At 42.7% G+C, this 244,626-nt stretch overlaps 9 protein-coding genes and 2 long non-coding RNA genes across 23 annotated transcripts; 4 read left to right on the forward strand and 7 right to left on the reverse strand.

The window, feature by feature from the left end:
• Positions 1 to 3,514: 3,514 nt before the first annotated feature.
• Positions 3,515 to 5,755, reverse strand: LOC124115154. Its single transcript, XR_007221697.1, has 3 exons — positions 5,680 to 5,755; positions 4,458 to 4,548; positions 3,515 to 3,626 (listed from the first exon to the last, which is right to left on the reverse strand). It is a non-coding gene; the product is annotated as an uncharacterized LOC124115154 (long non-coding RNA).
• A 4,368-nt stretch (positions 5,756 to 10,123) lies between these two features.
• Positions 10,124 to 19,906, forward strand: LOC125381137 (E3 ubiquitin-protein ligase TRIM56-like). The gene is made up of 3 exons (XM_048397376.1): positions 10,124 to 10,219; positions 15,308 to 15,599; positions 17,902 to 19,906. Exons 1-3 carry the CDS (start codon positions 10,139 to 10,141, stop codon positions 18,675 to 18,677), a joined length of 1,149 nt encoding a protein of 382 aa, XP_048253333.1. The 5' UTR covers positions 10,124 to 10,138; the 3' UTR covers positions 18,678 to 19,906.
• On the reverse strand, positions 11,671 to 12,885 carry LOC124125249. Its single transcript, XM_048397380.1, has 2 exons — positions 12,105 to 12,885; positions 11,671 to 11,886 (listed from the first exon to the last, which is right to left on the reverse strand). Exons 1-2 carry the CDS (start codon positions 12,370 to 12,372, stop codon positions 11,744 to 11,746), a joined length of 411 nt encoding a protein of 136 aa, XP_048253337.1. The 5' UTR covers positions 12,373 to 12,885; the 3' UTR covers positions 11,671 to 11,743.
• Positions 18,822 to 19,562, forward strand: LOC124114341 (protein lin-41-like). Its single transcript, XM_048397298.1, has one exon. It carries the CDS (start codon positions 18,822 to 18,824, stop codon positions 19,560 to 19,562), a length of 741 nt encoding a protein of 246 aa, XP_048253255.1.
• A 1,287-nt stretch (positions 19,907 to 21,193) lies between the features above and the next one.
• Positions 21,194 to 56,868, reverse strand: LOC124121849 (protein IMPACT-like). 2 transcript variants are annotated; one of them, XM_048397378.1, is made up of 11 exons: positions 56,727 to 56,868; positions 54,431 to 54,559; positions 53,092 to 53,144; positions 52,057 to 52,119; positions 47,203 to 47,288; positions 45,137 to 45,319; positions 43,178 to 43,275; positions 26,561 to 26,634; positions 25,487 to 25,577; positions 24,494 to 24,628; positions 21,194 to 22,284 (listed from the first exon to the last, which is right to left on the reverse strand). In XM_048397378.1, exons 1-11 carry the CDS (start codon positions 56,763 to 56,765, stop codon positions 22,246 to 22,248), a joined length of 990 nt encoding a protein of 329 aa, XP_048253335.1. In that variant the 5' UTR covers positions 56,766 to 56,868; the 3' UTR covers positions 21,194 to 22,245. The 2 variants fall into 2 exon arrangements, with proteins under 2 accessions (XP_048253335.1, XP_048253334.1); XM_048397377.1 differs by lacking the exon at positions 56,727 to 56,868 and adding an exon at positions 56,452 to 56,592.
• A 5,688-nt stretch (positions 56,869 to 62,556) lies between these two features.
• LOC124113773 (GPI ethanolamine phosphate transferase 1-like) lies at positions 62,557 to 99,234 on the reverse strand. Of its 4 annotated transcripts, none has more exons than XM_046474368.2 (30): positions 99,188 to 99,234; positions 98,262 to 98,505; positions 97,888 to 98,009; positions 97,474 to 97,587; positions 96,530 to 96,636; positions 95,781 to 95,905; positions 95,340 to 95,470; positions 94,935 to 95,054; positions 94,712 to 94,752; positions 94,186 to 94,245; positions 92,269 to 92,361; positions 91,661 to 91,716; positions 91,469 to 91,490; positions 90,800 to 90,856; positions 89,788 to 89,867; positions 89,446 to 89,615; positions 88,103 to 88,184; positions 87,819 to 87,921; positions 84,284 to 84,376; positions 83,173 to 83,264; positions 82,528 to 82,578; positions 81,756 to 81,822; positions 80,850 to 80,958; positions 79,722 to 79,824; positions 78,713 to 78,803; positions 77,760 to 77,870; positions 76,681 to 76,736; positions 70,283 to 70,358; positions 63,753 to 63,869; positions 62,557 to 63,198 (listed from the first exon to the last, which is right to left on the reverse strand). In XM_046474368.2, the coding sequence occupies exons 2-30, from the start codon at positions 98,486 to 98,488 to the stop codon at positions 63,025 to 63,027; spliced, it is 2,850 nt and encodes a 949-aa protein (XP_046330324.2). In that variant the 5' UTR covers positions 98,489 to 98,505; positions 99,188 to 99,234; the 3' UTR covers positions 62,557 to 63,024. The 4 variants fall into 4 exon arrangements, 3 of the variants coding, with proteins under 3 accessions (XP_046330324.2, XP_046330406.2, XP_046330287.2); XM_046474450.2 differs by lacking the exon at positions 99,188 to 99,234 and adding an exon at positions 98,950 to 99,179 and having other exon boundaries at positions 97,489 to 97,587; XM_046474331.2 differs by lacking the exon at positions 99,188 to 99,234 and adding an exon at positions 98,950 to 99,179.
• Positions 99,235 to 99,373: 139 nt separating this feature from the next.
• LOC124113564 (cytochrome b-245 light chain-like) lies at positions 99,374 to 104,464 on the forward strand. Of its 2 annotated transcripts, XM_046474018.2 has the most exons (6): positions 99,374 to 99,560; positions 99,703 to 99,772; positions 100,822 to 100,896; positions 101,575 to 101,658; positions 101,958 to 102,039; positions 102,420 to 104,464. In XM_046474018.2, exons 1-6 carry the CDS (start codon positions 99,503 to 99,505, stop codon positions 102,549 to 102,551), a joined length of 501 nt encoding a protein of 166 aa, XP_046329974.2. In that variant the 5' UTR covers positions 99,374 to 99,502; the 3' UTR covers positions 102,552 to 104,464. The 2 variants fall into 2 exon arrangements, with proteins under 2 accessions (XP_046329974.2, XP_048253338.1); XM_048397381.1 differs by lacking the exons at positions 99,374 to 99,560; positions 99,703 to 99,772; positions 100,822 to 100,896 and adding an exon at positions 100,924 to 101,132 and having other exon boundaries at positions 101,461 to 101,658.
• An 856-nt stretch (positions 104,465 to 105,320) lies between these two features.
• On the reverse strand, positions 105,321 to 109,835 carry LOC125381140. The gene is made up of 2 exons (XR_007221700.1): positions 107,399 to 109,835; positions 105,321 to 107,344 (listed from the first exon to the last, which is right to left on the reverse strand). It is a non-coding gene; the product is annotated as an uncharacterized LOC125381140 (long non-coding RNA).
• Positions 109,836 to 109,841: 6 nt separating this feature from the next.
• Positions 109,842 to 134,993, reverse strand: LOC124113265 (N-terminal EF-hand calcium-binding protein 1-like). Of its 3 annotated transcripts, none has more exons than XM_046473732.2 (14): positions 134,835 to 134,992; positions 131,881 to 131,905; positions 131,017 to 131,125; positions 127,677 to 127,800; positions 125,844 to 125,980; positions 124,674 to 124,732; positions 123,997 to 124,053; positions 122,815 to 122,835; positions 114,539 to 114,609; positions 114,313 to 114,366; positions 113,703 to 113,812; positions 112,815 to 112,892; positions 111,813 to 111,904; positions 109,842 to 110,094 (listed from the first exon to the last, which is right to left on the reverse strand). In XM_046473732.2, the coding sequence occupies exons 1-14, from the start codon at positions 134,880 to 134,882 to the stop codon at positions 110,069 to 110,071; spliced, it is 1,011 nt and encodes a 336-aa protein (XP_046329688.2). In that variant the 5' UTR covers positions 134,883 to 134,992; the 3' UTR covers positions 109,842 to 110,068. The 3 variants fall into 3 exon arrangements, with proteins under 3 accessions (XP_046329688.2, XP_046329768.2, XP_046329849.2); XM_046473812.2 differs by having other exon boundaries at positions 109,905 to 110,094; positions 122,815 to 122,832; positions 134,835 to 134,993; XM_046473893.2 differs by lacking the exon at positions 122,815 to 122,835 and having other exon boundaries at positions 109,905 to 110,094; positions 134,835 to 134,993.
• Positions 134,994 to 136,457: 1,464 nt separating this feature from the next.
• Positions 136,458 to 169,319, forward strand: LOC124113056 (MORN repeat-containing protein 1-like). 3 transcript variants are annotated; one of them, XM_046473341.2, is made up of 15 exons: positions 136,458 to 136,564; positions 137,890 to 137,961; positions 139,242 to 139,451; positions 140,462 to 140,552; positions 142,034 to 142,051; positions 149,735 to 149,822; positions 150,926 to 151,136; positions 152,148 to 152,262; positions 153,887 to 154,029; positions 154,629 to 154,796; positions 156,222 to 156,449; positions 157,656 to 157,733; positions 158,251 to 158,374; positions 167,535 to 167,558; positions 168,418 to 169,319. In XM_046473341.2, the coding sequence occupies exons 1-15, from the start codon at positions 136,501 to 136,503 to the stop codon at positions 168,464 to 168,466; spliced, it is 1,683 nt and encodes a 560-aa protein (XP_046329297.1). In that variant the 5' UTR covers positions 136,458 to 136,500; the 3' UTR covers positions 168,467 to 169,319. The 3 variants fall into 3 exon arrangements, with proteins under 3 accessions (XP_046329297.1, XP_046329436.1, XP_046329359.1); XM_046473480.2 differs by lacking the exon at positions 167,535 to 167,558; XM_046473403.2 differs by lacking the exon at positions 142,034 to 142,051.
• Positions 169,320 to 170,214: 895 nt separating this feature from the next.
• Positions 170,215 to 228,265, reverse strand: LOC124112861 (LIM domain-containing protein jub-like). Of its 4 annotated transcripts, none has more exons than XM_046473149.2 (9): positions 226,324 to 228,265; positions 201,206 to 201,307; positions 188,246 to 188,313; positions 184,467 to 184,529; positions 183,399 to 183,529; positions 182,900 to 182,951; positions 181,928 to 181,996; positions 180,436 to 180,486; positions 176,286 to 176,421 (listed from the first exon to the last, which is right to left on the reverse strand). In XM_046473149.2, exons 1-8 carry the CDS (start codon positions 227,978 to 227,980, stop codon positions 180,448 to 180,450), a joined length of 2,181 nt encoding a protein of 726 aa, XP_046329105.1. In that variant the 5' UTR covers positions 227,981 to 228,265; the 3' UTR covers positions 176,286 to 176,421; positions 180,436 to 180,447. The 4 variants fall into 4 exon arrangements, with proteins under 4 accessions (XP_046329023.1, XP_046329105.1, XP_046329178.1 ...); XM_046473222.2 differs by lacking the exon at positions 180,436 to 180,486 and adding an exon at positions 179,198 to 179,222 and having other exon boundaries at positions 176,292 to 176,421; positions 226,324 to 228,264; XM_048397382.1 differs by lacking the exon at positions 176,286 to 176,421 and adding an exon at positions 179,198 to 179,222.
• Positions 228,266 to 244,626: the final 16,361 nt, after the last annotated feature.

Raw genomic sequence — 244,626 nt, forward strand, 5'->3', positions numbered from 1 at the left:
TACCAGGGACACCTCAACAACCAGAGTTATTCCTATTATTACTACGTTCAAGGAGTGATCAATTTTCACTGAAACATTTATTATGATTTGAATTTCAACTTAAAATCCTTTTTTAAAATTACAACAATGATAAACTGCAGATGTAAAACTTTTAACAAAACAGTCCTAAAACTGTACAATAAGATGACATGTATTTATACAATATATAAAAGAGACAAAGCTAAGGACATTGATGTAAAAGACAAAAGGAGGAAACATGACGTCAATAATGAGACTGCAGGTGTATAACAACACAAATACCACATTTTCTCTGTGTGACCAGGAACTTTGTTTTTTTCATCTATCTCCTAGACCTGGATGTAGAGTGGTGGTGTTATTATTTCAGGGTGACGATGTTACAATTTTATTATCTTCTTTTCTTCATACCAGGCAAAGGTCAGTTGAATCAGACATGCCCGATGGTTATTGGAGATCTAGCACTATGTACAGCCCCAGTGCTTATTTTCATTGACCTGTTAAGTCCGGGGATTTACACGAGGCAGGCGTTAAGTCTCAACTCTCACTGAGAGGAAGTATGTTACTTCAAAACTACACAGGCACAGCATGGTCTTGAAGCACGACTACATATACTATAGCATACCACGGTACTCCTTGCTAGAGATGTTCTCAAGGGAAGCAAAAACACAATGTCAGCTGTTAAATATGGAGCAGTTATTCTCCTCTGGACCCTTCCTACAGATCTGAAACTGTGTCTGTAGATGTGCAACACGGAGACAGAAATATGTCAACATCAAAGTTGTGTTTCACATCACATGGTTACGTTAGGCATCCAATGTTATCCAACTTATAATATCTCTCTCTATTCTGTAATGATAAACACCCCAGACACATTTGCCGCCACAGCTTCGTTTCAGTAGTGACATGCCCAGCCTCAAAGACTCCTAGGTACATAATCTGTACAGGACATAAAGGCACAGTGGCGATTTAGATAAAAGATTGCCATGTCTCTAGCTCACCTGATCTGTAGCTCACCTGGATATGTAGTCAACAGTTTAAAATGTTAGCAACGAAGATTTGGGAGAATTTAGGAGGATCACATTTAGCAGTAACAAGAACAAAGATCTGATGTTCATGAGATTTGTCTCGGATGTTTAACACTTTGGTGAAACCTACAAGCACACACGTCTAGAAACATAATCCTGAGAACCGGGATTCCAACCCAAAATCATGCGCAGCAACACTACACACGAATTCCGGCACCTGCGATGATTGCCATCCCCCCCGTACCCCGACACCCTCCCACCCCTGGTGAAATATGTGTGACATTCATAGAGGTTTATGTTTAGCACCCAGGAGAAATATATACATTAGTATATAAATATAGTTTTGGAAATCCTCAAGAGGAATTATAAAAATCTGACATTTGTAAATCGATTATCTCTTTAACTGGTTCCAGAATGAAAGGTATAATATTTGTTCTGTAAATCTGAAATGTACAAATAATACCTGTAACCATGGTAACATGGCCAAGTTGCCTAGAGTGAGTGAGTATGGTGTTATGCCGCTCTTAGCAATATTGCAGCAATATCACGGCGGGGGACACCAGAACAAGTTGCCTAGAGTGAGTGAGTGAGTGAGTGAGTGAGTATGGTTTTAAGCCGCGTTTAGCAATATTCCAGCAATATCACGGCGGGGGACACCAGAACAAGTTGCCGAGAGGTCAAGTAAGAGATAACACAGCTGACAACACAGACCAGCTTCATCAAACTTTGTCAACAATAGTCAAACTGTAAAACTTGTGTCAATGAAGGATGGAATCTTGAAGGTTGAAGAGTGGCCACCTTCATCAAGTATAACACTTTCACAAGAAGGATGATAGTTTAACTGTTAAGTACATTATCACAAGTATATAGGAAATAATTTCAAATTGCCGACAACCAACAAAACCATGAACATGTAGATACGAGACATGGTACTGTAAATAGTGTTTCTTGTTGCCCAGGTGAAACCAACTCATACGCATTAAAAGATAAATAAAAACAAATATTTCGATAAACAAGAATCAATGTATATACATATTAAAAGAATACTAATACCTTAAAAGAACTACATCATCCACCCTACTTAATATTATATTAAAAAACTCATTGATATTAATATTTCAATCTTATGTTTCATACTTTGTCCTATCCTATCAAATAAAACATGTTTGATGTTCAGATCCTTCACTAGGGGGATGTGTCAAAAGTTCTCACAGCATTTCCAAATCTGAATGTTAGTATAACAATATACATGCCCTCTATGAACTGAAGAAGACGTATATTTACCACGAGAATCGATGGGAATTGGGTGTAAACACATGAGAATGACTGAATACAGCAGAACCAAAGGACACATTGTGATATTGAAGGTCTCACTGATACAATAAGGTTCATGTTTGGAAATGATGAGCATGCTTTTGACACCCCCATTTATTATTTACAAATGTTTCATAGAATATCACACCCCGGACGTGTTGTTAGCTGGATATATTGTTAAATGACAAAAATCTCTACAACTCTATGTTTAAACTACAAGTCACACATGTTCGCAGTTCTTCCTGACAACACCCATTCCTTCTATTTTTATATGTTTGAATGAAGATCAAACTTCAGTCAACTTCAGTGTATATCGTTTCATACGAGTATCTAAACACATTTTACCAGAGCTACAGTCAAACTTTTCCCAATCTTGAGACCTACAGCGGGCACCTGGGAAGGATCGGGTAATAGGGGATGGGTACCGGAGTAGTAAATTTGGACTCGTCCCAGCCCTCCTGCAAAGTGTTGGAGACATCACCAGTGTAAGTAAGACCCGCTTTGAGTTTTTACTTTTGAAGTATATCATTTAATTTGCATCTAATTTTGATTTTTGACTGGTTAAAAAGTTTTTTTACATGACAATTCCATGATGTGAACTGAACTGGCAACCATATATCTTGTTTAGTATTGTCATCCAGTGTGTTCCAACTGATCCACCGGGCAGGTGATGAAGTAAAGGATCATTGAGTCACCAGGGCAGGTGATGAGGTAAAGATTCACTGAGACACCCGGGCAGGTGATGAGGTAAAGATTCACTGAGTGACCAGGACAGGTGATGAAGTAAATGTTCACTGAGACACCCGGGCCTGTGATGAAGTAAAGATTCACTGAGACACCGGGGCAGGTGATGAGGTAAAGATTCACTGAGACACCAGGGCAGGTGATGAAGTAAAGATTCACTGAGACACCAGGGCAGGTGATGAGGTAAAGATTCACTGAGACACCAGGGCAGGTGATGAGGTAAAGATTCACTGACACACCAGGGCAGGTGATGAAGTAAAGATTCACTGAGACACCAGGGCAGGTGATGAAGTAAAGATTCACAGAGACACCAAGGCAGATGATTATGTAAAGATTCACTGAGCCACCAGGGCAGGTGATGAAGTAAAGATTCACTGAGATAAATAAGGTTTACTGTGCACATGGTTTGTGCTCCAGCAGGATTTCCCTGGAGAGGTTATTGATGTGCTTGAATCTGTCCGGGCCGAGATGGATGCCACCGTACCACCGAGTCACCACCACCATCACGTTCTCCGCATTCAGAATCTAGAGGAAGAGGAGTCACTATATTGACAATCACCTCACTCAAGATATTTCCCTCCAAGACAGGGTACATAGTATTTTATCAAGATCACGTGCGGCAATCAGATCTCAACATTCTGGAGGTGAGATGATCATAACCTGTACACTACAAAATATCATTGTTGGGATCCATCCTTTGATCTTCTTGAGGCTAACAATAACTGTCAACATTACATGGAACTATTAAAAAAAAGGTTTTAATTTCTCTCAGCTCTCTATTTATGCCAAACGCTACCTCTACCATACTTGATACATATGTGCTTGAATAGCATATGCCGATGTAAGTTATTTGGTTTGGAAAACTTTTACTGAATAAACTGTCCACCTGGCCCTCCCTCCTCAGGTTTATAAACCTATAGTGACGTCATGCTATTGTTCTCCAGTGGGAATAAATCTCATAAACAGGGATGTTATAATATCGCCAGCATTATATATATTTTAAATAATTTATCCCAGTGAGTGTACCACTAGGCTACAGATACGATGATAAATCACAATGCTTTAAAAATGTCTGTTTCAAGCACCATATGCCTGCAACAAATATTGTACGCCCGATTCCTAAGGTTAATGCAAAGCATGTTTAAAACTATAAAAATGTTGATAAACGTTGCCTTAAGTTTCTTTTGTTGGATAAAACACTTCTCCTTGGGTTTTTATGATATTTAAAACCCTTATCCTTGGAATAAAACCTCATATAAAGCTCAAATATCCTAAAAACCCTCAGACATGCTTTGTCCTACACCTATAACATCCCCAGCTGAAACAGTTCTCTGTTACATGCCTCGCTGCCCTTACATTGAGGAGATGCAGCATTCTCTGTCCAGCTCCGAACTCTCCTTCGTCCTCACAGCTCTGGTACATGATGTCCGAGTTGGGGACTCGGATCCTGAAATACGAGTGAAGTAATCAGACAACACTCACTGAACAGGCACCTGGTGTCCTGGAGTATTCTCCTGACTTCTTATTGAAGTCCAGGACTGTCAGAAATCATTAGCATACAAATCTGACGACCGCAACATGAGACAGGTGTAGGTGGATTACAGCATCACTTGTACAAGGTAAGTGAGTGAGTGAGTGGGGTTTAACGCCACTTTTAAAAGTGTTCCAGTCATTTCACGGCGTGTCAGCTTAATGTGGGAGGAAAGCCCGAAGTGATGCAGGTCTCAGACGTTTACCACTTCGGTGAAACCAACAAGCACGGGTATGGTGCTCACAAACCTAGAAACATAATCGAGGTGAGACGGGATTCGAACCCACATCACTTGTACAAGGGGTGGCCGAGGGTTCCGAGTCAACTATGATGAACTGTGTTGCTAATAGGGCTGGGACGAGTCCAGATTTACTCCCGACCCCCTATTACCCGACCCTACCCACTGTAGGACTCAAGGAGTTGGGAACAAAATGTCCGATTGGAATTGTTTTACTGCAGCCCTGGCAAAAACAGTTTAGATTCATGTATCAAATGATCAGATCATGTGTACACTGAAGTTGACTGAAGCTTTATCTTTATTCAAACATATACTAAAGGAATGTATGCATTGTCAGAAAGAAATGCGAACATTAGCCACTTGTAGTGTAACCACTGAGCTATGCTGAGTGTTTATCACTAAATATATCAGGCGACTAACCACAGGTCTGAGTAGTACTGTGGGTACCCGGATCCTACTCAGGACCCACCCGGCCCGAGTACCCGAGTTACTTATCCCAGCCCTAGTTGCTAATCAGTTTTCAACATAATCCTGTGTGCATCGATTTTAAAGGCTTGTACAGGGGTGTTGTCTTATACGTTGGGTCACTTTATAAATGGCGATATACGGTACTATGGCCGCATGGTACTCTGGGTAGGGGAGTGAGGTTTTTACTTCTTAGGAAGAGGTGGAAATAATGAAGAAAGTTTTCAATCATTGCTAATAAAGTCCATCCTAAAAACAGTGTCAAGATCAATAAACAAATAAACAAATAAACAAATAAACACTGTCAACTTGTGCGCTCCTGTCCCCGAGACTCCTGTACACACCTGTAGGCCACGATGTTGTGGGTAGCTGCTGCTATCTTCCTGTTCTCCAGTAATTTATTCCTCACAAGCTCTATCTGAAACACAAAACAACTTATTCAGACAGTATGTTAAGTGCATGTATGTGTATTCAGTGCATGTTTATGAAAAGGGGTGTATGTGTTTGTTTGTTTGTTGTTTAACACTCCACTCATTAATATTCCAGCTATATGAGGGTGGTGTGTAAATTATCGCGTCTGGACCAGACAATCCAGTGACTGATATGAGCATCGATCCACGCAATTGGGATACAATGACATGCATCAATCAAGTCAGTGAGCCTGACCACCCGATCCTGTTAGTCACCTCTTACGACAAGCATAATCACCTTTTACTACAAGCATGGGTTGCTAAAGACCTATTCTACCCCGGATCTTCACGTGCGTGTGTGTCAGGGATGTATGTGTGTATACAGGTGTGTATGTGTGTGTACAGGGGTGTATGTGTGTGTACAGGGGTGTATGTGTGTGTACAGGGGTGTATGTGTGTGTACAGGAGTGTATGTGTGTGTACAGGGGTGTATGTGTGTACAGGGGTGTATGTGTGTGTACAGGGGTGTATGTGCGTGTGTACAGGGGTGTATGTGTGTCTACAGGGGTGTATGTGTGTGTACAGGGTGTGTGTGTGTACAGGGGTGTATGTGTGTGTACAGGGGTGTATATGCGTGTACAGAGGTGTATATGTCTGTACAGGGGTGTGTGGGGTGTACAGGGTTGTTTGTGTGTGTACAGGGGTGTATGTGTGTGTACAGGGGAGTATGTGTGTGTACAGGGGTGTGTGGGGGTGTACAGGTGTGTGTGTGTAGGGTGTGTGTATGTGTGTGTACAGGGAAGTGTGTGTGTGTACAGAGGTGTGTGTGTGTACAGGGGTGTGTGTGTACAGGGTGTATGTGTGTGTACAGGGGTGTATGTGTGTGTACAGAGGTGTATGTGTGTGTACAGGGGTGTATGTGTGTGTACAGGGGTGTATGTGTGTGTACAGAGGTGTATGTGTGTGTACGGAGGTGTATGTGTGTGTACAGGGGTGTATGTGTGTGTACAGGGGTGTATGTGTGTGTACAGAGGTGTATGTGTGTGTACAGGGATGTGTGTGTACAGGGGTGTATATGTGTGTACGGGGGTGTATGTGTGTGTACAGAGGTGTATGTGTGTATACAGGGGTGTATCTATGTACAGGGGTGTATGTGTACAGGGTGTATGTGTGTGTACAGGGGTGTGTGTGCGTGTACAGTGGTGTATGTGTGTGTACAGGTGTGTGTGTGTACAGGGGTGTATGTGTGTGTACAGGGATGTATGTGTGTGTACAGGGGTGTATGTATGTGTACAGGGGTGTACAGGGGTGTATGTGTGTGTACAGGTGTGTATGTTTGTGTACATGGGTGTATTTGTGTGTACAGGGGTGTATGTGTGTGTACAGGGGTGTATGTGTGTGTACAGGGGTGTATGTTTATCTCAAAAACATCAACATAGGGGAGTAATCAGGATTACCAAGACGTGTGGTTGACGGTCATACATTTTTTGTATATGTACATGTTATCAATAAAAGTCCATAGATTACAAAAGTAAAACACAGCAAACTCGAAGTAACTGCATAATGAAACGATCATTGTGTTTTGTGAAAAGTAATTATATATAATAAGAATACATTAAATTTCCCGTGGGCGGTCGAGATTTGTTAGTTTTACTTATACATGTTATTAATACATGTCGATAGACCTGAAATTTGATCCGTGCCTATATTTTTAAAATGCTCTGCAGGTTCTCTTTTGGACTACTGGTAATTTTAGAAACGGCTTCTATTGACATCCATAATGATTCATACTTCCATACTTTAAGGTGAGGTGAGGTGAGCTGAGGTGAAATTGAGTTTAACGTCGTGTTCAAGGTTATTGCACTAAAATGCACGTGAGTGTGGCTGCTTTTACAAGTTCAGACTAATGCCGATTTTATTGTGCTAGCCCATTGAGTACCACATAAACATGAATACCTCACTCAAACACAGCATGATGCCGAGCCGACCAGTCTTTGTTTTAGCCCCTTAATGCCGAGTGCCAGACAGGGTAACAACAAGTATAATCTTTGAACGTCTTTTGACATGATGCAGCAGGGGATCGAACCCCCGCTCCTCGGGCAGACGCTCTACCACTATACCAAAGAGGCGGTCCATTCCATCTGTTAAGGACGCCCGCCAATCTTGCTGCGGACAGTCACTGTTCGTCACACCAAGCATGTTAATTCTGCAAGCAAACACAACGACCACTTTTGCAACTTATTAGGTATCCAAGCCACAATAGCTGAGAGCTCTGTTGTAATTGTTGGATTTATTATTATCATTATTTCCCCCGATTTTTTGTACCAGGGGCACCTCAATAACCAGAGTTATTCCTATTTTTACCAGGTACAATTAGCTCACTACATACAAGAAGTGATCTATTGTCAATAAAACATTTATAATGATGTAAATTTCAACTAAAAATGCTGTTTTAAAATTACAACACTGATAAAATTCAGATGTAAAACGTTTAACAAATCAGTCCTAAATCTGTACAATAAGATGACATGTATTTATACAATATATAAAAGAGATAAAGCTGAGGACAATAATTTAAAAAGACAAAAGGAGGAAAAATCAAGTCAGTAATGTGACGGTTGGTGTATAACAACACAAATACCACATTTTCTCTGTGTGACCAGGAACATGTTTTTTTTCATCTAGCTCCTAGACCTGGAGGTAGAGTCCTGGTGTTATTATTTCAGGGTTACGATGTTACAGATTTATTATCTTCTTTTCTTCATACCGGGGAAAGGTCAGTCGAATCAGACATGCCTGATGGCTATTAGGGATCTGGCACTATGTACAGCCCCAGTGCTTATTTTCATTGACCTGTTTAAGCCCGGGCATTTACACGAGGCCTGCGTTAACTCTCAACTCTCACTGAGAGGAAGTATGTTACTTCAGAACTATATAGGAGCAGCATGGTCTTGAAGCACGACTACATATACTACAGCATACCACGGTACTCATTGCTAGAGATGTTCTCAAGGGAAACAAAAACACTGTCAGCTGTTTGGGAAACAATATTCTTATCTTGACCAACTGTGACGTTTTGAGCTGTTATGGATTATGCAAATATTTGAAAATATTTAATAAACTGGCGCCCCCAAAAAAGATAACCTGTAATTGGACACAATGACTATTTACTTTATAAAGTAAAACATAGAGAATGATATCGTGGTAAAATATGTCTCACAAATAGAACCAAAATAAAAACTGTTTATTTAGCTGCTGACTGCCAACGTTCTGACCACAGGTAACAAATGAACACACAACACATTCCTCGCTTAACAGTAGCCCAGAGAGAGAGAGAGAGAGAGAGAGAGAGAGAGAGAGAGAGAGAGAGAGAGAGAGAGAGAACTGGTGGTGTCGCCCATTGAAGACCGTTTCATCCGTGGACTTCATCTCCAAAACCGCTTCATCCCCGTCACAACAACGTCATCCACGGCAATTGCACATCATGTCAGTCGACAGACAGTGTCACGGAGATTGAAGGGACATGGTATCCGATTATCTCGACCCGACCGTGGAATGACGTTGACACCGGCGTTTGCAGGTTCAAGACTAGGGGCGAAAACTTTACTCTGATGAGAACAAGTTTTACTTATTCCGAGCTTATGGTGGTCAGCGTGTGTACAGACGTCAAGGTGAACGCCCGTCAACGAACTGTGTCCAAGAAGTTCAGCCATTTGGAGGCAGAGGCACCATGGTCTGGGGAGGAATCTGTGAAGACGTGAAGAAGAGGCTGGTTAAGAACCGACCATTTGATATGTACCCAAGAATCGATTTCACTTGGCCACTCGTGTCCAACCATTTCTAGAACGTAAGTACACACCCACAGATCTATTCACTGGGCCTACCGCCTCCATACATTTATACAACATAACTGCACACCCATGGACTTAATTCACTGGGCCACACGTGTCCAGATATTTAGAGAACATCACTGCACACTAATTGATCTATTTTACTTAGCCACACGTGTCCAGAGATTTATAGCACATAACTACACACACATGGATCTATTTCACTGTGTCAGACGTATCTAGGAATTTATAGAATATTACTACACACCAGTTCCGCGCCAAATGTCACTTGCTTGAAACTATCTGTGGTCACATTCAGCATAAGTCATCATGATAAAAACGACAGCACTTAATATAGAAACAAACATGGTTAGTTTTAATTACTGGATGGGAGTACATTAAAAAAAAAACCATAAAAGATTTCCACAGAATCATCCAATCACAAATGACAGATTGGTAAATCTGCACTGAATGCTCTATACGACTCTACGAACACTGCTGGTCGAACGAGTGATTCTGATTTTGTTAGTGGAACCCACTGTCCAGTAGGGGGATATTCTGTCATGGGTATTCACTTTTCCTATACACCGCCAGTGCATTACACACACCCATTGGGTAAGAGGAGGCTGTGCAGTGACGCTGTGGTAAGACAGTATATATCATTATACACTGAATGCTGAGTGGTTTATCTGGGTATTGATGTGTATAGAAACACGAACATAGTGTAACTGGTCATCTTATTTATCAAGTATTCCCTGTTGAGGATATTTATAACTCTCTATCCAAGATCACAACAAAGTCGTGTATCGTTTGTTGTATTCGTTCATATACAGATCATGACGAGTCAACGTTAATCGATAATTAAGTGTATGAGTTGTCAGCAATGTGTGTGTATTAATATCCTGTACTGGTTTATGCCATTTTCACTACAATCTCCAGTGTGTTACCTGTATACCTACATACTGTTTACAACACGGAAGTCAGTCGTCTACTTTCGTTATGGTAATGAGGACCAGTGCCCCACTAGGAATATGGCGGGAGATATTTAAACGTGTTTCAGGGCCTAGTCGAGTCAAGAGAATGTCTCAAATCCAAGCTACCATATCCACAATTGCAGACTTCATATTTCAATGGAGATGTTTCAGTTGAATACTTTAGTGTTTTAATTTTATCATAGAAACCAAGATTCATTAATAAACATGGTCAGGTGGTTGTTTAACATCTTGCTAAGACAGGTTGTTATTTTATTTTACTGTTTCCTTTTTCAGTATTCTTTACATATAGCAAATAGACACTATCTGGTGTATGATTAAGCAGCCCCGTGTAAGTTTTCCCTGAATTTGATAACTGGGTGCATGGACATCTGAAATATATCATATCTTTCATTTCTCAATCATATGGGAGTATGTTTCTTGTACACTTGATATGTTAAGTCAAGGGTTAAGGTCATCCTCAAGGTCATAGCCCGAAGCTTGTTCATTTGAGACGAAATAGTTGTGAGTGACCCTCGTATACAAGGTCAAGTTCACCGTGAAGGGCATTCGTAATCTGTGTTTGCCAATTTAACTTATGCAGATACTTATTTAAGTGTTATGCATGTACTTATGTTATTTGAAAACACGTTTGACAAGTGGTGACAGTTCACAGTGACCTACTTTCATTTAGAAAGCTATACTTGTGTTGCAACCTTGAATTCCATTTTGGATCAACATGTGTAGTTAATATGCAATCTGAATCGTCTGATGGAATCGTCTTGAACATTTTGAGACGATAGTGAAGGTCAAATTGGGCCTGAATGTCATACAGTCAAAAATGTACTTTGTTCACTTGTGTTTACTACGGTAGGAGGAAGGTTTGTATTTATAAACCTCTAGTGACGTCACTCTATTGTCTCGCCAGGGTCTTCTCTTACCGACTAAACCTCTACTGGTAGTTTACCGGGCATTCCCAGGGTAAGCCCCGGGCATTCCTAGGGTAAGCCCCGGGCTTTCTGCAAGAAATCCCGGGAGATTTTCTACTGAAAGCCTGGTTTTTGTCCCGAAAAATACCCTCTGTATTGAATTACCTTTCTGCATGAAAAAACAAACAACAGAACATGGCTCAACTATTTATTGATATTAGATGAAATTGAAATTGAGCGTCACAGTTCGATTTAGTTTGTCTTCAGGTCATTGGTCATCTGCTCTTTTGGGATCAGCTTCTTCACGTGATGGCGAGTTCATTTTTTTCAAAATACTAAGTATGTCAGAGACCGTTGCCTTTTGGTTGTCAGAAGTTCTCTTGTAATTTTGAACGGCGTCGCTCCGATGTCCTGAAACAAATTGTTCAGATTACTGAAAGTATTACACATACAGCATACAAATACACTTAAAAACTATTACAGATTCCAAAAACACCAATATTACCATATATATCATAAATAAAAAAGAGCATCTTACTGGTTTGGAAAAAATATTTCTTTGATATGTTATGACTTTTGCTGAATAAAAATTTCTTATTACTGCAGGACTAAAATGTTTATCAACCTACCGGTAATTTCGCAAATCATTTGTTCATCAACGTCACCTTGATACAGTCGAGAGGCTGCCGTGGCTCTCAAGGAATGGTTTATCTTCATGCCCTCAATACCGAACGTCTTGCACAGTCTTTTGACGGTAACTTGTAAGGTTATTTCACGCTCGGAGAGTGGATCTCCTAAACGGAATTTAAAGTCATCACTTTCCTTGTCTTCTTCAGCACAGGATGCCGATTCTTTAAAAACTGACTGCGTCAGAAATATATCGTTGTCTGCGTCCATCCTCTTCAGTGGAATTCATTCGACTGGCTTGAACCACGTGCGCTCATTGTTACAACGGGCCTGAAGCACGTGCGTCTCGTGCAGCGCGCGGATGTACTCCCCGCGTATTGCAGTTAAGCTCTCAACAGTTAATATCAATGAAGTCATGTTAATACCAATTAGTAAAATTATTTCTAATTCATATTATTTGATCAGTTCATAAGTGAGATCAAAAACTTGCCCTCGGTTTTGTTTGGGAAGTATGCCCTTGGCCTCGGAAAAGGGGGTCGGGCCTATCGCCCCTCCCCCCTTTCCCTCCTCCGCGGGCATACTTCCCAAACAAAACCTCGGGCGCGGTTTTGATCCTACACATATTATCCTTGGGGGAGGGCATTTGAGGGGCAAGGTTGTGTGCTACCTTTGAATGAGGTTCAAGCTTATTTAATCGAAAGTGCATACAGCTTTCTTATTGAGGTAGCTAGAGGCATCAAACTTTTGTTGTTTACTATGTTCTCATAGAATTTTCACAACCATTTTGCCCTTAACGCTAAAAAGAGAGCGAGGGAGAGAGATAGAGAGAAAGAGAGAGAGAGAGAGAGAGAGAGAGAGAGAGAGAGAGAACTGGTGGTATCGCCCATTGAAGACCGTTTCATCCGTGGATTTCATATCCAAACCCGCTTCATCCCCGTCACAACAACGTCATCCACGGCAATTGTACATCATGTCAGTCGACAGACAGTGTCACGGAGATTGAAGGAATATGGTACCGGTTACCTCGACCCGGCCATGGAATGACGTATACGCCGGCGTTTGCAGGTTCAAGACTAGGGACGAAACGTTTTCTCTGATGAGAACAGATTTTACTTATTCCGAGCTTATGGTGGTCAGCGTGTGTACAGACGTCAAGGTGAACGCCCATCACCGAACTGTGTCCAAGAAGTTCAGCCATTTGGAGGCAGAGGCACCATGGTCTGGGGAGGAATCTGTGAAGACTTGAAGAAGAGGCTGGTTAAGAACCGACCATTTGATATGTACCCATGGATCGATTTCACTTGGCCACTCGTGTCCAATCATTCCTAGAACGTAAGTACACACCCACAGATCTATTTCACTGGGCCTGCCGTCTCCATACATTTATACAACATAACCACACACACATGGACTTAATTCACTGGGCCACACGTGTCCAGAGATTTATAGAACATCACTGCACACTAATTGATCTATTTTACTTAGCCACACGTATCTAGGAATTTATAGAACATAACTACACACACATGGATCTATTTCACTGTGTCAGACGTATCTAGGGATTTATAGAATTTACTACACACCAGTTCCGCGCCAAATGTCACTTGCTTGAAAATATCTGTGGTCACATTCAGCATAAGTCATCATGTTAAAAATGACAGCACTTAATATAGAAACAAACATGGTTAGTTTTAATTACTGGATGGGAGTACATTAAAAAAACATAAACGATTTACATAGAATCATCCAATCACAAATGCCAGATTGGTTAATCTGCACTGAATGCTCTCTACGAACACTGCTGGTCCACTGATTCTGATTTTGTTAGTGGAACCTTGTCCAGTAGGGGGATATTCTGTCATGGGTATTCACTTTTCCTATACACCGCCAGTGCGTTACACCCACCCACACGGAAAGTGGAGGCTGTGAAGTGACGCTGTGGTAAGACAGTATATATCATTATACACTGAATGCTGAACGGTTTATTCCGGTATCTATGTGTATGGAAACACGAACATAGTGTAACTGGTCATCTTATTTATCAAGTATTCCCTGTGCAGTGACGCAGTGGTAAGACAGCATATATCATTATACACTGAATGCTGAACGGTTTATTCCGGTATCTATGTGTATGGAAACACGAACATAGTGTAACTGGTCATCTTATTTATCAAGTATTCCCTGTTGAGGTTATTTACAACTCTCTGTCCAAGACTACAACAAAGTCGTGTATCGTTTGTTGGATTCGTTCATATACAGATCATGACGAGTCAACGTTAATAGATAATCATATGTATGAGTTGTCAGCAATGTGTGTGTATTAATATCCTGTACTGGTTTATGCCATAGTCACCACAATATCCAGTGTGTGATCACCTGTATACCTACATACTGTTTACAACACGGAAGTGAGTCGTCTACTTTCGTTATGGTAATGAGGACCAGTGACCCACTAAGAATATGGCGGGAGATATTCAAACGTGTTTCGGCTCCCAGTACAGTTTCGAGTCAAGAGATTGTCTCAAATCCAAGCTACTATATACACAATTGCAGACTTCATATTTCAATGGAGATGTTTCAGTTGAATTCTTTACTGTTTTAATTTTATCATAGAAACGAAGATTCATGAATAATTATGGTTAGGTGGTTGTTTAACATCTCGCTAAGACAGGTTGTTATTGTATTTATATTTTACTGTTTCCTTTTTCAGAAAACTAAGAACAATTCTTGACATTTAGGAAATAGACACTATCCGGTGTATGATAAAGCAGCCATGTGTAAGGGTTTTTTTTAAATTTGATCACTGGGTGCATGGACATCTGAAATATATCATATCTTTCATTTCTTAATCATATGGGAGTATGTTTCTTGTACACTTGATATGTCAAACCTAGGGTTTAGGTCATCCTCAAGGTCATAACCCAAAGCTTGTTTAAATGAACGGGTCGCGTTGTTGCCCTTTTCGATTAACCGTGCGCACGTGTAGTTCGCGAATAAATCTACGCTGGCTCAGAAATGGTTATACTCCTTTTCAAACTCCCACGATCTTTTGTTAGCTTCAATGGTTCTAAAACTAAAGTAGCAATGGCAATGTGGGTTGCTCTACACACAATTAATACAAATCGTTCATCAATGCTCCAGAAATTATTTCGTATCATTTTCTTGTCGTTGTACTGTTGAAATCCTGAACCTTACCATGTTTCAGATGGCAACCTCTCAGAAGCTTACGGAACATTTCCTGACCTGTACAATATGCACAGAGGTGTTCGATAATCCCTGTACACTTGTGTGTAATCACACCTTTTGTCGGAAATGTGTCGTCAACTACACCAAGACCAGACCAGAAGCCATCAGTGCCAAGTCCCTCCTCTGTCCATTCTGCAACAAGATGACGAAAGTGTCTGCCCCTGAGAGACCAGTGGAGAAGTGGGCGGATGACGTCAAACCTAGCTTTGTCATCCAGGGACTCTTGGACTCGTTTGGTCCGGGGTATAAAGGTAGATACAGCTGATTTTCTCCCAGGCGGATTAACTACTAACGACAGACATTTTTAATTTTCCCTAAACACCAGAGTATACATCGACACTATGTGCAAGAAGCTCCAAACTCGATGAACTATTGACATACTTGAGTTTTTGCACAATCGTTTCATCTATCATATTACTCATGAACAAGACTTTGAAATAGTGATTGTATACAGACTTGCACTTTTGGAAGTAGTTCAGGCATTCTATTCATTTCAAACCGTATCTAACTCGCTATCATCGGCACTGGCCTTTGGTGGTTTATGCCTTGTATAATGTTGAGATTTACATAATGCAGGCACATGGTTGTTGTCTTTCCACTGTGCAGATAAAATCACTGCAGATATTAGAATTGAGGAATAGAATGGGATTATTTAGGATAGGATGTCTCTTACCCTGTACCACCCACCCCTGCAGTCCCATACATCTGTTCCGCCCTGTCCCTCCCACCCCTGCAGTCCCATACATCTGTTCCGCCCTGTCCCTGCCACCCCTGCAGTCCCATACACCTGTTCCGCCCTGTCCCTCCCACCCCTGCAGTCCCATACATCTGTTCCGCCCTGTCCCTCCCACCCCTGCAGTCCCATACATCTGTTCCGCCCTGTCCCTCCCACCCCTGCAGTCCCATACATCTGTTCCGCCCTGTCCCTCCCACCCCTGCAGTCCCATACACCTGTTCCGCCTGTCCCTCCCACCCCTGCAGTCCCATACACCTGTTCCGCCCTGTCCCACCCACCCCTGCAGTCCCATACATCTGTTCCGCCCTGTCCCTCCCACCCCTGCAGTCCCATACATCTGTTCCGCCCTGTCCCTCCCACCCCTGCAGTCCCATACATCTGTTCCGCCCTGTCCCTCCCACCCCTGCAGTCCCATACATCTGTTCCGCCCTGTCCCTCCCACCCCTGCAGTCCCATACATCTGTTCCGCCCTGTCCTTCCCACCCCTGCAGTCCCATACATCTGTTCCGCCCTGTCCCACCCACCCCTGCAGTCCCATACACCTGTTCCGCCCTGTCCCTCCCACCCCTGCAGTCCCATACATCTGTTCCGCCCTGTCCCACCCACCCCTGCAGTCCCATACACCTGTTCCGCCCTGTCCCTCCCACCCCTGCAGTCCCATACATCTGTTCCGCCCTGTCCCTCCCACCCCTGCAGTCCCATACACCTGTTCCGCCCTGTCCCACCCACCCCTGCAGTCCCATACACCTGTTCCGCCCTGTCCCACCCACCCCTGCAGTCCCATACACCTGTTCCGCCCTGTCCCACCCACCCCTGCAGTCCCATACATCTGTTCCGCCCTGTCCCTCCCACCCCTGCAGTCCCATACACCTGTTCCGCCCTGTCCCACCCACCCCTGCAGTCCCATACACCTGTTCCGCCCTGTCCCACCCACCCCTGCAGTCCCATACACCTGTTCCACCCTGTCCCACCCACCCCTGCAGTCCCATACACCTGTTCCGCCCTGTCCCATCCACCCCTGCAGTCTCATACACCCATCCCTCACACCCCTGCAGTCCCAGTCCCCTGTCCCTCCCACCCCTGCAGTCCAATTCCCCTCTCCCGCCCTGTTTCTCCCTACCTTGCAGTTCCATTCCCCTGTCCCGCGCTTCCCCCCCCCCCCCCTGCAGTCCCTTTCCCATGTCCCGCCCTGTCCCTCCCACCCCTGCAGTCCCATTCCCCTATCCCGCCCTGTCCCTCCCAACCCTGAAGTCCCATTCCCCTGCCCCGCCCACCCCTGCAGTTCGATTGCCCCGCCCTGTCTCTCCCACCCCTGTAGCCCCATTTCCCCTGCTACCCCCCCCCCCCCCCCCCCCCACCCCTGCAGTCCCATTCCACTTCCCCGCCCTGTCCCTCCCACCCCTGCAGTCCCATTCCCCTGTCCCGTCTTGTCCCTCCCACCCCTGCAGTCCCGTTGCTCTGTCCCGCCCTGTCTCTCCCACCCCTGCAGTCCCATTCCCCCGTCCCTCCCAACCCTGCAGTCCAATCCTGTCCTACCCACCCCTGCAGTCCCGTTCGACTGTCCCGCCCTGTCCCACCCTGTCCCACCCACTCCTGCAGTGACCAGCTACTAAAGTGCACACACGAACTGGGTACTAAATAGATTTCCATAAGTGATAAAATGTATACCAAATGCTTAAGTAAGTAGGTTTTATTTAATTGGTCCATCTCCTGTTGCTGATAGTGTTTCCGTTGCTAGAAAGATATAAGGAGATATAAACACATGTAAATAGTTTAAGTAGGTGAAATGTTATTATGCAACTGTAATGTGTTTACAGAGACGACCTACTGTACCTACTGCCAAGAAGATGGGGAGACAACTCCGGCTGTTGTTTGGTGCTCGGTCTGTGATGAGGCACTCTGTGACAAATGTACTGGAGCTCACAACCGCATCCCATCATTTCGTCAGCATGACGTCACTGACCTGTCTGGAGAGGTAAAGGCTAAGGGAAGACGAAAGGTCAAGATCATGTGCAGAGAGCACAGACAGGAGTCGCTAGAATTTCTCTGTAAGGATTGCAAGAGAGCAGCATGTCAGAAATGTTGCATCATTTACCACAGGAAATGTGACGCCGTTGTCACGATCACGTCACAGATAACGACAATGAAAACACAGCTGAGAGAAGTGAAGAAGGCATTATCAAAGAAGGAAGATGAGATGAAACTACGTGTGAATGAAAAGAAGTTGAAAGAGAAATTAGGGAGAGATCATTATTCACGGATGAAATCGAACATTCAGTCCGCATGCCAGAAAGTTATCAATCAGGCCAAGGAGAAGGAGAGGAAGCTGTTAGATCAGATGGAAGACATTTCATATAAACACATCGGGCAACTGAAAGCAGACATTAAGTCAGGTGAGATGTCAGTACAGATGTACCAACAACAGGCGGAGCTGATAGACCAGGCTCTACAATCTGAGTGTGACATGGATGTGTATGAGATGTATCAGGGATGTGAGGCAGGTGATGTGGAGGCTGTCGGAGACGCAGATGTGAAGGCGAGAGGAAGAATAACCAAGGTCACATTCAGACAGGACACGGACAAGCTGAGTTAATCTCTGGACGATCTACAGCTGGGTGAGATAGACGTCCTGTATGAGAGTGTGCTGGACCTGACGGCTACTCCTGTGTTACACGACACCACTGACGTCAAAGTAGCAGGCGACAGTAACACACCATGCCCGGGTGACGTGACAGTGATGGTGGTGAATGACACAGATACAGTTGTAGTCACAGACTGGAACTACAACAGTGTGAAGTCCTTCTACACCAGGAATAACCAGACACGTCACAGTAAACTCAGTCTGGGTGGTCAACCATGGAGTCTGACAAAGTTGACATACAACCAGGTGGCCGTCACTGTCCTGAACATCTATCAGATTGTAACAGTAGAAGTCAACCCTGACCTGGTGCTGCTGTCAACCATCACAACCAGCAAACAGTACTTGGGCATAACGTCCTTGACACCATCAACACTAGCAGCTAGTTCCCGGTCTCCTCCCTGTGTTGATATCCTGGATATGACGGGAAACGTGCTGAGGTCAATCAGTCCACTCCACAATGGTAACAACATCTTACAATATCCCAACTTCCTCTGTACCACGAGGACAGGAAACATCCTGGTGTCTGACTGTGGAACCAAGTGTGTCGTGTGTCTGACCCCCGAGGGAGATGTGGTGTTCACCTACAGCCCTACAGGAGACACAGCACTGAAGCTTCCCCAGGGTATCACAAGTACCAGCACAGGTGACATCCTGGTGACAGCCATCCTTCTATACAGAGTCATCCATCTGACGGAGTCAGGACAGTTTGTCAGAAACATACTGACACAACAGGACGGTATCAACAACCCCCAGGGTGTGTGTGTAGACGGACATGGCCACGTGTATGTTTGTCTCAGTAGGGAAGGAGTAATTAAGGTGTTCACATGTAAACACTGACAACGTGTGTTTGTGACATATATATGAGTATAGAACTCTCTCAGGCTGCTGTCGTCTTTAGGAAGGAATTCATAAACGCCCAAACAGCAGGATACTTATTATCCACAGGTTGCCTTATGGATGACGATGTACTATTCAGGATATCTCAGTCACATGCATGTCTCACAGTACACGATACATCAACTGTGTTTTAAAGACATCTCCGATACGAGACCTGTCCATGTTACTCTCAAATACATCAACATAGTGAAGTAATCAGGATTACCAAGATGTGTGGTGGACGTCATACATTTATTGATTTTATGTGTACATGTTATTAATAAATGTCGACAGACCTGATATTTGATCCGTGCATATATTTTTAAAGTTCTGAAAGTTCTGTTTTGGATTACTGGTAAGTTTAGAAACGGACTTTGTTGAAGTTAAGTAAAACAGTTAATCAAAAGCTTGAAACCCTTTCCATATGCACAAGAAATCTCTTCCGAAAGCATTTCTTATAAGTCAAGGTAAATAATCAAGAAATGAACTGAATTCAAAAGTTACTTCACCTCAAACACAATAAGAAGAAGAAATAAAACTGTTATCAAAAATATAATTTATTTTTAAGTTTTTGAAAAGTTAATAGCCACCAATCTTGCTGCGGACAGTCACTGTTCGTCACACCAAGCATGTTAATTCTGCAAGCAAACACAACGATCACTTTTGCAACTTATTAGGTATCCAAGCCACAATGGCTGAGGGCTCTGTTGTAACAACACTAATACCACATTTTCTCTGTGTGACCAGGAACATTGTTTTATTTCATCTAGCTCCTAGACCTGGAGGTAGAGTCCTGGTGTTATTATTTCAGGGTGACGATGTTACAGATTTATTATCTTCTTTTCTTCATACCAGGGAAAAGACAGTTGGTTATTGGAGATCTGGCACTATGTACAGCCCCAGTGCTTATTTTCATTCACCTGTTTAAGTCCGGACATTTACACGAGGCCGGCGTTTAGCCTCAACTCTCACTGAGAGGAGGTATGTTAATTCATAACTACACAGGTACAGCATGGTCTTGAAGCACGACTACATATACTATAGCATACCATGGTACTCCTTGCTAGAGATGTTATCAAGGGAAACAAAAACACAATGTCAGCTGTTAAATATGGAGCAGTTATTCTCCTCTGGACCCTTCCTACAGATCTGAAACTGTGTCTGTAGATGTGCAACACGGAGACAGAAATATGTCAACATCAAAGTTGTGTTTCACATCACATGGTTACGTTAGGCATCCAATGTTATCCAACTTATAATATCTCTCTCTATTCTATAATGAATAACACCCCAGACACATTTGCCGCCACAGCTTCGTTTCAGTAGTGACATGCCCATCCACAAAGACTCCTAGGCACATACTCTGTACAGGACATAAAGGCACAGTGGCGATTTAGATAAAAGATTGCCATGTCTCTAGCTCACCTGATCTGTAGCTCACCTGGATATGTAGTCAACAGTTTAAAATGTTAGCAACGAAGATTTGGGAGAATTTAGGAGGATCACATTTTGGAGTAACAAGAGCAAAGATCTGATGTTCATGAGATTTGTCTCAGATGTTTAACACTTTGGTGAAACCCACAAGCAGGTATCATATTTGTTCCGTAAATCTGAAATGTACAAATAATACCTGTAACCATGGTAACATGGCCAAGTTGCCTAGAGTGAGTGAGTATGGTTTTATGCCGCTTTTAGCAATATTCCAGCAATATCACGGCGGGGGACACCAGAACAAGTTGCCGAGAGGTCATGTAAGTGATAACACAGCTGACAACACAGACCAGCTTCATCAAACTCTGTCAATAGTCAAGCTGTAAAACTTGCGTCAATGAAGGATGGAATCTTGAAGGTTGAAGAGTGGCAACCTTCATCTAGTATCACACTTTCACAAGAAGGACATGATAGTTTAACTTTTAAGTACATTATCACAAGTATATAGGAAATAATTTCAAATTGCCGACAACCAAAAGAACCATGAACATGTAGATACGAGACATGATACTGTAAATAGTGTTTCTTGTTGCACAGGTGAAACCAGCTCATATGCATTAAAAGATAAATTAAAACAAATATTCCGATAAACAAGAATCAATCTATATACATATTAAAAGAATACTAATACCTTAAAAGAACTACATCATCCATCCTACTTAATATTATATTAAAAACTTATTGATATTAATATTTCAATCTTATGTTTCAAACTTTGTCCTATCCTATCAAATAAAACATGTTTGATGTTCAGATCCTTCACTAGGGGGATGTGTCAAAAGTTCTCACAGCATTTCCAAATCTGAATGCTAGTATAACAATATACATGCCCTCTATGAAATGAAGAAGACGTATATTTACCACGAGAATCGATGGGAATTGGGTATAACACACGAGAATGACTGAATACAGCAGAACCAAAGGACACATTGTGATAATGAAGTTCTCACTGAAACAATAAGGTTCATGTTTGGAAATGATGAGCATGCTTTTGACACATCCATTTATTATTTACAAATGTTTCATAAAATATCACATGCTTCAGTGGGGAATGAAGCCTTAAATATGGACAGCTCTTGCACAAATAGTCTTAAAAAAAATCCTGTACAATAGTTAGGATCTTCACCAAGACAGACGGCCATCTTGTGGAGTGTCACCTTTTCTTGCTCGTCCGGGGGCCTTTCTTGTCCTCCTGGAACCCAAGGAATAGATTCACATGAAGCACATGACGCAGGTTGTGTGGGGACAGGCTGTGTTCATGTTTACTCTGCTGCAAAGTAGGGCTGGGACGGGTAACTCGGGTACCAGAGCTACAGTCAAACTTTTCCCAATCTTGAGACCTACAGCGGGTACCTGGGAAGGGTCCGGTAATAGGGGGTGGGTACCCGAGTTGTAAATTTGGACTCGTCCGAGCCCTCCTGCAAAGTGTGGGAGACATCACCAGTGTAAGCAAGACCTGCTTTGAGTTTTTACTTTTGAAACTTATAATTTAATTTGCATCTAATTTTGATTTTTGACTGGTTAAAAAGTCAGGATTTTTTTACATGACAATTCCATGATGTGATCTGAACTTGCAACCATATATCTTGTTAAGTAATGTCACCCAGTGTTCCCACTCAGACACCAGGGCATGTGATGAAGTAAAGATTCACCGAGACACCAGGGCAGGTGATGAAGTAAAGATTCACCGAGACACCAGGGCAGGTGATGAAGTAAAGATTCACTGAGACACCAGGGCAGGTGATGAAGTAAAGATTCACTGAGGCACCGGGGCAGGTGATGAAGTAAAGATTCACTGACACACCAGGGCAGGTGATGAAGTAAAGATTCACTGACACACCAGGGCAGGTGATGAAGTAAAGGTTCACTGAGACACCAGGGCAGGTGATGAAGTAAAGGTTCACTGAGACACCAGGGCAGGTGATGAAGTAAAGATTCACTGAGCCACCAGGGCAGGTGATGAAGTAAAGATTCACTGGGACACCAGGGCAGGTGATGAAGTAAAGATTCACTGAGACACCAGGGCAGGTGATGAAGTAAAGGTTCACAGAGACACCAGGACAGGTGATGAAGTAAATGTTCAGCGAGACACCAGGGCAGGTGATGAAGTAAAGATTCACTGAGACACCAGGGCAGGTGATGAGGTAAAGATTAACTTAGTTACCAGGGCAGGTGATCAAGTAAAGATTCACTGAGTGACAAGGCAGGTGATGAGGTAAAGATTCACTGAGACACCAGGGCAGGTCATGAAGTAAAGATTCACTGAGACACCAGGGCAGGTGATGAAATAAAGATTTACTGAGACACCAGGGCAGGTGATGAAGTAAAGATTCACTGAGACACCAGTGCAGGTGATGAGGTAAAGATTCACTGACACACCGGGCAGGTGATGAGGTAAAGATTCAACGAGACACCAGGGCAGGTGATGAAGTAAAGATTCACCGAGACACCAAAATAGGTGATGAAGTAAAGATTCACTGAGACACCAGTGCAGGTGATGAGGTAAAGATTCACTGACACACCGGGGCAGGTGATGAGGGAAAGATTCAACGAGACACCAGGCCAGGTGATGAAGTAAAGATTCACCGAGACACCAGAACAGGTGATGAAGTAAAGATTCACTGAGACACCGGGGCAGGTGATGAGGTAAAGATTCACTGGGACACCAGGGCAGGTGACGAAGTAAATGTTCACCGAGACACCAGGGCAGGTGATGAAGTAAAGATTCACTGACACACCGGGCAGGTGATGAGGTAAAGATTCACTGACACACCGGGCAGGTGATGAGGTAAAGATTCAACGAGACACCAGGGCAGGTGATGAAGTAAAGATTCACCGAGACACCAAAATAGGTGATGAAGTAAAGATTCACTGAGACACCAGTGCAGGTGATGAGGTAAAGATTCACTGACACACCGGGGCAGGTGATGAGGTAAAGATTCACTGGGACACCAGGGCAGGTGACGAAGTAAATGTTCACCGAGACACCAGGGCAGGTGATGAAGTAAAGATTCACTGAGACACCGGGGCAGGTGATGAGGTAAAGTTTCACTGAGACATCGGGGCAAGTGATGAAGTAAATGTTCACCGAGACACCAGGGCAGGTGATGAAGTAAAGATTCACTGAGACACCAGGACAGGTGATGAAGTAAAGATTCACTGAGACACCAGGGCAGGTGATGAGGTAAAGATTCACAGAGACACCAGGGCAGGTGATGAAGTAAAGATTCACTAAGGTAAATAAGGTTTACTTTGCACATAGTTTGTGACAGTGTGCGCCACCCTTCAGTCAGTTGATACATGTGCAATGCCATTGCTGCACATCCTAGGGCACTAATGGATGAGCCCAGGGTATAAGTATCAAATGAATACAACTCCTCCCCCACCCCTCCTCCCCTCACCTTCTCCTTCACGTAGCCGTGCTCCAGCAGGATCCCCCTGGAGAGGTTATTGATGTGCTTGAATCTGTCCGGGCCGAGATGGATGCCACCGTACCACCGAGTCACCACCACCATCACGTTCTCCGCATTCAGAATCTAGAGGAAGAGGCGTCACTATATTAACAATCACCTCATTCAAGATATAGCCCTCCCAGACGGGGTACACAGTATTTTATCAAGATCATGTGCGCCAATCAGATCTCAACATTCTGGAGGTGAGATGATCATAACCTGTACACTACAAAATTTCATTGTTGGAACTTGCAAAATATACGTCCATCCTTTGATCTTCTTGAGGCTAACAATAACTGTCAACATTACATGGAACTATTAAAAAAAAGGTTTTAATTTCTCTCAGCTCTCTATTTATGCCAAACGCTACCTCTACCATACTTGATACATATTATATGTGCTTGAATAGCATATGCCGTTGTAAGTAATTTGGTTTGGAAAACTTTTACTGAATAAACTGTCCACCTGGCTCTCTCTCCTCAGATTTATAAACCTATAGTGATGTCATCCTATTGTTCTCCAGTGGGAATAAATCTCATAAACAGGGATGTGAAAATATCCCGGCATTTTATATAATATTTTAAATAATTTATCTCAGTGAGTGTACCACTAGGCTACAGATATACTGATAAATCACAATGCTTGAACCATGTCTTTTTCAAGCACCATATGCCTGCAACAAATATTGTACGCCCGATTCCTAATGTTCATGGAAAGCATGTTTGAAATATAAAAATGTTGATAAACGTTGTCTTAAGTTTCTTTTGTTGGATAAAACACTTCTCCTTGGGTTTTTATGATATTTAAAACCCTTGTCCTTGGAATAAAACCTCATATACCGGTAAACCTAAAATATCCTAAAAACCCTCGGACGGGCTTTATCCTACACCTATAACATCCCCAGCTGAAACAGTTCTCTGTTACATGCCTCGCTGCCCTTACATTGAGGAGATGCAGCATTCTCTGTCCAGCTCCGAACTCTCCGTCGTCCTCACAGCTCTGGTACATGATGTCCGAGTTGGGGACTCGGATCCTGAAATACGAGTGAAGTAATCAGACAACACTCACTGAACAGGCACCTGGTGTCCTGGAGTATTCTCCTGACTTCTTATTGAAGTCCCGGACTGTCAGAAATTACTAGCATACAAATCTGACGACCGCAACATGAGACAGGTGTAGGTGGATTACGACGACGGGTATGGTGCTGACAAACCTAGAAACATAATCGAGGTGAACTGGGATTCTACCCACATCACTTGTACAAGGGGTGGCCGGGGGTTCCGAGTCAACTATGATGAACTGTGTTGCTAATAGGGCTGGGACAAGTCCAGATTTACTCCCGGACCCCCTATTACCCGACGCTACCCACTGTAGGACTCAAGGAGTTGGGAACAAAATGTCCGATTGGAATTGTTTTACTGCAGCCCTGGCAAAAACAATTTAGATTCATGTATCAAATGATCAGATCATGTGTACACTGAAGTTGACTGAAGCTTTATCTTTATTCAAACATATGCTAAAGGAATGTATGCATTGTCAGAAAGAAATGCGAACATTAGCGACTTGTAGTGTAACCACTGAGCTATGCTCAGTGTTTGTCATTAAATATATCAGGCGACTAACCACAGGTCTGAGTAGTACTGTGGGTACCCGGGTCCTACTCAGGACCCACCCGGCCCGAGTACCCGAGTTACCCATCCCAGCCCTAGTTGCTAATCAGTTTTCAACATAATCCTGTGTGCATCGATTTTAAAGGCTTGTACAGCGGGGTTGTCTTATACGTGGGGTCGCTTTATAAATGGCGATATACGGTACTATGGCTGCATGGAACTCTGGGTAGGGGAGTGAGGTTTTTACTTCTTAGGAAGGTGGAAATAATGAAGTAAGTTTTCAATCATTGCTAATAAAGTCCATCTTAAAAACAGTGTCAAGATCAATAAACAAATACAAATGAACAAATAAACAAATAAACACTGTCAACTTGTGCGCTCCTGTCCCCGAGACTCCTGTACACACCTGTAGGCCACGATGTTGTGGGTAGCTGCTGCTATCTTCCTGTTCTCCAGTAACTTATTCCTCACAAGCTCTATCTGAAACACAAAACATCTTATACAGACAGTATGTTAACTGCATGTATGTGTATTCAGTGCATGTTTATGAAAAGGGGGTGTATGTGTTTGTTTGTTTGTTGTTTAACACTCCACTCATTAATATTCCAGCTATATGAGGGTGTATATACAGGGATGCGTGTGTGTGTGTGTGTGTCTGTGTGTCTGTGTGTGTGTGCGTGCGCAAGGGTGTGTGCAAGGGTGTATGTGTGTGTGTGCAAGGGTGTATGTGTGCGAGGGTGTATGTGTGTGTACAGGGGTGTATGTGTGTGTGTGCAAGGGTGTATGTGTGTGTACAGGGGTGTATGTGTGTGTACAGGGGTGTATGTGTGTGTACAGGGATGTATGTGGGTGTGTGTGTGCAAGGGTGTATGTGTGTGTACAGGGGTGTATGTGTGTGTACAGGGGTGTATGTGTGTGTACAGGGATCTATGTGTGTGTGTGTGTGTACAGGGGTATATATATGTGTTTGTGTGTGCCAGGATGTATGTGTGTGTACAGGGGTGTATGTGTGTACAGGGTGTGTGTGTGTGTGTGTGTGTGTGTGTGTGTGTGTGTGTGTGTGTGTGTGTGTGTGTGTGTGTGTGTGTGTGTGCAGGGGTGTATGTGTGTGTAGAGGTGTGTGTGTGTGTGTGTGTGTGTGTGTGTGTGTGTGTGTGTGTGTGTGCGTACAGTGGTGTATGTGTGTGCACAGGGGTGTATGTGTGTGTACAGGGGTGTGCGTATGTGTACAGGGGTGTATGTGTGTGTACAGGGGTGTATGTGTGTGTGTACAGGGGTGTATGTGTGTGTGTACAGGGGTGTATGTGTGTGTACAGGGGTGTGTGTATGTGTGTGTACAGGGGTGTGTGTATTTGTGTGTACAGGGGTGTGTGTATTTGTGTGTACAGGGGTGTATGTGTGTGTACAGGGATGTATGTGTGTGTGTCTGTGTGCAAGGGTGTATGTGTGTGTACAGGGGTGTATATGTATGTGTGTGTGTACCAGGATGTATGTGTGTGTAAGGGTATGTGTGTGTGTACAGGGATATATGTGTGTGTGTGTGTGTAAGGGTATGTGTGTGTGTACAGGGATGTATGTGTATGTGTGTGTACAGGGATTTATGTCAGTGTGTGTGTGCCAGGGTCTATGTGTGTGTACAGGGGTGTATGTGTGTGTGAGTGTGAGTGTGTGTGTGTGTGTGTGAAAGTGTATATGTGTGTGTGTGCCAGGGTGTATGTGTGTGTACAGGGGTGTATGTGTGTGTACAGGGGTGTATGTGTGTGTACAGGGATGTATGTGGATGTACAGGGGTGCATGTGTGTGTACAGGGATGTATGTGTGTGTGTACAGGGATGTATGTGTGTGTGTACAGGGGTGTGTGTGCTCGTGTACAGGTGTGTGTGTGTGTGTGTACAGGTGTGTGTGTGTACAGGGGTGTGAGTGTGTACAGGAGGGTGTGTGTGTACAAGGGTGTTTGTGTACAGGGGTGTATGTGTGTGTACAGGGGTGTATGTGTGTGTAGAGGGTTTTATGTGTGTGTACAGGGGTGTGTGTGTGTACAGGGGTGTGTGTATGTGTACAGCGGGGAATGTGTGTGTACAGGGGGGAATGTGTGTGTACAGGGATGTATGTGTGTACAGGGGTGTTTGTGTGCATACAGGGGTGTGTGTATATGTGTGTACAGGAGTGTATGTGTGTGTACAGGGGGGTGTATGTGTGTGTACAGGGGGGAATGTGTGTGTACAGGGATGTATGTGTGTGTGTACAGGGATGTATGTGTGTACAGGGGTGTTTGTGTGCATACAGGGGTGTGTGTATATGTGTGTACAGGAGTGTATTTGTGTGTACAGGGGGGTGTATGTGTGTGTACAGGGGTGTATGTGTGTACGTGTGTGTAGAGGGGTGTATGTGTGTGTACAGGGGTGTATGTGTGTGTACAGGGGTGTATGTGTGTGTACAGGGGTGTATGTGTGTGTACAGGGGTGTATGTGTGTACAGGGGTGTATGTGTCTTTACAGGGGTGTATGTGTGTACAGGGGTGTATGTGTGTGTACAGGTGTGTATGTGTACAGGGGCGTATGTGTGTGTACAGGGGTGTATGTGTGTGTACAGGGGTCTATGTGTGTGTACAGGGGTGTATGTGTGTGTACAGGGGTTTATATGTGTGTACGGGGGTGTATGTGTGTGTACAGGGGTGTATGTGTCTGTACAGGGGTCTATGTGTGTGTACAGGGGTGTATGTGTCTGTACAGGGGTTTATGTGTGTGTACAGGGGTGTATGTGTGTGTACAGGGGTGTATGTGTGTGTACAGGGGTGTATGTGTGTACAGGGGTGTATGTGTGTGTACAGGTGTGTATGTGTACAGGTGTGTATGTGTGTGTACAGGGGTGTATGTGTGTGTACAGGGATGTATGTGTGTGTACAGGGGTGTATGTGTGTACAGGGGTGTATGTGTGTGTAAAGGTGGTGTGTGTACAGGGGTGTATGTGTGTACTGGGGTGTATGTGTGTACTGGGGTGTATGTGTGTGTACAGGTGTATATGTGTGTACAGGTGTATATGTGTGTGTACGTGTGTGTACAGGTGTGTATGTGTGTGTACAGGTGTGTATGTGTGTGTACAGGGGTGTATGTGTGTGTACAGGGGTGTATGTGTGTGTACAGGGGTGTATGTGTGTGAGTGTGTACAGGGGGGTGTGTGTGTACAAGGGTGTTTGTGTACAGGGGTGTATGTGTGTGTACAGGGGTGTATGTGTGTGTAGAGGGTTTTATGTGTGTGTACAGGGGTGTGTGTGTGTACAGGGGTGTGTGTATGTGTACAGCGGGGAATGTGTGTGTACAGGGGGGAATGTGTGTGTACAGGGATGTATGTGTGTACAGGGGTGTTTGTGTGCATACAGGGGTGTGTGTATATGTGTGTACAGGAGTGTATATGTGTGTACAGGGGGGTGTATGTGTGTGTACAGGGGGGAATGTGTGTGTACAGGGATGTATGTGTGTGTGTACAGGGATGTATGTGTGTACAGGGGTGTTTGTGTGCATACAGGGGTGTGTGTATATGTGTGTACAGGAGTGTATTTGTGTGTACAGGGGGGTGTATGTGTGTGTACAGGGGTGTATGTGTGTACGTGTGTGTAGAGGGGTGTATGTGTGTGTACAGGGGTGTATGTGTGTGTACAGGGGTCTATGTGTGTGTACAGGGGTGTATGTGTGTGTACAGGGGTGTATGTGTGTGTACAGGGGTGTATGTGTGTACAGGGGTGTATGTGTCTTTACAGGGGTGTATGTGTGTACAGGGGTGTATGTGTGTGTACAGGTGTGTATGTGTACAGGGGCGTATGTGTGTGTACAGGGGTGTATGTGTGTGTACAGGGGTCTATGTGTGTGTACAGGGGTGTATGTGTGTGTACAGGGGTTTATATGTGTGTACGGGGGTGTATGTGTGTGTACAGGGGTGTATGTGTCTGTACAGGGGTCTATGTGTGTGTACAGGGGTGTATGTGTCTGTACAGGGGTTTATGTGTGTGTACAGGGGTTTATGTGTGTGTACAGGGGTGTATGTGTGTGTACAGGGGTGTATGTGTGTACAGGGGTGTATGTGTGTGTACAGGTGTGTATGTGTACAGGTGTGTATGTGTGTGTACAGGGGTGTATGTGTGTGTACAGGGATGTATGTGTGTGTACAGGGGTGTATGTGTGTACAGGGGTGTATGTGTGTGTACAGGGATCTATGTGTGTGTGTGTGTGTACAGGGGTATATATATGTGTTTGTGTGTGCCAGGATGTATGTGTGCGAGGGTGTATGTGTGTGTACAGGGGTGTATGTGTGTGTGTGCAAGGGTGTATGTGTGTGTACAGGGGTGTATGTGTGTGTACAGGGGTGTATGTGTGTGTACAGGGATGTATGTGGGTGTGTGTGTGCAAGGGTGTATGTGTGTGTACAGGGGTGTATGTGTGTGTACAGGGGTGTATGTGTGTGTACAGGGATCTATGTGTGTGTGTGTGTGTACAGGGGTATATATATGTGTTTGTGTGTGCCAGGATGTATGTGTGTGTACAGGGGTGTATGTGTGTACAGGGGTGTGTGTGTGTGTGTGTGTGTGTGTGTGTGTGTGTGTGTGTGTGTGTGTGTGTGTGTGTGTGTGTGTGTGTGTGTGTGTGTGTGTGTGCAGGGGTGTATGTGTGTGTAGAGGTGTGTGTGTGTGTGTGTGTGTGTGTGTGTGTGTGTGTGTGTGTGTGTGTGCGTACAGTGGTGTATGTGTGTGCACAGGGGTGTATGTGTGTGTACAGGGGTGTGCGTATGTGTACAGGGGTGTATGTGTGTGTACAGGGGTGTATGTGTGTGTGTACAGGGGTGTATGTGTGTGTGTACAGGGGTGTATGTGTGTGTACAGGGGTGTGTGTATGTGTGTGTACAGGGGTGTGTGTATTTGTGTGTACAGGGGTGTGTGTATTTGTGTGTACAGGGGTGTATGTGTGTGTACAGGGATGTATGTGTGTGTGTCTGTGTGCAAGGGTGTATGTGTGTGTACAGGGGTGTATATGTATGTGTGTGTGTACCAGGATGTATGTGTGTGTAAGGGTATGTGTGTGTGTACAGGGATATATGTGTGTGTGTGTGTGTAAGGGTATGTGTGTGTGTACAGGGATGTATGTGTATGTGTGTGTACAGGGATTTATGTCAGTGTGTGTGTGCCAGGGTCTATGTGTGTGTACAGGGGTGTATGTGTGTGTGAGTGTGAGTGTGTGTGTGTGTGTGTGAAAGTGTATATGTGTGTGTGTGCCAGGGTGTATGTGTGTGTACAGGGGTGTATGTGTGTGTACAGGGGTGTATGTGTGTGTACAGGGATGTATGTGGATGTACAGGGGTGCATGTGTGTGTACAGGGATGTATGTGTGTGTGTACAGGGATGTATGTGTGTGTGTACAGGGGTGTGTGTGCTCGTGTACAGGTGTGTGTGTGTGTGTGTACAGGTGTGTGTGTGTACAGGGGTGTGAGTGTGTACAGGAGGGTGTGTGTGTACAAGGGTGTTTGTGTACAGGGGTGTATGTGTGTGTACAGGGGTGTATGTGTGTGTAGAGGGTTTTATGTGTGTGTACAGGGGTGTGTGTGTGTACAGGGGTGTGTGTATGTGTACAGCGGGGAATGTGTGTGTACAGGGGGGAATGTGTGTGTACAGGGATGTATGTGTGTACAGGGGTGTTTGTGTGCATACAGGGGTGTGTGTATATGTGTGTACAGGAGTGTATGTGTGTGTACAGGGGGGTGTATGTGTGTGTACAGGGGGGAATGTGTGTGTACAGGGATGTATGTGTGTGTGTACAGGGATGTATGTGTGTACAGGGGTGTTTGTGTGCATACAGGGGTGTGTGTATATGTGTGTACAGGAGTGTATTTGTGTGTACAGGGGGGTGTATGTGTGTGTACAGGGGTGTATGTGTGTACGTGTGTGTAGAGGGGTGTATGTGTGTGTACAGGGGTGTATGTGTGTGTACAGGGGTGTATGTGTGTGTACAGGGGTGTATGTGTGTGTACAGGGGTGTATGTGTGTACAGGGGTGTATGTGTCTTTACAGGGGTGTATGTGTGTACAGGGGTGTATGTGTGTGTACAGGTGTGTATGTGTACAGGGGCGTATGTGTGTGTACAGGGGTGTATGTGTGTGTACAGGGGTCTATGTGTGTGTACAGGGGTGTATGTGTGTGTACAGGGGTTTATATGTGTGTACGGGGGTGTATGTGTGTGTACAGGGGTGTATGTGTCTGTACAGGGGTCTATGTGTGTGTACAGGGGTGTATGTGTCTGTACAGGGGTTTATGTGTGTGTACAGGGGTGTATGTGTGTGTACAGGGGTGTATGTGTGTGTACAGGGGTGTATGTGTGTACAGGGGTGTATGTGTGTGTACAGGTGTGTATGTGTACAGGTGTGTATGTGTGTGTACAGGGGTGTATGTGTGTGTACAGGGATGTATGTGTGTGTACAGGGGTGTATGTGTGTACAGGGGTGTATGTGTGTGTAAAGGTGGTGTGTGTACAGGGGTGTATGTGTGTACTGGGGTGTATGTGTGTACTGGGGTGTATGTGTGTGTACAGGTGTATATGTGTGTACAGGTGTATATGTGTGTGTACGTGTGTGTACAGGTGTGTATGTGTGTGTACAGGTGTGTATGTGTGTGTACAGGGGTGTATGTGTGTGTACAGGGGTGTATGTGTGTGTACAGGGGTGTATGTGTGTGAGTGTGTACAGGGGGGTGTGTGTGTACAAGGGTGTTTGTGTACAGGGGTGTATGTGTGTGTACAGGGGTGTATGTGTGTGTAGAGGGTTTTATGTGTGTGTACAGGGGTGTGTGTGTGTACAGGGGTGTGTGTATGTGTACAGCGGGGAATGTGTGTGTACAGGGGGGAATGTGTGTGTACAGGGATGTATGTGTGTACAGGGGTGTTTGTGTGCATACAGGGGTGTGTGTATATGTGTGTACAGGAGTGTATATGTGTGTACAGGGGGGTGTATGTGTGTGTACAGGGGGGAATGTGTGTGTACAGGGATGTATGTGTGTGTGTACAGGGATGTATGTGTGTACAGGGGTGTTTGTGTGCATACAGGGGTGTGTGTATATGTGTGTACAGGAGTGTATTTGTGTGTACAGGGGGGTGTATGTGTGTGTACAGGGGTGTATGTGTGTACGTGTGTGTAGAGGGGTGTATGTGTGTGTACAGGGGTCTATGTGTGTGTACAGGGGTGTATGTGTGTGTACAGGGGTGTATGTGTGTGTACAGGGGTGTATGTGTGTACAGGGGTGTATGTGTCTTTACAGGGGTGTATGTGTGTACAGGGGTGTATGTGTGTGTACAGGTGTGTATGTGTACAGGGGCGTATGTGTGTGTACAGGGGTGTATGTGTGTGTACAGGGGTCTATGTGTGTGTACAGGGGTGTATGTGTGTGTACAGGGGTTTATATGTGTGTACGGGGGTGTATGTGTGTGTACAGGGGTGTATGTGTCTGTACAGGGGTCTATGTGTGTGTACAGGGGTGTATGTGTCTGTACAGGGGTTTATGTGTGTGTACAGGGGTGTATGTGTGTGTACAGGGGTGTATGTGTGTGTACAGGGGTGTATGTGTGTACAGGGGTGTATGTGTGTGTACAGGTGTGTATGTGTACAGGTGTGTATGTGTGTGTACAGGGGTGTATGTGTGTGTACAGGGATGTATGTGTGTGTACAGGGGTGTATGTGTGTACAGGGGTGTATGTGTGTGTACAGGGATCTATGTGTGTGTGTGTGTGTACAGGGGTATATATATGTGTTTGTGTGTGCCAGGATGTATGTGTGTGTACAGGGGTGTATGTGTGTACAGGTGTGTGTGTGTGTGTGTGTGTGTGTGTGTGTGTGTGTGTGTGTGTGTGTGTGTGTGTGTGTGTGTGTGTGTGTGCAGGGGTGTATGTGTGTGTAGAGGTGTGTGTGTGTGTGTGTGTGTGTGTGTGTGTGTGTGTGTGTGTGTGTGTGTGTGTGTGTGTGTGTGTGCGTACAGTGGTGTATGTGTGTGCACAGGGGTGTATGTGTGTGTACAGGGGTGTGCGTATGTGTACAGGGGTGTATGTGTGTGTACAGGGGTGTATGTGTGTGTGTACAGGGGTGTATGTGTGTGTGTACAGGGGTGTATGTGTGTGTACAGGGGTGTGTGTATGTGTGTGTACAGGGGGGTGTGTATTTGTGTGTACAGGGGTGTGTGTATTTGTGTGTACAGGGGTGTATGTGTGTGTACAGGGATGTATGTGTGTGTGTCTGTGTGCAAGGGTGTATGTGTGTGTACAGGGGTGTATATGTATGTGTGTGTGTACCAGGATGTATGTGTGTGTAAGGGTATGTGTGTGTGTACAGGGATATATGTGTGTGTGTGTGTGTAAGGGTATGTGTGTGTGTACAGGGATGTATGTGTATGTGTGTGTACAGGGATTTATGTCAGTGTGTGTGTGCCAGGGTCTATGTGTGTGTACAGGGGTGTATGTGTGTGTGAGTGTGTGTGTGTGTGTGTGAAAGTGTATATGTGTGTGTGTGCCAGGGTGTATGTGTGTGTACAGGGGTGTATGTGTGTGTACAGGGGTGTATGTGTGTGTACAGGGATGTATGTGGATGTACAGGGGTGCATGTGTGTGTACAGGGATGTATGTGTGTGTGTACAGGGATGTATGTGTGTGTGTACAGGGGTGTGTGTGCTCGTGTACAGCTGTGTGTGTGTGTGTGTGTACAGGTGTGTGTGTGTACAGGGGTGTGAGTGTGTACAGGAGGGTGTGTGTGTACAAGGGTGTTTGTGTACAGGGGTGTATGTGTGTGTACAGGGGTGTATGTGTGTGTAGAGGGTTTTATGTGTGTGTACAGGGGTGTGTGTGTGTACAGGGGTGTGTGTATGTGTACAGCGGGGAATGTGTGTGTACAGGGGGGAATGTGTGTGTACAGGGATGTATGTGTGTACAGGGGTGTTTGTGTGCATACAGGGGTGTGTGTATATGTGTGTACAGGAGTGTATGTGTGTGTACAGGGGGGTGTATGTGTGTGTACAGGGGGCAATGTGTGTGTACAGGGATGTATGTGTGTACAGGGGTGTTTGTGTGCATACAGGGGTGTGTGTATATGTGTGTACAGGAGTGTATTTGTGTGTACAGGGGGGTGTATGTGTGTGTACAGGGGTGTATGTGTGTACGTGTGTGTAGAGGGGTGTATGTGTGTGAACAGGGGTGTATGTGTGTGTACAGGGGTGTATGTGTGTGTACAGGGGTGTATGTGTGTGTACAGGGGTGTATGTGTGTACAGGGGTGTATGTGTCTTTACAGGGGTGTATGTGTGTACAGGGGTGTATGTGTGTGTACAGGTGTGTATGTGTACAGGGGCGTATGTGTGTGTACAGGGGTGTATGTGTGTGTACAGGGGTCTATGTGTGTGTACAGGGGTGTATGTGTGTGTACAGGGGTTTATATGTGTGTACGGGGGTGTATGTGTGTGTACAGGGGTGTATGTGTCTGTACAGGGGTCTATGTGTGTGTACAGGGGTGTATGTGTCTGTACAGGGGTTTATGTGTGTGTACAGGGGTGTATGTGTGTGTACAGGGGTGTATGTGTGTGTACAGGGGTGTATGTGTGTACAGGGGTGTATGTGTGTGTAAAGGTGGTGTGTGTACAGGGGTGTATGTGTGTACTGGGGTGTATGTGTGTACTGGGGTGTATGTGTGTGTACAGGTGTATATGTGTGTACAGGTGTATATGTGTGTGTACGTGTGTGTACAGGTGTGTATGTGTGTGTACAGGTGTGTATGTGTGTGTACAGGGGTGTATGTGTGTGTACAGGGGTGTATGTGTGTGTACAGGGGTGTATGTGTGTGAGTGTGTACAGGGGGGTGTGTGTGTACAAGGGTGTTTGTGTACAGGGGTGTATGTGTGTGTACAGGGGTGTATGTGTGTGTAGAGGGTTTTATGTGTGTGTACAGGGGTGTGTGTGTGTACAGGGGTGTGTGTATGTGTACAGCGGGGAATGTGTGTGTACAGGGGGGAATGTGTGTGTACAGGGATGTATGTGTGTACAGGGGTGTTTGTGTGCATACAGGGGTGTGTGTATATGTGTGTACAGGAGTGTATATGTGTGTACAGGGGGGTGTATGTGTGTGTACAGGGGGGAATGTGTGTGTACAGGGATGTATGTGTGTGTGTACAGGGATGTATGTGTGTACAGGGGTGTTTCTGTGCATACAGGGGTGTGTGTATATGTGTGTACAGGAGTGTATTTGTGTGTACAGGGGGGTGTATGTGTGTGTACAGGGGTGTATGTGTGTACGTGTGTGTAGAGGGGTGTATGTGTGTGTACAGGGGTGTATGTGTGTGTACAGGGGTCTATGTGTGTGTACAGGGGTGTATGTGTGTGTACAGGGGTGTATGTGTGTGTACAGGGGTGTATGTGTGTACAGGGGTGTATGTGTCTTTACAGGGGTGTATGTGTGTACAGGGGTGTATGTGTGTGTACAGGTGTGTATGTGTACAGGGGCGTATGTGTGTGTACAGGGGTGTATGTGTGTGTACAGGGGTCTATGTGTGTGTACAGGGGTGTATGTGTGTGTACAGGGGTTTATATGTGTGTACGGGGGTGTATGTGTGTGTACAGGGGTGTATGTGTCTGTACAGGGGTCTATGTGTGTGTACAGGGGTGTATGTGTCTGTACAGGGGTTTATGTGTGTGTACAGGGGTGTATGTGTGTGTACAGGGGTGTATGTGTGTGTACAGGGGTGTATGTGTGTACAGGGGTGTATGTGTGTGTACAGGTGTGTATGTGTACAGGTGTGTATGTGTGTGTACAGGGGTGTATGTGTGTGTACAGGGATGTATGTGTGTGTACAGGGGTGTATGTGTGTACAGGGGTGTATGTGTGTGTACAGGGATCTATGTGTGTGTGTGTGTGTACAGGGGTATATATATGTGTTTGTGTGTGCCAGGATATATGTGTGTGTACAGGGGTGTATGTGTGTACAGGGGTGTGTGTGTGTGTGTGTGTGTGTGTGTGTGTGTGTGTGTGTGTGTGTGTGTGTGTGTGTGCAGGGGTGTATGTGTGTGTAGAGGTGTGTGTGTGTGTGTGTGTGTGTGTGTGTGTGTGTGTGTGTGTGTGTGTGTGTGTGTGTGTGTGTGTGTGTGTGTGTGTGTGTGCGCGTGCGTACAGTGAGTGAGTGAGTGAGTATGGTTTTACGCCGCTTTTAGCAATATTCCAGCAATATCACGGCGGGGGACACCAGAAATGGGCTTCACACATTGTGCCCATGTCGGGAATCGAACCCGGGTCTTCGGCGTGACGAGCGAACGCTTTAACCACTAGGCTACCCGACCGCCCCTCGCGTGCGTACAGTGGTGTATGTGTGTGCACAGGGGTGTATGTGTGTGTACAGGGGTGTGCGTATGTGTACAGGGGTGTATGTGTGTGTACAGGGGTGTATGTGTGTGTGTACAGGGGTGTATGTGTGTGTGTACAGGGGTGTATGTGTGTGTACAGGGGTGTGTGTATGTGTGTGTACAGGGGTGTGTGTATTTGTGTGTACAGGGGTGTGTGTATTTGTGTGTACAGGGGTGTATGTGTGTGTGAGTGTGAGTGTGTGTGTGTGTGTGTGAAAGTGTATATGTGTGTGTGTGCCAGGGTGTATGTGTGTGTACAGGGGTGTATGTGTGTGTACAGGGGTGTATGTGTGTGTACAGGGATGTATGTGGATGTACAGGGGTGCATGTGTGTGTACAGGGATGTATGTGTGTGTGTACAGGGATGTATGTGTGTGTGTACAGGGGTGTGTGTGCTCGTGTACAGGTGTGTGTGTGTGTGTGTACAGGTGTGTGTGTGTACAGGGGTGTGAGTGTGTACAGGAGGGTGTGTGTGTACAAGGGTGTTTGTGTACAGGGGTGTATGTGTGTGTACAGGGGTGTATGTGTGTGTAGAGGGTTTTATGTGTGTGTACAGGGGTGTGTGTGTGTACAGGGGTGTGTGTATGTGTACAGCGGGGAATGTGTGTGTACAGGGGGGAATGTGTGTGTACAGGGATGTATGTGTGTACAGGGGTGTTTGTGTGCATACAGGGGTGTGTGTATATGTGTGTACAGGAGTGTATGTGTGTGTACAGGGGGGTGTATGTGTGTGTACAGGGGGGAATGTGTGTGTACAGGGATGTATGTGTGTGTGTACAGGGATGTATGTGTGTACAGGGGTGTTTGTGTGCATACAGGGGTGTGTGTATATGTGTGTACAGGAGTGTATTTGTGTGTACAGGGGGGTGTATGTGTGTGTACAGGGGTGTATGTGTGTACGTGTGTGTAGAGGGGTGTATGTGTGTGTACAGGGGTGTATGTGTGTGTACAGGGGTGTATGTGTGTGTACAGGGGTGTATGTGTGTGTACAGGGGTGTATGTGTGTACAGGGGTGTATGTGTCTTTACAGGGGTGTATGTGTGTACAGGGGTGTATGTGTGTGTACAGGTGTGTATGTGTACAGGGGCGTATGTGTGTGTACAGGGGTGTATGTGTGTGTACAGGGGTCTATGTGTGTGTACAGGGGTGTATGTGTGTGTACAGGGGTTTATATGTGTGTACGGGGGTGTATGTGTGTGTACAGGGGTGTATGTGTCTGTACAGGGGTCTATGTGTGTGTACAGGGGTGTATGTGTCTGTACAGGGGTTTATGTGTGTGTACAGGGGTGTATGTGTGTGTACAGGGGTGTATGTGTGTGTACAGGGGTGTATGTGTGTACAGGGGTGTATGTGTGTGTACAGGTGTGTATGTGTACAGGTGTGTATGTGTGTGTACAGGGGTGTATGTGTGTGTACAGGGATGTATGTGTGTGTACAGGGGTGTATGTGTGTACAGGGGTGTATGTGTGTGTAAAGGTGGTGTGTGTACAGGGGTGTATGTGTGTACTGGGGTGTATGTGTGTACTGGGGTGTATGTGTGTGTACAGGTGTATATGTGTGTACAGGTGTATATGTGTGTGTACGTGTGTGTACAGGTGTGTATGTGTGTGTACAGGTGTGTATGTGTGTGTACAGGGGTGTATGTGTGTGTACAGGGGTGTATGTGTGTGTACAGGGGTGTATGTGTGTGAGTGTGTACAGGGGGGTGTGTGTGTACAAGGGTGTTTGTGTACAGGGGTGTATGTTTGTGTACAGGGGTGTATGTGTGTGTAGAGGGTTTTATGTGTGTGTACAGGGGTGTGTGTGTGTACAGGGGTGTGTGTATGTGTACAGCGGGGAATGTGTGTGTACAGGGGGGAATGTGTGTGTACAGGGATGTATGTGTGTACAGGGGTGTTTGTGTGCATACAGGGGTGTGTGTATATGTGTGTACAGGAGTGTATATGTGTGTACAGGGGGGTGTATGTGTGTGTACAGGGGGGAATGTGTGTGTACAGGGATGTATGTGTGTGTGTACAGGGATGTATGTGTGTACAGGGGTGTTTCTGTGCATACAGGGGTGTGTGTATATGTGTGTACAGGAGTGTATTTGTGTGTACAGGGGGGTGTATGTGTGTGTACAGGGGTGTATGTGTGTACGTGTGTGTAGAGGGGTGTATGTGTGTGTACAGGGGTGTATGTGTGTGTACAGGGGTCTATGTGTGTGTACAGGGGTGTATGTGTGTGTACAGGGGTGTATGTGTGTGTACAGGGGTGTATGTGTGTACAGGGGTGTATGTGTCTTTACAGGGGTGTATGTGTGTACAGGGGTGTATGTGTGTGTACAGGTGTGTATGTGTACAGGGGCGTATGTGTGTGTACAGGGGTGTATGTGTGTGTACAGGGGTCTATGTGTGTGTACAGGGGTGTATGTGTGTGTACAGGGGTTTATATGTGTGTACGGGGGTGTATGTGTGTGTACAGGGGTGTATGTGTCTGTACAGGGGTCTATGTGTGTGTACAGGGGTGTATGTGTCTGTACAGGGGTTTATGTGTGTGTACAGGGGTGTATGTGTGTGTACAGGGGTGTATGTGTGTGTACAGGGGTGTATGTGTGTACAGGGGTGTATGTGTGTGTACAGGTGTGTATGTGTACAGGTGTGTATGTGTGTGTACAGGGGTGTATGTGTGTGTACAGGGATGTATGTGTGTGTACAGGGGTGTATGTGTGTACAGGGGTGTATGTGTGTGTACAGGTGTGTATGTGTGTGTACAGGGGTGTATGTGTGTGTACAGGTGTGTATGTGTGTGTACAGGGGTGTATGTGTGTGTACAGGGGTGTATGTGTGTGTACAGGTGTGTATGTGTACAGGTGTGTATGTGTGTGTACAGGGGTGTATGTGTGTGTACAGGGGTGTATGTGTGTGTACAGGGATGTATGTGTGTGTACAGGGGTCTATGTGTGTGTACAGGGGTGTATGTGTCTGTACAGGGGTTTATGTGTGTGTACAGGGGTGTATGTGTGTGTACAGGGGTGTATGTGTGTGTACAGGGGTGTATGTGTGTACAGGGGTGTATGTGTGTGTACAGGTGTGTATGTGTACAGGTGTGTATGTGTGTGTACAGGGATGTATGTGTGTGTACAGGGATGTATGTGTGTGTACAGGGGTGTATGTGTGTACAGGGGTGTATGTGTGTGTAAAGGTGGTGTGTGTACAGGGGTGTATGTGTGTACTGGGGTGTATGTGTGTACTGGGGTGTATGTGTGTGTACAGGTGTATATGTGTGTACAGGTGTATATGTGTGTGTACATGTGTGTACAGGTGTGTATGTGTGTGTACAGGGGTGTATGTGTGTGTACAGGGGTGTATGTGTGTCTACAGGGGTGTATGTGTGTGTGTGTGTACAGGGGTATATATATGTGTGTGTGTGTGTGTGTGTGCCAGGATGTATGTGTGTTTACAGGGGTGTATGTGTGTGTACAGGGGTGAATATGTGTGTACAGGGATGTATGTGTGTGTGCTAGGGTGTATGTGTGTGTACAGGTGTGTGTGTGTGTGTACAGGTGTGTGTGTGTGTGTGTGTGTGTGTGTGTGTGTGTGTGTGTGTGTGTGTGTGTGTGTGTGTGTGTGTGTGTGTACAGGTGTGTGTGTGTGTGTGTGTGTGTGTGTGTGTGTGTGTGTGTGTGTAGAGGGATTTATGTCAGTGTGTGTGTGCCAGGGTCTATGTGTGTGTACAGGGGTGTATGTGTGTGTGAGTGTGTGTGTGCTAGAGTGTATGTGTGTGTGTGTGCCAGGGTGTATGTGTGTGTACAGGGGTGTATGTGTGTGTACAGGGGTTTATGTGTGTGTACAGGGGTGTATGTGTGTGTACAGGAGTGTATGTGTGTGTACAGGGGTGTATGTGTGTGTACAGGGGTGTATGTGGATGTACAGGGGTGTATGTGTGTGTACAGGGGTTTATGTGTGTGTACAGGGGTGCATGTGTGTGCCAGGGTGTATGTGTGTGCCAGGGTGTATGTGTGTGTACAGGGGTGTATGTGTGTGTACAGGGGTTTATGTGTGTGTACAGGGGTATATGTGTGTGCCAGGGTGTATGTGTGTGTACAGGGGTGTATGTGGATGTACAGGGGTGTATGTGTGTGTACAGAGGTGTATGTGTGTGTACAGGGGTGTGTATGTGTACAGGGGTGTATGTGTGTACAGGGGTGTATGTGTGTACAGGTGTGTATGTGTGTGTACAGGGGTGTATGTGTGTGTACAGGGGTGTATGTGTGTGTACAGGGGTGTATGTGTGTACAGCGGTGTATGTGTGTACAGGTGTGTATGTGTGTGTACAGGGGTGTATGTGTGTGTACAGGTGTGTATGTGTACAGGGGTGTATGTGTGTGTACAGGGGTGTATGTGTGTGTACAGGGATGTATGTGTGTGTACAGGGGCGTATGTGTGTACAGGGGTGTATGTGTGTGTACAGGGGTGTATGTGTGTGTACAGGGGTGTATGTGTGTGTAAAGGTGGTGTGTGTACAGGGGTGTATGTGTGTACAGGGGTGTATGTGTGTGTAAAGGTGGTGTGTGTACAGGGGTGTATGTGTGTACAGGGGTGTATGTGTGTACAGGGGTGTGTGCGTTTGTACAGGTGTGTATGTGTGTGTACAGGTGTGTACGTGTGTGTACAGGTGTGTATGTGTGTGTTCAGGTGTGTGTGTGTACAGGGGTGTATGTGTGTACAGGGGTGTTTGTGTGCATACAGGGGTGTGTGTATATGTGTGTACAGGAGTGTATTTGTGTGTACAGGGGGGTGTATGTGTGTGTACAGGGGTTTATGTGTGTACGTGTGTGTAGAGGGGTGTATGTGTGTGTACAGGGGTGTATGTGTGTGTACAGGGGTCTATGTGTGTGTACAGGGGTGTATGTGTGTGTACAGGGGTGTATGTGTGTGTACAGGGGTCTATGTGTGTGTACAGGGGTGTATGTGTGTGTACAGGGGTTTATGTGTGTGTACAGGGGTGTATGTGTGTGTACAGGGGTGTATGTGTGTACAGGGGTGTATGCGTGTGTACAGGTGTGTACGTGTGTGTACAGGTGTGTATGTGTGTGTACAGGTGTGTATGTGTGTGTACAGGTGTGTGTGTGTACAGGGGTGTATGTGTGTACAGGGATGTATGTGTGTACAGGTGTGTATGTGTGTGTACAGGTGTGTATGTGTGTGTACAGGGGTGTATGTGTGTGTACAGGGGTGTATTTGTGTACAGGGGTGTATGTGTGTGTACGTGTGTACAGGTGTGTATGTGTACAGGTGTAGATGTGTACAGGGGTGTATGTGTGTGTACAGGGGTGTATGTGTACAGGGGTGTATGTGTGTGTACAGGGGTGTATGTGTGTGTACAGGGGTGTATGTGTGTGTACAGGGGTGTGTGTGTGTACATGGGTGTATGTGTACATGGGTGTATGTGTGTGTACAGGGGTGTATGTGTGTGACTCATTTGGTGTTCTCATCAAATACAAATAACTCACTCCAAGGGTAACCTGTGAAAACAAAATGTAAATATAACACCCATGAAGAATTTAAATATTTCACTAAAAATGAATAGTGACCCTGAGCTGCCAGTAACAATCATCATGATTAAACATCATCATACCTCTTCCTTTTTGAAAACTGCCGCCAGATGAGACTGGAACTTGCTTTTCCGATCCCACAAGAATTCACTGTGGTAGATGACTGGGCAGGGGGCTTCCTCTGGGGAACAACATGCATCAGTGTTAATCAGATTTGTACTTGTAGGAGGGAGAGGGAGAGGGAGAGAGGGAGAGAGAGAGGGAGAGGGAGAGAGGGAGAGGGAGAGAGGGAGAGAGAGAGAGGGAGAGGGAGAGAGGGAGAGGGAGGGAGGGGAGGAGGGAAGTGGATGAGGGAGGTGATGAGGGTGGTGGAGGGGGGAGGTGAGGGGAAATAGAGGATATAATAGCAATTATTAAATGCCTGGCTTAGAAATAAACATTTCTACACTAATCTGCAAAAATGATCTGCCATTGACGTAATAGTACAAGCGTTAGCTCACTATTCCTTCCTGAAGTTCCTAGTCTCGACCTACCAGACAATTAGAAGTGTGCTGTATTACCGGTAAATACTATGATATGGAAAAATTAAATAATATTACATAAACATTTGGAAAATACCTGTATATTATATTTTCAAAATCATACATTTTTTCATCTTTATCTGTGATCGAAGAAGGGAAATTATTCGGGACCAGTTTCCTGTATATAATATGTCTATTATCCATACATTGTGACCATAGCAACATCCAATAAAATGGCGGACATTAATGAAGGGGTTAAAACCGTGTGGGGAAAGGAGTTTTTTTTATTGAGGTTCATTACAAATAACAGATGACAGAAAGCATACAATACATTGTGGTACGTATCGTAACACACGAATCATTATTGCAATACTTTGCAATATGAAAGTCAAGCCAATGCCCATTCATCTTCCGCGTCAAGAGAGTAAACTGACTATAAAAGTCCAGTTTCCACCCTTGTCAAACTAGGCTGGTAGTATGGAGTTATACTTTGGCTGGACGAACAAGTCTATGCATAGTCCAATCAAAATCCGAAATCGAAATCCGGTTAGTAAACTGTCGTGCAGATTTCGGTCGATTGCAAGATTTGCAAAGCATGTGTACCGACACCTCGTTGTCAACACATATTTTCCAAGTCTTTTCATGTTTTTAATCAAGGTGCTCATTTGATCTGATGCACTTCGAGATGTAAGACCCATTTTATCACAATATAGATCTTGATTATCGATCAGATCGTCTTGACTGGGCGCCACCATTTTGTTTGAAACAAATGCAAGTGATACGCGAGGTGGAATCATGGGAGAGGCTTTGAAGAGACATACTGTATTCGACGTAATAAGTGCCCCGCTCTAATAAACGCCCACGGCGATATTTGCTAATATATTGGCTAGTGAACAATCCCAATCAGCACCCCTTCCGATTGATCAATGTACACAAGACTTATTTATTCGTGTATAATACGCACTCGTGTGTTATATCACCCTTAATTATGGGCAATTAAATTCTTGAAAAATACATCTGTCGTATGTAAACATTTCAGGCTGTTAGCATAAACCACGAAATTTACGATCTTTCAAATAAGCGTCCCCTATTTCTAATTTTGAGAGCGCCCTGAATACGGTAACTCATAATAGCCACTGGTGGTGCTACAATCAATCAAGCCCAGGAATTCCAGCCTAGTTCGGCAAGGGTGGAAACTTGACTTTTGAAGTCAGTTAACTCTCTTGCCTCGGGAAGATGATGCCCACCAATTAGACTAATGTTAACATTGAATCCTGAATGCACAATTACACTTGAACAGAACACCTCCCGACCCAGGGAAACTGAGACAGTTTTACAAATGGTTGGTTCTGTCACTGTATCCCGATGGTGTGGTGCATAGCTTACAATATCAATCCCTGGATTGTCTGGCCAAGACATTTGTATGTGTAGTTCACCGTCATATAGCTGGAATATTGCTGTGTGTGGTATTAAACATAAAACAAACAAACAGTAATCCCTCAATGAATGCTATATATATACCTGCAGGTTTCTTCTTCATGAACTGTGACAGAGTAGTCTCCCCTGTCGCCTCCTTATCCCACTCATGTCCTACCCCAGCCCCATCTGCCCCGTCACCCTGGGAGGGGTCCGTCCACGCCGAGACCAGGTCATCCGACAACGACTCCGCAGACACTGTGGGCGTGTCAATCACTCCTGCTGTAGCTGGGAAATATTCAATTGAGTTTGATTATACATAACTAACGCCACAGGCCCATAGTACAGAATACATGACTATGTGGAAGCGGTTAGAAATGCTACAAGGATTCATTTCTTTATTAACATGGCATGATAGATATAGAGAGAAAGATTTCAAATTGTCGTTTTGACATTAAAGAGATAAACTTATATTTATTTGGATGTACATCATATTTTTCTTCAATATTATTTTCCTTAATTATCACATTAATAATAACCACATACAAGCAAAATGTTAAATTCATCTTCAACGACATGTAAGGAACATTTTCCACATCTTAAACATTTTGGTATTTTTTTGTGCCTGTCAACTGTTGTCTGCTATCTATAGTCATCACATGACTATAGTGTAAACATGATCACATGACACTGTACCTATGTCATCGATACTGATGACGTCATATGTGAGCGCATGCTTGTGAATTTTGAGAGTAAAGGATCTAGCTGGCTGGATGTGTGTTTACGTTGTCTCTTGTTGGGTCCGACCCAGTTATGCTTCAATTCAGAGCTTCAAAGCGGTCTAACTCTATGAAGACAGAGAACGTTTCACCAACTTCAACCTTCATCCTGTGTGAGCTGCCTCAGAAACCTGCATGAAGTGGCTGGGACATAAGGCACGTTTCAGGGGATGCATGACCACACCCGCATCCTAGTCCCTCCCAGAGACCATATACCGATATATGGTCTCTGTCCCTACATACTGTAAATCAGGAAATTAAATCAAGTTTAACTACCATTGAAATCTATAAAAACACTAATCCCGCGTTCCCGTTTAATGGTAATTACCCTCTTTTTTTTTACCAGTTTTCGAACTAAGTCAGCATGTCTGTTACCATCAGGGTTTCCCCTTGTCTATTTCTAGGTCAAAATATCAATTTGGAGCGCCTTGTCTCAATGTGTTAAAAAAAGAGAGTAAATTGTGACTGATGTTTGTGTGAATGACATATAGATCTAACTAAGTTACTTCAGATATGACATGTTTGTACTGAACATGATGTTGAAAGAATTAAAACCAAATAATTTTCATATGTTATTTTATTTGTGGGGACTGGTAATTTTTAGAGTTGCCACAAGGACTGGCAGTTTCAAAAGCCAGCAGGAACATTGCTAATCAAGGTCCTCATCCCACAGCGACACCAAGACAGTAGACTAACATTCCATGGTACAGGTTATAGCAGCTCGATTGAATGTTCTGCTTTCTCACACAAAATTAATCCATTAAGATGAGTGTAGCAAAGTGCAGCAATACATTTAACCATTTCTTTGTTGTCTTTAATCTATCCCTCCGCCTGCCTTATGATCCTTTGGGCATAAAACCAGGAAGTAAACTTGTCTAGTCTTTGAGTGAGTGAGTGAGTGAGTTGGGTTTAACACCGCTTTTAACAGTAGTCCAGTTATATCAGCTTAATGTGGGAGGACAGCCCAAAGTGATGCAGGTCTCAGACGTTTACCACTTTGGTGAAACCCACGAACACGGGTATGGTGCTGACAAACCTTGAAACATAACTGGGGCAAAGCGGGATTTGAACCCACAATCATAGGTTTCTGGCGTGCCAAAGGGATGCAACTCTGCACAGCGAATCGCGTCGCCTTAAATGACTGGGCCACCCGTGCCCCCTTCTAGTCTTTGGAAGGCATTTAGACGTGTTACACATAAGGAGGAGAACTAATGGATGTCTACATCTTTGTTATGAGGAACACGTTTCACTGCATATGCTTACTCCTTCATCAGGTTAACGAAGGAGTAAGTATATACTCCGAAACGTTGTGTTCCTCATAACAAAGAAGTTGACATCCATTAATTCTCTTCCTTTAATTGGTCTAGCCTAAGCAATAACTTGACCCTGTACCTCCGTCGCCTGCCTGAGTCAGTTCTTGAAGGAATTCCCTCGTCCTCTCTATCCACAAATACAGGATGCTCTCTCCCAGATTCTCCCTGAAACAAGACAGACAACACATGAAACAAAAGGAGGTGATTATATTGCACTAACAACATGCATTCACCTGCACGCTTGTGTGCATTCACCGAAATGCTTGAATGTGCATTCACCTGCACACTTGTGTGTGCATGCATGCAATGCCTGCTTGTACTAGTCTAGAATAACGTCATTGCTAGCCCACTGAGATACCATGCCACAGTTTAACATTGATACCCCACTAAAATACAAATAAAAGATAAAGTAAAGACAAAGTACACAATATGCAGGACTAGACGAGGATTTGTCTTGTTCAGTGCTGGGATTCATCACATAGGCGTTATAACACACGAGTTAAAAATACCATATCAGACTTGAACCACTCGGCCACGCCACCTCCAAGTAATAAAAGACTTGAACCACTTCGCCTCACAGTACTAGAACACTTGAACCACTCGCCCACCCCACCTCCAAGTACTGGAACACTTGAACCACTCGGCCACCCCACCTCAAAGTACTAGAACACTTGAACCACTCGCCCACCCCACCTCCAAGTACTGGAACACTTGAACCACTCGGCCACCCCACCTCAAAGTACTAGAACACTTGAACCACTCGGCCATCCCACCTCCAAGTACTAGAACACTTGAACCACTCTGCCACCCCACCTCCAAGTACTAGAACACTTGAACCACTCGCCCACCCTACCTCCAAGTACTAGAACACTTGAACCACTCGGCCAATCCACCTCCAAGTACTGGAACACTAGAACCACTCGGCCATCCCACCTCCAAGTACTCGAACACTTTAACCACTTGGCCACACTACCCCCAAGTACTGGAGCACTTGAACCACTCGCCCCCCCTACATCAAAGTACAAGAACACTTGAACCACTCGGCCACTCCACCTCCAAGTACTGGAACACTTGAACCACTCGGCCAACCCACCTCCAAGTACTAGAACACTTGAACCACTCGGCCCCCCCACCTCCAAGTACTGGAACACTTGAACCACTCGGCCACCCCACCTCCAAGTACTAGAACACTTGAACCACTCGGCCATCCCACCTCCAAGTACTAGAACACTTGAACCACTCTGCCACCCCACCTCCAAGTACTAGAACACTTGAACCACTCTGCCACCCCACCTCCAAGTACTGGAACACTTGAACCACTGGGCCACCCCACCTCCAAGTACTAGAACACTTGAACCACTCGGCCCCCCCACCTCCAAGTACTGGAACACTTGAACCACTCGGCCACCCCACCTCCAAGTACTAGAACACTTGAACCACTCGGCCATCCCACCTCCAAGTACTAGAACACTTGAACCACTCTGCCACCCCACCTCCAAGTACTAGAACACTTGAACCACTCGGCGAATCCACCTCCAAGTACTGGAACACTTGAACCACTCGGCCATCCCACCTCCAAGTACTCAAACACTTTAACCACTTGGCCACACTACCCCCAAGTACTGCAACACTTGAACCACTCGCCCACCCTACCTCAAAGTACTAGAACACTTGAACCACTCGGCCACTCCACCTCCAAGTACTGGAACACTTGAACCACTCGGCCAACCCACCTCCAAGTACTAGAACACTTGAACCACTCGGCCCCCCCACCTCCAAGTACTGGAACACTTGAACCACTCGGCCACCCCACCTCCAAGTACTAGAACACTTGAACCACTCCCCCACCCTACCTCTAAGTACTAGAACACTTGAACCACTCGGCCATCCCACCTCCAAGTACTAGAACACTTGAACCACTCGGCCACCCCACCTCCAAGTACTAGAACACTTGAACCACTCGGCCACTACACCTCCAAGTACTAGAACACTTGAACCACTCGGCCACCCCACCTCCAAGTACTAGAACACTTGAACCACTCGGCCACCCTACCTCCAAGTACTAGAACACTTGAACCACTCGGCCACCCCACCTCCAAGTACTAGAACACTTGAACCACTCGGCCACCCCACCTCCAAGTACTAGAACACTTGAACCACTCGGCCACCCCACCTCCAAGTACAAGAACACTTGAACCACTCGCCCACCCTACCTCCAAGTACTAGAACACTTGAACCACTCGGCCACCCCACCTCCAAGTACAAGAACACTTGAACCACTCGCCCACCCTACCTCCTAGTACTAGAACACTTGAACCACTCGGCCACCCAACCTCCAAGTACTGGAACACTTGAACCACTCGGCCACCCCAACTCCAAGTACTAGAACACTTGAACCACTCGGCCATCCCACCTCCAAGTACTAGAACACTTGAACCACTCGGCCATCCCACCTCCAAGTACTAGAACACTTGAACCACTCGGCCATCCCACCTCCAAGTACTGGAACACTTGAACCACTCGGCCACCCCACCTCCAAGTACTGGAACACTTGAACCACTCGGCCACCCTACCTCCAAGTACTAGAACACTTGAACCACTTGGCCAATCCACCTCCAAGTACTGGAACACTTGAACCACTCGGCCATCCCACCTCCAAGTAGTAGAACACTTGAACCACTCAGCCACCCCACCTCCAAGTACTAGAACACTTGAACCACTCGGCCATCCCACCTCCAAGTACTGGAACACTTGAACCACTCGGCCACCCCACCTCCAAGTACTAGAACACTTGAACCACTCGGCCATCCCACCTCCAAGTACTAGAACACTTGAACCACTCGGCCATCCCACCTCCAAGTACTGGAACACTTGAACCACTCGGCCACCCCACCTCCAAGTACTGGATCACTTGAACCAATTGGCCCCCCTATCTCCAAGTACTAGAACACTTGAACCACTCAGCCACCCCACCTCCAAGTACTAGAACACTTGAACCACTCGGCCATCCCACCTCCAAGTACTAGAACACTTGAACCACTCAGCCACCCCACCTCCAAGTACTGGTACACTTGAACCACTCGGCCATCCCACCTCCCAAGTACTAGAACACTTGAACCACTCGGCCACCCCACCTCCAAGTACTGGATCACTTGAACCACTCGGCCCCCCCACCTCCAAGTACTGGTACACTTGAACCACTCGGCCATCCCACCTCCAAGTACTAGAACACTTGAACCACTCGGCCAATCCACCTCCAAGTACTGGAACACTTGAACCACTCGGCCACCCCACCTCCAAGTACTAGAACACTTGAACCACTCGGCCACCCCACCTCCAAGTGCTGGAACACTTGAACCACTCGGCCCCCCCACCTCCAAGTACTGGTACACTTGAACCACTCGGTCATCCCACCTCCAAGTACTAGAACACTTGAACCACTCGGCCCCCCCACCTCCAAGTACTAGAACACTTGAACCACTCGGCCACCCTACCTCCAAGTACTAGAACACTTGAACCACTCGGCCACCCCACCTCCAAGTACTGGATCACTTGAACCAATTGGCCCCCCTATCTCCAAGTACTAGAACACTTGAACCACTCAGCCACCCCACCTCCAAGTACTAGAACACTTGAACCACTCGGCCATCCCACCTCCAAGTACTAGAACACTTGAACCACTCAGCCACCCCACCTCCAAGTACTGGTACACTTGAACCACTCGGCCATCCCACCTCCCAAGTACTAGAACACTTGAACCACTCGGCCACCCCACCTCCAAGTACTGGATCACTTGAACCACTCGGCCCCCCCACCTCCAAGTACTGGTACACTTGAACCACTCGGCCATCCCACCTCCAAGTACTAGAACACTTGAACCACTCGGCCAATCCACCTCCAAGTACTGGAACACTTGAACCACTCGGCCACCCCACCTCCAAGTACTAGAACACTTGAACCACTCGGCCACCCCACCTCCAAGTGCTGGAACACTTGAACCACTCGGCCCCCCCACCTCCAAGTACTGGTACACTTGAACCACTCGGTCATCCCACCTCCAAGTACTAGAACACTTGAACCACTCGGCCCCCCCACCTCCAAGTACTGGTACACTTGAACCACTCGGCCATCCCACCTCCAAGTACTAGAACACTTGAACCACTCGGCCAATCCACCTCCAAGTACTGGAACACTTGAACCACTCGGCCACCCCACCTCCAAGTACTAGAACACTTGAACCACTCGGCCACCCCACCTCCAAGTGCTGGAACACTTGAACCACTCGGCCCCCCCACCTCCAAGTACTGGTACACTTGAACCACTCGGTCATCCCACCTCCAAGTACTAGAACACTTGAACCACTCGGCCCCCCCACCTCCAAGTACTAGAACACTTGAACCACTCGGCCACCCTACCTCCAAGTACTAGAACACTTGAACCACTCGGCCACCCCACCTCCAAGTACTGGTACACTTGAACCACTCGGCCATCCCACCTCCAAGTACTAGAACACTTGAACCACTCGGCCACCCTACCTCCAAGTACTAGAACACTTGAACCACTCGGCCACCCCACCTCCAAGTACTGGTACACTTGAACCACTCGGTCATCCCACCTCCAAGTACTAGAACACTTGAACCACTCGGCCACCCCACCTCAAAGTACAAGAACACTTGAACCACTCGGCCACCCTACCTCCAAGTACTAGAACACTTGAACCACTCGTCCATCCCACCTCCAAGTACTGGAACACTTGAACCACTCGACCATCCCACCTCCAAGTACTAGAACACTTGAACCACTCGGCCATCCCACCTCCAAGTACTGGAACACTTGAACCACTCGGCCACTCCACCTCCAAGTACTAGAACACTTGAACCACTCGGCCACCCCACCTCCAAGTACTAGCATGATGAAGCCAGTGACTACTTACAGGTATATATTTTGTAATGCATTTTCCAGCTGCATGCGACTTTCACCTCTCAGCCAGGGAGCGCTGTAAAAAGAGGAGGATCACATCACCAAGTGATACAACAATCATGATGAAAGACAATACTTGAAATAGCAAATGTGCAAAAAGGTTCTTCTGGCCTTACAATTGAAATACATGTATTTACATGACTCGTCTTGAACAGACATGCAGTCTCAACATGATATACGGATGGAATACTGTTGATGCTGTTTACTGCTGTTTACTGCTGTACATATTACTGCATACTGTCGCAATCTACTGATGAGTACAATCTCTACAACGCTCACATCAGAATGTGTGGCCTCAGTGCTACGACCGTCCCACTTCCAGGCAAAAGTCTGGGAGCAATCACATTTTATTTCTGGTTATTTTTTTCACAGATTATTCTTCTTGAAAACATCACATTGGTTGGTCAAAAATACTTTAAAAAACACAAATATGTTTATTAACATTGTTACTATGATTAAATGTTGATTACTATGATTGCCAATGTTGAGAACAATCAGGGCTTATAATAAGTTTTGTGATCAATAATTTTTTAACATTTATTCACTAGTGCCACATTTAATGTTAATTACGTTTGTGATGCTCTTATATATTTGTATGTGCATTTATCAATAAGCTAAGACTTTGTGCTGATGCAACCCAAATTTCCTTCGGGATAAAAAAGTGTCATCTTATATGATCTTAAATACTTGGAAGTACAGTACAACAGAACTTTGTACAATTTACATCACAGGCATTAAAATGAGTGAGTGAGTATGGTTTTACGCTGCTTTTAGCAATATTCCAGCAATATCACAGCGGGGGACACCAGAAATGGGCTTCACACATTGTACCAATGTCGGGATTCGAACCCGGGTCTACGGCGTGATGAGCGAACGAATTGAAAGGTTATTCATCATTTGTGACACTTAGTGTTTGGCCCTTAGCCAAGTAAGACATGGGCCAGGCCTGAGGGAGTGATGGAACTGAAAGTGTTCCTCCAGCACCTACTTGACACGGTACTGGGGGGGAGCTCCACTCGGATACTCCACGGGCAGAATCACCTACAAACAAAACATTCATAGTCAGCAATATAAGCATAAGTGATAACACATAGGACAACCCAAAAAACAAACTGACTTGTGCCAGTTTGTATCCCAAAATCGCTTCTTTAAGGATTACAGTTTGAACACATTTCATCACTGTTCAAATGATAAGGTTCTACCAAGAAGTTAGCCTCAATGCTGATTGGTTGGATACAAAGTTCATGTGACACGACCTCCTGAGGACCTGATGAATGTGTCTCCGTTCTTCAAGCAGAAGTGTCATATCGGAGCAGATCTTATCTTAATCAGATTGATTAATCGGCTACCTTTAACTGATGTAACAAGTTGATAAAATTCATTCTTGTTCATGGTATTTGTGGAGAAAATATTAATAATATCAAATATATATTTCAAAGGTTGTATCTGTTAACCACTTCATAAATATATACATACAGTAAACTACGGTTATAACGAACACGCTTATAACTAACTGACGGATATACATGATATAGCGAACTTACTTTTTGGTCCCGACTATTTGCTGTAGTTATGCTGTATATATGCTTATAACGAACTACGGTTAAAACGAAATAAAATTAGTAGTCCCTTTGAGTTCGATATAACCGTACTTTACTGTAATTACACTTCAAGATTTGTCAACAATCATGGTAATCATTCCAATATTATATGTAACCATAGTAAGCATGGTAAGTGTTGACACCCTAAAATATGGATGTCAGTCCACAGGATTATTCAAAGTTGTCTCCCCTTCATGCCTCTACTATTAGAGGCTGTGTCTGTTCCATGCATGATGTACCTAGCTTCAAGACCGAAGTCTACTGAAGTCACTGGGTCTCCCACCAAAGATGATTCCAACATTTGATAAAACAAGCATGAAATACTCATATCCCCCACCAATATAAAATAGTCATATCCCCTGCCAATATGACATGTCCGGTTGTGTGCAAGGCAAGGAATATTGTATGGTTTTCATGATCTGCTCAGGAAAGAAAAACTATCGCCGTTTTCAGTCTAAGTCAAAGTCGTTGCCATGGAAACTCGAAAAATAAAAAAATTTAAATCACAAACTACCAAAAGACACAAGTTCACCACTAAACCTATGTTTAACTAAATCTATGTGCCAAGTTTGGTTAAGATATCTCTCGTGGTTTTTTAGTTCTGTTCCAGAAACAAAACATGACGGATGGACAGCACCCATTCCTATACCCACTTCGTGGCAGGGGATAAATATAACCGCCACAAGACGTTGCAGAAATTGCAAGAAAAGAGAAGGAGTAACTCACCGAGAGCCTGAGCTGTAAGTTCCCCGATTCCTTGTCACCTTGTATGTCGATGTAGTAGTGACGGATAGCCTCATCTTCAACGTGCCACTCATCACCATATATGGATGTCAACACTTCGATCTCATCTATCTGCAACAAATGAGTGAGTTAGTGAGTGAGTATGGTTTTACAATGTTTTTAGAAATATTCCAGCAATATCACGGCGGGGGACACCAGATATGGGCTTCACGCACTGTACCCATATCAGGAACTGAACCCGGGTCTTCGTGTGTGACGAGCGAACGCTTTAACCACAAGGCTACCTGACAGCCCCCTGCAACAAATGAAATTTAATTCACAAAACAAGGTACAATCCATACTGGAGGTTCAACATGTCTAAGGCAACTGAGACGCTGCATCACGAAACGAAGTGGATATTCTAATGCCATATGACATTATGATTATTATATACATAATACTGTTAACAGTGTTATACACTAAAAACTAAATATCAGATTAATAGCTTATCATTTACAACACATTGATCATTACTCAAACTTTCATGATTTGTGTTTTGCACTGTTATTCTGTGGGCTGGGACATATTTTAATCTTATCAACAGGAAGATACAGGGATCTATCAGAGTCAGAGGAAAATAGTCGGCCCAAATCTGCAGCAACTGTCACTAAAAGTTCCCTAATTGTGAGTCAACATTTCCCAATTCATGTTCCTATAGTTAACTAATGTTATGGCTTTCTGAAGGTTATGTGTATTACCCTGATAATCAGTGTTCGAAATAAGCGCCTGCCCGTAGGCCCATGGAAGGTAGATCTCGTATCGGGTCCATAGTTTCACATTTGCATTGGTCCTATCGGCCAGCAGTAAACTTACATGTTGATCCATTGGTCAAAATAAGTTGCAGTTTTTTAAATGAGAGCCCAAAGAGATAAGTCACAGCTCATAATTGGGCTAGAGGCTTAAAATGCATAGTTTTACATTATTGTAATGAATACAATATAAGAATATTATTTCAAAATATCTCCGAATTACAATAAATAAATAATTAAATCACAATTTTGAACAAATAATATTTTTCTCAATCAGTAATCCTAGATAACACCATGGTATATCTTATTGGCAAAGACGACCTCATTCAGTCCTGTCAACATGAGTATGAACCAATGTATCATTAGGCATGATAGGCTCTGGAATAACCCTTTGTTAGCTATCAACATGATCAACCATAAGAGTGAGTGAGTTTGGTTTTACGCTGCTTTTAGCAATATTCAAGCAATATCACGGTGGGGGACACCAGAAATGGGCTTCACACATTGTACCCATGTCGGGATTCAAACCCGGGTCTTCGGTGCGACGAGCGAACGCTTTAACCACTAGGCTACCCGACCGCCCCTCCACCGTAAGAGCACACTAGTGTGTTCTGTGTACAGCAAGAAACTCAATGACACTCATGGGCGGATACAGAGAGAGAGAGAGAGAGAGAGAGAGAGAGAGAGAGAGAGAGAGAGAGAGAGGGGGGGGGGGGGTGTTTGCAGGGGTGCGCACCCCCCCTTTTTATTTCGAAAAAAATCTTTATTTCTTTATAAATTATCACCAAAGACAATAAATAGATCTTAATTGTGCACCCCCCCCCCCCCCTTTTAAAAAAGCTGTATCCGCCCATGACACTACATAGTCTGTATAGTCACAGGTAGTCATATTGTGACCCATTTCATTGACTGAGCGAAATCATTGTGAAGAAAACATTATCGTTTTGTTTAACATAAATGAAGAAATCCAAACATCAGTATATCAAAGTGCTCTCCGTTACTCCGTTTGACCCATCAAGGAAACTGCGGACATCACTATAGCCCTATTTCAGTCTGGATGTATACATGAACGCACCAGACAAACAGGAACAACATCACAGGTATCGTCCACAATCAATTAGTTTCAAACATATCATTTGCAACTTATTATCCAACTATCGGTATTATCAGTGACCATATGTATATCACTAATATACGGTATGATGTGAGGTTTACCTGCTTTCGGCTCCTTTTCTTTGTGCGACTGCTTCTTTTCGACATTGCTAGCGTTTGATCGTGATTTGCGATATAGCTATATCAATATGCACGTAGATTTTATAATTAGCTCAACCAAAAATACCCTCTATCGAAGTTTCATTTTCTAATCTTATTCTGGGAATGAACGTACTTTCGGTTTCACAGTTTTCAGTTAAGTCAACGGCGAGTAACCTGGTAACAGTTATAAATATGATCATTCGACTAATTAGCATGGGTTGGTGTCACTTTCTCACCTGCTTGGAAAGATTATCTTCCTTATCCTCTTCCGCCATCACGGCTCTTTCAAATAACGGTAAAACAGATCATTGCTGGAACATTATCGAACACGAATTCCAAGAACTACAACGTGTTGCGCGACCATCTTGTAAGTTTACACACATCACGTGACTGTCACGTGACTTCTCTGGTCATGTTACTCCAGATGCGTTATTTTTACTCCACTTCAATCATTACAACACACGGATTTAAACAATCGTTGCTGTTAATGCAGCTGTATTTTATTGGAGGGCACTAGGGCTGGGACGAGTCCAAATTTACTACCCGGGTACCCACACCCCTATTACCCGCTCCTACCCAGGTACCCGCTGTTGGTGTCAAGAGATAGGTACAAAATGTCCGATTGGTAATAGTTTGACAGTAACTCTGGCAGAATGTTTTTAGATACACGTATAAAAAGATCTGTTCACACTGAAGTTGACTTAAGTTTTAGCTTTGTTCAAACATATTTAAGTCAGAAGGAACGTGTTCATAGTCATGAAGAAATGCGAACATTAGAGACTTAAAATTATCGTGTAACAATGTAGTTTTATAGTGATTTTTTGTCATGAAACAATACATCACGTCACTAACCACGGGTCCGGGTAGTCTTGTGAGTACAGGGTCCTCTCAGTACCCACCCGACCCGGTACCCGAGTTACCCGTCCCAGCCCTAGAGGGCACCCAGATTTTATCTAAGCTGAGTGAAGTTTAATTGAACGACTAACGGGATTGGGTGGTCAGGCTCGTTGACTTGGTTGATGCATGTCATTGTGTCCCAATTGCGCGGATCGATGCTCGTGATGTCAATCACTAGATTGTCTGGTCCAGACTCGATTATTTACAGACCGCTGTCATATAGCTGGAATATTGCTGAGTGCGGCTTTAAACAACAAGCAGACCCCGTAGTCATTGTTTGCAAAACATCTCCATTTAACTATTAACATTTGTTATGTATATCTGCACCAAATTTAACTCAGTGAACCAGTGTAAAAAAGAATGACTTCTTAATCCCTTATAGTTTGGACAGACATTTATCAAAAAGCATGGCACAATGAATCAGACATAACTCCCTGTATGGGATAATATAACAATACCATGAGTCTGCTTTGTGTGGCCATACCGTATTTGCCGTAATAAGCGCCCAGGGCACTCTCAAAATTAGAAATAGGGGGCTCTTATTAGAATATTATTTTGGTAAATGGTGAACGTAAATTTTGTGGTCTATGCTGACACTCTGAAATGTTTATATACGACAGATATATTTTTCGAGAATTTAATTGCCCATAATTAAGGGTACATATAACACACGAGTGTGTATAATACATGAGTAAATAAGTCTTGTGTACATTGGTCAATCGGAAGGGGTGCTTATTGGGATTGTTCACTAGCCAATATATTAGCAAATATCACCATGGGCGCTTATTAGAGCGGGGCGCTTATTACCTCGAATACGGTATTAGAATTGAATTCTGAAAACTTGTGTAAACTCATTTTCTCTTCACTGAACAGCCTCCATGGTGGAGTGGATAGAGTGCCAGCCCCGAGAGCTGATAGGATGGTGGTTCGATTCCGGCCTTTTGTCATACCAAAAGACATTAAAATATGTTGTTACCATGGGTGGGGCTTGGCATTATGGGTATAAAACAAAAGTCTGTATACTGTGTCTGAGTGGGGTATCCACGTTAAACTGTGGCATGGCACTCTTAAAGCTCTGCAGCTAATGTCAAACCTATTCGACAGAGGTGTCACTTCCATTAGTGACGAGTAGAAGCACACACACACATGGGCGTAGCTATGTGAGTGCAATAATGTTAAGTGAGTGAGTGAGAATGGTTTTACACCACTTTTAGCAATATTCCAGCGAGGGACACCAGAAATGGGCTTCACACTTTGTACCCATTGCGGAAATTGAACCCGGGCCTTCGGCATGACGAACGAACACTTTAACCACTAGGCTACCCCACCACCCCACAATGTTAACATGACAATAAACCCTGTTTCCCCGCTTCACTGACTGAACATCCGATGTTCCTCTCAAATCTCAAATCCTCTCCTGTATCAGCATAAACTCATCTTCCCGGAGGCAAGAGAGTTAACTGACTCGTGGAAACTGGACTTTAAAGTCAGTTAACTCTCTTGCCTCAGGAAGATGGCATAAACTTGGAACATGATGCTTGTTATTAATGCTGTATATTTAATAACAAATTGTCAACAATATACACCAATTTCTCATCACAAATAAATGTTCATTTGTGTCATTCATTAAAACAGACACTGCTTGTGTGTTAGAAAAGCATTCTTCATACGTCTATTTGAAAAAAATATAACACACATGTTGATATTGAAAAACACTTTATTGTAACATTGGAAGACAGCAGATTATCTCCCCTGACACACTAGGCCTGAGCAAGGGATAACAGATTCAACAATACCAAAGAAGACACCAAGATGAACCTGCACAGAAAACAGGGCTGTCACTGGATGTGATACTATGACCACAATGTGCGTAAAGCGATACATACTACATGATTTCAATTTTTTTTTAAACTTGACAACTATTGGAATCGGACGAGTGATGCATGTGCTAGTAAAGTAGACACAATTTTGGGATAATAATTTACTTTACTGTGATGGCGACGTTTCGGTATAGATCCTTGACAACAGTATACGCATCTATACCGAAACGTTGCCTCTATACCGAAACGTTGCCATTACAGTAAAATAAAGAAGTTTTTATCCAGAAATTGTGTCTATTTTGTCATCCGTCAACTTCTAAGAAAACAGTTCATGTGCTCGTATGTGAACATTATACCCCCAGGGTGTGGAGGATGAACAGACTCCAGTGTGTGAGTGAGTGGGATGTGTTTGTTGCCAGGGTTCAGTCATAGTGTGTCAACCCTGGTGAGAACAACAGTGCGGCACAATTCCCCTTGCTGGAAACAGCCATGAGAGCTGGTATGGTGCTGACAAACCAAGGACCGCGATCACAGTGAACCAGGGATTCAAACCTACTACCAGCAAATAGTGGTATTTTTGTCACGTAGTCACAGAACTGACCCCCACTGATACCACCCCCCTGATGCTTGATGTATGAAGTGACGAGCCCCAAGATGGCCGTATACAACTGTCTTGTATATCTACATTTCTGGTGAAGCTGGCTTAACACAGACTCATTAGACCATGGACTCTCTGGTTGACACTCTGAATGTGAGTTTGTTAATGTCCACAGTGAAAAGGCCACAAGTTTGGAAAAAGCAAGTACATGTGTAAGGAATTTTGAAAAAATATTTTGGAAATGGTTTCAGAATAATTAGAAGCTTCTCTGGTCATAGTTAAATTAAAATAGCAAGTCAAAATCAGAAAATAATATTATCAGTGTTTTAAGGATCTTTATTTCTTGATACAAAATAAACACAGCATACCATGACAATCTTTCCCTGAAACACATCATCACCAATGAAAATTATGATTTATTAAAGAAAAAAATTAATTTTGAGATGGCATGATACATAAAGATAAAAAACAAAAACAAGTAGAAACAATCTTTGATTGCACACAGAGCACAAAACACAGTGCATCGCTGGCCGATCTTCATCAAACAAGACTAGGGTGTGTAAACCACTGGGTTCACTATCATCCAGCGCTGTATACAAATAGATACAAATATAGAAACAGGATTTCAGATAAAAAAATATGAAAATAACAAAATATATAAGAATGTTCATCACTGAGATCCTGTGATGGAGGCTCCAGAACCATCAGCTGACTGGGTAACTGTCTACATCCAGGCTGATATTCATAAAAGAACTTCAGTTTGAAACAAAAATGAGTGTGTTCTTTTATGGATACTGACCCAGGTTTGGGAGTCAAAATAGTCGCAATCACACTAATACTGATCATAAAATATTTGACTCGGGCAATAAAGTTTGAAGCTAATATGGTCTCATTTTCTAATCGCTTTGTTCACAGACTTATATGTCAAAAACATAAGATCAGTACAAAATTATATTTAAAACCAATGATCTTACCAACTTCTTCCTAACTTTAATACAACATTTGATCTTTGTTTAAACACCAGCATAGCAAAAACGGCATATGTTCGTACCACAGGTGACGAAGGAGTTATTTGAATGACAAGGGATAAAATAGATGCCCTATCAAATTGCACTGTTGTCTTATGATTGAAACAAGTGGCAATATTAACAGTCCTTGACTGTTGTTGATTTTAAGCTCGTGAGAGAAAAATTCTGTGCTGAGTTAGAAATAAGAGAGATGGGGTTAGCGCCTTCCCTTTCCGAAATGAAGTTAGAGTGGTGACTGGGCCCAGAATATCGGCCAAACCCTAGAATGGAGATATAATACACTGGCTTATCAAGGAGGGGACAATGGTTGGAGAGTACTGTAAATCTTGAAATTAACGCTAGCGTGAATTAAATGCGGAAAATGCAAGTGGTCTTTGATTAACTTTGCATTTATGTCCCCAAAATGACTATCAACAATAAGACAGCCTCACTGCACACTTTGGATAGCGGAAATACCAACTTGAATACAAACACAACGATGGGTTACTGAGCAGCAGTTGTAACAAGTATGTAACAATGTCATTCAAAGAACAGGAATTACACAATGGGTAACGGGTGAGTTATCACTGCTGTAGTCAATAGTTCTACCCACCTGTGTCAAGCTTGTTGACACCCATCTTCCCGAGGCAAGTGAGTTAACTGACTTTAAAAGTCCAGTTTCCACCCTTGCCGAACTAGGCTGGAATTCCTGGGCTCGATCGTTGCGCCACCAGTGGCTATTACCAATTATGTCCCTTCTAAGCTTCTCCTATGGACCAATCAGATTCCACCTCTTGTATCACTTGAGTTTGCTTCACACAAAATGGCGGCGCTCAGTCAGGACGACCTGCTCGATAATCAAGATCTATATTGCGATAAAACGGGTCTTACATCGCGAAATGCATCAAATCATGTGAGCACCTTGATTAAAAACATGAAAAGATTTGGACAATATAAACGAGTTGGCAGTGCACATGCTTTGCAAATCCTGCAATCGATCGAAATCTGCACGACAGTTTACAAACCGGATTTTGATTTCGGTGCGCGATTTTGATTGGACTTTGCATAGGCTTGTTAGTCCAGGCAAAATGTAAGTCCATAATACCAGCCTAGTTCGGCAAGGGTTGAAACTGGACTTTTATTGTCAGTTGACTCTCTTGCCTCGGGAAGATGGTTGACACCTTCTCCGCACACCAATCAGTGAACTGTTGGTTCAATTATTTTTATTGCCTTGGAACTTCCTTAATGCCAGTCAACAGAGTAAACATATAAACTGTGTGTTGCTTTTAGGAAAACACTGTTTATTGTTTCTACGGAAGTGATCTACTCAGTGCTATTAAGCAGTGCTGTTTGATCATGTTGATTAGATGAAGGTAAGGATATGCATCATTCCACTGGGGATGGGGTGGGGGGAGTAGCATTGATATTGAGTTGCATTTTTGGCTAGGAGACACATTAATTTCCAGATTTCCAGTATTTCAGTCGACCAGCCAGACACCTGGAGAGAGCTGTGATCACTGCATATCTTCTACTGTGGGAGCAAGTAGCCAAAGTGACTCAGTTTGTAGAAGTTTACAACTCTGGTGACACTCGTGAAGATCTGGTTGTTTTGTCTTCAGCAACCCATGCTTGTCATAAGAGGCGATGAAAGGGATGGGGTGGTCAGGCTCACTGACTTGGTTGATGCAAGTCATTGTATCCCAATCACATAGATTGACGCTGATATAGCGGGAATATTGCTGAGTTTGGCATTAAACAATAAATAAACGACTCTGGTCAACCCAACAAGCTAGGTACAATTCTGGGTCAAAATCAGAAAACACAAGCCCATAATCAGCACATCCTGGTATGGCTAGGGGACAAAACCCTGCAGACACTTGCAGCACTTTACACCACTGGGTCCCCTGTGCTCAACAGAGGACGTGGAGAGATAAAAACGATTTCCCAAAAATGGATTACACATCAACAGAATCCTGCAGTGGAAGATTGTAAGCCCTGAGATAGTTCTCCATGTCTAGGACCTGTTTTACAGAATATGCATATCAGTGACTAGTCCTCATAATACTACTTGCCCGGGCGTTATTTTGACAACACAATTAGCCTGGGTGGTATTTTGACAACACAGTTAGCCCGGGTGGTATTTTGGTGACACAGTCAGCCCGGGTGGTATTTTGACGACACAGTTAGCCCGGGTGGTATTTTGACGACACAGTTAGCCCGGGTGGTATTTCTGCTGGAGGAATGAGAGGCGACAACAGGTGAGTATATGAGATATTCCCATCAGCAACATTAGGAATATGATCATCGTCATGACGATCACATAGTGACTGATGCTTGTGCCGATCTCTAGCCAGCTGCCGTAGTCACGCACCAGGAAGAAGAAGTGCTGGAAGAGAACAGGGTGTAGCATCTTAATTCCCGTGTCAGTATATCGGGGAGATTGTGTTACATCATGATGGAGGAGCAAAGTAGTTGAGGCTTTTGAGTTTAATTCTCTACATGAGTAACATTAGCCAATTTCTTGGAGCCCGGTTTTTATAGTTGGGAATATCTACATGTGATTAGAGAGACATGACCATGATTTGTTAATCTGAACATTTCTTAATCTGGACATCTGTTAATCTAAACATTTGTTAATCTGAACATTTGTTAATCTGAACATTTGTTAATCTGAACATCTGTTAATCTGAACATTTGTTAAAAGGAACAATTGTTAAAAGGAACAATTTCACTTGGTACGGTACTATCTGAAATAACAGGGATTTACTGTACATCCACATTTTCCGGAGATTTTCCGGTCTTAAATATTGTTAATCATAAGTGTCTTCTCTCACAACCTGGTGCAATAGTTACATATCTTTGTTCTCGAACTCAAAATATTCACATCAATGAAAAGATGAAGATGCAAATGTGAAGAGATGGAAGTACAGCCCAACTCACCAGCCCCATGTAGTCGGACATGAGCATGACCAGGAGGAACAAGGCCCTCACCGGGATCCTCGTGACAACGTGGACCGCCTGGAACGCACACGTCACCAGCAGGAAGGGGATCACGTTCTGCACACAGAACACAGACGGCATTCACTGACAGGAGGACTAGGGGGAACCCTTCACAACACAGACAACACAGACAGCATTCACTGACAGGAGGACTAGGGGGGACCCTTCACAACACAGACAGCATTCACTGACAGGAGGACTAGGGGGGACGCTTCACAACACAGACAACACAGACGGCATTCACTGACAGGAGGACTAGGGGGAACCCTTCACAACACAGACAACACAGACAGCATTCACTGACAGGAGGACTAGGGGGGACCCTTCACAACACAGACAACACAGACGGCATTCACTGACAGGAGGACTAGGGGGGACCCTTCACAACACAGACGGCATTCACTGACAGGAGGACTAGGGGGGACCCTTCACAACACAGACGGCATTCACTGACAGGAGGACTAGGGGGAACCCTTCACAACACAGACAACACAGACAGCATTCACTGACAGGAGGACTAGGGGGGACGCTTCACAACACAGACAACACAGACGGCATTCACTGACAGGAGGACTAGGGGGGAACCCTTCACAACACAGACAGCATTCACTGACAGGAGGACTAGGGGGGACCCTTCACAACACAGACGGCATTCACTGACAGGAGGACTAGGGGGAACCCTTCACAACACAGACAACACAGACAGCATTCACTGACAGGAGGACTAGGGGGGACGCTTCACAACACAGACAACACAGACGGCATTCACTGACAGGAGGACTAGGGGGGAACCCTTCACAACACAGACGGCATTCACTGACAGGAGGACTAGGGGGGAACCCTTCACAACACAGACGGCATTCACTGACAGGAGGACTAGGGGGGACCCTTCACAACACAGACAACACAGACGGCATTCACTGACAGGAGGACTAGGGGGGAACCCTTCACAACACAGACAACACAGACGGCATTCACTGACAGGAGGACTAGGGGGGAACCCTTCACAACACAGACGGCATTCACTGACAGGAGGACTAGGGGGGAACCCTTCACAACACAGACGGCATTCACTGACAGGAGGACTAGGGGGGACCCTTCACAACACAGACGGCATTCACTGACAGGAGGACTAGGGGGGACCCTTCACAACACAGACAACACAGACAGCATTCACTGACAGGAGGACTAGGGGGGACCCTTCACAACACAGACAGCATTCACTGACAGGAGGACTAGGGGGGACGCTTCACAACACAGACAACACAGACGGCATTCACTGACAGGAGGACTAGGGGGAACCCTTCACAACACAGACAACACAGACAGCATTCACTGACAGGAGGACTAGGGGGAACCCTTCACAACACAGACAACACAGACGGCATTCACTGACAGGAGGACTAGGGGGAACCCTTCACAACACAGACAACACAGACGGCATTCACTGACAGGAGGACTAGGGGGGACCCTTCACAACACAGACAGCATTCACTGACAGGAGGACTAGGGGGGACCCTTCACAACACAGACAGCATTCACTGACAGGAGGACTAGGGGGGAACCCTTCACAACACAGACAACACAGACGGCATTCACTGACAGGAGGACTAGGGGGGAACCCTTCACAACACAGACGGCATTCACTGACAGGAGGACTAGGGGGGAACCCTTCACAACACAGACGGCATTCACTGACAGGAGGACTAGGGGGGACCCTTCACAACACAGACAACACAGACGGCATTCACTGACAGGAGGACTAGGGGGGAACCCTTCACAACACAGACGGCATTCACTGACAGGAGGACTAGGGGGGAACCCTTCACAACACAGACGGCATTCACTGACAGGAGGACTAGGGGGGACCCTTCACAACACAGACGGCATTCACTGACAGGAGGACTAGGGGGGACCCTTCACAACACAGACAACACAGACGGCATTCACTGACAGGAGGACTAGGGGGGAACCCTTCACAACACAGACAACACAGACGGCATTCACTGACAGGAGGACTAGGGGGGACCCTTCACAACACAGACAACACAGACGGCATTCACTGACAGGAGGACTAAGGGGGACCCTTCACAACACAGACGGCATTCACTGACAGGAGGACTAGGGGGGACCCTTCACAACACAGACGGCATTCACTGACAGGAGGACTAGGGGGGACCCTTCACAACACAGACAACACAGACGGCATTCACTGACAGGAGGACTAGGGGGGAACCCTTCACAACACAGACAACACAGACGGCATTCACTGACAGGAGGACTAGGGGGAACCCTTCACAACACAGACAGCATTCACTGACAGGTGGACTAGGGGGAACCCTTCACAACACAGACGGCATTCACTGACAGGAGGACTAGGGGGGGACGCTTCACAACACAGACGGCATTCACTGACAGGAGGACTAGGGGGAACCCTTCACAACACAGACGGCATTCACTGACAGGTGGACTAGGGGGAACCCTTCACAACACAGACGGCATTCACTGACAGGAGGACTAGGGGGGACCCTTCACAACACAGACGGCATTCACTGACAGCAGGACTAGGGGGGGACGCTTCACAACACAGACGGCATTCACTGACAGGAGGACTAGGGGGGACCCTTCACAACACAGACGGCATTCACTGACAGGAGGACTAGGGGGAACCCTTCACAACACAGACAACACAGACGGCATTCACTGACAGGAGGACTAGGGGGGAACCCTTCACAACACAGACGGCATTCACTGACAGGAGGACTAGGGGGAACCCTTCACAACACAGACAGCATTCACTGACAGGTGGACTAGGGGGAACCCTTCACAACACAGACGGCATTCACTGACAGGAGGACTAGGGGGGACCCTTCACAACACAGACGGCATTCACTGACAGGAGGACTAGGGGGGGACGCTTCACAACACAGACGGCATTCACTGACAGGAGGACTAGGGGGGACCCTTCACAACACAGACGGCATTCACTGACAGGAGGACTAGGGGGAACCCTTCACAACACAGACAACACAGACGGCATTCACTGACAGGAGGACTAGGGGGGAACCCTTCACAACACAGACGGCATTCACTGACAGGAGGACTAGGGGGAACCCTTCACAACACAGACAACACAGACGGCATTCACTGACAGGAGGACTAGGGGGAACCCTTCACAACACAGACGGCATTCACTGACAGGAGGACTAGGGGGGACCCTTCACAACACAGACGGCATTCACTGACAGGAGGACTAGGGGGGACGCTTCACAACACAGACGGCATTCACTGACAGGAGGACTAGGGGGGACCCTTCACAACACAGACGGCATTCACTGACAGGAGGACTAGGGGGGACCCTTCACAACACAGACGGCATTCACTGACAGGAGGACTAGGGGGGACCCTTCACAACACAGACGGCATTCACTGACAGGAAGACTAGGGGGGAAGCTTTCACAATGTTCATCAATATTGTCATAAAGTAATGAATGAATGCTGTTCGATAAAAGTAAGAACAGTAAGGCTGTTCGCCTATTGCTGATGCTGTGTACATGTCGTCGGGTGTGATTTCGTTTGTCTGCCATTCCGTTCCGGTTCGACAGTTGTATGCACCCAGTGTATACTTTTTTTATGTAACCACGTGCTGTCCGTGTGCGTGTGTTGACAAACTGCCATGCCTTGCCTTTGACTATGATGATGAACAAAGTGCCATTAAATGGTCTGAATAACTGCCGAGGACTTCTTCGTCTTCTTTTCAAATATATATCTATATGTACCTATATATACTCACCGCCAAAAGAAACTTGAACCATAGAAACATATAGAGAAGTATGGACGTTTAGAAGAGATGTTTCCAATGTGTACCACTTAATGACAAAACTAAAAATCAGTCAAGTGTTACCACAGTGTCTTTATTCTTATCACTATATGCTGCACGTGACTTTCAATCTTTTTACGCTAGTCCTGCACGAGACAAATGGTGCATCCCGAGTCATGGATCTATGACATCACATGTGATGCGTTTATGAGCCTCGGGTTCACACATCATAACAGTATGTTCGTTTGTGCATCGAACCAATCTGATGTCTCTTGAATATGAGTAATTCTTCCTATATTAAACAGCATGTCGGTGAGTATACATGTATGTGTATTAATATATATCTCTATGTACCTATATACACGTGCAGTAAACTTTGTTATATATGATGTATGTATACTTACAACAAACTAATGTTATAACAAACTAAAATTAGTGGTCTCCTTGAGACCGGGTCGCACCCTGTATGGTAATGGGTGCAGTATGTTCACGGGTCGCACCTTGTATGGTAATGGGTGCAGTATGTTCACGGGTCGCACCCTGTATGGTAATGGGTGCAGTATCTTCACGGGTCGCACCCTGTATGGTAATGGGTGCAGTATCTTCACGGGTCGCACCCTGTATGGTAATGGGTGCAGTATGTTCACGGGTCGCACCCTGTATGGTAAATGGGTGCAGTATGTTCACAGGTCGCACCCTGTATGCTAATGGGTGCAGTATGTTCACGGGTCGCACCTTGTATGGTAATGGGCGCAGTATGTTCACGGGTCGCACCCTGTATGGTAATGGGTGCAGTATCTTCATGGGTTGCACCCTGTATGGTAATGGGTGCAGTATCTTCACGGGTCGCACCCTGTATGGTAATGGGTGCAGTATGTTCACTGGTTGCACCCTGTATGGTAATGGGTGCAGTATGTTCACGGGTCGCACCCTGTATGGTAATGGGTGCAGTATGTTCACGGGTCGCACCATGTATGGTAATGGGTGCAGTATGTTCACGGGTCGCACCCTGTATGGTAATGGGTGCAGTATGTTCACGGGTCGCACCCTGTATGGTAATGGGTGCAGTATGTTCACGGGTCGCACCCTGTATGGTAATGGGTGCAGTATGTTCACGGGTCGCACCCTGTATGGTAATGGGTGCAGTATGTTCACGGGTCGCACCCTGTATGGTAATGGGTGCAGTATCTTCACGGGTCGCACCCTGTATGGTAAGGGGTGCAGTATCTTCACGGGTCGCACCTTGTATGGTAATGGGTGCAGTATGTTCACGGGTCGCACCTTGTATGGTAATGGGTGCAGTATGTTCACAGGTCGCACCCTGTATGGTAATGGGTGCAGTATGTTCACGGGTCGCACCTTGTATGGTAATGGATGCAGTATGTTCACGGGTCGCACCCTGTATGGTAATGGGTGCAGTATGTTCACGGGTCGCACCCTGTATGGTAATGGTTGCAGTATCTTCACGGGTCGCACCCTGTATGGTAATGGGCGCAGTATGTTCACGGGTCGCACCCTGTATGGTAATGGGCGCAGTATGTTCACGGGTCGCACCCTGTATGGTAATGGGCGCAGTATGTTCACGGGTCGCACCCTGTATGGTAATGGGCGCAGTATGTTCACGGGTCGCACCCTGTATGGTAATGGGTGCAGTATGTTCACGGGTCGCACCCTGTATGGTAATGGGCGCAGTATCTTCACGGGTCGCACCCTGTATGGTAATGGGTGCAGTATGTTCACGGGTCGCACCCTGTATGGTAATGGATGCAGTATGTTCACGGGTCGCACCCTGTATGGTAATGGGTGCAGTATGTTCACGGGTCCCACCATGTATGGTAATGGGTGCAGTATGTTCACGGGTCGCACCCTGTATGGTAATGGGTGCAGTATGTTCACGGGTCGCACCCTGTATGGTAATGGGTGCAGTATCTTCACGGGTCGCACCCTGTATGGTAATGGGTGCAGTATGTTCACGGGTCGCACCCTGTATGGTAATGGATGCAGTATGTTCACGGGTCGCACCCTGTATGGTAATGGGTGCAGTATGTTCACGGGTCGCACCCTGTATGGTAATGGGCGCAGTATCTTCACGGGTCGCACCCTGTATGGTAATGGGTGCAGTATGTTCACGGGTCGCACCCTGTATGGTAATGGATGCAGTATGTTCACGGGTCGCACCCTGTATGGTAATGGGTGCAGTATGTTCACGGGTCGCACCCTGTATGGTAATGGGCGCAGTATGTTCACGGGTCGCACCCTGTATGGTAATGGGTGCAGTATCTTCACGGGTCGCACCCTGTATGGTAATGGGTGCAGAATGTTCACGGGTCGCACCTTGTATGGTAATGGGTGCAGTATGTTCACGGGTCGCACCCTGTATGGTAATGGGTGCAGTATCTTCACGGGTCGCACCCTGTATGGTAATGGGTGCAGTATGTTCACGGGTCGCACCCTGTATGGTAATGGGTGCAGTATGTTCACGGGTGGCACCTTGTATGGTTATGGGTGCAGTATCTTCACGGGTCGCACCCTGTATGGTAATGGGTGCAGTATCTTCACGGGTCGCACCCTGTATGGTAATGGGTGCAGTATCTTCACGGGTGGCACCCTGCATGGTAATGGGTGCAGGGATGCAGATTGTGTGACCCACCTTCAGCAGCATCAGGGCTCCCATCACAAAGGGGTTGAAGACGGTCAGGAAGCAGTACACGGAGGCAGGATCAAAACTGGAACATCACAGGAAAGTTTATTCAATTCTCTTTCACAATGTCAGACAAGCTGTCAATTTTTTCAATTCAATGGTTTATTGGATTAAAGGTCAATTGCCCATATACAAGTGAGTTACATTGACATACAGTTATATTATCAAATATTGCAGTATACGGAGTATCAAGACAACAACTGACGTAACACAAAAGCATGATGAATGTATAAAGATACTTGTAGTTGAACACTATAATGTTTGTTTGACAGCAGACATTCAAAGTTTTTACATGAAAATGACCAGGCAGGTAGATATTTCATTCTTATTTTGTTATATACAGGCATGCTAAACCAGCAAAGTCATTGCAAGGGCAATATCTATAATGCCTCAATATGTTGATAGATATGGTACTCGATATTACAAATTCAGCTTTAGAAATTGGCACTAGTCCTGTAGTCCTTACCAAACTGCCCAATAGTAAAGGTATCCTAAGGACTAACAGAAATTGGCCCATTTTAAGGGTTTTGCCATATGTTATCATTATAAGGACTACTGGACAAAAACTGTCAGTTTTAACCCTGCAAATGACTTTTTGGACTTGGGAACTTATGTATTTTAAATGTATACGTTGTAGAGGCCACTCCTTGTATGCAACTATGGTTTTAACAATACTCGTACAGATACAAAGTGATGGAGTATGGCTTCATGCCACTTTTAGCAATATTCCAGCAAAATTACCTGGTACACAAAGTATAAAGACGTTAGAAGCAGATTTTGTAGAATTTTCCTATTCGGAATATTCTTATAAGTAATACGTTACCACTGTTATACCGAGGCTGTTGTCTCCCACAACTGCTGCTATAGCGAAATCTACCACAGAGATCTCAATTACCTCATGCAGCACGTGCGTAGCCACCTAGCTGCCATGTGACACCCTTCACTCTTGTCTCCTGCGAGAGCAAGTGCTCGGGGGACGGACGGGCGGGCAGCAGCCCAGTGGTAACGTATTACTTATAGAATATTCCGAATAGGAAAATTCTACAAATTACATTAAGTAATACGTTACCACTGTTATACCGAGGCTGACTACCACAGTAGGCGGTGGGGAGCACCTACAACCCGAATCCTGACTGCTAGCGTTCCTTCCGACCAGCGGAAGTAAACACCAAGGCGGAAGCACTCGATGCGCATGCACCTAGCTAGGCGTTACCCTATAGGAATACCAAAGCACTGTCAAGCGCATACCGTAAGGCTCAATCGTCATTGCCAAAACGATTGGTGACTCCAAACGGCCCCACTGGATAGGTATTTCATCGCCGCAGCGGATGAGAACACTGTATCCGCGTGAGCTTAATCTTAGATCAGGTTAAACAGTCGAAAAGAGGGAAATTAATTTCATTCAGACCGTATATCCCAGAGCAAGCCTACTTAAAGTATGCATTAGGCGCGTGACCTAATTCCAGTATTTGTAAGCATGCATCACAAGGTTGGGATACACGACAGACAATTAAAGACATAATTGTCAAAATACAAATAAGGACAAAGCACACAAAAAGCCGCCCTCACCTGTGGTGTGAGTGCGCTGGTTTGCGGGACCCCAACTCCTGTACCCACGGCAGTGGGAACATTGGAGTAGATCCAGATTGACCACCGTGCAAGGTCAGACGCCTGAGGAGTTCGGAATTGCGCTGGGCACACCCCTTAGGTGCCCGCTTGCGCCGCGATCCGCGGGCCAAGACGGTGCACACTCTCCACGACGGCATCAGCGACCTGTTTGAGGTAATGATTGGCAAAAACCGAGTCAGAACGCCAGTAACAACCTCGTAATATTCTGCGAACAGAGATATTCGAGTGTAGGGCAAATGTTGCCGCTAGCGCCCTGATCTCGTGCGGGTTTGACCCCGCTACCGGTAACCCCCGAGACCGGTACGCCAGATTGATGACAGAACGAAGCCACAACGCAATCGAGTTGCGAGGTATGTCAACCGTGCGATTAGGGTTACACGATATGAACAGACGGTCACGCCCTTGTCTACGTTCATTCGAAGCCTTAAGATAATACTTAAGGGCCCTAACCGGACACAGCGCTCTGTCCTCAGTATCAGCAGGATGTAAGATTTCTTTGAGTGATCTTACAGTGAATTCTCTCTCCGTTTGCCCGACTCTCTGATTCTTGGCGACGAAGCCCATGAGCAGGCCCAGGCGGACCGCTCCTTCGTCACCCCTATCGAATCGTACCTTGGCGACATCGAGTGCATGAATTTCGGATACACGTGCCGCCGTGGCAAAGGAGAGGAGAAATGCTGTTTTCCAAGTCACATGCCGGAACGAAGCACTATGCAAGGGTTCATACGGAGCTTCCGTAAGTGATTGCAACACTAGGGAAAGATCCCAGGCCGGTGCCCGAAGGCGGCCCTTCTTAAGATCGTGCTGTTTGAAACCCTTGATAATACCCCGTATCACCGGCTCTTTGGAGAGACTGGTACCCATAGCAACGTCCCGTACCGTAGCAACGGACGAGACATAGTTGGCAATGGAACCCCCGGAGAGTTTCCGGGTCTCTCGCAAGTGAGACATGAAACGAGCAATATCCTGCACAGATACCTTATCTGGCGAATGAATGTGATGTTTACAACACCACTTCGTGAAAATAACCCAACGTGCATTATACACCTTCTGGGTAGAATCACGATGCATACTAACGTATGCCCGAGACGCCCGGCGAGAAAAAACTTTACTCCTCAGACGCTCGGTGACAACATCCACGCGTGCAGATTGAACTGCCCTGCGTTTGGATGAAGCTGACGGGTGTGAGGGTGGATCAAGAGATCCGGTCTCACAGGCAGTGGAAGTGGCGACTGCGTGACCTGGGTCAGCAAGTCGGGGTACCACGATCTGTTCGGCCACATGGGCGCGATCAGTAACATTCGACAGCGAACTCCTCGGAGCCGGCTTAGAATGTGTGGTATCAACGCTGTCGGCGGGTAAGCATAAGCGACCAAGCCCGTCCAGTCTAACGCGAGAGCATCGTGATCGATGGCCCTCGGGACCGGGACTGGTGATACAAACAACGGGAGTTGATTGTTGAACCGTGTTGCGAACAGGTCGACCATCGGACGACCCAAACGTTCGCACAGCCACTGAAACACTACTGGGTTCAGCATCCACTCTGTGGGGCTCGGATCCTGAGGCCTCGATAGAGCATCGGCCAGTACGTTCCGCACACCTGGGATGTGACGGGCGCGTATCTGGCACGGGACACTGTCCACCAGAGCGTAAAACTCGAACGTGAGATCGAGTAGCGAGTGACTGTGGGTTCCCCCCAGTTTGTTCACATAGGACACTACCGTCGTGTTGTCGGTCGCCAGCATGAGCCAGGCGTCGACGAGACGATGCTTCCAGTGATTGACATCGTTGATCACTGCCTTGAACTCGAGACAAGCGATGTGAAGACCTAGTTCGTCTAAGCACCACAGCCCCGAGGTCACCTCCCCCTTTAGATGGGCGCCCCAGCCCACTAGAGAGGCGTCTGTATACAGGGTCAACGTGGCCCGGTAGGGCCGCATAGAGACTCCTGATAAGACAATGTAAGGGACCGTCCACCACTCCAGATGCGGTCGGAGCCGATCCGGGAGGGCGACGGTCGCACTGTTCACCTCCGTTGCTAACAACTGGATTAAAAACCGTTGCAGCGGGCGGAGTTGGAGACGACCCCGTGCGGTGCAGTCCTGGGCTGATACAAGTAGCCCTAACAGCTGTTCCCAAAAGTGAACAGTCTGTTGCACCGCTAAGACTTTGGCAATCATCGCCTGAATTTTGTGCCACCGGTCTGGGGGGACAAAGAGGCGATGGGACACCGTGTTGAACCGACCTCCGATGAACAGTAAGTTCTGAGAAGGGGTTAACTCGCTCTTGGGGAGATTGATAATCCACCCAAATTGCTCCAAGAGCCGACGTGCGAAATCGAGATGGCGTGACAGGGTGTCCGTCATTCGATTTGCTACTAGCGAGTCGTCCAGGTACGCGAAGTACCGGACACCCCTCCTGTGGAGGAACCCCACTATGGGGGTGGTTAACCGGGTGAACAGCCAGGGAGCGGACGTGTGAATCATTCTGAGTTCAGCACTGTCCTACTTGGGAACGAGAAATATCCTGGAGTAAAACCCCGGTGTTATTTCTGGTAGAGCTAACTCCCGTACTGCCCCCTCTCCTGGCATCGGCGAGGATGGGAAGATCGGTTTCCGAATCGAAACCTGCCAACGGGGCAACGGTGAGCGGCGGATTCGCTTTGAGATCAAGCCGATAGCCGTACCGAATCGTGTTGACCACCCACGGGTCGTCGAACACTTGTTCCCAATTCTCCCAGTAAGTCTGGAGTCTGGCTCCCACTGGGGAAGGAGAGGGGGCCCTGACAGGTTGCGACAGGCGCAACTGTCCAGGGCCAAGTGACTCGGGTTCGCCTAAGGGCCAACCGAAGTTGGCGCTGTTGGCATACGAACCCCTCCAATGAGAGTCACCTGGAGGGGCCCTTGCCGTCCGTCGACGACTTGGGCTTCCCCCAGTTCCCCGTTTTCCCGCGAAAGGGCAGCTGATTGCCCATACCGGAGCCCTCAGGGCGGGGCTACTTCCCAGAGGAAGAAGAACCCGACCCCTTAGACCTACCGGCCGCAGCAGCCTGGGGCGCGCTCCGGTTAGGAGCGGCACCCAGGCGCCTATGCAGGGACCCAACAAGAGCAAGTGTGTGCCGAGAGTCCTCGGCAACGTACTCCAGGGAAGCATTTAAACTGAGCAGGCAGTTGTAAATGCGCTGGTCACGGTCCGTGGGAGAACCTTCGACCAGACGGGCCGCTGCAGCCAAGTAAGTGTCTCCGTGAGACATGGAGTGCCGAGCGAGGGCGTCCAGCTGGTGCAAGGTAGCTTGCGTTACCGTAGCAGCCGGTGGGGCACGGACACCCAACCGCTCAACATGGGCCTCCGCGGTAGGACCAGCCTCGGGAAAGGCAAGGTCATGTACCGGGAATAAACCCTTTCTCCACGACGTCGGAGGCAACGGGAGACCCCGACCGGAGGCCGCCGCGAAGGCGTTCTCCAAGGAAGGCTTGAAACCGCGCAGCAAGGTTGATGCGGGGAAAGCCGAGTCGGAAGACTCATCGTATACCTCGGAGGAACCCACAGTCGTGGATTCCCCGCGGTACCCCCGGGGCATGTCCTCAAAGAGGTCATAAACCATGGCCACGCGGTCCTAAACCGATAGCGGGAGCAACGGTTCGGGGGAAGGACCGGTGACCACGGGAGCCGCCGCCGTACTGGTGGACCCCGCGTCCGACCCCGCGGCCACCGAAGAGGCCGGGGACGGAACAGCCAGCGGCCTATCTTGCGATAAGGCCGCCAGCATGGAATCCACAAGTTTCGACAACAATGCGGCGACGGAATCCCCAGACAGCCCGAGGGCCGCAAGGGGATCCGCCGCAGCCGAGGAGGTGGTACCCGCACGGGGACCCCGACCGGACGAACCGGCCACCACAGGGGTGGAGACGGACTGTACGTACAGCCGGTACCGCTCAAAATCCGCAGGCCCCAGACCTTCGCACAGGATGCACCGGGTGTCCCCGCAAGGAACCCTGCACCGCGGGCAACGAACGTGGGGATCCCGGGACGACAAAAACTTTCTGCACACCCCATAACTCCGAGGAGCAGGGGTAGAGGGGGTGGATACTGGGGACATATCCATGTCAGACATTGATTGTTTGCTATAAACAAAGAACAAAACATGGTTACAACGCACGCACCACAATGATTCACAAACGAACATTTTCACAAGAAAATAAACGAGCAATGTGAACATGTAACATACACATATAACTTTTATTAAAGAAATAAGTTATGTTAACCCCCAAAACATACAAGAACAGGGGAAACGTAAAACACAACGTGCAAACGCGAACCCCGCAAGTATATAGAAAAAAGGGCGGGAAAAATTTTCCGTTTGGCGGGAAAATTATAACCAAGCGTAGCTACCGCAACGCCCCATAAAAGCACAGTTTATTAGAGAATAAACTATAATAAATATCACCAAATCTTCAAGGAACGCTTCAGCAGGAGAAAACACGTCTTGCTAAGCAGACGAAGGAGACAAGAGTGAAGGGTGTCACATGGCAGCTAGGTGGCTACGCACGTGCTGCATGAGGTAATTGAGATCTCTGTGGTAGATTTCGCTATAGCAGCAGTTGTGGGAGACAACAGCCTCGGTATAACAGTGGTAACGTATTACTTAATGTAATATTGGCCAAGTCCCGAGAGTCAGAGACTGGATACTGGTGAGCTCCTGCTACAGACATCCCTACCTGTTAATGCTTGCTATATTTCCTGTGCCAAAGAACGCCGTCAGTGTGAGGAAGACCTGCCCGGGGTCAAGGAACATTGATGTTTGTTTGTTGTTTAACGCCGCACTTAGCAACATTTATACAGCTATATGTCTGCACAATCAGGTCTGCACCAGACAGTCCAGTGATTGATAATATGAGCATCAATCCACACCATTGGGATACGATGACATGCATCAACCAAGTCAGCGAGCCTGACCATCCAATCCCGTTAGTCGCCTCTTACGACAAGCATAGTCACCTTTTACGGCAAGCATGGGTTGCTGAAGATCTATTCTACCCCAGATCTTCACGGGTCAGGAACATTAGCAAAACCTGAAGTGAATAAACAGTGCCACAGTCACCAATATCCAGCCAATATGCACCAGTCTGTAGCTAGCTGAGGCTGCACAAGGCAGACGTGTGACTGACAGCATGGACTACAGTGCATGGTATTTAATATGATGTCATCTAGCCCAAACATCAAACCCATTCTGGGGGCAGGGGTGGCCCAGTGGTCTAAGGCGACGCGATTCGCTGTGCAGAGTTGCGTCCCTTGGACATGCCAGAAACCTATGATTGTGGGTTCGAATCCCGGTTCGCCCCGATTATGTTTCTAGGTTTATCAGCACCATACCCGTGCTCGTGGGTTTCACCGAAGTGGTAAACGTCTGAGACCTGCATCACTTCGGTCTTTCCACCCACATTAATCTGACACGCCACGATATAACTGGAATACTGTTAAAAGCGGTGTTAAACCAAACTCACTCACTCAAACCCATTGTCAGTTGGCATCAGTTCTGGCCATTGCATCACAAAGACACATCAGCCTGCATAAAATTAGTGTGGGACCTCTGGTGATACTAGTCATACTATTCACCCTCAGCAGCCATCAATACCTGATCCTGATTTAAGTCAGTTCATCCTCAACGTCTTGCTCCCAACCCACCCCATCATCTACGCAGTCTTCCACGTCTGACTGGTCTGCTAGACCGACCCACAACTGGTAACAGGTTGAATATATCTACTGTGGGCCAACAGCTGATCGGTGGCAAGGATACAAAGTAGAATGCTCGTCTGAGGTCGGCCAGCTGCAGCCATCTTGAATCCGGCGAGGTGTCGCGGTGAGACTTGAGGTGGGTGTTGGCAGTGAAGTCAGTGTGGGACAACAGCTGTAAACACAAGTCATCAGAACACAAGTCATCAGACATGCTGCAGTTGCTTGTTTGTTGTTTAATGTTGCACTCTGCAATATTCCAGCTATATGACAGCAGTCTGTGAATAATTGAATCTGGACCAGACAATCTAGTGATCGCGTCATGAGCATGGATCTATGCAATTGGGATACAATGACATGCATTAACCAAGTCAGCGAGCCTAACCATTGATAGTTATCTCTTACCACAAGCATGAGCGCTGAAGACCAACTCTAATTGGATATTAATAGTAAAATAGTATGCAATGCTATTTATTTCAAATATATAAAGTTAGTCACATGAAAAGCAACACCAGGGAACTTGTCCTGCAACCTCAAACACCTCGTTCGCCCAACCCTCCCCATGTGAGCCCCACCCTATCCATGTGAGCCCCACCCTCCCCATGTGAGCCCCACCCTTTTGATGTGAGCCTCACCCTCTCCATGTGACCCCACCCTCCCCATGTGACCCCACCCTCCCCATGTGAGCCCCACCATCCCCTATGAGCCCCACCCTCTCCATGTGAGCCCCATCCTCTCCATGTGACCCCACCCTCCCCATGTGATCCCTACACTCCCCACCCTCCCCATGTGAGCCCTACACTCCCCATGTGAGCCCCACCATCCCCATGTGAGCCCCACCCTCACCATGTGAGCCCCACCCTCTCCATATGACCCCACCCTCCCCATGTGGACCCCATCCTCCCCATGTGAGCCCAACCCTCTCCATGTGAGCCCCACCCTCTCCATGTGACCCCACCCTTCCCATGTGGACCCCACCCTCCCCATGTGACCCCACCCTGAGCTGTCTTTACCCACCTTCCTGGTGCGCTCCTCTGCCAGGTCGTGCTCCATGTGGAGCCAGAAGTACAGGAGACTGAGTAGCACCAACAGGAACACGCTCTCGTAGCTGACCAAGGTCAAGGACAAGTCATGGAACAAGGCTAGATTGAATGACTGCTTCGGGTGAGTGAGTGAGTTGGTCAGCAATATTCCAGCACATCACGGCAGGGGACATCAGAAGCTGTACCCACGTAGGGAATCCCCCGCCAGGTCTTCAGCATCACAATGTTCCCCAGTCAGCTTCACAATCTTACAATTATATCACATGGTGACAGCTCAGTTCGGTAAAACCATGGCAAGCTATGGTGGTGACATACCGAGGACCCTACTCACACATTCAGTGACAGACAGCATGGTCATGCAGGTGCTAGAACACGCAGAGTGAATGAATGTAATTTTCCGCCACAGTCAGCAATATTTCAGCTGTATCAGAGGCCTGATAGCACGAGTAACTACCTACACCATGCACCAGGTTCCACATGATAACACCAGTTCAGTCGTCTCAGAGTGACCATCAAGCCTACTTGGGTCTTCTGCCCTGAATGTCTAGCAAGGTGACCATGCCAAGACAACATCAGATAACTCAATTAACATTGTGCACACTTCCTGTTGTCTAATGGCAGATCAGGGGTTCTCCTGAGCCTGAGCTCCGACTTCTCACAAGGAAAACAAAACATTGGACCTGACACCAATAAAAGATGGCTAAGCTCAATGAGAGCCTATAAAACAACTCGCCACAAAAGTTTCTCAGAACTGTCAGGGTTATCATGAATGTCAAGTGAACATTTTTGTAACATATTCATTTTGTAACAGTTCAAACTGTCATTATTTATAACGGAAGAGATATCTTTCCTTGCCTAAACATTACCACCACGACTACAACTTGAATTAGTCGTCTGCCTCAACAGAACAACGATTCGACGTCATCTACAGCCTTATAGCAGTCGGCAGCGGGACCGAGCTGAGTGCCCCAGCCCAAGGATACGTGATGCTCATGAGGATGTAGGGGCCGATGAAGGTCAGCCCCACGCTGGCCAGTCTCTCCGGGAGGTTCGTGCTGGTCAGTAGCGGCCATATCGGACTCAATCCTGAAACAATAAGACAATGTTATCCAACACCTGATGCTACAAACTACTCGTCGATGTAACCATGGTTCAGCTTCTACACAACCACTCCTTGAACCGTGTCAGGCAAACCAGTCTCACAAACCACACACTGCAATAACCTCACCCTTCATCTAGTTGTTCGATCATCGCCATATGCTGAAATAATGCTTATGCGACAAATTTGTTTTAATGGTTCTTTAAGGTCTATATTTTATGTTAAGGTTCTTGTTTGTTCCTTAATGCCGCACTGGAAATAGTCCAGGTCTATATTGTGTTTACTTTGTCATCCGTAAACTTCTAGTGAGTGAGTGAGTGTGGTTTTACGCCGCTTTAACCTCATCCTTCATCTAGTTGTTCGATCATCGCCATATGCTGAAATAATGCTTATGGACGGAATTTGTTTTAACTCACTCACACCAGTTGATTGTACCTCAAGGTTCTTGTTTGTTCCGTAATGCTGCACTGGAAATAGCCCAGGTCAACTTCTAAGTAATGCCTATAAAACAATTTGACGGTGACACACTTTAAAGGATGCTGGGACCTATCTAATAATCCCATGAAGGTTATTTATCATCAATGTTGGTACAAAATATTCCATTATCCTGTTTCTGAATGTGAACAATATGAGGAATGGAATCCCTCCAGCTTTCACCCTCATGTTTCTGTAGTGAGTGAGTGAGTGAGTTGGGTTTAACGCCGCTTTTAACAGTATTCCAGTTATATCAGGCATGTCAGCTGAATGTGGGAGGAAAGCCCGAAGTGATGCAGGTCTCAGACGTTTACCACTTCGGTGAGACCCACAAGCACGGGTATGGTGCTGACAAACCTACAAACATAATTGGGGCAAACCGGGATTAAAATCCACAATCATAGGTTTCTGGCGTGCCAAAGGGATGCAACTCTGCACAGCGAATTGCAGCGCCTTAGATGACTGGGCCATCCGTGCCCCCATTTCTGTGTTAACACTATCTGGTTACATGGAGGACATCGGTGATGTCGGCACCCACCTAGCATGGCCCAGCTGATGAGGTGGTTGTACGATGGGACCCCATGCCGCTGCCTGATACCGTCCGACGTCGTCTTCACCAGTCCCACGGCCGCAAGGATCATTACAAGCTGAAACAACACCAACTTCCTTCAATGTTCTCAAGTCAAGAAACTCAAAAAAAATATACTTTGATTCTTCTAATAAAAATATATACTGTCAACTTTGAACTTAACATATTCCAAGGAATAATTATCTTTGCTAAACCCTGTTCCTAAAACAAATGTATTAACTAATACCATGGTGAGGTTGGCTTGGCTATAGTAAACTGTTAATCCTTAGCCTATCAGATTTCTCTTTTAAATGTAGATACTGCTTTCCTGACAATATAATTTCACTTGTTTGTTCATTAGTTTCAAAATACAAATCTTTTGAACATGATCCACGACATGAAATTAATAAATAAAAAATAGACTTTAAATGTCAATATCTGTTCACCTGATGGGCAGCTTTCCCCTGGAACCCTGAGGGGCAACTCTCCCCTGGAACCCTGAGGGGCAACTCTCTCCTGGAACCCTGAGGGGCAACTCTCCCCTGGAACCCTGATGGGCAGCTTTCCCCTGGAACCCTGAGGGGCAACTCTCCCCTGGAACCCTGAGGGGCAACTCTCCCCTGGAACCCCGAGGGGCAACTCTCCCCTGGAACCCTGAGGGGCAACTCTCCCCTGGAACCCTGAGGGGCAACTCTCCCCTGGAACCCCGAGGGGCAACTCTCCCAGAACCCCAAGGGGCAACTCTCCCCTGGAACCCCGAGGGGCAACCCTCCCAGAACCCCAAGGGGCAACTCTCCCAGAACCCCGATGGCCAACTCTCCCCTGGAACCCCAATGGGCCAGAACCCCCTGGGGCAATTCTCCCTGCGGGGCGTACCTGTATGCCCATGATGACACCTGACATTCTGTTGTTGTTCTTGTCCCTGCTGGTCAACACACCCAGTCTGAAACACAAACACCTCAAACATTGTCTCTCAAAATAGCAAACACCTCATACATCGTCTCTCAAAATAGCAAACACCTCATACATCGTATCTCAAAATAGCAAACACCATTTTCCTGACATTTTATTTCAACACTTTTAAAACTAACCAGAGTAACCACTTTTATTTCACTCTGTTATTGTCTTAGGATCATTCAAAAAAGGCTTCATTTTCAATCCAACCAGTGACATAAAAATGAAATCTGCAAAACATCCTATTAATGATAGAGGCTGACAGGCTAAGATATTAAATTGTACAAATTATTTTAGCCAACTTACATCTTCATAAGCCAATGAGATGGGGTTTGAAGTTATCTTTATAGCATCAAGCATGCACATGTATGTGTGTGTGGCTGCCTGTACAGGACCCGACTAATGCTGGTTCTATAGTGCTAACCCACTGAGATACCATGCTGCAGCATAACACGAATACCCCACTCAGAGACAGTACACCAACTCCAAGCTGACCAGTCCTTGTTTCAGCCCCTTAATCCCGAGCACTAAACAGGATAACAATAAATGCCATCTTTTAACATCTTTTGGTCTGATGTGGCTGGGGATCAAACCCCCAATCGTCCACTCTCCGGGCAGACACTCTATCCACTAGACCAAGGAGGTGATCTCATAAGCTAAGGAGGTCACTGTGCACCTGTATGGCAGCACCTACCTGTACACCATCACTGCCCCCAGCAGGAAGGCCAGCATCCCCGAGACGAGGCTGCAACACAGGGTTACACAGTACATTAACACATTCGTTACCAAGGAAGAAATATTATTTCCATGAATTGTTTTCAAAGTATGGGCTGGTCAGAAACAATCTTATATACATGAAGTCCTTTTTATTCAATATAGTTACTTGTTTGTTGTTTAAAACCACACTCAGCAATATTCCAACTATATGACAGCAGCCTGCAACCAGACAAACCAGTGACTGATATCATGAGCAATGATCTACACTATGAGGATAAGATGAGAATCAAGCCTGACTTGGACCACATGTTCCATTTTCTGGAGACGTATTCAACTCGGAATCTCTGTTACGCAGTGTTTTTTCAAACTGACTCATGGTCTCTTTCATGTGCCCCTCGATTCCCACATTCTACAACAACCGTGAAGCAAACAGCGTTCGTGCGAACAGTCCAAGTTTTCACAAACTCAAACAATCTCGAACGTTCCAAGTTCCTCACCATAGTTCTCCCGAACATTCCCCATGGTTTTTTATATAACATGCAGACTGTCAAACGTGACTACTATATGTCATGACAAGGTGCACCTGCTACTTAAGTGATGTAAGTAAACTGGTGCTACTCACACAAGCGTATAGTTGGCGTTCCGGCCCACCACGGGAAGGAGAGGGAACGCTGCCAGCAATATGCAGCTTAGCAACCAGCCATACGCCGAAAACTGAAACATTTCACACACATACATATTTTTGTCTAAAGATAAAATGAGTCAATGGGTGAGGGAACAGTATTTTATGTCTCAGTCAGATTTGTTTGTTTGTTGCTTAAGGCCGCACTCAGCAATATTCCAGCTATATGGTGGCGGTCTGTAAATAATCGAGTCTGGACCAGACAATCCAGTGATTGACAACATGAGCATCAGTCCACGCAATTGGGTTACGGTGACATGCATCAACCTGACCACCCGATCCCATTAGTCGCCACTTACGACAAGCAAAGTTTCCTTTTACGGCAAGCACTGGTTGCTGAAGACCTATTCTACCCCGGATCTTAGCGGGTCTCTCAGTCAGAATATGACCAATATGACATCTGCCTGGACACAAACAGGTCAAGCAAACCGGTGGTTGATAGCATGACCAACTACCCGTGTTGTCAGGATACAATGTCTCACAATCAGCCACACACACCATGGCAGCCATCACCTTATATCAAACATGTATGGCAATGGAACACTGACAGGTGTGTATCTGCAACCCTGACAGTATGTCACATATAATTTGGACTGGAATATTTTGTGTGGCATTTAACTAGGGCTGGCTAAAAAGATTGATAATCAGAATTATCATCAATGTGAAGAAATCTTAACGATTATCAATATAACATTGTTGTAATCGATACAAGGGTGGTGATGAAATAAAGTTTGGATTTACCAAAACAGACTTGTTATTGTCATTAATGTCAATTGCTGAAGTTGGAAAGCAACTGTTTTTGTTACGTCTGAAATGTCCACAAAGTAATCCCTGCATAAATGTGTCTGCTCACCCGGGCCTGAGAAATGTTGATTTCTTTTGGGATTTTTTGCTTATTTGCTTAAAGTCACTTCTGCAATACGATAACTGATCAATATTAATTTGGTGATTATCAATCTCTATAATCTAAATTGATAGCCACCCTAAGGTTTAATCAAACTCACTCACTCACTCAAGTAGCATTCATCACAGTTTCCTTGACAACACTGACCTTGGAAGTGTTGAAGACCCCCGACGTCACAGACCAGAGTGCGATACAGACGAGCCCCACGGACAACAGCTCTCTCTGGAAGAAGCCTTGGACCTGGACAACAGAAGGGTGTCACAAACTACATCACTGGGACTCACTGTCTTCAGCAGTCTCACTCACAACCAACTGCTGAAACAATGTACAAGTCATAGGTGTAACATCTACACACTGTATTCCTCACCACTGCTGCAGGCATACATTCTCACCCCTACAGATAACACCCTGTAACATCTACACATACATATCTCACCCCTACAGATAACACCATGTAACATCTACACATATATATCTCACCCCTACAGATAACACCCTGTAACATCTACACATACATTCTCACCCCTACAGATAACACCCTATAACATCTACACATACATATCTCACCCCTACAGATAACACCCTGTAACATCTACACATATATATCTCACCCCTACAGATAACACCCTGTAACATCTACACACTATATCCCTCACCACTGCTGCAGGCATACATATCTCACCCCTACAGATAACACCCTATAACATCTACACACTATATTCCTCACCACTGCTGCAGGCATACATATCTAACCCCTACAGATAACACCCTGTAACATCTACACACTATATCCCTCACCACTGCTGCAGGCATACATATCTCATCCCTACAGATAACACCCTGTAACATCTACACACTATATTCCTCACCTCTACCTCCACTCTCCCAACACTGCAGGCATATATATCTCACCCCTACAGATAACACCCTATAACATCTACACACTATATTCCTCACCACTGCTGCAGGCATACATATCTCATCCCTACAGATAACACCCTAAACATCTACACATATATATCTCACCTCTACAGATAAAGCCCTGTAACATCTACACACTATATCCCTAACCACTGCTGCAAGCATACATTCTCACCCCTACAGATAACACCCTGTAACATCTACACACTATATTCCTCACCACTGCTGCAGGCATACATTCTCATCCCTACAGATAACACCCTGTAACATCTACACACTATATTCCTCACCACTATCTCCAGTCTCCCAACACTGCAGGCATACATATCTCACCCCTACAGATAACATCCTGTAACATCTACACATACATATCTCACCCCTACAGATAACACCCTGTAACATCTACACACTATATTCCTCACCACTGCTGCAGGCATACATTCTCATCCCTACAGATAACACCCTGTAACATCTACACACTATATTCCTCACCACTGCTGCAGGCATACATATCTCACCCCTACAGATAACATCCTGTAACATCTACACATACATATCTCACCCCTACAGATAACACCCTGTAACATCTACACACTATATTCCTCACCCCTACCTCCAGTCTCCCAACACTGCAGGCATACATATCTCACCCGTACAGATAACATCCTGTAACATCTACACATATATATCTCACCCCTACAGATAACACCATGTAACATCTACACATACATATCTCACCCCTACAGATAACACCCTGTAACATCTACACACTATATTCCTCACCACTACCTCCAGTCTCCCAACACTGCAGGCATACATATCTCACCCCTACAGATAACATCCTGTAACATCTACACATATATATCTCACCCCTACAGATAACACCCTGTAACATCTACACACTATATTCCTCACCACTACCTCCAGTCTCCCAACACTGCAGGCATACATATCTCACCCCTACAGATAACATCCTGTAACATCTACACATATATATCTCTCCCCTACAGATAACACCCTGTAACATCAACACATACATATCTCACCCCTACAGATAACACCCTGTAACATCTACACATATATATCTCACCCCTACAGATAACACCCTGTAACATCTACACATACATATCTCACCCCTACAGATAACACCCTGTAACATCTACACACTATATTCCTCACCACTACCTCCAGTCTCCCAACACTGCAGGCATACATATCTCACCCCTACAGATAACATCCTGTAACATCTACACATATATATCTCACCCCTACAGATAACACCCTGTAACATCAACACATACATATCTCACCCCTACAGATAACACCCTGTAACATCTACACATATATATCTCACCCCTACAGATAACACCCTGTAACATCTACACATACATATCTCACCCCTACAGATAACACCCTGTAACATCTACACACTATATTCCTCACCACTACCTCCAGTCTCCCAACACTGCAGGCATACATATCTCACCCCTACAGATAACACCCTGTAACATCTACACACTATATTCCTCACCACTACCTCCAGTCTCCCAACACTGCAGGCATACATATCTCACCCGTACAGATAACATCCTGTAACATCTACACATACATATCTCACCCCTACAGATAACACCATGTAACATCTACACATACATATCTCACCCCTACAGATAACACCCTGTAACATCTACACATACATATCTCACCCCTACAGATAACATCCTGTAACATCTACACACTATATTCCTCACCACTACCTCCAGTCTCACAACACTGCAGGCATACATATCTCACCCCTGCAGATAACATCCTGTAACATCTACACATACATATCTCACCCCTACAGATAACACCATGTAACATCTACACACTATATTCCTCACCACTACCTCCAGTCTCCCAACACTGTAGGCATACATATCTCACCCCTGCAGATAACACCCTGTAACATCTACACATACATATCTCACCCCTACAGATAACACCCTGTAACATCTACACACTATATTCCTCACCACTATCTCCAGTTTCACCATGCTACAGGCATACATGTCTCACCCCTACAGATAACATCCTGTAACATCTACACACTATATTCCTCACCACTACCTCCAGTCTCACAACACTGCAGGCATACATATCTCACCCCTGCAGATAACATCCTGTAACATCTACACATACATATCTCACCCCTACAGATAACACCATGTAACATCTACACACTATATTCCTCACCACTACCTCCAGTCTCCCAACACTGTAGGCATACATATCTCACCCCTGCAGATAACACCCTGTAACATCTACACATACATATCTCACCCCTACAGATAACACCCTGTAACATCTACACACTATATTCCTCACCACTATCTCCAGTTTCACCATGCTACAGGCATACATGTCTCACCCATACAGATAACACCCTGTAACATCTACACACTATATTCCTCACCACTATCTCCAGTTTCACCATGCTACAGGCATACATGTCTCACCCCTACAGATAACACCCTGTAACATCTACACATACATATCTCACCCCTACAGATAATACCCTGTAACATCTACACACTATATTCCTCACCACTATCTCCAGTTTCACCATGCTACAGGCATACATGTCTCACCCATACAGATAACACCCTGTAACATCTACACACATATCTCACCCCTACAGATAATACCCTGTAACATCTACACATACATATCTCACCCCTACAGATAACACCCTGTAACATCTACACACTATATTCCTCACCACTATCTCCAGTCCCAGCATGCTACAGGCAACAGAGGCCGTCACTGCCAGGATACACTTGTTATCGTAACACGCAGATACAGCTCGTTTCAGGATCTGTAATCTGCGAAAAATACTTCCGTTAATATTTCTGAAATCAAATCATCTGCTGCTGTGCATCAATCAGTTTTGACAGGGTTTAGGAAAACAAAATGTAGCTAGCCCTGAGAAGCTAGCGAGTCACGGACACAGCAACGTATTCAGAGGCAGACATCCCTCAGAGTGAGAAAGTTGAAAACGCTTACCTAACTTCAGCTTCCACGACTTTGGTCCACAGCAGCACGGGGAGCAGGCAGTAGAGGTAGTAGGTGACCGGGGACGACTGGACTGAAACAACACGACGGGGTACATGGGTTCTTGCCTTTCATTTAGATTTCCCACATCATCATCAACTCCATTGTCATATCCTCATCAAAATACTTAAGGACCACCGATTCAATCACATTACTACAGTTAATCTGTCATGGCATCCTTAACATCAACATCCTCATCTTTTAGAGTAGTTGTCTCACACTTACACTTCATTGTGGGGACCCGTGAAGATGCAGGGCAGAATAGTCTTCAGCAACCCATTCTTGCCATGAAAGGCGACTATGCTTATCCTAAGAGGCAAATAACGGGATTGGGTGGTCAGGCTCGCTGAGTTGGTTGAAGCATGTCATCGATCCCAATTGCGTGGATCGATGCTCATGATGTTAATCACTGGATTGTCTGGTCCAGACTCGATTATTTACAGGCCGCTGTCATATAGCTGGAATATTGCTGAGTGTGGCGTAAAACAACAAACTAATCAACCCACTTCATTGTGGCAGTGATACACAGTGCCAAACTTACAGCAGTGCCCAAGTGTTGCTGACAGCACGTCCCATAATATTCGGTAGGGGGCATAAAACTTGATGGATAGTAGACACACTCAGCAATATTCTAGCCATGTGAGGGCGGTCTGTAAATAATCGAGTCTGGATCAGACAATGCAGTGATTGACATCAAGGGCATCAATCCAAGCAATTGGGATATGATGACAAAATCAACCAAGTCAGCAAGCCTGACCACCCGATCCCGTTAGTCCCCTCTTACGACAAGCATTGGTTGCTGAAGACCTATTCTAACCCGGATCTTCACGGGGGGACAAGCATGGGTTGCTGAACACCTATTCTAACCCGGATCTTCACAGGGGGACAAGCATGGGTTGCTGAAGACCTATTCTAACCCAGATCTTCACGGGGGGACAAGCATGGGTTGCTGAAGACCTATTCTAACCCAGATCTTCACGGGGGGGGACAAGCATGGGTTGCTGAACACCTATTCTAACCCAGATCTTCACGGGGGGACAAGCATGGGTTGCTGAAGACCTATTCTAACCCAGATCTTCACGGGGGGGACAAGCATGGGTTGCTGAAGACCTATTCTACCCCAGATCTTCACTGGTGGTAGTCACTAAATACATATCCTAATACATAACATCCATAATTAGACATAACATCATCCCCATCACCATGTTGTTTCATTATCACATTTGTTTTCACATACAAATACATTATAATTACTTAAGGTCAGAATCAAACTAAAAAAACATATTTAAACTCACTAAACAAGAGAAAACTGACGATGGAGGCCATGACAGCTGCCGCCATGTGGACGTAGTGTAGAGGGGAGGCAACTCTGTCCGACCTGCCAGCACAGAACCAGGTGTGGTTGTGGAGCACCTGCTGCAGCAGGTACACCATCCATCCCACGAAGCTCAGCACGATACTGATCCTGACAGGAGACACAGAGAGATGAAACCCGTGTATGTTTCAACATCTTCCTGGATTAATGGATCAACACAATAACTGGTATGTCTTGTCCAGACATTATTATTCACAGACCACCGTCATAGATCAGGGATATTGCTGAGAGCAGCGGTAATCAACAAACAAACCACTCTCACCCTAGGAACAGTCTGTCATACTTCTGGTAATAGTTGAGTCCCTTCAGACCCACACTCATCAACTCCCGGCTCTCTGCTATCTAAAACACATCAATACAACAATCATGTCACCTTATTGTAGCAACAACTAGATATTGTCGGTGTCACATCCATTGTATTGACAGGTTTTTCACAAGGTTCATACATTTAAAGAGGAATGATTGTAACTCGACATTCAATATGGCTGATCACTAGCAAGCACACAGAATACATCGCATGTATCAAGCAAACAGAGTTACCTCCCCATGACCTATCCTGCATAGCAAATACACCGCTGTTTGGTTGATACAGTGATACAATGGTACAATCTGGGTACAATGATACACATGCAACCAAGTCACAGAGTCAGATCCATGGATATTTTATGTAACCGAAAGATTTTGATTGTTTCGGATTGCGATCCGAGTTTTAAAGTTGGAACGGCGGTACAATGGCTCCGGTGTGCTTCGCTGTGGTGAAGTTGGCACATTGTAGGCATTTGGGGGTCAGAAAAGTTGTACGTATGATTATGTTAAGTGAGCAACATGTTCATCTATCCAACAATTGCATAATATAAACCTGACATTGCCAAATTCAATAATAAATGTGCAGTTAGATCTAGCATGTCTAGATACATGTTTTCATTAGTTTTACCTAAGAAGCATTCGGTTCACTGGTTCACTGTGGGTAAAATTATTATTATTTAAGGTAATTACATTCAAGGTAAGGTGAGGTGAAATGGGGTATAATGTCGCGTCCAAGATTATTGCACTTATATAGCGATGTGCATGCACGCGTGCACTCGCGTGCGTGCGTGTGTGCTTGAACTAGTTCGGAAAGATGCCGATTAATAGTGCTAGCACACTGAGATACCATTGGGCTTCACACATTGTACCCATGTCGGGAATCGAACCCGGATCTTCGCCGTGACAAGCGAACGCATTAACCACTAGGCTACCCGACCGCCCCTTGTACCAGAGAACATCCAACTTACTGCCTGTGCATAGTTTCCAGACTTGATCAGCTGCCGGATGTGTCGGACGTAGTCTGCCTGGAAATAAGTACAAACATAACTATCACCAACTATACATTGTGATTCATGTACAGTATGACTGGCGCTTCTACTACTGCACCATTGATGGATCAAATTAAATGCTGAAGTCCCCAAAACAACTGTTTTCACCTGATGCCAATTTTACTACCAATGGAACACATTTCAGCAAGTGCATTCAAAGAAATGTTCCAAAAGACAAGTAAATACTGCATTAATTATCTGATGGTGGAAATGGAAAATGTATTTAAAAAATAATTTTACATAAATGAGATAAGGTATTATTTAGAAGCTGTTGTTCCTCCAGTAGTATCAAGTGTGGAAAAATTGGGTAACAGCATGAGCAACAATCAAAGCATTGAAAACATAAACTTAAGTAGCTGCTGTAAACATATCCCCTCATCGGTTCAACTAGTGTCAGGTTTTCCTTGTCACAGTGGTATTCATGAGACAGCCATCTGGTTGCCAAAACCAGTACCACTTCCTGTGTTCCATCTGGAATCCTTATTCCAATACACCTTCCATGAAAAGTCTACATATTTAGAGGTAAGTGATGAAGACGTATGTCTCCCCCTGTGATACACAATATCAGTTTATAGAATTAACACTTACTTGTTTTGATGGGGAAAGTTCCCTAAAAACAAAGCATTTGAAACACATTAAACATACCTGACAACATTGTAACAACGTATTGGAAAGAATAACAACGATGGTTATGTTTTCTTCAAATCAAAAGAGATGTTAGCAGACATGTTAAGAATTTTAGCGTCAATGTTAAAAGACTTGCTGAGAAAACAATCTCACCCGAAAGGTCGGAAGGCAACCGAGACAGTCCTCTCCTTCACCTGCCTCATCTTCACCTGTCAGGAACAAAATAAGTTATCAGCAGCTAAAGTACAGAGAAAACTGGATCATCACATGAGACAGTCAATTGGAGCAACAATCAACACCTGGCACGATGGGCCCAGTCATCTAAGATGCTGCGATTTGCTGTGCAGAGTTGCATCCCTTAGCCAAAAAACTATTATTATGGGTTTGAATCCTGGTTCGTCCTGCTGATGTTTTGTCAACACCGTACTCGTGCTGGTGGGTTTCACCAAAGTGGTAACATCTATTGTAGCCCTGCATCACATCCAGACTTTCTCCCTCATCAATATGAAACTCTCTGACGGAAATACTGTTCCAGGGGGTGATGAACCCAACTAACTCACTCACTGACACCGAATCAATCACCACCCTCACATACAACCTTCTCCTATCCCCAACACAGGTCGGCATAACACGCTGAATGGAAGAACTGCAGAGACAGAAGGTGGCAGTCAGTCTGACTTAATTGTTTCCTTACAACCGTGTGTATATTGACAAGTTTAATCACAAGGTTATCATAAACAGAATAAGTCTTGTCCACCTACCTGATATTGTGCAAGTATCTGCTGTGCATTAGCGTAGATCCCCTCCGCCTGTTCCCATAGCGACACACCTAGGTACTCAAGGGGCAGAACTCCCTACAACATGAAGCTTGAACTAAGCCAGAGTCAACATGCACTCTTAATCTGACCAAAACCAAGTTTATAGAGTTACAACAGCCGTACAGCGGAAACAGCAAATGAGCAGCAATGGCAAAAGAGTAGTGTGGCAACAGCGATAGAGCAGCAATAGAGAAACGTGGCAACAGAAATAGCAAAAGAGTAGTGTGGCAACAGCAATAGCAAAAGAGTAGTGTGGCAACAGCAATAGCAAAAGAGTAGTGTGGCAACAGCAATAGCAAAAGAGTAGTGCGGCAACAACAATAGAGCACTAATAGCAAAAGAGTAGTGTGGCAACAGCAATAGTAAAAGAGTAGTGTGGCAACAGCAATAGTAAAAGAGTAGAGTGGCAACAGCAATAGTAAAAGAGAAGTGCGGCAACAACAATAGAGCACTAATAGCAAAAGAGTAGTGTGGCAACAGCAATAGCAAAAGAGTAGTGTGGCAACAGCAATAGAGCAGCAATAGTAAGGGTAGTATGGCAATCGCAATAGTAAAAGAGTAGAGCGGCAACAGCGATAGTAAAAGAGTAGTGTGGCAACAGCAATAGCAAAAGAGTAGTGCGGCAACAACAATAGAGCACTAATAGCAAAAGAGTAGTATGGCAATCGCAATAGTAAAAGAGTAGAGTGGCAACAGCGATAGTAAAAGAGTAGTGTGGCAACAGCAATAGCAAAAGAGTAGTGCGGCAACAACAATAGAGCACTAATAGCAAAAGAGTAGTGTGGCAACAGCAATAGTAAAAGAGTAGAGTGGCAACAGCAATAGTAAAAGAGTAGTGTGGCAACAGCAATAGCAAAAGAGTAGTGCGGCAACAACAATAGAGCACTAATAGCAAAAGAGTAGTGTGGCAACAGCAATAGCAAAAGAGTAGTGTGGCAACAGCAATAGCAAAAGAGTAGTGCGGCAACAACAATAGAGCACTAATAGCAAAAGAGTAGTGTGGCAACAGCAATAGTAAAAGAGTAGAGTGGCAACAGCAATAGTAAAAGAGTAGTGCGGCAACAACAATAGAGCACTAATAGTAAAAGAGTAGTGTGGCAACAGCAATAGTAAAAGAGTAGAGTGGCAACAGCAATAGTAAAAGAGTAGTGCGGCAACAACAATAGAGCACTAATAGCAAAAGAGTAGTGTGGCAACAGCAATAGAGCAGCAATAGTAAGGGTAGTATGGCAATCGCAATAGTAAAAGAGTAGAGTGGCAACAGCGATAGTAAAAGAGTAGTGTGGCAACAGCAATAGCAAAAGAGTAGTGCGGCAACAACAATAGAGCACTAATAGCAAAAGAGTAGTGTGGCAACAGCAATAGTAAAAGAGTAGAGTGGCAACAGCAATAGTAAAAGAGTAGAGTGGCAACAGCAATAGTAAAAGAGTAGAGTGGCAACAGCGATAGTAAAAGAGTAGTGTGGCAACAGCGATAGTAAAAGAGTAGTGTGGCAACAGCAATAGTAAAAGAGTAGAGTGGCAACAGCAATAGTAAAAGAGTAGAGTGGCAACAGCAATAGTAAAAGAGTAGTGTGGCAACAGCAATAGTAAAAGAGTAGTGTGGCAACAGCAATAGCAAAAGAGTAGTGTGGCAACAGCAATAAACCAGCAATAGCAAAAGAGTACCAGTAAAAGATACTGTCAGGTCATGGTATGGTATTACAAATGGTTTTTTCAGATTGATCACAAATGTGTAAAATTAAAATACATCTGCAACAAATGTGCAAATTTAAACAGTGACCCGTGACATAATTAGTTTACAATACAAAATGTAAATACTGCTCTGCCCAATGTTTGTCGGGAGATTAACGAACTGTACCACAGAGTTCATGGGAAAGGCAACGCCGATGAGGTACGCCATGAGAGGAGCGACATCGGCCTGAAACACAACATCAGCAGCTGGAGACATCTTTGATTTGTGTAATTGCTTCCTGGGAATTAGGAGGGCACATTCTAAAAGCAGAATCTAGGGTTCTCTATCTGAATGTAACGTTGACATCTGCTAAATCTAATGCAGGAAGTCACTGTGCGGAGTTGCATCCCTTACAAATGCCAGGAACCTATGATCATCATTGGTCAGAATTGTGTTGGTCCACGTTATGTTTCTAGGTTTGTCATCACCATGGTCGTACATTTCAGAAAGTGGCATCCTGCATCACTTCAGGCTGTGAAATAACTGAAATACTGTTCAAAGCAGCTCACACACTCACTCACTCTAGAGATTCTGGGCATCATGAGAGGGTCAAGATGCTACATATAGACATTAGTGAAGGCATCCTCAAATAGAATCTGTCTGCTATAAAAAAAGACAACAGACTGCTATGACTACAGTGCTGTACACATACCTGCTGAACATCAAATCTTGCTATGTTATTCAAGTTCCAGTCTGAAATAAAATTTAATACCTCATTTATCAAACATACATTTTTGCAGGTACTTTCAGGTTTTCAGCATGGTCAAGACTCACAAGTTATCATGTTAGCAACATTGCATTACTCTGCTACAGTTTGTACAGTGTACATGGTACAGGTCATCTGACAGAAGTATTAAGTTCAACTGTGACCATACCTGTGCAGAACGTGTCTGGGTAGGTTCCACACGTCCCCGCCCCCCTAGGCCCGTGTAGCCCCGCCCCCCAAGCTACCAAGGGGGTCAGTGTCTCCGAGGGAAGGCCAGCTCCATGGGAACCTGCAATATTTACAATACTTTCATTTTCTGTCACAGCACTGCAGACTGAAAAGCTTATTGAATATCTTGTTTTAATTCTGTTTGAAATGTTCACGTATCAGACTGTCACAGCACTGCATACTGAAAAGATTATTGAATATCTTGTTTTAATTCTGTTTGAAATGTTCGCGTATCAGACTGTCACAGCACTGCATACTGAAAAGATTATTGAATATCTTGTTTCAATTCTGTTTGAAATGTTCGCGTATCAGACTGTCACAGCGTAGGAGGCATGTTTCCACCTACCCCAGTCTGTCATGCCATGGTCGGCAGACATGACATAAGCTGTGCGGCCATCTTGGTTATAGAAATCTTCAAACAGAGACACCATTTCCTCTACTCCATGGTTGAGGAGATGAATATTTTCTATGTACTCCCTGAAAACAAATGTTAAAACAGCTTTCTGAGTTACCAAAGTCCATGGTGGTTTAAAATATCAAACATCTGGGCCCACATGCACAAAGTGATCTTAGCGCTTAGATGATCGTGACTCCCATACTTTAACATAGGCTTACAATAGTTGTAGCGCTAAGATCGCTTTGTGCAAGTGAGCCCTGTTGTCAACAGTTCATTGATGGTTGTTTTCATATTTCAACTTGTCATAGGGCCATTGATCATGTTTTTTGAAGTCTTATCTTGCGTATGAAAAGCATATTATTTTGTTTTCAGTTCCATGAAGACATTTACCGTGAGTGTGGCTTGTGAGAATGTCCATTTGTGTCCAGGCCAAGAAGATGAAGGAAGAAGACAATCTTATCTTGCTGCAGCTGATGAAGTAATGTAGCATTGGTCTTGGCCACAGAAAGGAATTTCTGAAAATACATATTTTAGCAGTAGTAACACAGATAATTTATGGAAAAACCTGAAGCATTAGGAAGTGCCATGCCTTAACCACGCCTTAACACCCGGACCACCAGGTATGCCTTAACAACTAGCCCTTTTACAACTAAATGCTGATGTTCATCAGACAATTTGTCGATACTGCATCACAAAATATGTATACCTGATACAAGTGATCCACCAACAGCTGTATTCATTTTGTTATTTAACGCTGCACTCAGCAATATTCCAGCTATATGACAGCAGTCTGTAAATAATCCAGTGATTGACATCATGAGCATCAATCCACGCAATCTGAATATGATGACATGCACCAACCAGGTCAGCCAGCCTGACCACCGGATCCCGTTAGAAGGTTGCCTCTGTATTCACATAGGCTATATTTGGTACACCGTAACTCCAACCTATTCTGTACAGACTTCCCTCACATGCTACATGTGAAATTTCAACCAAATATGATAACCCTAAGTGGTTTAGGGGAAATCTTTAATGAACACCCCTCGTATATCAATATAATGACGTCACACATCTTAATCATGTTAATGTCAGTTTCAAATTTTCTGTGAAATGAAGGAATATTGTTTTGTAATGATTACCTTGACCTTCTGGTAAACCCAGGTATCGAGTTTACTGGCATCAAAACTGGCAAAGTCTTCCTCCGCTGACGAGTAGCAGTGAGTGAACACATGGTCGCCAGTAGCACCTCAAACATGGAACAGATTCATGAACATCTTGGTTTCATAGTGTGAGAAACATAAACTACTCCCATTGGGCCAGACATTTGAACTATTTCATTTCCTGCTTGATGTTTAGATCCTGGTTTCAGAGGGAGCCACTCGTCATTGCTATTCATTTGTTAAGATCTTCAAATGATCAAAGCACACATTGTACCAGAAGCATATGAGTTGAAAATCAAAATGACAGAGCATATAGCACATGTAGTAGTTAGTCAACTACAATGGTCAGTGCAGGTCCTAAGGTCAATTTGCAGTTTAACATCTCATCACTTATCAATGAATTAGGAATAAACCTGCCCAGGTATTCAGCTCCCAGTCTGCAGCAAATTTCAGAAAAAATTCCCTATTTCAAATTAAAAGTTTCCAATTCATGTTAACAGTCAGACAGTTACTTCGACTTTGTAGAGGAGACTTGTATTTTACTGATAACAGGACCAATCAAGTGGAAGAGGATTGAATGCTTAATTCTCCATTACTGCATTAAATGCAAAGTTAAAAAACTACCTATCAGTTTATGAAACAAAGAAATTGCAATTTTGATTTGTTTGTTTGTTTGTTGTTTATGCCGCTTTCTGATATATTCCAGCTATATGACGACGGTCTGTAAATAATCTAGTGACTGACCACCCAATCTCCTTAGTCACCTCTTACGACAAGCATAGTCGCCTTTTATGGCAAGCACGGGTTGCTGAAGACCTATTCTACCCCAGATTTTTACGGGTTTGCAATTTTTGAACAAATAATATGATTTTTTTTCCAAATTTGCCTGCAAAGACCCTTAGTTTGGTATTGCAGATAAACACCTGTGAGAGCTGTACCTTTGGCAAACATAGGCAGGATGTCTGGACTCCCCCATGACCAAGTGTAGCGGCTCTCGTTGAAAACCGAGTCAAACTCAACTGGATTTTCCTTCCATCCTGCGAGACATTACACAACACTCATTATCAAAATCATTATCAAAATCAATATCAATATCATTATAAATGTCATTATTGTAATAATAGAAAGGAAATACCATGGAAAATATCTGAGACTTGGCTCCATGAAAAATCATACCTGCATAATCAATGAGAATTATTTCAAGTTTGAGAATGAGATAACTACTGCTTGGGGCACTGAATTTAAAGAAAAAGAGGACAAGAAACTCAAGATTATGTGGCCTGCTTCACCTACAAGGTAATAACTGAATATCTTGAACTGACAAAATGGCATCATACCTTTAGCCACAGCACTGACATCTTCATAGAAGCCAGCGATGAGAGCCACATGTCCTGGTCTGGACTCTGTTGGCACCCGAGTGTGAGACACACCCCACGACCCTCGGCTCTGAATCACATCCCTGTCATAGACATTAGACTCATTACATGTGTTATCAACTCAAATGGGGTTTATTTAACACAAAAAAACGAGGCTTTTTCCTACAAATTCCATGAAAATAAACAACAACATAAAACATTATTCCCTACATATGCTAACTTTGCATGTTACCACTTGTTACCATGGTTACATATACAGAAACACAACTTCTGCTTTTCAACTATTGATGCATCTTCAGAGAACATCGCATGAACATTTTAATGATGCTGATCACCTGAGGTACAGTTCCCTTCCCTCTCTATCCCTGTCCTGCTGAAAGAAACGGTCTGCTCTCAGTCCATCGGCAACAAACAGTACCAGTCTCTTAGCGGGTGCCGGGGAATCAGGAACACTTGGAGTCATTCCATGCACCAATGGGGATGTGAAGTAAATGTCAAAGATGGAGTAGAAGAGAATCAGATGAACCACCAGACCAGATAGCATCAGTTGCCACACCTTCATCTTCTTTCACAACGGGGCTGACAAAGTAAAAGCAAATCTATTAATTATTAAAAACTATCTAACACCTCTATTCATCATTAGAAGCTCCAATTAAGCTTCAATATTTACTTTGCTTCATCAATTACTATTCATACAGTGTTACAAATACGAAGTGATGTTAGTCATATAAATATTACTTTTTTGTGGGTATGTTTCTGTGCATGTGTGTGTATAGCAATATGTTTTGGATTACCCGCAGTTATGTCAATACAATCTACCTTTCTTCAGTCAGCAATAAATGAACTATCATGTAGAGTACAGATTGGAAGCTCGAACTGTGTGCTAATATTTAATATCCTAATATCGTATTGTAAATAAGATGCTTCTGATCACACCGACCAATATAGGTCTAGGAACTCAGGCTTGTTCACGTGGGAACTGAAGACTATATACATAAATCATTTCCCACAAGTATAAGTTACCCCAGAACATAGATTGGCGCGACAGGTTGGCCTGGACCGCCAAGTTAACGGACGTGAATTAGGCCTAATAATTTAATCTGTCCACAGAACTATCTTGGAGGATATCTAAAGAATACACAAGTAGATGTTATTTGCAATGTCCGCCAAACAATCATCAAAATGTAGTTAATTAATATGTGGACACTGTGAAACAATTTGGTTCCCAAAGAATGCCAAATAAAACAAAACAAGCAGGAACCTGAAACGTGCTGACATGAGCGCCACAACGCGGAAATGAACCGGAAGTTTACACAATATAATAACGAGAGAATGATTGGCTACGGAACCAGTAAGATGACCAATTGTAAATGTGTTGACGTTTATGCAATAAGCCGAGAATCTATTGGGCGAAGTTCCTCAACGTTATCCAATCGAAAGAGTTGTACCAAAAGGATAATTGACATTTTCGGCTGTGTCTATTCGCACGATATCGTGTACATAAAGAGTACATTTCTTGCTATTTTCAAAACAAATATGGAGGCATCTTAAAGCTCACTCTGACTGCAGAAAGAAGATGGGGAAAATAGAATGGTCGATGTGGGCAAATGAACAGGCACTGGCCAGTTCAGCTGGTTGGTCAACATTAGTATTTATTAAACGAAATTGGCACATTTATCAAAGAACTTCAGACGCAACGTGTCCCACAAGTCTAAACTTTTATGATCTCGATGAATTTGTAAACCAAACACTTTCGTCTCTTTATTCTTATTTCAGTTGTAATCCTTGGAGGGATTGTCACACTTGCAGGGAGGTTCAAAAACTACCAGTTTGGAATCTATGGAATGTATCCTTGTGAGTTGAATAGTGTTCTCAGGGTACAGACGAGTTCACCGAGTCAGCAACTGCCACACCCCTTTTCATTTTATTCGGCTTCGGATTGCTACACTACTAGCACAGAGAAAGCAAAGGGGTTGTTGATAGTCAGAATTATTTTCTTTTTAATTAGATGAATTCTAGTTATGTCAATTTTTCATATAATAGTCATATTATGAGATATTTTTTATCAACATGGTAAGACCCATGCTACTGGATTGTGTTTCCCCCTGTTTGATTCTTGCACGTTGGATGTTCTACTGACTGTGTCTAAAGTGTCAGCCGTGTGCCTTGGAGATGGGAGCCCAGGCATCCAAGGTCCAGCAATATTCTGTAGAAAGTTGCATCCCTTAGTCATGAGCAACAGGATATGCTGATTGTGTGTTCGAATCCAAGATTTGTCAAAGTCAGAGATATTTATTGCATGTAAGGCCTCCTGCCCAGGGTCCTGTTTCCTGGACCAATGTAGTACACACTTGCAGGGATAGTTGATAGAATTATTTCCATTTCAATTTGATAGATTCTAGCGGTCACATTTTCACATAATAGTCGTGTTATGATGTTATTAGTGCACATTAGTGCACCCTTCCTCCCACATCAAGATGACATGCCTTGTAATTACTGAAACGCTGTTCAAAATGGCATTAAACCCAACTCATGCACTGACTGAATACAAGATATCTGTAGGAGGCTTCAGGCAAGCTATGACCCCTTTCTACAGAATCTTTTTTCTGGTCCTCAAAATTCGGCTTATCCGCGGTCATATACGGTATTGGCCTGCTGTTTACAGTTTAAACCCCATTTCACTGCACATTACAAATCGATACAAATGAGTAGTTGTTCTTTGTCATCTTTGTCATGTCACCATTTGGTCACAGCTTCTTGCCCCACATATCTGATGTATGCTTGACAGCATGGAAATTGAGAGGAGGAAATATTCTATCTGTGTAATTACAACAATCTTTTTGGTATTTATCTAAAGTAAGTTCTTTGTGTTGATTCCCCTTAACCATGGTACAGCTGTGTTGGAGTCCTGGTGGCCCTGTTGGAGTATCCACGTGCCAAGCGACAGAAAGGAAAGACACAAGAGAGAAGGTTTGTTTGTTTGTCTATTTGTTTGTCCATTTGTTTGTCAGCTTGTTGTGGGTGTGGGAGTTCCTTGTTTTTAGCGCTGCACTCAACAAAATTCCAGTAATATGATGGCAGCCAGTAAATAATCGAGTCTGGGCCAGACAATCTAGTGTTCGATATTGAGAGCAATGATCCAAGCCATCAGGGTACGATGACGCTGAATCAACCAAGTCACTGAGCATGACCACCCGATCCATTTGGTGACCTCTTTCCACTAGCATAGGTTGCTGGGGACCTGGTCTAACCCGGAATACCCACAGGTCGGAGAGTGGGTATCACAAATACAATAAGTGTAGTAAGTTCTATGGTGTGGCCATGCTGTGGATGTAACTTGTCCATGTTTTACCTGTTCACTGGAAAATATGCCGTGGATTTGAGTGAGCCGTGGAACACACTTTTCGCTGCTCATCATTACGAATGACATTTCATTGCTACATTGTGATTGATCATAATTACTACAGTCACAGGACAAAGCCTCTTGATGTTTGTTGACGTTTTCTGAAATTTGTGAAATTGTTTTAAGCATTGGCAGTTTACAAGGAGATTGAAGAAACCTATTGTGTGGAGCGATGGTTATATCAACATCTGTGTCTCATCATGTGCTGGTCTTGTGATTGTTTTTTGTGTTATATTTTATTTCAGGTTTCAGAAACCCTTGACAATACTAGTGCGATGTGGTGGCCTAGTAACTCGAAACTACTTCATACGTTTTGTATTTTACTTAATGTGAGTATGTACGTGATATACATTATTGTTTTTCATTAATCACAAATTTTTATGTGCTATCAAACTGACACATCCATCTCTGTATATTTCTGTGACAATGAAATACTCCGATGGCCGAGTGGTTACAGTGTTTGCTGGTCATGCTGAAGACCTCGGGTTTAGTTCCCCCTGGATATTTTGTCCATGGTATACAAAGCTGTTTCAAACAGTGTCCGTCAATGGTGTATGTTTTAACAAACCAAAAGTTTTGACAGAATATTTCAATGTTCTTGCCAAACTCAATGAAACTTTCTGTGCAGAATCTCGGTGCCGTGCTGCTTCGTCTTGCCGACACTTCTAGGGGGCATGTGCTACCTCATCACCAGTGCAATATACTTTGTCGTGAGTACATCTCTACTCTGTGTACCACCATGGCATAACAATATTATATTTCCTTGGAGGGCTGGGACCTCCCTTATTCAGATTTATTTACGAAAAGATACAACATTGATTTTCTTTCAATGAAACAGGAATTTCATGAAAAAATAATACGAACATAAGAGATATTTGTGGAACATGTTCAAGTGAGCGAATGGGTGGATGTAGTACAAATGAAACTACAGATGTCCTATTCACATGACAGGCTGCTTCACAGACCTGAAAACTGATGCTTGTTCTACAGTAGTGCAGCCATGTCCATGCTGGTCGTCATGACAGCAATGTTTCCCTTCTGCGATGTGCTCAATGATCTGGTTCAGTAGCATGTTTTCTGTTTTCTTCAGGCTGCTTTGAAAGGAGAAGAATGGAAGCCAGCTGGTCTGGACACAGAATCACAATCACAGCAGCCAGGCCCCCGAGTCCTCCAGCCACCCAGTCATCCCCCTCCCAGACGTCCCATCGACAACAGTATCTGACCCCCTCCCAGACGTCCCATCGACAACAGTATCTGACCCCCTCCCAGACATCCCATTGACAACAGTATCTGACCCCCTCCCAGACGTCCCATCGACAACAGTATCTGACCCCCTCCCAGAGGTCCCATCGACAACAGTATCTGACCCCCTCCCAGACATCCCATCGACAACAGTATCTGACCCCCTCCCAGACGTCCCTTCGACAACAGTATCTGACCCCCTCCCAGACATCCCATCGACAACAGTATCTGACCTTCTCCCAGACGTCCCTTCGACAACAGTATCTGACCCCCCTCCCAGACGTCCCATCGACAACAGTATCTGACCCCTCCCAGACGTCCTATCGACAACAGTATCTGACCCCCTCCCAGACATCCCATCGACAACAGTATCTGACCCCCTCCCAGACGTCCCATCAACAACAGTATCTGACCCCCTCCCAGACGTCCCGTCGACAACAGTATCTGACCCCTCCCAGACGTCCCATCGACAACAGTATCTGACCCCCTCCCAGACGTCCCATCGACAACAGTATCTGACCCCTCCCAGACGTCCCATCGACAACAGTATCTGACCCCCTCCCAGACGTCCCATCAACAACAGTATCTGACCCCCTCCCAGACGTCCCATCGACAACAGTATCTGACCCCCATCCCAGACGTCCCATCGACAACAGTATCTGACCCCTCCCCAGACGTCCAATCGACAACAGTATCTGACCCCCTCCCCAGACGTCCAATCAACAACAGCATCTGACCCCTCCCCAGATATCCAATCGACAACAGTATCTGACCCCCTCCCCAGACGTCCAATCGACAACAGTATCTGACCCCTCCCCAGATGTCCAATCGACAACAGTATCTGACCCCTCCCCAGACGTCCAATCGACAACAGTATCTCACCCCCTCCCAGATGTCCCATCTGATCATCTTCATAATACATGCAATTTGTGATCCCCTTCTGACGTGATCTATGGCAGCACAGAGATATTCTCTCCACAAACAAGATCCTCTCCTCAACACATGCAACATGTGAACCTCTCCTCCCACCAAATCTTCTCCACATCTCCTCTCAAGAACTTATGACCGCCTCCATGGTCTAATGGTAGAGCGTCCGCCCGGAGAGCGGAAGGTCCGGGTTCGATCCCCAGCCGCGTCATACCAAAAGACGTTAAAAGATGGTACTTGTTGTTACCCTGTCTGGCGTTCGGCATTAAGGGGCTAAAACAAGGACTGGTCGGCTCGGAGTCAGTATACTGTGTCTGAGTGGGGTATTCATGTTAAACTGCGGCATGGTATCTCAGTGTGCTAGCACTATAAATCGGCATCAGTCTGGACTAGTACAAGCAGCCACACACACATACACGTGCATGCACGTCGCTATATAAGTGCAATAATCTTGGACACGACGTTAAACTCCATTTCACCTCACCTCAAGAACTTAAGAGAATCGGTATGGAGTCCTCTGATCTATCCTGTAGGGATGGGAGGGTGTTAATTTCAGTGTTAACCCTTTATACATCCAGGAGCCATGTGCCCACTGTTATTGCATGATTGTGAGATATAGTCCGAGACTGGTGAGTCATCTCTGCAGGCAGAGACCTCCACCCTATATGCTGAACTGAACAGTGAAGTCACCGTACCAAACAAGGATGTCGACTAATTAACTGCCAATTAACCAATACCATTTGTGATTTTATATAATTTTTTTACTGATATGTGGGTACTGAAGAGTAGTTTGCAAGGTGTTTATTGACACAAAGATGTGTTTATGATAAACATCCATGATTCCGACATGCAAAGTTGACAATAGTGTTTTATGAATGTACAGCTGAGAATGTTGCAGGACCAACTATGCCTTTAGAACCTCTTTGTAACATAGCAATGAACATTAAAATAAAGATAAAGATTCCATGATAGTGTTTTGTTGTCAATTAAACAAGCAAAGCTACAGAATTCTCTTTTTATTTTGTACACATACCAGTTCCAGCAGGACAGTGCCGGTTCTAACATGACAGTGTGCTTAACATATTTGAACAGTAATGAAACACTGAGTCACAGCTACAAATCCCACAAACATCTGAAACCTGCATCACTCCAGGCTTTCCTCCCACATTAAGCTGACGCCGTGATATAACTGGAATACTGTTAAAAGCAGCGTAAAACCCAACTCACAATACAAGTCCCACAGACAGTAATGTTATTTTGTCCAATGTCGATTTGTCCTGGCTTGGACACATACCAGTTATGCGCTCCTTTCTGATAATCATGGACATTTGAATACCACACCCTGTTCTCTGAGTCATCTGGAAGACACGGGTGGTCCAGTCATCTACAGCTCAGAAAGTCTCAGCAGAGTACACATCTTAGTCATCCCAGAATCTGGTGATCACTGAATCTAATCGAAGTTTTGGCCTGGTGTGTTTGTTTGTCAGCACCATACCACATCCATCCTACATGCCATCACATAACTGGAATACTGTTCAAAGCAGCGTTCAACCAAACCACCCACACAAGCTCATTTCCAACGACCAGGATCTGTCATACCCAAGTATCTTGTTTGTTTCGCTTGTTTGTTTCGCTTGTTTGTTGTTTAACATCGCACTCAGCAATATTCCAGCTGTATGACAGCAGTCTGTAAATAATCGAGTCTGGACCAGATAATCCAGTGATTGACATCATGAGCATCAATCCACACATTTGGGATACGATGACATGCATCAACCAAGTCAGCGAGCCAAGTATCTACAACCAGATCACAACACAAGACTGAACAGACAGAGAACTTTATTATGTGGTGATGACAGGCTTGTAACAAGATTTGCATTTTTATCTCCGCAGAATAATTCTCTCTGAATTATATTTGCATATGTTTTGCATAATGTTTTCTATCCAGCATAAAACAGAATGGCCATTTTAACATAAGTAACTACTACCTGCTCACAAGGCCTGAGTCTGTAATTGAAAGGAAAGACAAAAGGAAGTACCATGCATAATGGGTATCAGCTAGTTGTGTTTGGTTCATTAACAGTTACAACAGATGGGCTACAAGATCTATATCTCTTTCCTGGGAATAAATGTTTGAAATCCATGTCACAGCTTGATGAATACATATCATATTAATAAACTGAGGTGACCCTGGTCCTATTCCACAGACCAATCTCCGCCATGATTGTAACCATGGTAACTCAAACACAGACTTACCAATCACAGCGCTGAGATAGTTATTGAGTATTTGTTCACTAAATCTATTTCTCTTAAATCTCTTTTACTCTATTAAATCCCTCCAGCTGTAGGTCCAGGTTCTGACACTGGAAACTCTACAACATCCCCATTGTAACTGCAGCAAACCTCCTTGCCGGTATGTTCCCCCCTTGTCTTGGACAGATTCTAAAAAGGACAAGGGTTTGATGAAAACTCAAATACAGCAGATCGTGGACATTACGAACTATGAGGGAGCGGAGATATCAAGTTTCTTACACCTTGCTCATTATTTAGATTTTCTCTCGGACAATCTCATGAAATGTACCGTATTTTCTTGAGTATAGTGCACACTTTTTTTCCAAAAAACACAGCTGTGTAGAAGGGGGTGCGCATTATACACGAATTATGAGTTTGGATGTTTTTTTCCCCCATGGAAAGACATTACCGTGAGCACGAAACACCGGAAATACCATGTCAACAAATCCATACTGAAGTTCGCAAATTATTCATGTAATTACACTGTCTGGCTATAAAAAGTGTTCTTTGTATATATGGACTTATGTTTGTAACTTTTTTCATTAATTTTATTCAAAATTCGTTTTAATATTGTTTTTATTAATTTCGGCGAAATCGTGTGTGAAGCGATCGGAAGATCGCACAACTCACCGTTATTAACAGCAACCACGGTCAGAATACTGCTATTGACGCCTTGAAACGAACTGTATATGTTTAATGTCTATGAAATAGACTCTATTTTACAGACAAGATTTGTCCAATTGCAGGCAAGATTAACATAAAACACATTCAACAAGGTTGAATCGTCACCACTGATTGTGTTGATTCGCTACTGATTGTGAATTACCAGTTGTAAGAGACACTAAATGACAGAGAGCAAGATTTCTCAGTTCGCTCTACACATCACTAATTAATGGTATTGGGGCTTGTCGGGGATGAAATATCTGTTTGCTGTAGACGTCAGTTTGCTGTAGAGTTTGTTATACGTGTATTTTATATGATGATACACAGGAGATAAACTGGGGAAGTGTAACAGTTGGTTGTTGTAACCTTGTCTTCATTCTATTCGTGTTCTACTGTATATGTCATTGTATACCTGAACTAACATCACATTTTCTACTTAATCCAGGATCACATTTTCTACTTAAACTAGGATCACATTTTCTACTTGAACTAGGATCACATTTTCTACTTGAACTAGGATCACATTTTCTACTTGAACTAGGATCACATTTTCTACTTAAACTAGGATCACATTTTCTACTTAAACAAGGATCAGATTTTCTACTAAATCTAAAGAGAATACCACAAAGCACCTGTTGCTGCGATATCAGTGCAGATAAGTTACAATACTGGTCACTAGACATACTAACCAACAAACTCGGACAACCTGGATAAGATTCAGGTGATAAAAACAACAACAACAGTAAACAACATGCCTACTGACAACGTAAAAATCTAGAAATATGGGTAAATATAACTGGGCAAATCTAGAAAAAAAGTAAAAGTGTCAAAATCAATAACATTAGAAAATACATCTTGTCCACATGGATAACATGAGCTCAGAAGAAATACCTTGTGACATAATTTTACGATCGACACGTTGTGACATAATTGTACGATCTACACCTTGTGACATAATTGTACGATCGACACCTTGTGACATAATTGTATGATCAACACCTTGTGACATAATTGTATGATCAACACCTTGTGACATAATTGTACGATCGACACCTTGTGACATAATTGTATGATCGACACCTTGTGACATAATTATACGATCGACACCTTTCAACATAATTGTACGCTCGACACCTTGTGACAAAATTGTATGATCAACACCTTGTGACATGATTGTATGACTGACACCTTGTGACATGGTCACGCTTCACTTGATTTCAAAGAATTGTGATTTATTAAAGACGTATTTGGTGCACATGACCATGTATACTGTAGACAGCAACTTGTTTTGCTGCACTGTACATACAAATGTTTCAGGGCTCCTTCTTGCCCCTTCATCAGGAGATGACCAGTACTTCTGCCCTTGAAACATTGAGCACATATAACATAGAAGTCACAAAATTTAAAATAAAAAATGACAATAAAGACACTCATATTTAATATATTTCACCAAAAAGTTATTAGACCAATTGTTCATATTCTAGAACAAAGTCAAACAAGTCAAAGCCATGACGTGTCCCAGCCTTCATGACACTTCGATTAAAGAAGTTAGGCAACACTCGTTTTGAGGGGGTCATGAATTTTTGGCCCACATCTGGTCAATGTTTGGAGGGTGAGTCAAGTCCAATTTCAAATACATTTTTTATATTTCCTCTCATTATATTTCATTGTGATTTTAAGATAAATTTTCAAGTGATAATAATAATATTTTAAATAGTTTATTTATATTTATAACAACAGTAAAGAACAGTGTTTTTAACATTTTACTTAATTCTGGTTTGCAGCATAACAAAAACACTGTTTTTCATTTACTTTGTAACATTTAAATTTTTGTGAGTTGACGGATTGGTATATCAAGTCTTGGCACTCCATGTAATCACTTTGGCAATAGAATGACATGACACTGACACAAAAACCTGAATACAGGAACACCCTGTATAAGAGCCACAATTGTCAAAAAGTTTATTGTGAACCTGCCTTATTACAATAATATCTGATCTTTATTGCATCAATAAATTGAACAGTCAACAATATCAGTCAAGCGAGACGGTTGACTTCTAAAGTGTTGTAGTCAGCTGTTTTGTTCATAGGCTTCTAATCATGTCTAACAAGTAAGTACCCTGATTATCCAGATCATGATGTCTTCATTCCATTAGGATAAATACCCTGCACTCAATCACTACCACAGCTTGGTATTGAGGGGCGGTCGGGTAGCATAGAGGTTAGAGCGTTTGCTCCTCACACCGAAGACCCAGGTTCAATTCCCGACATGGGTATAATGTGTGAAGCCCATTTCTGGTGACCCCGCCGTGATATTGCTGGTATATTGCTAAAAGTGGCGTAAAACCAAACTCACTCAATTGGTCTTGAGCAAGAACAGTATGACACATTGCTAAAAATATTGTCCAATCAAATTATGACCTTGAGCAGGAGGAAGGGGTTCAAGTGATCCTATTGGTCACGTTACTTGTGTCGTGGATGAAGGGAAGGATTAATGAACATAATGAACATATGTTCATTGCAATCTTGTACAGAAGTTACACGTACTACACTGGATGATCAGGGTCACTCGGAGGTCGACCATTTCTCGTCAGTCTGGGCCCTACAATGGCCCCTTAATCTCAGACGCGGATAAAGATTTATGAACATGATGAACATTAGATAACTGCATGCTTCAACAAACATCAAAGAAGGAAAGAAGATGAAGTAGAGCCTTGCTATTCTGTGGCAACATTTCACAAAGCAGTTGTGGTACTGCACCTCTTCAATCACAGACAGATGAATCGTGGCCCAATGCTACAAATACTTTGTGACATCAATACAGAACTCATAAAACGTCCTAAGTGAGTTCATCTCTCTGCATTGATCCATGTTTCTTCAGACTGGCATTCCTTCCATCCAGAAAAAAACTTGAACACACTTCTGATTGTAATGTCTGTTGCCTTCCTACCAGAGATGCTGTGGAGATGTTTGACCCAGCAGGACATGGTTAGTGAGATGTGTTGAAGACAGGAACATGCTGGAGGTATATCTGAGACTGGTCCTACTCATCTTCCCGAGGCAAGTGAGTTAACTGACTATAAAAGTCCAGTTTCCACGCTTGCCGAACTAGGCTGGTATTATGGAGTTAGATTTTGGCTGGACTAACGAGTCTATGCATAGTCCAATCACATTCGAAATCAAATTCCGGTTTGTAAACTGTCATGCAGATTTCGGTTGATTGCAGGATTTGCAAATCATTTGCACAGCCAACTCGTTGTTAACAGATATTTTCCAAATCTTTTTAATTAAGGTGATCACGTGATTTGATGCACTTTGCTATGTAAGACCTGTTTTATCACAAAATAGATCTTGATTATCGATCAGATCGTCTTGACTGGGCGCTGCCATTTAGTTTGAAGCAAATGCTAGTGATACAAGAGGTGGCATCTGATTGGTCCATAGGAGAGGCATAGAAGGGACATGACTCATAATAGCCACTGGTGGCGCTACGATCGAGCCCAGCAATTCAAGCCTAGTTCGGCAAGTGTGGAAACTGGACTTTAAAGTCAGTTAACTCTCTTGCCTCGGGAAGATTGGTCCTACTTGACTTGACTCACATCTGTTCTGGTCTCTCTACATTGACGTGTTCCACCAGCTCCCTGAAACATCAACACAGATAACACTGACATGCAACCTTCACAAACTCAGTGTTCCTGTATACTGGTACATACCAGTTTGTACCGGTAAGATTAGGTTTGGACCGGTAATTCATGTGACTGCCAGTCCCTGTGGACTGACAAATAGAGTGTCTTATAAGTTTTGTTTTGTTGAACAAAACATTGGCGATATTCAAATATGTATATTTTTCAAAAAAAGTCAGCTTGTCTGTTACCATCAGGGTTTCCCGTTGTCTATTTTTAGTGCAAGGAAATATCATTTTGCTTTGAATTGGGGTTAAATATATATTTGTAGCGACTTTGTCTAGAAGTATTGAAAAAGAGAGAGCAAACTGTGACTGGACTTCGTGTGAATGACGAGTAGATCTAAATAAGTTACTTCAGAGATGATATCGTTGCAATGAAACATGATCTTGAGAGAGTTAAAACCAGGTAATTTCCATACGTTTTTTTATTTGTTCAAAGTTGGGATTGACAAAAATTAGGGTGGGACTGGTAATTTTTAGAGTTTTCAAAAGCACTAGACCTTCATTCCTAGCTTACATTCATGAGACATTAGCTATTGTTGAACCATGATCAGAGAAATCTCTAGTTCTTTGTTTTGGTCGTTGTTTAAAGCTGCATTCAACAATATTCCAGCTACATGACAGCAGTCTGTAAATAATTGAGTCTGGACCAGACAATCCAATGACTGATACCATGAGCATCAATCTACACAATTGGGATATGATGACATGCATTAACCAATTCAGCAAGCCGGACCACACAATCATGTAAGTCGCCTCTTACAAAAAGCATGGGTTGCTGACGACCTAATTTAACCGGCTCTTCACGGGGGCAGGTTGAACCAGGATTTGAACGTATGATCGTGGATTTCTGGCATGCCTAATGGATGCAACTCTGTACCTGCCAAAGATGATTTAAACCACAAAATATAAAGGTGTGTCCCACCTCTGACCAAGTCCTAGTGTGTGAAGTACCCAACTCCAACCAAGTCCTAGTGTGTGAAGTACCCAACTCCGACCAAGTCCTAGTGTGTGAAGTACCCAACTCCGACCAAGTCCTAGTGTGTGAAGTACCCAACTCTGACCAAGTCCTAGTGTGTGAAGTACCCAACTCTGACCAAGTCCTAGTGTGTGAAGTACCCAACTCCGACCAAGTCCTGTACCCAACTCCGACCAAGTCCTAGTGTGTGAAGTACCCACCTCCGACCAAGTCCTAGTGTGTGAAGTACCCACCTCCGACCAAGTCCTAGTGTGTGAAGTTCCCACCTCCGACCAAGTCCTAGTGTGTGAAGTGCCCAACTCTGACCAAGTCCTAGTGTGTGAAGTACCCAACTCCGACCAAGTCCTAGTGTGTGAAGTACCCAACTCTGACCAAGTCCTAGTGTGTGAAGTACCCAACTCCGACCAAGTCCTAGTGTGTGATGTACCCAACTCTGACCAAGTCCTAGTGTGTGAAGTACCCACCTCTGACCAAGTCCTAGTGTGTGAAGTACCCACCTCCGACCAAGTCCTAGTGTGTGAAGTACCCAACTCTGACCAAGTTCTAGTGCGTGAAGTACCCACCTCTGACCAAGTCCTAGTGTGTGAAGTACCCAACTCTGACCAAGTTCTAGTGCGTGAAGTACCCAACTCTGACCAAGTCCTAGTGTGTGAAGTACCCAACTTTGACCAACTCCTAGTGTGTGAAGTGCTCACCTGGCACAGTCATGCTACTGGACGTCTCGGGTGTCGCCAGCTGACTCGCGATGTTCGTCATGAATGTACCACTAGTTGCACTTTCTTCGCATCTGAATTGAAAACATCAGCATGAATAAGTATTTGTTTAAATCTAATTTCAAAACAGCAATTCATCATCAGTACTTCACAGGTTTGTACACACAATCTTCTGCCATCATACATATGTCTGATATCTAGTGTCATCGGACTGTGTGGCCATTTGTAGTCAGCAGGGCTGGGACGAGTCCAAATTTACTACCCGGGTACCCACCACCTTATTACCTGACCCTACCCGGGTACACGCTGTAGATATTTGGAGATAGGTACTAACTGTCCGATTTGGAAAAGTTTGACCATAGCCCTGGCAAAATGTATTTAGATACACATGTAAAACAATCTGGTCATGCATACACTGCATGAAGTTTTATCTTTATTCAAACATATAAAAGTCAGAAAGAATGGGTGCATTGTTAGAAAGAAATGGGAACATTAGTGACTCATGGTGTAACCATGGAGTTTTAGATAATTTTTGTCATGAAACACGTGACTAACCACGGGTCCGGGTACTCCTGTGGGTACCCAGGTCCTACTCAGGACCCACCCGAGTACCCATGTTACCCGTCCCAGCCTTAGTAGTCCGGTAATGAAATGAGGCCCATAAGATGTTTCAGTTTCATGGTCACCAGTCCTGAATATCTGAGATTTGTTGATACCCTTGAGTGACATGATGTATCAGTTTGGACTTCGATTCCTACAGAGTGACGACTTCGACTACGACACAATGAAATAGCCTGATATAGATAGATTTGAGTCAGTGGTAAACCAGTATTTGGAAATTACTTCAATTTGATTGGTCAATCAGAGGCATCAAATCACATTTACCACCTCTGAATGAAACAGACTATTTTATTAATAGAGACTGTAGCCCAGGGTGTTATGACAGCAAAATGTAAGTAAAGAAACACCACAGATGACATCCACCTTTTCTTGTCTGCCTCTGTATTCCAGATCTCGTACAAGGTCAGCTTGTTGCTGTCTCTGATTGATCGTACACTCACACTGAAACAGCACAACGTGTCACAAAGTCACACTGACAGACATGGTTTCTGTGTAGGAGCTGCTACAGGGAAAGTCAGTTGTTGTCAGCGCCAAGTGTTGGATATGCTGTGGAGGCCTAGAACTTAATATCTTTTATATAATTTGTCAGGTTCTAAAAACAGACACAAATAAACAGCAGGGCATGAACGAACGAACGAACGAACGAACGAACGAACGAACGAACGAATAATAACTAAATAAACAAACAAACAATTTAGGCGCCATCAGACAGAGGTGCTGGTACAGGAAATCACCAAAGTAACGTATCACCAAAACATAGGTCATGCCAACCCTGGCCCTTGTCATTAACTAACATGAGTAGCCCTACTCATGAAATAAAAAATACTATCTCATTAATCTCTGCTCCAAATTGAACATGAAGACTTCAGACTTTGAAAAGCATGGTATGGTAGAAGTACCAAGGACTCCATTATCTACCTTAAACATAACTTCTTTGAGAGGCATTTCAAAGATGGAGTACTCAGTAGGGATACGATATGTGGAAGAACAACTTCGTACATTTAGGAACGTTTCTGTGTAAATTCTCCACTTGTTTGATACATTGTTAGAATCTAGACCAAAACATTGCTCCTAAATGTAATAACGAAGTTGTTCTTCCATATATCGTATCCCTGCATATCTTAAACATGTGAAATAAGAAGTCTGACTTATGATAAAAAGAAAATTGCATCATAATATATCATGAATGAATGCATTTCAGAGACATACATGGATATATTTAGGTCGCAATTATCAACTACGTGATCTTACTTGCGACATCCACCCACACCTTGGGTAGACTCCACATACGCCCTGAGACTCGACTTGAAACTGTCCAGCTCCTCCACCTTCACTTCAAAGCTCCTCTGTAGCATCAACATCTGCAACAACATGAGATGTAGACACAAATAGCATCATCGTAGCATCAACATCTGCAACAACACGAGATGTAGACACAAATAGCATCATCGTAGCATCAACATCTGCAACAACATGAGATATAGACACAAATAGCATCATTGTAGCATCAACATCTGCAACAACACGAGATGTAGACACAAATAGCACCATCATAGGTCCAACATCTGCAACAACATCGTCATAAAGTTCATTGCACGTTTCGTTTTTGTTTCCATTTTCATTTTTTTGTGCATTGTGTTTAAGTATTAGGATTTTGATATTTATTTGAAAATAGAAATAAAAACAAAATGTGCAACAGACTTTATGATCATGCGGGTGGTTCTTGAGAAACAAGACTATTATTTTTTTTTATCCTAATACACTATTTTGTAGCAAAACAAAATTACACAATGATGATTTTAGGTGGATTTTCAATGGAAAATGTGACCTTTACAAAAAGGATCTTAAAGCTTGTACGCACCAGGCACTCGGGCTCATACACAACCTCCTCATCAACAAAGTTGTCGAAGTTCACCTGAAAACACAAACAATACACCATTTGTACAAAATTTGCATTGCAGATAAAATGATTCAGAACACAATAAGAATATCAATGAAAAGAACATTTTACAATTATTAATCAAATGGTAACCATGGCAACTGCATGTATGTTTTTCTTTTGAGTTACAATAACAGCAAGGAATTACCTTAGATTCCAGTTTGTCTATGAGATTTTCCAGTCTGTCCACCTGCAGCGTCAACACCTGGCTACCATACCCTGCACAATACAGACACAGTTAACACTGATGTAACACCTGCACAATACAGACACACTGCTGTAACACCCTGCACAATACAGACACACTGCTGTAACAACCTGCACAATACAGACACACTGCTGTAACACCTGCACAATACAGACACACTGCTGTAACACCCTGCACAATACAGACACACTGCTGTAACACCCTGCACAATACAGACACACTACTGTAACACCCTGCACAATACAGACGCAATGCTGTAACACCCTGCATAATACAGACACACTGCTGTAACACCCTGCACAATACAGACACACTGCTGTAAAACCCTGCACAATACAGACACACTGCTGTAACACCCTGCACAATACAGACACACTGCTGTAACACCTGTACAATACAGACAAACTGCTGTAACACCCTGCACATTACAGACACACACCTGTAACACAGTGCACAGACACACTGCTGTAACACCTGTACAATACAGACACACTGCTGTAACTACCTGCACAATACAGACACACTGCTGTAACACCCTGCACAATACAGACACACTGCTGTAACGTCCGGCAGAATACAGACACACTGCTGTAACACCTGCACAATACAGACACACTGCTGTAACACCCTGCACAATACAGACACACTGCTGTAACACCCTGCACAATACAGACACACTGATGTAACACCCTGCACAATACAGACACACTGCTGTAACACCCTGCACAATACATACACACTGCTGTAACACCTGTACAATACAGACACACTGCTGTAACACCTGCACAATACAGACAAACTGATGTAACACCCTGCACAATACAGACACCCTGCTGTAACACCTGTACAATACAGACACACTGATGTAACACCCTGCACAATACAGACACACTGATGTAACGCCCTGCGTAATACAGACACACTGCTGTAACACCTGAACAATACAGACACACTGCTGTAACACCCTGCACAATACAGACACACTGCTGTAACACCCTGCACAATACAGACACACTGCTGTAACACCTGTACAATACAGACACACTGCTGTAACACCCTGCACAATACAGACACACTGCTGTAACACCCTGCACAATAGAGGACACACTGCTGTAACACCCTGCACAATACAGACACACTGCTGTAACACCTGCACAATACAGACACACTGCTGTAACACCCTGCACAATACAGACACACACTGCTGTAACACCCTGCACAATACAGACACACTGCTGTAACACCCTGCACAATACAGACACACTGCTGTAACACCCTGCACAATACAGACACACCGCTGTAACACCTGCACAATACAGACACACTGCTGTAACACCCTGCACAATACAGACACACTGCTGTAACACCCTGCACAATACAGACACACTGCTGTAACACCCTGCACAATACAGACACACTGCTTTAACACCTGCACAATACAGACACACTGCTGTAACACCCTGCACAATACAGACACACTGCTGTAACACCCTGCACAATACAGACACACTGCTGTAACACCCTGCACAATACAGACACACTGCTGTAACACCTTGCACAATACAGACACACTGCTGTAACACCCTGCACAATACAGACACACTGATGTAACACCCTGCACAATACAGACACACTGCTGTTACACCCTGCACAATACAGACAAACTGATGTAACACCCTGCACAATACAGACACCCTGCTGTAACACCTGTACAATACAGACACACTGATGTAACACCCTGCACAATACAGACACACTGCTGTTACACCCTGCACAATACAGACACACTGCTGTAACACCTGAACAATACAGACACACAGCTGTAACACCCTGCACAATACAGACACACTGCTGTTACACCCTGCACAATACAGACACACTGCTGTAACACCCTGCACAATACAGACACACACCTGTAACACCCTGATTCGGAACATTTGTAGATGCAGAAAGGTGCCGAGGGTTCATGTCTCCAATGTTCATGTCTGTCGTCCCAAACAACACCAGTTGTCGAATTAAAAAAAAATTGTATTCAATTGCTTCATATTTTCCTCGAGAAACATACATCATTTCTTTCTTTAATAAGAACTAACAGATAAATTTCCTCTGACAAACAGTATTACAATTTCATTGTGACAACAGGGGGCTTGAAGACATGATAATGTGTTGGAGGAGCCTTGCATGCTTACATCTGGCACTGCACTGATTGATTAGGATCAAAACATTGATTGAAATCAAACAAAGACCAAAGTTTACAGATGTGTAACCATGGTAACAGAAGGTGATGCGCAAGAAATTAGCACAGCTGATAGAGCCAGCAAGAATGTAGAAGTTAGTATGTATGAAACACAGTTAAACATGCATAGGTTTGCAAGATATCAAAATAGAAGTAGCAAAATAGAATTAGCACACAAAGATATCAAAGAGGCTATATGTTATTAATAATGTTATCATACACAACTAGATATTATATTATATGTGTTACATAACTTTCATCTGGCTGCTTTTTGGAAAAGGTCTTTATCAACCACACCACAGATTTTTGCAAACATTTCGACAATAACCAGAATAAACCAACAATAAACCAGAGTGAGTGAGTGAATGTAGGTTTACACTTCAGTCAGCAACGCTGTAGTGACAAGACAGCGGTCTGTACACAATCAAGTCTGGACCAGACAAACACGTGATCCAAAGCATGAGCTCAGGCCCTGCCATGACATGCAATCAGCCAAGAAACTGTGTGTCCTTTGTTTTATGCCACCCTCAGAAATATTGCAGCTATATGGTCTGGGCCAGATGATCCAATGATGGATATTAATAGCAACAATTCACACTGTACAGTACAAGAAACTATCAACCAGGTCACCAAAACCAACCAGACATCGATTTAGTCACCTCCTACGGCCTGCATAGATTACTGAAGACTAATTCTAACCCAGAATCTCTAAGGGGGCCAGGTCACCAAGTCTGATCTCCCATCCATTAAGTCACCTCTTATGGCCTGCATAGATTACTGAAGACTAATTCTAACCCAGAATCTCTACAGGGGCCAGGTCACCAAGTCTGATCTCCCATCCATTAAGTCACCTCTTACAGCCTGCATAGATTACTGAAGACTAATTCTAACCCAGAATCTCTACGGGGCCAGGTCACCAAGTCTGATCTCCCATCCATTAAGTCACCTCTTACGGCCTGCATAGATTACTGATACTAATTCTAACCCAGAATCTCTATGGGGGGCCAGGTCACCAAGTCTGATCTCCCATCCATTAAGTCACCTCTTATGGCCTGCATAGATTACTGAAGACTAATTCTAACCCAGAATCTCTATGGGGGCCAGGTCACCAAGTCTGATCTCCCATCCATTAAGTCACCTCTTACGGCCTGCATAGATTACTGAAGACTAATTCTAACACAGAATCTCTAAGGGGGCCAGGTCACCAAGTCTGATCTCCCATCCATTAAGTCACCTCCTACGGCCTGCATAGATTACTGAAGACTAATTCTAACCCAGAATCTCTACAGGGGCCAGGTCACCAAGTCTGATCTCCCATCCATTAAGTCACCTCTTACGGCCTGCATAGATTACTGAAGACTAATTCTAACCCAGAATCTCTATGGGGGGCCAGGTCACCAAGTCTGATCTCCCATCCATTAAGTCACCTCTTATGGCCTGCATAGATTACTGAAGACTAATTCTAACCCAGAATCTCTACGGGGGCCAGGTCACCAAGTCTGATCTCCCATCCATTAAGTCACCTCCTACGGCCTTCAAAGATTACTGAAGACTAATTCTAACCCAGAATCTCTATGGGGGGGCCAGGTCACCAAGTCTGATCTCCCATCCATTAAGTCACCTCTTACGGCCTGCATAGATTACTGAAGACTAATTCTAACCCAGAATCTCTATGGGGGGCCAGGTCACCAAGTCTGATCTCCCATCCATTAAGTCACCTCTTATAGCCTGCATAGATTACTGAAGACTAATTCTAACCCAGAATCTCTAAGGGGGCCAGGTCACCAAGTCTGATCTCCCATCCATTAAGTCACCTCTTATAGCCTGCATAGATTACTGAAGACTAATTCTAACCCAGAATCCCTATGGGGGCCAGGTCACCAAGTCTGATCTCCCATCCATTAAGTCACCTCTTACGGCCTGCATAGATTACTGAAGACTAATTCTAACCTGGAATCTCTACGGGGGCCAGGTCACCAAGTCTGATCTCCCATCCATTAAGTCACCTCTTATGGCCTGCATAGATTACTGAAGACTAATTCTAACCCAGAATCTCTACGGGGGCCAGGTCACCAAGTCTGATCTCCCATCCATTAAGTCACCTCCTACGGCCTGCATAGATTACTGAAGACTAATTCTAACCCAGAATCTCTATGGGGGCCAGGTCACCAAGTCTGATCTCCCATCCATTAAGTCACCTCTTATAGCCTGCACAGATTACTGAAGACTAATTCTAACCTAGAATCTCTACGGGGGCCAGGTCACCAAGTCTGATCTCCCATCCATTCAGTCACCTTCTACGGCCTGCATAGATTACTGAAGACTAATTCTAACCCAGAATCTCTAAGGGGGCCAGGTCACCAAGTCTGATCTCCCATCCATTAAGTCACCTCTTACGGCCTGCATAGATTACTGAAGACTAATTCTAACCTAGAATCTCTACGGGGGCCAGGTCACCAAGTCTGATCTCCCATCCATTAAGTCACCTCTTATGGCCTGCATAGATTACTGAAGACTAATTCTAACCCAGAATCTCTACGGGGGCCAGGTCACCAAGTCTGATCTCCCATCCATTAAGTCACCTCCTACGGCCTGCATAGATTACTGAAGACTAATTCTAACCCAGAATCTCTATGGGCACCAGGTCACCAAGTCTGATCTCCCATCCATTAAGTCACCTCTTACGGCCTGCATAGATTACTGAAGACTAATTCTAACCCAGAATCTCTACGGGGGCCAGGTCACCAAGTCTGATCTCCCATCCATTAAGTCACCTCTTATGGCCTGCATAGATTACTGAAGACTAATTCTAACACAGAATCTCTACGGGGGCCAGGTCACCAAGTCTGATCTCCCATCCATTAAGTCACCTCTTACGGCCTGCATAGATTACTGAAGACTAATTCTAACCCAGAATCTCTACGGGGGCCAGGTCACCAAGTCTGATCTCCCATCCATTAAGTCACCTCTTACGGCCTGCATAGATTACTGAAGACTAATTCTAACCCAGAATCTCTACGGGGGCCAGGTCACCAAGTCTGATCTCCCATCCATTAAGTCACCTCTTACGGCCTGCATAGATTACTGAAGACTAATTCTAACCCAGAATCTCTACGGGGGCCAGGTCACCAAGTCTGATCTCCCATCCATTAAGTCACCTCCTACGGCCTGCATAGATTACTGAAGACTAATTCTAACCCAGAATCTCTATGGGCACCAGGTCACCAAGTCTGATCTCCCATCCATTAAGTCACCTCTTACGGCCTGCATAGATTACTGAAGACTAATTCTAACCTAGAATCTCTACGGGGGCCAGGTCACCAAGTCTGATCTCCCATCCATTAAGTCACCTCTTATGGCCTGCATAGATTACTGAAGACTAATTCTAACCCAGAATCTCTACGGGGGCCAGGTCACCAAGTCTGATCTCCCATCCATTAAGTCACCTCTTACGGCCTGCATAGATTACTGAAGACTAATTCTAACCCAGAATCTCTACGGGGGCCAGGTCACCAAGTCTGATCTCCCATCCATTAAGTCACCTCTTACGGCCTGCATAGATTACTGAAGACTAATTCTAACCCAGAATCTCTAAGGGGGCCAGGTCACCAAGTCTGATCTCCCATCCATTAAGTCACCTCTTACGGCCTGCATAGATTACTGAAGACTAATTCTAACCTAGAATCTCTACGGGGGCCAGGTCACCAAGTCTGATCTCCCATCCATTAAGTCACCTCTTATGGCCTGCATAGATTACTGAAGACTAATTCTAACCCAGAATCTCTACGGGGGCCAGGTCACCAAGTCTGATCTCCCATCCATTAAGTCACCTCCTACGGCCTGCATAGATTACTGAAGACTAATTCTAACCCAGAATCTCTATGGGCGCCAGGTCACCAAGTCTGATCTCCCATCCATTAAGTCACCTCTTACGGCCTGCATAGATTACTGAAGACTAATTCTAACCTAGAATCTCTACGGGGGCCAGGTCACCAAGACCGATCTCCCATCCATTAAGTCACCTCTTATGGCCTGCATAGATTACTGAAGACTAATTCTAACCTAGAATCTCTACGGGGGCCAGGTCACCAAGTCTGATCTCCCATCCATTAAGTCACCTCTTACGGCCTGCATAGATTACTGAAGACTAATTCTAACCTAGAATCTCTACGGGGGCCAGGTCACCAAGTCTGATCTCCCATCCATTAAGTCACCTCTTATGGCCTGCATAGATTACTGAAGACTAATTCTAACCCAGAATCTCTACGGGGGCCAGGTCACCAAGTCTGATCTCCCATCCATTAAGTCACCTCTTACGGCCTGCATAGATTACTGAAGACTAATTCTAACCCAGAATCTCTACGGGGGCCAGGTCACCAAGTCTGATCTTCCATCCATTAAGTCACCTCTTATGGCCTGCATAGATTACTGAAGACTAATTCTAACCCAGAATCTCTACGGGGGCCAGGTCACCAAGTCTGATCTCCCATCCATTAAGTCACCTCCTACGGCCTGCATAGATTACTGAAGACTAATTCTAACCCAGAATCTCTATGGGGGCCAGGTCACCAAGTCTGATCTCCCATCCATTAAGTCACCTCTTACGGCCTGCATAGATTACTGAAGACTAATTCTAACCTAGAATCTCTACGGGGGCCAGGTCACCAAGTCTGATCTCCCATCCATTAAGTCACCTCTTATGGCCTGCATAGATTACTGAAGACTAATTCTAACCCAGAATCTCTACGGGGGCCAGGTCACCAAGTCTGATCTCCCATCCATTAAGTCACCTCTTACGGCCTGCATAGATTACTGAAGACTAATTCTAACCTAGAATCTCTACGGGGGCCAGGTCACCAAGTCTGATCTCCCATCCATTAAGTCACCTCTTATGGCCTGCATAGATTACTGAAGACTAATTCTAACCCAGAATCTCTACGGGGGCCAGGTCACCAAGTCTGATCTTCCATCCATTAAGTCACCTCTTATGGCCTGCATAGATTACTGAAGACTAATTCTAACCCAGAATCTCTATGGGGGCCAGGTCACCAAGTCTGATCTCCCATCCATTAAGTCACCTCTTATGGCCTGCATAGATTACTGAAGACTAATTCTAACCCAGAATCTCTATGGGGGCCAGGTCACCAAGTCTGATCTCCCATCCATTTAGTCACCTCCTACGGCCTGCATAGATTACTGAAGACTAATTCTAACCCAGAATCTCTACGGGGGCCAGGTCACCAAGTCTGATCTCCCATCCATTAAGTCACCTCCTACGGCCTGCATAGATTACTGAAGACGAGCTAGCAGAGTCTGATCACCTATTTAACAACAACTGTGGTATACTGGGGACCTATTCTAACCCGGAATCCCCGCAAAACACATGAGTGGTCTGTGGTCTGTGGTCTGTGGTCTGTGGTCTGGTAGTATTATGGACTGGGACATTATGTCAATAGTTTCAATGCTGACTCTCACTTCTCTGTCAGTACCAGGAATCCATGTCTGTGTTACACAAAGAATAATGTTTTCTGTCGTATTGCAATAATGTGGCATGATGTATTGCGATACGTACAACAAAAAATTGATATGTTCTTTAGTCATCCACGATTTTGTTGGATGTTGCTATGGTCACGACATATTCCTAACAGACTATTATATACAGGTAGCTGGACACCACTAGCTTCACCTTTTCAGTCACGGGGATCAGTTGCTAATTTCTGAATTTCATTATTTCGATTTGACTTGTAAATATCTTTGCCAAGAAGATGAAATTTGCATGATTTTGAAAAATGCAATACACCGGAATTAACTATTCTCCAAATGTATTGAGATACATATTCATTAGTATATAAAGTCGTGGTATAATACTCTATAACTGCCACCTCCAACAAACCACAAGCATGAGCAGCAGAGGCTGAGACAGACAGTCAGAAGATAAAATTTGAAGAAAATTGAAAATATACTACTTGAAAATATTTACCCTCCACAATATTCTCAACTGCTGCAGGTCATTGTAAAAACAATAAATGTGTTCAGTTTTTTACAATATGACAATTGAAATCAATTACTTATATAATATATAACATATTGAATAAGCAAAAAGATACTCTTTATTAATTACCACTTTTAATAGAATAATGAGCAGATAGACCATAAAAGATGTATCATGCAGAATCACATGCAGACATCAAGTTATAGACGGTCGTATTAGCAGAAGTCAGAGGCGGTATGAAAGTATCCAGCATAGTACAGGCAATATCATATAAGAATTACACACATATTTATGTGTATAATTTCTACTCAAAAGATGTTAAAGAACGCTTGACAGATTAACCATTGTGATGTGAAAGAATTGGTTGTTCTTTAACTTCCTTTGTGTGGTATACTTATAAAGTACCTTTATAAATAATTAACTTTTTAATTTCTGTCCTTTTTGTCACTTATCACAAAAATATTCAAATTACCTCTCAAAATTATGGCAAGAAAAAAATAAACATCTTAGTTCCTTGACGTGTATGATAACAGGATTCCAATACAAATATATTCCATATTTTTCCTTTGGAGTGAATAGATAATTTCTCAATGAGGAAGGGAGCTTATGGATGTCAACTTCTTTATTATGAGGAACACACGTTTCGGAGTATATACTTATTCCTTCATCAGGTGAATAAATGCTATAAGGCAGAGAATATATATATCGACATGTAAGAAGAAAAGTATTAAGATAACAAAAGGCAGAGACAAGGGAAGCCAACAGCTGATTGGCACTCATGACTTCTAACAGATATTTGGCGCTGGTAGGTGATCGTGATGGACAACTGGAAGCCAGGACTTACATTATCACTGATTGGTGACAGGCAATGGACATTGGGCAAACGGGCAGCCAGGGGTACTTAGCATGGAAGTTCTTCCAGGTACATATATATCTTCCCTACCTCATAGCATTCATTCACCTGATGAAGGAGTAAGCATATGCTCCGTAACGCTGTGTTCCTCATAATAAAGAAGTTGACATCCATAAATTCTCTTCCTTATGTGTATCACATCTACATGCCAGTCAAAGACTTGAACATATTGACAGTGACAGAGTTATTGTGTCATTATGTCACATGGAACTTACATCCTGAGCAAGCATCACATAAATGTCCCCAGGTTGACCTACCTTCGCTAGTTGTGCTCTGAGAGCTGACCTGTCGCTTGGCTCGCCGGACAATCCGACCTGGAACACCGAGTGAGTGAGTGAGCTAAACACTGAAGGAATACTTTGAGTTCTAAGTTTTTTATGTTAATCGATGATGTATGGTATTTTCCCAAAAACATATTACTAACAATAAGGTTTGCACTACCCACGTGTACTGAAACAGTTTTGCCCTGAACTATAAAAGCTACAGCACAAGGACACTTGCAGGGGGTAGAGAAAACTTTATTATCCTTCTAAAGCCACATGTATGTCCAACCTTGTGTCTTACTGGAGATGTATTTAAAACCAAATCTCCAACAAGCAGTGCCTGTCGTTAATTGAAAATCCTCAAACAGGGCTCTTATGCCTAAATGCTTGAACCCGTACAGGAAGAGACAACAAAACACACCTGGGTAGTTTGGAGTCTTATATCATCTGTACAATGTGTGATTGTCCAACGCCCCATACAGTTTGTGAGTGAGTGAGTGAGTATGGTTTTACGCCGCTTTTTATAGTAATGCAATATTCAAGCAATATCACGGCAGGGGACACCAGAAATGGGCTTCACACATTGTACCCATGTGGGGAATCAAACCCGGGTCTTCGGTGTGACTCTCCTATAGGTGTTTATCTGGCAGTGTCGGCTAGTTGAAGGTTACCTGGGATGGTGGCTCCTGTCTTCTTCATGGCCTCCACCTCAACAGGTTGTATGTCCGCCCTGAGGATTACCAGTCATGATTGTCAGAAAGTGAATCACTCGACCCCGACCAACATTCTTACAGACTTTGAATAATGAATCCGCTCCTGGCTTGTTTTTCATTATTAGAAAAAACTAATACCGAACCCACAGCTAACTTCAGGCTGTCCAGTAAATATAGTTTGAATGTATGATATTTTGACCAACTGCTTCATCTTTGATGGGTTATAAAACCAAAAAATACAAATAGCAATTTTTAACAGAAAGTGGCTATTGACTTTTGAAACTTGAGATGTGTGCATCCCCTTCAACACTATTTCCTCCAAGCTCCCAAAACATACCTATGTCACTTCCATAACTCTCAGTCTTAAACAAGATGCAACAACCACCAAGTGTCAGGACTGTGCAAGTAACGCTGCTGCAGGAACTAGCAATGAATGATACACAATAACCTCACAGATAACCTTGACCTCTGACAGACATGCCATGTGGTAGGACTTTTAAGTCACGAGCAACTACAAACTTCCATACATATTGTGTCAACCGTGCCCCAGAAACTGACAATAACAAAAGCCTGACTCATCTTGATCCAAACATTCTCAAGGCAGGGCCCCATCCCGGAGAGGGCAAGTACCACGCTTGATGATAAATACTTCCATACTATTAAGAAAGTGTAACAAAATCATTTGGGGTCATTTTGTTTCTATCTCGTGACCTTCACCTTTGACCTCAGAATATGCCGAAGGAAAGTAACTCCAGTAATAGCCCCAACATGGCATTATGGGACAGCGCACAGAAGAGTCTTACTACATAACATTATAGTTTCCCGTTACACAACTTACTCAAACAATGCCGAAAACAAAAACAAACACCGAGCTAGCGAACAATTTTTTCTACATTTTCATGAAAATGACCCTGATGACTTTTTATGTTACAAAAGTAATTCTTGTGGCATTAATCTATATTCTCACTGGCTTACTGACACAAACTAGACAAAAAGTTTCAGCAAACATGAAATATAATATTTTAACACTGGAACAGTTCATAGCCTATATAGCTCCAATACAGCTTCAAATGTTTTTGTTTTTCTAGTTAAACAGAATCTTGTGACTGAGGTGAGAAGATCCCCTACCTCTCGATGCGCGCCTGGAGGTCGAGTTCCTCCGATGCTGCCTCTAGCGGCTGCTGCAGGGCTGACAACTGGTTCTGTACCTCCCGCATCAGGAACCGGGTCACAAACTTCTCCTTTCTGTCTGCCCCCTCATAACTCTGAAATAACAGATTACACTCAACGTATTCATCTGCCCCCTCGTAACTCTGAAATAACAGATAACACTAAACGTATTCATCTGCCCCCTCGTAACTCTGAAATAACAGATTACACTCAACGTATTCATCTGCCCCCTCGTAACTCTGAAATAACAGATTACACTCAACGTATTCATCTGCCCCCTCGTAACTCTGAAATAACAGATTACACTCAACGTATTCATCTGCCCCCTCGTAACTCTGAAATAACAGATTTCACTCAACATATTCATCTGCCCCCTCGTAACTCTGAAATCACAGATTTCACTCAACATATTCATCTGCCCCCTCGTAACTCTGAAATAACAGATTACACTCAACGTATTCATCTGCCCCCTCGTAACTCTGAAATAACAGATTTCACTCAACATAGTCATCTGCCCCCTCGTAACTCTGAAATAACAGATTACACTCAACGTATTCATCTGCCCCCTCGTAACTCTGAAATAAAAGATTTCACTCAACATATTCATGTGCCCCCTCATAACTCTGAAATAACAGATTACACTCAACATATATTCATGCGCCCCCTCATAACTGAAATAACAGATTTCACTCAACGTATTCATCTGCCGCCTCGTAACTCTGAAATAACAGATTTCACTCAACGTATTTATCTGCCCCCTCGTAACTCTGAAATAACAGATTACACTCAACATATATTCATGCGCCCCCTCGTAACTCTGAAATAACAGATTACACTCAACATATTCATGCGCCCCCTCATAACTCTGAAATAACAGATTTCACTCAACGTATTCATCTGCCCCCTCGTAACTCTGAAATAACAGATTACACTCAACGTATTCATCTGCCCCCTCGTAACTCTGAAATAACAGATTTCACTCAACATATTCATCTGCCCCCTCGTAACTCTGAAATAACAAATTTCACTCAACGTATTCATCTGCCGCCTCGTAACTCTGAAATAACAGATTTCACTCAACATATTCATCTGCCCCCTCGTAACTCTGAAATAACAGATTACACTCAACGTATTCATCTGCCCCCTCGTAACTCTGAAATAACAGATTACACTCAACATATTTATCTGCCCCCTCGTAACTCTGAAATAACAGATTACACTCAACGTATTCATCTGCCGCCTTGTAACTCTGAAATAACAGATTACACTCAACGTATTTATCTGCCCCCTCGTAACTCTGAAATAACAGATTACACTCAACATATTTATCTGCCCCCTCGTAACTATGAAATAACAGATTTCTTCCAACATATTCATCTGCCCCCTCGTAAATTCAGGCATCTGAGATCTGTAAAGCAAGTTTTGTACACCACTGAACAACCATCGCTGTGGTCTGAGATCTGTAAAGCAAGTACTGTACACCACTGAACAACCATCGCTGTGGTCTGAGATCTGTAAAGCAAGTACTGTACACCACTGAACAACAATCGCTGTGGTCTGAGATCGGTAAAGCAAGTACTTACACCACTGAACAACCATCGCTGTGGTCTGACATCTGTAAAGCAAGTACTGTACACCACTGAACAACCATGGCATTATGTCTGAGATCTGTAAAGCAAGTACTATACACCACTGAACAACCATCGCATTATGTCTGAGATCTGTAAAGCAAGTACTGTACACCACTGAACATGACCCGTCTACATGAGTCCTCCGGATGAGCTGCAGTACCTTCGATGTGGAGAAGAGCACCCCCGTCACTTTGGCCGACAGATCCTCCAGGGTGCCGTAGATTTGCTTGAAGTCCCCCAGGTGCGTGGCGACGTAGGTGCACAGTTCTCCCGTGTCGATGTTGCTGGAGTAGAGGGAGCAGGCATGTCATCATTATCCCCCATCCTTTTAAACACGTTCAAAACCCACACAATACAGAATGTATGTCATGTTTCTGGTTAAACCAATGAGTTGGTCCAAATGTCTGCGTGTGCATGTACTATAATGCTGAACCCTCGCAGAGTCAAATGTTAATGGTGAGACACCACATAAGGATATCTTGTATTCCTTACATACTTTCTATACCTTACAATCAAGTGAATTAGTAATAGCAGCCTTAGAAATAATTCTTTTTAAAACAACTCCAGAGGATTAGCGTAAACCTTACTTCACACGTCCTCAGAGTTTGTACCTGGTCAATGAGACAAAAATGTTGCCTACTGTCAGTTTTATTAAGTTCTGATTTGTAGCAAAACTGAAGCATTGAGAGCTGGTTCAGAATTATAGCCCTCAAATGGTACCAGATTGTAATGTTACCTTGTACCATGATTCACAGTAGTTTCAAAACTCCAAATGCATGCACGCATTTCCCTATAAAAGTGCAAAATCTTGTACACGATGTTCAACCCCACCTCACCTATCCTTAAATTGTCTTAAACTGTTATTTATATACATATATGTATGTTACAGTGTTACCATGCAGGCAGTAATAGCAATTTGTTGCATCATAGATAGGAGTTCATAATAACCTGATCTGATGTAGATATCCTTACATTGTTGTAAACTGTTATGTATGTATGTTACAGTGATACCATGCAGGCAGTAATAGCAATCTGTTGCATCATAGATAGGAGTTCATAATAAACCTGATCTGATGTAGATATCCTTACATTGTTGTAAACTGTTACATATGTATGTTACAGTGATACTATGCAGGCAATAACACAGATATTAGCATCAAATCATAGTTCACAAGTGAGATCTGATGTGAATAACACATGATCTAATACCCTCAATAAAGAGGGTTTCCACTTGGTGTTTGCCCAGACACTGTACACTGTTTCAAGAGTTTGTTCCAGACAAATTCCACACCAAAATATTTCCCTTATTGTGTTTGTGCAGCGGTAGTGTCATCTTCCCGAGGCAAGAGAGTTAACTGACTATAAAAGTCCAGTTTCCACCCTTGCTGAACTAGGCTAGTATTATGGAGTTACATTTTGGCTGGACTAACGAGTCTATGCATAGTCCAATCAAAATCGTGCACCGAAATCAAAATCAGGTTCGTAAACTGTCATGCAGATTTCGGTCGATTGCAGGATTTGCAAAGCATGTACACCACCAACTCGTTGTCAGCAGAAATTTTCCAAATCTTTTCATGTTTTTAATTAAGGTGCTCATGTGATTTGATGCATTTTCGCGATGTAAGACCCGTTTTATCACGATATAGAACTTGATTATCGATCAGATCGTCCTGACTGGGCGCCACCATTTTGTGTGAAGCAAACGCAAGTGATACGAGAGGTGGAATCTGATTGGTCCATGGGAGAGGTTTAGAAGGGACATAACTGGTAATAGCCACTGGTGGCGCAACGATTGAGCCCAGGAATTCCAGCCTAGTTCGGCAAGGGTGGAAACTTGACTTTTAAAGTCAGTTAACTCTCTTGCCTCGGGAAGATGATGTAGTGTAGACACAACACCACATACACCACAGATGATGTTCACAGATCAACCAGGTCTGACCTAGAACCCTACAACGAGGCTCTTTAACATGTTCAACGCAACTCTTGAAAATCATGCAATCTGACATTAAGTTTGTGTATGGAAGACTGCAAAATATAGTTCAAATATGCTACTTTCCAAAGAAAATATCTCATGGACAAATCTACAAAACCAAAAATTTCATTTTTCACAAGTAAATTCATTTTCTACAAAACCTGAAAATACTCATCACGCTCATGTTTAAGAAAGATATGCTAGATGTCGCAGTGTTCGTGGTGATCGCTCATGTTTAAGAAAGATATGCAGGATGTAGCAGTGTTGGTGGTGATCGCTCATGTTTAAGAAAGATATGCAGGATGTAGCAGTGTTGGTGTTGATCGCTCATGTTTAAGAAAGATATGCAGGATGTAGCAGTGTTGGTGGTGATCGCTCATGTTTAAGAAAGATATGCAGGATGTAGCAGTGTTGGTGGTGATCGCTCATGTTTAAGAAAGATATGCAGGATGTAGCAGTGTTGGTGGTGATCGCTCATGTTTAAGAAAGATATGCAGGATGTAGCAGTGTTGGTGGTGATCGCTCATATTTAAGAAAGATATGCAGGATGTAGCAGTGTTGGTGGTGATCGCTCATGTTTAAGAAAGATATGCAGGATGTAGCAGTGTTGGTGGTGATCGCTCATGTTTAAGAAAGATATGCAGGATGTAGCAGTGTTGGTGGTGATCGCTCATGTTTAAGAAAGATATGCAGGATGTAGCAGTGTTGGTGGTGATCGCTCATGTTTAAGAAAGATATGCAGGATGTAGCAGTGTTGGTGGTGATCGCTCATGTTTAAGAAAGATATGCAGGATGTAGCAGTGTTGGTGGTGATCGCTCATGTTTAAGAAAGATATGCAGGATGTAGCAGTGTTGGTGGTGATCGCTCATGTTTAAGAAAGATATGCAGGATGTAGCAGTGTTGGTGTTGATCGCTCATGTTTAAGAAAGATATGCAGGATGTAGCAGTGTTGGTGGTGATCGCTCATGTTTAAGAAAGATATGCAGGATGTAGCAGTGTTGGTGGTGATCGCTCATGTTTAAGAAAGATATGCAGGATGTAGCAGTGTTGGTGGTGATCGCTCATATTTAAGAAAGATATGCAGGATGTAGCAGTGTTGGTGGTGATCGCTCATGTTTAAGAAAGATATGCAGGATGTAGCAGTGTTGGTGGTGATCGCTCATGTTTAAGAAAGATATGCAGGATGTAGCAGTGTTGGTGGTGATCGCTCATGTTTAAGAAAGATATGCAGGATGTAGCAGTGTTGGTGGTGATCGCTCATGTTTAAGAAAGATATGCAGGATGTAGCAGTGTTGGTGGTGATCGCTCATGTTTAAGAAAGATATGCAGGATGTAGCAGTGTTCGTGGTGATCGCTCATGTTTAAGAAAGATATGCAGGATGTAGCAGTGTTGGTGGTGATCGCTCATGTATAAGAAAGATATGCAGGATGTCGCAGTGTTGGTGGTGATCGCTCATGTATAAGAAAGATATGCAGGATGTCGCAGTGTGCGTCTTGATGCCGGTTAACATGAACAGGTTACTGTACCCAGTGTTGTGCGTGTCGATCTCGTTGAACAAAGCTTTCAGTTCTTCTTTACCCATCACGCCATCAGCAAAGAAGGCAATGAACTCTTCCCAAGATATAAAACCATCATCTGAAATTATATTTGTACATAAATCATACACAAGGAATCCAACATGGCAGTGTTTTCCTGCTGAACAGTTTCTATATACTGTAGAGCCCATCATTGCTAGGGTCATGTATTCTGTCAAGGAGAGTATTTCCACCTGAGAAATCATGTCAGGGGAACCTATCTCCTAGCAAGCTTCTACCAGGAACTGACTGTTTATGTTCAAGGTGTTTTTATAACCGCAGGAATTATTTCCATAGTTTCAAGTATTATTCAAGAGTTATTCAGAGTTTGAAATTGCAAATGAAAGCAAACAGCTCCTTGTTTATAATTTGATATAAATTATAAAAGATAAAGAAGGTTCTTATAGCTAAAATCTATATGATAGCTAAACAATAAATAGGCCCTGAGATCAATTGATGACCTATGTGGAATGAGAATAGAAACAAAACAGATGTAGATCTTGTTTGTATCCACAACAACAACACCACAATCCTGATGTTTACCATACTCTGTAAAACTTTATCTTGGAAGCACTGCCTTCAAACCCTGTGTTGTTACTACCTGCCATACCTACGTTTGTCCAATACAAAGATATCAAAAAATATTTTATGATTGATTCATGGTTCATGGTTCATGTGGTTGGAAACTTACATCAATCAATCATCAATTAATTGAACCTATACCAGATTCACTGCACATTTTTTTACTGCAATCTTAAAGGTTTGGGATAGTTAGTTGTTTGTATACTGCAATATGTAAACTAAGAGAGTACCCACCATCCTTGTCTGCTCTTCTGAACACCTGGGAAAGAAATAAGAATATACTTGTATTATAGGGTTATAGTGAGTCAGTGAGTGAGTTGGGTTTAATGTTGCGTTGAACAGTATTTCAGTTATATCACATCATGTCATCTTCATGTGGGATGAAAGCTCAAAGTGATGCAGGTCTCCGACGTTTACCACTTTGGTGAAACCCACGAGCAGGGAATGGTGCTGACATAGCAAACATGATGTGTCGAACAGTGACGTGTATCCACAATCATAGGTTTCTGGCATACCCAAGGGACACAACTCTGCACAGGCATATTAGGATTAGAATCCCACCAGATGATATCGCTGTCTAGAAATTGATTAAAGTATTTACTACAGCATCATCAGCATATCTTAACACAATGGCCTGTATAACAATGCACTGTATGACAATTGTCCGTATGACAATGGCCTGTATCACAATGCACTGTATGACAATGGCCTGTATAACAATGCACTGAATGACAATTGTCTGTATGACAATGGTCTGTATGACAATGGTCTGTATGACAATGGCCTGTATCACAATGGCCTGTATCACAATGGCCTGTATGACAATGGCCTGTATCACAATGGTCTGTATGACAATGCACTGTATGACAATGGTCTGTATCACAATGGACTGTATCACAATGGCCTGTATGACAATGGTCTGTATCACAATGGTCTGTATCACAATGCACTGTATGACAATGGTCTGTATGACAATGGCCTGTATCACAATGGTCTGTATGACAATGGCCTGTATCACAATGGTCTGTATGACAATGGCCTGTATGACAATGGTCTGTATGACAATGGCCTGTATCACAATGGCCTGTATCACAATGGTCTGTATGACAATGGTCTGTATGACAATGGCCTGTATGACAATGGCCTGTATCACAATGGTCTGTATGACAATGGTCTGTATGACAATGGTCTGTATGACAATGGCCTGTATCACAATGGTCTGTATGACAATGGTCTGTATGACAATGGCCTGTATGGCAATGGTCTGTATGACAATGGTCTGTATGACAATGGTCTGTATGACAATGGCCTGTATCACAATGGCCTGTATCACAATGGTCTGTATGACAATGGTCTGTATGACAATGGCCTGTATGACAATGGCCTGTATCACAATGGTCTGTATGACAATGGTCTGTATGACAATGGCCTGTATGACAATGGCCTGTATCACAATGGTCTGTATGACAATGGTCTGTATGACAATGGCCTGTATGACAATGGTCTGTATGACAATGGCCTGTATCACAATGGCCTGTATCACAATGGCCTGTATGACAATGGTCTGTATGACAATGGCCTGTATGTCAATGGCCTGTATCACAATGGCCTGTATCACAATGGCCTGTATCAGAATGGCCTGTATCACAATGGCCTGTATGACAATGGCCTGTATGACAATGGCCTGTATCACAATGGCCTGTATCAGAATGGTCTGTATCACAGTGACCTGTATGACAATGGGCTGTATCACAATGACCTCTATCACATTGGCCTGTGTCCATGGTATCTGCAGCCCATCTGAGTCATCTTTCACCAAGTATGAGGTACCTACTACTGGCATTGGGAATCACCTAACATGTCAAGATTGATCATTTATTTTGAAAACTAATTGATTATCAATTCATGATCAATCATGAAGAAGAAATAGAGAACTATACATTCTTTCTCAGGATCCTTCATATAAAGAATAATAAATTAATACACTTACAATCATTTTTGTGTTCCTGCATTCTGATAAGCTGAATTGGTCATGTGTTATTGCATTCATTTCCCAATGAATGTCAAAAATTAAGCCACGCCCACCAAGGAGCACTACTTCTATTACTACGAATTGTCAGGGAAGCCCACTATTACCTTTCTGCTCACGTGTATCGTCATGCACAGGACATTTATCTAAATCCATGCATATCCATTGTCCAGACTACCCCAAGAAGGAATGAAACAGCAAACACGCAGGCTCGCTCGCCTGTTTTATTTCCACTCGCCTGGGTTCCACAAATTTCATGTCTTCGGGTTTCATTTCTTACCCGCATTTTTCCAACTGTGTCTTCCCGTTCTCAGGGAACTTATGTTTGAATATGGCGGTAACTGACCTTGTCATTTGAAACAGCCGCCTTCTCCCGGACATATTTGTTCCGGTTCATTACCGCCGGACTGTTGTAGTCCTTCTCGCTTCTTGCCTTCATTGACAGGTCCTTTGTTTTGATTCTACTCTCCAATGAATGTCTACTGACTTTGTGGGCGTGTCAAGTTATGTGCATAAAGTAAACAATCACCTATTCACATCACGCCACAGTATGTATTCCTACACTTGGATTGTTTATCAATCTCATCAGTTTTGTCTGCTTTGATAAATACAACTGTTTTTGGTTAAACTTTTGAAGATAACACATGTTTTCGTTGTTGAATTTAATTATAAGGATTGACTGTGTATTTTGTTCATTGAGGTATGAATCGAAAAACCAATGTGCAAACTTTTGCAGGAATCTGCAAAACTGAAGAAAACACAGCCAATACCTAAATCCTTGTACTTCTGTAAACTTCAGTACAAACACATCCAGTTAGAAATACTGGAATAACAAGCATTGTAATCAACTTTGCATACATCATAAGCCTACATGTTATCATTGGAAATTCCGTCGGGCCTTCTCGACTACCAAACAAAAATTTACAACAAACAAGCAGTCAAATGTTGCGGACATTGTCAGTGTCAGAACAGCAAGACCTCACTGTGCACAAGCCCTGTCATTGCTCTCATCGTGTTGACCAACTGTTGTCTCAGTCTGACATGGAAATACTTCCTCGTAAACTTCTGTCTACAACTAGGCTAAAATGACGACCTCTGATTTGGACGCCACCAGTCCTCATTACCAATGCTAATGCTAGGAATTTAAACCATTACTTACATCCAGAAATATCGACATTCCTCTATCTTCAACACTTTTGTCTGCCATCGTTGTTTGTGGTTATCAGCTGATTGTGTCAGTTGTCAATTTCAGACGAACACAAAACAAATCTGGCTCCAGTTGATTGTACACAAATCACAGTCGTTAGCCAAACCTGCACAGCTCCAAAACGGCCCGATTTTCTCGGCCAAAGCGGAAAAGGTGGACTCGTTTGTTGAAACCCTCATATATGAAGATATTTTTGTGATCGATATGCTACCAAACAATAACTATATTAACCCTGACAGTACCACATCGATAACTGTGCGTTAACCCCCTGGATGCCACAGGGATATATATGTCCCTCCTCTACAACCCTCGATCACTTCGAAGTCGAATATCATTCAAAATACATCACTTCACTTTTCACTAGATCAGTGCCCCTTTAAGGAAAATGTGCGTCAGAAAAAAAAAATCGGCATCCAGAGGGTGAACACAACGTCTTGGACCTGCATCATTTTTACATGGCTTTATGATGAATCATAGCGTTTTGGTGAGTTCGAATCCCGGTTCGCCCCAATTATGTTTCAAGATGTGTAAACACCATACCCGTGCTCGTGGGTTTTACCAGAGAGGTAAACGTCCGAGACCTGCATCACGCCAGACGTACCCCCCAGCTGACACGCTGTGATTTTACTGGAATACTGTTCAAAGCGACTTTAATCCCAACTCACTCATTCACTCATGAAGCGTCTTCAAGGTTAAATTTAAAAAAAATTCTTTGACCTCTGCTTGTTATGAGATAATGACGAAGGCCCGTCAATATATACATGTATAGCTGTCTGGAATAGTGCTGAGAGTGGCCTCAAATAGGGCTGGGACGAGTCCAAATTTACTACCCGGGTACCCACCACGCTCTTACCCGACCCTACCCGGATACCCGCGATATGTCTCAAGACTTGGGTGTAAACTGTCCGATTGGGAATAGCTTGACCGTATAGCTTGGTAAAATGTATTCAGATACACGTATGAAACGATCTGGTCATGCATACACTGAAGTTGCCTGAAGTTTTATCTTTATTCAAACCTAAAAGGTCAGAAGGAATGGCCGGGTGCATGGTCAGAAAGAAATGCGAGCATTAGTGATTTGTAGTGTAACCATAGAGTTTTAGATATTTTTTGTCATTAAACAATATATCACGTGACTAACCACGGGTCCGGGTAGTCCTGTGGGTACCCGGGTCCTACTCAGTACCTAAAATCAAACAGGGTCCTTGTGACAACAATGGTACGTTATTGCGTCGCAAGTATTTCACTTTTTAACACTATTATAAAGTCAACAAGGATATATATGTATGACGTCAACACTCCGTCTCCGCCACTTGTTCTCTGTATCTATCTCGCTGGATAATCGAGAATAAAATTGGAGCCGTTTCAATCAAATTCCTTCATCCGTTTTGGTACTATATACAGTCGTGCATTCCATTTTATTTTGATTGTCAAAGAAGCACAAGAAATACTTATCACAAAACAAACATGAAATATACAAGAAAACTATTTCATTCATGTGTGGTACTTTCTTATTAGGCAGCGTTTTTCTGTTTTCTACGCACCTGCAAATAAGATAGAAGTCTCGTACTTCATCGCTCGTTCTCACGAGAATGTCTCGGTTGTTAGTGAAAACAACATGGCGGCTTACACGGCATCCAGAGCCAGCTATGTTGGGGAAACGACGAAACTACTGCGAGATGGTATGTTACAAGTTGAAAACAGTTATGATTAAGAGCACTGTCTTTATTGTTGAGAACATATTTGAATTCTTATCATTTAACATTGTGGCTTGTTCCATATTTTAGCATCGTACGCTCGAGTGTGATAATCAAGTGTCAGCTGTCATTGGATTTGGTGTTGGTCAATTTGTAAATTACCAGAGGTCAGTTCTCTAAATCAGTAAATATACTTCATGAGTGAAACATATACTTGTTGCTCCAAACAATGAGACTGATCGTATATATGGTGCACTTATAATGGTCGTTGTTTATGTTGCGTTAATTTGTTGCATTAATCAATTCTGATGAATTATATATGTTGTTTTGTTTGTTTACTCCTACTTCTGCTTCAAAGTAAGTTTGATTTTTTGAAAAAACGATCGCCATTATTTGCTGACATTCGCCAACAAAGATGGTATTTGTGGTATACATGTTCTTCCCTAAGCTGTAAACAAATAAATGTTTGTGTTCCTTTCCAAAGGTGTAATGATGCACATGCATTGTATTGGATATCTTTCTGACATGTTTCTTTGATGATACTAATATAGCTGCAGGTGGCAGCATGATTGTTAAAAAATAGAGTGAGAAATCTGTAAATGAGCAGAGTAAATTCTCCACTTTCCCAACTTCAAGTTCCATAAATGTAGGTAACAATCTTATCAGTGACATCCATCAGGGCCACATTTCAACAAACATGTAATTTTTTATACGTTCACAAAAAGATAGATTCTAAAAAAGTAGGTAAGAATTAAAAGAAAGGAAACATAGATAATTAATTTATATATAATAACAGATGAATAGATGGCAAAAAAATGAAAATAAGAAATAAATGAAAACTCACTAACTTACCATGCTTACTGAATGATTGAATAAATTAAAAAAAAGGTAATTTAACAGATACGACTAAAACTTAATAACAGTATGTGCATCTCAGTGGAAAATATTTTACTCATGCTTCGTTCAAGTACATGCAGTTTGGATTTATAGATGGGTATTTGATGTACAGCCTATTTCTCTTTTGATTTTTCAGTTTTTCTTTCACTGATACAGATATGTGTTTCCTGGCAGCCCAAGTGATTGGATTCCCAGGACATGTAATGGGACGTTTACCGGTAGTAATAAACACAAAATGCTAAAAAGCACATGTGTGTACATCAGCAGGCTCGACTGCACTATAATGGTGTAATGGTGTACAGCATACAAGATAGTAAGTGGATCTTTAGCACCATGTTTAGGTTTGACCAATCTCAATCTGAATGATAATAGCTAATATCCTAAATGAATAACCATCACTATTCATGTTCCAGGATTTGGAGTCTACGTGTATGAAAATCAGTTCTTCAGATATGAAGGCCAGTGGCAGAGAGGGAAGAAACATGGTAACTTACTTACTTAGTTGGAGATTTTATGTGCACTTTCCGACTGTGAGTGTATGTCTCACACGGGCCCGCCAGGCCATTAAGGGTATTTGCCGAAAAGGACGGAAATATTTTGCAATCTGATTGGGGGCTTTTAGGGATTGCTCATATAGGAATTTTGAAATTTGGAGATTTGGAATGTATGCCAGAGGGTGGAGAGCCTAAGGGATGTGTGGGTGTTGGTGGGGTTTGGGAGTTTTTCCTATTAAATTATATGTTTATTTTTGGAGAGTTTATATGCGGTTGATTAAGTCTGTTTTGATTAGGTATTTGCCTAGGGCTTTAAAGTGGTAAGACACTGGACTGACTCTTGTACTTCTATATTCATGTACATCGAGATTCTGAGTAGATATAGGATGGGACGATCAGACTCATGACAGTGTTGCATGTGATTGTGCCCAGATGGAGTTGATCTTTGCTCATGTTTCGGTCACTGGTTTACCTGTTCCTGACCTGCTTATCTGTCGTCTGACCGCCATGATATTGATGCGATGCAACTATGCCTCGCTATTTGTATTTTCAGAATCTACATGATTGATTTTGTGTTGTGTTGTATGTTTGAAATGAAATGTTTGTTACTCTGTCTGTTCTAAGAGAAATTAATTGTTTAAACATGAAAGTTGTAGTAGTAGTTGTAGTTGCTGTGGTGGTAGTAGTTGTGTTGGCAGTAGCAGCAGTAGTAGTTTTGTTTGTTGTTTAACGCCACACTCAGCAATATTCCAGCTATATGATGTCAGTCTGTAAATAATCGAGTCTGGGTCAGACAATCCAGTGATTGACATCATGAGCATTGATTTACGCAACTGGGATACGATGACATGCATCAACCAAGTCAGCAAGCCTGACTACCCGATCTCGTTAGTCACCAGCTTTCTGTTGTTATTTTTGTTTTTGATTCCTCTTTCCTTAATCGTCCTTATTCTAATGTGAAATATTATTAAACCTATTTTTTATTCAACAAATTAAGTATGGATCTCTTTTCTGAAACAAGTAGTCCTTTTCTTTTAGGGACACAATTACAGTACATTTGCAATAATCACAGCTATAAAACAGCGTTAGAAATTGGCACTAGTCCTGTAGTCCTTGCCAAACTGCTCAATAGTTAAAGTATCATAAGGACTAGTAGAAATTTGCCGTATTTAGGACTAGTAGACTAAAAATGTCCGTTTCTTCCACTGTAAAATATATTCAAGATCAGGCCGCCATCACATCATGCAGACTCATGCAGTGCGATGTTTCAGGTCATGGTAGGCTGGTGATGAAAGACGGCACCTTCTACGAGGGTCTGTTTGAGAATGGTGAGATTCAAGGCCATGGCTACAAGTACTTCGCTACATCGGGATGCAAGTACACTGGTCAGTTCCAGCGAGGGGAGCTTCATGGCTATGGGATCATGCAGTACAAAGATGGCACCATGTTCGAAGGGGAGTGGGCACACAACAGAAAACAAGGTGGGAGACAAGTACATTATTGGTGATGGTGATGATGATGATCATCATCGTTGTCATCATCATCATCATCGTCATCATCATCATTTCAGTTTTGTTCATTTTCACCCATAAATTATTTGATTAATTAGGTTTCTGGAAATCCATTTGCATATTTCAATATATTTTCAACGACCTGAGCAAAGAAACTGTTAATCGAGACAAATATGCCAGAGTTGCAAAAAAGACAAATCTACTTTGGAATGTCCTGAAACTGTTGATCATGTCAATACAAGTAAACATACATCAGTATTTATCTGTGTTGACGGGGACTACTGTACAGTATTGCCGTCTTCCCAATGTATTAGGTATAGGATAAAACAAACCTCCGAGGTTTTAGTTGAAAATGTAAAACTCCATGCTCGAGGTTCTACATTTTCAACCAAAACCAAGGAGGTGTGTTTTATTCAATTTATGAACTGTCTAAATGCCAGAAATACCAGAAAATATAAGAATACATTGACATACCTTATAGTGAAACAAGACAGTGTGTCACGATATGAAAGGAATTCACTCAAAGCGTATGAGAAAACCATGTGCAGCATGGACCTGCTGGTGTCATGACTTGTAAAATTGAACAACTTCCTATCACCTGCCCCAGTAGCTCAGTGGGAAAACAGTGGGTTACAAAACTTAACACAATATATGAGGTTGCAGGTTCGATTCACGTCATGGAATTTTCATGCAAAAGAAAATTTGACTTTTAACCATTCATCAAACACAATTGTGTTCATATCAAGAGACAAGTTATAAAACATTAATTCTAAGACCTAGGTATAACAATTGAAACGTAAAACCTCAAAGCAGGTTCAGAAGTGACCTATTTCGAAAACCTAGGTTCGGAAGAGAACCACTTCAAAACCTAGGTTTGGAGGATGAGCTGGTTACTAGGGTTACCCGAGGTTGTCAGGAGCCTAACGATGCATAGCGTAATACAGTTCCGGGTGTATAAGGCTTGTTTCTGTTGCTGCAAGGCTTTGGTGTACTCAAGACCGGGGAAAACTCCACGTACGAGGGAGACTTTGTAGGCAGCATGCGGCATGGAGACGGCACGATGATTTACGAGTAAGTTCAATTATCAGACATAGCTAGATTATTAATCTTTTTTGTTCCTTTATTGAATATCATTCATAAGTTCCTTGTAATGGCACTACATCATAGTCAAGACTGTAGAGTCAGTCTCATTTCCTCATTTTTCTTTGTAATGCATAACACTTGTGAAAGGCTGGGTTAGATCTAATGATTTATAGTTTGGCTGGCTATTGATATAAATCTTAGAGATCAATAATCATTAACTAGACAGTGATCAGTTATCAATAAATATTGGAGAAGTAAATATGCAAAAAGCTCAGAGAAAAAACAACATGTTTCATGTCACTGTTGAGTGGTGACACATTTATGTGTGGATTACTTTGTGGACCTTTAGGTTTAACAAAATCAGTTGCTTGCCGTCTTCGGCAATGCTACAAATCAAGTCTGCTTCGGTAAATTAAAACTTTATTTTATCACAATAGATAATATATCGATAACATAATTATCATATAGATAATCATAAATACTTCTTCCCATCGACAGAAATACTGATTATCAATCTTTTAAGCCAGCCCTATTTTTTAGTTTATTATTTTGTTTTAAAAAAACTCTCTTTTTCAAAGTACTATTAAAAACCACATTGATTGTAAGAGAGAGAGAAAATATTGATGTCAACTTGTTTATAATGATGAACATAATGTTTCGGAGTATATACTTACTCCTTCATCCTTCATTCATCTGACGGAGTGAGGCGTAAGCATATACTCCAAAACGTTGTGTTCCTCATAATAGAGAAGTTGACATCCATATTCTCTCTCATGTGAATTCACTTCTAAATGTCAGTTATGTCAATCACTGGGGTTAATTCTTTGCTATCATATTCTAGTTTACTGTTTAAAACACCTAACAGACCAACAATTTTTAGACTTTTTATTGCTTGTCATTGTTCACTTTTACTATAAACAGAAAGCGTTCATTAAAACTAAGCAATATTTGATTGTGTTTTATGTTAAATTTTTACAATACATTTTCGAAAATTCTTACACTTACGGTAGTGTTTTTGAGTTGTTTGAGACTTCTCAGTAAAACCCATCAGGGCTCTCTGAAATATTAATTCTAGATATACATGATATAGATTCTAGATCTACATGATACTGATTCTAGATATACTTGATATAGATTCTAGATATACATGATATAGATTCTAGATAATCATGCTATAGATTCTAGATATACATGATACTGACTCTAGATATAAATCATATAGATTCTAGATATACTTGATATAGATTCTAGATATACATAATATAGATATACATACTATAGATTCTAGATATACATCATATAGATTCTATCTTGCATAGTAGAAGATAGCTTCTTGTAGATTTCGCTTACTTGTGTCGATTTCTTTTCAATAATGTCTACATGCTTTGATGTCTGACATACAATGGTGAAGAGTTGTCTCACTACTAATGAAATGGTTTTAAATTTTATTTCATTCTGTCCACTTGAAGCGGTGTTTACAAAGCGAGGTATAAGCTCTAATACAGCTGTGTGTATGGCAGCTACTCACACCCATGTATACCCATTGTATTGCTATGTCTCCGCTATATCTCCGCTATATCTCCGCTATGTGTCCGCTATGTCTGTCACAGTCTGTGCTTCTTGTATCCAGCCTGCTGCCAGTTGCATGAAATAAGCATGTTGTCTCACACTATGCATTTCTTCCTTCTTCTTTCGATCCTTATGTGGAAACATGCTTGAACAAAGTTTCCGGCTTCTAAAAACATTTCGCTCGAACACATCTCAGCATTACCATGGTCACCACCCCAACAAATGAGTCACGCACTGTAATCCCGTTCGTTGTGACCTTACACGACATGATCGCCTGACTACCCTTTCCCTTCATTCACTTTCTCATCGCCAAGTCGTGGAAATGTGTATTGAGTTTTAGAGAATACACTTTTGCATTTTTTGCATGAGCTGCCTCCTCAGTCGTAATAACATCTACGACACTAATTAAAAAAGAGGATGGAAACAGGACTTGATAAACGCTGGCCTGTAAAACTGCAGACGTAAGTTACTTACTCCACTTCTGATCTGCTTGATCATTGGTGTGATTGTCGCGGCCTTTGCTCCAAGGACCACAGACGTTCCCGGTGTTTACACCTCTCGAAGGAGTCAGGTCTATGTATGCAAGTGCTGCAAAGTGTTGAACATAGTAGAACACAGATCTTCCCCTACCAAGAAGCCTACACATATCACCAAGCAGTGAAACAAAATTCGACATCAGCCAATTAGAAAGCATCTTTCTTTGGCTTATTGCACTCATTTCAACCTGGCGATTTCCATTTCAGACTATGCTTGAAAAATATGTTGACACAGCTCTCGATTAAAATTTTGAAAACTGAACAAACGAACATTCTGGAATGTCTAATACATGGTATATGGTTGCAATTGTATGGCAGTGCTTCCCATGTACTGTGCAACGCTTCCTCTGTTTAAATGCATATTCCCCAGAAGCGAGAGATAGACGATAATTTTGATGGAATCAGTCGTATGGGTCGTTCGGAATACCCCATGTTAACGTTTTCGCGGTGGCAAGATTTGAAAAGACATTCCGACTCACTTTCAAGATCTGGGACGCTGCACTTTGATTGGTAGAATGAAAGGTCGTTATGATGTGACTCGTAATGGAATGTCCTCAGATCTTTGTTCAACGATAGCCAGAACTAAGATCTGATTTTAATGAGATTGATGAAAAAGATGGCTAACGCGTAACAGATAAGAGCTCACGCAAGTAACATGGTACATATCTGATCATGAGCAAGGTATCATGATACATATGGGATCACACAGTTGGTGTATCGTCACAGCCCTAGTATCCCTGGACCTGCTTCAGCTTCAGAAACAGCACCTGGTGGACCAACATAAGAAGCAGCACTGTCAACTGCAATTCATCCCCTCTAAGGATGACCTCCCTGAGGTTATGGCGTTCAGGTGATCAACAGTTACTGTGCACACCCACATCACGAACAACCAGATTTGGTGATCGCTGCTTTGCACGAGCAGCTCCAATGTTGTGGAACAGCCTACCACTTGACATTAGAAGTTCCCAAGACCTGGGCAGCTTCCAGAGCAGACTGAAGACCTCCCTTCAGGAACACTTACTTGTAGTAGAACCCCATCTGTGTTTCCTGTCAGTACTTTTGAGCAGTTTTCTCAACAGGATACCAATGCTTAATAAATGCTTAGTTATTATTATGATTAAAACCAGTTCTTTTCATGGCAGAGGCCGGGGACATTTGCACAAAGTGGCGAAGAGAATGATGTGGCAGGGGTAGTCAGGTGATCATGTCGTGTGAGGTCACAATGCACAGGATTACAGTGCATGACCCCTTTTTTGGGGTGTTGAACAAGGAGATGCTGGGATGTGTTCGGGCGAAATGTTTCCGAATAAGGATCGAAAGAAGAAGGAAGAAATGCTCAGTGTGAGATAGGATAATAAACTAATATATATATATATATATATACAATTTAATGTAAAATTTACAATTCATCACACATATGAAATAACCGTGATGTCTGTCACATGGGACAATGCTAAATTTATCACATATATGAAATAAGGCCACACTTTTTTTCATTTTCTGTTCATGGAGTTCTTCCAGCTTTTCAACACAAGTCAGTCACCAAAAAATTGCTATGTCAATCTTATATTTTTGTATTTATTTATATGCAAGTCATTCTTCTCTGGAATTGAAACTACAGGTGACTTTTGAATCACTGATCGTGATGTAGACATGGGATGTATATGTAGCATGATTTACTGTATAAGAGGATCTATGTTACTAGTGGGAGACATCATACAAATACTTATTTTTGTCTCATTTTCTTCTTGGACTGGAAGCTTTTCAGTAGCGGTGGCAGCCCGTGAAATGAAAAATAAAAACTGTGTTGCCTAAGCATGTTATCTGTGACATAGGACAAGGCTTAAGTCCTCACACTGAATGTACATGTTATCTGTGACATAGGACAAGGCTAAAGTCTCACATGGAATGTACATGTTATCTGTGACATAGGACAAGGCTAAAGTCTCACATGGAATGTACATGTTATCTGTGACATAGGACAAGGCTAAAGTCTCACATGGAATGTACATGTTATCTGTGACATAGGACAAGGCTAAAGTCTCACATGGAATGTACATGTTATCTGTGACATAGGACAAGGCTAAAGTCTCACATGGAATGTACATGTTATCTGTGACATAGGACAAGGCTAAAGTCTCACATGGAATGTACATGTTATCTGTGACATAGGACAAGGCTAAAGTCTCACATGGAATGTACATGTTATCTGTGACATAGGACATGGCTTAAGTCCTCACATGAAATGTACATCTCATCTGTGACATAGGACAAGGCTAAAGTCCTCACATGGAATGTACATGTTATCTGTGACATAGGACAAGGCTAAAGTCTCACATGGAATGTACATGTTATCTGTGACATAGGACAAGGCTAAAGTCTCACATGGAATGTACATGTTATCTGTGACATAGGACAAGGCTAAAGTCTCACATGGAATGTACATGTTATCTGTGACATAGGACAAGGCTAAAGTCTCACATGGAATGTACATGTTATCTGTGACATAGGACAAGGCTAAAGTCTCACATGGAATGTACATGTTATCTGTGACATAGGACAAGGCTAAAGTCTCACATGGAATGTACATGTTATCTGTGACATAGGACAAGGCTAAAGTCTCACATGGAATGTACATGTTATCTGTGACATAGGACAAGGCTAAAGTCTCACATGGAATGTACATGTTATCTGTGACATAGGACAAGGCTAAAGTCTCACATGGAATGTACATGTTATCTGTGACATAGGACATGGCTTAAGTCCTCACATGAAATGTACATCTCATCTGTGACATAGGACAAGGCTAAAGTCCTCACATGGAATGTACATGTTATCTGTGACATAGGACAAGGCTAAAGTCTCACATGGAATGTACATGTTATCTGTGACATAGGACAAGGCTAAAGTCTCACATGGAATGTACATGTTATCTGTGACATAGGACAAGGCTAAAGTCTCACATGGAATGTACATGTTATCTGTGACATAGGACAAGGCTAAAGTCTCACATGGAATGTACATGTTATCTGTGACATAGGACAAGGCTAAAGTCTCACATGGAATGTACATGTTATCTGTGACATAGGACATGGCTTAAGTCCTCACATGAAATGTACATCTCATCTGTGACATAGGACAAGGCTAAAGTCCTCACATGGAATGTACATGTTATCTGTGACATAGGACAAGGCTAAAGTCTCACATGGAATGTACATGTTATCTGTGACATAGGACAAGGCTAAAGTCCTCACATGGAATGTACATGTTATCTGTGACATAGGACAAGGCTAAAGTCTCACATGGAATGTACATGTTATCTGTGACATAGGACAAGGCTAAAGTCTCACATGGAATGACAAGGCTAAAGTCTCACATGGAATGTACATGTTATCTGTGACATAGGACAAGGCTAAAGTCTCACATGGAATGTACATGTTATCTGTGACATAGAACAAGGCTTAAGTCTCACATGTAATGTACATGTTATCTGTGACAAAGGACAAGGCTAAAGTCTCACATGGAATGTACATGTTATCTGTGACATAGAACAAGGCTTAAGTCTCACATGGAATGTACATGTTATCTGTGACATAGGACAAGGCTAAAGTCTCACATGGAATGTACATGTTATCTGTGACATAGGACAAGGCTAAAGTCTCACATGGAATGTACATGTTATCTGTGACAAAGGACAAGGCTAAAGTCTCACATGGAATGTACATGTTATCTGTGACAAAGGACAAGGCTAAAGTCTCACATGGAATGTACATGTTATCTGTGACATAGGACAAGGCTAAAGTCTCACATGGAATGTACATGTTATCTGTGACATAGGACAAGGCTAAAGTCTCACATGGAATGTACATGTTATCTGTGACATAGGACAAGGCTAAAGTACTCACATGGAATGTACATGTTATCTGTGACATAGGACAAGGCTAAAGTCTCACATGGAATGTACATGTTATCTGTGACATAGGACAAGGCTAAAGTCTCACATGGAATGTACATGTTATCTGTGACAAAGGACAAGGCTAAAGTCTCACATGGAATGTACATGTTATCTGTGACAAAGGACAAGGCTAAAGTCTCACATGGAATGTACATGTTATCTGTGACATAGGACAAGGCCGAGAAAGTTGTGGAAGCCTCGGTGGCTGAATGGGTTAGATCGCTGACTTTGTGTGCTGACGATTAGGTGCTACACTCTAGCCGTGTGGGTTTGAATCCCGGACGAGACTCAACCCCCCAAAAAGTACTAGAATCCGTACATTACTCAGAAAGTGTTATCCCAAATATAACATTTGTTACATTTGACCACTTTCTAAATGTCATTGTTTGTTTATGACAGAAAGAGAGCTGTCACACAAATTTCAAACCAATATTAGTTTCTGTAGCTTCACAATGTGACGATTTGAATTGGGCCAAACAGAACCCATACGATACCTTTCCTTTTTTTAAGAGGAAACGTTTAATTGATTTAATCATGACCAGTTGTGTCCTGCCAGTAGATATGGTAAAAAAATTAAATCTACATGTGTTTTATTCAGATAGTATATGTTTTGTTTTTAAACTGATAATTATGAAGCTCAGAAATATCAATGCATTGTCTTTGCTAGTTGACATTACTTGTGAATGCAACTTCAGTAATGTTTAACCTTGTGTCTTCTATTGTTCCATCACGATGCAACTTAATGTATGTATGTAGTAGGAAGCAGGAAGTGAGGATTTATACTTCTCTGCGGCCAATATACAAAACTTGGCCTAAAATAAGTTAGGAAACATGTGGAGTTACTCTGTAAGCCAGAATGTTTGTCATAAGATGTGATTCACCTACTCTTTACAATCCATCTTCCTCAACCAAATACAATTTAAGACTGAATAATAAAATCAACTTTGTTTGGTTCCAGTTAGAGCTGAAACAATGTGATAGATTGCCCAGAGAAGGTTTTAACATCAAGATTTCACAAATCACCCCATAATATTCATTCATTCATGCAAGAACCAGTGTTACCATGGTTACTGTTGACAAAACTCTAGGGTTGGGTAACCATGGTAACATGAACAAAGAAAGTTCTTTTTTTTTTGTCTGAAAATTATCTTCGACTCCTGAGGTGTCATGAAATAATACATTAGTTTGCATCGTGGGGTTAATGGTTGAATATATGGCTCGGATTGCTAACACAATTACCTAGTATTTAGCATGTATATATTCTTTGTCGTTGTACTAACACAGATTCCAACCAATCTTATACTACTTGCCACATTGTTTTCAAAGTTTTAGCAGTTATGAAAATATTGTCTAATTTTCAGAAATAAATGAACCAGGTCACTCCAACTGATAATACTGGTTCACTCTGTACTGAAATTCTTTATTCAACTTGATATGAATGAATATCTTTATTTCCTAAGATATTAAAGTCACTGGCCTTCATTCTCTACATCCCAGTCTGGCTTGTATAATGTCTGACTAACCCGTCAGTGTTGTGGCTACCCAACAGTGGTATTGTGTCATCTCAATATTATTCTCTTATCAATCGTTTTACGTTGTATGACAATACGAGAAAGTATTATACATCTTTATCTGTGGTGTAAGAATAATGCTGACACAACCAGCTGATCTGTTACCAAAACAGTTGATTGATATATATATATATACGCCACTTGATTAACACTTAAAGAACAAGTTTGTTGTTGTTTTCCGTGCGATTGTCGATGTGGTAAGTACGGGAAGTACAGAGGTATGGTATTATATCCATAGCTGGTGGTGGGTTCATGTCCATTTTCCTGAGTCAAGGGGTTAACTGACTAGAATAGTCCAGTTTCCACCCTTGCCGAACTAGGTCGCAATTATGGGGTTATCTTTTGGCTGGACAAATGAGTCTATGCATAGTCCAATCAAAATCGCGTAACCAAATCGGCATCAGGTTCGTAACTGCCATGCAGATTTCGGTTGATTGCAGAATTTGCAAAGCATATGTACCAACAGCTTGGTGTTGACAGATATTTTGCAAATCTTTTCGTGTTTTTTATCAAGGTGCTCACGTGATTTGATGAACTTTGCAAGTAAGACCCTTTTGATTACAATATAGATCTTGATTATCGACCAGACCGTTTTACTAAGTGCCGCCATTTTGTTTGAAGCAAATGCAAATGATATGAAAGGTGGAATCTGATTGGTCAGTAGGAGGGGCATAACTCGTAATAGCCATGGGTGGCACTACAATCAAGCCTGGAAATTTCAGCCTAGTTCGGCAAGGGTGGAAACTGGACTTTTATAGTGAATTGACTACATTGCCTCGGGAAGATGGTTCATGTCATTCTTGGCCTGTCCACCCATCTGTGAGCTCGTCACCATCCCATGATCTGCATCACATCACACTTTCCTCCACGTCAAGCTGACATGCCGTTATGTAACACATACTGTTCAAATCAGCATTAAACTCAAATATTTACTGTAATATTCATCACAGTTATAGTTATCATTTGTGAACTAAATACTGGACACATCCTTGAACAAGGCACAGCCGACTGGAATGCTGCCCTAATAGCATGTAGTGTCAAATGTTACCTGAAGATATTCTCAGGTTGGTGAAGATGACATAAAGTAGATCAAAATGGGGGCCCAGTGGTCCAAGGCACCACAATTTGCTGTGCAGAGTTGCGTCCCTTGGACATACCAGTTACCTATGATAATGACTTTGAATCCTGGTTCACCCTAATGATGTTTCTTGGTTTGTCAGCACCTACTGTGTTCCTGGGACTCACCAAAGTGGTAAATGTCTAAGACCTGCATCACTTCGGGCTTTCCTCCAACATTACGCTGACACGCCGTGATATAACTGAAATACTGTTCGAAGCGGCATAAAACCAAACTATCTCACTCACTCACTCAAAATGAATGAATATACATTGTTGTATTTCTGCTAAACCATGTCTCCTTGATGATATTCCTCAGTGTTTGAAGAAAACGTGTCTGGGTGTTAATGACATTTTCTGATTATGCTGGTATAGTCAATATATCTTATAGTGTGTAACAAGATCCCCGGACGTTTATTTCAGTAACGGTGATAGGTACGACGGCAACTGGGTGATGGACAAGAGACAAGGTCAAGGACATCTCATCTGTCGAGATGGTACAGAGTATGAGGTAATAGTATACAAATATTACTCTTGTTGAAAACAAGGACTCAAGAACCCGAGCGTGACACGGTCTGACCAGACCGAGGCCGTAGACCATAGTCTGGTCCGACCACTGATGGGGTCAGGTCTGATGGTCCTTGTCTTCACTTAGTGACTTCATCAAGAGTAATCAGTTGTATTGTTATTCTGAAATTGTGCTTAATATCTCCTTTCTTGTCCCTGTTGTCAGGCATTTGAACGAGAGCTTCTTCAGACTGACGTGTGTAACATGCAGCGCAATACTGCCTGACTCCATGTTGTTTCCACCAGACAAAGTCAATTGTGATCATGTGACATCAGTAGTCACGGTCTGTATCAGTCACATGGTTGGACCAAGGCTGTCCTCTATGTCTAAGACTGACCTACGTGTCTATAAGGCTGACCTCTATGTCTAAGACTGACCTACATGTCTATAAGGCTGACCTCTATGTCTAAGACTGACCTACATGTCTATAAGGCTGACCTCTATGTCTAAGACTGACCTACGTGTCTATAAGGCTGACCTCTATGTCTAAGGCTGACCTACATGTCTATAAGGCTGACCTCTAAGTCTAAGGCTGACCAATATGTCGAAGGCCAATATTACAAGGGTGACTACATGTCTAAGGCTGACTTATACGTGTAAGGCATACCTTTGACCTATGAACTAAGGCTGACCTATATGACTAAAAGGGATATCGCTAAGTCTGACTACATGTCTAAGGCTGACCTACATGTCTAAGGCTGACCTTTATATCTAAGGCTGACCTCTGTGTCTAAGGCCAATATTATAAGGTTGACTACATGTCTAATGCTGACTATATGTCAAAGGTTGACCTATATGTCTAAGGCTGACCTTCATGTCTAAGGCTGACCTACATGTCTAAGGCTAACTACATGTCTAATGCTGACTACATGTCTAAGGCTAACCTTCATGTCTAAGGCTGACCTACATGTCTAAGGCTGACCTATATGTGTAAGACTGACCTACATGTCTAAGGCTGACCTATATGTCTAATGCTTAATTCCTGACCTACATGTCTGAAGCTAACCTTTGTGCCATATGATGTCCAAGGCTATTTACTGTTGCAGGGTCAGTGGCTAAATGACATGTTCCATGGTGAGGGCAAGATGACACATGCATCCGGCATCATCTACGAAGGTCAGTGGGTCAACGGCTACCCAGTGGAGATGACCACAAAGATGGCAATCGTCATGGACACAGAATCACTGGAACTCACCCAAGGTCAGACATTCTCGGTCAAGGTGGAATGTCACAACGACCTGGGTGAGGTCATTCAAGGTGAGTCCCGGTACAGATCATGCCATGTGAGTGAGTTAGGTTAGCATTTCAGTTATATCACAGCGTGTAGGTTTAATGAGGGATGAAAATCCGAAGTGATGCAGGTCTTGGAACATTGTCACTTCAAGAAACCCATGAGCTGATGACATGGTGCTGAAAGAACAAGATTCAGAAACAAAGTGATGAAGGTCATTTATTGTAACCTACAAGTGGGTGTGGTCCTGAAAGAACAAGATTCAGAAAGTAATGTAGGTCATTTATTGTAACCTACAACTGGGTGTGGTGCTGACAGACCAAGATTCAGAAACAAAGTGATGTAGGTCATTTATTGTAACCTACAACTGGGTGTAGTGCTGATAGACCAAGATTCAGAAACAAAGTAATGGAGGTCATTTATTGTAACCTACAACTGGGTGTAGTGCTGATAGACCAAGATTCAGAAACAAAGTAATGGAGGTCATTTTTTGTAACCTACAACTGGGTGAGGAGCTGACAGACCAAGGATGATATTGTGTCAAATCTGGGATTCGAACCCGTGGCAAGCAAATCCTGGCTCAGACACTCAGTCACCATGCTATCTCCCTCTAGCACAAAGTCTCCAACTAACATCACTCCAGTTTCTATGTCAATATTTGATCCATGAAAGCAAAAACATGACATGTTCTATGAAGGACAACAGGATCCAAATGATGCATCAATTACTGTTGACAAAGGGTCAGTTATTGTGTTAATCTCATGTTTGACACTTGCCTTCTGGATACATAGTCTCACCTGTCAGTGAAGTGTTTCTTCCTGTCCTATATGGTTTGATGCTCGCAATCCTGATGTGCATGGGGAAGATGTTACTCTGTAACCACGGTAACCGGAAAGGATATGTTTTACCCAAATGTAATAATTCTTGTACAATGCAGGTCTTTTCTGTCATTGGAATAATTCCAGGAATCTTCTGTTAAATGTAATGGCAGAAAACAAACAGATTGTGGGAATTCTCTAAATTTGAATTGTTTTCAGATCAAGGGAGAGAACTGCTGGTATCAGCTGGCTTCAAGTACTACCCCACCAAGGAGGGCTCGGCACTGTTTGACATGATAGAGCAGGTGGAGGAGAAACCTATTGAAACACCTTTGTAAGTCCACAGTTGACACTGGAGTTGTTTATGACTATATTGTCATAATGTCTGGTATGAAAATATGAATATCTACCTAGAGACATTAAGTATAAGCAAGACCAGCTAATTCCTATCTGTATATTACAGATATATTACTCATACTCAAGAGATATTAGACTGGTTAGAAGCACAAACGGACATACTGTGAACCGACACTCATGAACGCATCACATGTGACGTCATAGATCCATGGCTTGAGATGCACCATTTGTCTCATGCAGGGTTAGCGTGTAAGTTTGGAAATCACGTGTAGCGTATTGTGATAAGAAAAAAGACACTGTGGTATCACTTTAACTGATTGTTAGTTTTGTCATTGACGGTACACATTGGAAACAGCTTTTCCTAATGCACATGATTCTCTATATAACACCTTAGCGCACGTGTGCTGTTGTTGTAGTGGCTACTCGATCGTGCATGATTCTCTATATATAACACCTTAGCGCACGTGTGCTGTTGTTGTAGTGGCTACTCGATCGTGCATGATTCTCTATATATAACACCTTAGCGCACGTGTGCTGTTGTTGTAGTGGCTACTCGATCGTGCATGATTCTCTATATATAACACCTTAGCGCACGTGTGCTGTTGTTGTAGTGGCTACTTGATCGTGCATGATTCTCTATATATAACACCTTAGCACACGTGTGCTGTTGTAGTGGCTACTCTATCGTACATGATTCTCTATATACACTAAGCGCACGTGTGCTGTTGTAGTGGCTACTCCATCGTGCCTGATTCTCTATATACACTTAGCGCACGTGTGCTGTTGTTGTAGTGGCTACTCCATCGTGCATGATTCTCTATATACACTTAGCGCACGTGTGCTGTTGTAGTGGCTACTCCATCGTGCATGATTCTCTATATAACACCTTAGCACACGTGTGCTGTTGTAGTGGCTACTCCATCGTGCATGATTCTCTATATAACACCTTAGCACACGTGTGCTGTTGTTTTAGTGGCTACTCTATCGTACATGATTCTCTATATATAACACCTTAGCACACATGTGCTGTTGTTGTAGTGGCTACTCCATCGTGCCTGATTCTCTATATAACACCTTAGCGCACATGTGCTGTTGTTGTAGTGGCTACTCGATCGTGCCTGATTCTCTATATAACACCTTAGCGCACATGTGCTGTTGTTGTAGTGGCTACTCGATCGTGCCTGTTTAGCTATATAACACCTTAGCGCACGTGTGCTGTTGTTGTAGTGGCTACTCGATCGTGCCTGATTCTCTATATAACACCTTAGCGCACGTGTGCTGTTGTTGCAGTGGCTACTCTATCGTGCATGATTCTCTATATATAACACCTTAGCGCACGTGTGCTGTTGTTGCAGTGGCTACTCCATCGTGCATGATTCTCTATATACACTTAGCGCACGTGTGCTGTTGTTGCAGTGGCTACTCCATCGTGCATGATTCTCTATATACACTTAGTGCACGTGTGCTGTTGTTGCAGTGGCTACTCTATCGTGCCTGATTCTCTATATACACTAAGCGCACGTGTGCTGTTGTTGTAGTGGCTACTCCATCGTGCATGATTCTCTATATAACACCTTAGCACACGTGTGCTGTTGTTGCAGTGGCTACTCTATCGTGCCCTACCCACTGACTGACCACATGAACACAGACGGGGAGAAGGAAGCGGAGGGGGAGAAGAAGGAGGAGGGGGGTGAGGTCAAGGCCACACCTGAACTAGAGGCTCCACCCAAGGGAGATCAAGGAGGTATGGCTGACAATTGTCAAATCTTAGGATAATCTGAACAGTTTAAGGTCCAACCACACACTCCAGACAGATGGAAAACCGATAGACCTGCTGCAAGTTTCTGGCAGGTGTTTTTTTCCTGTTTGTCTCCAGTCTTTGTAATTTCATGATAATTTAAACAGACAGTTGCTAGCTAGGTGGTGGTTATTTTCTGTTAACCTGATTATATAAAACACCTGTTATCCCATTATCTAACAGCAGGAGGCAGTGGTCAAGTGATCAAAGTCTGCACCACCTGTGTACAATGTGTGAAGCAGATTCTTGACATCAACCACCATAGTATGGATGGAATATATCTATGGAAGGTGTAAAACAATGCACACTCACTATATCTCAAAGTGAGTGAGTTGGCTTTTATGCCACTTTGCAATATTCCAGTAATATCACAGCAGGGGACACCAGAATCAGAAATGGGCTTCACACCCTGTACCCATGTGGAGAATCGATCTCGAGCCTTCGGTGTGACAAGCGTAACATTGACCACCAGGCCACCAGTGTCTGGAAATGAACCCACAGTATCATGTGCATGTTTATATATATTGCCCATTTGTCACTTGAAGAGGAGGAACAGGAACAAGACGAGGAAGGAGGAGAAGAGAAGGGGGAGAAGGAGGCAGCTAAAGAGGGAGGAGGAGAAGAAAAGGGGGAGAAGGAGGCAGCTAAAGAGGAAGGGGAGAAGAGCAGAGTTATGTCTCCAACACAAGAAGCAGCACAGGACCTTGTCACAGGTAGGTCTTTCTTTTCGGTATTGTCATCAGTATTGGCCTTGATATTGTCATCAGTATTGTTATCAGTATTGACATTAGTACTGTCATCAGTATTGTCTTCAGTATTGTCATCAGTATTGGCATTAGTACTGTCATCAGTATTGACATAAGTACTGTCATCAGTATTGTCATCAGTATTGGCATTAGTACTGTCTTCAGTATTGGCATCAGTATTGGCATTAGTATTGTCTTCAGTATTGTCATCAGTATTGGCATTGTCATCAGTATTGTCTTAGGTATGTTCTTCAGTATTGGCATTAGTATAGTCTTCAGTATTGTCATCAGTATTGCCATTAGCATTGTCATCAGTATTGTCTTCAGTATTGGCATAGTACTGTTATCAGTATTGTCTTTAGTATTGTCTTCAGTATTGGCATTATCATTGTCTTAAGTATTGTCATCAGTATTGCCATTGACATTGTCATCAGTATTGGCATTAGTACTGTCATCAGTATTGTCTTCAGTATTGGCATTAGTATTGTCTTCAGTATTGTCATCAGTATTGCCATTGGTATTGTCATCAGTATTGTCTTCAGTATTGGCATAGTACTGTTATCAGTATTGTCTTTAGTATTGTCTTCAGTATTGGCATTAGTAATGTCATCAGTTTTGTCTTCAGTATTGGCATCAGTATTAGCATTAGTACTGTCGTTGGAATTGTCATCAAGCATGCTTGCCAACTTCCTCAAACATTTGATATGTTTTTCACACAAGATTTCATTGTTTTTGCCCACCATTTTACAATCTGTTAATTAGGAATAGGGAAGGTAACATAGTTTTTTTAAGAGAAATAAACAGCTTGTAGAGATTCAGATATTTTCACATACACTTAGTAGATTTGCTCTACAACCATTTGCAGATGCAGAGGGGGATAGCAGGAGGGCACACGCACACCCCCCCCCCCCCCCCCACCCCCCCCCCACCCCCCCCACACTCACACACCTATCCCCACACATACACCCCTACCCCTAACCCCAACCCCCAACCCCCAACCCCCCCCACACCCCCCACACCCCTCCCCAGCCCCACCACCACCCCCCCCACCCCACCCCACCCCCACCCCCCCCCCCACCCCCCCACCCCCACACACACACACACAACGATTGTCAAATCTTAGGATAATCTGAACAGTTTAAGGTCCAACCACACACTCCAGACAGATGGAAAACTGATAGACCCCCCCCACACACACCCCTACCAACTCACACACACCCCTACCCCCACACACACTTTCCAACAAACATTTGATGTCGGTATTTTTACTGACATTTTACAATCACTAAATTTGGAATAAAAAAAGGTTTTTAAAATGAAGAAATGTATTGTTTCACAACTTAACACAAATGTATTGTTTCACAACTGAATGCATGTTAATCCTATCTTTAGAACCAACCACAGAGGACTGTGCACCTCTACCTACAGAAACCACGCCTCTTCCTCCCCCTGTAGCCAATCAGAGGACAGTGGATGGAACTTGTGAGTGGAGCTGCCTCCAGCTGGCCCCGCCCCCTCCAATGTACCGCCCATTCCTGGCCATGGAGGAGGAGGCAGGACAGAAGAAGAGCAAGTCCAAGAAGTTGGGCCAATCAAAGGACAAGAGCCTGGATAAGCTAGGTGTGCCACCTTCATCACTCATGCTGTTGCAACATCTGTCAAGACAATTCCAGACATATTTTGTGGCCATTTTCTATTACAAGCATTTCTTGTGGCATGCATTACACTTCAGATTACAGCATTATCTCCCTTTACTTTCCAGCCATGCTCCCTTCATGGTCACTTTTGCCATTCCAAGGACAAGACAAATGTCGGCCTCTCAATGGCATTGTATTGACTGAGATCTGTGTTAGGGCAGGAGGGCATATAGATGGGGTGTAGTCAACTTGTTCACCTCCTTGTGATGTTACTGTGTCATGTCACACAATTGTTTCTTTAAAGACAGGTTGGACTTAGGAGGATATTCAGTGTGGTTCAACACTTGGAACTGTCACATGGCTACAGTTTGAGAAAGTACGCATTGAGGCAGCACAACTATAATGGATAGGAAGTACTTAATGGTCATTACACCACACACTCTGATTGGTTTGTTATGTTTTTCTGCATAACATTGATCAGCAGGGTGACGAGTATACCAGCAGGGTGATGAGTATACCAGCAGGGTGACGAGTATACCAGCAGGGTGACGAGTATACCAGCAGGGTGACAAGTATACCAGCAGGGTGACGATATTATCAGCAGGGTGACGAGTATTTCAGCAGGGTGACGATATTACCAGCAGGGTGACGAGTATACCAGCAGGGTGACGAGTATACCAGCAGGGTGACGAGTATATCAGCAGGGTGACGAGTATATCAGCAGGGTGACGATATTACCAGCAGGGTGACGAGTATACCAGCAGGGTGACGAGTATACCAGCAGGGTGACGAGTATATCAGCAGGGTGACGATATTATCAGCAGGGTGACGATATTATCAGCAGGTTGATGAGTATACCAGCAGGGTGACAAGTATACCAGCAGGGTGATGAGTATATCAGCAGGGTGACGATATTATCAGCAGGGTGACGAGCATATCAGCAGGGTGACGAGTATATCAGCAGGGTGACGATATTATCAGCAGGTTGATGAGTATACCAGCAGGCTGACAAGTATACCAGCAGGGTGACGATATTATTCAGCAGGTTGGTCAGTATATCAGTATATCAGACAGTAACTACTTGGAGTTGCATTTACTACCAGTAAAGCTTGGAGGTCAAGTTACGTATATATTCGCGGGGCGTTTTTGTTTTTGCAGAGAGTTTTTGTATCTGATTCTTTTATTTCAGATGGTAAACATTCCAGAAAAGACGGCAGGGATAAAACAAGTTCGGAAAATATTATGGATGAGAAATTTGCTCGACCAGGTATTTCTGATACAATTCAATGTGAATGTGGAAGCGTGTTACTGTTTGTTTAACTTGTACATGACCAGACAGAACTAATGTGTTCCAAATACACTCTGTGGATCAGACATGTTTCAATCAACGATTGATGATAATTCCTCTTGGTTCTCAAGAAATGTCTGGTGACAAGTCAGACGGCAATAAGGTCAAGACTTGTGGAACCCCATGTCAGGCAAACTAATATATCTGGTGACCAAGCACCAAGCGATCTTAGCGCTAAGATGAGCATAACTCCCAAACTTTGACATAGGCTTACAATAGTCTTAGCGCTAAGATGAGCGTAACTCCCATACTTTGACATAGACTTACCAATAGTCTTAGCGCTAAGATGAGCCTAACTCCCATACTTTGACATAGGCTTACAATAGTCTTAGCGCTAAGATCGCTTTGTGCAAGTGGGCCCAGGAGTGTCACACAAACTGTAGTTTGTTGTCAATGATTTCACATGGAGGTACATGCTAGTTTGTTTGCTTTCCAGGAGATTATGTCATAATGGTTCAAGACGTCACCAACCCAGTATTTCTCCGTGGTCCACTCCCGCCAGCATTCATGCTCATCACACTCCAGAAACCTAAACTAAAGAAAAAAGACTCAAAACCAAAGTAGGTCACCTTGTCTTTATTTCACCTTGGAGCACCCTAACAACCCGTGACCTCTGACCTGACCCTGCTGACCTGCCCTTCACATACCCGATCTCAGTGACCTTCACCTTTGCTGCAGTGGAAATGGATTAACTATGCATGAACATTTGATTTGAGCACAGTGCTTATTGCATGAGTAGCACTATGGATTATGGGATTATTTATTAAACTTAGATTGTTTGAAGGAGAAAGATTATGATCCACTTTAAAGTTCTACTATGTTCATTTGAGTTAATATATTTGCATTGGTCTAAAATACAAATTTAATTTCTTATTTTACAGATTTTTATTTCAATTTGAAATATACTGACCTAAATGTCTCTTATCACGTGGTAACGAAAGTTAGTTCCTCTCGTCCCGTCTTCATCAGTATTTTCAAATTGATATATCTTGATGTGTCAACCAATGTTGTATTCTGAAAATTATGAAATTAATGCATCACCAATTTATTGAAGTGTCGACCCCTGACCTAGAATGTGTCATGAAATCAGTGCAAGTAGCCCTACGCTTAAACTTTTAAATCTAATCAGCAAATCATAACACCGAGACTGTAGACTTAGTGACAGAGTATATGGGGTGATAACTGATTGATTGAATAATATCCTCACTAACTCGACTTCAACTGCTTGAGATGTGATCAAACGTCCATGAAATCAAAAGCAGGAAATTCTGAATGAAGACATATTCAAATGAGATAGGTCAGGTCACCCAGAGACCATATACCACCGACCAAGATTTACCAAGGTTCTAAGTTTTACATGAGTTACTGTACTGAATATATTCACTACGTGGGGGTGCAGTGTTATGTATACACTACATGGGGGTGCAGTGTTATGTATACACTACTTGGGGGTGCAGTGTTACGTATTCACCACAACTGCTGTTACTGTACTGAATATATTCACTACGTGGGGGTGCAGTGTTATGTATACACTACGTGGGGGTGCAGTGTTATGTATACACTACTTGGGGGTGCAGTGTTACGTATTCACCACAACTGCTGTTACTGTACTGAATATATTCACTACGTGGGGGTGCAATGTTATGTATTCACTACGTGGGGGTGCAGTGTTACGTATTCACCACAACTGCTGTTACTGTACTGAATATATTCACTACGTGGGGGTGCAATGTTATGTATACACTACGTGGGGGTGCAGTGTTATGTATACACTACTTGGGGGTGCAGTGTTATGTATACACTACTTGGGGGTGCAGTGTTACGTATTCACCACAACTGCTGTTACTGTACTGAATATAATCACTACGTGGGGGTGCAATGTTATGTATACACTACGTGGGGGTGCAGTGTTATGTATACACTACGTGGGGGTGCAGTGTTATGTATACACTACTTGGGGGTGCAGTGTTACGTATTCACCACAACTGCTGTTACTGTACTGAATATATTCACTACGTGGGGGTGCAGTGTTATGTATACACTACGTGGGGGTGCAGTGTTATGTATACACTACTTGGGGGTGCAGTGTTACGTATTCACCACAACTGCTGTTACTGTACTGAATATATTCACCACGTGGGGGTGCAGTGTTATGTATTCACCACAACTGCTGTTACTGTACTGAATATATTCACCACGTGGGGGTGCAGTGTTACGTATTCACCACAACTGCTGTTACTGTACTGAATATATTCACCACGTGGGGGTGCAGTGTTACGTATTCACCACAACTGCTGTTACTGTACTGAATATATTCACCACGTGGGGGTGCAGTGTTACGTATTCACCACAACTGCTGTTACTGTACTGAATATATTCACCACGTGGGGGTGCAGTGTTACGTATTCACCACAACTGCTGTTACTGTACTGAATATATTCACCACGTGGGGGTGCAGTGTTACGTATTCACCACAACTGCTGTTACTGTACTGAATATATTCACCACGTGGGGGTGCAGTGTTACGTATTCACCACAACTGCTGTTACTGTACTGAATATATTCACTACATGGGGGTGCAGTGTTATGTATTCACCACAACTGCTGTTACTGTACTGAATATATTCACCACGTGGGGGTGCAGTGTTATGTATACACTACGTGGGGGTGCAGTGTTATGTATACACTACTTGGGGGTGCAGTGTTACGTATTCACCACAACTGCTGTTACTGTACTGAATATATTCACTACGTGGGGGTGCAGTGTTATGTATACACTACATGGGGGTGCAGTGTTATGTATACACTACATGGGGGTGCAGTGTTATGTATACACTACTTGGGGGTGCAGTGTTACGTATTCACCACAACTGCTGTTACTGTACTGAATATATTCACCACGTGGGGGTGCAATGTTATGTATACACTACGTGGGGGTGCAGTGTTATGTATACACTACGTGGGGGTGCAGTGTTATGTATACACTACTTGGGGGTGCAGTGTTACGTATTCACCACAACTGCTGTTACTGTACTGAATATATTCACTACGTGGGGGTGCAGTGTTATGTATACACTACATGGGGGTGCAGTGTTATGTATACACTACATGGGGGTGCAGTGTTATGTATACACTACTTGGGGGTGCAGTGTTACGTATTCACCACAACTGCTGTTACTGTACTGAATATATTCACTACGTGGGGGTGCAGTGTTATGTATACACTACGTGGGGGTGCAGTGTTACGTATTCACCACAACTGCTGTCACTGTACTGAATATATTCACTACGTGGGGGTGCAGTGTTATGTATACACTACATCTGCTGTTACTGTACTGAATATATTCACTACATGGGGGTGCAGTGTTATGTATACACTTCAACTGCTGTTACTGTACTGAATATATTCACTACATGGGGGTGCAGTGTTATGTATACACTACATCTGCTGTTACTGTACTGAATATATTCACTACATGGGGGTGCAGTGTTATGTATACACTACATCTGCTGTTACTGTACTGAATATATTCACCACGTGGGGGTGCAGTGTTATGTATACACTACAACTGCTGTTACTGTACTGAATATATTCACTACATGGGGGTGCAGTGTTATGTATACACTACATCTGCTGTTACTGTACTGAATATATTCACTACATGGGGGTGCAGTGTTATGTATACACTACATCTGCTGTTACTGTACTGAATATATTCACCACGTGGGGGTGCAGTGTTATGTATACACTACAACTGCTGTTACTGTACTGAATATATTCACTACATGGGGGTGCAGTGTTATGTATACACTACATCTGCTGTTACTGTACTGAATATATTCACCACGTGGGGGTGCAGTGTTACGTATTCACCACAACTGCTGTTACTGTACTGAATATATTCACTACATGGGGGTGCAGTGTTATGTATACACTACATATGCTGTTACTGTACTGAATATATTCACCACGTGGGGGTGCAGTGTTATGTATACACTACAACTGCTGTTACTGTACTGAATATATTCACTACATGGGGGTGCAGTGTTATGTATACACTACGTGGGGGTGCAGTGTTATGTATACACTACATGGGGGTGCAGTGTTATGTATACACTACATGGGGGTGCAGTGTTATGTATACACTACATGGGGGTGCAGTGTTATGTATACACTACATCTGCTGTTACTGTACTGAATATATTCACCACGTGGGGGTGCAGTGTTATGTATACACTACATGGGGGTGCAGTGTTATGTATACACTACATGGGGGTGCAGTGTTATGTATACACTACATGGGGGTGCAGTGTTATGTATACACTACATGGGGGTGCAGTGTTATGTATACACTACATGGGGGTGCAGTGTTATGTATACACTACAACTGCTGTTACTGTACTGAATATATTCACTACATGGGGGTGCAGTGTTATGTATACACTACGTGGGGGTGCAGTGTTATGTATACACTACATGGGGGTGCAGTGTTATGTATACACTACATGGGGGTGCAGTGTTATGTATACACTACATGGGGGTGCAGTGTTATGTATACACTACATCTGCTGTTACTGTACTGAATATATTCACTACATGGGGGTGCAGTGTTATGTATACACTACATCTGCTGTTACTGTACTGAATATATTCACCACGTGGGGGTGCAGTGTTATGTATACACTACAACTGCTGTTACTGTACTGAATATATTCACCACGTGGGGGTGCAGTGTTATGTATACACTACGTGGGGGTGCAGTGTTATGTATACACTACATCTGCTGTTACTGTACTGAATATATTCACCACGTGGGGGTGCAGTGTTATGTATACACTACATCTGCTGTTACTGTACTGAATATATTCACCACGTGGGGGTGCAGTGTTATGTATACACTACAACTGCTGTTACTGTACTGAATATATTCACTACATGGGGGTGCAGTGTTATGTATACACTACGTGGGGGTGCAGTGTTATGTATACACTACATCTGCTGTTACTGTACTGAATATATTCACCACGTGGGGGTGCAGTGTTATGTATACACTACAACTGCTGTTACTGTACTGAATATATTCACCACGTGGGGGTGCAGTGTTATGTATACACTACGTGGGGGTGCAGTGTTATGTATACACTACGTGGGGGTGCAGTGTTATGTATACACTACAACTGCTGTTACTGTACTGAATATATTCACCATGTGGGGGTGCAATGTTATGTATACACTACGTGGGGGTGCAGTGTTATGTATACACTACGTGGGGGTGCAGTGTTATGTATACACTACAACTGCTGTTACTGTACTGAATATATTCACCACGTGGGGGTGCAATGTTATGTATACACTACGTGGGGGTGCAGTGTTACGTATACACTACGTTGGGGTGCAATGTTATGTATACACTACGTGGGGGTGCAGTGTTACGTATTCACCACAACTGCTGTTACTGTAATGAATATATTCACTACGTGGGGGTGCAGTGTTTTACTTGTAATTATTAGGTTATTTGACCAGTTCCCAGGAACAATGATGTCGTCATTCATGGACGGCCACTGCTGTAACTGCTTGATTAACTTGTGTAAACAAACTGATCACGCTTGACCCTGAACTCGGTGAGAAGCACTAAGTCTAGCCCTCAGTTACACTGTTTCCTGGAAGCTTTGTTATACATGTCATTGCTTCTGCCCATGTGCAGTGAACCCTGACATGACAATATACCGTACTCTGATGTGTCCAGACATTATCGTATCAAACAGTTAGAATGCCAATCAAACAGTATCACTTTATTAATGCGAGCGAGGGACACAATTTTCACATTGATTTCATAATTGCATTAATTTCATGATTTATAGACCATGATATACCATCTTAATGTATATACTTAATGTTTATAATACCAGTATTGTTATGGTAATATGACATTGTTACCGTACACTGTTTTTGCTATCAGTTTGATAAAAGTTTTTTTCATCTGTTGTATAACTAGAAAATATGTAATTTAAATTAGGGTTTGTGTCGTTTCAAACAAGTTAACAGACAGCATGTTTAAGTATATCACTGAAATTGTGGGTAATGAATAATTCATGTCATTTCAGTCAAGTGATTAATGTCGTTCCATATAAAATGTGTCCCACAAACTGATGAAGACGATCACCACAGATGGTGTGTGGAGTGTCTGATATATCCCATCTTCCTTTATCCAGGTTATTGTATCTCCGTTGTACCCAGGGGCGGTCAAGTAGTCTAGTGGTTAAAGCGTTCGCTCATCACGTCGAAGACTCGGGTTTGATTCCCAACATGGGTACAATGTGTGAAGCCCATTTCTGGTGTCCAGAGACTGATATTGCTAAAAGTGGCGTAAAACAATACTCACTCCGTTGTATCATAATCAATACATGGACTCATTCGCTAACATTTGGTTGTTGTGGGAAGTGACATCACAACCTGTGTCTCTTTTATCTCTAACTTAGCACAGGATATATCTCTTTTGAAATCAACAACCATTGAATGAAAATGCCTCTTCTGAAAGTGAGTTTTGCACAGATCAACATTCAAAATTGTAGCCTCATCCGAGTGAGCCGTCGATGTATGTAAATGATGTGTCATATCATACGTTGTCCCCAGTACTAAGATGGGGGAGGGAGGTCAATGCAACAAGGAGTTCCTGGTGTATTTGAGACGGCAAGCAAAAGTCGAGATATCGCTGCTTGTTCAACTCACGAAAGTACAGTGTATTTGGATTGGACGTCTATTTTGAGCATTTTAGCATTGAGCAAAAGGCCTCCAAACAAAACAACCAGGGTACAGAATCATCACAGAATGAGGATACAATGCCCTGGATACAGGAGGATGGCTATTTCTTGGTGACGTTGTGTGACTGGGTCACCTCAGACCTGTCTGGGTGGCTGTAAGACTTCTCTGCCAACTTTTTGTCAATAGAGAACAAATCCAGACAGATATGAGGAGGTTGTCAAGAAGGTTGGTTCAGATCTTGTTATCCCAGTAGCTCCACAGATAGACTGGGGTCTCATGGAAGTACATAGGTTATTGGTTAGAAACCTTCCCATGTTGTGCCTATGTTCAAGTGTGCTGAAAGTTTTGTTTGTTTGTTTGTTTTTTGCTTGTTTGTTTAACACCGCACTCAGCATTATTCAAGCTATATGATGACGGTCTGTAAATATCCGGTTGTGGACCAGACAATCCAGTGATTAATATGAGCATTGATCTACGCAATTTGAATACGATGAGATGCATCAACCAAGTCAGTGAGTCTGACCTCCGGATCTCTTACGACAAGCATGAGACACTGAAGTTTTAACCCGGATCTTCACGGGTCACTCAGTGCAGGAGGTCGTCATGACAAGCAGCGTTTCCCCAGTCAGAGATGTCAATGTTGGATCCCACTTGCTAACTCCCCTCAACTCTCCATTTAAGTGAACTTATGGCATAACGAGATGTCCATTGTCTGCAAGGATCTTTCCCAACTCCTATGAAACCCATGAGGTTACCAAGCTGAAATTGGGTCTATATATAATACATTGTCTCACAAGATTCGGATCTAACTTTTCACATGGCCACCGTGACAGCCATATTGAAACATCATTTTTGCCCACTACTCTGCCATATCTGCATCTGTCATCATGCATGTTGATGTTAGTAGATATGTGGCATGTGGCACTGACAATGATGTCTATGATCTGCTACAAATATTCCAGAAACTTCAGGTGAGCTACAAAGCCATTTGGATCTGGTTTGTTTGAACGTCACTTGGGTCAGTTGAGCTTAAACTGTGAAATAAAAGTGTTCCTGCTTTTATTATATCATATAAATTTGTCCAAAATGACAAAACAAATACAGGAAACCCCCACTTACATGACTCTTTCTGTGTTTGACAAGTGGAAGATGATATTGCCAGTCCCTCCGGTAGTCTGTGATATATGCTTTTTGCCTGATATTTGACTTTTACAATGGAATAAAGTCTTTATTTTTTATTAAGTGTGTTTGCCATTATTGTAGATATTCAGCATGTTTAGCCAATATGTAGCAGGTTAAACCTTGCGTTTGTATCCTTATACTTATAGATAGTGTGCTTATTGTAATTTGTTGTGATTTCAATTCTGTACATGGAAGTCTATCTAACACATCTACAGCTGTGATACCTCGTGAAGGGGTGGTCCGTCCCAACACTCTGACTACTATCTGATACCTAGTGAAGGGGTGGTCCGTCCCAACACTCTGACTACGATCTGATACCTAGTGAAGGGGTGGTCCGTCCCAACACTCTGACTACGATCTGATACCTAGTGAAGGGGTGGTCCGTCCCAACACCCTGACTACTATCTGATACCTAGTGAAGGGGTGGTCCGTCCCAACACTCTGACTACGATCTGATACCTAGTGAAGGGGTGGTCCGTCCCAACACTCTGACTACGATCTGATACCTAGTGAAGGGGTGGTCCGTCCCAACACCCTGACTACGATCTGATACCTAGTGAAGGGGTGGTCCGTCCCAACACTCTGACTACGATCTGATACCTAGTGAAGGGGTGGTCCGTCCCAACACCCTGACTACGATGTAATACCTAGTGAAGGGGTGGTCCGTCCCAACACCCTGACTACGATGTAATACCTAGTGAAGGGGTGGTCCGTCCCAACACCCTGACTACGATGTAATACCTAGTGAAGGGGTGGTCCGTCCCAACACCCTGACTACAGCGGTGAAACCAGTGTTAGGAAATAAACTCAATCATTCATGATAAAAAAGATCAATTTTATCGTGGTCTCAGCAATTTGTGAAGTCTTTTGGAGAGCTTCCTGGCTTTCTTGTAGCACCTAGTGTTTGCTGTCACTTAATGATGTAATTGTTTGTAAAAATGTCATTTTACCCAGAGAGGGGGCACGGTTGGACCAGTCGTCTAAGGCGCTGCTATTCAATGTGCAGAGTTGCATCCTTTGGGCACACCAGAACCCTATGACTGTTGGTTTGAATCCCGGTTCGCCCCCATTAAGTTTCTAGGTTTGTCAGCACCATACCTGTGTGGGTTTCACCAAAGTGGTAAACGTCTGAGGCCAGCATCACTTCAGACTTTCCTCCCACATCAAGCTGACACGCCATGATATAACTGGAATACTGTTGAAATCGGCATTAAACCTAACTCACTCACTCACTCATTATACCCGTAGAACAGTTTGGATCCTGAACACAACAGGTAACAAGAGCCATGCACCATTAACCTGTTTGTTGCAAGTGTTTGTGTACACGAGCGCTGTCAGTGTCCTGTTTGTTGCAAGTGTTTGTGTACACGAGCGCTGTCAGTGTCCTGTTTGTTGCAAGTGTTTGTGTACACAAGCGCTGTCAGTGTCCTGTTTGTTGCAAGTGTTTATGTACACAAGCGCTGTCAGTGTCCTGTTTGTTGCAAGTGTTTGTGTACACAAGCGCTGTCAGTGTCCCGTTTGTTGCAAGTGTTTGTGTACACAAGCGCTGTCAGTGTCCCGTTTGTTGCAAGTGTTTGTGGACCCAAGCGCTGTCAGTGTCCTGTTTGTTGCAAGTGTTTGTGGACCCAAGCGCTGTCAGTGTCCTGTTTGTTGCAAGTGTTTGTGTACACAAGCGCTGTCAGTGTCCTGTTTGTTGCAAGTGTTTGTGGACACAAGCGCTGTCAGTGTCACACAGATGGCTGCACCACCAACTAACATGTCTCTCTTCTTCCAAGCTCACCGGAAAAGGAACGTGAAAGGTATTTGTGGGGGACTGAGTGCGTGAGTGAATGATGTTAGGGATACCATAAGCTGCTGTCTTTCAGCTCCATCTCGGACGTGTGTGTCTAGATTAATCATAGCATTGGTTAGTAGTGAGGGTGTGACCACACGCCACACCAGCCAGCTCCATCTCGGACGTGTGTGTCGAGATTAATCATAGCATTGGTTAGTAGTGAGGGTGTGACCACACGCCACACCAGCCAGCTCCATCTCGGACGTGTGTATAATTCAATCAAAGTAGAAGTTAGTAGTGAGGGTACGACCACACGCCACACCAGCCAGCTCCATCTCGGACATTTGTGTCCAGATCAATCATAGCGTTGGTTAGTACAGTGAGGGTACGACCACACACCACACCAGCCAGCTTTATTACGGCTGTGTCACTGCGTTGTCATGATTACCCTTCCTGCAACTGTTGGGTACCAAGGCTTGTCTCAGAGCTGGTCCATGTATTCTGACGGGGTGCCGAAGTATGGAGGAAATCAAGAGTCAAAGTCATTTTGTTAAAATGGATTTAGGGGGACCTTCGATTCAAGTTCCAATAGACCTCCCTACTCCTTGCTGTGGTGCCGTCCTCTAAGGTGCCACAATTTCTGTGCTGAGTTGTGAAACTTTTGATTAGGGATTCGAATTCCAGTTTGCCGTGATTATGTTTCTAGATTTGTCAGCACCATACCCGTGTTTGTGGGTTTCACCAAAGTGGTAAATGTCTGAGACCTGCATCACTTCAGCTTGTCTCCCATATTAGGCAGACACATGATATAACTGGAATACTGTTAAACACGGCATTAAAACCTAACTCACTCACTCACTCACTCACTCTCCTTGCTGTTGCAGATGGGACACAAAGAAGCATATTGCCAACATGCAGCGGTATGGCCACTGACATCTCCACAACTTCCCGAACCTGTAGCCAATGTGACCTTGATTAGAAAACTCAACATACACTTGTTGTTCATTATTTTAGCTCACCTGACTTAAAGTCAAGTGGTTAAACGTCTCACTCACATTCATATTTATACATATTTATGTATATTTGTGTATATTTGTGTATATTTAAGAATTTATATTTCATCATTTATGATGTCTGTTTTATACCATGATTGTGTAAAGCATCTAGAACTTTAGGGTTGGGCATATTCTCCCTGGTATTTGTCTGAGAAACATCATTTTATTGCTCATGTAACTCATGATGTAATATCATTATATATAATGCAATGTTGACATGGAAATGCTAGATACAAAAACAAGTGACCCTGATTCTCCACATGATGGTGTGTGCCCAGCACCATCAGTAATGACAGATAGTATAGCACTGTTCTTATCATGAGTCATTTTATCATCAGGTAGTTAATGTTTTAAATGTATTTATATATTGATTCATGGTAAAATACAGATCTTGTGGGTGCACAGGTGGAGCTTCTGTGCAGCCAGATGAAATAGAACAGATGTTTTCCCATTGGTCCATTTACATGTGTGAATGGTGTTAGGTGATGGTGAATGTTGATCACATCTCGTGGAGCAATTGGGTAAAGCTTCTATGCAAGTATCACGAATATATTCCTGAGCTCATGTTTAAGACATGTTTGAGATAAAGATGTACACAATGTCCAATTTTACAGATTTTTGTACAAAACTACTTTTGAGTTCTTTTGAATGAGTAAAATAAATTATTACAAAAAATGTTTAGTTATTCAACCACACAAATCTTTGTTCCTTCGACCCGTGGGGACAAAGCCCCAGCCAAAGCCCCAGCCCCAGCCCCAGCCCCAGCCCCAGCCCCAGCCCCAGTCCAAACTGAAGATATCTCAACCTGATGCCAAACATTGTACAGACTTTAACAAGGTGAAAATAGGATTTTTCCTTAAAGTATGTTCTTGAGCATATCTTTGTGTGTTTTTTCTCAAGGGATGAAAACCTCAAATCAACATATCATATCTCTGCATCTTGGCACAGTTAACCAAGCAAGAAACTGCTTAGTTTGAAAACAAATCAATCATTTCCTGTTGCCATCAACACCCCCACTGTGCTGCAGATGCATCTTCGTGCATTGCATTGGGTTCTCCTCAAAATCCAATTCCGAAATCCACTATTCACGAACGAAGGAACCCTAACTTGTCAGCATGTTGTGTAAATCTACTGCCACAAAGCGAGAGCTGGAGACCTTCAAGTTCAAACCTGAGTGAGCTGACCCAGGAATGGCCAAGAAGTAAAAAAAGAAATTGACGTCTGTTAAGCAGCATGAATGTCATCTGTAAGAGTACTCCAGAGTCTGGTGATTCCTAGGTTGACAATAACCCTTTTTCCTCTTCATAATGTGATATAATGTGATTCTGAAGCAGTCTGCCGAAATGAACGTTTTAAGACTTCTTCGCATCAGTACCTCGTGTCAGCTTCATTATTGTGGCGTGGTAGTGCCAGGATTTTGTCAGTTTACTTCTCTTTTGTCGTGTTTCCAGCAATGAATCACACATTTTTTAACATGACTCGATAAGCCTCAATTTTCAATCTTTATCGACAAGTGTTGATATATACTTGATATCAAAACACACGAGGGTGAGATTCTATTTATCATCCACTCTCAAGAATCTCTTAATGCAGCAGCAACTTCTGAACAAGAAAAACAAACACCAATTTTATGACAGAATATTTTTACCAAAACAAAGTCCTTACAACTTTGGCTTTCTAACCAAGTCTTCAGCAAAAAATTAAATAGAACTAAACTGAAAATAATTATTATAACATTGATCACATGAGGCCCATGGTGTTCCTCCTGGCTCACTGCAGCGTTGTCAACATCGCCGACAACGTCCACAAGAAGCTTGGCGTAAAATGCATCGGTATGAGCAGCACAGCCTTACACACTGTCACTCTCCGCCTTGATAACAGGATTACAGCAAAACCTTCCTCGTATACCTTGTAGCAAGCTAGTGTTAACTGAAAAGATTTTTTTCTTTTGACATACTGATGGAGAAAATGAAACGAATGGCTGACAAAGAAAGTATATATTTGGTTTAAATTCCTTTTATTTCTCCAAAGAAATCCGAAAAGTAATGAACATGATCAGGTACAAATACTTCGCGACATTTTCCGAGACACGATGGAGCCCTTTTATTGAGCAGCAATCATTATTCTGCAACATCTTTATGCCTTGTTTCCATCAGTATATTTTGCTAGATAAATGGTTAAAATCTTTTCACTTTACTTTTTCAAAATCCAATTTCAACACTTTGAAAATGACAGTATGTAAGAGCTGACTACCTTACAAGCTGTATTCATATTAAAGCAGTTCTTTACACAGATTCTAACAAAATATAGGAGACATCTTCACAGGGCACAGATCTAGGGGGGGGGGAAATATACACATTTATTCACTTGTCATGCAAATATAAACCCAGAGAGCAGTATCACCAGAAGAGCATGTAATGCTTTCAATTTTAGTCTGCTGTGGATGAATAAAAACTTAACATACATATTCGTTGGTAAAAACAAAGATTTGTTTTGATTTGATCACCAATACAAGTACATTTTGATTGTTTTACTTATGAAGTATTTTGCTTGCACAAAATCCATGCTAAACCTGACATAACTTGTATGACAGCTGAACACCATCATAACAACTAATTCTATGTAATAATTGAGTGATATTTTCTATGTAACTGATGATCATTCACTGGTTGGCCTGGTGGTATTCACTCCCTGTGGAACACCACAGACACTGCAGTATGCTGGCTATAGGAGGACTGCTGTATACAGTCAGTCAACAACCCGTACTGGTTTGTATGGTGTATATTGTGTACCATGATGAAATATCTAGGAATGATGGTAGGGAGCATAAATTACAATGGTACATTCACAATGAATGGTTACATTCAATCTCCAACCTCAACGATGTGTATACTGCAATATCTTGGTGGCTATGAACTTGGAGCTTATGATTACCAACTGGTGTCACATGATTACAAATGAAGGACATATAACCATCATGGTTCTCTGGTACTGATGAAGTGACAACTATTTGAAACCTTGAATCTTGATTTTCACACTTCTGCTTCGTTGCAGCGTAACACTAATTTCCAACTTTGACAATAAACAACTGTTTATGGCCGACCAGTACTTCCTACACTGACCACACAGCACCCCAGAAGCCATGTATCTACATGTACATGAAGAAAGGACAAAATTTTCTTGACCAGCCAAGTTTATTGTCTGCATTAAAGACATAAGTGATGCCACACAGAATGCACTAACTTGTTATTTCAACCCTGATTGCTGGTCATACGGTTTCAACTTTAACTAAAATCTGTTGAAGTTTTTAATATTTTTATGAACTAGTATTTTCAGAATTCTGGCTATGAAAATTTATATATTACATTTAATTATCTTTGTCATTTGACTACCATTTTTTTGTGTGTGTGTGGGGGGGGGGGCTGCCCTATGTTGATATTGGCAAAGAATATTTGTGCAACAATCAATAGAATTGATCTGGAATAAACAATTTTCACAAGACCATACTTAACTGACTAAGTACTTCTATCACATTTGGTAACAGGAGATATGCTTCTCAAAGTTCTGACATATATAAATATTTATTCATCCAGCCATCGTTTAGAACTTGAGTCACTTAAATATACAATTAAAGCTTATTCTAAACACCCCTATTTGGTCCGCCACATGGGTTATACATGCTTTAATAAGACTGAACAGACCATCCACGATCTCCACCCTGCAGGAACACAGCAAACATTGTTAGTAGGAAGCTTGGTATTTTGGCTAAAAATATCTTTGCATCACAAATCCGACACAACATCAACATGTCCACCTGGTCGACAGGTGTCACCACGGACATATCCCCATCATGTATAATACATCGTTAAAACAAACAAATTTCATTTGTCTGTCGAATCACAAACAAGGAAGACTTCGTTAATATAATGATTCCCCTACTACAAGATGGTTGCTAGGCGACGAAGCAGAGGGACACTAACAGGAAGTTGATGGAATCATGTACTGAGGCAGGGATGAAAGGTAATAAATAATCTTCAATATTGCACTTTCGTTTCCTTTACATTGATAGACATCTCCATGAACACATACAAGGTACGCCACGCACACAAACTTTAGACCACAATAAATTAAACATTAGAAACTAATATAGAAACTGTGTGATGTTTCATAGAATTTCACCTCAGACATCAAAGATGGGTTTCATCTTACACAAGCACAGCAAGCCCCTACTCCCAGCTTGACTTCTCTGGTAGTGGCAGTACTGGTGAGTGACACACATGGGGAATCCGGGTAAGAAAATAGGTCCCCAGCAGCCCCTGCTTGTCGGAAGAGGCGGCTAACTGTAGCGTGTGGTCTGGCTAAGTCATTTGCTTGATTGCATGCTGTTGTAGGCCAATTGCATAGATCAATGTCAGTCACTGGATTGTCTCATCCAGACGCTTATTTACAGACCACCATCATATAGCAGGAATATTGCTGAGTGTGGCATTAAACAACAACGAACAAACCACTAGTGGATGAGTGTCATTGTCTCGCACAGTCAGCAATATTCAAAGAATCACAGTAGCCTGGACCAGACAAACCAGTGACTGATAGCATCAGCAACAATCCTCATGATCAGGAGAGATGGCGCTAGGTCAGCCCAGTCCAACACTGTGACCACCCAATCGTCGTTAGTCTTGTGGCGAGCTGAGGACATCCCTGGAGTCCCCACGCTGCGAATACCGGTACCTGCATGAGGCTGGCAGCCATTACAGATATCATCCATCTCAAAGTAATTATTTTCATGAGTTAAACTGTAGCAGTTGTTTTTAATTCATTATGGTCTATATGTTATAAATTAATCTACCCAATCTGTTCCTCCTTCCCTGCAATAAATAAGTCCTATCTGAACAATGTCATCAAGACATACACCTGCAATAAATATTGAACGAACCTGAAGATTACAGCCTCAAGGTTGAGCAATGGACAACTTATGTAACAATAAGCCTTGAGCCGGCCTCATGCATGTTTCAGAAATCTGTGTCCAACACAGAGGCACCTTTCTACACAGATGCAGAACCATCGCATAGCATCTCACAATATAATTCAAATGAAATAGGCAGGTCAGACAAAGCATGTTATTTTTGGCATTGACAGTTTCACAAACAGATTTTCACCCATGTTGTTGTCAAGGTGACTCAGTACAGCACTAGGATCATGCATCACCCGGGATTGGGGCCCGTTTCAACAACTGATCTAACACTACGACGATCACAACAAGCCTATACTGTAACAGATTTAGGACAGTCGTAGCTACGATCACTTTGTGAAAGGCGCCCAGGAGCACTGACATCACACGTGTCAGAAACCTTACGTGTCTTCACATATGTCCCATACAACCGGTTTTCATATTTTTTTTCATCACAGGGGACCGAAAGAATTGATCTGAAACAACCAATTCTTTTCAACATAAGTATTCATTTGATGTTCAACATTACTATTGATTTGATGTTCAATGTAACTATTCATTTGACATTCAACGTTACTATTCATTTGATGTTCAACTTAACTATTCATATGATGTTCAACAAAACTATTCATCTGACATTCAACATGATAGATGTAACAAACTGGCTAGTTCTCTGGTTACCATATATCAAGCAGCACTAGCAGGCAACAAATCATCACATTTCTGGCACTAGAAGAAGCTGTACAAACCAATCACGAACCCATCCAACCAATCTCTGTGACACATTATGCGAAAGAGAGAAAATGCATGTTCGGCGAACAATCTTGACTTTCAGAAACACGATGTATGTGACATAGCGACTTGGTCCTGCTACGGCACAGAGTGGACAGGTGGACAGGTGCCCCTACAACAGCATTGAGCATGGCAAGAGAGGACCCCACCATGTCATATTCTTGGAGGCCCTTGGACTGTAGAAAATATAACCATTTGTTCCAAATAAATATAAATTTAATAGACAAAAATGTCAAAAAAATATAAATTTGAAGGCACGACAGATGTCCCGAAAAAAATGTACTGTGTAAAAAATAATTGTCTCCTTTCAGAAAAATAGTTGTATGAAATATTTTGTCTCCCCAAAAATATGAACCCCACCAAAATATGAAAAGATTGATCCTGAAGACACTATTACTTGCACAACTGATTATGGACAGCTGACAGTGAAGAGGACCTATGTGGAAAATCAAAGTATTTTCTTAAGTGTGATGACAGCCAAAATTCAGGATTTATGACAATGATTTAATAGAGGTTAAGTATTTTTTTATTAAAACCTCTCTTTGAACTCAGGTGTACATTGTCGCCCATGGCAGTCTGTGCTGACTGTGTTATCACCAGAAGATGGTTCCACAGTATTGCCATGTGCTCGACTGGATGCATGAAGACACTTCTCGGCACTTGATTTGGATTGCTGGCCAAATAGGTTCGAATTTTGTTTGTTGTTTAATGCCGCACTCAGCAATATTCCAGCTGTATGACAGCAGCCTGTATGCATCATGCAAATATGGTTCCCATAGTCTTGTAATCATATAGAAACTACAAGTTGATGAACCACCAAGCTCTCCTAGTCACAGCATGAAAGGTGATGTGACTTCAGCATCTTCTACCCACACAAGGCTGGGGGAATCCAACTTCCTTGTGTTGCCAGGCAACACTATTATAGATGCTCAAAGGGCTGGCCCGTGTCATTAGGATTGTTACAAGCTTGTTTACCATGTGTGACATTAAAGAGCCCAAGTCGCATATGTCAAATACAGTGTTCTTGTCAACTGAGACCACATCTCCAGCTAAATAAAATATATTTATCTAAATTATTCTTTATATATAATTTCTTCCTAATGTTGTTTCACTCACAAAACATATGACACATCACTTTTGGATACACAGGAGAGAGATTCTTAAGATATGAAAATGGATGAAACTGATGAAAGTTTGGGTTGAAATGAAAGACGTGGCTATAGGAAATCCACAAGCAAAATTTCCATCAACATAACCCTAGAACTGAAGAGCAAGCACAACCACCTGAAATTAAAAAAACAAAAGTAACATCACATTCACTCTGGAGACAGCGTAGCTCATCTTAACATGTACGCTGAAATATGCAAAGTTTCCGGGAAACAAAGTTTTGAGACAGTCTGCAAACACAATTGTTGATACAAAGCCATGTCTATACCCTCCATGAAGCCAACTCAGCCTCCTGAAGTTAACCACACACTTTGTCCATACAGGGAATCCCGCGGCATCACAATCAACAATGCTGTCCAAAATGCACTCACTCAGCTGCAGAGTGATCTCCCTTTATCACCTGAGAGTGATCTCCCTTTATCACCTGATACGTCAACCTCTCTCTACACCCATTTGTTCAATGGCGATCACACGATATAAGAAAATAAATATATATATTTGCACTAAAACTATGTCAATGACAACTATAAGTCTGTGATGTGATATTTGGTACCCGGCTTCGGTGGGCCTTGTGTCAGTTTGTTCGGGGCAGCATAAGGAGGAGGGCCACCATATTGGTAATCGAAATTATGGCCTCCATTTTGAATCTCCTCCCCTCCCCGATTTCTGTCCGAGTTTATAATGGGTATGGACCCCGTGTTGATAGCAACTGCTGCATAGCTAGATGGCGCCACTGTGATGATCCCTGAACCTCCATGTCGATCCGACTTTTTCTGAATGTTGAATGTGAGTGGGTCTATGTAAAACTGTTCATCAGGGTACTGGATGTTGAGCCTCGCGATGTGACAGCCTCGGCAGAACAGGTGCTCCTCAAGTGGATAACATCGCTTGTCTGGTTCGTCTGTGAGTTGGATACCACAGTCCTGAAACACATAATACAAGTTACAAATCGGGACACCAATTATTGATAAAACCTGACAATTCAAATTCGAATAAAATAATTCAGATAAAAAGGTTAAGTGTAAAAAATAGATAAAATTATATTACAGTATCTTCTTTCGCCATGAATAGCTGCAAGATTGCTGATGCGGCGTTAAACAATTATCACTCTCTACTACATCATCTTCTATTAATTTAATAAAGATAATGTATTAAATTATTCTTAAAAAGAGAAAAATAATACTTCAAAAGAAGCAAATATGTTTCAATTTTTTTTTTAAATTTTGTATGTTACGTAATATAGAATCTACTTGAACAGCTACTCCCATCACATAACATGGCTATGCCGGTTCCATGAGTTCTACTGCTAACTACCCAGATAGGAGGTCTGATACTGTTAAGTCTAGATCAGCAGTACAGACAGACGGGAGCACAGGCAAGTTAATCACACCACAGGAACGTTATTTTCACAGATTAGTGTTCATATACCAGGCATTCAATCAGATGCAGGCTTGTGTGTGTTACTCTTACAACAGGTCATGTCCACAACTCTCATGCCCCCGATGTTGCACAAACCAGAGGGCATTGTGTTTAGGAGGGAATTGAACTTCAGCATTCAACTGATTTCATGTTTAGTTAATGTAAAATACTGGCTTTCTAACAAAAGTATGTCTCAACATTGGTGTTATTGAAGAGTCAGGGAGTTTGTTTTGACGATGCTTAGAACAGTATTTCAGTTACATCATAGTGTGTCTGTTTGGTGTGGATTGAAAACTAAAAAGATGTATTGAGGAAATGTCAGTTGCAAACTTAATTATTCATCCAGTTAGTATGTTACTTGATTACAATCTGTGTCAAAGAAAGTTTAGCCAGTCGAAATCAGATCTAATCCTAGCTTATGAGACTACAGTCCTTTTAAGAAAATGTCAATGTTTAAAAGTGTTCAGTGTTAATCAGCTAGTAGCACAACTCATACAATACATACATGGTCCTCCCTAGGCATGACAGACTCATGACGTGTGTGATATGGGCGTCATGCCCTCGTGACATGCGGAGTAAATGCGTGATGTCATGCATATAGGTACAATATTGGCTTCAACCCTAACAATGTGGCAACCAGTAGCCAGTGTACTAGTGAAGTGATACTGTGTATACACCAACAGTCTACTAGAATGTATCCTGGTGTAGAAGAGGTTCAGTAAATACATTTATCACATACATATTCAGTATAGTGGATATCCGTCTTTGGTTGCACAATCATCCGTATTGAATAGTCAGAAACAATTAGTGAACAGCTAAGTGTTTCATTGATAAGTAAATGTAGTTGAAATGGATTCAAATACAATGTACAGTAAATATATATTTAAGTATCACTGATACAATGATATGCATATGTTGATACTTAACAAGGAATACACATCATGAAAATTATTCAATATGTTCTACACGATGTACTCAGGAATACACAGGAATATTCAATATGTTCTACACCATGTACTCAGGAATACACAGGAATATTCAATATGTTCTACACCATGTACTCAGGAATACACAGGAATATTCAATATGTTCTACACCATGTACTCAGGAATACACAGGAATATTCAATATGTTCTACACCATGTACTCAGGAATACACAGGAATATTCAATATGTTCTACACCATGTACTCAGGAATACACAGGAATATTCAATATGTTCTACACCATGTACTCAGGAATATTCAATATGTTCTACACCATGTACTCAGGAATACACAGGAATATTCAATATGTTCTACACCATGTACTCAGGAATACACAGGAATATTCAATATGTTCTACACCAGGTACTCAGGAATACACAGGAATATTCAATATGTTCTACACCAGGTACTCAGGAATACACAGGAATATTCAATATGTTCTACACCATGTACTCAGGAATATTCAATATGTTCTACACCAAGTACTCAGGAATACACAGGAATATTCAATATGTTCTACACCATGTACTCATGACCTGCATGCAATGTCTATAGGTTATAAAATCTTTACATTAATATATTGGTTGTGCTTCCAAACAGAGTTGTCTCCCTTGGACTGTCATAAATGTGTCAACTATTTGTAGGAAAACTTCTGACTTCCCCATAGCCGTGCTGTAAAAGTGACTATCTGATCACATGCATATTCTCAGTAGACATAATTCATATTACAAGTATTCCCAAACAAAAGTAATGAAATTATTAAAATTTCTTTGAAAAGTAGATCAGTTAGATGATAATGATGATAGATAGGTCGGGTAGGAATTAGGAGGGGTCAATTAGCCAAAACATCTAATAGCTATAGGCAATGGGACTGTATCTACAGTTAGGCTTATATAGGAGACTTTATTATATATATTTGCTATAAGGTTGGGGCAATGCTATCTTTCTTGGATAAAACAGAAGAGAAATATCTGGAAATTGACAAAGACGTAAAACAGCAACAAATTCTTTCTTTTTAGAATGGAAAATATTAAGATAAAAACCAGTTACCCAGAGTAAACAGTTAATAATAAACACTGTTGGATAAGGGGATGGAGAGAGGGTGTTGTGTATTTCTAGAATATACTCTCCGTCTATCAGGTGTCACAAGATGATTAAAGCAAGCACCTCAGACATTTTGAACAAACGAAAAAAATACTTAAAATGTAACCATTGAAAAATGAACAAAATCCTTGCTTTTCAAAAAACCTAAAACATGCTACTGAGTTGGTGGGAAACTACAACCAGGAGAATACCTTACGTCCCTGGCTTCCCATCTATCTGTGAAAGCAGGAAGCAGAATAAACATGTACACACGTACGACGGACTTAATAAGCAGCAATATGCCACTATATGTACTTAAAAAAACATTGTAAACAACAAAACACAATCTGATACAGCAAATATCAAAACATGGAATGAATGAGAAAATGATTGAGGCAAGCATGAATGATGGGCTATGTAAGCTGGCATGCACTAAGAAGTTCCTGTACATGAGTATTGCCATCTTTACATCGACGTCCCACTGGATTAGATGAACCAGTGATAAATGTATGTCCAATCAGAATGCAGCATAAGGGTTGTCTTGCCCAATCAAAATGTCTGAATTGAATGCTGGTCAGTTCAAGTTAAATATTTCATGAAGTCCAATAGAAGTACGGCATAGAGATTCTGTTGCCCAATCATAATGTCCAAAGTTAATTCTAGTGAGGTCAATTCTTTTTTTTTTATTCTGTGACTTCTTGATAGTCCATGAATATATCATGAAATCTGAAATACTAGGTCCAGTGTAGGACGCCCCACTGACAGCAATGTGATCACATAATATTGTCAAATGTTGAAGAAATGCAAAGAGAGAAATGAAAATTGTCTAAGTGACTCTAAAACTAAAATAAAACTAGTGAGTTCATTTTAAGAAGCTCCTAAGTGTTCAGTCAGCTATGGATCATCGTACTAAGTGAGTGTCTCAATACTTCCATCCTGTCACAACCGCTAAATCTTTGAAGGAAAACCACAGGTCATGCATTTGTCATCTTATGTTAAACAGGTACTTAAAACCAGGATCAGAAGTTTCAGTCTGTCCTTCTGTACCAACACAATCTTTACTGACTAGATATTATTTTTTTTATATGGAAATAAGTACAATCTGGGTGCAAAGTCAAAGTCTTAAAACTACTGTGAATGGGAAGAATGCAATCAGGTTCAATTTCAGAACAGGTTGGAATGAAAAATGCAAGAAAAGGAAGTATGCACAAATTAGCAATCAAATTTCTACAAAACCAACTTGCACAAACTGCAACTACATCAAGGATAACACCCTTTCTACTGTATCAACTCATAGGCAGCTGCAGACTACAGTTGTTTTCAATGGTTAATTTCTAGTCAGCATCCAACACGTGTTATGTTCAATGCAATAAGACCAATGCCAGGACACCAGGACCAGGAGCTATCCAAGCTAGGAAAAGGGGGAAAGTCTACTTGAACTAATATTAACCCTTATTTTGCTTTATATTTGAGCATACAGCTCAGCCGATTTTCTTTTGCCCTGAAAGAGAAGCAGATGTGTGAAGGCAAACAACACGAATATATGCTCCCTCACCATCGTTTATATGCTCCCTCACCATCGTTTATATGCTCCCTCACCATCGTTAACACCTAACAGCCATTCATTCTTTCTCTGTAGCAGAACAGGATTCATATACAATACAGAGTTGTCTCCCCTTGACTACTACACTCATATATACCCGGAGCATGAGGAGTCTTTAGTTTTTTTATTTAAAAATATTGTACAAAATACTTTATATTGTACAAATGCAGAGATGAAAAGTTTGATGTCAATGAATATCAAAGCGTCACATACAAGAAAGTTTGCAAAACATTTGACAGCAAATAATACATATGTTTTAAGTGACTTCAATTTGAGTGGTTTTCTTAAGACTTTTGTCCTAAACATTCATTTGAACGACAAAACAGACTCATTGATTACTTAAACTTTTGGAATTACCTGTGCATCATAAATCAATAAATAATATTTAGCAAAACATTTTGTCCCCTAGCGAGCAGCTCCTCAGGTCAACAGGAAGCCTGATGCACTGACCAATTAAAAAACACTCCTTCTAATTCTAGGTTCCCAAGACATATAATTCTGGAAGCAAGGCCAAGAACTTAACTTGCCATAAGCTTCTTCAGAATGACTGAATCTCTGTGGTGTAAACTCTAGCCCGATCCAAGACTGCCATTAGAGGTTCACCGGTGCGGCATTAGTGCATTCTCCTGACCTCACACAACATCAACACATCTCCACATGAAGTGTTACATCGACAAGTCGTGGTCTAGCTAGTCCTACGATGCAAGCTATCCGCCTCCATGCCTGGTGCTACCATGGTTGATCAACAATATCCGCTCTCGTACCCACATCCACTCTTCCTCTATAGCTATGCATTGACATACAGACACTGATACAATACTCAGGTTAGTGCATGACTGATGCTTGAGATGTCTCTACTCATCAGACGTCTTGCCAGTCATATCACCAAGGAGCCCTAAGATCTATTGTACTTGCACAACTTATGGATGGTTAACAGTGAAGAAGACTTTGGTTGAAAATCTGAAGATTTTATTGTGTGATGATAACCGAATGACAGAATTCCAGGCAATGATGAAATAGAGGTTTTGTAATATAGGATCATAAGAACCATTCAAAGGTGTGATAAGAGATCTTCAGAATTAGCATGATGTCAATTAAATTACTTAAACTGGATTTAAACTGTTTGTTTTACTCAATGTGTCATTTGTACTCAAAGAACACAAGGTTCCGTGGGTGCCAAGTTTTTCTTTCAAACTCTAACCATCTCCTCTCTAAGTAATGTGTGACACAGATTCTGACAGAGACATCTCAGTGTTTTGAGGGGTTAGTCTGCAAGTTGACATGATGATGGATGTCGCTATGACGATGCGTTAGGATTGAAAAGGGAGATAACTCTTACCTCACAATGATAACAGTCGACATGGAAGTCCTTGTCCATAGAGACGACCCGCACAGTCTCCTCTGTACCCTGTTACAACACAACAGCAAATACATCATATATACAACACAACAGCAAATACATCATATATACAACACAACAGCAAATACGTCATATATACAACACAACAGCAAATACGTCATATATACAACACAACAGCAAAGACGTCATATATACAACACAACAGCAAATACATCATATATACAACACAACAGCAAATACATCATATATACAACACAGTTCTCAGGAGAGAGTGAGTATGGTCTTACACTGCCTTTAGCAATATTCCAGCAATAACGCGTCAGAGGACACCAGAAATGGGCTTCACACATTGTACCCATGTGGGGAATTGAACCTGGGCCAAACCCTTGACCACAAAAGTCAATTCAACTAATAAGTAGCAGTTGTAGAAAATACTAACACCTTTTGTAGGACCCTTGAATAGTCTGTCTCAGTCTTATGTTCCCTTCTGCCCAGCCCTTACTGTGAGTGAGAATGGTTTTACACCACTTTTAGCATGGGCTTTGATTGGGGACCAGAATTGGGCTTCAGTCATTGTACCCATGTGGGAAATCAAACCCGGGTCCTCGGTATGACGAGCAAACGTTTTAACCACTAGGCTACACGACTGACCCGCCCTTACTGTAATCCCAAAATGAAGCAAGTCTAGATTTTCCACAGGTTCAAGGGCTCCTTTTCAATTTAAATGTAGTTGCTTGTTTCTCTCAAAACTAGATATTTTCAGAGATGAAACATTAACCTAGACCCTTGAACAGATTTGTGAAATGTCTGAACAACTGAAAAGTTTCCCTCATTACAGTTGATAAATCCACTGTTTCATGTTGGTACAATGACAATATGACCATGTTCCCACTGATGGGTTCCCAGGTATGTGAGGTTAGTTCCTCCGTCAGTGTCTACTAGTCAACTCACATCAACTGGGGTGATGGCGTGTCCACACGCTGCACACTTGGGAGCATACACTCTGAAACAATGGACGAGAATCATAAACACGTTGTTTAAAACAACACAAAGAACACTTCAAGTCCTCCTGTACAGCTTATACAACTGTATTTACCATGAGAAAATGAATCTCATACATAATGCAAAGAATATGGCTTAAAAAGGAAATAATTGTTTTAAAAAAACATTTAACTAGAAAGAGTTGATAGTTCAAAATATAATAAGCAAAAGTAACTGATGTCCATCGAAAAATTGTATTTGTCAAATTTGTTCAGAAAACATTGAAAATTGTTAGGACTATCCCATAAATATGGTGTAAACAGGGTAATAGAACAACAATATTTAAAAGAAAGGAGAAAAAATACATAATCTTTGTTTTTAGTTGTTTTTAAAGCATTTAGTTTTGAAAAGATTGAAACAACACAATACATGAGGTAGAACAACCAGGAATGGAGGGGTGTTGACAAACCTGTGATAATCTGCCACACAGTAGATCTTGTTATCAACGTCGATCGTGAAGGGAACGCCATCCAGACACTCGTTGCAAATACAACATCGAAAACAACCTGGGTGATATGACTTCCCCATGGCTTGCAAGATCTGAAAGGAAAACAGAAAACTTAGACATAGGACAGCTTGCCAACTATCAGTCAGATAAAACAAGTAAGTGAACAGTGAATCGAAAAGTGTTAAAGGCCTGTGGCCACCAATGCCCTCTTGAACAGGAGACACAGAATCTCAAAAATAGTTGCATCCAAACAAACAGGAAAGAATGTGCTAAATCTCATGCACAAAAGTATGGATAAAAGTCAATCAGTGGCACCGGAGGTAAATCATTTAAGGCATTCTGGAAGCATTCTCGAAAACACCGTGTTAAAGATTACTGCAATCACATAGCGACATGCGTGTGTGTGTGGCTGCTTGTACTAGTCCACTAAGATATAATGACACCGTTTAACATGGATACCCCACTCAGACACAGCATACTGACTCTACGCCAACCAGTCCTTGTTTTACCCCTTTAAGGCCAAACATCAGGCAGGGTAACAATAAGTACCATTTTGTAATGTCTTTTGGTATGATGCAGCAGTGGATCCAGTTAAAGACCTCCGCTCTCTGGGCAGGTGCTCTATCCACGAGACCACGGAGACTATCGTTTCACAGCAGTGTAGTACTAAGTTCCAGCAGTTAATTTCATTTGATTGTTGTTTAACACAAAACTCCACAATATTCTAGCTATATGAAGGCGGTCTGAAAGCATAGTCACCTCCTATGAAAAGCATGGGTTGCTGAAGAACCATTCAGGGTATCTCCACAGTCATCCAATGGTTAATAGTCACCTCTTGCCACTCTCAGACCCAGCTATAAGACCCTGCCATCAGACCCAGCTATAAGACCCTGCCATCAGACCCAGCTATAAGACCCAGCTATCAGACCCCGCCCTCAGACCCCACTACCAGACCCTGCTCTCAGACCCGGCTCTCAGACCCCACCATTAGACCCCGCTCTCAGACCCAGCCTCTTGAACACTACTCACCATTTCCATAATGAGATGGCCACAAACCACGCACTTCTCCGCAGTTTGCTGAAACCCTGAATACTGAAAGAAAACAAAAAGGTTAGCAACAGCAATATTTCAAGGAAGTTCTTTACAAAACTCAGGGACTTATCTAAGATTCCAAACTAAGTGCCAATGGCAGGCAAATAAGATAAAATTTAGTCTTTGAAAGGCATTTAGAAGTGATACACATATGGAAGAGAATTTATCGGTGTCAACTTCTTTATTATCAGGAAAATGTTTAAAGTACATACTTACTCCTTCATCAGGTGAATTCACCGGATGAAAGATGATGAAGACTGATGAAGGAGTAAGTATATACTCCGAAACGTTTTCCTCATAATAAAGAAGCTAACATTCATAATTTCTCTTCCTTCAGATAACATTGTTATGTTGTTCTTATTTTTCTAAATTCAAAAGTGCTCTAACACTGAAAATATTTATTTTTTTTAACTTCAGTAAAATACAAGCCACCTTACAAAGTAACATCAGTTACAAACATAACAGCATGAATTGGGAAATGTTAAAATTTTAATTCGGGAATTTATACCGACATTTCCTGCAGACTTTGGGCCTAATATCGGCCACTGAGCAGGTCTAGGCAACTCCCTGTAACTAACATAATGAAACCCTAGCAACACAAATCCATAAGTGAGGTATTAAATGTGTAACCGGTGTTGGTTCTCAGTCTACACATTCTGTGCTCTCAACCCTTCCCACTGATCTCCTCATCCCTGTATGGCTGAAGTAATGCCGATGTGACATGAATTATACCTCACCCTACTTATTACATACAAAACACCAATCATGACCATGACGACACGATATAGATTTTATTTCAAACAACATATAAAACCCTCAATTGTAATCAATTACTACCTTTCAACCATTGATAAAAGCTCTCGATTTCACCCCACACTTCCATTTGGAGATGGAATTGACACCGGGCCTCCAATCTCTTGACAAGACTCAACTATTACAGACCCTTGAAAGCACTCATAAATAACCGTACACACCAGTCATAGAGTACAAATAACCGTATACACCAGTCATAGAGTACAAATAACTTCCAACACCTAAATCACAACCAGTCAAATTGAGCTGGCACTTGGCAGTCAGAATGATAATAGACTCTCCAACCCAGGCCATGAAGGAGACAGTTTCATGGTCATGTCAAATGATGCATTGGCAGATTGCCGTAGGGAATCCTGGGATAACCATGTCGTAGTGTATCACACAAGTTCATGCTACAGCTGTAACAATGATTTAAATTCATGCTACAGCTGTAACACTGATGTAAATTCATGCTACAGCTGTAACACTGATGTAAATTCATGCTACAGCTGTAACACTGATTTAAGTTAATGTTACAGCTGTAACACTGATTTAAGTTAATGTTACAGCTGTATCACTGATTTAAGTTAATGCTACAGCTGTAACACTGATTTGGGTGTCAATGACTCACGCAAAATATATTTTTCCCCCACAAACGGATAATATATTGCATGGACATTACTCCAGTACTCACTAAACCTTCAGTGTGCTCGGGCATTAGAAGTGTCACTACATCAATCCATGAGTGTCATATCAAGTTGTGTGAAATGGAGAATCTCACCCAAGTGTCTTTTGATATCAAACTTTTTCAGTTTGTAGACAGTAACAAGCAGTGTCATAAGTGTAAAGAGTACTGCTTACAGCTTCAGTAGCAGAGCCATTAGTGATGTCATTTGATTGTGGCGTCATGGTAACCAATGATGTCACAATGGTCTGCAAAGCACTATGATGCAATTTCATTGCAGTGATATCTACAATGTAGATATCGCTTGATTTCACCCAAGTGAAATGCCTGTGAGAGCCAGGTTTGGATGATAATGAGTTTAGTTTAATGCCGCCCTTAGAACATGATTATGAGATGTATCCTTGTGTCAGCTTTCTGTCACTCAGATTGTAGATGTTTGCACCTTTGATGAACCCTGAGTGCAGGGTATGGTGCTCATAAACCAAGTTTCAAACAATGAGGGCAAATTTGGGATTCAACCCAATGACCAGTGTTTGCCAAGCTCAAGGCCAGTTCTTGTTTAACCCCCGTAATGCCGAGCGCCACTAACGTCTTTTGGTATGACAGGGCCAGGGACGTTCTGTCACTAGACCATGGAGGCGGTCCGCCTCTGAATAAGAACAGTCTAACGGTACATGATGTGAAACTGCCATTATCAGGTGACAGAACATGTTCCTGGCAACTATCTCCCAAACACAGCCAGTGGTGCTGACTTGCTGATAGTAACGGATGAGTAGGAAGAGCATCTCTGGCTGTGAGGTGCTGCAAAAAGGTTTCTTCAATAGAAACCACCTGTCTTCTATCAGCAACCCAACACTGCCAAAGCCGCCATTCAGAAACAACCCAACACAACCAATGCCGCCATTCAGAAACAACCCAACACTGCCAATGCTGCCATTCAGAAACAACCAACACTGCCAATGCCACCATTCAGAAACAACCCAACACAACCAATGCCGCCATTCAGAAACAATCCAACACTGCCAATGCCACCATTCAGAAACAACCCAACACAACCAATGCCACCATTCGGAAACAACCCAACACTGCCAATGCCACCATTCAGAAACAACCCAACACTGCCAATGCCGCCATTCAGAAACAACCCAACACTGCCAATGCCACCATTCAGAAACAACCCAACACTGCCAATGCCGCCATTCGGGTAACACAACCAAATTCAGCATTAGAAGTCTTGATTAACAACATCATAGTTTCTGCAAAAGTTTTGACCTACAACTTTCCCAAAATCCAAACAACAAAGTATTCACATAGTTGTAATAAGGTCCTTGTTGCTGCTAAATTTCAATCACAAACAATATCAGATTGTCACAAAAACATACTTGCTTCATTACAAGGATATCATTCTATCAATTATTGGTCATTACATCTGTAAGATCCGGGGCTGAGATTACCCTGATGTAGTGAGCGAAGGAGTGAGATGGGTTTAACATCACTTTCTAACTGTATTTCAGGTATGTAAGAAACTGTGTATATGATGTGACTAAGGCTTAATAAAGTAAAAGAATTGGTTCTCAGGCAATGTTTTTTTTTAAATAAAGTGTGGGCAGGCGGTGTCTTTTTCTTTTCCTTTTTGTTGTTCAAACTAGTATGTAACCAAATAAACAGTTGTGTACAATCAACCTGGGAAAGGGCCTCCCAACATAAATGTATTCCTTGATGAGTAAAATAGTTAAATACAGTTTTTGACTACTGTTGGATTTAGAATATTTAAGGATTTTTAGGGTTTTTTTAAAAATGGTAATAAAAACAAATGTGTTGTGGACTTTGTGATGAAGCGGGCAGTGTCTGAGAACCAAGATAATTTTTTTGCCAAATAATATTATTTTATCATATGCACAATTTTTAAGCCTAACACAGTTTGTACTGATATTAATAGGCACATCATAATAGTTACAGTGAGTGAGTATGGTTTTACGCCGCTTTTAGCAATATTCCAGCAATATCACGGCAGGGGACACCAGAAAAGGGCTTCACACATTGTACCCGGGTCTTCGGCATGACGAGCGAACGCTTTAACCACTAGGCTACCCGTCAATCCCCAAAACAGGTACAAGAACATCATCTGAGCCACCTAAAAATCTGGCCTCTTAAAGGCCTTTTCAAGACAAAGATCACTCTCTAGTAGGCATTTCTTCCATGGAATGACGAAATGGTTGATGTCTGGCGTAATACTTACTAAATAGTCCTCCTCACAGTACACTTTCCCGTGGACGTTGTAGAAAGCTTTCCCTCGTAACGTCCTCCCTGTCAACACAAGAGAAACAGTGAAAACTCGGGCCAGTGAGTGAATTGGAATGAATTTTAGTTATGTCACAATCACAGGCTCCTGGAATGTCTAAGGGACAGAACTCTGTACTGTGAATTGTGGCACCTTAATTTGGCAACCTCTGTCTTCAGAATCCTGGATAAGGCAATTACTATGACATGTTGCATGTCTAAAAAGTTTAACTCTTCTATCAAGGGATTTTTTTAAAGTTTATTTTTCTGGTCATTGAAATTAACATTGAAGTTAAGGCATGAACGTCAGCAGCATGAATGTGTGATGATCAATTGATATAGACATTAAAAAAAAAAAAAAGGTTCTTAAATTCAAGTAGGACATTAACCCCAAGTTAACCCCGACAAAGACACTGTTGACTCAAGCCCTGCTTCTGCCTCTCACAATAAGGCAACTGAAACCTGCCAAAAAGCATTTGTCTTGCCTTTTGTTGTCTGGTACATTCTTAAAATTCCAAAACCAGGAAATACCATCAAGACGCACAAACATTAGTTTCATTTTCTGTGTCAACACTTATCAGTCTTTGTTTTTCAAGGAAATCAGCCCAAGTTTCATAAATCTCGCACGACCTTGAGGTGTTGGTCCAGATACACAGACAGTAGGGGCATGACATTTTGATGACGTCATCAGTCAGACATGATCAGAAATCACCCAAACAAAACCTTCCTAGCAACATGACACATGACATATCATGGCTTGGCTTTAATATATAATATAACAGACATTAAAATTCCTTTTAAGAAGAAATACATGAGAATTTTTCAGTTCTCAAAGACTATTAAAAACAAGCATTATCTTTAAAAGTTTACACAATGAGTATTTTCTCCAACATAGGTCCAGGTTTGTATGTGACAAATGTTTGATTTGGGATACTCTTTCTCAGTAAAGTACTAAAATCTGTACTTTACTAAGAAATTGTTATCCCAAATAGGTGAGGTGAGGTGAAATTGGGTTTAACGTCGCGTCCAAGATTATTGCACTTATATAGCGACGTGCATGCACGTGTGTGTGTGTGTGGCTGCTTGTACTAGTCTGGACTGATGCCGATTTATAGTGCTAGCTCACAGAGATACCATGCCGCAGTTTTAACATGAATACCCCACTCAGACACAGTATACTGACTCCGAGCCGACCAGTCCTTGTTTTAGCCCCTTAATGCCGAGCGCCAGACAGGGTAACAACAAGTACAAAGATTTAACGTCTTTTTGTATGTCGCGGCCCGGGATCGAACCCTGGACCTTCCGCTCTCCAGGCGGACGCTCTACCACTAGACCACGGAGGCGGTCGTTATCCCAAATAGAACATATGTTACATTGCCCACTTTCTAAATGGTATTGTGTGTTCACAGGTTTGTATGGCTCATGTTTTCAAATTGTCGAGAGTAAAATTGTAGGAAAAATGAGTTTAAATTATTGAGATTGACAAGGGAGGACAGCACAAAGTGAGTGAGTGAGTGAGTTGGGTTTAGCGCCGCTTTTAACAGTATACCAGTTATATCACGGCGTGTCAGATTAATGTGGGAGGAAAGCCCCAAGTGATGCAGGTCTTAGACGTTTACCACTTCGGTGAAACCCACGAGCACGAGTATGGTGCTGACAAACCTAGAAACATAATCGGGGCGAACCGGGATTCTAACCCACAATCATAGGTTTCTGGCGTGCCCAAGGGACGCGACTCTGCACAGCAAATCGCGGCGCCTTAGATGACTGGGCCACCCGTGTCCCCTGCAAGTCTTGAATGTTTTTCATACAAAAAGGGAACGACATGGTTAGGTTAGGTTAGGGTACTTAAAAACCTATTAACCTAATGAAAGTAAACTCCTTATCCCTTTCAGAAGTATAATTTCCTGTTACTAAACAGTGCACTATCCATATTCAGAGTGTTGTGCTAAACTTTATTAAACAAAAGTTGTAGCCCAAGTCAGATAATGTACACCAGTGTACTTGTAACACTGTTTCAAGTTAGTAAACTTCTTACTGACCATACTCAGCTATTTTATAACCTGAAATGTATGTGAAAATAGAAGCGTTGCCACCCAATCAGGGCCCCCGCTATCAGCATGTTCAGCTATGTTTGCCACCCAATCAGGGCCCCAGCTATCGGCATATTCAGCTATGTGAATATAGAAGTATTGCCACCCAATCTGGGCCCCAGCTATCAGCCTGTTCAGCTGTGTGAAAATAGAAGCGTTGCCACCCAATCAGGACCCCAGCTATCAGCATGTTCAGCAATGTGAAAATAGAAGCGTTGCCACCCAATCAGGGCCCCTGCTTTCAGCATGTTGAGATTTGTGAATATAGAAGTGTTGCCACCCAATCAGGGCCCCCCCGCTATCAGCATGTTGAGGAATGTGAACAATGTGGAGAGCATGTTATCAGCTGTGCTCCTCTCCACCTTTTGGCCTCTCACTGACAAGACACTCTGTAGCAACAGTTATCACTGACTGATGGACTTCAGATGACCCCAGCATTGTATTCATATTCATCCAGTCAAATATAGGCTTCCAACAAACTGGCAATCACAAACAATATGCTTCACATAAACTGACCAATCACAAACAAAAGCTGTGTATTCAAATCTAGCAGTCAGTCAAACACTTGAACCCAACACAACCATGACTGAGACCATCAGCATCAAGTCACAAACCTCATCATCCCAGTATCATGCTAAACAAACTGGATAAAGACTAAGAATTAAAAAGCTTTTTTATAGCCAACCTGAACTATCAAATATCACTTGGCTAACGAATCCGCCGAGTCCCAAAAATTTAAATGAGAAAAATAAAATAAATTAATATGCTTAAAAAGCCCAACTCATTACTGTCACTATAATCATTAATGAATTATTCAAAATACCATGATTAAAACCTGTTTGAAAATTATCTTTAAAAATTCTGCTCCCCATTTATTGTCCCACCTGCTCAATGTTTTGAGGAAACATAAATATATATTTTGAAACATATTTTGTATATTTTGGACCTACTGACCTGAATTTGGGCGCAATAAATCCCTAAAACAAAATGGAGTGGTAAAGCCTGAATGCCTGCCCGCTTCTAACATTATAGTCGACCTTACAGTCCCTGAACCATATTAGTTTCCCTTGCGCCAAGCCCTGGCCCTTACTGCAGTGTAAACCTCTCATGAAGCAAGTCTAGATTTTCCTCAGGTCCAGGTTCTGAATCTTCCATCTCACTGGGGCTCCTCTTCAATTAAAATGGAGTTATTTGTTTCCATCAAATTTCTATATTTTCAGAGACAGAGCGTCTACCAACCAACTACAGATTCAACAACAGAGACAGGACTGTTTAAAGACATTCGACATGAGAAAATTCTGGATATTCATGAGTGCACCAACATTTGTAACAGGAGCTGCTCTTACTGCTACTTTCCAGCAATTAAATCCAACATGTTGGACAGTGTCATCATTTGAGAGGACACAGAAAAGTTCACAACTCTGAAAAGACCACCTTCCTGGTGTTCAGTGTTCCAGATCAGGACTTGGCTTCTGGTGGTTTTTGAAGTGTGAGGCATGAAATCAACAACAAAGGCAAATCTGACAAAGGCAATCCGAAGAGGCAGAACTACGCCCCTCCCATACAGAGAGTTATGCCCCTTGGCCAGTCAGGAATGTCTGCCCCACTTCACTCCACAAAAACACCCCAGTTGAAAACACCCTCAACTGAAGCCCTTTGTCAGTGCAAGGGTAATTGCTGGACTGATACATCTCATATCCGGGAATCTTTCAAAGAAATTAAATTCTTGTACACTGTCGAGTGTTTCCTTAGGTAGGCCCTTGACACAGGTGAGGAAAGTGTTTGTTGATGAGAACAATGGTTTCAATGGTCAAGGAGAGCGTTCAGGTAGTGTCGGTGGCCTCTGGTCATAGTGACCGCCTCAACTTGGGTCGGGTTGTCAAATTGTGAAATCAGTTGAAAAAAGCATTAAAACACATGGCTGGGTAAGGAAATATTATTTTAACATTTAATTGTGGAAAGAGGTTGGGGAGAGCACATTTACCAGAAAGGTCAAGAAAATATATTGGGGGGTTATTTACATCAACAATATATTTCTGTATGTTTGAGTGCATTCATAAATAAATAATATATTCTGAAGAAAAAAAAAGAAACGCAAAAGTACTAAGATCGTAAATCATATTCGCATTAGACAACCAGTTCGTGGTATCATTTTGAAGGACTTGCATCGTTGGCTGCGACATCATTGGTGTCAAGGTCACAGAGTATGGCCACAAGGTGGAGACAAGTTTGTTTTCGTGATTTTCAGTCAGGTGAGCTAAAAATCAGAAGATATTTCATAAATAACAACTGAGATGAACTGGAATTTTATCTCCCGCAAGATAACTTTGATTGTGCTAACAGCTTCACGTATGATTGTCTGTAAATCATATCACATTATTATCACCTTATCACCGTTGATAAGCCTACTTGACGACATTGTTGCTCAGATTGGTGTTCTAGTGGTTTTGACACAGCTAGTCAATGACATTCCAGTATCCTTCATGTCCTTCTCACTGTTTCATATCAGTGGTGTTCCATGTCAAGTACTTTCAAGCACTTGACCATGACCTTCACACAGCTCGTTATCGAGGTCTGCTTCTGCTAATTACCAAACACTTTGAACACAAGAGTTAGCTGAGGTTAACAGTAATGACCCCAGTCAGGGAAAGGAAGCATTCCTTCATCCAGTAATGGCTGGCATCCTTGTGTGTTTCTGTGAAGTCAGTTAGGCAGGATGTCCCGAGTGAGTGAGTGAGTGAGTGAGTGAGTGAGTGAGTGAGTGAGTGAGTGAGTGTGAGTGTGAAATGAAATTATAGTCTTGATACAATAAAACAAGCATAGTTTCATTTATTGGCAGTGTATATGCAAACATGAGTCTTGTGTTTATCATATTGTATATACGCAAATGATGTGTTTTGTTTGTTTGTTGTTTAACAATGCACTCAGGAATATTTCAGCTATAAGACGGAGGTCTGTAAATAATCGAGTCTGGACCAGACAATGGAGTGATTGACATGAATAATTGGGATACGCTGACAAACATTAACCAAATCAGTGAGCCTGACCACCCAATCCTGTTAGTCGCCTCTTACAACTAGCATGGGTTGCTGAAGACCAATTCTAACCAATATCTTCGTGAGTGAGTGAGTGAGTGAATGAGTGAGTCCACTTTGAACTGTTTTTCAGTCATATTAGGTTAAAGTTTGGGGTAAGCCAGAAAAGATGCAGGTAATTGCTGATTACCCATGCCGTGAGACCAACAGGCACAGGTACGGTGCCGACAAACCCAGAAATGTAATCAGGGTGTTTCATGAATGCCTGAAGGATGCAACTAGAGCCTCCGACGACTTAACCACCTGTACCCCCAAATTAACTTCTCTGTTATGACACAATGAAAATACTCCACCACACAAACTAGCTGGGGCAAGTTTCTGAACTCATCTATAATGTGGAAATATTGGGTCAATCTTTTCATCCTCAGGAATTACACATGTTAGAAGCTATTCACCAAGATCATGATTTGAAATTATAACTCTGTGTGAAAGATAATGCTAAGCATGACAACCTTCAGCTTGATTGCGAGATGATCCAGTAATCCCTCTCTCAACAGGCCTACATCCAGGACAGGTACTTCACACGGAAATAACTTAGGCCAAAATCATTTGTTTTCTGTTTTACGAATAAGTCAACCTAAACAAGTGAGTGGTTTTACGCCGCTTTTAGCAATATTCCAGCAATATCAGCAGGGTACATCAAAAATGGGCTTTACACATTGTACCCATGTGGTGAATCAAAACCAGTTCTTCAGCGTGACGAGCAAACGCTTCAACCACTAGGCTACCCAACCAGCTCTCAGTCACAGCACAATGTGTAAGACAATGTAATAATAGTCACCCATTCGATAACTTAGAAAAATAGGCTGCTTTACTGAATACACTTATTGGCATTTTGTTATATTTAAAAAGTTGGCTTGTAGAACTCTCAACAATATTTCAGTGTTCTTACCTCCTATCTTGGCACAGTGACCAAGAAAATACAGAAAAAATATGTTATGTATTCAAGGATAGATTTTAAACTGCAAATGTTTTGAAAGTTCATGGGAGACAGATAGTGTCTAGACAATGTAAACTGATACAGATTCAATTGTTTACTATGCAAAACTATCATTACATTGTCCTGTGCATTGTCTGATTGTTACATTTTATCGCTACATTGTCAGATTATTACATCATCTGAATATTATTACATTGTCTCTTACATTCCCTGAATTTTAAATCTGTTACACTGTCTGATTGTTTGTTACATTGTGTCTGTTACATTGTTTGATTATTACATTGTGTTTGTTACATTGTCTGAATGTTACATTGTGTTTCTAACAATGTGTGCGCATGTTGTATAACTCCCAAATCACTACTATTCCAGCTACAAGATGGTGATTTAACACTGTCTGATTGTTTGTTACATTATGTCTGTTACATTGTCTGAATGTTACATTGTGTCTGTCACGTTGTCTGAATGTTACATTGTGTTTCAAACAATGTGTGCGCATGTTGTATAACTCCCAAATCACTACTATTCCAGCTACAAGATGGTGACATAACACAGTCTGATTGTCACATTGTGTTAAATTCATGTATCAACTTCAGAATAGTAATTTCACAAATGACATGTATAAAGCCAGAAAGAAACAATTGCTCCAAGACCGCGGAGTGTAGTATCAGAGCCGAACGCTGGGAGGCCGTCATGGATCAGCAAGCCCTTGCAGCCATCCCGTTAAAAAAATTGTCCTTTTCCCACACGAGTAAGCTCCAAGAGTCATGGCGGCTTAGGTACCCTTAGTGCAGCACGAAGTGGAACAAACTCCATGTTGTCAGGTGACTTGTTCTTGTCAAGGCTTGTTTATAGCACAACCCGTTCATCCCACAGCCCCTACTGTTACCATGTCTACCCTAATTAACGGTCTTAACTTATACCCCGTTCACATGCACAACATTTACCATGTTTACTAACGTAAGTAATTTTGCACATGTGTAACTATACATACATGTGTATATGTAAATGTTCTATGCATTCACATGAAAATCAACTTAGGAGTGTAAATAAAGTATGTTAATGTTGTAAGGCACACATATTCATCAGTTTGTTCACGACTTTCAACACAAAACAGGTTGTCTTCCAATCAAAGTTGAATGAGAAGAGAGTTATTTCACACAAAAATTTCTCGTAAAAGCAACATGTGTTTGATTTAATTTGTACACAAAGTTTTGAATCCTTGAAGCCCAAAAAAAACACCATCTACTAAACTCTGTATATATGTATAAAAGTTGGCAACGGATGATAATTTGTCTGGTGTCTGGCAAAAGAACAGATATTAATTAGATCATCCTCTTATGTTAACATAAACGTTCACATTGCAACTTATACAAACAGTGCAAATTTACATTTACACCTGCTCCAGACAAATTTGCTCTTGCTGTAACTATACACACATGAGTAAATGCGTTCACATGACAAGTATACTCACGCATGTATTTCTACACACATATGTATATAGGCACATGTGAACGGGGCATTAGTCTGTCATACAGACCCTGAAACAAATATATCCAATACACAGCCCAAGCAAGTCTAGATTACTGCAGTATCAGTATCTAAAAATGAAGACAGTCTCTGGGCTCCTTTTATTATATTTTTATTAGGATCATTTAACAACTTTTTTTCTGTAAGATATGTTCATTTCAGAGACTAGCTGTTTGTCTAGCCTGAAGTGTGAAGCTTTTACACAAAATATCCTCATTGCTGGAAGGATTCTTGGCAGTTCTTATCCTTTGTAATAAAAATACCATGTTTACCCGAACAGTTGAAATACTTTTAAGTAATTACTTAAATGTCAACACATTTTATATAATGAAATATTGATCATATGTACAAACATCTTGAGGATTCTTTTGTATTCTTGGTGTTGGCATCAATAATTTAGAAATGAAGTCAAGTTTTACCTTCTCCACAGAAATCCTCACTTAGTCCAAGATGGTGAGTAGAACTATTTATCCAAACTACTATTATTTACAAAGAAAGCGACACAGGGTTTTCATCAGTAACTATCGGCATGATAGGTGTGGCACAAACTCATCCACCTGAACATAAAGTGGTTGTGGGGTACTACAGAAATGTACCGTCCAAAATAAGAACACAGAAATACACCCCAGTTGACCACAGCATATCAACGCACACATTGGTCGAGGTCATCTACACCAACATGTAGTCTCTGAAACAAACATATCTTACAGAAAAAAACGCTGTTAAACATGTTAAATTATCTTATTAAAACATAATAAAAAGGAGCCCAGAGACACTCTTCATTTTCCTGATACTGCAGTAATCTAGACTTGCCCACTATTATAGACTTGCATGGGCTATAGAGAGAAGAATATGTGTCCCAATACAATCCATTTTATATACAGCACTGTCACCACTTTCTAACAACAATCTATTTCCAAAACATGTGAGACATTATGTTTCATGTGAAACTGAAACCACTTTCACTCACTGTATAACAGACTCATTGAGCTACGAAGGGGAATGCAGGGTGAGTGAGTGAGTTGGGTTTAATGCTGCTTTTAAGTTTTAACAGTATTCCAGTTATATTACCGTGTCAGCTTCATGTGGGAGGAAAGCCCGAAGTAATGTAGGTCTCAGACATTTACCACTTCGGTGAAACCCACGAGCACAGGTATGGTGCTGGCAAACCTAGAAACATTATCGGGGCAAACCGGGATTCGAACCCACAATCATAGGTTTCTGGCGTGCCCATGGGATGCAACTCCGCACGACGAATCACGGCACCTAAAAGAATGGCCTCCCGCGCCCCCATGGGATGCAGGGAGTGAGTGAGTGAGTTGGGTTTCATGCTGCTTTGAACAGTATTCTTGTTACGTCACAGTATGACAGCTCAATGTGGGAAAGCCTGACATGATGCAGGTCTCACACATCACCACTTTTGGGAAACCCAAGAGCACGGGTATGGTGCTGACAAACCTAGAAACATAATCAGGGCAAATTTGGATTCCAACCCATGATCATGGGTTTCAGGCGTGCGCGAGGGACACAACTCTGCACAGCGAATTGCAGCACCTTAGATGACCGGGCCAGCCAGGCCCCCTCTGTACTCAGGGAGGTACCAGGGGCATATATCTGTAATACATCCCCTTCAGCCATAGTAAGTCACTGTGACTGTATATTCTTAATGCATAGTTTTTATTTAAACAACAGTATAACAACAGTATAACAACAGATCTAACAGAACACATAGTCACTGTGAAAAAAGCATTTCAAATAAGGCTCCAATCGTTAAAACATTTTCCAGTCCTTCATAGTGAGTGAGTGAGTATGGTTTTACGCCGCTTTTAGCAATATTCCAGCAATATCACGGCGGGGGACACCAGAAATGGGCTTCACACATTGTACCCATGTCGGGAATCGAACCCAGGTCTTCGGCATGATGAGCGAACGCTTTCACCACTAGGCTACCCGACCGCCCCCCCAGTCCTTCATATAACCTACACCTTGTACATGGCAATCCAAACATTTTCTCCAGTACATACGGTACTGCCTGTGTGTCTGTGAGAGTCAGGTCTCTGTTGGTCTCACTCTGATCTTGTCACCTCTTTAACTGGCTCTTAAAGGGATTGTTCTGCCTCCAGGCTTCCCCTGTAGGTCGGGGTTACAGCCGGGGTGAGAGGGGGCAGGCCCAGCCTAGTAAATGAATGGGATTTGGCGCAAGCTTAGATAAGGCAAGGCTTAGTTATCTGGGCCTGGGAAATGGCAATGCCCCTGACTTGGGTGGTAAGAGGCTGGTCCTGTGGAACAAATCACCTGTCAAGACTCAGAAACAATGGGATAGATTGCCTCTGTTTTCTTGGTACAAAGTGGTCATGTCTTGGGTCTGAGGTGTACTGTCAGATGGGTTAGCTTGTGCAAGAGGCCATTTTACTGTTGCCGTTTGAAAAGGTCGTCTTTATATTCAAGGACATGTCCTTATTTTCCCTGTGACATTTTTTTAATTTAACAGTCAGTCACATGTCACCAACCAAAGGTTCCATATCTGAATGTAACTGGTAAATATATGCTGATCTCAATGTTCAGGAATCCAAAAGACAACAAGTAACAATTCAAGGAACCATTGACAAAAGCAAGAGGAAACAGAATGCCTACAGCACCATTAAGTTTTTGTCACTTTATCAGCAACGTAAAGCCTACATCTCAAACTGGTCAGTCAAGTCAGTGACCACATTCCTACGTGATAACAACTACTGGTTCCTTCGTATAGTTCTAGCATGACAATCTAGAATGTCACATTATAAACCAGTGAGCAGAATCTGCTTTTTGATGGTCCACATTTTGTTGATGACTACACTGACAGTTATCTACTTTCAAAACCAGTAATCTCAAAACACAGGAGGTTATCCCCAAACTTAAATCATTCCCCGTAATAAAATTAAAAAAATCCAATGACTAGTCTGTCATAACAGACCATGAAACAAATATATCCAATACAGCCCATGCAAGTGTATAATGTTTGTATAGATTACTGCAAGAAAATCTCTGGGCTACTTTTATTATATTCTATAACTATAATTTAATAACTGTTTCAGGGGCAGTAGGGTAGCCTAGTGGTTAAAGCGTTCGCTCATCACGCCAAAGACCCGGGTTCGATTCCCCACATGGGTACAATGTGTGAAGCCCATTTCTGGTGTCCCTGCCATGATGTTGCTGGTATATTGCTAAAAGTGGCGTAAAACCAAACTCATTCACTTACTCACTAACAAACTGTTCCTTTTCCGTTAAATATGTTCATTTCAGAGACTAGATGTCAGTCTAACCAATGACCAGCTTTCACCGATGATCATGTAGTTTGAACCAGTACAAATCTGAGACACTTGGTGACAAGGTAGAACATGACTCACAACCAAACCCAGGATCAAGCAGTGTTGGCTACCAAATTAGTCACCTCCTCCCTGCCTGCATGACCCTAGTCTTCCCTACTACAGGACTATCTCCAACAGTTATCACTGGTCACATACTAAACCGGTTTGATGTCCCAGGTCAGCTGTGAGGTGACTGCAGAGCAGGAATGATCTCATAGGGGAGGTTGATAAGCTTGCGATTTATGACCCCCAAATAATGGGAAGGGACAGTCCCACAAGTCCACATGCCATCCAGGTGGTGATGGAAGCATGCAACTACAGGCAACACTATCAGCTTGTGGCAGCACTGATGGAGGCAGGACACCAAGTCAATGGAGGTTGAAAGGGGGACTGATCTTGTGGGGATTACTGGTGGGACATCAACATTCTCTCAGATTCCTGGGTGGTGACAGGTGCCCCTCCCCACCCCTCCATACCATCATTCCTACCTTTATCATTTAGTACTAAAGCTTCATAACCATAATCACAAAGCAGGCTTTCACCTTATATCCATTGAAGCCAAATAACTAGAGTTGGTCTTCAAGGCCTTAGATACACAGGGCTCCAGCTATATCCTGATCTACTTCTATGAAAATAAAACAGGTTTTGATCTTTGATGTTGGCCCTACATGTGTGGGGGTAATGAACAGCCCTCACAAAGATGTCAGGGTGTCAGTTTAGGGTCACAGGGTGCTCATACTCATACCACAGGAACATCAACAGCTACTGTTCACAATACTCTCTGCTAATGACAATAATAATGTATATTCAGATTAAAGGACTCCCTGTTTAATTCTCTTTCCTTAAAAAATAACTATTTTGAAAGCCTTAACATCACAGAAATATTTAGTCTATTTTTTTCAAATAACGAACCAGGTAACATAGAAATAATCTGCTATCATGCACAACTTAAAATATATCTGAAGTGCTTATAATAGATAAGCCTAGGTCATAACATATTTTGTATTGGTACTTTGTATTGATATCCTGACATGTTATGTATCTGGTTACATAGTTTATAGAATATTGTCACTGTTGCTTCATGGAACGTTTGCGCAAATAAAATCTTGTATCTTGTATCTTGTACATGTTGTATCCTGTGTCTTGTACGTGTTGTATCCTGTGTCTGATATCTTGACAAGTCAAGATCTCTCAATAACTACTGTGTCAAAGGTAGCTGATTGATGCCATTTTTACAAACTCAGAGATGCAGACTTATCTCGCATGTTCATACTTGATTAGTTTATTCTGATCAAGTTGAATATATAGTGACAGAATAAGAATGATGTTTGTTTGTTTGTTGTTGTTTTATGCTGCACTCAGCAATATTCCAGCTGTGTGACGGAGGTTTGTAAATAATCAAGTCTTGACCAGACAATCCAGTGATTGATATCATGAGCATCTATCTCACAATACAATACAATAAGATGATATGCATCAACCAAGTCAGGGAGCCTGACCACCCGATTTCGCTAGTTGCCTCTTATGACAAGTATGGGTTTGCTGAAGACCAATTTTAACCCAGATCTTTATGGGTCAAATGAAGAATGAAGAAATTGGGAAAGAGTTAGGGAGAACGCTTTTGGATTGACAGTTTGATTGACTATGGTCTTCAACAGGTTTTTAGCAATATTCCATCAATAACACTTTGGCCAACAAAAACAAAAAAATTGAAAATGTACCCATTTGTTTATTCAAACCTGGGTCCTCAGCATGCAAAGTGAATGCTTGAGCCACAAGACCACCCAGCCATCACTCAAGAATGAGAGGTAGATAAAAATGATTAATTTACAAAACACTGTCCTATACTGAAACATACATACAGAGCAGAAGGTATTTTCCCTAATTTGTGTATTTGACATTGCTAATACAACTTACCACAGGAGCAGCAGACAAAGCACTTGGTATGGTAGAGATTGCCCATGGCCTGACAGGCATCGTTAGCACCTGTCACCTTCTCCCCACAGGTGTAGCACTGACCTGGAACAGTTCAAAACACCATTGTAACACAAGCTGTAAACAATCAACGATGACATTATCTCTCAGTCTGGATAAAGTTGTTTGTAACCTTGTCATACAAATCTAAACTAAATCAACTAAATCAACCTCATTGTCATACAGAACAAATACTGCAGATGTCAGATGCCATATAAACAAACAATGAAACAGTCAAGACTACAACAGTTATACATATTTAATAGTGGCTAAAAACAATCAACATTGCCAGTGTCATAAAGGCTAAAAACAGTCAACATTGCCACTGTCATAAAGGCATAAAACGGTCAATATTGCCACTGTCATAAAGGCTAAAAACAGTCAATATTGCCACTGTCATAAAGGCTAAAAACAGTCAATATTGCCACTGTCATAAAGGCTAAAAACAGTCAATATTGCCACTGTCATAAAGGCTTAAAACAGTCAACATTGCCACTGTCATAAAGGCTAAAAACAGTCAACATTGCCACTGTCATAAAGGCTTAAAACAATCAACAATGCCACTGTCATAAAGGCTTAAAACAATCAACATTGCCACTGTCATAAAGGCATAAAACGGTCAATATTGCCACTGTCATAAAGGCATAAAACGGTCAATATTGCCACTGTCATAAAGGCTTAAAACAATCAATGCTGCCACTTTCAATAAGGCTTAAAACAAACAATGATGCCATTGTCATAAAGGTTTAAAACCGTCAACAATATCACTGTCAGTTACCTTTAAAAGATCAATCATTGTTTAAACACCATTTCCCTACAGGTAAACTAAATAACCTTTCTCTATGGTGTAACCATGGTAACTGTATCATCCCGAACTGTCATAAAGCATGAACACAATCTCCCCACCGTCCCACGGGAAAGGCTTCGTGTATTCTCCAGCACTCAACTATGGCAAATAATACACCCTACTTGGAGTGTAGGCCCAAATTAATGCTGTTGTTTTTTCTAATCTTGAACTTTGACAAATATGTCTTAGGCATCATCAGAACAAATATCAAGAAACCATCTTAAATGTGTGACATAATCATGATGATGAATGACATAACTAAGAAAGAAAAAGACTTCAAAGAAATTATCAAGACATGACTGTAACGTTTTGTTTTATGATTTATATAAAGACATGATAATCCATGTCATAACCCAAATCAATGACTGATTCAAACCACCAACTTCCAACCACTGGGATAAATGCATACCACAATACTCTTTCAAAGGCATTCCAAACATCATACCATATTTCCCTGTTCCAGAAGCAGTGAGGTCACCCCCACATATTGACATTCACACATATAGAGGAGAGGCCTACATGCTCCTTCCCATTCCGCCAGTATCCCCACATACCGCTCTGACCACAGGTCAACCAGCCGGGCAGAATCGGGCCTTAAGAAACAATAGCTGGTAACCCCAACTTTTAGCCAGGCTCAACACATCTCTGTCATGTCAATCCACAGAGCTTGTAGCAAGGTCATAAACTGTGTGCAGTTTCATCTTCTACTGCCACAGGTGTCAGCTGTGGACATGGCTCCAGCGAACACCAGGAAGTCCGACACCATTAAGTCCGACACCAGGAAGTCCAACACCAGGAAGTCCGACACCAGGAAGTCCAACACCAGGAAGTCCAACACCAGGAAGTCCAACACCAGGAAGTGAGCCTCTGTGTTAATCTCAGACAAACTACATGGTACTGCCTTTTCATTTGTTGTCACAGCTACTCAGTACTATGTAAATTGGACACAACACAACACAACACAACACAACACAACACAACACAACACAACACAACAAACACAAACACACCACACCACACCACACCACACCACACCACACCACACCACACCACACCACAACACACTCATTCTAGTTCGTTATAAGTGTGTATACAGCATATATACAACAAATGGCCGGGACCCACCAAAAAACAGTATATCAATCAGTTTGTTAAAAGCTTGTTAGATACATTGTTCTACATTGACAACTTGTTCTTATTACTTAAATAATCTAGAAACTATTACTTAAGCTAATATTATTGTACAGAGACTTGTGCAAATCTAGTCGTCCAGCAAAGACGAGTGAGTGAGTGAATGAGTATGGTTTTAGGCCACTTTTAGCAATATTCCAGCAATATCATGGCGGGGACACCAGAAATGGGCTTCACACATTGTACCCTTGTCAGGAATCGAACCCGGGTCTTTGGCGTCACGAGCGAACGCTTTTACCACTAGGCTACCCGACCGCCCCCCAGCAAAGAGGAGAATTGTAACCTCCTGCATATATTTGTAGCATGTTGGTAGAGGACCATGGGTTACTTGGCCTTTGTATTCCATATCTCCCTCTCTAAATGATGATCATTGACAGTTGAACTGGCCCATCCCGACACAACCCAGATCCCGAATGAGCATGTCCAGTGGTGAAGTGACCACTTCCTGCCAGCACTCGCGCCAGGATGTCAGAATGTCACGCACAGGTTACACATGCCCTGTAACATTAGGTTTCATTGACCCTGGACAGGATGTGAAGCATGTCGACTGGCATTTACACCACAATCAAAGACCCTGATACTGAACTGGTAGATTAACATCTAGTCTCTGAAATGAACATATCTTACAGAAAAAAGTTGTTAAACATGTTAAATTATCTTAATAAAATAATTATTTCAATTGTTCAGATAAACATGGTATTTTTATTACAAAAGATAAAAACCAAGAACTGCCAAGAATCCTTCTAGCAATGAGGATATTTTGTGTAAAAGCTTCACAATTCGGGCTAGACAAACAGCTAGTCTCTGAAATGAACATATCTTACAGAAAAAAAGTTGTGAAATTATCTTAATAAAAATATAATAAAAAAGAGCCCAGAGACTCTCTTCACTGCAGTAATCTAAACTTGCCAAACATTATAGACTTGCATTGACTATATTGGATATATTTGTTTCAGGGTCTGTATGACAGACAATAGACTTGCACAAGTCTCTAAAGCAATAATTATTTGTAAAATCATAAGTTCTAGATTATGTAAATAATAAGAACAAGTTGTCCCTATAAGAGACCTTAGGTGTACTGTCCACATATCTAGGCTTGCTATGAGGAAAGAATTACAACACATTCATGGACTATCTTTCAGTGTCTTGGAGCAAGGCTAGACAGACTACTGAGCTGGGAACGATGGCAGTTCTGTCTGTGCTCACCACATGACATCTCCATGCACAATGTACATTACATCTCTATTTACCTTTCATGTCTAGAATCCTATTTACTCCCCAGTGTAGATAGTTTGTACCTTGCCCCATGAGGGTGTCGTGTACAATAAACATTCTTGATTCTTGACATGTCTTATGCCACACTCTTCTAATTTTATGTTTCACGGATTTATTCCAGCTTTTCCACACAAGGTCGGTCGAAATAAAAATAAATGTGTCAATTATTTATTCATTTATATGAAAGTCATTCTGCCATTGGGGTAAAACTGCAGGTGGCCTCTTGAATCACTGATAGTGATATAGACATGGAATTAATATATAACATTTTTTTACTGTATTTGAGGGTTTATATTATTAGCAGGACATAAACAAAATGAAAAAACATATGTTTAATTTATTTCTTAGACCGGCTGCTTTTCAGTAGGGGTGGAAGGCCTATGAAACAAAAAATAAAACATGTGTGGCCTTATGATTATGTAGCACTTCGTGTGCAGTGGGAGGGGGAGTCCGTGGTCCACCAGTGGGGAGTCTCGGTGTCATTAAGCCTTTGTGGCAATGACAAGCTGCAGATAGGACTGAATTGAGGATCCATGAGAATCAGCAAGCATTGATATTGGCTGCTATTTTGAAAACAGTTCTGATTCTAGAATGTATGTGCATGTGCTTAAAGCACAGTTGCCTGTAATAATCCAGTGATTGATATTATGAACAACGATCCAGACTATCAGGGTCTATTGACATGCCATCAACCAGTCACCGAGCCTGTCCACACGAGCCTGACCACCCGACCTTAAAGACATGTTGCTGTCGACCTACTGAGGTACTCAAGGTAGCCTAGTGGACCAATCAGCCTAAACCATTATGGTGACATTGTGTTATTGTTGTTGAAGTTGATACTCAGCCAGAAATTCCCATTTTGAACATGCATTTCAAGCAAGTAAAGCTGTTTGTCTGTTGTTTAACGTCTAACTCAGCAATATTCCAACTGTGTGACAGCGGTCTGTAAATAATCGAATCTGGACCAGACAATCTGGTGATTGACATCATGAGCATCGATCTATGCAATTGGATGACATGCATCAACCAAGTCAAAAAGCCTGAACACCTGATCCCGTTGGTCGCCTCTTACGACAAGCATAGTCACCTTTTACAGAAAGCATAGTCACCTTTTACGGATAGCAGGGGTTGTTGAAGACCTATTCTAACCCGGATCTTCACGGGTTGCAATTGAAACTGACAAAACTATGTAAAAATCATAGAGAATCATACATCAACCATAACACTGTTTATGTCTAACTACAAATCTACTGATTTCTCCATTACTGAAAGAGGAGGTTTGTTTCCCCACATGGGTACAGCATGTGAAAGCCTTTCATGTGATTTCTGCCATGTGATCTCGGCCATGTGTTGCTGCAGTGTTGCTGAAGGCAACTGGAAACCTCACAGAACATACATCAGTTTCATAAACTATCATGCTGCAACATCTGCACTTGAAAAACGTGTGGTAAATGTTGCAAGATGCCAGCTCCTTGATCTATAAAGACACTGATTCATTCCATTAGCAAGTTATCAAACCATCCCCCAGTCCCCATCATCCTCATCACTGCTCCTTAATGTAATAAATACCATCAATTTACCATTTTGACCATGTGAAGCGTAACAGAGGCACCGAATCCAACATTTAATAACATTTCCAATAATGAACAGTGAAAGCTGATGAAGTGCCAAGAAGCATGGCAACACAGGCGATGATCGACGCCAGTGGTGGTCGCTCTACTAATGTGGAACAGACTGGCTCTTCAGGAGGGGAATTATGGGGGCAGGTGTAGACTACACATAGTCTCTGAAAATAAATAATTTGGATAGAAACAAACAACTATGAAATTAAAATAGAGCCCCAGTGCGACAGATTCAGAATGTGTAGAATATCTACATGATCTAGACTTGCTTATTTAGAACTACAGCATCACTGCAACGGCTTAGCGAAGGGAAAGAAATATGGTTTGGGGACTTTGAGAGAGTCTTAGGCAGGTGGTCTTGTGGTCATGGTGATACAAGGTCCAAAAAGACGTGTGGTTTCCATTTCAGCCCATCCAATTACAGTGTGTAGGTCTTCCCCTTCTCCCCTCTTTTGTTCTGTGAAGTAGTAATTTGCAGTACATCAGTGAAAGCCTTGTTTCAACTGTAGATGCCGACAGTCTTATCTACAGCATGTAGAGTGGAGTGAGTGAGTGAGTATGGTTTTACGTCGCTTTTAGCAATATTCCAGCAATATCACGGCGGGGGACACAAGAAATGGGCTTCACACATTGTACCCATGTCAGGAATCGAACCTGGGTTTTCGGCGGGACGAGCGAACGTTTTAACCACTAGGCTACTGGACCGCCCCGATGTAGAGTGGAGCACAACTAGGGGCAAAACAATACAGCAAGGTCATGATGCGATATGTATATTGATACACGGGTCCCCATATGATACGCATCATGATACATAGGTCATGATATGATACATATCATGATACAAAGGTCACGACACAATACATATCACGATACCCATATTTACGTCACATTGCGTGGAAACTTCTGGACATTAAATGTTTCAGAGCAGGTTCTAAACGAGCGTATTGTGTATCATATCGTCCCATGGGAAGTCATGATGAACCGGTGCACCAATGTATTGTTTCACCAGCTAAGCACAACTAATTCATGTTTGTGACATAAGTATGGACAATACCACAACACTAATAAAACCTAATACAAACTCTAGGAAAAGAAGAAAAATGGTTAAGGGTTGGGGAGTCTGTAGAAACCACACATATTTTTTAGGACCACCATATTCATCATGCAGTGTTCACAAGGTGTCTGGTATCAGTGGGGCATCATCTCCTGTTTCATCCATTATGCATGTTCTTCAAGAACATCTTGCTTTAAATTGATTTAGAATGAAATGATGCATCCAAATAGTGCAGCTTCATGGAAACATGGTTGCAATGATATCCTGATGAGGACGATCTTGTCAAATTGAACCATGGAGTCTAGCTGTACTTCAGACAAGATAACCAGTCAGTATTGATATTTACCAGCACTGGTTTCCATGTTAAAATGTTAATGACTGGCGTGTGCCACTGATCTGGTCTTTAGGCCCTGTATTGATGGCTGACTAATGTGAGAAACAGATTATGAAATATATCAAATCAATACCGGGCACATCAGACATCCTGGGAAATATTTCCTTGCTGATGGAACCCACCATTTAATATTCATATAAAATATTTTCCAACTCTGGCAAGTAAATTCTTGAACATATTCAGAACATAATATCTGCACATACCACCTTTTTTACCTCGCTTATCAACAATTGGAGATTCTCAACAATATACAAAATGATCCTGAAAATCCTACCATCCATTCTACCTTTGTACATGTTGTACAAGGCGATCTTCCATATTACAATGTACTAAGCAGTCGTGACTTGAATAAGTGTGGATGGTTTTCCGCCACTTTAAGCAATATTCCAGCAATGTCACGAAAGGGAACACCAGAAATGGGCTTCACACATTGTACCTATGTTGGGAATCGAACCCAGGTCTTCGGTGTGACAAGCAAACGCTTTAACCACTACGCTACCCGCAAAGGGCATTTATAAATCGAACATTGTGAGTGTGTAACTGTCAGTCATGTTCAGTTCCAATCTGTAGCACAATTGAAGCATTCAGAACTGGGTCAGAATTACACTTACAGTCATCAAATGCTACTTGTCTTGACTGATTGATTGATCATTCAGCAATATCCCAGCGATATGGCAAGGGTCTGTAAATAATCAAGTCTGGACCAGACAATCTGATAATTGACATCATGAGCATCAATCTACACAATTGGAATATGATGACATGCATCAACCAAGTCAGCGAGACTGTCAGTTGCCTCATAGGACAATCACAGGTTGCTGAAGACCAATTCTAACCCGGATCTTCACAGGTCTTATGCTGCTTTGAACAGAACTTGTTTTATCTGAGCTTAATGCGTCACAAACTGCCAGCAAACACAACATTAGCTCCTTGTTTGACAGCTGGGACAGCTACAACCATAACCAGGTAATCAAATTGCACCAGACAACATCTCATCAGCCGCAGATCTGCCCGTCATATGTACCCCTGTTCACCTGTCAAGGCTTGAGTGGCAGATGAACAGAATGTGTACAGGATGAACCCTGCTATTGCAGCCAGCCGTCAGCTGTGGCCCTGTCAAGAACACGGATAACAATAACATACATCATCACAGATCACAGCGCCCCCTCCACCCCACCACCCCCTGTTGACCGGCCACAAGTTTGATAGCTGTTGTACTCAATATGATATTGTGCCAATGATACACATGTTGAACTTTTCGTACTTACATCATGTACATGATTTCAAAATATATCAGAGTAGCTTCGACTATATTTATCCAAACAATCTAGGATTTGTGCAAATTTGGAAACTGGGCTTAAATATCTCTTAAAACACTATTAAGCAATATGACAGTTTTGGGTGTGAGGAAAGTCCGAAGTTATTAATGGCATCAACATTTATAAAAAAATTACTCAAAAGAAATTAAAGACCACCCAATTGCTTCATATGCCTACAGGCATATGAAACAATTAGGTGGTCTTCAAATTCTTTAGGACCGCCTCCATGGTCTAATGGTCCGAGGTTCGATCCCCGGCCACGTCATACCAAAAGATTATAAAAGATGGTACTTGTTGTTACCCTGCCTGGCGCTCGGCATCAAGGAGCTAAAACAAGGACTGGTCGGCTCGGAGTCAGTATACTGTGTCTGAGTGGGGTATTCATGTTAAACTGCGGCATGGTATCTCAGAGGGCTAGCACTATAAATCGTCATCAGTCCCAGCTCACTCGTTCACACGCATGCGACGTTAAACCCCATTTCACCTGACCTTAAATTCTTCAGAGTAGTTTATCACCAACATTCACTAGAATAAAAGTATCATCCCTTAGCCACAAGAAAAAGCAACTTGTATGTGTGAGTAGGTAGGTTTCTGCTCTATCAATGCTTAAGCACCACCGCCATGTGTCACATTGAAAGATGCTGTGGGTCATTGCCCCTGCTAAAACTGATCCTCCATTTTTGAACAAGGAACCCCTGCACCCCCCCCCCCCCCCCCTCTGATCAATGGCCCTCATCATACAGGTAATGGGGGACTCCTAATTCTCTCCATGAATGTGAACACTTTATGAAGGAGTTAGACTTGCACAAGTCTCTAAGGCAATAATTATTAGTTTAAGTAATATCTTCTAGATTATGTAAATAATAAGAACAAGTTGTCCCTATGAGAGACTTGAGTCCTTACTGTCCACATATCTTGACTTGCCTATTAGGAGGATAGAATTACTACACATCCATGGACTATTCTTTCAGTACAGCCTTGGAGCAAGGCTATGACCAGGTTAACGCTACCTAGTAAGCTGCACTGTTTGTGTAACAAGCAGATTCACTTCTACCTACAAACGCCTGAAGCAGAATGCTCTCAGATCCAGTTCCACACCTCCATGGTTTTGACAGGTAACCAATCCAATGTGCTCTCATGATTCAAATGAACTGCGTACTACTGGGGACAGAAATAGGCTTCAAATTGCAAACAAAAAGCGCAGTGAACAAGATGGATGATTAATTCCATGACTAACGCCAGGGTGCCTTGCAGCATCATCATTGTCTAATCCCAGCTGGCATCAAGGTGAATCAGCGCTCATCTCACCTGAGTTGGGATGGCGAGAATTGCTCAGTCACACACAGCTACAGCTCTTCACTGTCCCCCAAGACAGTTAATCGAAAAACGAATAACTAAAAATGAACCCGCTGCTAACTTCAGTCTTCTGGGTTCAACTGGTCCTGCTTGGAGGCTGACACTAGGCCCCAAGTCTGCAGGAAATGTCAGCAAACATTCCCAAAATGAAATATGAAAGGTTCTAATTCATGATGTAATGTTTATAACTAATGGCTCTGTGAGGTGACTTGTATTTCACTAATAACAGGACCAATTCAGAGGAAGAGGCTTTAAAGTTTTATGCTCATTTGAACATTACTACATTGAAAGCAATGTTAAAATTCAGTGTTACAATGCCTCTGAAGTTAGGCAAACAAGAACTTAAACAAAAATCCCAAAATGAACAAAAAGGACATTTCCCAATTAGCCTGCCGAGGGCACCTTGTTGGGAATCCCAGATACATCCTTGATTATACTTGCTTCCACACGAAATCAGAGGAATACATTGCATACAGAACACGGTTACATAATTCATATCCAGTTCACATGGAATTCGTTCCATTCTCTGACATCACACACAGGCAATCATTATTCATGGCGGACCCACCTCATCACAGCAAATGTTACTGGCATGTTTTCAAAACCGACTTCACAAATGATGTAACCTGAGATTGGTTAAGAATATTACCACAACATGGTGATTTTTGCAGATATTTTCCCCAAGGGAAATGCCCGAAACTAATGGCATCAGTGACAGCTTGAACTCATAAAACTGTGATAGTTATCATTGAAATAGCATTGTGCAACATGATGTCTATCAAAATATACCTAGTATGTACATCAGCCCATGTGGACACCTTCAAAAAATGTGCGGACAAACAAATTTGTAATAATTTCTACCCCCCTACTACATGACAATGTGTGACAAACTGATATGGACTGTATTCCCACACCTACTGCCCTGCCTGGCTGGCCTGATACGACCATATCCCCACACCTAGTGTCCTGCCTGGCTGGCCTGATACGACAGTATCCCCATACCTACTGCCCTGCCTGGCTTGACTGATACGACCATATCCCCATACCTACTGCCCTGCCTGGCTTGACTGATACGACCATATCCCCATACCTAGTGCCCTGCCTGGCTTGACTGATACGACCATATCCCCACACCTACTGCCCTGCCTGGCTTGACTGATACGACCATATCCCCACACCTACTGCCCTGCCTGGCTGGCCTGATACGAACGTATCCCCACACCTACTGCCCTGCCTGGCTGGCCTGATACGACCATATCCCCACACCTACTGCCCTGCCTGGCTGGCCTGATACGACAGTATCCCCACACCTACTGCCCTGCCTGGCTGGCCTGATACGACCATATCCCCACACCTACTGCCCTGCCTGGCTGGCCTGATACGAGCGTATCCCCACACCTACTGCCCTGCCTGGCTGGCCTGATACAACCATATCCCCACACCTACTGCCCTGCCTGGCTGGCCTGATACGACCATATCCCCATACCTACTGCCCTGCCTGGCTGGCCTGATACAACCATATCCCCACACCTACTGCCCTGCCTGGCTGGCCTGATACAACCATATCCCCACACCTACTGCCCTGCCTGGCTGGCCTGATACGACCATATCCCCATACCTACTGCCCTGCCTGGCTGGCCTGATACGACCATATCCCCATACCTACTGCCCTGCCTGGCTGGCCTGATACGACCATATCCCCACACCTACTGCCCTCCTGGCTGGTGCTTACTGAGTTACCTGCAGCACATGAAATATTAATGAAATGTACGAGGGAGATGAAATCCATCCTAACAGTTCACATTCCACGCAAGCCTGGGTTGTGTTTGATCTGAAATGATAACTGATTCCTTGTCAAATACACACTACAAACAATAACATCAGCAAGTTGTCCAACCAATCTATGGACGCAAACATGGAATCTGTCTCCCAGAGATTCTATGCCAAATCAAACGACTTGTGAAGAATGTTGCATGCCTGCTTATTCAAGAATGGTTACTATTTCCTCAGTGGCCATATGATCTACATGGAAGCTCTTGATACAAAGCTCCTGATACAAAGCCCTTGATACAAAGATCTTCTTACAGACTCTTTGATGCTCAAATCACCATCAAACTTTAAGTATTGAAGCTATGCACATTTCGTTATCGAGGTGTAATAGCTGAACACTTTCAGTCTCTTGAAAAATGGAAACGTCCATGAAAACTAAACTGTGAGATTTGAATCATGAAAAATTACCACACTGTTTCAAATGTTTCTTTAACTGACACAGAAGGATCTTGCAACAGCAGTAGGATGGAAAACAGTACTATATAACCGTCCAGTTTACTATTTTACAAATATAACATGACCAAAATTAATGAATACTGTGAAAATACTTCTTACAGCAGTGGGATGGAAAACAGTATTTATTTATCACTAAAGATCACTATTTAACAATCATGACAATAATATGACTGAATTTAATGAATACTGAGAAAATACTTCTTACAGCAGTGACATGGGAAACAGTATTTTTATAACCCTACAAGTTTAATATGTAACAATTTTAATGATTAAATTTATCGAATACTGTGAAAATACTCCTTACAGCAGTGGCATTGGAAACAGTATTTTTATAACCCTACAAGTTTAATATGTAACAATTTTAATGATTAAATTTATCGAATACTGTGAAAATACTTCTTACAGCAGTGGCATGGGAAACAGTATTTTTATAACCCTACAAGTTTAATATGTAACAATTTTAATGATTAAATTTATCGAATACTGTGAAAATACTTCTTACAGCAGTGGCATGGGAACCAGTATTTTTATAACCCTACAAGTTTAATATGTAACAATTTTAATGATTAAATTTATCGAATACTGTGAAAATACTTCTTACAGCAGTGGCATGGGAACCAGTATTTTTATAACCCTACAAGTTTAATATGTAACAATTTTAATGATTAAATTTATCGAATACTGTGAAAATACTTCTTACAGCAGTGGCATGGGAAACAGTATTTTTATAACCCTACAAGTTTAATATGTAACAATTTTAATGATTAAATTTATCGAATACTGTGAAAATACTTCTTACAGCAGTGGCATGGGAAACAGTATTTTTATAACCCTACAAGTTTAATATGTAACAATTTTAATGATTAAATTTGTCGAATACTATGAAAATACTTCTTACAGCAGTGGCATGGGAAACAGAATTTAACACTTATTAACTTTTTAACTTTATGACAATTACAAAATAATGTGAAAATACTTGAGAGCAGATTTCCTTAATCCTAATCAACCAACAATCTATGAAACTGGTCAATACAAATGCAATCAAATCATACAAAACGTAGATAACACCTACCCCTGACTAACTCCATACAGCTGTTAGATGTTTTACCCCAGAGACAGGTATGACTCACGATACACCACATAGGATCATGTACAACAAATTTCTATACAATAAACCCAACTCAACCCAGGGGTGGCCTCGGTGAGGCCCACAGGATTAATCAGCGTTATCAGTTCTACAGTCAGAGCTTCCATTCAGGGTCTATTGTCCATCAGACTACAGGTAATAAGATAAGGTCAAGAATGACACAACTGACACACAATCTAATGAAGACATGAAAAACATGAAGGATATAAAATGTTGTATTGATGTGACACAACATAATACAACACCCTGCCTTCTTCATGTTCTTAAAAACTCATTGACTGAGTTCACAGTCGTGGAAATATTTTGCCATGATCCAAACAGACCCATTGAACAGTATCTCCACTGGAACATGCCCTACCCCAGTGTCACCCCAGCAGATAGAATCAGTTATAGTGAACAAAGCTTTGTGAACACTAATTTACTGAATACCTACACTACCAAGATAACTGGCGCTGTTTATGCTGATAAAAGCCCTGGTATGCCAAACTTCCAGATCCCAGGATAAACTGGGGGACGTAGAAAATTCCCCAAGCCTTTGATCCCACAACAATTGCTGAAGTCCGTGGTGTTTTCTCAAACTCTACGCTTAGAGCTTTGAATCGAAATAAAAATGTAGAAAATGGGGTGTGGGCTCTCGGCAAGATGCTCGAGAGAACAGAGCAACTAAAATTCAACGCATAGCAGCCCCAGTGAAATGAGTATTGTACATGATGATAACCTGTCGCCAGGAATGTAGCTGTCACCACACTATCAGGCCTAGCCTTGCTCCAAGGCGGAACTGAAAGATAAGTCCACGGATGTGTTGTAATTCTATCCTCACAATACATGCAATAGGCAAGTCTAGATAAGTGGACAGTACATGATGCCAGTCTGTTATTCATTTTTATTGGGACAACTTGTTCTTATTATTTATAACATCTAGAAATTATGATTTAAACTCATAATTATTGTGAAAGTCTATAGCAGAACGCCAACCTTCCTCCAAGGGGAGCAACAACTGCTCATACAATTACCCACAGCGCTGCAAGATCAAAGCTCAAACCTAATCACAAAGTACCACTCGTAACATCTTAAATACAAGTCAAAGACACAAAGTTTGAATTATTTGAGTGAATATGATGGTGTGAACACTGTTAATGCAACAGCTACTTCACAAAGTCATGACTATCTAAAAATGAAAACTTTTATGCTCACTGGAAGATATGCCCTTTATAAACCTCTACTTTATTAGTCATCTCTGTAGCTCCTAACTAGCTTTCAATTCAAGAGCTTAGCAAGTAGACAGATGTCGTAGCATGTGTGCATTAACAAATATGAAAGAGGCATTTTCAAAATATCCTGCATTCTTGGGTTGACCATGCTAAGGTGTAACTGGCCCAGAACCATTTGGGAGCATCCTGTATGTTGTCAAATTCACATTGTGATCCCTACCGAGGCAGTTATTTACTTAAACATATTCATGTCTGAAGATATTATTGCAAAGCAAAGGGAAAACAGAGGTAACTGCCACATTTGCCACTTACATGTCAGAAGGTGGTCAGACAGACTTGCATAAGACTCGAAGGCAATAATTATTAATTCAAATCATAATTTCTAGATTATAAAAATAATAAGTACAAGTTGTCCCCATAAGACACTGGAGTCCTTATATCTAGACTTGCTTTTTAGGAGGATAGATCTACTAAACATCCATGGACTTTTCTATCTGTACAGCCTAGGAGCGAGGCTAGTGGATAGGATGGGCACCAGCTTCCCTACTACCGCTGTGTCCCATGCAGGGCTAGGACTCGACATGGGCTTTGTGTAGGATGCCGGCACATGCTGTCATGCACAGCCGTTACAAACAGTACACAGACGGAACATGTGTTTCTACAGATCAATCAGGCAGGACCAGCCACGGATGATGTAACCTCGTGTCACCCTCCACACCACAGCCTCATTAATCACCACCCACCCACTCACTCACTCAACAAGATCCTTCGGCATGTTCAGTGACATGTACATGGTGTGTGTATCTTGTCTGTCGCTCTGTGTGAGTAGAATGTGTGTGTCTGTGGCTGGCCCTGTTGCTCTATGTGTGTCTGGCTGTGTATCGGCCTCTCTGAGTCTGTCATCTTCCCGAGGCAAGGGAGTTCAGTTTCCACCCTCGCCAAACTAGGCTGGAATTTCTGGGCTTTATCGTACCGCCACCACTGGCCATTAAAAGTTATGTCCCTTCGATGTCCCTCCTACTGACCAATCAGATTTCACCTCTCATATCACATGCATTTGCTTCAAACCAAATGGCGGCACCCAGTCAAGATGATCTGATCAGCTGATTGATAATCAAAATCTATATTGTGATAAAACGGGTCTTAATTTGCAAAGTGCATCAACACGATCAAATCATGTGAACACCTTGATAAAAAACATGAAAAGATTTGGGAAACATCTGTTGACGCTGATTTGGTGTTACACGTGCTTAAATGCAAATCATGAGGTCGACCGGAAAGTGTACGGGAGTTTACAAACCAGATTTTGATTTCATTTGATTGGACTATACACAGATTTGTTAGCCCAGCCAAACTATAACTCCATATTCCAGCCTAGTTGGGCAAGGGTTGAAACTGGACTCACTGACTCGCTGACTTGGTTGATGCATGTCATTGTATCCCAATTGAGTGAATCGATGCTCATGATGTCCACCACTGGATCGTCTGGTTCAAACTCAATTGTTTTCAAACTGCCGTCATATAGCTGGAATATTGCTGAGTGCGGCGTTAAACAAACAAACACCTCTTAATCAGCATTACATCTTTATGATGTCTGACAGAACCTGGTCAACGCAAACCGGTGGTTGATGGCAGATTTAACCAGTAGCAATCTAATTGCAATATATCCAGGAAAGTTGGGCAGTGTACTTGTGTGGAGTGTTGTAATGGCACCAGGAAGCCATAACCAGGTACTTTGTAAACCAAATGACTTAAGTACTCAAAGCCTGAAGGCAAACACCTGAATCCTTTGGCCAACACCTAGCCCTCTCTTCCCCACCCCAGTTGGTATGTACACGACACTGACCGGGGAATAGGTTGTGACAATATATAATAAAAAAAATATTTTGTTCAGTATATGTATATCACTGTATATGGTGATACCAAAAGAAGATCTATATACAATGTTAATCCCAAATAGCGTACACAGCCACTTGTTGCAATCTTGAAAGTTAAACTGTGTTAGTATCACCTGAGCCTGAAGCTATCTAGACTTGCCAAACTGATATAACTTGCTTTTTGTTGAGTTTATTTGTTTAATTGTTTGTTTAATGCGTCACTCAGCAATATTCCAGCTGTTTGACGGCAGTCTGTATATAATCAATTCTGGACCAGACAATCAAGTGATTGATATCGTGAACATTGATCTATGCAGTTGGGATACGATGACATGCATCAACCAAGTCAGCGAGCCTGACCACCCGATCCTGTTAGTCACCTCTTACGACAAGCATAGTCACCTAATACGGCAAGCATTGGTTGCTGAAGACCTATTCTACTCCGAATCTTCATCATGTTCATGGGTCGTGTCTGTTGTCCGCGTCCAGGGGATGCACAGTACAGTAATACATAGTAGGGGAAGAAGGTATGAACACGGGGGGGGGGCCCAGGATGACGACAGGTGGCATCATGATTCCCAAGGGTTTTATTCATGTCATACATTAGCATGTGTTCAGAAATCTAAGTCTGTCAGAAATGTGGATTTCATTGTTAGACTGCTGAAACTCAACCATTGCCTCTGTAAACTGTGAGTACTTCTTGCAAGAAATGAAGTGTCAGTCCTATGTAACACGCAGTCTACAGTGTTGGTAAACATGATTCAAACAGCCATACTCCATTGCATCCCACAGGACAGGTCAGTCTCCAACACCCTAGAGAATATATTAAAAAGGAGTCCAACTCAAGTCTAGAATTATTTGGCAAGTCTAGATTGCCTCAGCTCTAACTCTGAAATTAAGGATTGCTCTGAATTTTACTTTCTATTTTAGTGGATATATTTTTTTCAATGAGATAACTTATTTCTGGGTATACCTACGCGACTCGCAATGTAACTTATCTGTGTCCACTCTCAATTAAAATGTCTAGAGGATGCAATATTTTCCATCTGGTAAAATCCTCTTCATTTTACATCAATAGTAAGTCAAACAATGTTAATATCAGCACCAAAATAAGAGTAGGCTGAATATAAAAACACAGTATTAAAGGTATAGAAGTAAAGATTGCACGTTATCCATTGACGAGCTGGGTGATGCCTCTGCCAGATATGGTTGAAGCAGCGATCTCATTATGCATGGCTGTGGCCCAGGTTGGAAACCCTCCTTCAAGGAACACTCTCAACAGCTGGCAGTATCTGCCAGAGCTAGGTAGGCAATAGACTCACGCAAGTCTCTATATAAGTCGGCAATAATTATTAGTCTAAATCATAATTTCTAAATTATGTAAATATTCAGAACAAGTTGTCCCTTAACAGTATAAGAGACTGGAGACCTGCACTGTCCACATATCTAGACTTGCCTATTACAGGATAGAATTACTACCCATCCATGGACTTATCTTTCAGTACAGCCTTGGAGTAAGGCTAGGTAGGCAACTTCTATTTCCTGTAACTGTATCCAAGCCGTTTACAACTGCAGCTATCTTTGTTTACATCCATCCACATGCTAAACAGCTGATGCAGACTAGTGCTGAGGCTGAAGGTGGCGTATGTCTTTGAAGTGGAGCATGGGATATCAATATATGTTGTGAATTATGGTGGAACATTCTTGACTTGCCTGGTTTTACTATAACCGTTATACATGTTATGGTTTCATGGCCAGGTGTTATACAAATGTTATAACATGTTATAGCAATATACCACAGGACAGTTTACACCAGAATCTGGTATAGAGGTGTTATAAAATTGATATACCTACCCTGTGCACTATTAGTCAATTAACCCATATTTAATAAGTTATTAATAATACCATACAACACCTACTCATTATCTACACCAGCTGTGCCTCACTATACCTATTTGTAATCAATTAATAACTATACACAATACCAAAGTAATAACAGATATAACTCACTTTACTTGAACTTGTTGAAGTAAGTACATATATTTTTCAATTACAATTATCAACTGATCTCAGAGAAGCAATGCCAATCATCTGAAGATAACTTATTAATCACACAATGGGACCAGTATTAAACGGATAATTCACTTTAAGTAATTACATATATTTTTCAATTGCAATTATCAACTGATCTCAGAGAAGCAATGCCAATCATCTGAAGATTACAGCATTTAGGATAAGTACTCGTCCCCTTACTGCATCCTACCTGTGATCAGTCACGCCTCACCTGTCGAGGCAATGACTGCAACGCTCCTTTCACCACTCGTCAATATGCACCATCACCTGGGGTACCTCTGTTTACATCACACTCAGGTATTAACCACACTGTGTACTTGGGTTTATACGCCTCGTTAACCATCCCTCAACCCATAGTTACCTGTCACACCTGATTAGAATACCTGACAAGATCTTAATCACCTCCCAGGTGAGACAATAAGCAAATTCCTGTGGTTCCTACAAAGCTATTTGCTTTCTGACGTCGGTCCAACCTGCAGTAATGACCAGTATACATAACGGTGGGCCGTCATATCACTTTTCTATTGCCACAGGGTATATACTTATGTACATAGGTGGGAATGTCTGTATACAGCTGCTGACAGCGTGGAAGGCGAAGTCTCAGGTGATAATGGTAATTGCCAGGTAGACCAGGTATCTATTGGTTGAGTAGCCTGGGTACCTATTACTCTACAGACCTCACATGGCTGGGGTTAGGTGATTGGTCAAAATGTGTACCTGTTTCAGCTGATAGGAACAATGAATGGATGAGGAACAGCTACATCGTCGTACGGTGTGATACACAAGTGACAGCTACATCGTCGTACAGTGTGATACACAAGTGACAGCTACATCGTCGTACAGTGTGATACACAAGTGACAGCTACATCGTCGTACAGTGTGATACACAAGTGACAGCTACATCATCACACAGGGTGATATACAAGTGATAGCTACATTGTCATACAGTGTGATACACAAGTGACAGCTACATTGTCATACAGTGTGATACACAAGTGACAGCTACATTGTCATACAGTGTGATACACAAGTGACAGCTACATCGTCATACAGTGTGATACACAAGTGACAGCTACATCGTCATACAGTGTGATACACAAGTGACAGCTACATCGTCTATAGTGTGATACACAAGTGACAGCTACATCGTCGTACAGTGTGATACACAAGTGACAGCTACATCGTCTATAGTTTGATACACAAGTGACAGCTACATCATCATACAGTGTGATACACAAGTGACAGCTACATCGTCTATAGTGTGATACACAAGTGACAGCTACATCGTCGTACAGTGTGATACACAAGTGACAGCTACATCGTCGTACAGTGTGATACACAGGTGACAGCTACATCGTCGTACAGTGTGATACACAGGTGACAGCTACATCGTCGTACAATGTGATACTCAAGTGACAGCTACATCGTCGTACAGTGTGATACACAAGTGACAGCTACATCGTCATACAGTGTGATACACAAGTGACAGCTACATCGTCGTACAGTGTGATACTCAAGTGACAGCTACATCGTCGTACAGTGTGATACACAAGTGACAGCTACATCGTCATACAGTGTGATACACAAGTGACAGCTACATCGTCATACAGTGTGATACACAAGTGACAGCTACATCGTCATACAGTGTGATACACAAGTGACAGCTACATCGTCATACAGTGTGATACACAAGTGACAGCTACATCGTCATACAGTGTGATACACAAGTGACAGCTACATCGTCGTACAGTGTGATACCCAAGTGACAGCTACATCGTCATACAGTGTGATACACAAGTGACAGCTACATCGTCGTACAGTGTGATACTCAAGTGACAGCTACATCGTCGTACAGTGTGATACACAAGTGACAGCTACATCGTCATACAGTGTGATACACAAGTGACAGCTACATCGTCATACAGTGTGATACACAAGTGACAGCTACATCGTCATACAGTGTGATACACAAGTGACAGCTACATCGTCATACAGTGTGATACACAAGTCACAGCTACATCCCTTCAGGTCCAGTGGGTATACGGCTTGAGTTAACCCTTCTGACGCAAACACTGCAGGTCCAGTGGGAATACGGGTTGAGTTAACCCTTCTGATGCAAACACTACAGATCCAGTGTGAATACGGCTTGAGTTAACCCTTCTGACACAAACACTACAGATTCAGTAGGAATACAGCTTGAGTTAACCCCCTCGGACACACATACACTTCTCTCCTGAATACCATCATTTTACTTTGTAATGTACACTGACAGCCATCTAGACACATAAATGCAATTATTAAGTCAACTGGAATTAAGGAAATATGTGAAGAATTTCTTAGTGTGAAAGGAATACTGCTGTGCAATGTCAGGCAATATACAGTGAGTGAGTGAGTTCGGTTTTACGCCACTTTTAGCAATATTCCAGCAATATCACGGCGGGGGACACCAGAAATGGGCTTCACACATTGTACCCATGTCGGGAATCGAACCCAGGTCTTCGGCGTGATGAGCGAACGCTTTAATCACTAGGCTACCCGACCACCCCGCAGGCAACAAACAAAAACTTCCTTTTTTTAGCAAATTGTGTGAATGGCAGGTGCTGCCTGCAGGGCGGGCCATCTTCTTGTGAACACCTGGTGTCATTACTGATTTTGTCTTTTATGCCCAATGGTATCAGTGATCCAGGCTGACTTTTCTCGGGGGTGGATGTTGAATATTTACCCTGTTTACCTCTGAACGACATATGCATTACACCTCTTACTTCAGTTTGTTTTCTCCCAAACACATCACAAAATCATTCAGCTGTTAAAAATCAATGCTGGTGATAAACACAATATCAACCAAGTTGTAATGAATATTTAATAATTCTTTGCTACATGAGTGTTCTACAAAGTGACTTGTAGAATAATGAGTTATATAACCTGACTGTCGACAGAATTTTATGTTTTTACCAAATTCAAAACAAAGATACTACAACCATATTAGAACAAGTATATGTTAATAAATGAGTATTAATTAATCCTGTTTTTTCAATTACCATGATTACCACTGATTACAGACCAGACTAACATGTAATCTCTGAAATGAAAATATTCAAAGATTGTCTTTGTTAATTTCTCTAATTATACAAAGGAGCTCAGACAATTATCTGAAAGTGAAGAAATCAAGGCAAATCATTGTAGGCTTGTTTGTTGGAGGGTCTGCATTACCATGATTACAAGGAAAACAGAAAAATCAATTAATAACAGATCTGGGTCGACATTTAAGGTAAATATTAAAAAATAGTTTTAATGCAAATCGGGAAGGGATTATTAAGACATAATTAAATAATAATTCTGACTTTAAAATGAAATGGTTCAGTCTGGTTACCAAAAGTGAAAATACTTTTTGAGGCCTTGAATGAAGTGAAAGCAGGACAAGTTGCTACATTTCTGACTACTCACTGCTATAATGTATACAGTAATACTATAACACACACCCACACGCACGCACGCACGCACGCACGCACGCAAATCAAGATACTGTAACACACACATAAAATACTGTAAAACACCCAAGACACAGTAATACACACAAGACACTGTAATACACACAAGACAGTAATACACACAAGACACTGTAATACACACAAGACAGATATACACACAAGACACTGTAATACACACAAGACAGTAATACACACAAGACACTGTAATACACACAAGACAGATATACACACAAGACACTGTAATACACACAAGACAGATATACACACAAGACACTGTAATACACACAAGACAGATATACACACAAGACACTGTAATACACACAAGACACTGTAATACACACAAGACAGTAATACACACAAGACACTGTAATGCACACAAGACACTGTAATGCACACAAGACACCGTAATACACACAAGATACCATAATACACACAAGATACCATAATGCACACACAAGACACTGTCGAACCACCTTAAGTCCTCAAACTGAACACAAGCCAACACACTAACCCAGAAAAGAGGGGATATAGAGATTTGTGCCAAGAGATTCCTTGTCTCAACCAATGGCAATCCAGGCAAGTGGTGGTTATTTGCACCTGTCCATCCCAGCAACACCTGGGATAATGACATTCACGGCATACCACTGTCAACTCTGTCCCCCAACTTATTGCTATATACAGGCAGAGCACAGTGTCTCCAGTGATAATGACAATATTTAGCTCTTATCACTGCCACAATGGGAGCTTGATGATGAATGGGTTACGGACACTACACGGATGTATTTCAACGGTTGCTGTGCTACCAAGGGAATGCTTTGAACATGTGAGAGGCTTGGTCGAGGAATGTTAATTATGCGTAAGACTTCAGGGCAAACTTAGTTGATAATTAGAAAACAAACACCAGTGTGTGATGAGAGAGAGGGAGAAAAGAATTGCATTTCAACAAACATGATGAGCCATTTGTTATACTGTTTCAACAGTGGTGACACATTTATAAATAACACTTGTTCTGCTTGTCAGCTGGCTCTACAAGAACTCGAAATGTTGTGAGTGGTGCATACAACAGACCATCCTACACAATAGATCATCGGCTTGGTTAAAACGAACCTAACTCATGCAGACTATCATAATATCGTGTGCCTGGCACCCAATAAAAATGTTTGTGGGGCCTTTGGAATCAAATTGTGTCAACCAAAAGAATTTTGATCCATCATCAAACTCTGTGGATGACAGTTTGACTATAGACCTGTGAAAATTCCAGGGTAGAATAGGTCTTCAGCAATCCATGCTTGCTGGAAAAGGTGACTATGCTTGTCGTAAAAGGCAACTAACGGGATCGGGTGGTCAGGCTCACTGACTTGGTTGATGCATGTCATCGATCCCAATTGTGTGGGTCGATGCTCATGATATCAATCACTGGATTATTTACAGACCGCCGCCATATAGCTGGAATATTGTTGAGTGCGGCGTTAAACAACAAACCAACCAACCAGTTCGATTATATAAGCAGCTTAAATTTTAAAAGATTGCCCCTTCCTTTCCAGAGGGACTGATACTACCCATTCTCATTTCTGAATCCCAAACCTTATGTTGTGAATAACACTGTGCATGAAGCATGTTCTTTGCTGCCTCACTCATTCCTATCTCTAACTTAGAACAGAATATACCTCACAACAAGAATAATTTGATTCAAAGCCATTCTTAGATCATGCTGTATGAACTGGTCTAAAAGTGAGTGAGTGAGTGAGTATGGTTTTACGCCGCTTTTAGCAATATTCCAGCAATATCACGGCGGGGGACACCGGAAATGGGCTTCACACATTGTACCCATGTCGGGAATAGAACCCGGGTCTTTGGCGTGACGAGCGAACGCTCTAACCACTGGGCTACCCGACCGCCCCGAACTGGTCTAAAAAGGAAGTGATGATTGCGAATCAGTCCATGGTATTTATCAAAATACAAACAAGACATAATACACCTGCTACAAAGAATGTATATAATATCTACACAACATCTAGAGGCATGGACAGATACTTTTTGTTCTTGTGTTACCATGGTTACAGATAGCCAACATCAAACATTTTTAACTTTTCAAAACACTTTTCAAACTTTCAGCTGAAAGAATGTCTTTTTCAACATGTTCAAATTCCAAGTTACCCAAGTTTTGTTTAGAGTTCTAAGAAAGTTTCATGATGATGATGAAAAACAAGCCAGAACCACTACAAACAACAGGCATTTTCCATGATCATCATGTTCATGACAGCAGTGTTTGAAATATAAAAATACCAGGCTGCCATCAGGACCCACAGACTTTAGATACCGCAGGCCCTGACTGAACTCTTCAGGCCCTCATTTAAGAAAAACTGCAGCTTATTGTGACAAATACATCGACACATAAATTTACCATAAAGACCCATACAAATGCGCTTATTTCGAACACTGCATGACATTGGTTTAAACATACCATGATAAACATACATATATTATTTGTGCAAATCTTTTCAAATTGTAGAGAGATGTAAACAACCTTGTAACTTGAATTTCTTCCAATGAACATGATGAATGTAAACAGGAAATAAAAATCAACATCACTTACACTGAACAAATATTGGGGAGAGGGTGGGGGGGATATGTCTTGTACTGAGGACTGAGCACACATTACTTCATGAAAAATCCCCCAAAATATCCATGATTGTTAATTTTTTTGTTCCATATACAAATATGATCATGGCGATGAACACCTCAAATTATCATGATAATAACTACAATTGTCAGCTAAAATTGGCCAAGTTCTGTGCAGCTCTCACTATGTTTACAATCCGACTATAGACCTAAAGTCAAAATACTATTTCCCAAATCAATCATTAACATGCTATGTCAGCAACAAAGGTTGGAATTCCTGAGCTGGATTGAATCAATGCTTCTTTTGTGGGGCAAAACTGTTCCACTCAATCATTTTACTTTTCCATACATAATGTATCACTCTGCAACGAACACTTCCCACACGTTGTGTGGCTTGCATATCTAGTAGCCCCTTAACCACATAACATATTACCCTGCACGGGGAACCCCACACAGACATCTCATTGTGAAGTATCATACTTTATGATTACATAATGGGATATTTAGTTTGAGATCCAGGAATAGCATGTGACCTTTCCAATCCAAGGCTGAGGGAACATATTCCTTCAGAGGAATTTCCAAATCAATAAAGTCTTAACTGTGGTAATGTGGAGCTATCCCACACTACTGGCATACCCCCATGTAGTACATTGTTTTACTACCTGGGACAGGCTTGACACAGATCATGTCATAATTGTCATATAATACCAACACTGTATTGTGATGTTTATAAACACCTCATGGGATAAAAAGTATTACATGTGTCAATTTAACCAAACAGTTAGTGTCTACATTGTTGAACAATCAGTGACAGTTTGAAACAGACATATATAATAATGGTCATATCATACCAAGTTGTATTGTGAATCATGTATATACATCAAATAAACACCTCATGTATTCCATGTGAACCATTTATCATAACTTTGAGGAGACCATTTCACATCAAAGGTCCTCACTTGTTTTTTCCATTTGTCGTTGGACAATTAATTATTTTAAACAACCATAATACTGCAAATATGTGAGTTGTGTCACATATTATAAAGTGATCATGTCAAATTTCTTCACATTTAATAGCTGTGAATAATACATTCTCGTAAATGACAAACTACCATGGCTGTGATGACATTCAGGTTATGTGCATGTCGCGTGCTGTGGTACAAGTTTTCAAACATATGGTAGGATTGATGGTCTACTCCTGAGAGAGACCAGTCGGTATGCGTAGCTTAAAAAATAGACAGGAACCCAAGAAGGTTAATAACGTAAGAGCTGTGTGTCCATGACAACCTTTACACTTACCAAAATATTCACCAACAGGTGACTTTTCCATCTCCTCTTCAAGTTGTTGTGTTAAAGCCGACAACTTCTTCTCGGCCTCTGAGGGACCCTTGGATTTGGGTGGGGTAACCTGGTAGTGAAGATGAGGCTTAATCCCTGGGGAGCCTGGCTGGGTGGGTGGCGTGACGGGGACACTGCCGGACCGTTGGACCTGTACCCCCTGAATTGGGGCCACTAGTCTCACTGCGTTCCTCTGGGTGTATGATCCAGGGAAGACCTCTACGTCATGGGGGCCGTGATAGGGTGGGGGTGGGGGCATCTTGCCGGAGGGAGAGTCAGGGCACTTTTTAGACACAGATCCCGAAATTTGCATTTCAAGCTCAAGCTGCTGGGTTAAAGCAGCTATCTTCTTTTCAGCATCAGATGGCCCTGCCGTTCTTGAGGGTACTGTCTCGTAGTGGAGGGGGACTCGTGCAGGTATCACTGGGGGGGACTGGGCAGGGTGGTTGGGACCGGTCATGTTTGGGTGGGACAAGCTGTTCACTACAACAGTACTATTAATAGGGAGGGAATTCGAAATCACATGGTTTCCATTCTGAGTGGAATTTATGCTCATTGGTTGGTTAGATGGTGTGGGGACAGGGTTGGCGTAACCCATAGTATGCACACTAGCCTGAGCCTGGGGGGGTAGGGTTCGAAGCCGAGGGTCAGTGTAAATGGGAGGTGCAGGCTCATTAAAACGGTTGTCACTTAACAAGGAAACACTTCTTGGTCCGAGGCTCGTATAGCTGTGGGGGTACTGGTGAGCACTATGGCCAGACATAGATAGATTATACAATTCCTGGTCACTATATCCGGTATTATTACCCACAATACGCTGAATAGGTATGCGATCCTGAGGGGAGGAAAGGCTTGTCCGTGGGCTGGGAAACTTATCCAGTAGTACTCCAGTAAGACTAGTCCTGGGGCTTGAATGTTTGGATTCCAATGAATTTGCACTTAGGCTTGATCTGGGACTTGCAATACTTGATCTTGGGCTGCCAAATCGTTGATCATAGGGTGGAGGTGGATAGGTGAGACTAGCCCGAGGGCTGGAGCTCTTTGACTCACCCCCACTCCCAACACTTGATCGTGGACTGGAATAGTTCGAATTTGTTCCAGCCCGTGAGACAGTGACGTTGTTCACAATGGGGAGATTGGCATAAACTGTCTGTTGCATACTTCCAAAAGACTGAGTTTGGCTCACAGAATTATTCATCATTGCTGCTTTGGGAGCTGGATAACGTGTATTTCCGATGTATATCCCCCTGTTTTCGTTCCCCGGGGGGCTCAGCTTTCCCTGGGGGTGAGGAATCCCGATGGCAATGGGATGCTGAGGGAGCATCATTGATGCTGGTATAGGTGGCTTACCGTCGTGAGACGTGGACGAAATGCTAGCCGATCGCTCTGTGTTAGAGTAAAACATTGTCTTTGGCGAGTATCGAAGCTGACTTTGTTTTTGGTGAACGTGAGACATATACACACTTTGTTTGCTACGAAACGCATCTCCTGCAGTGGTATCCGACCGCTTGGCTGTCACTTCTCGCCAGTAGCTCTGAGGGTGTGGGACCTCAAACAAGTTTAGATCTTCATTATACCGAGACACTTCTTTGTCGATTTCCTCGGCGTAATCAGCCATGGCCAGCAACAGCGGAAAATTCTCCGCTATTGTCCGGAATTCCGTAAATAACTGTGAGCTTCAGTCCATACAACCTTTCTTTCAGCCATTACAATGGCGCTCCGGTTACTCGGCGTAGGAATATGTGAGTCACTGCAGAAAGTGTTAGCCGGATCACTTCGTGAAATGCAACTTCCTTGAAATTCCACGTCATTCACATAATACCATTATCACGTATGAATAAACACGTTTTATGAATATAGGTACTCTATAATTTTCCCATTAAACAGCGATTGAGCCCAGAGGGCGCACTCTTTACTCTCGCGCATATATCTGTGGTAAGGCGGAAATAAATCTCACGCCGTATTCTGTGAGTTCCCCGAGAGGAGGAAAGCTGGGAGCAACTTAGAGACTAACCCAGTCTGTTATGGGCAGATGCCAAGACCTGAAAGCTAAAAATATACACCTGTAAACTTGTGTTCGGCGCACATCACTGGCATCTTGGCGGAAAGCACAATAACAAATAATTCGACCCGCCGTGGCCAGGTCAATGTGATCTTATCATTCAAACATTTGAAATATTTCAGAAATACATACTCCACTATGTTCTTGACTGACAGCGACTTGTAAAAATCAACAGTGACTAATAAAGTAAGCACGGCCTATTTGCGTCATCCGGTATAAACTAACTTTTTATAACTATTCAAACGGACAAAAAAGTTTCAAATGCATCTTTGTGTATATCTGCAAAATCATTGGCCCTCTGTTAATTGTATTAAGCTTGTTCCCGCGTTACACATAATCTTGTCAGCGTTCGGCAAGTACTCCTGTAAAACGCAATAGGGCCGCGAGACACACACACGTCGACACCTATCTATTACACACGTTCAGTTCCCACAAGAGGTATATCTATTTATTGAGTAAATGAGCTTCAAGATCATCGATCTCTGTTTAACTCACGATCTTGCACTCATTCCCTAAAGCGATTTTTTGCACCACGACTGTCATACTTACACCAACAATCTTCTGTGTAAGATATGAGAAAAAGGTTCGTTAGTACGCTTTACGGGACATATCCCATGAGATGATTGCCATGTTTAAGTACAGTTTTTTAAACTGCCTTTAATGGATGTAATGCTTTCGCGTTGAATCCTTCACATGAGGCTCGGCATAAACACGCACACAAACATGTAATTATGAGTAACGCATGTTTACGGTCGTTTACGTACGATTATGCCTGAAAGGTCCGTCAACAAAACATGCGATTAATATCCAGCGGTTAACATCGTGGTGAATAGAGGTATTGTGATAAACAGAGAGCTTGCTGGTAATTTTGTATGATACATTAAGCATTATAAAAGATAAATGGACTCTATTGGTTTGTTCGTTTAATGTGCTAGTTTAGACATGAACTATACATACTCCCCATGTAGTGTATGAATATGTGTTCTCCAGTCCACGCTGATATAGGTTGTTTATGAGTTCTGCACAGACGGTGTAGTGAGTGAAGTCTTAGTTAACTTCACTGTCATTGTGTTGATCAGTATCACTCGCGTGTTCAAATATTGAACCTGCAACTATGTTTAACATATATTTGCCCGAGCAGCAACTATGTTTAACATATATTGGCCCGAGCAGCAACTATGTTTAACATATATTGGCCCGAGAAGCAACTATGTTTAACATATATTGGCCCAAGCAGCAACTATGTTTGACATATATTGGCCCAAGCAGCAACTATGTTTGACATATATGGGCCCGAGCAGCAACTATGTTTAACATATATTGGCCCGAGCAGCAACTATGTTTAACATAAATTGGCCCAAGCAGCAACTATGTTTAACATATATTGGCGCAAGCAGCAACTATGTTTGACATATATTGGCTCGAGTAGCAACTATGTTTGACATATATTGGCCCGAGCAGCAACTATGTTTGACATATATTGGCTCGAGCAGCAACTATGTTTGACATATATTGGCCCAAGCAGCAACTATGTTTGACATATATTGGCCCGAGCAGCAACTATGTTTGACATATATTGGCCCGAGTAGCAACTATGTTTGACATATATTGGCTCGAGCAGCAACTATGTTTGACATATCCTGGCCCGAGCAGCAACTATTGGCATAGTATATATTGGTCCAAGCAGCAACTGTTTTTGACATATATTGGCCCGAGCAGCAACTATGTTTGACATATATTGGCCCGAGCAGCAACTATGTTTGACATATATTGGCCCGAGCAGCAACTATGTTTGACATATATTGGCCCGAGCAGCAACTATGTTAGACATATATTGGCCCGAGCAGCAACTATGTTTGACATACATTGGCTCGAGCAGCAACTATGTTTGACATATATTGGCTCGAGCAGCAACTATTGGCATAGTATATATTGGCCCAAGCAGCAACAATGTTTGACATATATTGGCCCAAGCAGCAACTATGTTTGACATATCCTGGCCCGAGCAGCAACTATTGGCATAGTATATATTGGCCCAAGCAGCAACTATGTTTGACATATATTGGCCCGAGCAGCAACTATTGGCATAGTATATATTGGCCCAAGCAGCAACTATGTTTGACACATATTGGCCCGAGCAGCAACTATTGGCATAGTATATATTGGCCTAAGCAGCAACTATGTTTGACATATATTGGCCCAAGCAACAACTATGTTTGACATATATTGGCCCTAGCAGCAACTCTGTTTGACATATATTGGCCAAAGCAGCAACTATGTTTGATATATATTGGCCCAAGCAGCAACTATGTTTGACACATATTGGCCCAAGCAGCAACTATGTTTGACACATATTGGCTCGAGCAGCAACTATGTTTGACATATATTGGCCCTAGCTGCAACCATGTTGACGCACATCGTGCAGGCTACAGGTGACGCTGGGCGTATTGCCAGCGATGTGGACAATATGCCGTGGAATTTTGCGATATTCTCATAATCAGAGCGAATATGGGATTCTAATCCATGATCATAGGATTCTGACAAGGGACAGGGAGGTAACTCTCTGGGGCACCCGTGCTCCCTGCTCAGGACACTTTATGTTTCTCGTGGCATCTTCGTATATCGTCCCAACTAAACCGTCTGTAGATAAAGCTAAATACGAGCTGTACATATTTGTGATTGCATATGCACACATATACATGGCATATCTTTGTTAGTGGATACTTTGAATGTAGTCTTAAACTCACGGTATACCTCAGATTGTTTACGACCCTTGAAGATCCAGAGTAGACTAGGTCTTCAGCAACCCATATATGCCGTAAAAGGCGACTATGCTTGTCGAAAGAGGCGGCTAAAGGGATCGGGTGGTCAGGCTCTCTGACTAGCTTCATGCATGTCATCGTATCCCAATTGCCTGGAACGATGATCACGATATCAAACACTGGATTGTCTGGTCCAGACTCGATTACATACAGACCGCCGTCATATAGCTGTAATGTTGCTGAGTGCGACGTAAAACAACACATAAACAAACAAACAATAAATTCTATACATAGTGTTTGGTAAGAGGCGACTAACGGGATCGGGTGGTCAGGCTCGCTGACTTGGTTGGTGCATGTCATCGTATCCAAATTGTGTGGATCGATGCTCATGATGTCAACCACTGGATTGTCTGGTACAGACTGGATTATTTACAGACCGCCATCATATAGCTGGAATATTGCAGAGTGCGGCGTTAAACAACAAACAAACAAAACACATCATTTGCGTATATACAATATGATAAACACAAGACTCTTTTTTGTGTTTGCACATACGCTGCCAATAAATGAAACTCTGCATGTTTTATTGTCTCAAGACTATAATTTCATTTCGATCATCTTGAAAGGTTCCACATCCTCAGTGCAAAATCAGATCCACCCGAAGCGCTCGTTAAATCATAAACATAATCATCATTACAGCTCAGTCGTGATATTCGCGATGCCACTGTCATGGAGAGGGTTTGAACTGTGATATACTGTGACAGTGTACTTTATTGTTAAACAATGATTGTAACAGTGTTACATTGTTTCTGCTTAGATTCAGTAGAAGTTCATTGCATTGTATTTGGACAATGGTTGGTTGTCACGAATGTAGTACTATTTAATGTAAGTAGTGGTGAGGAAGTTATTGTACTAGATGCTCGAATTATCTGTAAACTTTGGATCGCATGGATGGATGTCAAGCGTTATAGGAACATGTGGAATATTCTGTGATGTTCAAACGACACTGGACTGATGAAGCACTGTGTAGAATGTGCTGGAAGCTGGTTAGACTACATAAGTGGAGCGGGCGGGCGCGTGCCTGTCATCTCACATTTCATCTGACGTTACATCAAGACCAGCTTTCACGTCAAGATCACATTAAAGCCTGGATTTCACCCTAGGACCGTCTCGGAATCTTGATCACTGTTCCGGCGAGGTGGTTATTATTCCTGTCATTTCCACTGCTCTCACATGTCATACTGCCATTGCATATTGTACCGCCACTCTATTGTGTTCTCCCATTGTAATTGCTGTGCAGTAATTTGTATCAATCTCTTTAAAATCAGATCTTAGTTCTCGCTGATTTTAATGAGATTGTAATTGGCATTGATTTGTAAACCTAGTTAATTTTGTAATACAATTAGTGATTGTATTCCATTTGTTGGTTGCTACACACTTAACTATTTTAAGTACAGATTTGTCGACTAACATATTGTATGTTAACATCTATATAATATATATGAGAACACGTAGAATCTAAGCACAGCTGTAGGATAATATTCCACACGCATGGGCATTGTCGGCCTTATTTATTAGAAATCAAATTTAATACCCTGAATTGAACAATACATTTAGTTTCATTCCAGAATCCTTTTATATATATGAGAAGGAACAATAGCGACACTGCTGGTGAGGCCCAATCACATGTCATTTCCCACAATTCTGTTCGCTGTGTTTCCTGGGTGATCCAGTGCATTATATATCCATTTAAGTCAATAAATGATAACGCTTTGTTCAAAGAATAACTTCATTTTGAATTCGTAAAACAAAATGTATTTGTTATACTGATTTTATTTTCAAGTAATAACATTTTCAGATGTGTCTTTTCAACCAATATATCAAGCAGCTTTCACAGGTTATTATATTAATTTGCACTGCCTGTATTCGCCAGTTATTGAACCTGAGACTTCAGACACTGGGTATTGGTCAGTGGAATCAAGGTCACCACAGTGACCTGAAAACCAGGCCCGGGTCACGTTCACTACCCCCAGATTCCGCATGGAACCCACCGAGAATATTGACACATGTCACTGGTGAAATTGACATTGCAACACATCGCTCTCTGTCAACTACACTTTATATTTCAGGCACGAGAGCAAAGACTAGTGGGCGTGGCACCCGACAAACTGACTCAGTTCCGTCAACGTTTTCCTGCATGTTGGAAGTCGCAACAAGCGAGGTTAGGCCACAGAAATAGTGTTCCTCTCACTTTAGAAAATTGGTAGGTAGGTCGAATATTTTTCTTTTTAGCGTTTCGTTTTCCTAAGCACTGTGACATCGTTGTGCTGAATCAAAACAACGATATGGATAAGTAGAAAGTATGTGTATGTAGCCTTTGTGCAGATTTGTTTGTTTGTTTGTTTGTTTGCCGCACTCAGCAATATTCTAGCTATATAACGGCGGTCCGTAAATAATCCAGTCAGGATCAGACAATCCAGTGATTGATATCATGAGCATCGACCTACGCAATTGAGATACGATGACATGCATCAATCAAGTCAGCGAGCCTGACCACCCGATCCCGTTAGTCGCCTCTTACAAGCATATTCACCTTTTATAGCAAGCATGGGTTGCTGAAGACCTATTCTAAGGGGTCTCTGTGTGAAGAGTGAGTGAGTATGGTTTTACTCCGATTTTAGCAATACTCCAGCAATATCACGACGGGGGACACCAGAAATGGGCTTCACACATTGTTCCCATGTCGGGAATCGAACCCGGGTCTTCGGCGTGAGGAACGAACGCTTTAACGACTAGGCTACCCGACCGCCCCCTCTGTGTGAAGACAATGAATCACAAACGGCACCCAGTGTCGAAAGGACACCACAAAGGTCAAACTTCGGAATGGAACAAAAACCTTAAGCATGCAAAAAATAACCACTAAAAAGGGTTGAGGACCACACGATTCTTTCACATTACTGCAGTAACCATAATAATATCAAAGAATCGTATGGTTCTTTTTTTAGTAGGATAGTACGAAACCTGTGGTCGCGTGGATTAATAGCATCGGTCTGTGAGAAACAAAATTATTCTTAACGTGGCCTCGTGGATGTTCATTAACAAAGGACGCCGGGGAGAAGTAGTTAAGTGCAACACGTGGCAAATTTAGGATATACATAAGTACACTACAGTAACGGCCGAGTGCGGTATGTTCTAAAGTTTAATACATGCATAAAGGACTGGTCATTTATTAGGAGGAGTGGGGAAGGCATGAAAAATGACATAGCGAAAAAAAAGGGGGGGGGGGGGGGGCAGCAAAATTGATGATAACTATGTGGTGACCGTTGACCCACGTGCAGGTGCCCGCATGGCCGGACATTCGCCCACGGTCAGTGTGACATGTTGGTGGTGTTTGCTCATGTTTAATTCATACACATGCTCACAGAGTTGTGCTATCAATAGATGGACGTGACGTGCCTAAATTGAGCTGACATCAGCCATTATCTATTCCAAAATCCGGTCATATTATAATGAAATTCTTTTTCTTAAGTGTTTCCAGCGATTCTTTTAATAACGCAACGTGTTTTCCATATCAATTTCCAACACGCTCTTTGGTGTTGGATTTATTGTGATGCCCAGGTAAACCTACAGACAGTTGTCGTTAATAACACTACGTGGTTAATACAGGCATCAGTAAAATCCAGGTACTGCAACAGTGATTAATAAAACCTTATAATATCTAATACATTATGTAAAGGAACGTTAGTACAGACAATTATTGTGTAAAAGGGTTGAGAAATGTCCAAATGACAAGTGAAATGGCTTAGCAGTGTAAGAACAAATACTGACGGGAGGAAATAAGGGAACAAGTTAATGGGTTGAGTCCATCGCCTTTAAACACTGCTTCTGTCGCGCCACGGCGTGTCGGCTCAATGAGAGAGGAAAGACTGAGGTATGGGGAGTTGTGGACGTCTTGCCACCTTGCCGGGACCCACGACCGAGGGTATGGTGCTGTCAAACCATAGTCAGTAACTAGGGAGAGATTGGGATTCGAACCCACGATACTAAGGGAGGCAACTCTGCACCTATAAATTGCGGCGTCCAAGACTGCTGGACCACTCGTGTCCCTGAACGAAATCTGGGGGTAACGAACAGATATGAAGGCAAGCCCTGTTGGACATCCCTGTCTGAACCCTACACATGTGACGAGTTTCATGTAGAAGAGGGGACACGGGTGGACCAGTCGTCTAAGGCGCCGCAGTTTTCTGTGAAGAGTTGCGTCCCTTGGACACGCTAGAAATCTATGATTGTGGGTTCGCATCCCCGTTCGCCCCGATTATGTTTCTAGGTATGTCAGCACCAAATCCCGTGCTCGTGGGTTTCACCAAAGTGGTAAAAGTCTAAGACCTGCATCACTTCGGGCTTTCCTCCCACATAAAGCTGACACGTGGTTAATACAGGCATCAGTAAAATCCAGGTACTGCAACAGTGATTAATAGAGCCTTATAATATCAAATAGATTATGTGAAGGAACGTTAGTACAGACAATTATTGTGTAAAAGGGTTGAGAAATGTCCAAATGACAAGTGATATTGGCAGTGTAAGAACAAATACTGACGGGAGGAAATACACGCTGTGATATAACTGGAATACTGTTAAAAGCGACATTAAACCAACTCACTCACTCACTCATGTTGAAGAGCGGCGACAATGGTAATATTTTCATTCTTTTCTTTCATTTGCTGAAATGAAAGATCTACATGTAGTTAGGTGCAACAATAAGGTCTACGATATCGATGTATGTTCCCTTAGTTTTACCCTTCAGTATATGCGGGCTGTAACCCATCAAAAGCCTGTACGTAACGACGACAACTCGCTACTTGTGTCATGCATATCTCTGAATCTACAAGGTGAGAGATGAGCACATGCACACGAGTCGGAATGATTTCAACAACAAGTTGTCTGTATCCTTGAATGTCTCAAGCATGATAAGTGCAGGGAATACAAGGAGTACGAGTTTTGTAGAATCAGACACATGCACACGCATGCACACGCATGTTCGATCAATGATTCCTAATATGTGTATGCTGTTCTCTCTAACAGTACACCGTCATCTGGGTAGTACCTATAATGTTGGTTTGTTGTTTAACGCCGCACTCGGCAATATTCCTGCTATTTGACGGTGGTCTGTAAATAATCGATTCTGGACCAGACATTCCAGTGAATGACATCATGAGCATCGATCTACGCAATTGATATACGATGTCATGCATCAACCAAGTCAGCGAGCCTGACCAACTGATACCGTTAGTCGCCTCTTTCGACAAGGAATGTCGCCTGTTACGGCAATCATGGCTAGAACCTACAAGGACTTATGTGTACCTGTATATACCTGTATGCATGGCGTGACAGCCCCTTCTAACCCTGTGTCGGACTGCATAATACAGATAGCTTTTATTTCATTCTCGCGTGTTCAACATCCACAGACAGGAGTACCTGTGAGATCACATGAGACAATGGCGTGTATGCGTTGTCCTTGAATAATCTTTGTTAAGCGTGCGGTGTAAAACACCGTATATCTACCATCGCCATGTAATGTACGACAGTGGCGGCCATATTGGTTTGGAAGGGTTATGCAACTATCCTGCGTAACATTATAAGCTTGTGTTTACAGATCGTAGATAACATCTTCAACGACGTGAACAACGCAATACGTCGATTAAGACGGAACTACAACACCGCAGTGTAACTTAAACACAACATTGTCATGGACCTGACGTCCCGTTTGCTATCAGATTCAAGATGGCGGTGTCGGACCACAACACATGAGTGGGTCTATTTGGCATTGCCCCATCTACGTCATGGCTGTCTCATTCAAATCACTTTATAGAATGGCGACATTGTCTTCGATTGATAAGCGACGGTTGGGTAGCCTTGTGGTTAAAGCATATTCCCTCGTCACGCCCAAGGCCCGGTTCTATTCACATATGACTACAATGCGTGAAGCCAATTTGTGGTGTCCCTCGCCGAGATATTGCTGGAATATTGCTAAAAGTGGCGTAATACTATACTCACTCACTCACCCTTGTGTTGATAAAGGAAACACGTTATTTTAAGAAAGAAATGTATATAATCTGATATGCTATAAACGAGTAAGTATTGGAAGATCTGTTCGACCTGCCCAGCTTCAATGCGAAGAAGAGTCGGACTTTGAAAGAAGGGATCGTATACTCTATGATGAAACATGGTGGTTGTTCACAAGCTGGAGGCGGTGGGTAGCCGTGTGGTTAAAGTGTTCGCGGTTAAGACCCCAAGATTTCCCAAGTTGGCACAATGTGTGAAAGCAAATTTTTTTCGTATTGGCCCCACCTTCGAGTATCCAGAGTGTATCACATCTTCATTTATGACAACTATTTACCTTCAGAAACAGAATGGAGAAATAATACTCTGGATAATCGAGGATGGCTTGGCCCCTCCGATATGCAATGTAAGATTACCGGAATATAAAGAACCATTCGGACTTTAATAAACGGATGGGCAAAAGAACGTATACGCCCATGTTTGAAGATGGCTAGAAATGAAATAAACAAGAATTAGTTTGGTGGAGGTGTATTTGATACGGGTATCATAGTTGTGTTTTGGTCTTTAAGTTTGCAGTGTTTCGGCAACTGTTTTCAGGCTAGCAACGTTGGGTCAAATTCAGTTTTCAAATGTATACTTTCATTTGCCCGGCCGCTTAGATGTAAGATAAAAACATATAGTTAGTAAAACACTGCGTTTTATTCTCCACATTCGTGGGGCAGTAGGGGCAGTAGGGTAACCTAGTGGTTAAAGCGTTGGCACGCCACGCCGGAGACACAGGTTCGATTCCCGACATGGGTACAATGTGGGAAGCCCATTTCTGGTGTCCCCCGCCGTGATATTACTGGAATATTGCTAAAAGCGGCGTAAAACCATACTCACTCACTGTACATGTCGCGTTATCCCGCGTCGTGTCACCCTTTAGCAATGATGCATGCAGTGTTACACAATGAACGTGTGTATACTGAAGTCATCGTGTCGGTTTTATTAACTTGTGTCAGGTCCTTTTGTCTTCTCGTCATAAAATATGCTTAAAAGAAAATAACATATCATATCACCTCAAAGCTCTTCTCACGTACGGCCTAAGTTTAGCGCAACCGACTGTGCTATATATAGTGAGTGAGTGGTTTCACTCCGCAGCAATATTCTAGCAATATCACGGCAGGGGACACCAGAAATGGACTTCAGACATTGTCACGATGTGAGGAGCGAACGCTTTAACCCCTGACTGTTGTATAACTCCAATATTTTCATATTATATTGCTGTACAGAAAACACTAAGTGGAGCCAGCTCCAGGCCTCCAAGCCTATCACTTTATCGCTTTATCATACATCAATAATACCCATTTACTTAATGTTCCAAGATGGTATCCCCCATTACCCATTCCAACCACCCCCCCCCCCCCCCCCCCCCCCCCCCTTGTGTCCATAGACCCCCTTTCCAGGTCATTGGTCCTTTTTACTTTTGTCTATGGACATTTTTCAAGGCGTACACATGGCAACGTTCACACCTTCTCCCCATTAAAATCCGAACGACACCTATTGACATTGTAGTGCCTCATACCCGTCCCCAGTGCAGTCGTCATTACGGGTAGCTTACCCACCCTAAACGTGATTCATCTACACCCCTGACCTGCCATTGTGCAGCGAATCATTTCAATTTGGGGAGCAGTCGACGTTTACAAAACAGCGCCAACAACGACCCCCGAGTCATGCTGTTTCCGGCGACATATTTGCCTCGTAAGTCACCGTTGATCGACTGTTAGCCTATCACAGAGTGCCGTAGGTCACAACCGGTGAATTGACAGAAATCTGCTTATTTGCTGTCACGCTTGAATGCGTTATGTCTGTCAGTGCTGATGGAATGCGGCTGGCGAAGCTATCTGCCGCTATGTCTGCTCATGCGCGAAGTGATGCAACTCTTACAAGCAATAGCTTTGCGCATGCATGCTGCATGCACGTGTTGGGGCGTTTGTACACACCATCAGCAAGTCAGCTATCACTTGGCGCATGCATTACCAGGCGCACATGTATTATGCTAATTCTATTCAGGGAGTGTTACAATAGACAGTAACGATGCAATTTGAATTTTAAACGAGGCAGTATATAAGTGCACTGGTATTAACTATAATTTAGGGATGAACCCCCCCCCCCCCCCCCCCCCCCGATACGAAATAAGTGCGCGCTGCAGGCTGCAGACGTCAAGTTGACGTGACGTGTGGCTTAACGTTGTGGACAGTGAAATTCGGCTAATCCGGGTGCTTCCCAGCAGTCTCGCATACAGACCCGGAACGTAAATATCCGAAACACCCCCAAGCAAGTCTACACTACTTAAGCAATCTAGATTTGTTCAGTTCTGAAAATGAAGACATTCTCTTGGGCTTACTTTCAGATCGGTGTGACAACTGCGTAAAACAACATGCACTTGCCCCTATGTCTACCACATACATAATCACTGTGTATAAGCACGTGTGTATAACTATTATAGGCCCATCATGTAACCATTATGAGGTCATGTATGTAACCACTATAGCCAATGTATGTAACCACTATAGCCCATGTATGTAACCACTATAGGCCCATGTATGTAACCACTACAGGCCAATGTATATAACCACTATATAGGCCCATGTATGTAACCACTATAGCCCATGTATGTAACCGCTATAGGCCCATGTATATAACCTCTATAGGCCCATGTATGTAACCACTATAGGCCCATGTATGTAACCACTATAAGCCCATGTATGTAACCACTATAAGCCCATGTATGTAACCACTAAAAGCCCATGTATGTAACCACTACAGGCCAATGTATGTAACCACTACAGGCCCATGTAAGTAACCACTATAGGCCCATGTATGTAACCACTATAAGCCCATGCATGTAACCACTATAGCCCATGTATGTAACTACTACAGGCCCATGTATGTAACCACTATAAGCCCATGTATGTAACCACTATAGCCCATGTATGTAACTACTATAAGCCCATGTATGTAACTACTATAAGCCCATGTATGTAACCACTACAGGCCCATGTATGTAACCACTATAGGCCCATGTATGTAACTACTATAAGCCCATGTATGTAACCACTATAGCCCATGTATGTAACTACTATAAGCCCATGTATGTAACTACTACAGGCCCATGTATGTAACCACTATAGGCCCATGTATGTAACTACTATAGGCCCATGTATGTAACCACTATAGGCCCATGCATTTAACCACTATAGCCCATGTATGTAACCACTTTAGCCCATGTATGTAACTACTACAGGCCCATGTATGTAACCACTATAAGCCCATGTATGTAACCACTATAAGCCCATGTATGTAACCACTATAAGCCCATGTATGTAACTACTATAAGCCCATGTATGTAACTACTATAAGCCCATGTATGTAACTACTATGAGCCCATGTATATATGTAACTACTATAAGCCCATGTATGTAACCACAATAGGCCCATGTATGTAACCACTATAGGCCCATTTATGTAACCACTGTAAGCCCATGTATGTAACTACTATAAGCCCATGTATGTAACCACTATAAGCCCATGTATGTAACTACTATAAGCCCATGTATGTAACTACTATAAGCCCATGTATGTAACTACTATAAGCCCCTGTATGTAACTACTATAAGCCCATGTATGTAACCACAATAGGCCCATGTATGTAACCACTATAGGCCCATTTATGTAACCGCTATAGGCCCATGTATGTAACCGCACCATGTTAAGTATGTCAGTTACGATCTTAACTCTACGACTGTCGCAAGTCTATGTTAAGTATGTCAGTTACGATCTTAGCTCTACGACTGTCGCAAGTCTATGTCAAGTATGTCAGTTACGATCTTAGCTCTACGACTGTCGCAAGTCTATGTTAAGTATGTCAGTTACGATCTTAGCTCTACGACTGTCGCAAGTCTATGTTAAGTATGTCAGTTACGATCTTAACTCTACGACTGTCGCAAGTCTATGTTAAGTATGCCAGTTACGATCTTAACTCTACGACTGTCGCAAGTCTATGTTAAGTATGTCAGTTACGATCTTAACTCTACGACTGTCGCAAGTCTATGTTAAGTATGTCAGTTACGATCTTAACTCTACGACTGTCGCAAGTCTATGTTAAGTATGTCAGTTACGATCTTAACTCTACGACTGTCGCAAGTCTATGTTAAGTATGTCAGTTACGATCTTAACTCTACGACTGTCGCAAGTTTTTGTTAAGTATGGGAGTTACGATCTTCTTCGCGCGAGACTCACTGTGTGGCCCTGATGAAATGCCTACATCTACCACTGCAATACAAGAGCTGTAGACGACATCACGGTCAGTGCACCGAACAGGACGCTGCAGATGATGACGTCTCGGCTCACTGCCAACGTGCCCGAGGACGTCGTACAGGAAGAATGCAGGTCTGTGACGGGGAAGTGGGACATCGCTCTCATCCTACGCCTCACCCCGCATTGTTCAAAACCACAAGCGAGGATTTCCGCATGTTTGTATATGAATCAGATAGGAGTTAAATTAGTTTGAAAGTGAATAACACTCCCTGGGGTCAATCTACGCATTCCGTAAACAGTACCGCGGGGAAATACCGCAGAAATGTGATGGAAATGGAAATTGAAAAAGCAATTTATCGCGTTTTACGACCATTTTGAGTGATGTTATCGCCATGTATTATAGTCAAACGCATGAAGTCTCCGACCGTCCGTCGGCATTTATATCAGTGTTGAATCTCAATAATTGGGGTGTACTCTTAGAGTTGCAATATAACGACCACGTGGATGCTAGTTCATTTGGGAATCACTTGTGTCTCTCTTTGTTGTGGGGCGGTGGGGTAGCCTCGTGGTTAAAGCTTTTGCTTGCCGCGTGGAAGGTCCGTGTTCGATTCCCCACATTGGTACAAGGTGTGAAGCACATTTCGGGCGGCGCCAAACCCAAAGTGACGTAAAACTCAACTCACTCACTCACTCATTCAATATTCATTCGAAATTACGAATTAATCGTGAGCGACATCTGTAGCATACACCTGGGCAAATGCTAAACACCTTATCTGTTTTACATATAACCAACTTCAATGTATCTTATTACAATTTCTACATGTGACATCGACCTATATCTGATTGAGGTACGATTGTATGGTGCCGGCAGACCTAGAAAATAATCGGGGCAATCCGAGATTCGAACACACAAGCATAGGTTTCTGACGTGGCCAAGGGACGCAACTATGCACAGCGAATAGCAGCACCGTAGACAACTGGACCACCTCTGTCCCGAAAGTTGGTATAAGAACTATGTGTTCTTCAGACGCAGATGAAGTAGACTGTCGACCAGTCTCTGAAAATATATAATTTCGATAGGAACAAGCAACAACATTTTAATTAAAAAGGATATGCACGTCACCTGTTGCGAGACATTCCTCATTGATATGATGCATGTAATATCGCCTAGGACACCCGTATCAAATACATCTCCATGGAACTACCATTTCCTATTTGATTCATTTCAACCACCATTAAACCATCTTCCCGCGGCAAAGGTGTTAACTAACTTTAAAAGAAAGTCCAGTTTCCAGTGCTGCGGGACGATACCATTAAACATGGGTGTATACTATATTGTACCCGGCAGCCTAGGCTCATCCTGAAGTCTTGCTTCATGTATACTGAGATTGCAAATGTCTTAAAGACATTTCAGCCACAGCACAATGTTATTCTGAATCACATCATATCGACATGCAAAACTACAGACAGTTGTATTAAGTACGTTTATTAAGACAAACACATTGTCGTTTGAAAACGTTTTGAAGATTTTAACGGATATATTTCGGATAGAGAAATCTGTTGCACGACAAAAAACATGCAGCGAGACAGTCTGACAGAAAGCGGGTGGATTTGGATAATGAACTGTCCAGTTAATTCTCCTTTCTCTTTTGAACACGATGAGTTCCGAACACTGTGTTGTAACGACATAGCTTACCATGTATCATTCGTCATCACTCGCCCCTTTCCGTAACCCGCTATTCGGCTTGTCCCGGAATAACACGAGTTGGTCACGAATGACCATGTATTGAACGAGATCCCAACAAGCATGACAGCTACAGCTTGCTTCCTTCACCACCTGGTGGGACGGTGGGGTGGCCTAGTGGTTAAAGTGTTCGCTCGTCACGCCGAAGACCCGGGTTCGATTACCCACGTGGGTGCAATGTGTGAAGCCCATTTCTGGTGTCCCCCGCCGTGATATTGCTGGAATATTACTAAAAGCGGCGTAAAATCATACTCACTCACTCACGACCTTATGACCTGAGATGTATATATGACCTTCATTCCAATTATCTGTGTGTTACATGTTTGTTACCCACATTTAGGAAAATAATATGTAGGTTCCCTTGTGTAACATTATGTAACACCACCTATTAAATTGAATAAGAAAATATATAAAAAGATATCCCATTTTTCTCACATCGTAAGGGCATAAGAAAGTGTGTTGGCAGCAGTACTGTATTTCAGTACGACCAAGATGTTCATTGAAACCCTGCTGTCAGGATCCTTGTATATTCATGTCATCATTTGGATGGTCTGCCTCGTTGTATGTAAATATAGCTGCATTAAAGAAATCTTTTCAAACTTTGAAAACACCCAACCCCACAAAAAGAAAACAAAGACAACCCACATTATTGGCTCGAAATAATTACTAAATATGAATCTCATTAAAATCAGATCTTCGTGCTTTGTGAAGCGATCATCGATTTCAGATTTCAGATTATGTGTTCAATATGAGTATGTCACTTTGTTAAAGGACCTAATGTCTTTTTGTCACAAAATAAATAGAGAATACTATGTTAAGAAATGCTATTTTATTTGGAAGTATATAGTGGTGCTTAATTATTGTGCTGTACGTTTACGGCGAGGCTTATAGTTAACGCGAACATTGTCAACCCCGTCAATGTATCCGATAGAAAAATGTGTTTTGGTGTACCCCATCAAAACTATCAAGATTACACTGCAGAGTTGTATCCCTTAGAAATGCCAGTATCCACTGCTTGGGGTTTCGAATCCCACATTTGCCCAATCAACCCTTGTTTTGTCAGTTTCCAGTTTCACGAAAGAGAAGCACGCCTTATATATACATACGTCTTTTGTTGCCTATATATATTAAGTCTTCCCATTTAAAGCTGACCGCCTCCATGGTAGAGCGTCCGCCCGGAGAACGGAAGGTCGTGGTTTCGTGGTATCTCAGTGGGCTAGCACTTAAATCGGCAACAGTCCGGACAAGTACAAGCAGCCACACACACACACGTGCATGCACCTCGCTATATAAGTGCAATAATCTGGGTCGCGACATTAAACCCAATTTCACCTCAC

This window comes from Haliotis rufescens, unplaced genomic scaffold (assembly GCF_023055435.1).
Source record: "Haliotis rufescens isolate VD_foot unplaced genomic scaffold, xgHalRufe1.0.p SCAF_17, whole genome shotgun sequence".
Classification (NCBI taxonomy): Eukaryota; Metazoa; Mollusca; class Gastropoda; order Lepetellida; family Haliotidae; genus Haliotis; species Haliotis rufescens.

Excerpts from the sequence above, each read along its gene's own strand:
- LOC125381137 (XM_048397376.1), top strand. The coding sequence starts at position 10,139 with ATGGGTATTCACTTTTCCTATACACCGCCAGTGCATTACACACACCCA. Across the intron at positions 10,220-15,307 it reads GGCTGTGCAGTGACGCTGTG|ATGGCAACCTCTCAGAAGCT; the intron begins GTAAGACAGTAT and ends ACCATGTTTCAG. Across the intron at positions 15,600-17,901 it reads GTTTGGTCCGGGGTATAAAG|AGACGACCTACTGTACCTAC; the intron begins GTAGATACAGCT and ends ATGTGTTTACAG.
- LOC124125249 (XM_048397380.1), bottom strand. The coding sequence starts at position 12,372 with ATGGACGCAGACAACGATATATTTCTGACGCAGTCAGTTTTTAAAGAA. Across the intron at positions 11,887-12,104 it reads AATGATTTGCGAAATTACCG|GACATCGGAGCGACGCCGTT; the intron begins GTAGGTTGATAA and ends AATTTGTTTCAG.
- LOC124114341 (XM_048397298.1), top strand. The coding sequence starts at position 18,822 with ATGGTGGTGAATGACACAGATACAGTTGTAGTCACAGACTGGAACTAC.
- LOC124121849 (XM_048397377.1), bottom strand. The coding sequence starts at position 56,496 with ATGTCGAAAAGAAGCAGTCGCACAAAGAAAAGGAGCCGAAAGCAG. Across the intron at positions 45,320-47,202 it reads GACTCAGGCAGGCGACGGAG|CTACAGCAGGAGTGATTGAC; the intron begins GTACAGGGTCAA and ends AATATTTCCCAG. Across the intron at positions 43,276-45,136 it reads CATGAAGAAGAAACCTGCAG|AGGAAGCCCCCTGCCCAGTC; the intron begins GTATATATATAG and ends GTTGTTCCCCAG.
- LOC124113773 (XM_046474368.2), bottom strand. The coding sequence starts at position 98,488 with ATGAAGGTGTGGCAACTGATGCTATCTGGTCTGGTGGTTCATCTGATT. Across the intron at positions 70,359-76,680 it reads AATATAGCAAGCATTAACAG|TTTTGATCCTGCCTCCGTGT; the intron begins GTAGGGATGTCT and ends GTGATGTTCCAG. Across the intron at positions 63,870-70,282 it reads GAGCCCTGATGCTGCTGAAG|AACGTGATCCCCTTCCTGCT; the intron begins GTGGGTCACACA and ends TTCTGTGTGCAG.
- LOC124113564 (XM_046474018.2), top strand. The coding sequence starts at position 99,503 with ATGGGGAAAATAGAATGGTCGATGTGGGCAAATGAACAGGCACTGGCC. Across the intron at positions 99,561-99,702 it reads GGCACTGGCCAGTTCAGCTG|TTGTAATCCTTGGAGGGATT; the intron begins GTTGGTCAACAT and ends TTCTTATTTCAG. Across the intron at positions 101,659-101,957 it reads CGTTTTGTATTTTACTTAAT|AATCTCGGTGCCGTGCTGCT; the intron begins GTGAGTATGTAC and ends CTTTCTGTGCAG.
- LOC124113265 (XM_046473732.2), bottom strand. The coding sequence starts at position 134,882 with ATGGCAGACAAAAGTGTTGAAGATAGAGGAATGTCGATATTTCTGGAT. Across the intron at positions 124,054-124,673 it reads GACAGGAGCCACCATCCCAG|GTCGGATTGTCCGGCGAGCC; the intron begins GTAACCTTCAAC and ends TCGGTGTTCCAG. Across the intron at positions 113,813-114,312 it reads TGTATGAGCCCGAGTGCCTG|ATGTTGATGCTACAGAGGAG; the intron begins GTGCGTACAAGC and ends ATGTTGTTGCAG.
- LOC124113056 (XM_046473341.2), top strand. The coding sequence starts at position 136,501 with ATGGCGGCTTACACGGCATCCAGAGCCAGCTATGTTGGGGAAACGACG. Across the intron at positions 136,565-137,889 it reads GACGAAACTACTGCGAGATG|GATTTGGAGTCTACGTGTAT; the intron begins GTATGTTACAAG and ends TTCATGTTCCAG. Across the intron at positions 158,375-167,534 it reads AAAAAAGACTCAAAACCAAA|CTCACCGGAAAAGGAACGTG; the intron begins GTAGGTCACCTT and ends TCTTCTTCCAAG.
- LOC124112861 (XM_046473067.2), bottom strand. The coding sequence starts at position 227,980 with ATGGCTGATTACGCCGAGGAAATCGACAAAGAAGTGTCTCGGTATAAT. Across the intron at positions 184,530-188,245 it reads ACTGTGAGGAGGACTATTTA|TATTCAGGGTTTCAGCAAAC; the intron begins GTAAGTATTACG and ends GTTTTCTTTCAG. Across the intron at positions 181,997-182,899 it reads ACGCCATCACCCCAGTTGAT|GGTACAGAGGAGACTGTGCG; the intron begins GTGAGTTGACTA and ends GTGTTGTAACAG.